A 288,358-nucleotide genomic window follows, 5' to 3' on the forward strand; every position below is an offset into this window, starting at 1 on the left:
CGTCCTGTCCCCTTAGGAGAAAAAACGCCCCAAAGCATGGAGTTTCAACCCCCATGCTTCACAGTAGGTGTGGTGTTCTTGGGATGCAACTCAATATTCTTCTTCTTCTAAACACGACGAGTTGAGTTTATACCAAAATGGATACATGGATCATACAGCAGAGGATTGGGAGAATGTAATGTGGTCAGATGAAACCAAAATAGAACTTTTTGGTATAAACTCAACTCGTGGTGTTTGAAGGAAGAAGAATCCTGAGTTGCATCCCAAGAACACCATACCTACTGTGAAGCATGGGGGTGGAAACATCATGCTTTGGGGCTTATTTTTCTGCTAAGGGGACAGGACGATTGATCCATGTTAAGGAAAGAATGAATGGGGCCATGTATCGTGAGATTTTGAGCCAAAACAACCTTCCATCAATGAGAGCTTTCAATGGTTGACCAAATATTTATTTTCCACCATAATTTACAAATAAATTCTTTAAAATTCCTACAATGTGAATTCCTGTTTTTTTTCTTCACATTCTGTCTCTCACAGTGTACCTATGATGAAAATTACAGACCTCTGTCATCATTTTAAGTGGGAGAACTTGCACAATCGGTGGCTGACTAAATACTTTTTGCCCCACTATATATATATTGTCGTTTAAGAAAACAGTTTTGTATTAAGGGCAAATGGATGATGGTGAGCAATTAGACTCTGTATGGTGATGAATAGGGCCGGATGAGTTTGTTTTATTTTTAGTTCAGTCTTTGTGTGGGAAGATGTCTTGTTTTCAAATAAATACAATTGTTAACCATTTAAAATAAAAAAAGTCATTAAAATTGAGTAATCAAAGTATGCTCTCTTTTCACTCAGAAAAAATGCAGTTTAGTGATTCATTCATGCTTTTTTCAGAGGATTCAACATGAAATGATTAGACAGCCTTCTGAAAAGGTTAGACTGCTGTTATTAGACATTACTGGTGGATGTCAGAATTAATACTTATATCCCTGCCTAATTTTAACCTTTTCTATTTGCAGTGTAGCTAAGCAACCTGACTCTGACCTTCAAGTGAACCATGATGTTGCTAAAGTAATCTTGGAGCAGGCAGATGTGTGAGTGAGAGCAGTTAAGCATAAAATCTTATGTATATATTTTATTTCCCTCTTTCTTTATTGTGTCTGCTGGTTGACATAGCCTGTTTTGCTTTTGCGCAAGAACTGGACGATTATACGACTGTGATCCATGATCGGGATTTTATTTCAAACTTGGAACTAAACACGCAAAATGAGGGCTGCAAAATAAATGTCGACCGGGACTGGGCTTGCCCTTTGATTTCCACGAAATGACAAAACTGTGAAAACGTGAAATCTACGATTAAAAGTTGAAAGCCACAAAAATTGGCGTAATGTGACTGAAATGCTGTCATCATGGGGAGAAGGAAAATTTGTCTGGGCATGTGGACCATGCACCCTCACAAACACCAACCTCCATGCAGCTGGGCCGAACCCTTCTTGAGCCAACTCTCGGCCAGCCGATACGACTTTATCACACAGACCTCAAAGCGTCCACCTCAGAGACACTTTTGGGGAAAAAAACTACGAAGCTAACCGCAAAATACAGAGCCCAAAGGCTCCCAAATAACTTCTGCATGTAGTGTTGTGGATTTTGTGTGAAAATCTTATGACTACTCCAAAAGCAGTGTGGAAAACCCTTTGCTATTACTGCAAATACCAACCAGTTTGCCATTGTGGACACACCCATCTTAAACATCTTTATTGGTAAGTTAATGACAACTTGACAGCCTCTGATACTATAGTTTGGCCACCAAATAAGAATTGATGCATCCTTGTGTGTGTCTTCTTTTTTTTGAAAACATAAAATCAAACTCTATGGCATATATTGAACATTGCTAGGTTACTGACCTTTTTTTTCTTTAATTTGATTTGTTATTTACTCAGTATGACAAAACAGAATCGAACTTGTCCCTACATTATTTAGTTTTTTATACAGCTGCTTCAAAACTGGCATCTTAAGAACAATATAAAAATTGTGACAATCGAAATTCCATAATATGAAAAAAATTAATGGGAATTATTTTGCCTGACCATATATCTCCTTGGCTGTGTTCACACTGTTGGGTAAGATGTCCAATTCAGATTTTTTTAAATTGAATTCCATATTTTTAGTGGCCGTTCACATTATGAAAAAAAATTGATTTCTAATGTGAATGCAATCTGACCCGCATGCGGACATGATGTCATGGTGTGGTATGCATAGTAGTGTTTACGCAAGTAAACTTGGCTTCCACTCCAGTCGGTCTCAGTACTGGCACATTTGTGGCAATTTCCCGGATTTTGTGCAATCAAAGTCAACATTTTCTGAACCGAATTATTCTGCGTAGAAGATTAAGAAGGAAGCGGACAAGTACTTTGGCTCTCGCAGTTTTACGGGATGGTTTGCTTTGACGCCTGCTTGAAGAGCGTGTCCGTGAACAAGCAGTCAGAGACAGGAGTGGTGGTGGAACTGTCACGTGAGTCCCCATAACATTATTTTCTCCTGTTTTCTGTTTCGTTTTCAATTATTCATTTTGTAACCGTCTATTTTGGTGAAGAAATATGATGCTAATCACTTTTTGACAACGTTCTGGTCGATGAAAGCGACTTGAGCGCAGTTGCGTTCACTTTGAGGGAGGAAAGCATATACAGCCGATTTATAACCACATAAAAATAAAAAATAAAACATAATTAGAAAATATTTTATTTGTTATGCACTTTTCATTTAAATACATTATAAAGTGTTACAGTACAAACCAATATTTATAATACAACAATAAAAGTTTAGTTATTGAAACCAATAAAACACTAAGACTAAAACACTCCAGTAAAGCCTAAGAAACACAGGGCATGCAACATAGTGGCTTTTCTAACAATGTCTCTTCTCATTTTAGTTATGTTTAAAAAAAACTTGTTGAGCACATTCCATAATACCGCGATAATAATTACAACCATGATAATTTTGGTCAAAATAACCATGATAGGATTGAGAGGGACAAACGGTAAAAATTGGATGGATGGACGAAAATCTCATATCCTTACATCTCTACTGTTTTTTTACACAAATCATTACAATATGTCTTCTACAGCTGGAATAAAAGAGAAGAGAAGACATATAGACACACTTCAAATTGCAGCGGTAGACAACAAGATGCATTGTAAACCCTGTGGCTCCATTATCTCAGGTAAAAATACAACCAACTTGAAGCGCCATCTGCAGGCTATACATCAGTACATCTATGCAACAGTAAGTATGCCAAAGCTAATACTTCCCAATGACTAATACTGTACTGAATTACTGTTAATATTAAGGGCAGTATAGCAGGAGCAAGACGGCTTACTCTACCGCCACTTTTGTTGTACGCCATAGGCGAGCTTCCCTGCCAATCTAATAAACAAGATAAGTGTACAGTGCACTTTAATCAATGTCCTCGGCACACTGTTCAGCTATTAATTGCACAACTTGACAACACACAAAGGAACACTGGTTGCTGTATTTAAATGGGACAGTGGCCAAGACGTTAATTGTGCACACTCAGTGTACTGTATTTTCCGGACCATAGCGCGCACCGGATTATAAGGCGCACTGTCGATGAGCGGGTCTAGTCAGATCCATTTTTATACAAAAGGCGGATAATAGGGTGCATTAAAGGGGTCATATTTTTTTATTTTTTTTATGTAAAACACTTCCTTGTGGTTTACACAACATGTAATGGTGGTCCTTTGGTCAAAATGCTTCATAGATTATGTTTTACAAATCATCTTCAAGTCGCTTTCTGACAGTCACTTCAGGATGCGTCGTTATGTGGGCTGTCTTATTTACATGGCCCACCTTTGGTAGCGTCTTTTCTCCGTCATCTTTGTTATAGCGGTGTAGCGTGCAAGGACGAGAGTCGAAGAAGTGTCAAAAGATGGAGCTAACTGTTTTAATGACAGTTGTTCTTTTAATGCTCAATGTTGTAATGACCTGTTAAAAAAAAATTATCCAGTCTTATTAATCTGTCATTTAATTCCCTTTTCCATAACATGGTCACTACTGCCTGGTTTCTCTTGTTGCATAATTATTTTACTGTTATATTTTTATTCTCATTGTTGCTTTTTATTTTTATTCTTATTGTATTTTTTTTCCTATTTTGTTTACATGTATACCCTCATTATTTACTTTTTACTTTTTAAATTTGATCTCAACTCTGTACACTGCTGCAGGAATTTTAATTGTCCTGAGGGAACTCTCCTGAAGGAATCAAAAAAATACTATCCATCCATCTATCTATCTATCTATCTATCTATCTATCTATCTATCCATCTATCTATCTATCCATCTATCTATCTATCTATCCATCTATCTATCTATCTATCTGCTAAATGTGTCCATAGTGATTTTTATTGCCGTCCTTGGTCGGCGACAGTGACATTTGATTGTCACCCTTCAAATCACAACTCTATAAAAATACAATTGAGTTAACTATATTAAATCATTGCAATGCAACAAATTTCACAATTGGAAGCTCCCATTGTACTTTCTGATGAAAACTGTGATCACTCAAACAAAAAATCATCATCACCTTACTAGATTCTGTCTCATATATTCCCTATATCATGTACTCGCATGTTAAACAATACTATCTGATCTGCTGCTTATCTTTCAACTCCTTCCCTTCCTCTGAAAATAAAAATGGCCAGCGGTCCTTTCCCAGAGCTGTCAATGCCCAGGCACTTTAAACAAGAATACGCCCAAATAACCACCCACCCTACACCTCCATTGACACACACATCTTTCTGCGCATGTTTCCTTCTCTCCTGCTTGGCTGTCAGGTGCACCCAGGATGATTAGACGTAAGCTGATAGATGGGAGAAGGGAAAAACAAAAAAGAATGCGGTAAGGAGGCGAAGATGATGGACAATGACAGCCAAGAAACAAATAAAAACATGTAATGTTAGACCGTGAAGAGCTGGAATACAAGTGGTACGCGGAGAGACAATGGGGAAAGAAATGAAAATGACATGGTTGTTTTTTGGTCTCGCTCCAAGTTTATTTCTGGCTGGCTTGTACAATGGTTCGGTGAGTCTCTCCATCTCTGCGGATTTAAGGGCAACACTTCCTGTCAAAGGGGATATGTCCTTTTCCAACCTGTCACCACAGCATACTACTGACTGGACCAAGGGGCCATGGTTGACAGGCTTCGAGACCAATCGTTTAGAACTACAAGCGAAGTGAAAAATGTTGAGGAGAGGAGAGTTACAGCAGGATATCCATGGATTAAGTCAACCTATGAGTCAGTGGGAAAACTCAAATGTGCTGCTTTGACTCCGTTACAAAAATAGTTTCTTCACCAAAATGCTGTCTGAAATACTTCCGTGATTGCAGCTTGCAGTAGGCAGCACACTGCAAAAAGTCAGTGTTCAAAAACAAGAAAAAAAAATAAAAAATCGGGGTATTTTAATTGAACTAAGCAAAATTATCTGCCAAATGAACAAGCAAATTCGGCTTGTCAAGACTTTCCAAAACAAGTAAAATTAGTTAACCTCAATGAACCCCAAAATACCTTAAATTAAGTACAAACCCCGTTTCCATATGACTTGGGAAATTGTGTTAGGTGTCAATATTAATGGAATACAATGATGTGCAAATCATTTTCAACCCATATTCAGTTGAGTATGCTACAAAGACAACATATTTGATGTTCAAACTGATAAAAATTTTTTTTTTTTTTTGCAAATAATCATTAACTTTAGAATTTGATGCCAGCAACACATGACAAAGAACTTGGGAAAGGTGGCAATAAATACAAATAAAGTTGAGGAATGCTCATCAAACACTTATTTGGAACATCCCACAGGTGTGCGGGCTAATTGGGAACAGGTGCTCAGTCTTTCACAAACAAGGATTGGGTGAGGGTCACCACTTGGTAAGCAAATTGTTGAACAGTTTTAGAACAACATTTCTCAATGAGCTGTTGCAAGGAATTTAGGGATTTTACCATCTATGATCCGCAAAATCATCAAACGGTTCAGAGTATCTGGGGAAATCACTGCACGTAAGCGACGATATTACAGACCTTTGATCCCTCAGGCGGTACTGCATCAAAAACCGACATCAATGTGTAAAGGATATCCCCACATGGGCTCAGGAACACTTCATAAAACCACTGTCAGTAACTAGAGTTGGTCGCTATATCTGTAAGTGCAAGTTAAAACTCTACTATGCGAAGCAAAACCCATTTATCAACAACACCCAGAAACGCCGCCGGCTTGGCTGGGCCCGAGCTCATCTAAGATGGACTGATGCAAAGTGGAAAAGTGTTCTGTGCTCTGATGAGTCCACATTTCAAATTATATTTGGAAACTGTGGACATGGTGTCCTCTGGAACAAAGAGGAAAATAACCATCCAGTGTGTTGCAGGCGCTAAGTTCAAAAGCCAGCATCTGTGATGGTATGAGGGTGCATTGGTGCCCAAGGCATGGGTAACTTACACATCTGTGAAGGCACCATTAATGCTGAATGGTCCATACAGGTTATGGAGCAACATATGTTGTCATCCAAGCAACATTATCATGGACGCCCCCGCTTATTTCAGCAAGACAATGCCAAGCCACGTGTTACAACAGCGTTGCTTCGTGGTAAAAGAGTGCTGGTACTTTCTTACAGTTCAGACCTATCTCCCATCGAAAATGTGTGGTGCATTATGAAGCGTAAAATACGACAGCGGAGACTCCGGACTATTGAACGAATGAAGCTCTACATAAAACCAGAATGGGCAAGAATTCAACTTTCAAAGCTTCAACAATTAGTTTCCTCAGTTCCCAAATGTTTATTGAGTGTTGTTAAAAGAAAAGGTGATGTAACACAGTGGTGAACATGCCCTTTCCCAACTACTTTGGCATGTGTTGCAGCCATGAAATTCTAAGTTAATTATTATTTGCCCAAAAAATTTAGTTTATGAGTTTGAACACAAATATCTTGTCTTTGTAGTGCATTCAATTGAATATGGGTTGAAAAGGATTTGAAAATCATTGTATTCCGTTTATATTTACATCTAACACAATTTCCCAACTCATATGGAAACAGGGTCTGTATATTCTCACTAATAACAAGTGCACTTTTCTTGGTAGAAAAAAAAACAAGACCTCTTTGCTCAAAATGTTGAAAAATGATCTGATCTGATCTGAATCACAATTGATCCACAGCAACTTTCCGAAGCATCAAACTGGTGTATATGTGGTTATAGCAGAGGTCGGGAACCTTTTTGGCTGAGAGAGCCAAGAAGCCAAATATTTTAAAATGTATTTACGTAAGAGCCATATAATATATTTTTAACACTGAACACAACTAAAAGTGTAAATGTTTAAGTAAGACCAACATTTCTAGAGTATAATAGGTCTCTTATTCTTTTTAATAACATTGTTATTCTGAAGCTAACTTACGAGGGGGCGTGGCCTGCGGGTCTGCAGCAAAGCGGGGTGTTGCCAGGACCGGCCTCGAAATCAGCGACAGGTGTGTAAAAGGCCCACCTGGGCCTTGTTAAATAACCCCCAAGAGGGCTAGCCCTACACTAACCAATAATAAATAAATTATTTCTTACCCTTAAGGCAACTTCTTGAACAGGTGCGGTAGAAAAAGGATGGATGGATTCAAATGCATGAGCATTTTTATATTTTTTATGTTATTTTTAACACTGTGATTACAAGTGGAATTACTCATTACTTATTGTGTTAAGTAGTGTCAGCTCAGATTTATCCGAGAGCCAGATGCAGTCATCAAAAGAGCCACATCTGGCTCGCGAGCCATAGGTTCCCTTCCCCTGGGTTATAGTGTATATATATATATATATTCATTCTGCTTTGCACACTCTTGGAGTCAACATGTGCATAGTCATGTACATAGTGTCATGTACATAGTGTATATACTCCCCCCCCACCATTTTTTGTATATATTCTTTTTCAAATCACCTGACATGTATACCGTGTATATGTACATAAGTTATCAATTTTTTCAACATATTTTTTTATATACATGTTACAGGTTACCGTATTTTTTGGAGTATAAGTAGCTCCTGAGTATAAGTCGCACCCCTGGCCAAACTATTAAAAAAACTGCGACTTATAGTTCGAAAAATACGGTGTATATATTTTATTATTGAATGTATCAAATGTGATGGATATTTAATAGACCACAATGGAAACCAGCCGTTTGGCTTTTTGTGCCACCCATTTGCCTTTTCAAAGCATTACATGGATTCAATTATTTAAGATGTCAATAAACTTCTCAATCAATCAATGAATGACCTCCAAGTTTAGAGCCATTTATTCCTAAAGATACATTTGTGAAACATTGTTGGACTTAAGACTGTCGATTGATAAGAATTACAACGAATGTCAAACTACAGCTGTCTTCAAAACTTCTAATTATTTCAGACAACATTCAATTTGGCTTATCCATCTCATGATTCTTCAAAGAGTGATTAACCCTTCCAACCATTCACTTTCATTCTCGCCTTACCTGCCCTAGCCCCTTTTCACCCGATCCCCGCCACCCCCTCATCTCATGACGAGTGCCAACCTAATACCTCTTCACCCTTTTTTTTTTTTTTTTTTTTTTTCCATCCCTGTCCTCCCACCCCCCGGGACTTGCATTCAATTGTGCTATCTTCCTGCAGCAGGCCTGTCAAATGCCCCGTCATCTAGCGAGGCAAATCGGCCTGGGAATGGTGGGGTGGTTTCAGGGTTGCGAGACACACTGAGAAAGAGACAGCAATGCATTGAAATAGGAGGAAAGGAAGCAATACGATGGCATGAGTGGACACAAAAGGTAAGTTATGCAAAAAAAAAAAAGTAAGCGAAGGAGCACGACAACAGTGATTATTCAAATCAAAAAATTCTGATTGAGGACAGAACTAAAACAAATAGACGTATAAATGTTACACAAATAGAAATTCATGACTCCCCTTGATTGACAACACTAAATTGGCCCAAGTGTGTGAATATGAGTGTGAATGTTGTCTGTCTATCGATGAGGTGGCGTCTTGTCCAGGGTGTACACTGCCTTCCGCCTGATTGAAGCTGAGATAGGCACCAGCGCCCCCCGCGACCCCAAAGGGAATGAGCGGTAGAAAATGGATGGACTCCTCCAAGAAGGTAAATTCTTGTCACCTTATGCAAACCTGCCAATTAAATTAGTTACAAGTTCACTAGAATTAAATCTGCTTTTTCCAAAATAGTCCCCAACACGTCCCTTTGTAAATATATTGTGGATCCTTCTGATACAATTAAAACCACTTTTGGGATTTGTTGTTGTTTTTTAATCTGTTTGTTAATAATTACATTGTTCCCAGAATGCTGGGCAGTGTCAGCTCCTCCAGTCTTCTTTGTTCTGCTTTAATTAAAACAATGCAAACAATACTGTCATGAGCTCTCATGATTATTCTTTTTTTTCTTGATTTTTTTACCTTGTCCAGTGCTCCATTTGTCACCACTCCTCCCTCACCTGTCCCTGGTTGCCAATCAAGACACACCTGTCCCTGGTTGCCAATCAGAATGCTTCTTGTTACAGCCCTGTCATTTGTGCCTAAACATGCTTCCACTTGCCTGATTTATTTTTATTTGTCATTAAATTAATTTGTTTTACCTGCGCTTCGCCTGCCTGCCGTCTCTGCATCCTGGGTTTCCAGACCAACAAGACAATCGTAATTGACAGCGTGAATGCACGTTATCGTATTTGGCTTGAATGGCTACTTTTATTTGGAATTTGATTTCTAAATCTAATCCATATTTGTTCAATCCGTTCTTTTAAACCACTGTTGATAATTAATGTGAGATGTTGTTAGTGAATCCATTCATTCATCCATCCATCCATCCATCCATTTTCTCTCACTGGTCCAAATTGTATTCTAACATATCATTTTTAATATGTTGAGCAACATTTAAAAAGGGGAACTGCACGTTTTGGAGAATTTTGCCCATCGTTCACAATCATTGTGGAAGACAAGACAATGGATGTATTTTTTTTAATTTTCATTCTAAATAGTAAATAAATGCGATGAAAAGATGGAGCCCATAGGAGTCACTATGTTCTGCCTAGAAAAGCCCTTAAGATATCCAAACACCTCAATTAAGGTTGTATATACATGATGTAAGTATATATGTAATGTGGAAAAAGGCACCTCTTACACTAACGTTTAATCTTAAATGTTTTGATCATTTCAAGAATATGCGGTGCATTTATCTATAAAAAGGCATCAGAATGTATGCTTTTTTTTTCATGACTGATTATTACTTTTTGAGAGCCAACAAAAATAATAAAAAATAATTTACTATACAATGTCTGCTGTCATTAGGATGCCGACTAATGGATGTTCATATATTCCCATTTAGGTAAACAATGTCTCATAATTCCCGCAAAAAAAAGTGGATGGAACCAAGCGTCTTTTTGTGTTTTTCTCGCAATTTCCAGGTCTAAATTGGCTGTCAAAGTGTACCAATGTGTCAGAATACGTACTCGGCAGTCTAATATCCAGGTGAGATGCATGATTTATGATCTACAATAAAGTTTGTTGAGCAAGAAGCAGCTGATCAGTCGATCATGTCAATTGGCACACAGCTTGTCATCACGGCGCTACTATAAATAGTTTGTCTGCGTTAGCGCTTATAATAACATTGTCACTAATACTTGGTTAACTTTCAAGTCCCGAGAGGTAACTGGAGTATAGTTGCCGCTTTTTGAATGTTTTTATTGGGTTTTACGGGCGAAAAAGAGAACCTCCCATTGGACTTTTCTTTACGAGTTAGAACGCATTAAAAAATATACATCTGTTGTCATGTCTTTCATAATGATTGTGAACCATAAATCAAATCAAATCAACTTTATTCATAAAGCACATTTAAAATTTACAACAGGGATAGCCAAAGTGCTGTACAGTATAGGCAAAATTACAATTACAGTTCCCCTTTGAGGGGGCATTTTTAAGTCATATGAAGAACACAGTATAGTAGACTCGGACTTGAGTTGGTTCACTAAAAAGGGTACATTTAAATACATACATAAATGTCAACTTTCCCATTTTTCCTGGGAAATCTTGTTTTTTTTTGCGCTTGTTTTTCCAGCGTTATACCAGTCTCAATTTATTTCCCATTTTTATTTTTTTAAATCTATTTTATACGTATAAATTGTGTAAATATTCTGACAAAATCAGTAGGAATGAGTATTGTGTACATTTTTACAGATATAAGTAACAAAATGATACAGTAGGAAAGGGATTCATATGGCACACCCACCAACCTTGAGACCTCCGAATTTGAGTGATTGGGGGTGGGGGGCTGTTTTTTTTTTTTTTTTTTTTTTTTGGGGGGGGGGGGGGGGGGGGTTGAGGTGGGCGGAGCGGAGTATATTTATAGTTAGAATTCACTGGAATTCAAATATTTCTTTTATATATATTTATAAAAGAAATACTTGAATTTCAGTGTTCATTTATTTACACATATACACACACAACACTCCTCTCTACTCATTGACTCATTGTTGGATTTGAAAGTGCAATGCTTTGCAGCCAGTAGCACAGCCTTTGAAGGACAATAGGTATGGGCAGCATCTGTGAAATTTAATTTGCAGGAAAGGAGTGAGTTTAGGGTTGAATTGTCCATCCTCGTTCTATTCTCTGTCACTGTCTTTTTTTGGACATTACTACTTTCCGTAGTTTTGAAGCAATGCATGATGGGAATCCGGATGTTGTGTGTCAGTGTATTAACGTGCCGGCTGGAATAAATACACGCTGAGAAAAAGCTCTGTGACTGTCTATTTTATGGGTTATAGATCAACCTTTGGATAACGGAGACATACATAATAGTCTCCTTGTCGTTGTGTGTGCAGTTGTGCACTGAGCTCCAAAAGCTGTGGATGTTATAACGTGACTAGGCCGGCATGCTGTTTAAATGGAGGAAAAGCGGGCGTGATGACAGGCTGTCCTCACTCAGGTCCGGCTGGAAATCGGGAGAAATTCGGGAAAATGGTTGTCCTGGGAGATTTTCGGGGGAGGCACTGAAATTCCGGAGTCTCCCGGAAAATTCGGGAGGGTTGGCAATTATGTCGTGACAATTTACCTGACATGTGAAATGTGACGAATTGGGCGGGGGTTGCACTACGCACTTTAGTCGCCAGACAGCAGTAGAGTGTTGAATATCTTAAAATATGTTTTGTGATAACTCCAACTTTGACCACAGCATCAGTTGCTGTGCTTTCCATCATTTTCAGCATTACTGCGTTGTAAAACGATTAACCCCCCACCCATTCCTCTTACGCGAGATGAAGCCGTATAAATCTTTTACTTGCTGTCTTGAATGGTGCATTAACGGTGTCATGTCATAATTATCACAACAAAACCCAAATAATTACAGAACACAGCGAATGTGCAAATAAACAAGCCTGTGTAAGCTATGTTCCTGAGACCCTTATTTTGTCAGGCAGCATTTGGCATACAGCGCTTTTTATTTTGAAGGTCGGAAGTGTGCTGTTTTTCTTCTGGGCTTTTGATGGCTGTTGTGTTTTGATGAGAAAAGAGGCTGTGTTCAGATAAATAAAAATAAAAAAAGTACACCTGTCAAGTTCCTGCCTGCCGTCCTCTCCACATCAAGCCTACACAACATCAGCGATCACCTGACATGGCCCACAGTCACACTTGTGTTGTATCGTGGACGTTCAGAACTTCGAAGTTTGTGAACGCAACTTGCTGGCCTGAGCCGTGTTGGTGCATCATGAGAAATTGGGATTGTGTTGGTTTGAAGAGTGCAGTGCTCAGAGCGCTGCAGCGTAAAATGTGTGTGTTTGTGTGCATGGGTGTGTGTGTGTGTTTCAGACTGTGTGTGTGTCTGCATCGCTGCACTTCTGTGTCAATGCATTCTTCTAGCACTGAAAAGCGGCACCAATAGCCAGAGGTGGGACCAAGTCATTGTTTTGCAAGTCACAAGTAAGTCTCAAGTCTTTGCCATCAAGTCCGAGTAAAGTCTCGAGTCAAGACAGGCAAGTCTCGAGTCGAGTCCAAGTCAAAACTGAAAAGTCTCAAGTCAAGTCCCAAGTCCTGCCTTTTGAGTTTCGAGTCATTTCAAGTCCTTTTAACCACAGACTAATATATTTACACAGATTGTGTATGCTTTTAAAACGCTGTATGTATTTATTATAAAAGAAAATAGTGCTGACATTGCACTTCATAATAGCACTATTAACCAGTTATTTTAAACATGTAACTCATTCCTTTACAGAATAAACACATTTGAAAAAACAAGTGCAACTGTAATTATTTGCACAAATGTGTTATCATTGTATTTCCATAGAATATTGCATTGTAACTAGTTCCACAGCAGTTTCCATCCTGTTTTTACCTTATCTCATTGATCTCATCTCAAACTGTATGTGTTTTAAAGTGTGCGTACACATGAAAACCGTAAATACATGAACATAACAATGAACAGAGTTGTAATTTTTAGATGTCAGGGCCCTATGGAATTTGTACACATATTCTTAATATAGTATACATTTTAACTGACCTTTATTTGACTATGTTTGTCTTTTTGTAGGTGGCTTAAATACGCGGTGCTCCTGACCGCCGTCTAACGTTACGTTACTGTTTGTGATACATTCACTAAAGTAACATTATGTGTAGGTACCTCATGCAGCTCTGCTTAAAAAAAATCACTTGACAAAAAGTATGAATAAGGTGGCGAACTGCAGTGGCCGCAACAGATTGTAGTGTTTGCAATGACGTTATAACCATAGACATCTTATACTGTAAGTAAATCCAGCATTGGCTGCTGTGACGCGAGCAATTTGGCCACCATCTTGAAGTGGTAATGAGGAGCTGGAGAGCAGCCTAAACTGACAGTTGAGAGGTAGAAAACAAAGATGCCGGGCTGGTGTTCAGCGTTTTCCTGCTTAAATGAGTGGACTGTTGAAAATAGGAACCGGGGGATTACTTTTCACAAGTAAGATTTAACATTAACATACTATTGGTAGTATTTTGTCAAAAGAATATTATCACAGAGCTGCGAAGGAGCAAAGATCTTCAATATTTGTATATGAAAATCACAAATAAATCTTTTGGAGGAGGATGACCCCCCTATTGGTATTTGGTTTAGAAACTTTCAGCCCCACCTAAAACAAAATTCACCAGCCACCACTGATTATGATGCATTCATCCTTTTAGGCAAAACCCAAGACAATACTCTCTTAATAGTATAATTGTAACCAGGGATAAGTCCTCAAGTAACAATATTCAAATACTAACTTTGTTGGGTAAGACAGAATTTGTTTTTTTTCTGAATTCGGGGAAACAGATTGGTGGCTTTAGCTGATATAAAGACTTTCAAGTGTTTATACTGTATATGTTTAAGTATTTGGCAGACACTTTTATCCAAAGCAACATACATGAAAAATACATATAAAACAATCACTGTAATCATGATCGTTTACGGGAATAATGTAATAGAAAATGTCAATAGAAAGTGTCAAGACAAAAAAAAACTCTCTGCTGTTGCAGCAACAGAGATAAATTATATTGGTCCGTAACATATATAGATATCTACTATATTCATACATTGTTAATGTAGGATATACACATGTATATATAACCTAATCATATTGTTTCTTCAATTTAAAAATAGCTGACCGTTTTTTCCCCTTCTCTGGGACAGTTTTGATCTTGGACGTCTGGTCACTTATAGCATCCATCCATCCATCCATCCATTTTCTACCGCTTATTCCCTTGTGGGGTCGCGGGGGGCGCTGGCGCCTATCTCAGCTACAATCAGGCGGAAGGCGTGGTACACCCTGGACAAGTCGCCACCTCTTCACAGGGCCAACACAGATAGACAGACAACATTCACACTCACATTCACACACTAGGGCCAATTTAGTGTTGCCAATCAACCTATCCCCAGGTGCATGTCTTTGGAAGTGGGAGGAAGCCGGAGTACCCGGAGGGAACCCACGCATTCACGGGGAGAACATGCAAACTCCACACAGAAAGATCCCGAGCCTGGATTTGAACCCAGGACTGCAGGAACTTCGTAGAATATTCTATTATTGTTAAGCAAACTATGAACACGCCAAAACATGTGTCCTTTATCGTAGTTACACGTATGACAAAAAAAGCGCGTGAAAATCAGTGGTATTCAGTGAGATAAAATGCGCTGACAGTTCATTGCTCCTGCCAAAAGAATTGCACTGAGTGGAGTGGATCACCACTCCAAGATGGCGGTCGCGCGTCTCGTCTCGTCAGCGCCAGTAGTGGTCGATGCTGCGTCTAGTTATAAGATGTCTATGGTTCTAACGTTAGCAGTGAGTTTACAGTCTCACTGATTTAACTACACAGCAAATAAAAGTTACGTTTCTCAGCCAATAAACGTTAGCTTAAATTAAAAAATTACCCGTCTTTGTGCATTTTCAAATGTCGAACGAAGTTGGAAGTTGTTGCGTCTCCGTCTGTAATCTTCCAACCGCATGTTTGCATACGCTAATTCGTTATTTGTTGACCAAGTCGTTGTTTTAATACCCGAACAAAACTATTTTTGGCATAACTTTTCCTCACTGGCGCTTTGTTTAAGAGCTCTTCTGTGTTGGTTTTCCTGCAATTTGATTGGATGAATACTGTGTGACGAAAATAACGTGGATGTAATTTGATTGGCTGTTGTACTGACAGGTAGCGCACAGGCTGTCATCGCACTCATGTTGACAGACACGCGTACACAATGGAAGATACGGAGCGCTCCTGAATAACTTTTTAATTGTTGGGTTTTGGGGAAAGTAGCAAGTCATGTCAAGTCAAAAGGCTCAAGTCCAAGTCAAGTCACAAGTCATTGATGTTAAAGTCTAAGTCGAGTTGCAAGTCTTTTTACATTTTGTCAAGTCAAGTTTAAAGTCATCAAATTCATGACTCGAGTCTGACTCGAGTCCAAGTCATGTGACTCGAGTCCACACCTCTGCCAATAGCTACTTCTATTACTACTACTGTTTACGTTGACACCGGTGCAAAAAAGGCACTGAGTTTCGATACATATTCCCAAGTTTTTGGAGCAGGCAGGTACACCCTAGCATTCTTTTTGTAAGACACTTACGTGATCCTTGAAGGAGACCAGAATTCTGCTTTTGTTTGCATTTACACAGCATTAAAAGTGGCTTCCTAAACATTGTTTATCTGATCAATACAGTGGTGACCTGATCTGAAATTTTCCAGGACCTGGCTTCAAACCCCGGTCATGCCAAGACACATTTAATGGAAGTGTTCCTGTGATAAAGAGACCACTAAAGTTTTGCTGTGCAGCTTGATTTAATACTTCAGTCGATTTTCACGAAGCATATCCCTTAAGGACATTGCACAGATTTATTAAAGAGTATATGTTTGCTTTACACTGGTGCAAGTCTCTATAAAGTTTTACAAGAATGGTACTTTGAAAATAAACTACGAAAAGGTTTTGTCTATTTTGTTTTGGAGATATTCCGTCTGTTCATCAGGATTTTGTTCATATAAGCTCTAAATGGGCATGTAAGCTACAATGCTGCCAGTCTATAGTCGTGGTCAAAAGTTTACATACACTTGTAAAGAACAATATATCATCGCTTTCTTGAGTTTCTAATAATTTCTACAATGGGACGGCGTGGCGCAGTGGGAAAGTGGCTGTGCGCAACCCGAGCGTCCCTGGTTCAATTCCCACCTAGTACCAACCTTGTCACGTCCGTTGTGTCCTGAGCAAGACACTTCACCCTTGCTCCTGATGGGTGCTGGTTGGTGCCTTGCATGGCAGCTCCCTTCATCAGTGTGTGAATGTGTGTGTGAATGGGTAAATGTGGAAGTAGTGTCAAAGTGCTTTGAGTACCTTGAAGGTAGAAAATCGCTTTACAAGTACAACCCATTTATTTAACTCTTATTTTTTTGTGACAGAGTGATTGGAGTACATACTTGTTGGTCGCAAAAAAAAATTCATGAAGTTTGGTTCTTTTATGAATTTATTATGGGTCTACTGAAATGTGACCAAATCTGCTGGGTCTAAAGTATACATACAGTAATGTTAACATTTGATTACATGTCCCTTAGCAAATTTCACTGCAATAAGGCGCTTTTGGTAGCCATCCACAAGCTTCTGGCAAGCTTCTAGTGGAATTTTTGACCACTCTTCTTGACAAAATTGGTGCAGTTCAGCTAAATTTGTTGGTTTTCTGACATGGACTTGTTTCTTCAGCATTGTCCATATGTTTAAGTCAGGACTTTGGGAAGGCCATTCTAAAACCTTAATTTTAGCCTGATTTAGCCATTCCTTTACCACTTTTGACGTGTGTCTGGGGTCATTGTCCTGTTGGAACACCCAACTGCGCCCAAGACCCAACCTCCATATTATTTTCGGGTCTCCCCATGTTTAGCATTAAAAGATTACAGTTGGCACAAAATGCGGTTGCTAGACTTTTGACAAGAGCAAGAAAGTTTGATCACATTACGCCTATACTGGCTCACCTGCACTGGCTTCCTGTGCACTTAAGATGTGACTTTAAGGTTTTAGTACTTACGTATAAAATACTACACGGTCTAGCTCCATCCTATCTTGCTGATTGTATTGTACCATATGTCCCGGCAAGAAATCTGCCTTCAAAGAACTCCGGCTTATGAGTGATTCCCAGAGCCCGAAAAAAAAGTCTGCGGGCTATAGAGCGTTTTCTATTCGGACTCCAGTACTCTGGAATGCCCTCCCGGTAACAGTTAGAAATGCTACTTCAGTAGAAGCATTTAAGTTCCATCTTAAAACTCAATTGTACACATTATTATGTTAGATCCACTATGGACTGGACTTTCACAATATTATGCAAGATCCACTGGACGTCCATTTCACTGGTCGCCCGGGGGGTCACATCTGTGGTCCCCTCCAAGGTTTCTCATTGTCATTCCATTGGGTTGAGTTTTTCCTTACCCTGATTTGGGATCTGAGACGAGGATGTCATTGTAGCTTGTGCAGCCCTTTGAGATATTTATGATTAAGAACTATATAAGTAAACTTTGATTAATTGATTGATTGATGATTTTAGGTTGTCCTGAAGAATTTGGAGGTAAACCTCCTTTTTCATTGTCCCATTCAAAGCACCAGTTCCATTTGCAGCAAAACAGGCCCAGAGCATAATACTACCACCACCACGCTTGGCGGTAGAAATGGTGTTCCTGGGATTAAAGGCCTCACCTTTTCTCCTCCAAACATATTGCTGGGTATTGTGGCCAAACAGCCAATTTTTTATTGATATAGATAATGTGTCTATCTCAATGTATACTGATATTGGTTTATCGTCCAGCCCTAGTTACAACAATACACTACTACACGCTACAGTGCGTGTGCAAGCCAGTCTGTCATACAAGAGGATAGAGAAAACTAAGGAACTTATTGACAACAACTGAATAAAAATGGTTGGCTCGCACAAAGCTCTTCCGTTGAACCTCTACCATTTATGGAGATATCCACCTAAGGCAAAAGTTTAAAATTTCAAACAGCTTGTTTAAAGCAAGTTTGGAAGAAAACAAGTTGGTTCTATAATGTATCCGTGGTTTGATTTCAACAAAAAAACTGATTTTGATAAGAAACAAAAGTGGGTTTTGGGCAATAGGGCCCCGAAAAAGTACCCTTTTTAAATAAACCTGTCATGCTTTGCGTTGACATTTGTGTTGTCTACCATAAGTCACACCCACTAAATTTTAGAAGAAAAAAATATGTTTCCATTTTTAGCCGCACCTCATACCACATAAGCTGCAGATAAATATGTTGTGAAATTAGTTATTGACACAAAAATGTTCTGTAAATGTTTATTTACATACCTTAATTGTTTCCAAACGGTGTCTGTAACACGGCAAAAAAAAGTTTGATCAAACAAAACCGACGTCATCCTCATGAACCCACTAGCTGCGGAAGCTAGTTCCCCAATCAGCTAAACAGACTCAATAACCCCACGGTGACTTTTTGGTGAATTTACGAGGCTGAAACTTTACAAAAAGAATGTTAATAATTAGGGGTGGGCAAATTAGTGCGTTAATTATGAGTTAACTCATCAATCTATTAACGCCGACAATTATTTTATCGCACATTTGCGTATGTTGTTTACATGCTTTTATTTTGTTAACGCCTTTTCTTAACAAGATGGCGTCGCCCGGCGTCGAGGGGCTCTTGGTAAAGATGGAACATTTGGCAAAAATACGGGACAATTCTGCAAATTTCATGGTTGGCTTACTCCGGGATCACTTTCGACCGCCAGACAATTCTGAATGTAGATAGATCGGGCCGTTTTGGACTGAATGACGCGTGCTTGCTAGACCGGCTAGCTAGCATGGGAATACTTTGCCGGCTACATCCAGCGGCTTGTGAAGCAGCGGAGTATTTGTGTTGTCTGTCTATTTATCAATAATGCAGACGAGGCGTATTGGCTCAGTTCTTAACGTTTACTTTCAGAGCGTGCATATCACAACATACAAGATGCCGTCATGGCGACACAACCTATACCGGGCTACCGCGCATGCGCGTCACTCCTGTTGCATGCTGGGTAGGGTAGTACTTTTATTCCCTGGCTCATAACGTCACAATATAGTACCATGTATATGATGCGTCCAGTTTATCAAAGCACCAAGCAAACAATCGGAAAATTCCCATCATATCAATTCCTAGATATGGTCATAATTATTTTAAGTGCACTACGCAGAATAAACACAACATTATTAATATTGCTACTACGGATAATTTGATAAAAAATTCCCTAAAACAGCCCACTACCTATAATATAGGTTTTTTAAACATAAGATCCCTGATAAAAAAAAATGTTTCTGCTGTTACCTCAGAAATTGCCTGTTCAGATGTTATGATTGTGGCTCAGAGATTTGTATGTAGATTATATTTATTTTCCATAACAAACAGAATAACTTAAATATCCTGGCAGTGGTAGTAATAAGCTTAAATGTTTGTATTTACATTTTTTGAGTTGATTTTCATACAATATGCTATTTAACTGCTACTGTTTAACAAGGACTGATTTAAATTGTGTTTGCACAACAAATATTTTGGCGCTTTTGTTCATGTGGGGGAATATTCCAATAAAGGTGCACTACACACTACTTTTGAATTCATTATTGGGCTTTGCGTATACAATGCAGTTAATCGCGATTAATCAGAGAAATAGTGCGATTAACTTCGATTAAATTTTTTAATCGTTGCCCAGCCCTATTAATAATACATACAAAGACACCCGTAGAAGTGTCTGAATATTAGCCAATGCTAACGACGCTAGCTTCATTAGAATACGATAGCACGTACAAGTAAGCAAGAAATCACTCCTTCAGACAATAGACATGGGATGTTTTTTTTAAATATCTATTTTTTTGTTATTTTGTAAAACCTACTAACATTGCTTGGAGTGATTAGTGAATGATTTCTATTTCCTTTATAAGTTACACTTTTTTGAAGAAAATAGCACTGTTATTCAAAAAACAGGTCTTTAGGAGGTTAAAATGTCAACGCAAAAGTCTTTAAACGTGTTTACACTTGACCAAGTTCCTCTATACAACAGGACCAGGAATCTGTGTAGAAAATGTTACATCCCCAAGATTTGAACAGAACTTGGGGGCCGGTATGGTGTCAATCCTGGGCCAAATTTGGTCTCCAGGCTGTCAGTTGAAGAGCTTTTATTTGTATATAGTTTGTTATTTCCATCAAAAAATTGGTCTCAGAAAAATGAGTTAATCTCTTTGAGGGAAGGCATCAACCCTATTACTTAGTGAGACAGAAATGTGGTGCAACCAAAACTACGTAATTGAGGTTGGGGACGGTAATTATTTACAATACGTACAATTCATTGCCCTGGGGAAAACAACAAAAAAAAGGAAGCTTTGTCCTTATATTGAGATTGACATAATACAGTCCAATATTGTTAACGGGACTGAGAAAGAACACATGCTCAAGTTGCCCGTCTAGTACTAAGTTCAACAGGTCCAAAGAAGTACGTATAAGACAAGGTAATACGTTTTATGTCTTAGATCAGGGGTAGGGAACCTATGGCTCTAGAGCCAGATGTGGCTCTTTTGATGACTGCATCTGGCTCTCAGATAAATCTTAGCTGACATTGCTTAACACGATAATTATGAATAATTCCGCTGGAATTCACAGCGCTAAAAATAACGTTCAAAATATAAAACATTCTCATGCATTTAAATCCATTCATCCGTTTCCTACTGCAACTGTTCAAGAAGTCGCATTAATGGTAAGAAGTATTTTATGTCACAATGGGGGGTCGCAGCTTGCTGCGGGGTGTTCTCCCAGGAAGGCAGACAGACTACTCGGGATATGGCATTTAGGTAAAAACATGACTTAATTTAAACTAAAAAAAGATACAAACAAAAATCGCTCACAGCGGAGGCACAACTTGGGCTAAGAAAGAAAGCTAACGCATAAACAGACTATGAACATAAATCAGACAAAACTTACTTGGCATGGCTTGAAGCACGAAACTATGGCAAGGCATGTAACAAGTCAGCACAGAGCAAGAAAAGATCACATTGACGCCAGGGCGACTGACTGGCAACGACAAGCTTAAATACTGCCTCTGATTAGTGCTCGGGAAGCAGGTGAGCGGGCATTTTGTCCACCAGAGACAGGTGGACAAAATGAGTAACCAAGGAAACCAGACAAGGGAGTGGAAAAAAACAGGAACCTAAAGAGTCCAAAAGACAAACACCACATGGCCAAACAAAAACATGATCAACAGACATGACATTTTATTTATTATTGGTTAGCTTCAGAATAACAATGTTATGAAAAAGAATAAGAAACTTTTTATACTCTAAAAATGTTGGTCTTACTTAAAAATGCACGCATTTAGTTGTATTGAGTGTTAAAAAATATGATATGGCTCTCACGGAAATACATTTTGAAATATTTGGCTTTCATGGCTCTCTCAGCCAAAAAGGTTCCCGACCCCTGTCTTACATTATTTAGTGATATATATTTATATGTGAAACAATGCACATTATTGAACATACGCCATGTAAATGTACCAGATTGTAGCCAAAGGCTAATTTAAAACTATCGTCCTTAGCAGGTTAACGGTATGTATATACACAAGGTCCATAAAAAACATGTTCAATAGTACAATGCAATACACAGACTCAGATAAGTGAGAGTGCGTGTGAAGTCCAGCTACTCAGCTTCCTAATGTACAACAGCAATATCAGTTTCTTCTAGACAGGATTGTCTGGGAGTCCACTGAGCACAGGTGCTCCAAAAAACAATTGCAAGTCTAAATTGCGATGGAAGCCTCTGCAGCATCTCTCCTTAGTCTCTTCACATGCACCAACTGCCTGCTCTATTTAAGTCCCACGATCATTGGGATCACGCAAAGTCTAAATCTCTCAATAACAGCAATAAGGGGGAATACATTGGAGTTTGTGGCTGGGTTAAAACAAGCCTTACGATTTATGGACAGACCTTCTGTCACTCCCCCCCCTTTCCACCTTGGTTACTAAAAGGATTGATTGATAAATTGAAACTTTTATTAGTAGATTGCACAGTACAGTACATATTCCGTACAATTGACCACTAAATGGTAACACCCGAATATTGATTGATTGATTGAAACTTTTATTAGTAGATTGCACAGTTGAGTACATATTCCGTACAATTGACCTCTAAATGGTAACACCCGAATAAGTTTTTCAACTCGTTTAACCAATTCATGGTAAAGGGCAGTCATACATTGGTGGTTTAAACGGCAGTTCGCCGTGCTCCGCCAAAGACAATGCTAGCACTGTACAAAAAACCTGGTCATCCGTCACTAATCCGGCACAAACTCTGAGAATTGCGGGAACTCAACAAAAAAAAAAATACACACATTTGTGGCGGTATTGGCAGATTGAATGGAGCGTGGTCAGAACGCCTTACTCTAATCACCAAAAATGATTCCCGGGCGCAGCCACCGCTGCTGCCCACTGCTGCCCACTGCTCCCCTCACCTCCCAGGGGGTGATCAAGGGTGATGGGTCAAATGCAGAGAATAATTTCGCCACACCAAGTGTGTGTGACAATCATTGGTACTTTAACTTTAACTTGAACTGTGGAAAGAACATCAGACTCTGAATTTGCAAGACAAGATCAGTGATAATACAATGTCAATGCCGCCATAATCCATCTGCCAGTCGCATTTTCTTCCCGGAGCTTCACGACGTAAACAAGGTAATTATTGGGAGGTGGTGGAGTTGAACACGGAGGCTCATCAAGGAGCTACACGGAGGCAGTTGAGTAGAGAGTGGTACTACCGCGCCAATCCTCATTGGCGGTGTGTTGAAAAAACGTAATAAAAAAGGCCAGGCCCCTATTGTTGGGACACCAATCACCCAAACCTGCAATGTGTGAACGCCCCTAAAGACGTGTGTTACATTCTGACGGCTCCTTCTTTTCCTGATTGCTCACACATGTTAGCCTCGCCGTATTACACTTTGTGCTGCATATCGTAAAGATGCAAAGTACTGTATAATAAAGCTTCATTTGTTTTCTTTTTCCGTTGTACTTTTTGCCCGAGGTCCTGTTTTATTCCTAATTTAAAAAATAGCTCTGCATGTATCCCTTCACCTCTTATCTGCATCCCTTGGTCCAACTACTACAGAGCGTTACAAAACCAAAGCGACATCATAATGCTTTTTAGAACAAAGCTTTTTAGAACAAAGCTTTGCAGCCTACATTAGTTCTGTTACGTTATAGCATCCCCAAAAACCAAAACATTTAAAAGCAATACTGAAGTTTATGCATCTTTTAAATAAAAGTAACTAACATATTTTTAACACCTTTCAGAATTGAATTTAAGACCTTTTATGAGATTGTAGGATACTTTTTAGACATTTTTAGGCCTAATATGTAGTATTTATTACTACTTTTTGTTTTTTCATTACACATTACTTCTGTTACTGTATGTAAAAACCTGCACAGCAACAATGTGGGATAATTAAAAGTCTATCCTATCCTATCCTATGTCCATTTAAATATATTGACTAGAAATTAGAAATACATACTATATATAGAAGACCAGTGTGTATATATATATATATATATATATATATATATATATATCTTGATTGGATTATCCAGAGAATAGTGCTTGATACCGTGGTAGAGCGCAATATGATTGAGGGAACCCCTCATGAAACAGTTCTGTAGAGATGAAGTAGTCTTGTGATTTTTCACACACACACACACACATATATATATATATATATATATATATATATATATATATATATATATATATATATGTAGGTGTGGGAAAAAAATCACAAGACTACTTCATCTCTACAGAACTGTTTCATGAGGGGTTCCCTCAATCATCAGGAGATTTTAATGGAAGCATTCACATACAATGGTTTATATAGAGCACAGAGTGGGTGGGTACAAGCAGGCGTAGGGTGTGGTGATTGGCTCATGTGTTACCTAGGAGGTGTTTCCGTTTGTGGCGGCATGTTGAAATGATTTCACTGCGCTTGTTGAGGGATGATAAATCTGGATGATATATAATAAACAGTTTCTCTTTTAAGCATAGGTTGCATCTTTTATTACCACTGTTGTAAGGTGAGCTGGATGCAAGAATTTGCCATTTTATTGAATATTCAACATTATTGTCTTTGAGGTTCCAAATGTGTTTGCTGAGTTCTGTAGAATTCTGCAAAATCTGGTTTCTAAAGGAGGCGTTGTGATTATTCCATCTTGTTTTGAACGCTCCTTCGGTTAATCCTACGTACGTGTCGGATGTGTTAATGTCCTTGCGTATTACCTTTGCTTGGTAAACGACTGATGTCTGTAAGCACCTTCCGTTGAGAGGGCAATCAGGTTTCTTGCGACAGTTACATTCATTATTGGTTTCAGAGTCGTTTAGTCTGGGGGTAGGCAGTCCTTTTGCAATTGCTTTGTTGTGGTTTGAAATGATTTGTTGCATGTGATTCATACCGCTGTAGCTCAGTTTAATGTTGTTCTTGTTGAATATTTTTCTTAGGGTGTTGCCTTTGGGGAAGTGTTTGTCGATCAGAGTGAGGAACTTGCGGCCGATGTTGGTTGAGACGTCTTTGCTGAATGGCGGATTGTACCAGATGATGTTGTTTCGTTTTCTGCTCTTTTTTGGTTGGTTTCCTGGAGTGGGTTCATAGGTGAGGGTGAAGTTGTATCCGCTTTCATCAAGTGCTTTCTGGTATGGGGGGGTTGCTTGGTCGAATTCAGCTTTGCTGGATGACAGCATCGATAGCCTTTTATTAATTCCGGTAGGTATTCTTTTCGTGGTGGTGGGTGGGTGGTTGCTGTCATGGTGCACGTATTGGAGTGTTGTGTTGGGTTTCGTGAATGGTTGGTAGCTGTTAATTCTCAGGTTGAAAGTGACGTCGAGGAAGTTGACGGTTTGCTTGTTGGCTTCGATCGTGATCCGTAGGCCGTTTTCTTTGAAGATTTGGCATATGCGCTTCTTGGTGTTCTCGCTGCTCCTTGGCGAGGCGCGGCACACTGCCAGTCCGTCATCACGGTAAATACCAAGGTTCAGGTTGAGGCTAGCAAGCTGGGAGAGGAGGAAACTCCCAACGAGTTCGCACGTTTCTGCTCCGTCAAAACTCCCCATAGTAACGTCAAACGTTGAATTGTTCTTTTTTTGCCATGGTGTACTGTTGTGGATGAGTATGGAGTTCTTTGCGTGGATGATGATGTTTCTTTCGTTGCCTGTGATTGAGTCGTAGTCCGAGGCGAAGTTTAGTGCTTGGGTCAGTAGGTCTTGCGTGATGGAAGGGTAAAATTCTTCGATGTCGAAGGAGATAAAGTTGTGTTGTTGTTTGTCTTGGATGTTGTTAAACCATTTGATTACTGCTGCCGTATTTCTCCATTGGTTGAGTGGTGTTTTGTCCTTGATTTTTGCGTTGATTCTGTCCAGGATTATTTTGCTGATTTTTCCTATTTCGGATTTAGTTGGGTTTATTAGTCGGCATGTTGGGTTATTTGCGAAGTTGGGTTTGTGGTCCTTCAATGTGATGAAGGCTTCTTTGTTGGCTGTGGCGTCCACCCTGTCCTCAATATTCAGTTCGGTTGCGATCCGCTTGTTTTCCAAGTGGATGTTCTGTAAAGTGTTGGGTTGCGCTTTTTTGTATGATTTGGTGATGCTTTTGTCCAGTAAAGAGTTATGTTCTGGTATGTCCATTCTGTAGAAGTTTGTGGTTTTATCGGCGGCTATGATGAGGTTGCTTACTTTCTTGATGCGCTCCGTGTCATTTTTCAGCTTGGTGAGGAATGGGTTGCGGGCTGGCTTAAATTTGACCGATTGTATCATTTTGAGCATGTCGTTCTCAAACTCCTTTAATTCCTTGACTGTGGGTGGGTTCTTGGTAGATTTGAATCCGTAAGTTTCCTTTTGCGTTCCTTTTGTTTCAGGGTGGAGGAAAAAGTGTGCTTTCCACCGCATCCTTCTTAGGAAGTGTTCCGTCTTTTCTATGAGTCTTTGCTTGTAGTCCTTCTGCGCGGGTATGGGAATGTTCTTCGTGGAGTAGTCGATGCTGAACTTTTCCATTTCGGATCGTCGTACAGTGCTCAACAAACGTGCGAACTCGTTGGGAGTTTCCTCCTCTCCCAGCTTGTTAGCCTCAACCTGAACCTTGGTATTTACCGTGATGACGGACTGGCAGCGTGCCGCGCCTCGCCAAGGAGCAGCGAGAACACCAAGAAGCGCATATGCCAAATCTTCAAAGAAAACGGCCTACGGATCACGATCGAAGCCAACAAGCAAACCGTCAACTTCCTCGACGTCACTTTCAACCTGAGAAATAACAGCTACCAACCATTCACGAAACCCAACACAACACTCCAATACGTGCACCATGACAGCAACCACCCACCCACCACCACGAAAAGAATACCTACCGGAATTAATAAAAGGCTATCGATGCTGTCATCCAGCAAAGCTGAATTCGACCAAGCAACCCCCCCATACCAGAAAGCACTTGATGAAAGCGGATACAACTTCACCCTCACCTATGAACCCACTCCAGGAAACCAACCAAAAAAGAGCAGAAAACGAAACAACATCATCTGGTACAATCCGCCATTCAGCAAAGACGTCTCAACCAACATCGGCCGCAGGTTCCTCACTCTGATCGACAAACACTTCCCCAAAGGCAACACCCTAAGAAAAATATTCAACAAGAACAACATTAAACTGAGCTACAGCTGTATGAATAACATGCAACAAATCATTTCAAACCACAACAAAGCAATTGCAAAAGGACTGCCTACCCCCAGACTAAACGACTCTGAAACCAATAATGAATGTAACTGTCGCAAGAAACCTGATCGCCCTCTCAACGGAAGGTGCTTACAGACATCAGTCGTTTACCAAGCAAAGGTAATACGCAAGGACATTAACACATCCGACACATACGTAGGATTAACCGAAGGAGCGTTCAAAACAAGATGGAATAATCACAACGCCTCCTTTAGAAACCAGACTTTGCAGAATTCTACAGAACTCAGCAAACACATTTGGAACCTCAAAGACAATAATGTTGAATATTCAATAACATGGCAAATTCTTGCATCCAGCTCACCTTACAACAGTGGTAATAAAAGATGCAACCTATGCTTAAAAGAGAAACTGTTTATTATATATCATCCAGATTTATCATCCCTCAACAAGCGCAGTGAAATCATTTCAACATGCCGCCACAAACGGAAACACCTCCTAGGTAACACATGAGCCAATCACCACACCCTACGCCTGCTTGTACCCACCCACTCTGTGCTCTATATAAACCATTGTATGTGAATGCTTCCATTAAAATCTCCTGATGATTGAGGGAACCCCTCATGAAACAGTTCTGTAGAGATGAAGTAGTCTTGTGATTTTTTTCCCACACCTACATATTGCGCTCTACCACGGTATCGAGCACTATTCTCTGGATAATCCAATCAAGACATATATATATATATATGTGAGTGTGTGTGTGTGTTAGGTTTTTTTTCCAGAACATTGGTACACTAAAACAATGAGGAAGCAACATGTGTTATTTTTTGTTTTAATTACACTTTTAGTTACACTTGAGACAATGTTGCACCTTTCGGACACAATGCCAAAAGTCTTCTTGCTTGTCAAAGTTGTTCTATCAGCTGGATGTCTGACAGCAATCATATCCAAATTAGCTGACTGCCATTTGCCCTGGCTGGAGTGTTGCAAAGCTTGTTTTGATGCTTCTTTTGTTATCAATGTTGAGAGAAAATAAAACCATGTTTACATTCAAACATACAGTAAGTCCTCTTAAAATGTGTTTCAAAAGCCATCAAGGCAGTGTTGTCGAGCTTTGGAAATGACAGCGCACAACCGTGACGTCATCCGAGGAGTACAAGTCTCTGTTTGTGCCGTGTACACGCATACGCTAAGCGGAGAGTTTTGGAACTCTTCACCTTGGCCAGCATTTGCAAAAGTCTGCGCTTTTAAAGACAAAAGTATGTGTTTGCATGTCAACAAGAGGACTAAAAACAGAGATAGGTATGCGTTTACTCTGTGTCCGTGTGCATGTGGATAAGGCCTTACTTACTGACCTTATTTTAACCAGAAAGTCGACGCATTGACATACAATTAATGTTGCAAATCATATTAACCATTCGTAATCCTCATCAGCATTCTGACATGAGCATTTAGTACTCAAATAATCCTTAATTTTAGTTTTAAACTGCCTCGTATTTACCGTAATTTCCGGACTATAAGCCGCTACTTTTTCCCCTCGTTCTGGTCCCTGCGGCTTATACAACGGTGCGGCTTACGGTAACCAGGGGCGCGCACTACTGAGGATGGGCGAGACCGAGGCAGAAATCTGGCGCCAGGTAACGAGAGCAAAACAAACAGTAGGAGAGCGGGACTGTTGCATCGTGATGATGAAGAGCACGGCGTAAAGGCTGACGAAGCCGGAGCCGTTGATTCCACTGACGAAGAGGAAGGTTTTGAGAGCGAGAACAAAGGAGAGAGAGTGGCTGACTACGCCATTTTGGACCTGTTCTTCTCCGACACCGACGAAGAGGATTTTGGTGGTTTTAATACGCAAGAGGAAGACGATGACACAATGATTAAAGACTGACTTTTCATATACCGGTAGTAGGCTGGTTGTTTTGATAACGTAAACGGCCGCTGGACTGCACTTTTACTGCCGTGTTACAGGCGAGCACTTTGTATTACTTTGCACCGTTGTATTATTTGTACTCTGCACGAATGCTGTTCGCCATGTCAAAGATGTGAAAGTGTGACTGAATGTTTGAAAGATTTATTGTTAATAAATGGGACGCTTTGCGTTCCCAAACAGTCATCTCTGTCCCGATAATCCCCTCCGTGGTAGCAGGAACCCCTATATACTACGGTAATTCCACATCAAAACGCCTGCGGCTTATAGTCAGGTGCGGTTTATATACGGAGCAATCTGTATTTTCCCCTTAATTTAGCTGGTGCGGCTTATAGTCGGGTGCGCCTTATAGTCCGGAAATCATGGTAGTTCAAGGTGACACTGCGGTTTACACCACGCTGAGGCTGTGGGTTCATCCCAAATGAGTCCAAGTTAGTCATGTAATTAGTTTGCCAAAAGTTCAGGACAGAGTAAAACGTGTATTTTCACAACTCTCAAGCACCCAGCATGCGAGTCAACCACTTGTGAGACACACTGGTCTTCCCGCAAAAATAAAATAAAAAAGGTAAGCGTTTTACGACCTGTGTCTCCAGGAAACGCTGCTGCCACCGTGCTCAAGCGTCATCCACAACATCCGTATTAGAGGAAATCTTAATAAATACCCTGCGCCCGAAGCTGTGCCACCAGAATAAGACTGTGAATCACCACGGAACCAACACCCTTCACAGATATGCACCTAAATAATAATTTACTTTTATGTATGCAAATGTCCTGTAAGTGTTGTGTCCATGTGTCTATTATTGGCCCTCTATGTAATATCTTAAACTCATCTACACGTACCGTATTTTTCGGGTTATAAGTCGCAGTTTTTTTTCATAGTTTGGCCGGGTGTGCGACTTATACTCAGGAGCGACTTAAGTGTGAAATTATTAACACATTACCGTAAAATATCAAATAATATTATTTAGCTCATTCACGTAAGAGACTAGACGTATAAGATTTAATCGGATTTAGTGATTAGGAGTGACAGATTGTCTGGTAAACGTATATCCATCCATTTTCTGCCTCCTGGTTTTGGAGTATAAATATGTGGGGTTTTGGCCCCAACCGCTAGAATAGATCTGACCAATCTAGGTCTATGAGCACGAAACTGATGAAGCCTAATTGGATGAGCAGCGAAACGTCTTTTAAAACAAACCAAACAGTCCAGTTGCAATCGATTGAATGTCCTGAGATGATAATGACCTGGATGAATGAGAACATCCATATTTTAGGATGTCATAGACATACAAGGATTTCTTAAAACAATAAATCTATACAACCTTTATTCAAGCTCTAAAGAGAAGGAGCAGGAATAGTTATCGTTTTGTAGGCCGAAATGTTAGGGCACGTACACGGTCTGCTGCTCTTTTATCAACACACACCGCTGGACACGCCCATACACGCTTTGCTTCTGCTGCCATGCGCCGACACAGCTGTGCGCAATCATCCGTCAACACACCTGCTGTTGATGACACCACTCCCCATAAAAACCAGCGTGCCCAGAGAACCAACGCTGTAACGTAATCTCTGCTTGCAGTAAGCTTTCGTCTCTGGCTCCTCACCTTTGTTTGTTCGCTCCTAGTGACCTTCAACCCTTGTGCTCATTTGTTCCTGTTGCTTCTCTTTTTTTCCCCAGAATTCCCTCCGTCGCCTTAGAAGTGAGCTGTGCGCCTCACTTCTCTGGACCCCTCTGGATCCTGACTGCCTCCCTTGATCCTCGACCCCCCCACCTTGGACTCGGACCTCTTGACGCCCCTCTCAGCCCCACGGACCCCCGCCTGTACCACGGATTCTCCCACCTGCCTCGCCCAACTGGACTGGTCGCCTTCCCACTCAACACTCACAACAACCACTTGTAAATATTCAATGTAACACTAAGTGATGGGTCTGGCAACACCGATGCATCGGCGCATGCGTCGAGGTCATAGAGCGAAACCACATGACCGATCATGAGCTGTTTTGGTCACGTGACCGATTCGCGAACTGTGTTGCACTGACACCAGCGCGCCAACATGTTTATAAGGAAGCGCATCTGTCAACGAGATGCTGCTGCCAACAGAGTCGCCGCACTTCTGTCGTTGGTCATTTGTCATTTATCGTCGTTGAAATAATTTCCACCGTGTGGGAATATTTTGATCATATATCAGAAAAAAAGTTATTTGTGTTCATTTCCTTGTCGTTTCATTCTGTTCTCTCAAAGTTTCTAGAATCGTCCCACCCACACAAACAACCTATTTGTTACATTAAAAAGCAGCAATAATCCAATCTCTTCGATAGCTCAGTTGGTAGAGTGGAGGCCTGTAGTTGTTTATGCTGAGTTCCTTAGGGAACTTGTTCAAATCCTGCTCGAACCCATTACCTTTTTACCATGAATTGATTAACGTGGACCCCGATTTAAACACGTTGAAAAACTTATTCGGGTGTTACCATTTATTGGTCAATTGTACGGAACATGTACTGTACTGTGCAATCTACTAATAAAAGTTTCAATCAATAGTGCGTATTCAGAGCGCATTAAAAATAAAAATTAACAAAAATTCCCAGTCCACTAGTATCCTCATTCACAACACATTCTCTTGGATTTCCATGTTATGACACATGTGCATACATTTAGTGGTCAATTGTACGGAATATGTACTGAACTGTGCAATCTACTAATAAAAGTTTCAATCAATCACTTTCACATTATTTATCGACTGTATCTAAAAAAGATAAAAATATATTTTTATTTAAATGAAGATATGAAATACAATGACTTGGTTTATAATATTGTATATACTAGGTCATAACATCAGTGTCAGTTGAGTCGGTCCATAGGTTGCCTGTACGGATGTTTAATGTCCAGCAGATGTCAGTATTTAGTGACACAGTATTGACACAGTGTCAATACAGTTTTGCAATGTGTCGAAACGATACATGACGCCTCATCAACACCCATCACTAGTAACACTTCACATAGTCTTGCAAACATACACAGTAGCATACACACTCCACCACATCATCAAGCTCAAAATAAACCGAGCTTTTCTCCTGTTGCTGTGTTGTCTCCTTACCCACCATCCATAACACAAGGACCCCTAACTGGTGAATAGATGGACCCCTTACTTATACATCGTGCATAAAACAAAAATAAAAAGAGGGCCCTCGGTTACACATACTTTTTTCCCTGTGGTTTTCTTGCGGGTGTTTCTACCTTCTTAAAATATTGTCCCAGGTTAGTCAGAAAAGATAACCTCCTCTTCAGCTCTCATATCTTCTTACGGCACAGAATCAATGCGCCATTTCCCACTGCAGGAACTTTTACAGCAACTTTCCCATTTCTCCGGTAAATGAAATACCCTCCTGTGTTTCCACCAAAAACCACCCGGGTAAAATAAAGTTCCAACTGGAAGTAATTTAGTCCCTGTTCGCTAAAAAGGACTTTGGAAATTTCCTGCAGGAACTTTTTTATGGGTGGACTATGCTGTCGGACGCTGATTGGTTGAACACAGTTGGGGTGTTTCTAAAACTGTATTTAGCCGCCATTACCGTATTTCTTGTGTATTACATGACAAAGGAGAGGGGGGGAAAATGAAAGGAACTTTTGAGTTGCACAATTTTTTTATGGGGCATCTGTGCTGAAGAAGGCTGATTAGTGGAACTGTCTTGCATGGTTTTAGCCATACTGTTCAAAGTAGTTTGCAGTTTCAAGCTGTTTGTTATTTTTTAGAATAGAATAGAAAGTACTTCATTAAACCCTGGGGATTATAAGCTTCAATTCTATACGCAAAGCTACGAGAAGTGAACACTCTTTTAAACATATTTACAGAGGAATATTGAGTGTTTAGCTGGACTTTGGAACGGCGACTGAAGCTGCTCACTTAGACTCTGCAACCTGTTTTTTGAGGATGAATGTGAAATAATAGCAAAATTAAACAAGTGGAATAAAGGTAAATCACATAAAATATTCACTATTTACTTTTTTACATGCTGTAAAAGTAGTGACATGCCATTTGTGTTGATAGTCCTAACCAGAGTTAACCAAACGCTAAAGCTAACAGGTTAACACTAAATCTGGTATGTTCATATTTACCCTGACACTGACTTTTATTTTTTATGTTATTTACAGCTGAAATGCACTGTAGCGAATCAGCTGACCCTCATTCATTTTTCATTTACTGATGGGTCAATGTTCTGTTTTGGACACTGTGGACAAAAGCCTTACTTTTTACGTAAGAATCAGGACACTTTGTTTTTTTAAATTATACAAACTTTCAACACTAAATTGGCCCTAGTGTGTGAATGTAAGTGTAAATGTTGTCTGTCTATCTGTGTTGGCCCTGCGATTAGGTGGCGACTTGTCCAGGGTGTACAGCGCCTTCCACCCGAATGCAGCTGAGATAGGCTGCAGCACTCCTCGAGGACCCAAAAGGGACAAGCGGTAGAAAATGGATGGATGGATGGATGGATGTATCTTAATGCTTTGTGTTTTATTTACTTACATTTTACATGTAGAAATTTACTGCATCACTCATATGTCATTGGCCTGATTTGTATGACCTACCCTGAACTTTGAAATGTGGTGTAAACACACAGGAACTTAAAGGTTCCAGGAACTTAAAAGTTCCTGAATTTTTGATGGAAAAGACTAAAACTTGTTCGCAATTAGAGACGGAATTTATAACTTTTTGTAGGGAGTCGCGTCTTTAGCAGCTGTTTATTTCAAAGAGTAGTTCAAATGATTGTCTTTATTTATTTATTTAAGTGGTTTTCATCAAGGAAATGATCACTTGTGGCAGTAAAAAAATAAGAGTTTGGTCAAAACATATAAATGTCTACATGACGCCAATTTAGACACTAATGGTGAGAATTATTTTTGAAATATTGATAATGTCATTTGGTTTTGTTTTCATAAACATTCTACAAGATGGTGTCATTTCCCCTTTCTTTGACAGTGACGTGACTATGTCCACTTTACATTGCTACATTCATCACCCCCGCTGAAGTGCATCCATATGCTACATTTCCTTTGACTTTTGTTCATTTTGTTTTCTTTTGCAGTTGCTAATACCTATTTTTAATTCAAAATACAGTGGGTAAAAGGCTCCAGTAGATTCAGGTGCTTAATAAAACTCTACGTTCACTATCTGTGCATTTCACATGAATAAGAGCCTTCTCTGGACGACTCTAAATCGGTGATGTCATTACTCCTTCAATAAATAAAGCCAATAAAGCTGATTCTCATTCTGGGAGGTCAATTTGCATAAAGAGCGGCTCTCAAATGAACAAATTACAACTGCAAATTGGTTCTCATCGTTCACTTGAAAGAGTCGTTCAAAAGACTCCACTTTTTCGCGAATGTCACGTCTGTTATCGCAATAATCAAACAATTTTTAACAAAGGTTTGTCACACCGCGGTGAGAGAAGTCTTGTCTTGTTTGCTTTTTGTCTTGTGTGTTGCATATTTTTATTTTGAAAAACAACCCCTCTTGTTCCAGATCACGGGTCCTTCTTTTTGTGTCACCAGTCTGACGTCATCCCTGACCCTTGATTGTTTCCACCTGTTTCCCATCACCATCATGTCCTACTTAAGCTCATGCCTCCTCTTGTCCTGTGTCAGATCGTTTCGTGCTTACGTGTCTTTTTAGCGTCCATGCCCATGTTCATGTCGACATACTTGTCTTCCTTTTTTCCTAGTTTTTCTTCTTTGGATCGAGAAATCATTTGCTGTAATTTTGAGTTTACTTTTTCCTCCTTCGAGCGCCCTTTGTCATCATAGCCTTCGTCCAACCTAATTGAGTGTTTGTGTTTTTCTAAATTCCTTTTATTCCTCATTGATTGAGTGATTTTTTGTTTATCCGTATTTATATATAGATAGCCTTTTTGTTTTTTTCTCCTGTTGGAGCGCTTTATATTATTATATTAGATACGTTATTGTAGTTCGTTCTTTTGTTAGTTACTTCCTCCTATTTTTTGGAGTGATTCTTGGTCTGCCTTTTTCCGGAATTATTTCCGCGGAATTTTTGTTAATTATTTAATGCGAAATACTTTTTGCTCTGGAGGTTAAAAGTCATTTCAAAATAAAAGCTTTTTTTTGGAACTTCCTCTCTGCATCTGGGTCCACTCCTTATTCCAAGTTGTGACAAGGCTCAGCTAATATTTGAGGCCATCTATTCTCACTGAGCATTTGTTGTAACCCAACATCTAACCTGCTTAGTGGCCTTGTGGTTAGAGTGTCCGCCCTGAGATTGGAAGGTCGTGAGTTCAAACCCGAGTCATACCATAGACTAAAAAAATGGGACCCATTGCCTCCCTGTTTGGCACTCAGCATCAAGGGTTGGAATTGGGGGTTAAGTCACCAAATGATACCCGAGCACGGTCACCGCTGCTGCTCACTGCTCCCCTCACTTCCCAGGGGGTGAACATAGGGATGGGTCAAATGCAGATGATCATTTCATCACACCTAGTGTGTGTGTGACTATCATTGGGACTTTACCTTTATGATGTTCATCTTCACAAAAAATATAGACATGACAACAGTACACAAATACAAATAACCGTGAAAAGTTAAAGAAATGGTATCACTTCAAGACCGTTAAAAACCAAGAGTTCAAGACAGCTATGAACAAATGACAAATTAGTTGAGAAAAACTAAAAAGAAAACTACATACAATTTCATATTGACAGAACGGCTCAAGTCAACAATTGATACCACGCGATTTGTTTCCGCACTTCTGTTTTGTGTCTAAAAAGTACAGTAGGTAGGAAAGTTCATCAGAAAACAGCTTCATCAATCATGAGTGATCATGAAGAAGTATGGACAACAGTAGAATACTTACGATGGTCAGGAGTGTTGATTTTTCTCTGCTTACTCAGTCCTGCCTCTCACGAGAAGACTCTCCTTATCTTAGGCTCTCTTTCTAGCAGATGATGTGTCCCTTTCTGTGATTTTACATTAAATCGTTGCTGTGGGCGCGTGCCATGGCAAGTGCACACTTGCGCTCTGTGCAATATTTTGCCGCGCTGCCGAACAACAGCTCTGAGCAAGACTGAGATGGAGAGAGAGGGTGAAAGAGGAGGAGAGAGAGGGAGGGATATCAGAGGAGAAGGATGCCGAGCAATGTGCGGAGGCATGAGTGCGAGGGGTTGCATTCAGTGTGGGCAGAGCGAGGAGAAGCTCCTATTCACTGCGTGAGGAGTGAGGGCTTACCTTATACAGTTTACTGAAAATAGGCAACAATACATACATTACTGGGTCTAAAAGTACACCATCGAGTTTAATTAATGCACCGAATTGGGATAAAAGGACTAAACATTTTAAAGCTTTGGTCTATGTTTGTGGCCAAAAACTTACATGGCACAGAATGGCCTTCTCAATCAACTGTTTCCCTTTTTACCGAGCAGGCGTCATCAGTTCTTGTTCATAGCCTAGATAGGACAACTCTTGTCTGAGTGGATGATGCAGGATACAAATTGTTTATCCCTTCAGGTGCCCCAAGACAGGGGTGTCCAGATTTTTTACTCAGAGCCACACACTGAAAATTCAAATGATACGTGGGCCATTTTTGATATTTTTCATTTGCATAAGCAATACGATCGATTTGTTTTTAAAGGTGAAAAACGCATACCATGTGTGTTATAGGACTCAGACGACATTTTAAATTTTTCCGTTAAATTCCACCTGTATACTCTTTTATTCTACTATGTGTTATGACACGTCATGACAGGTCACACTTTGTATATTGTTCTTCCCGTGTTTAGTCTCTGATAAGTGATCAGTAGACTCACCTGCCTTTGATCTCTAATCAGAAGGTTTATATGCCATGCAGCTTCGCTTGCCAGACGAGGCTGAATCATTTTCGTTGTTTTGTTTGCTGATTCTTGCGCACGTCTCGGTTGCACTATTTTGACCCAAATACATTTTTACCTGCACGCTGTCTCCTGTCCCCACACCCACTGTATGGATGTGTAAATGGAACTCTGTGTGTGTCAATTTTCTTGTGTTTTTAGTATATGCCACGGGCCGTAAAAAAAATGTTTTGCCGTGGGCCGCAAATATAAGAGGAATGTTTTTTTTCCTTATGTGGTGCAAAACCAAAGTTGTTGAAATAGAATTATGTAAGGCATCTGCCAGCCAACAACAGTCGTTTGAATTTTTAATGTTAATATTACCTTCAGTTGAACCAATAGTCAAGAGTGCACCTGAAACCAAACGTGGCTTTGTTGTTATTTTTATCAAAACTCAAATCACGATTACGATTAACGATTATTCATGATGTGAGGTATAACAGAGAGTTTTCCCCAGGTCGGCAATCTGTGAATATACCATGACATCATCTTATAATTTGTAATTAAATAGTATAATAAAAAGGCTTGATTAACATTATCCATATATTTAAAGACAATTATTCGCATGTTTGTTCATGATTAGTATTAACATGTCAGGTTTTGTTATTAGATGGTGCCTTCAGTTCCAGGGCGCCGTGGCCTTGTTGGTTGGCCGCCATGCCAGCAACTTGAGGGTTCCTGATTCGATCCCAGCTTCATCATTCCTAGTTGCTACCGCTGTATCTTTGGGCATTACACTTCACCCACCTTCTTCCCATTGCCACCCACACTATTCTCGATGTAAAGCGCTTTTAGAACTCTCAAAAGAAAAAGTACTATATAAATATACTTCACTTCATTTATTTACCAATTTTTTATGGGTTTAAAAAAAAAAAAACAGCCATGTTGTGGGGGTGGCCCGCTTGACCAACCTATACATTTATTTGTTTGTAGTGTGAAACATACCTTATTTTCCGGACTACAGAGAACACAACAAATCTTTTAAAGAAAAAAATATTTTTCCATATATTAGCCACACCGGACGACAAGCCGCAGACATATACATTGCAAGATGAGTTAAACAGTGCCTGTAACACGGTAGTAAAACAGTTGATCAAACAAAACAGAAGTCATCATCATTGATCCACTAGCTGCGGAAGCTAGCTCTACAATCAGCTAAACAGACTCAATACCTCCACAGTGATGTATTGGTGAGTATACTGAGGAATTTGTGAAACAGAAACGGTACAAAAAAAATGTCGATGTAAGTGAATTATATTTTTATAGCGTTTTTTCTCTAGTGACTCAAAGCGCTTTACATAGTGAAACTCAATATCTAAGTTACATCTAAACCAATATGGGTGGCACTGGGAGCAGGTGGGTAAAGTGTCTTGCCCAAGGACACAACGGCAGTGACTAGGATGGCGGAAGTGGGGATCGAACCTTCAACCCTCAAGTTGCTGGCACGGCCGCTCTACCAACTGAGCTATACCGCCCCATTGATGCAAAGACAGACATTCATAAATGTGTTAGCATGTTAGGTACAAATATGCATGAAAACTCTCCTACAGACTAGGTAAGTGTGTTCTCCGCTGGCTGGCTCTCCAAATGGTCACTCAGAGAATTTCACGCTTGAATGCACCGTTGTGAGTAGCGACTGTTTTCAGAGTTCAACTGCGTTTGCTTTGTTTTGTTTTTTTACCACTATAAACATGTACTCATGACGTACAACTTATATCGCACATTTAAATGTTTGTATTGGACAAGTACTCTTGCCTCAAAGCTCGTACTACATTTGGCACAATTTTACTCAACACAATACTTTTGCAAAAAATTTACAGTAAGTAAAACCTTCATTGAAATAAATTTCAAAGTGTAAATTGAAAATGTGTCTGGGAGTCTGCCAAATATTTTGGAAATTGATAAATTCACACAATGATTTTCTTCGACATGCCGACTTCCTCTTCCTGGTCGCTGTCATGTGACTCACATCGCAAGTCAAGTCGGACCAATCATGTTCATTTCGTTTTTCTGTCACTTCCTACAGTAATTTCATGAATTTCATACATTTTAAAAACACACCTTAACTGTGAAACCTATTTTTTGTTTATTTGTTTTACAAACCTTCCAACAATACCAACCTTTTTAAAATGGGGTAAATATTAGGAAAGTTATGACATTTAATAAAAGATAAAATCTTGAGCCCCTTTGACTTCGTATTGAAGAGGTTGACCATTAATTTGTGCATGATAACCGGATTTAAAAAAATCATAACTTTCTTTATATTTATCACAGGCAAATGTTAGCCCTGCGATGAGATGGCGACTTGTCCAGGGTTTTTTTCGCCTTCTGCCTGAATGCAGCTGCGATACAGCACCCCTGTGACCCCAAACAGGACAAGCGGTAGAAAATTGTTGGATGGATGGATAAATGAAATCGTCTTAACAAGTCATGTTTGATAATACCTATGCAGACGTCAAACATGCCAGAGACGGTTTAGTAAGTGTCAACAGGTTAAGTTATATCATACTTGCCAACCTTGAGACCTCCGATTTCGGGAAGTGGGGGGTGGGGGGGGGGGGGGGTCGGGGATGGGGCGGGGGCGTGGTTTGGAAGGCATGGTTGGGGCGGGGGCGTGGTTAAGAGGGCAGGGGTGTATATTTACAGCCAATTCACCAACTCAAGTATTTCATATTTATTTCATATATATATATATATATATATATATATATATATATATATATACATATATGGTTATATATGTATGAAATACTTAACTTTCAGTGAATTCTAGCTATATATATTTATTTCATTACATATATAAATAAAGAAATAGTTGAATTTCAGATGGTACCTATCAAATACACAGTAATAAAAACACATTTGTTCTACTGACTGTACTGTGCTTGCTGGTTACTAGAAAAAAAAACACTTACCTTTCACTATTTGAGTAACGTCACTTCTGAGTTTCCATAAGATGGCGCCAGTATGTGGTTTGCCCTGCCGTCTCTCGCTGTCAGCTCTGTTCGTTTTTGTGTTGTTTGTGTCTATTTTCGTTTCTGTCAGCTCACTGCCTGTGTATGACCGTCAAACACTGTTGGATCTTTGCCCCTCTCCCACTGATATGATCAACTTCGACGTTGGTTTTTCGACGTCCCAGTCAGCCTCCTCTCCCCCGCCACCTGCGGGGTGGGTTGTGTGTCGGGCCCCACCTGGATTAGCTGTGCCCTTGGACGTGCCGGCCTCCGCCAGGTTCGGTCTTGTGAACGCAAGATCTTTGACAAACAAAACGTTCATCCTGAAGGATTTCTTCACTTCCCGCGGACTTGACTTCCTCTGTGTGGCGGAAACATGGCTGACAGCCAGTGAGTCTGCCCCTCTTAATGAACTTCTGCCTCCGGAGTGTTCCTACTCTAATTCTCGTCGGTCGTCCGGCCCAAAAGGAAGATGATTAGCAGTCGTTTTTAAAAATGACTTTAAATGCCGTCAGATCCGCCTGCAATCCTCCTTTTCAAGCTTCGAACTGTGCATGTTTGAGATTTTCGGGAGAAAATTTCTTTTGGGAGGTTTTCGGGAGAGGCGCTGAATTCCGGGAGTCTCCTGGAAAATCCGGGAGGGTTGGCAAGTATGAGTTATATTGAAAAATTACAAATGTTGCTTGGAGTCAAGAATGAAGAGTTCATACTAATAGAAACACTATGGATGGCTGGAAAGCTGAACAGCACTCCGGTTGGAAACAAAACAAGCACGGATAAATGGAAGGATACTGCAGAACCTGCAGTGAGCTGATTCATTCAAAAGATGCCACCATAGCACAAACAATAAAACACCTAGTCAGTGTTTGCGCTTGTTTTTTGTTTTTTTCTATAAAATTAGTTTTATTACTGCCGTTAGTGAAGAATAATAATCCATAAACTATCTGCTCCATTTAATAAGCCGCAGGTTTCAACATGCAGGAAAAAGAAGCAGTTTCTAATCCGTAATTTACGGTATATCAAATGAGTAAATACATAAACTTAGCGTTATTTAGTGGAACGATTGAAATAATTCTTCATTGCAATTACATTTTCGCATTCCCTGGATTAATACACATGCGAAGATGCATTGGGTGCATAAATTCCAATGGGGAGCATGTATCGCCAAAACACCAGCAACAAATGGTTGCACTCGGTCTCCAAACTCTATTTAGCACGATGGCTAGCCGTTGTATTGGGACTCCGAGGAGACAAGCATGTTGAGCAGGCGTCCACACCGGCTGCTTTTTTTTTTCTTTTTTTTTTTTTTTGTCCTGTCCAGCTTCTCAGGCAAATCATATAGTTGATGTAGATGCCCATATCGGCTGTTCAGATTTACTTTACAAAAGAGAAGTCTAGGATACTTCTCTTGTTGTCTTATTTGAATGTGACTTTATTAAATGTATTTATATTATCATTTGGTGCAGCCGGGCCGGAGCAGGAGGGGATAGAAAGAGAAAAAAAGGAAGACAGAGGGGGAAATTGTGGGGATAAGAGGGGGATTAGACAGAGGGACAAAAACAACAACAGCAAACACAACAATTACAACAACAACAATAGAACAACACCAGCACATACATAATATGTACAAATATGATCGTAAAAGTGATAGCAGATAAACAGTTAGTGAAATAAATAATATAGTAATGACAATGAGCATTTTTACACTAAAACTGGAGCAATACAAATACCAATAGAAAAAGCGCTATTGATCATGAACAAAACCAATAGATTACCTCTATTATCAACAATAAAGTTGTTCAAATGCAACGATACGTATACATAATGATAGCTAGAAAGATAATTTTTTTAAAAATAAATAAATGGAAAAAAAAAAACTAAAAAAAAGGAAAGAAAAAAAAAAGAAGAAGAAGGAATACCGAAAGATGAAAGGGAAGAGAGAGAGGCAACCTATATTAATCTTGTAGATTGTTATAGTAACAATGATTTAAGCTCTGTCAATATGCCTTGTGTTGCCCAGTTTACTCTAGGGCAACAGCATTGATATATGTTTGATGAAACGTGATTATGTGCATGAGTGTATGTATGCATATGTACTTGTATATGAACAGAATGTGTATATGAATGTTTGTACAGTAAATGTATATGTACAGTATATGTATGTTGGTTTGTACAGTGAATGTATATGTACAGTATATGGATGTTTGTACAGTGAATGTATTTGTACAGTATATGTATGTTCGTACCGTGAATGTGCGCGTGGATGAACGGACTTGGAGTATGTAGATATGTAATGTATTTGTGTATGTATGTGGGAGCGTAGGTACCAATGTATGTACGTTTGTATGTATGAGTAACGGTGTGTGTTGTGTTAGTATATATGTGTTTGTATGTACAATATATTTGACCCCTAGTGTACGTGGGAGCCAGAGTGCGGACCCAGCCGCCCAGAGAGCCCAACCCAAACAGCAGGTGTGGCGCCCAGGGAACCAGGGACCACCCGCCCCACGCAGCCAGCCAGGCCGGCCGGCGGCGGGAACCCCAGAGCCCGGCCCACCGCGCCGCCCGGAAGAGCCGGCAGCAGGCCGCAGACAGACGCGCCCGGCATAGGACAGGGCACGAGAGAAGCAGCGGACGGCCAGACCCCAAGCCAGCGAGAGAGAACCCCCACACGGGCAGAAAGACGGGACGCCCCACCCGGGGGAACCCAGACACTCCACGCAGCCGGACGGGAAGACCGCCCCCGCCCCACCAGCACCTGGGGCCTCCCGACCCCGCCCCCACCCTCGGGGAACACGGCGCGGCCCACACCAGGCCACCCCACCCGAGCCGGCCGTCACAGGACCACCCAGCGCAGGGCCGCGGGGACCACCCACCCCACCCGCAGGGACCCCAACGATGGAGATGGAACAACCAGCAACCGCCCTGTCGAAGTCCCCCCCTGAGGGAGGGGAGAAAAGGAAAAAAAATTTAAATAAAACAAAACAAACAAAAAAAAATTTTTTTTAATTAAAAAAAAACTATTTAATAACAGCAGTGTGGTCTTCAGCACGCGCTGAGGAGATTCCAGGCGGAACTGAAATGAGGCGACCGGATGCAGCAGCCCAGGAAGGTCATCGAGCTCTCTGCACATACACCGTGGCTTCTGGCGTGGGCCGCTTCACGGAGCTTCGAGACGAGCCACTGTTGCTTAAATGCTGCCTGTGAAAGTGCTTTGATATGCAGCAAAGCCTGCTTTTTAAACGTTAATATCGCTGATAATAACCCTCATTTAGTCGTAGCGGCCAAAACCATGATCATGATAAAAACTTAATTAATTGTGCAGTCCTCATGTGGGAGATACAATACACCCCATTTTCTCAACCTTGACATAGACGGCCTTCCTCTCTCGCCTTTCAAACCATGCATTGTATGTACTGAATATGTAAGTTTTGTCCTCAAACAAGTGCTGTTTTTCTTTGAGGTGCAGGTAGACAACTGAGTCTTGACCTGAAGAGTTTACCCGTCAGTGCTTTGTCTGCTCACAGGGCATTTGTCACCAAATTTTATTCGTTCTTTTTTTTATGAAGTTTCTGGTTTTTGGGGTGCACCAGGCTATGTCTCAATATTCATCCATCCATCCATTCATCCATCTTCTTCCGCTTATCTGATGTGGGGTCACAGGGGCAGCAGCCTAAGCAGAGAAGCCCAGACTTCCCTCTCCCCAGCCACTTCGTCTAGCTCTTCCCGGGGGATCCCGAGGCGTTCCCAGGCCAGCCGGGAGACATAGTCTTCCCAACGTGTCCTGGGTCTTCCCCGTGGCCTCCTTCCGGTTGGACGTGCCCTAAACACCTCCCTAGGGAGGCGTTCGGGTGGTATCCTGACCAGATGCCCGAACCACCTCATCTGGCTCCTCCCGGATGGCAGAGCGTCTCACCCTATCTCTAAGGGAGAGCCCCGCCACCCGGCGGAGGAAACTCATTCCGGCCGCTTGTACCCGTGATCTTATCCTTTCGGTCTTGACCCAAAGCTCATGACCATCGGTGAGGATGGGAACGTAGATCGACCGGTAAATTGAGAGCTTTGCCGTCCGGCTCAGCTCCTTCTTCAACACAACGGATCGATACAACGTCCGCATTACTGAAGACGCCACACCGATCCGCCTGTCGATCTCACGATTCACTCTTCCCCCACTCGTGAACAAGACTCCTAAGTACTTGAACTCCTCCACTTGGGGCAGGCTCTCCTCCCCAACCCGGAGATGGCCCTCCACCTTTTTCCGGGGGAAAACCATGGACTCGGACTTGGAGGTGCTGATTCTCATTCCGGTCGCTTCACACTCGGCTGCAAACATATCCAGTGAGAGCTGAAGATCCCGGCCAGATGAAGCCATCAAGACCACATCATCTGCAAAAAGCAAAGACCTGTTTGTTTTGTAGTCAGTAGTCACAGTATTATCTTGGAAATTAACCATAAAACATGGTGTGTGTCTGCACGTGCCTGCTGCTGTGACGCAGAGGATAGAAAAGTTAGTCAAACCGACAGTGGAAGGAATACAAATAAATTAATATGTTTAAACTTCACTGCTGAAGCATTTGTCAGATATGGGAGCAATATGAGTGTAATCGATAGTGCTGATGTTTCAGCAAAATGTTACAGTTTGTTGTTGCAAGGTAGCCATGAAATAAATCACAGGATGTAATTGAACAGAATTATTATTGTGATACTAAAGAGCAGTGGCGTGTGATGCATTTCATACTTGGGCCTTCACTGCGGATTTAACCATCTTAACCCACCTCTTATTACTACTACTATCATGTTGCAATTACACTCATAGTTTGATATAGTGTGGTCTCATATAACATTTTACACATTTTATATAACACGGCCGCGCCATGGACTCCCACTGTTTGCCCGTTTTATTCCACAAGAGTAATATTTTATTTGTATTTATTTTTTTACCAAATGTGGCCTATGGGGGTAGATAATCTCTGAAGGCTTGAGGTCTTCAACAATGATTGCCTCCGCTGCATCCCATGGTGGCGACGCGTTGATCAAGTAACTACTGCCTATCTTTGTCGACGGCTGAATCTATGGCCTCTTCCTTCTCTGCTGTTGCAAAAAGGGTTAAAATGGCTGGGTCATGTGACGAGACGGCCGGAGGGTGAGCTGGTTCGCAATGTCCTCCGCCCACCTCCACTGGCATAAGCACGGTGGCCTGACGATCAAGGAAGTCTTCTTCGAACTCTTGGGTGTGCAGGTGGTCAGCCTGCGCTAGTGGGACCTAGAATTGGTTCGCCATCTCTTGTGACCTTGCACAGGACCGTAGTGCATGGGCCCCCATGGTTTGGAATGTTGTCAGGGCCACTTCCTAGTGGATAGTGCCCACCTCATTCGGTGTGGTGGAAGCACAATCCACTTGTCAGGTCCTACGGAGGCATTATCCACCAAGCAGGTTTAGTTCAGCCGAGCTACGCGTATTCATTTTTCGAAAAGAAAAAGGTAAAAAATAGGGATTTCTATATGATGCGATCTCAGGAATAAAGCGATCAGGGTTTTTCTGGACCCCAGCGACTACGTTATATCGAACTTTGAGTGCCTGAATAATATATAAAAATGCAAAATAACAAAGTGTGGTATTGAAGAGAGAGGAATGTCAATGTAAATTTAAGGTAAATGCACTTTAAATGTCCATGAATTCAATTCTATTAGCATCAAACCTAATGAATAATCAAGTTAATGTTTTTGATTGTATTGTAGGTAAGGGTACCCATAGGTTTGTTGAAGTTATACATTATTTTTCAAGCCAATTCAAAATTAAAGATTGAGCGTCAGTCAAAAATATGACCAAGAAACAATAAATGAGCAAAACAAAACTAAACAAAAAACTAAAATCTTTTGTGGATTTGGAAGAAAGCTGGCCACTAAAATAATATATTCGACATATGGTCATTTATAAATGTGAATGTACACTAGTCACGTGGACCATGTTCAATGCAGTGCTAAATCAGCAATCAGATGTATGGGATTTTTTAAATGCTGTCAAAGGACAACTTGACATCGCTGACTAGTTTTCACGGGCAATTGTATCCAGTTCAATTCAATTAATCAAAGCAGAAATAGAAATAAAGTTACAAATTTGTTGCATGGAGCGAATAGCAGAGTCTAATCTGCCGCTCCATGTTCAAACTGCTTCCACAGTGGAGTGTTTTAAGTCTCGTCTTAAGACCCACTTTTATTCTTTGGCTTGTAACACTACGTGAGTTGTGTGGTCCTCTGTTCTCTGTTGTCTTCTGTGTTTTTTATACACTTTGATTTCTATTTTACTGTTTTAATTGATTTTACCCTTTAAAATAGTTTTTAATCATATTTGTTTTTATATTGTTTTTATTGGTTTTATATTTATTTATTTTTTGTTTTTATTCAGTCATTGGTGGAGCATAATATATATATATATATATATATATATATATATATATATATATATATATATATATATATATATATATATATATATATATATATATATATATATACTTTTTATTTTATTTCATTTTATTTTTTTTATTTATTTTTTTACAATTGTTTTTAACATGGCTGTGCAGCACTTTGGAAACATTATTGTTGTTTAAATGTGCTATATAAATAAAGTGGATTGGATTGAAATGTAGGTCAGTCTTTGTTTTCAGTGTAGAGTGGTAGATGTTTATAGTACTGCTGGCCCAGCAAAATAAACCGTTTTTTAGTCTGCTATGGATTGACCTAAAGCACCTTTCAGAAGGCAGCAGGTCAAACAGGGTTTAAGGGGTCTCCTATAATAGCCCTGTTATTTTCTGAGGTAGCAGTTATCATGTGCTGAAGATCAGGGGTGTCAAACTCATGTGTGAAAGTGCCAGTCATAACAATAAGACAGTTTATGTGAAAAAATGTCATTTTTACAAATCAAATATGTCTCTGATCAGCGCTGATAGGCAACGAGCTATACCGGGCGGTATAGCTCGGTTGATAGAGCAGCCGTGCCAGCAACTTGAGGATTCCAGGTTCGATTCCCGCTTCCGCCATCCTAGTTACTGCCGTTGTGTCCTTGGGCAAGACACTATACCCACCTGCTTCCAGTGCCACCCACATTGGTTTAAATGTAACTTAGATATTGAGTTTCACTATGTAAAGCGCTTTGAGTCACTAGAGAAAAGCGCTATATAAACATAATTTACTACCACTACTACATGTCAACTACTTAATCAAAACTGACGACCAACAATATATCAACTCATAGCTCAGGCCCATCTACGTCCCAGTCCATAGCGCTAAGCCTTCTGGGTAATGTAGTATAATAATAGACATTTACAGAGATATATCTACATTTTTCATGTATCTTGTCTCTTGTTTTTTGGTTGCTATTTCCGCCAATAATATCCCGTTCTTGTTTCTTGTCCTCCGAGCTCATTGTTAACGCTGCATTGCTCACTTGTGAGTTCTTAGTGCCTAATTTGGAGTCTTTTTGACTTTTTGTCCTGTTTTTCCTCCTTTTCCTTTTTTTACAATGCCTTTTATTTTCCACAACCTGTTTTGCTAAGCAGCAATTTTTGAAGCCTATTTTTTCTTATCCAAGCAGTGTTGCCACAGTTACTTTCAGAAAATAATCTAGTTATTTTACTAGTTTTAGTCATAATCTTTATAAAAAAAAATCTTAACGGTTTAAAGGAGACCTAAATCGATGTTGGATACCCGTGGTAAACAATCCCAAAGTGTCAAATCATAAGGTTCACTTATTTTGGCGTGAGCCAGCACGCAGTTTTGGATTCCTCTGTTTTGCAGCCTGGCTACGTTGCCAAATCACAGGCAGACGGATGTACTTGTTGGAAACTTATGTCAAGCTCAAAGAGCTTGTTTCAAGCTATGAAGACAAACATAATGTTAGGATAAAGTATTATTTTCATTTAATCTCGGCATGGGCATAATAACCCTGACATGCAACATGCAGTGACAGTCTCATTTGTTACTGTTAGCGGTCTCATCCAGCTCCCACAGTAAGGGTCATGGGATTTTGTGGGTGGCATCTGTAAACATATCTTTCCTGGCATACAAAGTAGGTAGGCATACAAACACACACATACGTTAGGTCCTAACAGACACACACACACACACACACACACACACACACACACACACACGCACACACACACACAAGATATGTGTTTGTCCCAACACACAAAAACAAGTACACACTCTTATGACCTGACCCATACTAAAAGAAGACATATTGTGTGCAAGCAAAGCAAAAACAATACTTTAATTAAAACAAGGTAGACCCTAAAAAAAACATTTCTTAACACGGTTATTGTGACCAAAATGATCACGGTTATAATTATTAGTGCTGTATTTTTAAATGTGCGCAACATTTTCAAAAAGTACCTATACTGAAATCTTTTAACAAAGTTTTATTAAAAAAGAAACAACCCACTAACAACACATTGAAAATTAGAGATGTACGATAATATCGGACTGCCGATATCGGCCGATAAATGCTTTAAAATATGATATCAGAAATTATCGGTTTCAAAAAGTAAAATGTATGACTTATAAAACGCCGCTATACGGAGTAGTACACGGACGTAGAGAGAAGTACAGCACACCAAAAAACCTTAAAGGCACTGCCTTTGCGTGTTGGCCCAATCACATAATATCTATGGATTTTCACACACACAAGTGAATGCAAGCCATACTTGGTCAACAGCCGTACAGGTCACACTGAGGGTGCTCGTATAAACAACTTTAACACTGTTACAAATATGCGCCACACTGTGAACCCACACCAAACCAGAATGACAAACACATTTCGGGAGAACATCCGCACCGTAACACAACATAAACATAAAAGAAAAAAATACTCAGAACCCCATGCAGCACTAACTCTTCCGGCATGCTACAATATACACCCCCCCAGCTACCCCCTAACCCCCACCTCAACCTCTTCATGCTCTCTCAGGGGGAGCATGTCCTAAATTCTAAGCTGCTGTTTTGAGGCATGTTAAAAAAATAATGTGTGTGTGTGTGTGCGTGCGTGTGTGTGTGTGTGTGTGTGTGTGTGTGTGTGTGTGTGTGTGTGTGTGTGTGTGCGTGCGTGCGTGCGTGCGTGCGTGCGTGCGTGCGTGTGTGTGTGTGTGCGTGTGTGTGGGTGTGTGTGTGCGTGTGTATACACTGTTAACGCAGTTTTTGTGTCTTTTTACGCATTGAATTCAGAAAGGATGCACATTTACGGAAGTCCGCTCGTCCCCGGGTTGCGGAATTTTTTTATTTTTTTTTATTGAGCCTGCCTTCTCCGGATCAAAACTCCGGTTTACTTTTTTTTTTTTTATTGATTATCGCGTCCTGCCGGTGTTTTGTTTTGTTTATATTTGCCGAGTCAAATTTTCCGTCCCCGTTTTTTGCGTTTTTATTGGTCGACCTCAAAGTAATTAACTGTTCGGTACAATTTGATTGATTTTGATTCGCCAAAAGTTTTATCGATCTCAAATACTGCATTTTCGGCATTAGGACTCCCGTGTGTTATTTTTTTCAGCAGGACGAGCAATAAACCCAGGAAGCGAAGCTAAGTGGCTTCAGGAGCCACTTTTAAGCAAATGGCTCACCTATGGAGATGAGCCATTTGCTGGAGATAAAAAGAACACCTTTACGACCCGGTGCACTGATTTTCAAAGATCCAGCCTCACCAGGCAACAAGAAACATAATTTTACACCATTCCTGTTTGTCGGCTAACAGACCATGGTCGAGGAGCGGAGGGGAGATGTTCCCTCCAGGGCCGATGTATTGTTGGGGGTCCCAGTGGGTCCCTACACTTCCGCTCTTTGGTTGGAATGACGAGGCCGTCATTTTGTTACAACACCTTTATTCATGTTTTCAAGAAAACCAACTGGACATCCACTCTGCTATTAACAATCCTGAACATGCTAGTGCTACCTCTCCTAACTTGCCCACTCACCCCACATATTGTCATTCTTAGAACACACAGCTTAAGGCCATCACGAAGCCAGAGATGAAATGCTAGAGGCATAGAGTGCCATTGTATTAAATGACATTGAAACTAACATGCCAAATTCTAAGTTTGTTGGCATTATTTGCCATGAAAGTTTAGATGTGGTGTTTTTTTTAAACAATTGGTGATCTACATACAGGTGAGAATAATCAATTAAATTTGTCATATGAATGTATGCCCTGGCACACCATATCATAATTTCATGACCAAAGCAAAGAAACTTTTTACACTGTTGTACTGAAATAAATACACCCACAACTTAAAAATGTAGAAAAAAATACAGAAAGCAGTAAAGTTTAGATCCATGAAGGAAAGAAGAAAATGAAATAATTTTTATAAATGTGTTTTCTTTTGTATTATTTTTTTAAATGACTTAAGTAAAGTTTATGACAACCTTTATACAAAACACAATATAAAATGTGAGCTATAACAGGACAATGCATATGTATATCATTTGTTTTCAAAACGGTTACAAAAAAATGGGTCCCCAAAAATGTATTGTGGGACCCCATTTTTATGACTTTGACAATTCCTAGCGCAAATATATATATATATATATATATATATATATATATATATATATATATATATATATATATATATATATAGATAGATATATATATATATATATATATATATATGTATATATAGATAGATATATATATATATATATATATAGATAGATAGATAGATAGATAGATAGATAGATAGATAGATAGATAGATAGATAGATAGATAGATAGATAGATAGATAGATGGATATATATATATACATATATATATATATATATATATATATATATATATATAGATATATATATATATATATATATAGATAGATAGATAGATAGATAGATAGATAGATAGATAGATAGATAGATAGATAGATAGATAGATAGATAGATAGATAGATAGATAGATAGATGTATATATATACATATATATATATATATATATATATATATATGTATGTATGTATGTATGTATATATATACATATATGTATGTATACATATATATATATATATATACATATATACCATGGTAGAGCGAAATATACGTTAGGTCAGGAAAAAACACAGAGGCTATTTCATCCCTACAAGCCTTTCTCTGCTCTTCAGGGGATTGGTAGGGATCAAATAGCCTTTGTGTTTTTTCCTGGTCTAACATATATATATATATATATATATATATATATATATATATATATATATATATATATATATATATATATATATATACATTATATATCAGTTCGTTTTCTGCTACAGCTGCACAGCTGCTGCAAAAAGTCCATCGCCTTTGGAAGGTTAACATATTTCACTTGAAGTTTGCATGCAGTGTACACCGCGCATAATGAAATGATAAAAGATGACTTTGAGAAAGCTATCAAATACATACATAAAAAGCACACACTGTGTATTTTGTAATAAATAGTTGTATAGTTTAATGATGGCCTCACAATCCACTGCACTTGTATGTATTTAACGACTGTTTGCCCCAGGTTGTCCAAATGCATTTGATTCTGCTTGTCGCCTTACAATCAAGCCTTCCTTCTGTTTCACTCAAGTAGAAACAAAGCCAGATAAATGATGGACGATTTGGTTGTTAATTAACAGGTCCTTTTATCCTCATTTCTATAACTCATACTTGTCTCTGTAGATCGATTGATGTTTCCAGATGTCTCCAATTAAAGCGATCGATGAATGTGACAGCTTTCTTAAAGTCTTTATTAAGTTATATCATGTGTGGCAGACACTGTATCCAAACTTCTAATTTAATATAATCTTTCAACTTATTCTGGATTTATTGCAGCCTCAGAAGCGCGTACGGGCAAAAAAATCTATGGGAGACTATGCGCAATGTTCAAATTTGACAACGAACGCCAACATTTTAGGGTTTCTCCATCCAGAACGTGAATCTTGAATGAATGTGCATATGACAATACTTTTAATAGTGGTAACAATTTAAAGTCTGTAGGATGGTGTATGACATAAGTTATGATTTATAAAAAAATATATAAGGCACAACAAAGGGGTCATATTATGATTTTTTTTCTACATTTAAAAGACTTATTTGTGGTCTACATAAAATGTGATGCTGGTGCTTTGGTCAAAATGTTGCATTGATTATGTTTTAAAGACCATCTTTAGGCCGGTTTCTGACCGTCTCTTCAGACTGTGCCGTTTTGTGGGCGGTCCTATCTACGTGGCTCCACTTCGACGGCGCCTTTTCCCCGTCATATTTGTTGCAATGATAGTGTTTAACACTTCTATAGCAAGGCTACTGACAGATATAAGTCAGAACTGTACGCTACTCTGTATTAGAAATGGCACCAGTGGAGGATGAATGCCCCACAACAAGAGGATCGAGAGAAAAAAAAGAGCCTATTGACTATGGCGCGGACTACAATGCTGGACACAATCTGATTTTCGAGATGTACGTAGATTCCAAATACATATCGGCAGATACCAATAGGTAAGAAAAGTTGGTTGGTTAATATTGATTTATGTAAATCTAAGTTAATATTGCGAAACCAAATGCAGGATAATATGTCTACTTATAGGTGCCATTTTGGGGTCCTTATACACACCATTATAATAGTCATATGTTGAAGCACAGTACGTCTGACTACGGTAGTCGTAATGGTCCGATTTCCATCAAGCATCTTACCAAAGTTGTGCTAAAACATTTTGACCGCTTTTTGAGCGTCGTGTGTAATGTTCCATATTCTCAGTAGAACATCAAAGTTTTGGTTACGCTTGCTGACTTCAAACTGCAGTCCACATGTATCTCTTATGTGTGACTGCCATCTGCTGGTCACACTAATCATTTCACCGTGTACCGAAACGAAATTGCTTTTGAGGTCAGTAAGAAGAATCAATCCGTACATTAGACGCACCGGGTTATAAGGCGTACTGATTAGTTTTGAGAAAATTAAAAGGTTTTAAGCACGCCTTATTGTCTGAAAAATATGGTAATTTGATCTTTGATCATATTTACCTTGGCGGACTGCAGGGAGCTTAAGGTAAATCAAGACTTTTTCCATTTCTTAAAGACCTGTTAGATTGCTAATTTAAAAAAAACATTTAAAAAAAAAAAAACCCACAGAGAAATTCTATGGAGTCATATCCTCGCCTTCTGTGTCCATTTCTCCAAGGGATTAGCAGTGATTATAAACTCAGCGGTGCAAGGCGTTGCAGTAAAATGGCCAAAGGAAAGATCGATTTCTGTTCAAACCGACTTAATTTAACCCAGACTATTCACACTAGCAGGGCAGGGAGACATTTGATTGCATTAACAGGGTATGGATTTTAGTCTTGTGAGATGAGCAAGAACAAAATGGGGTGATGTTACGAGGCCTGACACCGTTTAGACTCTCTGCACACGTATGCACATAATCAGAAAGCATTATTTTCTATTGATCATTCCATATTTTCCCAGAAAATGTTTTCATCCCCACTAAAAGTCTTAACTGGTTATTGATACTCACAGAGGGGAATGATGATGACAGAAGAGCACGGTAAGAGCAATGTCACTTTTCCTAAAAATTTGTGTATACCCACTGCATGATTTCACAGAGCGCATAGCATTGATCGTTATTTCCATCAAAAACTCCCACCAATCATGACAGACTTACTGAGACCCAACAATAACTACTTTGGGACAAATGATGATCAGAATATGAATATACAAAACATAAGCAACACGTTTTAGAAGCTGGGTGTTAAGCAGATCCTGCTCTAGTGAAATACTAAGCATCATTTCAAAGTGCAAAACAAGAAATGCAAAGTACGAACATAACAAAACAGCCAATGTTTGCACTCATTCAGATGCTGACTAATGGGACGTTTATATCTTTCAGCACAAGACTCTGCTCCTTGTTTTATATGATTAGTTTAACATAATCCTCATGCCTCAGGTAAAAAAAAAAATGCTTGGCTTTTGTCACTGTCAGGTTCAAACACTGATGACATCTATTAAACAGACGAGAAACAAGGAATCATGCAGAGACAGAGTTAAATTTTGCTCAATTTTGGAGAGATATGTTTTGGGCTTTTTTTTTTTGATTGATTGATACTTTTATTAGTAGATTGCACAGTTCGGTACATATTCCCTACAATTGACCACTAAATGGTAACACCCAAATACGTTTTTCAACTTGTTTAAGTCGGGGTCCACGTTAATCAATTCATGGTACAAATATATACTATCAGCATGATACAGTCATCACACAAGTTAATCATCATAGTATATACATTGAATTATTTACATTATTTACAATCCAGGGGTGGGATGAGGAGCTTTGGTTGATATCAGTACTTCAGTCATCAACAATTGCATCCACAGAGAAATGGACATTGAAACAGTGTAGGTCTTACTTAGTAGGATATGTACAGCGAGCAGAGAACATAGTGATTTCAGAACAAGTAAATACATTAGAAGTACATTTGATTATTTACATTAGGTTATTTACAATCCGGGGAGATGGGATGTGAATGGAGGAGGGTATTAGTAAAGGGTTGAAGTTGCCTGGAGGTGTTGTTTTAGAGCGGTTTTGAAGGAGGATAGAGATGCACTTACTTGTACACCTGTTGGGAGTGTATTCCACATTGATGTGGCATAGAAAGAGAATGAGTTAAGACCTAGAACGAGTAAGGCTGTACTCTAGTGACAGATCCAAACTACTTTCTAAAAGTCCAGCCCACGTGCTTCCTCTATTTATTTGGGAGGTCCCTGGTTACATCACTGAAGTTGTCGCTGAGGGGGGGGTTATCTCAACAGTTCAAGTCAGACACAATATATGACTATTAACAAAATGCAAATGTGTTGACGCTGGGGACACCACCCCGTCTCTGCCTTGTATGCGTCCCGGTACTCGATGTTCGGCCTTGGCAGTCAGCAGGCCGTGTATGGACACAACACTGATACGAGACGACTTGCAATCTATTGGATTGCCAGCTTTGCACAAATAGAAAAATACAGCTTCAGCACAATTGATAATAACTATAGTAACGGCCCTTAAGCATAAAGTTGCGTGATAATATGTACATGATTATTCTAACAGTCGCATCTTCCGAGCGATGTCCATGGGTCTCGGTTGAATTTTAAAGTTAACCAAATCCTCAGCTTATGGCCACAACCTTGTACTACACAAACCTGAGACAAACCCAGTATTTAGCTATCTTTTCTGTGAACAAGGCACTGTGTTACTCAAAGAAGTTCTTCGGTGTTAGCTCTTACAATAATTATGACGCTATAGCTTGGTCAATATGCAGGTCACAACATGTAAATGAAGCGTCGTTGAAGGTTTTTGGATGTTTTTCAGAGAGCTTTATAGGTGGAGTAGGTGACTCCTCATTACCTGCATTGTTAGCTGCCTTTTACTAGCAGTTTTTCAACATTTGGGAAGTACATGAAAGATATGCCTCACATAAGAAATGTGAATCCATCCATTCATTCATCCATGCATCCATCCATTCATCCAATTTCTACTGCTTGCCCCTTTTGGGGTAGCGGGGGGTGCTGGAGCTTACCTCTGCTGCATTTGAGCGGAAGGCGGTGTACACCCAGGACAAGTCGCCACATCATCGCAGAGACGGTCAAAATTCCCCCCAAAAAGTGCAGTTCTCATTAAAAAATACACATCACATGGTTGAGTGCGCACATTTCAACAGGCCAGTTGGGCTTCTAACTTGTGTCACACTTTATTTTCTACAAACCCCGTTTCCATATGAGTTGGGAAATTGTGTTAGATGCAGAGGTGGGTAGAGTAGCCAGAAATTGTACTCAAGTAAGAGTACTGTTACTTTAGAGATGTATTACTCAAGTAAAAGTAAGGAGTAGTCACCCAAATATTTACTTGAGTAAAAGTAAAAAGTATGTTGTGAAAAAACTACTCAAGTACTGAGTAACTGATGAGTAACCTGATTACAGCAACAAATAATGCACAAAAACATAAAAATAGCAATGAGCAAATTCAGAGCCAGGAATATCTCTTAAGCAACTAAAACAATAATATATATTAAATGATAGTACATTCAAATTAAATTTAAAAAATGGCAAACTGAGCCACAATAACAGCACCATAGCCTCAGTAGGCATTCATTGATTTGATTGATTGATTGATTGATTGATTGATTGATTAAAACTTGTATTAGTAGATTGTACAGTACAGTACATATTCCGTACAATTGACCACTAAATGGTAACACCCCAATAAGTTTTTCAACGTTTATCAATTACTTAGTAAATGACCAAGTCGAGGTGATCTACCTCATATACACATATACATACACACACATATCATTTATACACACACATATCATACATACACACACAAATCATTTATACACACACATATCATACATACACACACAAATCATTTATACACACACATATCATATATATATATATATATATATATATATATATATATATATATATACATATACACATACATTTATTTGTATATACAGTATATAAATTATATTTATTTATTTTGCCGTTTTTGTTCACATGTTGAATGTGTTTTAATGAATATACATGCATGTTTAACGTATAGATTCCTATCTTTCATGAAGGCAAGAATATAAGTTGGTGTATTACCTGATTCTGATGACTTGCATTGATTGGAATCAGACGTCAACGTTTTCAAATGGAGGAGAAAAAAAGTTTCTCTTTTCTGTCTAATACCACATGAAAGTCGTTGGTTTTGGCATCTTATCTGTCCAGCTTCCATATTTGTTTTTATACACTTTACAAGAAATACATTGGCGGCAAACTCCGTAGCATGCTAGCTTGTTTGCGCTGGCTTTCGGAGACTCTTATTTTGTTAACGCAGGCGCGATGGAGCGGCGCTTTCATTGTGAAGACAGGAACTGTGCGATCAGTCTTTAGGTTTTTGACGGGAAGTAGGGTTGAAATAAAAAGTGTCTTTTTTCCTTTACACTTTTGATTGATTGATTGAAACTTTTATTATTATATTGCACAGTAAAGTACATATTCCGTACAATTGACCACTAAATGGTAACACCCGGATAAGTTTGTCAACATGTTTAAGACGTATCACGGTCATGTGACCGCCTGGCTCTGTTTGATTGGTCCAACGTCACGTCACCAGTGACTGCATGTGATTGGTGAAACGCAGGCATGCGTAGATTCTACTTTGAAGCTGTCATTAACCAAAACAAACATTAATAGATCGATAAAAAAAAAAGTAGCGAGTCGTGAGCTTAATGTAGATAAATGGAACGGACTAAAAGTAGCGTTTCTTCTCTATAAATATACTCAAGTAAAAGTAAAAGTATGTTGCATAAAAACTACTCGTAAAAGTACAATTTATCCCAAAAGTTACTCAAGTAAATGTAACGGAGTAAATGTAGCGCGTTACTACCCACCTCTGGTTAGATGTAACTATAAACGGAATACAATGATTTGCAAATCCTTTTCAACCCATATGCAGTTGAATATGCTACAAAGACAACATATTTGCTGTTAAAATTGATGAACATTTTTTTTTTTGCGAATAATCATAAACTTTAGAATTTGATGCCGGCAATATGTGACAACAAAGTTGGGAAAGGTGGCAATAAATACTGATAAAGTTGAGGAATGCTCAGGTGTGCAGGCTAATTGGGACAGGGTGGGTGCTGTCACGCCAAATTTCTTCCTCCCTACAAAAACCTTCCCCCTGGAAGACAATTGGCGTGACAGCCCTTCTAATGCCTGAAGGACCCCAATGAGGGCGTGATACCAAGTTATAAGAATCTTAAGGGTTACAACTGCAAAATTAGCAAAGCAAAAATAGCTTGACATGTTAGCATGCTGGAATGCTAATATTTTTTCCTCACCGTTATTTTTCACCAATGACAATCAGCCAATTATAATGCTTTTAAAACAGGCAGCTGTGTGGGCTGCTTTAAAGGTCCTTCCACCCTCATTGGGGTCCTTCAAGCATTAGAGGGGCTGTCACGCCAAATGTCTTCCGGGGGGAAGGTTGTTGTAGGGGAGAAGAAATTTGGCGTGTCAGTGCCATGATTGGGTATAAAAGCAGCTTCCATGAAATGCTAAGTAATTCACAAACAAGGATGGGGTGAGGCTCACCAATTTGTAAGTAAATTGTCAAACAGTTTTAGAACAACATTTCTCAACAAGCTATTGCAAGGAATTTAGGGATTCTACCATCTACGGTCCGTAAAATCATCAAAAAGTTCAGAGAATCTGGAGAAATCACTGCATGTAAGCGCTGATATTACGGACATTTGATCTCCCAGGCGGTACTACATCAAAAACCGACATGAGTGTGTAAAGGATATCACCACATGGGCTCAGGAACACTTCATAAAACCACTGTCAGTAACTACAGTTGGTCGCTACATCTGTAAGTGCAAGTAAAAACTCTACTATGCAAAGCGAAAGCCATTCATCAACAACACAAAGGAACGCCGCCGGCTTCGCTGGGCCCGAGCTCATCTAAGATGGACTGATGCAAAGTGGAAAAGTGTTTTGTGGTCTGGCGAGTCCACATTTCAAATAATATTTGGAAACTGTGGACGTGGTGTCTTCCGGAACAAAGAGGAAAATAACCATCCGGATTGTTATAGGCGCAAAGTTCAAAAGCCAGCATCTGTAAGTAAATTGTCAAACAGTTTTAGAACAACATTTCTCAACAAGTTATTGCAAGGAATTTAGGGATTTTACCATCTACGGTCCGTAAAATAATCAAAAAGTACAGAGAATCTGGAAAAAATCACTGCACGTAAGCGCTGATATTACGGACATTTGATCCCTCAGGCGGTACTGCATCAAAAACCGACATGAGTGTGTAAAGGATATCACCACATGGGCTCAGGAACACTTCATAAAACCACTGTCAGTAACGACAGTTGGTCGCTACATCTGTAAGTGCAAGTAAAAACTCTACTATGCAAAGCGAAAGCCATTCATCAACAACACAAAGGAACGCCGCCGGCTTCGCTGGGCCCGAGCTCATCTAAGATGGACTGATGCAAAGTGGAAAAGTGTTCTGTGGTCTGGCGAGTCCACATTTCAAATTTATTTGGAAACTGTGGACGTGGTGTCTTCCGGAACAAAGAAGAAAATAACCATCCGGATTGTTATAGGCGCAAAATTCAAAAGCCAGCATCTGTGATGGTATGGGGGCGTATTATTTCCCAAGGCATGGGTAACTTACACATTTGTGAAGTTACCATTAATGCTTAATGGTCCATACAGGTTTTGGAGCAACATATGTTGTCATCCAAGCAACGTTATCATGGACGCCCCTGCTTATTTCAGCAAAACAATGCCAAGCCACGTGTTACAACAGCGTGGCTTGGTAGTAAAAGAGTGCCTGTACTTTCCTGGCCCGCCTGCAGTCCAGACATGTCTCCCATCGAAATGTATGGCGCATCATGAAGCGTAAAATATGACAAGACCCCAAGCTGTTGAAGATTTTAAGCTGTATATCAAGCAAGAATGGCAAAGAATTCCACTTTCAAAGCTTCAACAAATAGTTTCCTCAGTTCCCAAACATTTATTGAGTGTTGTTAAACGAAAAGGTGATGTAACACAGTGGTGAACATGCCCTTTCCCAACTACTTTGGCACATGTTGCAGCCATAAAATTCTAAGTTAATTATTATCCAATATCTTGTCTGTGTAGCATATTCAACTGAATATGGGTTTAAAGGGATTTGCAAATCATTGTATTCCGTTTGTATTTACATCTAACACAATTTCCCAACTCATATGGAAACGGGCTTTGTAAATGACATTTTCCTCTCTTGGGTTCAATTTCCTCAAATCGATTAGCAACTTTTCCATTGAAAGTGAATATAAAAAATAACCTTTAAGCAACTATGCTTGGTTTATGCAGCAATGGCTTCTTACCAGCAGAGAGCAGCAGCCTACAAAGCCAGCATAGTCATTATTTCAACCTATACAAAGTGAACAAGCTTGTTTTTCCAGAATAAGAACAAATGATTAGTATCCACAACTCACTTTTTATAATACACAACAAAAAATGTTGTTCATCTGCATCTTGAATTTCAGTAGCCTATGCATATATTTCTAGTTTAGTTTTTTTAATCAAGCAAAACCCCCAATCTCCTGTCTGGGAATCTGACTTGATTCTTTTCCAAGATCACACCGATGAATCAGGGCAGTTGGGCTTCTGATTTGTGTCACTTTTTTTTTCTACTTAAATTAATTTGCATATTCTAATGTCAATTTTCAAATTGTTTGTAAACACAAGTTTACAAACGATATACCTTTTTCCTTACTTTCACAATTTCCTAAAATTATTTTAAAAAATTGTTTAACAACAGAATGGACTAATTTTGTGAAGACTCTTCTTCGGCATGGTAATGCCGGTGTAGTTTTCCCGTGGATACGTCGAAGCAGAACACAGCAAAGGTAAGATATAAGGTATTTATTTAATAACAAAAGGCTATGAACAAAAACACTGATGTAAAGAGAAAAGGTAAACAAAAGACGCTAGCGTGAAAGCTAGGGTAAAACACAAGGAAAACTAAAACTTGGTACGAGGACACAAAAGAGTAAACAAAAACATTCAGCATGAAAGCTGGAATATAAAGTGGCTTAGCGTGAGAGCTAGCGAGAAAATACATACGAAGGATGAGAGTCGTCACTGATGCGCGTGGGCAAATTAGGATCCGAGAATGAGTAAACAGAAAAGGTGAGCTTAAATAGGAGGGTGAAAATTAGTAGCAGGTGTGCGGGGCGAGACTAATAGGTGGACTGATGTGTAACCATAGTGACGGACAAAAACAGGAAATAAACGGGTCAGACTGAGAATGAAAAAACAAACACGTGAAGATCTGAGCAGCAGATCGCAACAAATTTGTAAACAAAAGTGGAACACTTGCGAACAACCAAAAAGGACACAGAAATAACATATCAACATTGATGGCATTAATTGATATAACGGAAGTGATTACGAATGCAGTAGATGGTAAACAGTGTGCAGTTGCAGTGAAATCGACACAAGTAATCATGATGTCTTAAATAATATCCTCAAACAGTATTGCGTCAGGGGGTCAGTCTTGAACTGGGTAAGAACCTACTTAACCAACAGAAAGCAATACATGAAGCTCGGCAAATACACGTCCACAGCGCAAAGTTTATCTTGGGGTGTACCCCAGGGATCAATACCAGGCGGGACCCATCCATCCATCCATTTCCTACCGCTTATTCCCTTTTGGAGTTGCGGGGGGCGCTGGCGCTTATCCCCGCATAATTGTTAAATCTCAGTAAAAACGACAATAGTAAAGTTACAAAAAACTTAAACTTAGAATTATTTGCAGACGACACGACTATGTTTTGTTCAGTAGAGAACACACAGAAGCTAATACGAATAACACAAAATAATTTTATTAAAAAGATGGTTTGACAAAAATACTTTTTTTGAATTTCAGTAAAAAATTTTAATTATATTCGGTAACGGCATGAGAGAAAATCAAACATATACAAATAGACAAAGTAGACATTAAAAAAGTAAAACAAAACACAGCTTGGGTGTAATGATAGATGATCAAATGAACTGGAAATCTCATAGACAAATACACACCGTAAAGCGAAAAGCAATACATGTTTGGAATAAACTAAGACCATAACCATGACACCATAACTTGTTAGGTATGTCAACCACTAGACCAGGAATGGTCAAACTACAGCCAGTTATTCATCATATGAAGCTTAGCTTCTCCATCCCTCACAACCACTCCCTCCATCCATCTATTTTCTACTGCTTGTCCCTTTCGGGGTCGCATTGGGTGCTGGAGCCTATCTCAGCTGCATTCGGGCGGAAGGTGGCGTACACCCTGGACAAATCGCCAACTTTTTAAGCTTTTATTATACTGTAGTTCTTTTGATAAATACCCTTTAACACCAATGCTAATACAACAACATGACTTGCAAAGCTAGTTTCAAACTCCCATATGTCTTGAACCATTAGGGCAGGACTATTCTACAACATCATGAAGAGGGCTTCAGTTTCAAGATCCCAGGGGCTCTGGGACCTGACATTGAAATGTGGAAGTTTCGTCAGAAAGTCCATCTGCAGGTTACATTTCTTTCAGACTGCTCTTACTTCATTGCAAAGTAAACACATCGGCTTTCACACTGCACTGTTAAGAAATTCATTATTCTGCCCTCGCTATTTGTTTCCAGCATGTGCAGCTAGTTAACAGCATCAGGAAAAAGAAGCTCCACTTTTTGTTGAGGACATATGTTTTCTTCTTTTGAATTATTTTCCGTCCTTACTTTTATTTCGTACACTTCTTCATTAATTTGGGTTTGTAAAACTGAAAATATAAACAAAAAATAAACATAAAAGTATAATGTCCATTGTGTATTTTACATAAACAAAATAGATTTGGTGTTGAATATTCACACAATAAACTACTAGTGTTTTCACATGTAGAAATTACACAACATTCACCCACTAATCCAGTGGTTCTTAACCTGGGTTCGATCGAACCCTAGGGGTTCAGTCAGTCGACCACAGGGGTTCGGCCGAGGTCAAAACACACCCGACTCTTCGTGTAAATACAAACTTCTCCCTGTTGGCATATTTCGGATACGGCAACAGCTGATTGATTTGCAGGTGTGTAATTTGTTGTGAGTTTACGTACTGTGTTGGTTTTGTTGTTTGAACAAGGTGAATTCATGCACGGTTCATTTTGTGCATCAGTAAAAAAGACATGGTAACACTTTAGTACAGGGAACATACTCACCATTAATTAGTTGCTTATTAACATGCAAATTAGTCACATATTGGCTCTTAACTAGTCATTAAGTTCTAATTAAAGCCTTATTCGGCATGGCCTTATATGTATAACCCTAACCCTCTAACCTTGACCCAAACCAAATAACTCTAAATTAAGTTATTATTACTTAGAATATGTTACTCTCATGTCCAAATAACTCTAAATTAAGTCTTTGTTACTTAAAATATGTTCCCCAACATACTAAAGTGTTACCATAAACATATAACTTTGTCTTGAATTTGAAAAAAAAAAAAAAAATTATTTTTCACTAAAGAAGGGTTCGGTGAATGCGCATATGAAACTGGTGGGGTTCAGTACCTCCAACAAGGTTAAGAACCACTGCACTAATCATTGTAGGTGACTTATCACTGTTAGCATTGTCGCCCTCTATTGGTTAAATTTAGCACTACATGTATCAAACAAGGTATGATCGTTACTCTCAGACAAAAATCAACACGACCACGAACACAAAATACAGCACAAAGTCAGCAATTTCAATACAAAACAAACTAAATATCTACATGCACAATATCTACTTACAAATGTATGACCATAGTTTGGTGAGGAAGTTTACAGGCTGGGATGTCTACCTTTGTTGCTGCTTGTAAGGATCAATGTGTCTGTCGCTTAAAGGCCTACTGAAATGAGATTTTCTTATTCAAACGGGGATAGCAGGTTTATTCTATGTGTCATACTTGATCATTTCGCGATATTGCCATATTTTTGCTGAAAAGATTTAGTAGAGAACATCCACGATAAAGTTTGCAACTTTCGGTGCTAAGAGAAAAGCCCTGCCTCTACCGGAAGTCGCAGATGATGATGTCACCCGTGTGATGGCTCCTCACATATTCACATTGTTTTTAATGGGAGCCTCCAACAAAAAGTGCTATTCAGACCGAGAAAACGACAATTTCCCCATTAATTTGAGCGAGGACGAAAGATTCGTGTTTGAGGATATTGATAGCAATGGACTAGAAAAAATAAATTAATTTAAAAAAAAGTTAAAAAAAAAAAAAAACTTTGCATTGGGACGGATTCCGATGTTTTTAAACACATTTATTAGGATAATTTTGGGAAATCCCTTGTATTTATATTGTGTTGCTAGTGTTTTAGTGAGTTAAATAGTACCTGATTGTAGGAAGGGTGTCTCCACGGGTGTCTTGACGCGCAGTGTCTCAGGGGAGTCGAGAGCAGCTATGGACGGCACAAGCTCAGCTTTTCTCAGGTAAGAACTGACTTTTTAACCACAATTTTCTCACCGAAACTTGATGGTTGACATGTGGTCGGGATCCATGTTCTCCATAGGAAAGTTTCACCTCCAGGAATTTTAAACAAGGAATCACCGTGTGTTTGTGTGGCTAAAGGCTAAAGCTTCCCAACTCCATCTTTCTACTGTGACTTCTCCAATATTAATTGAACAAATTGCAAAAGATTCAGCAACACAGATGTCCAAAACACTGTGTAATTATGCCGTTAAAGCAGACGACTTTTAGCTGTCTGTGTGCGCATCGCTCATACTTCCTAAAAACCTGTGACGTCTTGCGTACACGTCATCATTACACGACGTTTCGAAGACGAAACTCCCGGGAAATTTAAAATTGCAATTTAGTAAACTAAAAAGGCCGTATTGGCATGTGTTGCAATGTTAATATTTCATCTTTGATATATAAACTCTCAGACTGCGTGGTGGGTAGTAGTGGGTTTCAGTAGGCCTTCAAAAGGTCCGCCAGAAAACAATGACTTGAGCAATTGCCCGGGGTAGAACATTTATACTTTGTTGTCCAGTCGTTGTTAAAAGTCAGACTTTTGCAATTTATTTAGCTTTTTTTTCCAGGGTTGAATGAGTAGTCTTCTTCTACCAGAGGTGGGGTAAATAATTGATTTTTAGATGCATGTCATTTCGGAGGTGGACGATCATAAAATAAATGAGTAAATATCAATAATCGATTCATTTATTGTAAATAAAGTAATGCAGACAGTTCTAAAATTTGTCTGACGGCAGCGGGCCACCTCACTTAGAGATCCGACCGGCTCCTTTATTTTAGGGCACTTGGGTTCCATTTTCGCACATATTCTCATTAAGTTAATAAATCAGATGGGAATTAATTTTTGCGTTGAGGTGACGACTCGTCCAGGGTGTACTCCGCCTTCCACCCAAATGCAGCTGAGATAGGTTCCAGTGACCCCCCGCGACCCCTAATGGGACAAGCGCTAGAAAATGGATGGATGGATGGGAATTAATTTAACTGTCTGATGGATGGATGAATGTTTCCTATTAAAATTGCACTGTTTTAACAACTTTCAAGTGATAAACACTTATCTAGTGAAACGAAAAAAAAAATTGCATCAATATACATGAATTAAAGAAGTACCCATAATCGATGTTTTAATTGATACGTAGCTCCTGATACGTAATTGTAATCGACTCGTGAGGTGCCCAAAGATTCCCACTTCTATCTTCTACTCACCCATTGCTGCTTCGCTGTTGCCCCCTGTGGAGTGGTGGCAGTACTGCATACATACGCAACCCTAATTTTAATAGTTTCATCAAACCTTTTTGGGTGATGTTTGACAGGCTAAATGAAAAGCTTTGGCGGGCCGCCAGTTGAATAGACCTGCATTGGTGCAATCTAAATAATTCCACTGGTTGATGAACCTAGGGGTCGCACGCTTTTCGGTGATGTACATGTCATTACGATTATACATGTTAGCGCGTCACAGCAGCTCAGAGAAGACGATGCTTTGATATAAAGCAAAGTGGAAGTTTGTTTACAAAGGAGAGCAAGCCTGAGTGTGACAAAGAGGGTGAGAGAAGCTAATGTCACACTCTTGTGACTGTTTTGGACTTGTGCTGTGTGTGTTGGGTTCCTGTTTGGTGCTTTTATTTTGTATTGTCACTTCCTGTCTTGCCATCGAGCACTGGTTCCCACACCTGTCCCTGATTGATAACCGGGACACACCTGTTCTTGGTTTCCAATCAATATGCCTGGCCTGTCGTTGATCATTGCTCATTGTTCACGGTTCTTTTCTAAAGACTAATCTTTGTGGTCTTAGTGGTTCCCGCAAACTCTGCTCGTGTGCTTCAGCTCTCCTGGTTGCTTTTTGTTTGCGCTTCCTCGCAGTCCAAGTTTTTGTAATAAAATGTTCTTTTACTTACCTCCCAGCTCCTGTCTCTGCATCTTTGGAGCCACGCTCCAACCATCGCTTCACCAATCGTGACAGAAACCTTAATATGAAAAAGTTCTGCAAAAAAGTGATACATTATCGGACATTCGTTTGGTTCCCATTTGTGTTTCAGCGTATTGTTTGTGGTATTTTTGCCGTGTTCTGTTTGATTGAGAACATGTCGAAGAAATAGATGCACAGGTGATTCAAGGAGGGAGGAAATCATCTGAAACCCAATCAGTCGTAAAAACTACAATATATTTCGGATTATAAATCGCCCCGGAGTATACGTCGCACCGGCCGAAAATGCATAATAAAGAAGTAAAAAAACATATATAAATCGCACTGTAGTATAAGTCGCATTTTTGGGGGAAATTTATTTGATAAAGTCCAACACCAAGAATAGACATTTGAAAGGCAATTTAAGATAAATAAAGAATAGTGAACAACAGGCTGAATAAGTGTACGTTATATGACGCATAAATAACCAACGGAGAAGGTGGCTGGTATGTTAACGTAACATATTATGGTAAGAGTCATTCAAATAACTATAACATATAGAACATGCTATACGTTTACCAAACAATCTGTCACTCCTAATCGCTAAATCCCATGAAATCTTCTTCCTCGATCTCGCTTCTAAACAACTCTGCCAACTCCAAAGGTATGCGCCGCTTCCTCTTTTCGTTTTCTGCTGCATATTTCACTACGTCCAGCTTATAATCTGCAGTACATAAATTCCTTTTCGGTCCAATTTTTGTTCAGCCCTTCTGAGTTTTTATTAGTTACCGCCACCGATGAAATGATCCATTTTAATAGCTAAGGCAGTAGCATTTAGCATATAGCAGTTCGCATTTCATGACCCACAATGCACTTCTCCCATGACCCTCCCCCGCCGAATTCTTATTCGTTGACGTGTGTGACGATTGCAGACGTGTGTGTGACGATTGCTGATATTTTCTTGGTCTCTTCCACGAATGAGATAAATAATAATATTTGATATTTTCCAATAATGTGTTAATAATTTCACACATAAATCGCTCCGAAGTATATGTCGCACCCCCGGCCAAACTATGAAAAAAACTGCGACATATAATCTGAAAAATACGGTACTCCAAAAAACAAATAATTAGTCCAGATACTCTTTGATGTTCAATGTCCTTCAAAGTCTTTTATTTGTCTGCATTCTGTGGGCACTATTCTGTGAAAATTTCTAGAATTAAATGTCTTACATTTTTTACTTGGTCTGTTATTATTGCCAGGGAAAGCATGCAGTAATGAAAAACAACTACCACATTTTGAAATAACTTGTCCGGAACACAGGGACAAAATGCTTTTATTTTTCATATATGACTGTGTAATTGTTTGAAATGAAACTGTGGAACAGGGGTTAGTGCATGTGCCTCACAATACGAAGGTCTTGAGTAGTCCTGAGTTCAATCCCGGTTCGGGATTTTTCTGTGTGGAGTTTGCATGTTCTCCCCGTGACTGAGTGAGTTCCTTCCGGGTACTCCGGCTTCCTCCGACCGCCAAAAACATGCACCTGTGTTTCAGGTGCATAACTGGCAATATTAAATTGGCCCTAGTGTGTGAATGTGAGTGTGAATGTTGTCTATCTGTGTTGGCCCTGAGATTATGTGGCGACATACAGCTGAGATGAGCTCCAGCACCGTCCGCGACCCCAAAAGGGACGAGTGGTAGAAAATGGATGGATGGAAACGTTTATCATTCAAGTTAATGCTCAGTATGAGAAAGATGAAGAAACACTTTATTAGTGTGTTCCCTTCCAGCTGTTATATTACTGCATGAAACACATTCCAAGCGCTTTACCTAACTTTCATAAGTAAAAAATAAATTGGCCTCTCCAAAACGAATTGTCAAACCTGTTCATTTTAAATCAAGTATAATGAAACACTATTGAGTTATCCGTTCTAAAAGGTCAGATGAAAAGTTCCGATAAAAACTACCGTATTTCCTTGAATTGCCGCCGGGGCGTTAATTAATTTAAAACCTCTTCTCACTACTGCACTTACCAAAGGCATGCGGTAAAAGTAAGCCTGTGCTAATTATTTTAAAACCTCTTCTCACTCTGGCACTTACCAAAGGCATGCAGTAAAAATTTGAGTGTGATGTAAGGATACCATCATGTAAAGCACATTTAATTTAAAAAATATGTTATTATGGTCTTACCTTTACTTATAAATATAGTCCATGCCAGCTCCTTCTGATCAAAAGTATCGATAACTTGTTTATAAAAGTCTTCCTTATCTTTCTTCAGTTTTAAAAGTCTCTCTGTCTCGATGGAGATCTTCCTTTACTACCTCAAGCTTCGATTGAAATACCAGTTTAGAAAGCTGTTTTATTTTAATAAACACACGCTGCTCACTCTTGCTGGTCCAGTTCATGGTCGATCGGTGTGTAGCCATAGCGCGCTCTCGTTTGGGTTGCTCCCGATGTGCAGACCGCTGCTATCAGTTAGCTCGGCTCCTCACGGGCGACGACAGAATTATCCTCCGACAACTCCCCCTCTCGTTCTGCTCCGTGGGTAATCTCTTTATCCCACCGCTGCCACCAGGAAGTGTTATTGAATAAATAATACACTGGGTATTTAGGACTGGAACATGCTTTATTTCAGCCCGGTTGTTTACATAGCCAGCAAAGGAGTGCCATCCATCCATCCATTTTCTCCCGCTTATTCCCTTTTTGGGGTCACGGGGGGCGCTGGCGCCTATCTCAGCTACAATCGGGCGGAAGGCGGGGTACACCCTGGACAGGTCGCCACCTCATCGCAGGGCCAACCCAGACAGACAGACAACATTCACACTCACATTCACACACTAGGGAACATTTAGTGTTGCCAATCAACCTATCCCCAGGTGCATGTCTTTGGAGGTGGGAGGAAGCAGGAGTACCCGGAGGGAACCCACACATTCACAGGGAGAACATGCAAACTCCACACAGAAAGATTACATCCTAAAAGGTCCGTCATATCCGTCCCAGGACATATGACGTCACTCATTCTCACTTCCGCTGCAGCGGAGTAGTCGCAAGAAGGATCACTAGCGCCCTCTACCACCAGGAGGCGGGAGTCATTTAATGACTCATATTTAACACACGCAGCTATGGTATTGTGATGGTCTCAAGCCATCGTCTTGCGGGTTCCCAGGACCACCAAGAAAGGACATGGCTTGAGTAGTTTGACTTTGTTTATTTTTCCATAAAACCTCAGTTCAGGTCGCTCTTCCGCTTCTTTTCTCCGCTTGCTCGCCGTCTCCTCGCCGCCATCTTGGGCCGGGCTCCAGCGTGCCCTGCCTGTCTGTCAGACCATCTGCTCCCCCTCTCCACAGGTACCGGTATATTAATAAAACATAGCTGTTTACTTTTCATTTTAGCATACTGTTATTCAATAGCTTGGACCTTAAATCCTACTGAATAGCTCTCAATATTCTTCCCTTTATGCGATTTCCAAATTACCGGTATTGAAATCAGCCTCCTCCATTTTGAAAATTATGACAGGGCAAGTGTCACTCGTGACGTCACGAGTTTGACCCGGCGGTAATACTAAGCATGCCCTAATTATTTTGCGAAGCGAGTTTGACCCGGCAGTAATTCAAGGCAGGCGCATACTATATGCCCGGCGGCAATTCATGGAAATGTGGAGATATACCGTAACATAATAACACAAAACCCTTTTTATTGAGAATAAATGTTTGTATGCAGAAATGCGAAATTCATATAAATGTCAAAAGAAACGGATGAATGAACATATAACATCACTTTTATTTTTCTGAAGACTTTTCTTGGTAAAGAAGGCAATAAGCATGGAGATTAGAGGACAGCCATGCAGACATCACACATCTACGTTGCTACGAGTTGTTTTTTAAATCCAAAAGTTTTTCTTACTTCTTTAGGTACACCTATTGGATAATGAGTGAATAGACTTGTTCGTTACGGACAAAATATTCAGTAAGCTGAATATTATGAAAAGTAGATCCTATAAAAATAGAAGTCCTTGTATACAGTCAGATGTACATCACCCAGTCAAAATGTCAAGTGTCCTTCACACTGTAGTGTATCCTCATATTTTCTAGAGAACAGTAAAACAAACATTGACGATGTAGATTTTACAGTTGGCACTCCCAAGTGCCCTAAATCTATGGCTGCTTTCTCAATGCTCATGTTTTCTTGGCAATATCAGTGTTGTTCTTTTGTCAAATATCCGTTAAGTCCATTAAGTCTCTACCTCAGCAAAAACACTTTGTTTTGTTTTTGTTGGTGAACTTTTTGATGACAGACGTGTTGTTATTCCTGCTCGACATTGGAATGAATGGGTCAGTAGCCACGTGTGCATAGGCAAAAGGTATTTATTCTGATCATAACTCGGATTAGAATGTTACTGTGTACATGGGCCCTGAAAAAACTGTTTAGATTATTACGTGCGTTTTCATGCATCACACCTTATTTTGAAATACTTTGTTACATATGCAACACATACCGTAAACGGAAGTAGAAAAAGTAAACAAACAGGGCTCTGCACATTTCCGCTTGTCCGATGTTGACACGTTATTTAGCAATTTTTCCTTCTGTTCTCTACTTTTGTTTTAGTTCTCTTTTTGAAATCGAGCTGTTCTGTTCCCACCAGACCATACTGTAATGCCCGCGGTGGAGAAGGAGTCACGCAGACGAGGATGGGCCGTTCAATCGCTTTATTAACAAGCGGTAACTTCTAGTAGTACCAAAATAATGCACACACATACACGAGCTGCTGTTAGCCACAACTCATGCTCATACACACACTGACACTTCCCCGCCACTCACACGCGCATGCGCGTTCACCAAACTCTTAAAGACACAGTACACAAATACAAATATCACAGATATTACACTGCCTCCCCCTTTATGAAGCCCCTCCCCCGAGGGGTCAACCAGAAAATCCCTGAACCGGCGGTCTACGCCTATATCTCTGTGGCCGGCCCTGTTCTAACTCAGGTCCATCAACACGTGGCGCTAGCGGCTGAACAGGAACAACAATAGTGGAATATGGGGAACTTTGATCCACTAACTGTCCAGTGCCATCTGGTGAGGCAGGTGCCGCCTCAAACTGGGGAACTTCTCTACCCCTGTAGGGTGCAAAACGGTCTCTATGCAAAACAACCTTTCGGCCCTTAGGGGACACTGCAACTCTATATACTACTTCTCCCACCCTCTCTAGCACCCTACACGGACCGTCCCAATGACTGTCCAACTTGGGGCAACGTCCTTTTTTTCTTTTGGGCGTGTACACCCAGACCAGCTCGCCAGGCCGAAAGTTATGCTTGCTCTGCACGTCATGGTTCCTCTTTTGCCTTAAACCAGCCTTCTCCAACTGGTCTTGCGCAAAGGAATGTGCTGCTTCCATCCGATCTTGCAACTTCCGAGCGTATTCCAGTCCCGGTTGATCCTTGGAGCTGCCTGGTGGTCTCCCAAATGCCAACTCAGCAGGTGTGCGGATCTCCCGACCCAACATCAGCAGGGCAGGGGTGCAGCTTGTGGAACTTTGAACCGCGGAGCGGTATGCCATCAGCACTAGAGGAATATGACGGTCCCAGTCATGCTGATTGTTGGCGGTGAGGATGGCCAGCTGCTGCGGCATGGTGCGGTTAAACCGCTCCACTAGTCCATCACTTTGCGGATGCAAAGGAGTCGTGCGTGTCTTTTGCACGTCCAGTCTTTCACAAAGGGCAGCAAAAACTCTGGATTCAAAATTCCTGCCCTGGTCGCTGTGGAGGATATCTGCAGTTCCGAAGCGACTGAACATGCCCTCCAGTTTGGCATCAGCCACGGTCTCTGCTTCTTGGTCCGGCAGCGCGTACGCCTCCGGCCACTTGGTGAAGTAATCCATTGTGCAAAGCACATACTTGTTTCCTTTGTCTGTTACGGGAAAAGGGCCCATAATGTCCACAGCTACCCTCTCCATGGGTGCTCCAACCCCTTGCTGCTGAAGTGGTGCGCGTGACCGGTCCTGGGGTCCCTTGTAGGCTGCGCACTCATCACAGCGCCGACAGAAGTCCTCCACGTCCCGCCGGTGCTGACCCCAGTAGAACCCTTGGCGCAACCGGTGGAGCGTTTTTGAGCTGACAAAATGCCCTGAGCCCATGCCCCCATGACACGCCTTCAGCACTGCGTCCCTCAGAGTCTTCGGCACCACCACCTGCCATCTCTCCTCCCCGGTGGCCGGCTCCTTCCATGCACGCTGCAGTACACCGTCCCTGATGCGCAGCACAGCAAGTTTACTCCACAGGCCCTTGGTGCCGACTGACAGTCCCAACACGCCTTCCCAGGGTGGTCTCCTGCCACTCTGGACCCATTGCCGCACGGGTTTGAGATTGCTGTCCTCCGCCTGCCTGGCCACCCATTCTGCAGCGTCCACAGTCTCCAAAGTGCAGCATGAAGGCCCGTCAGCAGTCTCATCTCCGCACAGCTCTTTCTCTCTGGCGTCGCGCCCGTCACAGTAGCTACAGCCATCGATAGCACACGGACGCCGAGAGAGAGCGTCTGCATTGGCGTGCTGCGCCCCGGCCCGATGACACACACTAAAATGGAAAGACTGCAGCTCCTCCAGCCTCTGGTTCTCGAAATGACATTAGCCATTGTAGTGCTGCATGGACTGTTCTGATGGTGAAGGACACGCCACACGAGTAGTACTTGAAATGGCGTACAGCTAACACAACAGCTAACAGTTCACGTCTGGTCACACAGTACCACCGCTCACTCTTGTTGAAGGTGCGGCTGAAGTAAGCCACCACCCGCTCACCTTCTGGACCCACCTGCGACAGCACTGCGCCCATACCAACATTACTGGCGTCTATATCCAGCACAAACGGCATAGCTGGGTCTGGAGTGGTGAAGACAGGAGCATTCATGAGGGCCTTCTTGAGACTAGAAAATGCCTCCTGACAGTCTGGCGTCCACACGAACATCTGATTGTTCTGGAGAAGGTTAAACAACGGTGCGCCACTCCAAGAAAATCCCTTCACGAACCGCCGATAATATGAGGCAAGTCCCAAGAAGCTTTTTATTTGCTTCTGGTCCTTCGTAATTGGCCAGTCTCTTATAGCGCTGATCTTCTCCTCCAGTGTGCTGATGCCCCTTCCGTCCACCTTGTGGCCCAGAAACTCCACCTCACGCCGCATGAAATGGCACTTCTCTGGGTGTAGTTTTAGTCCAGCTGCCGCAATCCTTCCCAGCACCAGCCTCAAGGAATCAAGGGCTGACTGAAAGGACCGTCCATGGACGAGGACATCGTCCAAATTGACCGACCAAGCACTCTTGCCTGGGGATGGTAGCGAGCACTGTGTCAATCAGTCGCTCAAATGTCCCTGGTGCGTTGCAGAGTCCAAAGCTCATGACCTTGAATTGCCAGTGGCCCCTGGTGGTGCAGCACGCTGTCTTCTGTCGTGACTCAGGGGTGAGTGGGACCTGCCAGTACCCACTGCGTAGGTCGAGCGACGAGAGCCACGAGGACCCTGACACCAGGTCCAACGTCTCATCGACTCGCGGGAGTGGGTAACAATCTTTTTTTGTCACCTTATTCAGCGGCCTGTAGTCCACACAGAACCGTGGCCTTGTGCAGTTCTTCCTGGGAACCATGACCACGCCAGATGCCCACGGACTGTCAGAGGGTTCTATGATCCCCGCCTCTAGCATGGCGTGGACCTCCCTATCAGCTGCCTCCTGCCTGATCATGGGGAGGCGACGGGGGCGCACCTTGACTGGCCGCGCATCCCCAGTGTCGATGTGGTGTTCGACCAGATGGGTGAGACCCACCTCATTTTCATTGAGGGCAATAATGTCCTTAAAGTCCCACAGTACATGCCACAGTCGCTCGCGCTGCTCCCCTTCGAGGCCGACACAGTTCTTTTCCCAGATGGAGCGGACCGCTACCGTCCGGTCCTCCCCTTGCTGTTGTTGGTTACGCGCTGCTGTTGGGGGTGGCCCGGCTGACGCCACTTCCCGCTTTGGGCTTGATTATTCAGGGCGAGCGGACTCTGCCCCCATTACCGATGGCTGCTGCGTGGTGGATGATGTCCTCTTGGCTGCGAGCTCCCCTATTGCCTCCTCTCTCGCTATGGAGGGCCTGACAGCCTCTTCCCAGGTTGTCGGACTGGCGACTGCGGTGTTGACGGACACAGCCACAGTTCGTTCAGTAGGAGTGGTCAGCTTTACTCGCTGGCCACTTGGAAGAACGAGCACAGCAGACCCCATGTCTATAACACACCTCATGGCTTTTAAAAAAGTCTCGACCAAGTATACATGGTTCGCTCACATCCGCCACCCAGGCAGAAAATGTTGATGACAAGCCTCCGATTATGAACATAAAAGTTGCTTTGCCTTTCATCTGGGCCACTTCCCCAGTCACTGTCTTTAATCTGGTGAGACTTGGTTCTACAACGGTTCCAACTGGAACAACGTCCGGTCTCACAATTGTGGCTGAAGATCCAGTATCCACCAGGGCTGTGCAGGCTACATTCCCAATCTGCACGCACACATGACATGGGTCCCCCACTTCTGTCCAGCCCACAGTCACAACAGTCTCATCACTTGAGGGCTGGTGCTCCCGGTAATTGGCTAAAGGGGTCCGTGTCGTCCGGGCTACACGGACCCTCTCTCGTTTCTCTGTTGGCCCTTCCTGTTTGGACAGCGTCGCAGCAAGTGGCCAAATTGTCCACTTCCGCAGCAGACAGCGGTGCACGCTCGTCTGTCCTTCTTGTCCTCATACTGGGTTGAGCGGGTTTGTAGCGCACATACAAGTTCCTCCACCCACGCCGGTCTTTGCTCCGCACCCTGCGTAAATGATGCAGCCGAAACTGGGCGGGAAGATGTCTCAGGTGCCGCCCCGGTGGCGATCTCACTCTCCATGGCGAGTTCAAGTGCATCTGCCAGGGCAGTAGGGTGGGCGAGCTGGACGTGCAATCGCAATTCATCCAGTTTAAGAGCTTGGATAAATTGATCACATATCAGTTCATTTTGGATTGCGTCCGGCATTCCGATATACGCACGCCGACCCAGCCTCTCGATTTCATTAGCAAGGCACCGAAGCGACTCACCCGGTAGCCTGTCATGGTGCTTAAACTCACAGCGCAAAGAGTCTCTCAAGTCAAACTCTCCAAAACACCCTTGCAGCGCAGCAACCAGCGCACTGTGATCAAGTCTTTCTCTCGGGTTCAGCAGGAGCAAACAGGACGGAGCTTCTTCAGTCAGTGACAAAGCGAACTGTATTGCTCTCACCTCCTCAGTCCAGCCTGCTTTATTAGCCACAAACTCAAACTGGATTTTATAAGCCTCCCAGCTTCCTTTCCCTGAAAACTTCAGTGTTCTCAATGCTTCACACACAAGCTCATGGGCGCCACCATGTTTGTTTACATTCGGCGGCGGCGGCGGCGCATGCACTCCTGCGTCGTGACGCCACTCCGTCATGGAGATACTGTTGTCCATGTGGCGCGAAATGCCGGCTTCATGGCGTCCGTGCTCGACGCAGGCTGCGTCCGGCATGTCAATCGCACACTCTCCAGTTCCTTTCTCTACCTTCACTCGAGCGCTGAGGTCGGCGAACATCCTCTATCCACAGGCAGCAGGTTCAAACCGAAGCACTTCTGACACCAATGTAATGCCCGCGGTGGAGAAGGAGTCACGCAGACGAGGATGCGCCGTTCAATCGCGGTAACTTCTAGTAGTACCAAAATAATGCACACACATACACGAGCTGCTGTTAGCCACAACTCAAGCTCATACACACACTGACACTTCCCCGCCACTCATACGCGCATGCGCGTTCACCAAACTCTTAAAGACACAGTACACAAATACAAATATCACAGATATTACAATGCTTTTGTTTTTGCTTGTCTGTTTTAAAACAACAAACTCCACAGTATATAGCGCTACTTTTGTACATGTTGAATGGAGGGAGACAGCAGCAAGACAATCGCTTGATTCCCAGACTAGTGCTGTATTTTCCGGACTAAAGACCGCACTGGGATTTAAGCACCACAAATTTTAAAATAAAAAAGTATTTTACCAGGTATTTGCCGCACCACACTATAAACTGCAGATATATACATTGTGAAATTAAGTATTACTACAAAAACATGTTTATTTACATATCTTAAGTGTGTAAATGGCTAATCAACCACAATAGAAGTCATCGGACGCTAGCTCTCCAATCGATTAAACCGACTCAAAAAGTCCACGGTGACGTTTGTCGAAGTTTTTTGGGAATTTGTGGAAAAAAAAGAATGCCGTTCTAAGTTAATAATACTAACACAGACACTTGTAAACGTGTTAGCATATTAGCTAATGCTAATGAAGCTAGCTTCATTACATTAGAATAGCACATACAAAGGTGCACGGAAACACTCCTACAGACATCACACATGGTGCAGTTTAATAGGTAAAAATTGTTTTAGTTAAACTATGAAACTTACAAACATTGCTTGGAGTAATGACGGAAAAATCCTTGAGCAAAAACGCTGTGGACGCTTATTACAGAATGAAAACAGGAAGTACATTTTCAACCCGCGATACCTGCAGTGAGCAAACTCATCCAAAAGATGCCGCCATATCACCAACATAAAACACCATTTCTGTCCTCTGTCTTTAATGCAAACTATTGAACACATGACATTATAGTAGTTAGCGGCAACAAAATCCATTAATCAGCCGCTCTGTTTAATAAGCCACTCGATTCAAAATCTGGGAGAAAAGTAGCGGCTTATTGTGACGATCTGTCATTTCATGTCTGAATATGTTTCCTTAGTTTGTGTTTATTTCCTGTCAGCGCTCTTATTTTTGTCCCACTTCTTACATTACTCCCAGAGTGCTCCTTTCCTTCTCCTATCCCTGATTGGCAGCCTGGCACACCTAGTTGCAGTTGCCAATCAGGCTGCTATTTGATTGATTGATTTAAACTTTTATTAGTAGATTGCACAGTACAGTACATATTCAGTACAATTAACCTCTAAATGGTAACCCCCGAAAAAGTTTTTCAACTTGTTTAAGTCGGGGTCCACGTTAATCAATTCATAGTATTTTATTCCTGCCTCGCCTCTTAGTCAGGGCTCAAGGATTAATTATGTAAATTATGTTATGCCTAGGGCTTCACGGTGGTAGAGGGGTTAGTGCGTCTGCCTCACAATACGAAGTTCCTGCAGTCCTGGGTTCAAATCCAGGCTTGGGATCTTTCTGTGTGGAGTTTGCATGTTCTCCCCGTGAATGCGTGGGTTCCCTCCGGGTACTCCGGCTTCCTCCCACTTCCAAAAACATGCACCTGGGGATAGGTTGATTGGCAACGCTAAATTGGCCCTAGTGTGTGAATGTGAGTGGGAATGTTGTCTATCTGTGTTGGCCCTGCGATGAGGTGGCGACTTGTCCAGGGTGTACACCGCCTTCCGCCCGATTGTAGCTGAGATAGGCACCATCACCCCCCGCGACCCCAAAAGTGAATACGCGGTAGAAAATGGATGGATGGGATGGATGTTATGCCTATTTGATTGTAGACTTTTGCGGACACCTTGTGGCGATAGGAAATTACTACGCTTGATTTGTTTGCTACTTCCGGGTTGACGATTTTAGTGTAGCCGAGTGTCCTGGGTTCGCATAATTTGGGTACTGATAAAATAAAATAATAAAAGGGAGTAGTGAGAGCAGGTCCGGTCTCCACCACTTTATTGTTCCCTTCTTTACACCTATCTCCATATACCTACACCTTCTTCAACAACCCACCTTTATACAGACCTCTTACGTCACAGCCTTACGGCAACACTGGAGGGACACCCTGAACTGTTTGTTACATACGTCCCCCCCTCAAGTAAAAACGTCCACGTTTCATCACAAACAAAATAGGTAACAAACAAGGTGAAATAGAACAGAGAAAATGAAAAAAAAATCACCATATTAATGCACACAATAAATCAACAATATTTTTTTTTACTGATCCACACCGTTTTGCATAGGCTAACACACTGACCCCTCAAAACATGCAAAACGTCCAGATGCGAAGGAGGTCGTTCCACTCGCCGTTGTAAGATAGTTCAATTATGTGGAGGAGGTTGCCCCCAGCGAGATGGTCCGATGGTGCTCAGGAGGTTACCCCAGTCACCCCCTGCGAGATAGTCCAATTGTGCGCAGGAGGTCGCCCCAGTGACCCCCTGCAAGATAGTCCATTTGTGAGATAGTTCGTTTATGACGCTCCATCATGCCATCAGACTTGTGGTTATGGGCAGTGGTACGCGTTATTTATTTTTATTTTTTTTCAAGCAACATACAGAGTCTAATTGAAAAGGAAACACCCTGGAGCCCCCATGGGAACCTCCGGGCCACATCCAGAACGTCCATGACCACCCTCCGGGTGGGCCGACAAACCTGGGACCCGCCCACGGGGACGTTAAGGGCACCGACGGGTCCGACACGCTCTGTACTGTCGGCTGTCTCTCGGCGCAAAGGGCCAGCAGCAAGACCGCGGGAACGCCTCCGCAACCAGCCGGGCCACGCCCGCAGCAAACACCTCCACGCTCTCCCCCGGAGAGCGCACACTCGCCGACAGGTTGGCCCCGAAGCGGTCCATTAATTGTCTTTGTTTAAAAGCTGCTCCCAGTCTCCCACGGGACAAGACGGGAGGATCCGAAAATCCTCACCAGCTCCTGGTTGCAGTCGCGGTCGGCTCCCTCCGTCGGTGAAAGGAGCGGTTAAACAAAAAGTCCACTTTCGACATTCATGCCGTGTGAGTGTCCGTCAAACAGCGCCTCCGGGCTTAAAAAGAGTCGTGGTCACCACACCACGTGTCCGCAAAATGGCCGGGAAACTTAGCAGCTAACTCGAAACTCACATGTCCCGTGTTGTTATGTATTCAAATAACGAGGTAACACACACGTTTAGTAACTTTTATATATGACTTGGGAGTAGCAGTAGCATACACTCTAGAGAGGGATCATCAACACTCAATGTACAGCACTTGGTGAGCATGCTAAGTAGACACAACTCAACTACGGCAAGTCAGTCAGGACAAACAACGCTGAGTAAGCATGCACATTAATACACCACATCACCTCCCCCCATAAATCAAAGGCAATGCAAAATCAGTACACACTTTCAATACGGCAACATTCAATTCTTCAATGCTGTAATAAACAAACACAAAAATGTCACAGATGTTATACCAGATAGTGCATTCAAACTCAAATTCAACCCTCTTTAATAACAAATGAAAAACTCCCTTATGAAAAGAATCAGTCCCTGTAACGCTGAGGTCGCCTGATAGTACGCTCTGAGCGTCTCAAAGTCACTGTCTCTGGGTCAGGTGGCACTGGCGGTTCCAACTGAAAAGCTGGTGGTTCAGGTTCTGCGGAGTCCGTTCCACAGAGGTCACTCGCTTGCTCAGCTGACGCAGTTTCACCTCCAGGCTCTGAATCTGGAGTGTCAGGACGGTAGCGAGGTCTCAACTGATCTCCGTGACGCCGGTACACTTGGTCTGGTGTCTCGCCTTGCACTCGGTATGACACTGGACCAGTCTGTTGTGTCACTACCCCAGGAATCCATTTGGGTTTCTCTCCTGCAGTGTTGCGCAGATACACAGAGTCATTTACATCAAACTGTCTCTCGGCAGCCTGACTGTCATGTTTCTCCTTCTGCTGATACTGTCTCTTTCTGACTCGTTCGGTGATGCTTGGTTTCAGGAAGTCCAAACGTGTTCGTACATGTCTTTTCAGGAACAAGTCCGCTGGTGACTCTCCAGTTGTGCTGTGGGGAGTAGTGCGATAGCGCAGCAGGATGTGTGATATCTTGTCCTCAACACTCAGGTTCTGTCCAACAAGCTTTTTCATGCCTGCTTTAAAAATAGCAACATATTTTTCAGCCAGTCCATTTGTAGCTGGATGTCTTGGCGCACCGGTCGTGTGAAGGACTCCATTCCTCTTTATGAACTGCTGAAACTCATCCGATGTGAACGTTGTCGCATTGTCTGTGACAATTTGTTCTGGCACACCGAATGATGCAAACAGTCTCTTAAGTCGTGTAATAGTTGCAGTAGATGTGATTTGTGCCATTTTGTAAACCTCCAACCACTTAGAGTATGCATCAACCACAATCATGAACATATGACCTAAGAATGGGCCTGCAAAGTCAATGTGTAGTCTTTTCCAAACCTCTCCAGGAAATTCCCAGGGATGCAGCGGGACTTGGCGTGGCGCGCGCTGTTCCAGCTGGCAGGTCTCCACTGCTTGCAGACTTTCTCAGCATCCATATCTACATTTGGCCACCAGACATATTGTCGTGCAATTGTTTTCATCTTTACAATGCCAGGGTGTCCGTCGTGGATCTCTTTTAGCACTGCACCTCTCATTTTTGCAGGTACTATTACTTTTGTTCCCCATAGAACACACCTCTGTTCGACAGATAGCTCATCTCTTTTTCTGTAGTACACACTCAGTTCATCTGGTATTTCTTTTGGCCATCCTTCCATGATGTACCTGTGCAGTTTTGAGAGCTCTGTGTCCTTTCGTGTAGCCTTGGAAATTTGTTTTGCACTCAACGGTGCCTCCTCAAGGTGCTCATATAACAATGCATTTATGCAAGCTGTCATTGTCTCTGTACCTGTATCTGTGGTCTCAGGCAGCGGAACACGAGACAGCCCGTCCGCATTGCCGTGCTCCTCTGACCTGCGGTATGTCATGTGGTAATCATACGCAGACAGTATGATGGCCCATCTCTGTATGCGCGCTGCTGCCATTGTAGGAAGTCCCTTACGTTCTCCAAACAGCGCGAGCAGGGGCTTGTGGTCGGATATTAAGTCAAACTTGCGCCCCCACAGATATTGATGGAACTTCTTCACACCAAACACCAGGCTCAATGCCTCTTTTTCTATCTGTGAATAGTTTTTCTCTGCCGGAGAGAGCGTGCGGGAAGCATAGGCTATTGGATGTTCATGCCCGTCTGGTGTTGTATGCTGTATCACTGCTCCAATCCCATAAGCAGAAGCATCACATGCAAGCAAAAGCGGCAGACGTGGATCATAGTGAACCAGCACTTTGTCACTGGTCAAAAGCTCCTTGCATTTGCCAAAAGCACTCTGCTCTGTTTCGCACCATCTCCATTTAACTTTGTCTTTCAGTAGCCTGTAAAGTGGGGCCAAAATTGTGCTTTGCTGAGGCACAAAACGACCATAGTAGTTAACTAGGCCCAGGAAAGCTCTGAGCTCTTTGACATTTCTGGGTGCCGGAGCATCACGTATGGCTATGACCTTATTTTTGGATGGGTAGACGCCTTTCCCGTCCAGCACATGTCCCAGATATTCAATCTGTGTCTTGCCGAAGTCACACTTTGACTTTTTCACTCTCATGCCGTTCTCTTGCAGTCTCTATAAAACCTTGTCCAGGTTCACGAGATGCTGGGCTTCATCTCGGCCCATAATCAATAAATCATCGAGATGAATTACCACATCAAGATCTTTCAACAGGTTCTCCATAATGCGTTGAAAAATGCTAACAGCAGAAGTGACACCGAAACAAAGTCTATTGTACACAAACAGTCCTTTATGAGTATTCACTGTTGTATACTTTTTCGACTCTTCATCCAGGAGTACTTGTTGATAGGCTGCTGCTAGATCTATTTTAGAAAATATTTTTCCTCCACATAGTGCCGCTAACACCTCCTCAATTCTTGGTAGGGGGTACGTTTCAGCGTTTGTAGCCAAGTTAACAGTTACCTTGTAGTCGCCACACAAGCGAAGTCCTCCATCCCGCTTAAGCACTGGAACCACTGGAGCAGCCCAGTCACTGGACTGATGACACCCTCCTTTTCTAGGCGCTGCAGCTCCTTTTCAACTTTTTCTTTCATGGCAAATGGCAGGACGTGGGCTTTGTGGAACTTTGGAACTCCATCAGGCTTTACAGAAATTGTGGCTTTAATGTCCTTTAATGTTTGTTGAGACGCATTTTTAGTGCCGTCTCACCCGGGCCGGGAGCAGGAAAACAATTCGAGGAGGCAGGAGTTGAGTCAAGTAGAAGTATTTTATTTAACGCAGTCTGCAGAGAGCGGAGATCGTATAGTACACTTGAACAGTAGTACCAGGAAAACCCAAAGCGATCTGTCTGAGAGTTTGTTGTACAGCAGCTTATATACACTGTGCTAGTAGTTATCTGATTGGTCAGTCTACTGACTGACGTCAGTTGCTATGTATCTCGTGTCTAGGAAGTACTCTTGGTTTCCTGTTAAGTTGGTTGTTGCTCAAGCATCTGTTTCCTGTATGTGCAGTGTTTGCTTGGTTTCCTGTTATGTTCGTTATTGTTCAAACATCTGTTTCCTGTAGGTGCAGTGTTTGGCACACTGAGCCAAATTGAGGTCAGGACGTTTGCTTTGTACACTCATTATGTTCCTAGCTCATCCTTGAATACCTCATCATATTTAGCCAGGACTTCTTGAATCGATTTGGGCTTTTGTGCTGATGTTAAATTTTCAGCGACTGTGTTAATTGCAGCTGCTTTAATCATTTTCCAGTTTAGCCTGATCTCATCTAGCCATTCTCTCCCACACAGTGAAGGACCCTCAACTCCCCCAACTTTCAGTGGTAGGCTAGCAGTCTGATTTTCATAAGCCACTTTTGCAATAAACTGGCCTTTAACAGGAATTGGCTCCCCTGAGTAGCCCTTTAGCTTTACGCGGCTGCCCACTAGTGGCACATGTGAGAATGACTGCTCATAGACATCTTCTGAGATTATACTCATTCCTGATCCTGTGTCTATTTCCATCAGGACTTTCTTTCCATTTACATCAAAAATGGCCTTGTATGGCTGTCGGCCTGCACCATTTGTGCTGAAAACAGTCAAAATATCACCAACATCATCTTCATTTTTGTCAGTTTGCACATAGCCTGTCCTTCTCTCCTCTCTTCGCTCACTGCTTTTCTTCCCCTTTTTATCATATTTATTTTCACGTGCTGAGCCTCCAGATCTGCATGCTTTCTGTATGTGCCCTATTTTATCACATTTATGACACTTTGCATTCTTGTAGTAGCAGTCACTTGCATTATGATTCTTGCCTTTGCATCTGTAGCATGCCTGTTGTTTTGAAGGCGAGCGCCGTCTTTGCCTCTCCTTTACCTTGTGAACAGCTGAGGTGACGTCATCACCCTTTCTCAACAGCTGTGCGTCGCGGTGGGCCGTCTCCATGTTGACAGCCAGCTCCATAGCTCTTGCAAAAGTCAGTCTGTCCTCCGAGAGCAACTTGCGTTGACATGTCTCAGAACTGACCCCGCTGACGAAGCCATCACGCAGAGCCTCATCCAATCTGTCACCAAAATCACACTTTGTAGCTAGTTGACGCAGCTCAGCGGCATATTCCGTAACCGTCTGGTTGCTTTTCTGAACACACTTGCGGTACCTGAAGCGTTCGGCAATAACCAATGGCTTCGGCTCATAATAGTCTTTCAGAGTGTCCACTATCTGGTCAAATGTTTTGTTTTTGGGCAAATCAGGCTGAACCAAATTGCGAAGAAATCCATGTGTCACTGCTCCCACTGAACTCAACAACAATGGGACCCTCTTTTCATCATCGACATCATGGGCTTCAAACAGCAACTCCATGCGCTCAATGTAGGCTGACCATGATTCTATCTCAGGTTTAAACTCGTCCGGTCGCTGAGAAAAGTATGCCATCTTCACTTCCAAAAAAAAACAAAACCGCAAGGAACACTCATAAACCGATTAAACTCATCGCCAATATGTTATGTCTTCAAATAACGAGGTAGCACACACGTTTAGTAACTTTTATATATGACTTGGGAGTAGCAGTAGCATACACTCTAGAGAGGGATCATCAACACTAAATGTACAGCACTTGGTGAGCATGCTAAGTAGACACAACTCAACTACGGCAAGTCAGTCAGGACAAACAACGCTGAGTCAGCATGCACATTAATACACCACACGTGTAAAACTTTCTTCTTCTTTTTTTTCAACACAGCAGTTAAAATAATCCCACCACTGCCACCAATGTAGCCGAGTATCCTGGGTTCGCATAATTTGGGTACTGATAAAATAAAATAAGAAAAGGGAGTCATGAGAGCAGGTCCGGTCTCCACCACTTTATTGTTCCCTTCTTTACACCTATCTCCATATACCTACTCCTTCTTCAACAACCCACCTTTATACAGACCTCTTACGTCACAGCCTTACGGCAACACCGGAGGGACACCCTCAACTGTTTGTTACATTAGTTTATGAGACAAATGAGAAGCAGACAAGTTGTGTTAGCTCTTAAAAGACTTTGAAAATATAATTATGTAAGTAAACTGTTTAACTTGTTTATTTAACTCATTTTTAAGGTGGAAAGGGGTTCAATTTGATACCAAGATGTTTATGGAAAAACGATGTTTGGCTGCCAGTCATATATTTCCACCACCGAAATAGTTTCAACATTCAGAAGTATTTCTTTGATGAAAGTATTGTGTATTTGTGTAAAGCCAATATTGACATAGTGTGTACTACCTTACAGCAGTGATTCTCAAATGGGGGTACGCATAGCCCTGGGGGTACTTGAAGGTATTGCCAAGGGGTACTTGAGATTTTTTAAAAATTATCTAAAAATAGCAACAATTCAAAAATACTTTATAAATATATTTATTGAAAAATACTTCAACAAAATAAGAATGTAAGTTCATAAACTGTGAAAAGAAATGCAACAATGCAATATTCAGTGTTGACAGCTAGATATTTTGTGGACATGTTCCATAAATATTGATTGATTTCTATTTTTGTGAAGAAATGTTTAGAATTAAGTTGATGAATCCAGATGGATCTCTATTACAATCCCCAAAGAGGGCACTTTAAGTTGATGATTACGTCTATGTGTAGAAATCTTTATTTATAATTGAATCACTTGTTCGTTTTCAAAAAGTTTTAACTTATTTTTATATCTTTTTTTCCAAATAGTTCAAGAAAGACTACTACAAATGTGCAATATTTTGGACTGTTATACAATTTAATAAATTAGAAACTGATGACATAGTGCTGTATTTTACTTCTTTATCTCTCTTTTTTTTTTTCAACTAAAAATGCTTTGCTCTGATTAGGGGGTACTTGAATTAAAAAAATGTTCACAAGGGGTAGATCCCTGAAAAAAGGTTGAGAACCACTGCATTACAGTATGTTCTTTGAATCACATTGCTTATACATTTGTCATTGTGTGTATCATTTTCAGTTTTACAAGTAAAGTGCAAGACAAAAGTGAAAAGAAGTACAAAACTAAATAGGTGTGCAAGACAAAGCAAGATCAACAACAATAAGGAGCCTGAATGGATTCATCTGCTTTGGAACTTTATTGGAACGTTTTGGATTGTTAGCTGTCTGCCCGGCTGTATAACCTAACATATAGTGAGGGCAGAACAAAGAATCTTTTGCTGCATGCATGACTTTTCCTCCTATTTTGAGCACAATACAATACTTTTACCACTACGTCATCCTGCTGTTTCCTGCATCTTTGGATCACAACTATTGCAGACATGTAAGTTCCTTACACTTACAGTCCTGAATTAACAATAAATGTAGTCCTCCGTCCACCACAAAAACAAGGAGGCACTGGATAAAAGTGAGGAGTAAAGACTGGCGGGAAAGGATTGTTCTCTTATAGTTCAACACTTAAGAGTGTAAACAAAAGTTTTGCATAAAAACGACCATCATTCATGAAACGTTGCTTATTAATTAAAAGTCATATGGCCTCAGAACAAGTTACCGTGAGAGCTTCCGTTCCTCTCCTCAACAAGTTAGGTTATTTATTTGGTAAAAGAATGGTTGAAGGGCCAAGTAAACAACTAATGTGTGCACCAACTGACGAAGAGGCAGGAGCGATTGCCAGACGGTTTGATTTATCACGTCATATCCCACATGTTATGGGGCTCAAAGGTGAAACGCACTTTCCCGTCCTTCCTCCCTCAGATGGCTATCAGAATTTTGTGACTTGCAAAGGATGGCCGTTTTACACACTACAATTCTATTGACAAATGTTTAATCTAAAAATAGTAGACGTTTTTGGCCATTTTCACAATTAATCCCTCCCACCCACAGTGTTTGGAACATCAACTGAAAAATGCCAGGCAGAGCACACAATGCTGATGCCATACGCCAATCAGGCCTCTTCCAAAGGACTCATCTGTTGCCCAAAGTAAGATTTTTTTTTATGAGGAAATATCTTTAAAGTAATCACTCTGTGTACTATATTGCTCGCATTTAAAAACAAATGGATGTCAATGTGTTTGCAAGCTAAAAATGTAACCAAACACAGTATAATCTACTTTTCTTTTTCTGCAACAGAGCATGAAAGACCATTCAGGGAAAGACATCAAGCTCTTAAAGGTAAACTGAAATTGTTTTGGCATTTTGCCTATGATTCACAATCCTTATGTAGGACAAGAACATGTGATTTTATTTTTTCATACATTCTAAATACTAAATAAATGCGATCAAATGTCCGCTCATTCTGGAGCCTGAGGGAGTCATTATATTCTCCCAATAAAGTCCTTAAAAACATCCGAACACCTCCATTATCCATCCATCCATCCATCCATCCATCCATTCTCTACCGCTTGTCCCTTTTGGGTTTGCTGGGGGTACTGGAGCCTATCTCAGCTGCATTCGGGTGGGAGGCGTCGTACACCCTGGACAAGTCGCCACATGAAGTATGTATGTAGTAACATTTACAATAACATTTACTATTTACGTATTTTGATCATTTTAATCATACGCACCGCATTTATAAAAAAAAAAAAAAAAATATTATAACTTCACTTATTATTACTCACTGCAGTCTACGTGAGAGGCATAAAGAATACTCAAACATCACTTACTGTACAATATCTGCCGTCATTACAATGCCAACTGCTAGGATGTTCATATACTTCCGTTTAGATGAAGAATTACTCATAATCCTTTTGAAGAAAAGAGGTGTGGAGCCAAGCGTCTTTTCTGGCCATCTCGCCACTGCCAGGTCTAAATTGTCTGTCAAAGTGTACAAACTTGTCGGAATATGTCCTCATCCTTCCTACTATCAATTGAAAGGCACAATTTATAATCTAGAATAAACTTCCACATGCAAGGAAGCAGATTACTACTTGATGTCAAGATAGGCACACAATCTCGGGATCACGATGCCGCTATAAATCCATCCATTTCGTTTGTCCCTTTCAGGATCACGAAAGGTGCTGGAGCCCATCTCAGCTGCATTCGGGCGGTAGGCGAGGTACACCCTGGACAAGTCGCCACCTCATCGCAGGGCCAACACAGATAGACAGACAACATTCACACACTAGGGCCAATTTAGTGTTGCCAATCAACCTATACCCAGGTGCATGTCTTTAGTGGTGGGAGGAAGTGCCCGAAGGGAACCCACAAAGTCACGGGGAGAACATGCAAACTCCACACAGAAAGTTTGTCTGAATTAGCGCTTATAATAACAATATTACTAATACTTGAACATTCAAGTCACGAAATGTACATGGGGAATCGTTGTTGTTTATTGGGTTTTATGGGCCTAATTGGAATTTGCATTGGCTCCATTTTAAGCACACTTTTTTATTAGTTAGAATGCATGAAAAAAAAAATACATCTATCTTCATGTCTTTCATAATGATTGTGAACTATAGACAAAAAAAAGTGCAGTTCCCCTTTAATTGCTGGCGACCAAGACACTCCTTGACTGGCTGAGGGATACACAAACCACCTTGCCTGACTCCTGAAAAGGAGTCCTTTTTTCGAGGTGGTATTTGGTGGAAAAAAGTTGGAGAACCACTGGGTTAGACATTTGATGTTTGAGCGCAACTCTTGATGATCTTGATTTTGATCATTCTATTGATAACCCTTGGTGCACTGCCTCACTCCTCTGCCATATACTAAATGACTGGATCCTGTCAAAACACAGTTATATAGAAATAAATCCCTTTATGAGCTGATAAGATAAGATGGTACATCTTCTACGAGTGGAAGGGCAGATTAGATATGATGATAGTCTGCCTCTTCTTTTGTAATATCGGTTTGAGGTTGAATTTTGTGCAGTATAATCAGTCCTATAAACAGATATATAGCCCATTTCTACACTAAAAACAGTGATGGATCAGTGATAAGCCACTCTTAAGACTCAACCTGCACTCACATATTTAGTCAGAACAAAGTGTTGATTGAAATTTTCAGACATGCGTTTTCTCTGCTTATTTGTCTTTGGAGTGATAGCCAGTGCTCCTTGTGCAGCAGCCCCATCAGGAGATTATGTTTCTGGGCTGCATTCTGTTTTCCGTGGGTCTACCAGGAACAAGCTGCTACTCATCTCTTTCGATGGGTTCCGCTGGGATTATGACCAAGACGTGGACACCCCCAATCTGGATAAAATGGCCAAGGATGGAGTGAAAGCCAAGTATGTCACCCCGCCATTCCTCACTATCACCAGCCCAACGCACTTCACCCTGCTCACAGGTAATAAACAAGCATTATTAGATATAGTATATATTTTCCTTTAAATGCCATTTGTAACATTTTATCACATGCAATGACTCTTCTGTACAATTTGCCTAGAAGGTAAAAATAAGAAGCAAATAATATACAATAAATAGATATTTAATGAAATAAGAGAGTAAATACAGACAGAAAAATTGTTTAATGTAGAATGTAGATGATGTATCATAAATAAAATTTTAGAAAATGATAACAAAATAATTTCATGGGAAAAAAAGCTTTTAGATTATATTCTGTAGCTTCCATTAATCGTTTAGGTGTAACTAATAAAACTGGATCAAATCCAGATTGCATGGAGCGCCCGGAACTTTAAATACACAGACAATCGAGCGCACATGAGAGGGATGTTATGTGGGTGCCATGACCTGTGTGGCGGTGAACAGCAGATTTTTTTTTGTTTTAATGCACACATGTTAAAAGTGCAATGTAAATGTTGATGATGTGCATTCATTAGAAAAAAAGAATGAAAATCATGCCAAGTACAAAACAAATGTATTTCTACTATTTGCTCTAGAATACTCATTGAGCCTAAAAAGCTTGTCGTATCTGTTTACTTGATTAATGGAACAAAGTAACGATAGATTTCGAATACTAAAATTAATGATAGCTGCAGCCTTAATTACAATACAATTAATAATAATGCCTGAATGAATGCTACAATAAATACTGTAATAACAGACATTCTTTGAGTGCTGTACATAGTCCAAGCCATAGAATCAGACGACATGTTAATGTGCTGAAGGTTTTGTTGGATGTGGTCTTACAGGTGTCTAAAAAAAATTTTTTCCCCAAAAGTCCGTCTTCCTCCATCTCCATATTCAGTATTGTTGTGTGTGTATGTATTTGATTTAATTTCTAGGTCACTTTATTGTCTATTACGACACTTGTAAATTTAGTTTGCATACTTCTCGATGTTTTCTATCAATCAAGACTACTAATTTGTTGATTTACACTGTGATTGCTTTCATTGGCTCCTGCTTGTTCTCAATCTCCTCCTAAAGAAGTTCTTTTTTTCTTAGTTTGACTTTTAAAATGTGCCTTCAAACTAATTAGGTTGGTTATTAAGATTGGGAAGCACAATAGGGCCATAGCTTGAGTCCTTCATTAATTCCAATTTGAATATGACAATTATACCAGTAAAACTGAGTATTTTATAAAGGTTTTTCATAAGTTAAGATCAGGTATTCCGAATGTGTGATATTAGAAGACCCTTGTCACACTTGGTCAAAGTTTTAAAACAAAGACAGTATTGTTTATAAAATAAAGACAGAAAAAAATCAAAAAGGTACAACTTTGATGCTCGTTAACGCCTAGTCCGTGTTTTCTCTTGCAGGAATTACTTGTTTTCATGACAAAACCCCATCTATCAACCCACATTTCGACATTTTCATAATTGCATTGTCTACTCAATGCATCTTTAATTATTAAATACATCATGGATGTAGTAATTAGCTTGGGTTAAATTTTTTAGAAAAATGTCTGGTACAGTTTTGATTACAAACTTTGATTGGCTTTTGTTCAACAGAAGGAAATTGTTATTTTATTGGGAAATACCAACCGATGGTGCTCAAGCGTCTACATGACAACATGGCACATGTAGGCAGAGACAGATTTTATTGGCCCTACATGAAAAGAGATGTGGAACAATATCTGACCAAAAGATACAGCTGCTTAAAACAGAACACATTGGGCTCCCTGCAGTCCAACATGCCTTTAAAAATGGTGTGCATGGACCCTTCATCTAGGGAAAAGCAAAGGAGCGTTTTTCCTTATAGTGCTCAACCATTTCACATACACTATATTGCCAAAAGTATTTGGCCACCCATCCAAATTATCAGAATCAGGTGTCCTAATCACTTGACCCGGCCACAGGTGTATAAATTCAAGCACTTACGCATGGAGACTGTTTCTATTTGTGAAAGAATGGACCACTGTCATAGGATGCCACCTGTGCAACAAATCTAGTTGTGAAATGTCCTCGCTCCTAAATATTCCAAAGTCAACTTTCTGCTTTATTATAAGAAAATGGAAGAGTTTGGGAACTACAGCAACTCAGCCACCAAGTGGTAGGCCATACAAACTGACAGAGAAGGCTCAGTGGATGCTAAAGCACATTGTACAGAAAGTTGGCGACTTCTTTGCACTATCAGTTGCTACAGAGCTCCGAACTTCATGTGACCTTCCAAATAGCCCACCGTACAGTATGCAGAGAGCTTTTTTGAATGGGTTTCCATGGCCGAGCAGCTGCATCGAAGCCATACCTCACCAAGTCCAATGCAAGGCGTCGGATGCAGTGGTTTGCAGCACGTCGCTACTGGACTCTAGAGCAGTGGAGTCGCGTTCTCTGGAGTGATGAATCACGCTTTTCCAACTGGCAATCTGATGGACGAGTTTGGGTTGGGAGGTTCCCAGGAGATCAGTACATTTCGGACTGCAATGTGCTGAGTATGAAATTTGGTGGAGGAGGAATTATGGCGTGGGGTTGTTTTTCAGGAGTTGGGCTTGGCCCCTTATTTCCAGTGAAAGGAACTTTCAATGCTCCAGGATACCAAAACATTTTGGACAATTCCATGCTCCCAACTTTGTGGAAACAGTTTGGAGCGGGCCCCTTCTTCTTCCAACATGAATGTGCCATATCTCTGTTAGATTAACTGGACAAGGAGCTGAACAATTTCATCATGCGCTTCAGCAAGGTCCATAAAGACATGGATGACAGAGTCTGGTGTGGATTAACTTGACTGGCCTGCACAGAGTCTTGACCTGTACCCGATAGATCACCTTTGGGATGAATTAGAACAGAGACTGTGAGCCAGGCCTTCTCGACCAATATCATTGGGTGACCTCACCAATGCGCTTTTGGAAGAATGGTCGAAAATTCCTATAAACACGCTCCGCAACCTCGTGGACAGCCTTCCCAGAAGAGTTGAAGCTGTAATAGCTGCAAAAGGTGGACCGACATAATATTGAACCTTATGGGTTAGGAATGGGATGGCACTTCAAGTTCATATGTGAGTCAAGGCAGGTGGCCAAATACTTTTGGTAATATAGTGTATTTGCTAAGGCCTACCTTACAAAAAGCTAATCTGTACGAACTGCTGTAGAGAGGATTTATAGCGACTTTGTACTACAGTTTGGATTTTTAAGCAAGTTCCACCATGAACAAGGAAGAGCATTCGAGAATGAACTGTTTCGGACACTTGGACAGATGTCAGGAGTTGGGCATTTTAGACCGTAGTAACCTTATCATCCACAAATAAATCCAGCAGAATGATACAAAAGGACGTTACTGCCGATGCTGCACACTTTGACAAAGAGGAGTCGTGGAAAGAACATTTCCCTGAATCGGTACTTGCATACAATTGCATCTACCACGAATCAACTGGCTGTTTGCCCCACTACCATCTTTATAGTCAATATACCCACCTTCCTGTTGATCTTCTGTTTGGCTTAACACAGGAGACAGACACTGACACACAAAGGCAATGCAGAGAAGTGGCCAAAAAGAATAACACAGGCATATCGCATCGCTTACCATAACAGCCAGTCTTCAAGTAGTATTCAAAATTCTACTATGACCAGAAGACTAGAAGTTAGGACTTAAGGCTGGAGACAGAGTGTTGGTGAGAAAGCTGGGTGACCGTGGTGGGCCCAGTAGGCTATGTTCTCACAGGGAGAAGAGTATACAGTATACGTGGTGAAAAAATAAGTCTCAGACAACCCTGTGTATGTCATTCAACCTAAAAGTGATGAAAAAAGGAAAATAAGAAGGCTGCAAAGAAACCTGCTGTTATTGGTAAACAATTTACCAATAGATTTCCCACAGCTGGACACCAAGAAACAGTTAAAGCCGAAGAAGCGAGCAAACTCTCGTGAAAAGGATTGACGACAGACATCAAACCGTGAATGCTGAGACTTCTCATTCAGACGAGGAGTTGGAAGGAGGCGACTGGTTGAAGATACCAGTCGCTGATTTTGATCTTTTTGATACCTGAGGAGAGGATGGAGCAGTTCCAGCAACAATGTCTGCTTGCAACCCAAAAAGACCAGTCAGAAGTCAACCTGAACCAGATCAAAGAAAACATTTCCATGACAACAGTGAAAACTCACACAGATCAGCTGAAGGACACCGGTCCGTGACACATTTGCAATCAGGCCCCGCAGAAACATGAATTAATTTATAAACTTTTACATTTTCTCCGACTTAACTTCCGCCTGTCCCACTAAACACACTAATAAACGCGTTAATATCAATCAATCAATCAATCAATCAATGTTTATTTATATAGCCCCAAATCACAAATGTCTCAAAGGACTGCACAAATCATTACGACTACAACATCCTCGGAAGAACCCACAAAAGGGCAAGGAAAACTCACACCCAGTGGGCAGGGAGAATTCACATTCAGTGGGACGCCAGCGACAATGCTGACTATGAGAAACCTTGGAGAGGACCTCAGATGTGGGCAACCCCCCCCCTCTAGGGGACCGAAAGCAATGGATGTCGAGCGGGTCTAACATGATACTGTGAAAGTTCAATCCATAGTGGCTCCAAGACAGCAGTGAGAGTCCCGTCCACAGGAAACCATCTCAAGCGGATCAGCAGCGTAGAGATGTCCCCAACCGATACAGGCGAGCAGTCCATCCTGGGTCCCGACGAGCGGTCCATCCTGGGTCTCGACTCTGGACAGTCAGTACTTCATCCATGGTCATCGGACCGGACCCCCTCCACAAGGGAGGGGGGGACATAGGAGAAAGAAAAGAAGCGGCAGATCAACTGGTCTAAAAAGGAGGTCTATTTAAAGGCTAGAGTATACAGATGAGTTTTAAGATGAGACTTAAATGCTTCTACTGAGGTAGCATCTCGAACTGTTACCGGGAGGGCATTCCAGAGTACTGGAGCCCGAACGGAAAACGCTCTATAGCCCGCAGACTTTTTTTGAGCTCTAGGAATCACTAATAAGCCGGAGTCTTTTGAACGCAGATTTCTTGCCGGGACATACGGTACAATACAATCGGCAAGATAGGCTGGAGCTAGACCGTGTAGTATTTTATACGTAAGTAGTAAAACCTTAAAGTCACATCTTAAGTGCACAGGAAGCCAGTGCAGGTGAGCCAGTACAGGCGTAATATGATCAAACTTTCTTGTTCTTGTCAAAAGTCTAGCAGCCGCATTTTGTACCAACTGTAATCTTTTAATGCTAGACATTGGGAGACCCGAAAATAATACGTTACAGTAATCGAGACGAGACGTAACAAACGCATGGATAATGATCTCGGCGTCTTTAGTGGACAAAATGGAGCGAATTTTAGCGATATTACGGAGATGAAAGAAGGCCGTTTTAGTAACGCTTTTAATCTGTGACTCAAAGGAGAGAGTTGGGTCGAAGATAATACCCAGATTTTTTACAGAGTCACCTTGTTTTATTATTTGGTTGTCAAATGTTAAAGTTGTATTATTAAATAGAGGTCGGTGTCTAGCAGGACCGATAATCAGCATTTCCGTTTTTTTGGCATTAAGTTGCAAAAAGTTAGCGGACATCCATTGTTTAATTTCATTAAGACACGCTTCCAACTGACTACAGTCCGGCGTGTTGGTCAGCTTTAGGGGCATGTAAAGTTGGGTGTCATCAGCATAACAGTGAAAGCTAATACCGTATTTGCGTATGACGTCACCTAGCGGCAGTATGTAGATGCTGAAGAGTACAGGGCCAAGGACCGAACCCTGGGGAACTCCACACGTTACCTTAACATAGTCCGAGGTCACATTGTTATAGGAGACGCACTGCATCCTATCAGTAAGATAAGAGTTAAACCATGACAGGGCTGAGTCTGAAATACCAATTCGTATTTTGATACGCTCTAATAATATATATATTACAACTCCTTTGTTATAGTACATGGGACAATGCACAATAATGGACACATAAAATGTTGATGTGCCAGATTGTAGCCAAAGGCTAATTTCCATCTGTAGTGCCCTGCAGGGTCATTGCATATAGCAGGGTTTCTTAACCTTTGACTTTCCACGACACAGGAGCCTGGGGACCACTCCGATATTAACACTGAATTAGTAATCTTACTCTTGATTTTGATCATATTCAATAATTATATGTAACCTACTTACAGTTTACTAAGTTGTCAAATGATATAAAAGCATGTGGTAATCACAAAGATTATATTATTAATTAAACAAATAAACCTTAGGCTTAGGTCAGGCTGACTTGAAAAAGAAGTACTAACCAAAAACAATACACTTACATACAGTATGTATTGTGTTGTGCTAAAATAAATACACTGAATCAATTATGAATATGTTTCTTAACTAAACTATCAACAAAATAAAGTGCAAATGAAAATACAGCTTCACCACTTTAGTCATAATTTTTGCGCTTAAGCTGTTTTTTTTATCTTGTTATTACTGCCACAAGTGTGTGAATGTGTATGTGTGAATGTGGAAATAGTGTCAAAGCGCTTTGAGTTCCTTAAAAAACAGGTAGAAAAGCGTTATACAAGTACAACCCATTTATCATTTAGCATTTATAAGTAGTGGAAAAGTGTATTACAACTGAGTACGACTGCTGCCTTTAAGGACCACAGCTGGAAAAGACATATATTAAATTATAGGGCTCTAAGGTTAAGAAACACTTGTATACAGTATATGTCATTAACGTGCTGGGCCCCATCTCTTCGCAAAGAAACACGCCTAGGGCTCCCACTACTTCAGTGTTAAAGGGAGTTGATTGTTCATGCTAATTTTTTGCAGTTTTTATCTGCTGTTGAATATCCCTGTCTTTGTTAATTTCTTTATTTAAACATGTATGTCTGACCCTCAGAAAAGACAATTCCTAGCATTTGTTTTGTAAAGAGAGCCTGAATCCCCATATTTTTCTCATGCTGCATCATTCCTATCAGGGCGTTATGTGGAGAATCATGGAGTGATTCACAACATGTGGTTCAACACGTCCACCCAGGAGAAGAAGCAGTACTACATGACCCAGTTTGTTGACTCCTACTGGGACAACGGCAGCTTGCCCATCTGGATAACAGCACAGAGACAGGTGCGCATGGCAATATACCTTGTGTTGGAATCTAGTCTTCCACAATTACATGTTATTCGATATAAATTGGCATTGTTAATGCCTCGTAAAGAACAACAGAAAAAAAATAACAAATTTAGCACAAAATTATGATGATGCTCGCTAGAATGCAGTGCCAGGCTGTGAGCTCATTAGCTTATAAGGAGCGGGACAGGGCAAATGAATGCAGGGTAAAATGATCAATCAATCAATCAATGTTTATTTAAACCTTGGAGAGGACCTGCGCTACTGATCCGTCTCCGCCTGGGACGGTTTCCTGCTGGCTCCACTTTGGATGGGACTCCCGCTACTATATTGGATCCACTTTGGACTTGATTCTCACGGTTACATTAGATGCACAATGAATTGGACTTTTACAATATCATGTTAGATCTGCTCGACATCCATTGCTTTCGGTCCCCAGGGGGGGAGGTTGCCCACATATGTGATGTCCCAGCCGATACACAAGCGAGCGGTCCATCTTGGGTCCCGACTCTGGACGAGCGGTCCATCCTGGGTCCCGATTTTGGACAGCCATACTTCATCCATGGCCACCAGACCGGACCCCCTCCACAAGGGAGGGGGGGACATAGGAGAAAAATAAAAGAAACGGCAGATCAACTGGTCTAAAAAGGGAGTCTATTTAAAGGCTAGAGTATACAAATGAGTTTTAAGGTGAGACTTAAATGCTTCTACTGAGGTAGCATCTCGAACTGTTACCGGGAGGGCATTCCAGAGTACTGGAGCCCGAACGGAAAACACTCTATAGCCCGCAGCCTATAAACCCAAAGTGAAAAATCTACTTGTTAAGATAAGAATGGGACATATACACTAGTTTTTTTTCCCTTCAACTGTATAGTAATGTAGTTTATACTTAAACTATACCTAAATCAACAAATACATGTGAGTCACTCACACTGTCCACCAGGGGTCTCAAACTCGTGGCCCCACAGGCTGCAGATGATATTTTGTGGCCCCGAACCGAAGTTTAATGTAAGTACTTTACAGTGTTGTGTGCGGAGCTGAACGAACCCCACCAATCACGGTGGGGTATATGGCTCTTAGGGGCATGACATCGACTGAGCTTGATGCAAGCAAAGAATCATTTCTTGATGAGTGAAAGTTACAGCAGTATTGCCGTGGAGTTTTCTTCTGTGCCTGGCGGACTGTCTTGTTTCCACTGGGCATACGCAGACATTCGTCCCAGCATGCTGCGTTCGCAAAAATAAAAAAATAAACTTGTTTAAGTTGTTACCCAGCGGTACATTATACGTACTCTCCATTGTAGCTTGAAGTAGTCTGTAGGTACATAGCGACACCTCTCCGTCGGCAATCACAGTCCCTGATAACATGCACAATTATTTCCATCCATCCATCCATTTTCTACCACGTATTCCCTTTTGGAGTCGCGGGGAGCGCTGGCGCCTATCTCAGCTACAATCGGGCGGAAGGCAGGGTACACCCTGGACAAGTCGCCACCTCATCGCAGGGCCAACACAGATAGACAGACAACATTCACACTCACATTCACACACTAGGGACCATTTAGTGTTGCCAATCAACCTATCCCAAGGTGCATGTCTTTGGAAGTGGGAGGAAGCCGGAGTACCCAGAGGGAACCCACGCATTCACGGGGAGGACATGCAAACTCCACACAGAAAGATCCCGAGCCTGGGATTGAACCCAGGACTGCAGGACCGTCGTATTGTGAGGAAGACGCACTAACCCCTCTTCCACCGTGAAGCCCGCACGATTATTTGTGTGTAATAATTTTTTATTTACATCGCATTATTTGCATTGTATTTGCATTGCCTCACACGAAGAACACTACAGTACATATATTTATATAAGATGTAATTTGTTTTTTGTTTCTATGACTACATTTACAACAACAACAGCATGGCGGATAAATGGTAAATGGGTTATACTTGTATAGCGCTTTTCTACCTTCAAGGTACTCAAAGCGCTTTGACACTATTTTCCACATTCACCCATTCACACACACATTCACACACTGATGGCGGGAGCTACCATGCAAGGCCCTAACCACCACCCATCAGGAGCAAGGGTGAAGTGTCTTGCTCAAGGACACAACGGACGTGACTTGGTTGGTAAAAGGTGAAGATCGAACCAGGAACCCTCAAGTTGCTCGCACGGCCACTCTCCCAACCTCGCCACGCCGTCCCTATAACAAACACTCCTGGAGCAGGTGCCTTTTTGCGCTCGCCATCCCGGTACTTTCTACCATCTACAACTGCCATGGTGTTCATGTCATCATGAAGGACATTGTATTTTGAACGACTGCATAAAACGATTAGATAAAAAAAAAAATGTAAGTTGGACATCACTTCCTGCGGTGTGAACATAGCCAAACGTGGCTTAGCCAGGTACAAAAATTGCCTTTTTTCCTCAAGCCTTTGTGCATCCACCTTGGAATAATGCCATGATACGTTCAATAGCGTCTATTGTTATTGTTTTTTAACATGGCATGTTTTTTTGTGAATTAGCACTGTACCTTACTGGTATGCTGTGATATATGCTAAACCCTGCACCAAATAATTCAGTGTAGTCTGACTCCATGACGCTAGTGTTGTACAGTAATCCCTTGACCTTCCAGATTCTAATTCCAACCTCTGTACTTTGTCCGTTTATGTTCGTTCATTTGAGTTTTTGACCCTCTAATCCTCAGGCATATGAAATGTCCACAAAAACATGGAGTTCCGCGTTTTTAAACATTTGATTTTGTGTCAAAATATTACTTCTTCATTTTTTAATGAAATATCAAAAAACTAGGATGTAAACACAATTTGCTGAACGCTCGTCTCAGGTGCAGGTACTTTCTGTTCTTCTGGCATAAAAGTCACCCTGAATTGCAGGACACCATGAATTGATTAACGTGGACCCCGACTTAAACAAGTTGAAAAACTTATTCAGGTGCTACCATTTAGTGGTCAATTGTACGGAATATTTACTGAACTGTGCAATCTACTAATAAAAGTATCAATCAATCAATCAATAAGGGGATCATGGGTGCCGAAACAAGCTCGCTCGTTAGCATAGTTAGCGTCATTTAGCTAGCGTACTTGTTGTTGCCTGCGTTTGCGATGGCGATGGTTTTGTACTTTACTGCTAATCATATTTGGATGATTACAATCTGAACAATGTTAGTTCCGAACAAGTTGTAGTTCTAGAGTATTTATTAGTAGCCAGCGAGAAGTTAGATTTTTGATATGATGGATTGTAAACAAGAGGTCACAGCAACGGAAGTATGTTACCCGAGGGGGCGTGGCTACAGGTTAGAGTTGCCAAATGGGAAACGTTTTCTGAGTTCTTTGCATGCATGTTATAGAATTGTACATTATTTTCAATGATAATATTGTTAGTAAATGATTTACCAAAAAATATGGTACATGTAAGAGTCAAAGAGTCAGCCAATGAAGGTTGGTACGTGACAATAAATGTAAAAGGCAAAATATGTTGAAGAAATGCACCCAATTGCAGAAAATTTAGTCTTGGTTATCAACATTTTCTTTTGGGGCTTGTGTGGCAGCACTTCTTGCCCATAGAAATTGTCCCCTTTTTTTCTCGAAGGTTGCGTGAATCCTACATTTTGTTTTATCCTTTTTTAGGGTCTAAAAGCAGGCTCTCTACATTTTCCTGGCACGGCTGCTACCTACAAAGGAGAGATAGTGAAAGTGAGGAAAGTGGAACCTCGTTTCTATGACTATTCAAACGAGACAGAATGGAGGCGTAACATCGACAAGGTTATCGGAGAGTGGTTCCACCAACAGGACCTAGACTTTGTCTCCTTGTATTTTGGGGAGCCAGATAAGGTTGGCCACAAATATGGACCTGATTCCCCAGAACGTCGGGAGATGGTCCAGCAAGTGGATCGTACTGTGGGCTACATCCGAGATGAGATCTATTACCATGGTCTGGCTGACCGACTCAACATCATCATCACTGCTGACCACGGGATGACTAATGTCTTTCGGGGAGGACAAGTTCAGGAGATCATCTTGTCTCAGATCCCAGGTTTTAGCTTCAGGGATATCAAATTTCATCTTGTGGATTATGGCCCTGCTGGAATGCTGCTTCCAAAAGAAGGGATGTTGGAGAAAGTCTATCAAGCGCTGAAGGGAGGACACCCTCGCCTTCACGTGTACAAAAAGGAGGACATGCCAGAGAGACTACACTACGGTAATCACCCACGACTTCTTCCCATCATCCTCTTTGCTGATCCTGGATATGTCATCAATGGGGTGAGAAACTTTTATGTATTTTGAAAATAGTTTTATTCTTTTTTAAATCAAACTTGATTTCAATTTGATGCATGTTTTGTATAAAAAAAAAAAATCATGTTTTTCATCATTAAAATATATGCAAACCATCCTGACATAACTCCGACTGGGGATCAAACCCAGTAGGAATGCTTACAAGACCAGCACTAACACTGCTCGCCAGTGGGAAGATGATAACAGGAAAAAATTGCCATTACTGTATTTTATTATCCGTGATGGAGCAGAAACAGACTGGGAATATGTTAAAATTTCATATGAAGCACCTTATCGTGTATTAATTTACATTTTATACACACTTCACCACACTCCGTTGTGGTGAAGAAGAAACTGAGCCGGAAGGCAAAGCTCTCAATTTACTGGTCGATCTACGTTCCCACCTTCACCTATGGTCATGAGCTTTGGGTCATGACCGAAAGGATAAAATCACGAGTACAAGTGGCCGAAATGAGTTTCTTCCGCCGTGTGGCGGGGCTCTCCCTTAGAGATGGGGTGAGAAGCTCTGCCATCCAGGAGTAACTCAAAGTAAAGCCGCTGCTCCTCCACATCGAGAGGAGTCAGATGCGGTGGTTCGGGCATCTGGTCAGGATGCCACCCAAACGCCTCCCTAGGGAGGTGTTTAGGGCACGTCCAACCGGTAGGAGGCCACGGGGAAGACCCATGACACGTTGGGAAGACTATGTCTCCCGGCTGGCCTGGGAACGCCTCGGGATCCCCCGGGAAGAGCTAGACAAAGATGCTGGGGAGAGGGAAGTCTAGGCTTCCCTGCTTAGGCTGCTGCCCCCGCGACCCGACCTCGGATAAGCAGAAGAAGATGGATGGATTGATGGACACACAAAAAACAGGGCCACTCACATATTGCAGGGACCTACGCACAGTGCGTGATCTGCTCTGAATGAGAAAGTTGTTGGCTTAGTTAAAGGTAAAGTACCATTGAGTCTATATTTTTTGTGTGTTTCGGAAGTGAAAATGAGCATCATAAAGTTAAAGTCCCAACGATAGTCACACACACAGTATGTGTCGCAAAATTGCTCTCTGCATTTGACCCATCCCCTTATTCCACCCCCTGGGAGGTGAGGTGAGTAGTGAGCAGCAGCAGTGGCCGCGCTCGGGAATCATTTTGGTGATTTGAGCCCCAATTCCAACCCTTGATGCTAAGTGCCAAGCAGGGAGGTAAGGGGTCCCATTTTTATAGTCTTTGGTATGACTCAGCCGGTGTTTCAACTCACGACCTACCGATCTCAGAACGGACACTCTAACCATTAGTGATTCCTGTTCATAGTTTTGCACTTTTTCAACAATATGCCATAACATCATTGATTTATTGAAAAAGAAAGCCATGGACCCCTAAAAAGTTCTGGTATAATGAATATATAAATACAAAATATATTGTTGAATAATGAAGAATTATTCATACAGGTGTAAAAAATGCCACACATGAAAGTATAATGTGTAAATACATGCAGTCTTTATGATTAAATTGTCAGACATGAATGAATGAATTCAGGATAAATGATATCAGACACAATCTTCTCAGCAATCTTCTCTTAACGTGGACCCCGACTTAAACAAGTTGAAAAACGTATTCGGTTGTTACCATTTAGTGGACAATTGTACGGAATATGTCCTGTACTGTGCAATCTACTAATAAAAGTTTCAATCAATCAATCAAATCATCTGACCTGATTTACAATTTACAATATGTGACACAATCAATGAATAGTCCAGCTGCACTTTGTTGGTGATATACACAACATCTTAAAACTATTGGAATATTATTATTTATTTGGAATATTATTATTTATTTATATTATTATAATATAAGTATTTGCACTGGATTATGTTTCAAAATCTTCTTGGTGAGCATCGCCCTCTACTAACTATTGTTGTTTTCTCTTCTTTCTCCCCAAATCTAGTTGTTTCCTGTCCAGTTTCACAAAGGAGAGCACGGCTTTGACAATGAGGTGTTAGACATGAAGCCCTTCTTCAGGGCAGTAGGGCCTGACTTAAAAAAAAATGTAGTCGTTGAACCCTTTGAGACGGTCAATGTTTACACATTGATGTGCTATCTACTTGGCATAGAACCAGAGGTCAATGATGGGCACCTAGACAACACTAAACATCTGCTGATCCCAAAGAAAAACACAGGAGACAATGACGGTAATAAATTTGACATGGCAGAAGACATTAGGTCAGTTATACTGTAATGTTACTGTTATACTGTATAGTTGCATTAGGCAAGGCAAATGTATTCATATAGAGCACAATTTTTACACAAGGCAATGCAAAGTACTTTACAGAAAATTACAAGAAGGCAATATTTTGAAAAAAATCGCAAAAGTAATCATAATTCAAACTAAAAACATACAATAAAATCATCATTAAAAAACTTTTATAATTCAGATTGATATCAAAGAGTGTAGATCAAATATTTTCAGTTGTCATATGTATAATTAGATAACAGTGTTTTAGGCTGGTTTTGAAAGTTGCCAATTTTGAGGCCTGTCTTACATCTTCTGGAAGACTATTCCAGATTTTAGAGTCAGGACCATGTTTGGTTCTGACTCTGGGCACCAGCAGAGGTTCTCAGAGCTCAATATGGTTAATATGGTTCTAACATGTTTAGAAATGTACTTTGGCACAATACCATAAATATACTTGCACACAAGCAGAGCTGTTTTAAAGTCTATTCTCTGAGCAACTGGAAGCCAGTGCAGTGACCTAAGCACTGGATTAATATTGTCATATTTCCTGGTTCTAGTCAGGACTCGTGCAGCAGCATCTTGGATGTACTGCAGCTGCCTTACAGTTTTTTAGAGAGCGCATTAAAGTGGTCTAACCTACTGAAGATTAAGTCTGATTTAGACATTGAAATCCTGACTGTTGAGGATCTTGCCAAAGTACACTTTCACAAAGTTTTGGCACGTGATCTTGTTTATGTTGCCGTTTGTCCATCAAAGTACTGTAGGTTGCCATAACCAAAAGTTACCAAAAGGCCAGTTTTCTTTTTATAAATGTTTTTAAATGATAATACATAATTAGTGAATGGAAAAAGAGAGCGTCTGATGGTCTCAAAAGTGTGCTTGCTCTTTACGTTTGTTTCTTCAAAATATGACTGTTAAACATTTTAAAATTGCAAAACACAAGGCCAGCATTTGCCAATATTCTTGTCATGCATGATTAGCATTTAAAAAGCATATTTTCCCACTAACTGAAATAGATTGTCAAAAACTTCAGGGGCATACGACATTAGAGATTGGTCTGTAATAGCGCTGTATTAGCAAATAACGTGGCCTTAAAAAAGCTGCACATTTTGGATTAGATTTGAAGCTGCTGAAGTCAAGTAGATGCCAAACATATCTTGAAAAACAAAACCAAAAGTATGAGTCCTGTATTGTGCCGGGGAAAAAAACAGTTTGTGAAACGTCAATTACTTGTTTTCATGACAAAACCCGTTCCATCAAACAGCATTTTGACATTTTCATAATTGCATTGTCTACTCATTGCATCTTTCATTATTAAATACGTCATGGATGTAGTAATTGGCTTGGGTTACATTTTTTAGAAAAATGTCTGGTACAGTTCTGAGCACAAACGTTGATTGGCTTTTGTTCAACATAAGACGAGGAAAATTGTATTTTATTGGGACATACCAACCGATGGTGCTGAAGCGTCCACATGACAACATGACAGATGTAGGCAGAGACAGATTTTATTAGCCCTACATGAAAAGAGATGTGGAAGAATATCTGACAAAAAGATACAGCTCTGCATAAAACAGTACACCTTGGGCTCCCTGCAGTCCAACATGCCTTTTGAAATAGTTTGCATGGACTACCTTCATCTGGAGAAAAGCAAAGGCACCATTTCACATACACTATACTGCCAAAAGTATTCGGCCAACCATCCAAAAGATCAGATTCAGGTCTCTTAATCACTTGACTCGGCCACAGGTGTATAAAATCAAGCACTTAGGCAGGGAGACTGTTTCTACAAATATTTGTGAAACAATGGACCTCTCTCAGGAGCTCAGTGATTTCCAGCGTGGAACTGTCATAGGATGCCACCTGTGCAACAAATCTAGTCGTGACACCTTCTCACTCTCATGCCTCTGTCACTATTCAGAATAGAATGGCAAATTTCCCCAGACATGATCATTGTCCTCTGTGGTGTGCAATGTTAATGCTGGTCTTGTTAACAGTTGTACTGGGATTGAATCCTCAAAATAAGACTCTGCTCAGGGCTTTAGTTTAGCTGATGGAAATGCAATGGAATGAAACATTTTGAGGAAGAGGATAAGATTTTCATCACTTTCTAGGGTTTTTGTGTCAGACCGGGTAACTAGTTGTTAATATTCTTATTTTTCACAAAAAAATGTTTATTAATGAACCACAATGTTTCCATATATTCATATAACTCCAAAAAATGTGTCTAATTAAATTCAGGTTTGAGTCAAATAGTATGAACATTTTTTCCCACAAATTTGAAAAAAGTAGGGGTAAAGATAACGGGGTCAGCCCGCTCTGACGGGTGTCCCTTATTACTTTTTAGAGATTTGACAACTATAATGATGTGAACATACTTATTGGGCAAATCAACCTTTTTATTTAATTTCTGTGTGTCTGGCCAATTCACATCATTTATTGTCTCCTTGAATGTGTTTCTTCTGCCTTATTGCAGGTCAAAAACAGGATACAGTGTCACCGCTTGTGATTGGTTTATCAACAGTGACTGGGTTTCTGGCACTGGTGTTTGTAGCAGTGACTTCCCACACGTTCTGGAAAAGGAGGCCAGCAGAAGAGAGGTAAGAAGAGGGAAGCAAATTCAAAATGCATCTCTTATTAGTTGGATTTTATAGATTCATGTTCATAATTAAATTTGATTACAATACGTTTTTAATGCGTTCATTAGATGTATTAACTTGGCACCCAATAAATGCTAATATCGTAAATTCTGACTTGTTTTCTTTTATTTCAGTTTTGAACAGAAGTACAGTGCTGATGAGGAGACCACACACGACAAGCAAACCAGTTTCTGAGAGCTCACAAAAACATTATCCTTAATTGCAAATTAGCACTTTCCGTTCCTTTACATAGCACTATTATATGAAATACATGAGGTATTATTAATAATTCTTACCATAGAGTCATTGATTTGGTTGGTTTGTTCGTATAGGGAATGTTAAATTAAATGCCTCAATTTTTAAGTGTTATAACATTGTGGGGGGTTTAATCATTTCAAGACAATTGTGTTTAATGACCATGATCATATGCAACATATGATCAATACATCCTGCATTCTTCTGCTTTTGTGTACCTTCAACGCGTTCCTTTTATAACCACTTTGTAACGTCTTACCTAGATGAACCTTATCACGCTTGAAATAAATCCTTCATTTGAAACGCAAAGTCCAGTCTTTATTAAATTCATGTGAGAAAAGGTTGCTTTTTTTACTGGTCACAAGCTGTTTATGACAGCAAATTCAAAATATGCACTCACTGACATTTCTCTATTACCTGCACACTTGTAGAATAATTTCGCATGTGTGTGGAATGGATTTGTTAGTGACTAAGTCTGGAATTACACTGCAAGTCTGAGAGTCTAATTCCTGTACAGTATTCACCTACAGTATCAAAGGGGTGTCCAAAGTGGGTTCCTTTAAAAAAAAAAAAAAAGAGTACTAAATTAAAATAACTGCAATAGTGTAAAACAAAAAAAGAGCAATCAATTATATATAAATATATCTGTGTTGGCCCTGACGATGAGGTGGTGACTTGTCCGGGGTCTATCCCCCGTTCCGCCCAAGTGCAGCTGACATAGGCTCAAACAGCCCCCGCGACCCCCAAAGGGTCAAACAGTAGAAAATGGAAGGATGGATGGATGGATGGATGGATACCACTTTAAAGTAAGTACACACTGTTAATCAATAATAAAGCATCAGTAAATTCAGAATTTATCATTTAGAAAGCATATTTCTGACAAGAATACTAATTACAAAATGCTGTTTACAAACACAGTTATAGATATAACTGTGGCAGGGGGCGTGGTCCGCGCGTTCCCTGCGGGCGGGGTGTGTGCAGAAATTGGTCATGAAGCAGCTGACAGGTGAGTGGATAATCTCAGCTGGAACGAGTTATCTAATCACCTGTTCCTTTATTAGCAGCGCGGGAGACCGTGATGGGGAAGGACGGACAACACGGAGAGGAGCGTGCTGAAAAGTCAGATCCAAGAAGGACTCGAAAAGAGAATTGCAAATACGGGCTTCAAAGCCTAAATGATTATTCTGTGTAAAGATAAAAAATTGTAAAACCGCTGTGTGAAGTGTGCGGAAAAGTCACTGATCCAGAAGACGCAGGTACGAGACTTTCTACAATAACCATAAGAACAGGTCTACATACTGTATGTAGAATGTAAATGTATATATGTCTCGAGAGAGTTTTCAAGTTTATTGTTCTTCGGTCAATGGTCAACAAAGCAAAAAAAACAGTTGTACATTCATAGATTGAAAATAAAAAGTTGTACATTCATAGATTGAAAATAAAAAATTAAAAATGTTACAGACCGAAAGGGTTTAGGCTGAAGTTAAACACTTATTGCGCCTAAACCTATAAACAATTTCAAGTACAAAATAAACTTCCGAAAGTTATAAAAAGTCCTTTGCACAACTTATTATAAATACACATTATAAACAACATTATAAACAACATGAACGTAGTTCAATTTTATACACAGTACAGGCATGTGAAATATCCCTGTGTACATATAGACCTTTGCACTAATTATATATACAATATATACAAACAATTGTACTTCTATTATTATTTATATTTCATGTTTAATTTTTAATTAACATTAATCATAGTATTAACTACCATGTTAATTCAAGAGTGATATATTTTTTCAAGACATTGGTCTTAAAGTGTTTTTTAAATGTGTGAATGGAACTGGAACATTTTAAGGAATCATCCAAGCTGTTCCACAGTTGAACTCCTCTAACAGAAACACATCTACTTTTTAAGCTTGTTCTTATTTTTGCTTTCTGAAAGAAAGCTGAACCTCTGAGGTCATAGGGATTCTCTCTGGGTTTAAATCTCACTTGTAAACACCCAGGCAGCTTGTGGTTATGAGCTTTGAAAGCCACAATAGTAGTATTGAGGTCAACAAGATCGTGCAGTTTTAATGTTTTTAATTTAATGAATAGAGCATTGGTATGGTCATGATAATTCACATAAGTTACAATTCTAATCGCTTTCTTTTGAAGTAAAAATATAGAGTTGATGTTTGATTTGTAATTGTTTCCCCAGATTTCAACACAATAGTTAAGATATCTGTGTTGGCCCTGCGATGAGGTGGCGACTTGTCCAGGGTGTACCCCGCCTTCCGCCCGATTGTAGCTGAGATAGGCGCCAGCGCCCCCCGCGACCCCAAAAGGGAATAAGCGGTAGAAAATGGATGGATGGATGGATAGTTAAGATATGGGAGTATGAAATAATTATATAACATGATAAGAGCCTTTTGATTCACAGAGTTTTTAATTTTATTTAACATAGCAATATTTTTTGCCATCTTTGTCTTAAGTATATTTATGTACAGTTTCCAATTTAATTTATCATCTATATAGATTCCCCAAAATTTTATTGAATACACCCTTTCTATCTCCATATCATCAATTCTTATATGACGCTGTATGTTATTTTTCCTATTTCCAAAAATTATATATTTAGTTTTATTTAGGTTGATTGATAGTTTATTGGCATCAAACCATTGCTTTAGTATGTGGAGTTCGATCTCTACAGTCTCTAGGAGTTGGTCAAGGTCTTGCCCAGAACAGTACAGACTTGAATCATCAGCAAAAAGAATACAGTTGATTTTTTTAAGGATTTTGGAAATATCATTAATATACCGTAAAAACAATTTTGGTCCCAGTACAGAACCTTGGGGTACTCCATGTGTTATGATCTTTTTGTCTGAATCTACATTGTTCATATGCACATACTGCTCTCTGCCACCAAGATAACTGTTCAACCAATCATGAGCAAGACCTCTGACACCATACCTATGCATTTTGTTTAAAAGTAATGTGTGATCGATGGTGTCAAAGGCCTTGCTCAGGTCAATAAAAACACCAACAGCAAACTCCCTCTTATCAATTGCAGTGGTTACCTCCTCAACTAGTTCCATCACTGCCATGGAAGTGGACCTGTTGGATCGAAAACCGTATTGGTGTTCACTTAGCAAGTGATGCTTATCAATAAAACTGTCAAGTCTTGACACAAATAATTTTTCAAGGACTTTTGAAAATTGTGAGAGTAAAGAAATAGGCCTATAGTTTGTGAACTGATGCTTATCTCCACTTTTGAAGATGGGAATGACTTTTGCCGTTTTCATTTTCTTTGGGAAGACACCTTTTATAAAAGAAATATTGCAAATATAAGTGAAGGGAACAGCTATAAAATCAACAACTTCCTTGATCAGAAAAAAGTCCAAGTCACAGCAGTCTGTTGACTTCTTGTTTTCCTGAGAATTTACAATTGTTTTGATTTCACTTTCATTAACGGGGGAAATAAAAAATGATTCTAAATTGTTTTGAATGGTTTGTTCATTAAATTTTGCACTGTTTTCAGGTTGTACAATTTCATTTGCTAGATTAGGTCCAACATTTACAAAAAAATTGTTAAAAGCATCAGTTATCCCTTTAGGGTCATTTATAGTTAGATTATTTTCTATAAAATAGCTAGGATGTTCCTTATGTGTCATGTTTTTTTTTAATGACACCATTTAAAACTTTCCACATACCCTGGATGCTATTTTGATGTTGTTCTAATAGGTTACAGTAATATGTTCGCTTGCAGTGCTTTATTATTTGTGTTAACTTATTTTTGTAAGTTTTATATTTGTGTTCAGTTTCTTTGGTTCTGTACTTTAAATGTCTTCTGTAAAGATAATTTTTCTTTTTGCAAGACTTCAGTATTCCTCTTGTGATCCACGGTTTGTCTTTAACGGTGCTGTCTTTAATGACATGTTTTTTAATTGGACAGTGCTTATCGTTGTTTTAAATGCATAATGTCAGGACTGGTAGTCAAGGTCATGTCGTGTGTTGTTTTTATTGCTTTTCTTCTCAATGTTAGTGTTTTGTTCTTGTCTAGTGCTGCTGTTTTGGTTACCTCTTACTGTATGTGTCATCTTGCTGTGACGTGGCCACTTTTTGAGCGCTGTTCTTCACACCTGCCTTCGTTTATTGATGTGTGTCCCCACCTGCTGTCTACACTAATCATGCCCCCCTATGTACCCGGTCTTGCCATTCACTTGGTTGGAGTACATTGTTCGCCACTGTGATGTTTGTTTCACGCTATGCTAATATAACTTTTCCATGCGATCCATTTTCCACCTTCTTAGTTCCAGCTACTCATTTTGCTATTTTAAGATAGCGCTTGAAAGTTTGAAAGTAATAATAATAATGGATTGGATTTTATATTGCGGGTCTTGCTCGACTCTGAGTCGTTTATTTACATGGCTGAATGCAAGACTCTGCTTAAGTGTTGATCTTTCTTTAACAAGTTTTAAACGTGCAGCATCATTAATTGACACAATCGTGGTCTTAATTGTTTCAGGGGGAAAAAAGATTTTTGTGAGATTTTTCTCATTTCAAGCGTGAACGCAAAAATGAAGAAAGTCGGATTATGAAGTTTATAAGAGGCGGGGAATAGCCTGGATAGCAGCCGTGACACAATCAAACATGACTTTTAACGTCATCACCTGGTACATGTAGGTGTGTTCACGGCATTTTCAGACTGGTAGGTTTGAATCAAAGCATATTTTTTTCAGTTACACACGTAGCATTTAGTAATATATTTGCGAGCCAAGATAGCTGTGGGCGATAAACATTGTACAGTACTTTGAACAAAAAACATGTCTGTTTACTTGGGTAAGCACAAAAATAAATGAGTACTATTTACGGAGCAGTAGCAGAGTAATTAAAGTATTTAAAAGTAATAATGGGCTTGTTTATTCAAGGAAACCCTCACTCCATCGCAAACACATTAGAGATGAAAGCCGTAGATTACGCACAATTTGAATGGAGGCCTTAACAGATTTTACATTTTGAAATTCTTCACCGGAAAAAAAAAAACTGACTGCGTTGATGACGTATAGACAAGTTTGGCTCCAACAACGGTGGCATCTTACTCAAATCATTTGTGAATTGGACGTGCGCATTTGGATCAATTTAACCAACTTTGCTTTTTTTTAGAGGTAGTAAGCCTTAGGAGTAGGGAACAGTTTATCTCGGTGTGGTCTTTTGATTTTTTTTTTATGTTGTGCGATCCATTTTAATCCAATTTGTTGCTCTCTCCCACATTACTGCAAGTGCACTACAGCTGTGTCCAAAAAACCTAAGTCCTGTTGCGTGTGTACAGGGGAAGAAGACGGCACAGACGGCAGGGACGTTGTTTTAGCTCTATATCTATTTATATAAATATATACTGTATACAATAAAATGACTAATTCAGAATATGTGTGGTGTGCGACTATGTGTGGAAATTAACTGTAGTGTGTTACCAGTAGTGTTGAGCGAGAGGCGGAAGTCCAAGAGGGGCAAGGCTTGCTCCGAGGTCTGTGAACAGGCAGGAAGTTGGGGGCAATAGAGAGGCGTCAAAATCAGTGTCCAGGCGGGAGGTCGTGATACAAAAGGGGCAGCCAGAGAACCAGAGGGGAACACAGGGAGGCGAGACACACTGATCGTAACGCGGGAACGGAGGAATGCTGCTAGAAGGCGACGAGGGTCACACGAGACCAATCAACACGGAGGTGGAGAAACACAGAGAGAGAGTATGCATATAGCTTGGAGAATTTCGGCTTACTGTACAGGAACAGGTCGCTACATTCTGGCCCAGTATAGCAGGCTGCGCTGGCTTAAGAAGGCAGGAGAGCTCATCAGCAACAGGTGTTTAGATTGCTGATTGGTGATTGAATACAGCTGCTTGCTGCAGCCGGAGTGGCGCCGGCGTGCTCTTGGAGGTGCGCCCAGTGCAGTGCACAGTGGGTGAAGCACTTGTGTGTGCCCGGGCCGTGACAATTCCAGCAAAAACTGCTACCCGGCACCCACAATGCATTGCAAAAATCATCAATCAATCAATCAATCAATCAATGTTTATTTATATAGCCCCAAATCACAAATGTCTCAAAGGACTGCACAAATCATTACGACTACAACATCCTCGGAAGAACCCACAAAAGGGCAAGGAAAACTCACACCCAGTGGGCAGGAAGAATTCACATCCAGTGGGACGCCAGTGACAATGCTGACTATGAGAAACCTTGGAGAGGACCTCAGATGTGGGCAACCCCCCCCCTCTAGGGGACCGAAAGCAATGGATGTCGAGCGGGTCTAACATGATACTGTGAAAGTTCAATCCATAGTGGCTCCAACACAGCCGCGAGAGTTCAGTTCAAGCGGATCCAAGACAGCAGCGAGAGTCCCGTCCACAGGAAACCATCTCAAGCGGATCAGCAGCGTAGAGATGTCCCCAACCGATACAGGCGAGCGGTCCATCCTGGGTCCCGGGGGGTCAAAATCATGTGTCCTCTCAAGCGTTATGGCTTTAAGTTTCACGTGCACTTCTCTGCAACACGACCCTATTGTTGTATTTTGCCTTTCTTAAATGATTAAGTAATCTATTTTGGGCTCTGGGGATCACTTATAAGCCTGTGTTCATAGAATTCAGATTTCGGGACATATGGTACAATGCAATCAGCCAGATAAGATGGAACTAACCTTTTAGTATTTTATACTTAAGTGAAAAAAACCTCGAAGTGCACTTTAAGTGCACGGTAAGCCAGTGCAGGTGAGCCAGTATAGGCGTAATATGATCAAACTTTCTTGTCCTAGCAGCCGCATTTTTTCTTTTAATGCTAGACATAGGGAGACCCAAAAATAACATGTTACAGTAATTGAGAAAAGACGTAACAAAGTTACTGGAAGAATAAGTCCCTTGTTGGGTTAGCGATGGTACTGTATTAAATATTTAGGATCGTTATTTCAATTTTGCTGCCCTAGCTACTCATTACCTGCGTGTGCAGATAGTTAAAAGCATGAAGAAACAAAAGCTACAGAAGTTATGAGTATTGATGTTCCTTTTGAATTATTTTCCTTTTTCAGTTTTATTCCTTTACAATTATTTTTTCATTCATGTTTGCAAGCCTGAAAATAGAAGCATAAAATAAACATTATAATAGTATAATGTCCATAATGTATTTTACATAAATACAATAGAAGGTTTAGTGTTAAAGGCCTACTGAAACCCATTACTACCGACCACGCAGTCTGATAGTTTATATATCAATGATGAAATATTAACATTGCAACACATGCCAACAAGGCCGGTTTAGTTTACTAAATTACAATTTTTAATTTCCCGCGGAGTTTCTCGTTGAAAACGTCGGGGAATGATGACGCGTATGATGACGCGTGCGCGTGACGTCTCGGATTGGAGGGGACCTATTTGCCCAGCACCACACACGGCTAAAAGTAGTCTCTTTTCATCGCATAATTACACAGTAATTCAGACATCTGTGTTGCTGAATCTTTTGCAATTTTTTCAATTAATAATGGAGACTATAAAGAATAATGCTGTTGGTGGAAAGCGGTGGATTGCAGCTGCCTTTAGCACCGAAACACAGCCTGTGTTTCTTTGTTTGTTGTGAAGCTTTAAATCAGAGCGGTCAAGCGAACATGTTTCTCTATGTCAACCAGCAAGTTTTTGGATGGGACAATTGTGATATTAAGTCGGCTCTTACCGGAGACTTCAGTGGATTATGGGACTTCCTCCTGCAGCTCAAAAAGGCAGCTGTGATCTTGGCTCTTCAGCTTCTCTGAGAGACACTGGCGTTCACCACAGCCCTCCGACTTTCAGGTAAGACTTAACAATCTTACTGAAACACTATTAAAACAATAAGCAGATAAGGGATCTTCCAGAATGATCCTAGTACATGTGTCCAATTACATCTAAAACAGTCCCACTGCCGCCGCCTGGAGCTGTCGCTTTTTCTTTTTTTTTTTCTTTTTTTTTTTTTGTGCTTCACTCAGAATTTCCTAATCCACGAATCTTTTATCCTCGCTCAAATTAATGGGGAAATTGTCGCTTTCTCGGTCCGAATAGCTCTTGCTGCTGGAGGCTCACATTATAAACAATCTGAGGATGTGAGGAGCCCTCACACCTGTGACGTCACGCGCACATCGTCTGCTACTTCTGGTAAAGGCAAGGCTTTTTTATTAGCGACCAAAAGTTGCAAACTTTATCGTCGATGTTCTCTACTAAATCCTCTCAGCAAAAATATGGCAATATTGCGAAATGATCAAGTATGACACATAGAATGGACCTGCTATCCCCGTTTAAATAAGAAAATCTAATTTCAGTAGGCCTTTAATATAGTTACACAATAAACTACAAATGTTTATGCATATAGAAAATATTCAACATCCTCATCAAACATTGCACACAATGAATGTGACTCATCACAATTAAACTCAAGGTGTAGTGTAATCGCCCTCTACTGGTCAAATGTGGCATTACATGTATTAAACCAGGTTTGATCTGCAGAGTTACTCTCAGACAAATATCAACACGACCACGAATACAAAAGACACCACAAAGTCAGAAATTTCAATACAAAACAAACTAAATATCTTTATACACAATATCGCTTACAAATGTTTGACCAACTTTGGTGATGAAGTTTACACGCTGGGATTTATACCAGAGTTGCTGCTTGTCCGGCAGAAAAGAATGACTCGAGCACTTGCTCGGGACAGAACATTCACATTTTGTGTTCCAGTCCTTGTTAAAAGTCAGATTTTTCAAATTTATATAGATTTTTTTTCAGGGTTGAATGATTAGTCTTCTACTCATCCCACTGCTGCTTCATTGTGACACATACGCCTTGTTGTCGCCACCTGCAGGGCGGTGGGGGTACTGCATAGTTGATCAATCCTTGTTTTAATGGTTTCATCAATCCTTTTCGGGCAATGTTTGGCGGGCCAAATGAAAAGCTTTGGAGGGCCGGATGTGGCCTGAGGGCCGCCAGTTGAATAGAACTGGCTTAGAGGTTTCTGATGTTGCTTAATAATTTCTTTGCTTCATGTTAAATTCTGCGTGTTCGCTGTTTTCCACAAGCTAGTAAGTTTATGCCTTGCTTTGCATTTTCTTATTTGTGATTTTTCGGTTTCGTGGTGGATTTTTTTTCTCCCTGCTACGCACAACCACTTTCTGTTGTAGCTTATTCACAAGCTGAACGGGAATAACAGTGTTTACCTGCACACTTCCGTCTCTGCATCCTGGGGACACGCCACAAGCTAAATCATGTGCCCACCATGATTAACAAAAAGATAAGATGGAAAGCACACAATTTTCCAGGTAGACAGTGACACCATACGAAAACAAGGTAAAATAATAATAGAGAAGATTAAGAGCAGCTCTTATCACAAGTCAATGATCATACTGCATCTGTTTAGTACAGCCATTATTACTTGAATTCCAATAGGAGCTGTATCATTTTACAAGACATCTGAGATCAGCACAAAGGGATTGCTATACTCAGAACTGTTTGTATGTATTTCATTATCTCCCTATATCAGTGGTTTACATTGTAAAATCATAAAGTGTCTTTGCAGAGCGCTAACTGATATGCTAACCGACTGATTAGGTAAATGGTGCAGCAGGGGTGTGTCCATCACAAACCTAAAGGTGCTTACTCCTTAATCATTAAGAGAACACACATTAGGGATTTATACCAACCAGATACATGCGAAACGTATGCCTGGAGAGACTCTAAATGTATTTCAAACCAGCAAATTTTTAGTCTAAAAATGTCAAACGCCTTCCTTTGCCTTGTTATCACATGTCACATTATCTGCCCAGCCTGTATTGCTGCTCCAGCAGGGACTTTAAGTGGGTCTCCAAGGAACAAGTTGCTGCTCATCTCCTTTGATGGCTTCCGTTGGGATTATGACCGGGATCTTGAAACCCCCAACCTGGATAAGATGGCCATGGATGGAGTGAAAGCGATCTATGTTACACCACCCTTTCTCACCATTACTAGCCCTGCTCACTTCTCGCTGCTAACAGGTAAAATGCACTTTGTTAATACTATATATATATATATATATATATATATATATATATATATATATATATATATATATATATATATATATATATATATATGTCTTGATTGGATTATCCAGAGAATAGTGCTCGATACCGTGGTAGAGCGCAATATGTAGGTGTGGGAAGTAGATGAAGTAGTCTTTTGATTTTTCCCACACCTACATATATATATATATATATATATATATATATATATATATATATATATATATATATATATATATATATATATATATATATATATATACATACATATATATTTATATACATATATAGCTGTCAAGTTATTTTTTTTCCAGATTAATCACATTTTTGAATTGTGATTAATTTTTTGCTTGCATACATAAAATTTGCTTATGAAAATACCACTAAATATGGATACAAATGTAAACCTTTTTTTTAATGTCTTACTAAACTTCAAGTCATCGAATCACTCAAAACTTGGTGACAGTTAGTAAAGTAACATTTAAGTGCACATTTTGAAAGCTCGGTACAGATGTACAGTAAATTAAAGGGGAACTGCACTTTTTTGAAATTCACAATAGAAAAGGCACGATTTTTTTTTTTTTTGATGCATTCTAAATTGTAAATAAATGTAACTGATAGAATCTTGTTAAAGTCCTGTTTAGATGAAGAATGACTAATTATCCTCGTGAGGATATAAAGGGGGTGGTACCAAGCGTCTTTTCAGAATCAGAATCAGAAATACTTTATTAATCCTCGCGGAGAAATTAAAATTTTCAGAACAATCCCATTCAAGATCAGACAAACATTACAGGGAGACAGAACAGGATCGCTGACAGGTCTGCCGACTTCCGGCGCCTTTTAATGTCTTTCTCACTATACCCGGGTTTAAATTGCCTGTCAAAGTGTACCAACTGCTTGGATTACCTCCTCATCCTTCTACTATCAAGGTGAGAGGCATGTATCTGATCTAGAATAAACTTTCATCTGAATCGAGGCGAGGAAGCACCTCACCAGCCAGTATTCTAGCGAGTGATCACAGCGCTGCTATAAATCATTAGGTATTACTGTAAATGGTTAGTTTTAGAGGCACACACATCAAAGCCCTGACATGAGGGTGCAAGGTATTTGCGAGCGGCAATAATCATCAAGAAAAGCCTGCAGAGAAACAGTAACCATGGAAACCGGAGTCAGAGGAGACAGAGACAACTCAATCCCCTTTAGGAAAATAATTTATCAATCCTTGGGAGGAAAGAGAGGACAAACATTTTGCGACGAGCCAGAAGTGACAGGATGCCTCTCCCTACTCGTGGCCATGAGGGATTTGTATTTTTTTGCTTCAAACAATCACATTTTAAAATAAATCTAAGATGGTGAAGTGATATTGACAACGAATTGGTGAGCTTAATTACAGGTTTAACGAATACGCGTAGGGGAAAAACTTCTCCTTCCTTTACTGGCCATTTCGAAAAGGCATGGTTTAATTTGTCTGTGGTAAACGCAGATAAACTCAGCTAGAGAAGTTTGTTATGCTCTGATTGCTGTCCATGTAGCCTTCATGCTAGCAACACCATCATCATTTTTTGATCTTTGACGATCTGCCAAAGTGTAGGCCAGATACTGGCCAAAATTCCAGTCTTCTAAAATTATTCTTTGACTGCAAAAATAAGTGTATGTTTAATGTATCATAAGATTTTCTGTTACAAAAAAAGCCAAAAAGTTTTGGGGTCCCCTTCAAATAAATGTTGGTACCTGTGCGGGTACAACATTATTGACATCGAGACAACCCTAATACAAACATGTCCTGAATGGTCCTCTTTTGTGGCTTGTAAGGGTAAAAAATGGGCCAAACTGTCTCGGACTGGTTTTTGGCCACTATCTCCCCTGCAATTTCATGTATTATTACCAAAGTTACAGGGTGTTATCAGAACATGCGTCCTAACATACTGTAAAATTTGAGGATTTTTTTTTTAAACAAAGGGGAGGCTGTTAAAGTCTTTAAAAGGATGTCCCTAAAGGTCTCATGTCTTGCCTGAAAAGACCGGAACTGTTTTTGTTTTTTTTGACACAGCAATCCTTTTCTCTGAAATTATTTCTTTCTTTAGTTTTGGGGCTTTTTTTGTTATTTGGCTTTGCCACAAATGCTGACGCATGAAAGACAGGGTGCAGGACATCCGGGCTCGCTTGTCCACCTGGCTTCATCGGAAACAGAATAAAATACTTTAATCCAAGGAACACAAGAGACAGGTCAGAGATAAAATTGTGGAGAAGTTTAACCTAGACTTAAGCTCCAAAAATATTTCCCACGCTTTGCTTATCCTACTGAGCACTGTGCAAAGCATCATCCTGAAGTGGAAGAAGCATGGCACTGCTACAATCATACCAAGACAAGGACGTGCAAATCAACCTACAGCCCGAACAAGGCTGGCCCTGATCAGAGATGCAGCCACAAGGACCATGGTGCATACTTGCCAACCCTCCCGGATTTTCCGGAAGACTCCCGAAATTCAGCGCATCTGTCGAAAACCTACCGGGACAAATTTTCTCCCGAAAATCTCCCGAAATTCAGGCGGAGCTGGAGGCCACGCCCGCTCCAGCTCCATGCGGACCTGAGTGACGTGTCGACAGCCTGTTTTCACGTCCGCTTTCCCACAATATAAACAGCGAGCCTGCCCAATGATGTTATAACTGTAGAATGATCAAGGGCGAGTTCTTGGTTTCTTATGTGGGTTTGTTGTTAGGCAGTTTCATTAACGTCCTCCCAGTGCAGTAACAACACACAACAACAGCAGTAACGTTTTCGTATACCGTGAAGCAGTTTATCTGCCGTAAACAGCAATGTTGTGACACTCTTAAGCAGGGCAATACTGCCATCTACTGTACATGCATATGTAACATTAACATCTACAGCAGGGGTCACCAACCTTTTTGAGACCAAGAGCTACTTCTTGGGTACTGATTAATGTGAAGGGCTACCAGTTTGATATACACTTAAATAAATTGCCAGAAATAGCCAATTTTCTCAATTTACCTTTAACTCTATGTTATTATTAATAATTAATTATATTTATCTTTGTGGAAAAACTGATCATCTTAATGATTTCTCACAATAAATATATATTTTTGATGTCATGTTTTAAATAGGTTAAAATCCAATCTGCACTTTTCTAGCTGTAAAAATACTCCTCCCCTCGTAACCACGCCCCGCCACCAACCATGCCCCCTCCCGACCCCCGACCACGCCCCCACCCCCCACCTCCCGAAGTCGGAGGTCTCAAGGTTGGCAAGTATGCCATGGTCACTTTGGACAAACTGCAAAAATCATCAGCTCAGCTTGGGCAATCTGTCTACCTGATGACTATTAGTCGTGCACTGCACAAATGTAGTCTCTAGGGAAAAAAAGAAAACCATAACCAATCCCATTTGCAGTTTACCAGAAACTGTCAAATAAGGTGGTGGTAGCAGCATGCTCTGGGGCTGCTTTTGTGCAGCAGGGACAGGGAAGAGCGTACGGATTGATGGGAAGATGGATGGAGCAAAGTACAGGGCAATCCTGTCGAGAAACCTGCTGAAGTTTGCCCAAAACTTTAAAACTGGGATACACCTTTCAGCAGGATAACGACCCTAAACATAAAGCAAGGCTACACTTAAATGGTTAAAAAACAAACATCAACGTGTCCATCTAATCTGACTCAGCTTGAACTTTTTTGAATGATGAAACAAAGCTTGGGAAATTGTGATGTGGTCAGATACGACCAAAAATGAGCTCTTTGGCATCAACATTGACTCGATGTATTTGGAGGCAGAAAAATGTCACCCATGCAGGAAGATTTGTATTTGAGTACCTTTACTTGAGTAAATCCAGATGTGCATTGGTTGAATGATAGTAAATTGCTCTCTGATATTTGATGTAAAAGTAGTCCTAATTATAGATTTCAAAATACCAGTACTTCTTTTTAAAAAATCAGATTTGGATTAAACTTTCTTGGAGGTATCCTGGCATGATTTTGTAAATCCCAGAGGTGGAATAGCTGAATGATCAATGGTAAATTTTTGTTAATTGCTCTCTGATGGTAATGACATGAATGGTCTTATTGGTAGAGTTCAGGAGATTTGTTTTATTCTAAAATGCTACATAGAATATGGATTAAACTTCTTAGGTGAAGTCCTGAAACGGTCAATCGTACACATCAAATCTCAAAGGTGGAATGGCTGGAATTGGTATGATTTCATAACTTTATAAAGGTACCTGAGGGCCCTTTTTTAGTGACTGACATCAGTGACAGGCAATATTGAATGATGAAGAGATTATGATTATAGGCCCATCAAGTTGCTGGCAGGATGGCAGTGTCTTCAAGAATGGCCATTTCCATTCATCTGACATTTGTTCCCAAAATCCCAGCTGAATCTCCCTCCAGTCTTTGATATTTGTAAATCCAATGACAAACATGGATGCGTTCATCTCAGGGCATTCAATCGATCCCAAGTGGACTGTTTGGTTTGACTTAGAAGACGTTTTGCCGCCCAACCGAGTAGCCTTTAACAAATAGACTTATTTGTCAGATCTAGTCTTCTATGACAAAACAAATAGTCCAGTTCCAATCGATTGAATGCTCTGAGATGACAATGACCTGGATGAATGAGAATCTTTATAGACTTGGATGGATTCAATTATTATGGTCAAAGGAAAACCATGGATGTGACTTCTTCTTCCAATTAGGCATTTTCCTACACAGACTCTGTCTTGACTTTATATGAGTGGTCAAAGATTTTCAAACTTTAGGTAACAGTGGATCTACAAGTAAATTATTCCTTCAAACAAAACAAACTAAACTCAGAGTTTTGTCACGTACATGCCTACATGAGACTTGTAATTCTGGCTGGTGTTTATCAACTCCATTGTTGAAGCTGTGCCTACTCCGGAACAAAGAAAAGAGAATAAGAAAAATATTTCAAGCCATGTCTCTGGAAATGTTCTGTATTATATCAGCAGTGCTCCAATTTGACAATTGTTAGACAAGATATTTAATGTCTGGGAAAAGTGGGTGGCTGCCTCTCAGGTACAATCCTGAGTTGGGAATTGTTTGTCTCATGTAAAACAGGACACTGTGGAATTGTAAAAGATTTTCTCCAAAAACAACCTAAAAAGTACACTCTTTAAGGCACTAAATTGTGATGCTACACATTATGTTTAGACCTTGACCATATCTTGGCTTGAAGACTATTTTTAAATAATGACCCCTGCTTTCAATGCATATATCACAATGCCATTTCCGCATTTTGTTTGTTTACATTTCAGTTTACTACCGCCCATCATATTGCATTTTAAATGTACCAGGTTCAGACTGAAACACAGGATATCATTTGCGCAATACAGAGTGGTGCTGTGACTCATTCATACAGCTCACACAGTAATCAGACAAACATTAATGTTCGAATTCATGTTAATAGCAATCTGTTCACATTTCTTGAGTGTTTTTTTCCCTTTCTCAACCCAGGAAATTTCGTGGAGAATCACGGGGTGATCCACAATATTTGGTTCAACACAACCACTCAGGAGAAGAAGCAGTACCATGCAGCGCAGTTTGTCGATTCCTATTGGGACAATGGCAGTTTACCCATCTGGATTACGGCACAAAGACAGGTTCATCCAGATATGTTTATGTTTCTTTAATTTTTTTTCTGAGGAATTGCATTGGTTTTCTTCCGGAGACTCAATGAAAGTAGGTTTGTTCCATTGCTGGTTCGTCATATTTGTCTTGTGTCATCAAAAAAAAAAAAGTGAAGATTAGAGTTTACATTTGCAAGGTACTGCATGATGACAGTTATACCTCTGAGGCATTAAAATTGCAATATACTCCGGATATTCTAGTTTGTCTTAGAATACATTTCAGTTGTTTTCATCAGTTTATGCTCATAGATGTAGAATGGTGAGATCTAGTCTGAGATTTGATACTAGATCTGATCAGTCTAGGTCTATGAGCGAAACGTCTTCTAAGACCAACTGAACAGAGATCGATTGAATGCTCTGAGAATTAGGGATGGGAATCAAAAACGGTTGTTTCATAGAACTGGCTTCCAGGGTTTCAATTCTTGGGAATTGTTTGACAGTTTTGTTAAAGATTCCCTTGTCGATTTCTGTGGGCACGCATGACATTACCGTGCACAGTGCAAAAGTGGCACAAAGGTTGGAGTTATTTAACTTGACTTGTCTGTATTTGTCTTTATTTGACTTAGTCTTACTTTTGAGCACTCAGCTCATGTATTATTTAAACAAAATTATGTTACGTAATATTTAGTTTATTATTACAGTAGACAGTTAATTTTATTACTGTACTATAATAATTTTCATAAAGTTTTTTTCTGGGGAACCCCGGAGTCCTGACCATGGCACCCCATAGAGGTTGTCGATCACTTAAGACTTGTGCGTGTCCGTGACCTAAATTAGTCAGATTTCTCAAATAGTTGGACTCGAAATCAGCCTACTATAATCTATGGAAACACCTTAAATCGATGCTGTTCAATTTTTTAACAAGATTATGCGATCGGAAACCATATGTAAATAATTCAATGTACATACTCTGATGATTAACTTTTGTGATGACTGTATTATGCCGATAGTATATGTTTGTACCATGAATTGATTAGCGGGGATCCTGACTTAAACAAGTTGAAAAACGTATTCGGTTGTTACTATTTAGTGGTCAATTGTACGGAATATGTACTGAACTGCGCAATCTACTAATAAAAGCTTCAATCAATCAAACGTTTCAATCAAACCAGATCTCTCAGGGTGTATAAAGGGCATTGATGGTAGAAAAAAAGAAAAACATAGATTTTTTTTAAGAAGGTAGCTAAGAAAATGTCAAATGCCGGCTTAATTCGGACTCTAACGAGATACGAATGAGATGAAATAGAATGAAACAGGTGAATTATATGCGAATAAAAAGTGTACACAAACCTCTTAACACTGTATTCATGCAAGCCAACTGATCACTTTCAGTACAACTGGTAAGATAGCCAGAACAATAGCAACCTTCATCTGGATATCAGTCAGGGCAGAAACGCACTTTTCATTCGGATTTAAAACTCCTTCCATCACCCCCGATACATTATTGGTAGTGGCCTCATGCTCATTTCTTGATGCTGTCTGCTATTTAAATTACAGCGGACATCACTTAAAACAAGTTGTAAGGATCCGTAGATGGCTAGTGTGTCGCCATAGGTCAACAGGAAAAGGAATTCCCTTTATCTGCGCTACGGGAGGCACATGGCATATGACTAATAGTCATTAGAGAGTGTGCATGGACACTTAGACTTCATATGTAGATAACCGATAAAGACCGGAATCATTAAGCTGAATCAAAATTGGAATCGAAAGTGGAAAAATCTTATCAATTCCCATCCCTAATGAGAATGAAATGACCTGGATGAATGGAAACATCTGTAGACAAATTTCAAAACACTTTTGTCCTACAACAATAAGCCTATACAACAAGGAAGGTATATGTCCTGACACTGAACTTCCAATGTTTTAGTTTCAACTCTCTTCTTTCATTTTAGTTCATCCTATTTAACAACACTAAAATTACACATTTTGTATTGTTCGTTTTTTGGAGTATGGGAACATATGACGATGTTAAACACGGGAAGTTAACAGTAATAGTCATTGCTGAGACACGGCGCTTTAATATATTAATGTGATCTAACCTGTTAAGCATGTTGGAAACAAAACCATGGCTAAATACATTTCATGGGCAAATTCTAATTGATTCACCCTAAAAAGAGTGCCTGCTTCTGGTGCCCCAACAAAATTTAAGATGTGAACCACGTTGATAATAATTCTACCCTGAATAAAGAATGTTTCAAATAAATAAATAAAATCAATTATTGCCTGTGTCTGGACTAAAAGAAACTGTTCTGTGTGGTTCAGGCCAGAGGTGTGGACTCGAGTCACATGACTTGGACTCGAGTCAGACTGGAGTCATGAATTTGATGACTTTAGACTAGACTTGACAAAATGTAAAAAGACTTGCAACTCGATTTAGACTTTAACATCAATGACTTGTGACTTGACTCGAACTTGAGCCTTTTGACTTGACATGACTTGCTACTTTCCCCAAAACCCAACGATTAAAAAGTTATTCAGGAGCGCTCCGTATCTGTCCGTGTCTGTCAGCGTGTGCGATGACAGTGTGCGCGCTACCTGTCAGAACAACAGCCAATCAAATTAAATTCACGTTATTTTCGTCACACAGTATTCAGCCAATCAAATTGCATGAAAACCAACGAAGAAGAGCTCTCATACAACACGCCAATGAGGAAAAATTATGCCAAAAATTGTTTCGTTCGGGTATTAAAACTACGATTTGGTCAACAAAAAACAAATTCCAGTATGCAAAGCATGCGGTTCGTTCGAAGATTACAGACAGAGACGCAACAACTTCCAATTTCCTTCGACATTTGAAGATGTACAAAGAAGGGTAAGTTTTAAATGTAAGTTAACATTTATTGGCCGAGTAACGTAACTTTTATTTGCTGTTTAGTTGAATAAGTGAGGCTGTAAACTCACTGCTAACGTTACAACCATAAACATCTTATAAGTAGACGCAGCATCGAGCGCTACTGGCGCTGACGTGACGCGGGGCAGCCATCTTGGAGTGGTGATCCCCTCCACTCAGTGCAATTCATCTGGCAGGAGCAGTGAACTGTCAGCGCATTTAATTAATTTTACCTCACTGAATACCACTGATAGTCACGCGCTTTTTTTTTCATACGTGTAACTATGATAAAAGACACATTTCTGGCGTGTTCATTGTTTGCTTAACAGTGGTGGAATATTCTTATTTGCTATAAGTGAGCAGACGTCCAAGATCAAAACTGGGAATAATAATCCCAAAAAGGGGGAAAAAAACGGTCAGCTATTTTTAAGGTGAAGAAACAATATGATTAGGTTATATATACGTGCATATATCCTACATAAACAATGTATAATACATTAGATATCTATATATCTTATAGACTATATCTCTGTTGCTGCAACATCAGAGAGTTTATTCTGTCTTGACACTTTGTATTAATATTTTGTATTACATTCTTCCCTTAAATGATCATGTTTACAGTGATTGTTTTATATGTATTTTTCATTTATGTTGCTTCGGATAAAAGTGTCTGCCAAATACTTAAACATAAACATATATAAAGACCTGAAAGTCTTTATATCAGCTAAAACCACAAATCTGTTTCACTGGATTCAGAATAAAAGCAAATTATGTTTTACCCAACAATGTTAGTATTTGAATATTGTTACTTGAAGACTTAATCCTGGTTACAATTATACTGTTAAGAAAGTATTGTCTTACACTTTGCCTAAAATGAGAATGCATCATAATCAGTGGCGGCTGGTGAATTTTGTTTTAGGTGGGGCTGAAAGTTTGTAAACCAAATACCAGTAGGGGCGTCATCCTCCCCCAGAAGATTTCTTTGTGATTTTCACACACAAATTGAAGATCTTTGCTCCTTCTCAACTCTGTGGTAATAATCTTTTCACAAAATACAACCATGTTAATGTTCAATCTTACTTGTGAAAAGTAATCCCCCGATTCCTATTCTCAACAGTCCGCTCATTTGAGCAGGAAAACGCTGAACACCAGCCCAGCATCTTTGTTTGCTACCTGTCAACTGTCAGTTTAGGCTGCTTCATCACCACTTCAAGATGGCGGCCAAATTGCTCACGTCACAGCAGCCAATGCTGCGTCTACTTATAATATGTCTATGGTTATAACGTCATTGCAAACATGACAATCTGTTGCGTCCACTGCAGTTTGCTACCTTAGTCATACTTTTTGTCAAATGATTTTTTTTAAGCAGGTACCTACACATAATGTTACGTTAGTCAATGTATCACACACGGTAACGTAACAATATACGGTGGTCAGCAGCACCGCATATTTTAACCACCTACAAAAAGACAAACGTAGTCAAATAGAGGTCAGTTAAAATGTATACTATATTAAGAATATGTGTACATATTCCATAGGGCCGTGAAATCTAAAAAGTACAACTCTGTTCCTTGTTATTTTCATGTAGTTATGTTTTTCATGTGTACACACACATACAGAATGAGATGAGATTAGATAAGAAAGGGATAGAAACTGCTGTGGAACTAGTTACAATGCAATATGCCATGGAAATACAATGTTAACACCTTTGTGCAAATAAGTACAGTTGCACTTGTTTTTTTCAAATGTTTTCATTCTGTAAAGGAATGAGTTAAATGTTTAAAATAACTGGTTAATAGTGTTATTATGAAGTGCAATGTCAGCACTTTTTTTTAATGATAAATACATACAGCATTTTAAAAGCATACACAATCTGTGTAAATATATTAGTCTGTGGTTAAAAGGACTTGAAATGACTCGAAACTCAAAATTCAGGACTTGGGACTTGACTTGAGACTTTCCAGTCTTGACTTTGGACTTGACTCGGGACTTGCCTGTCTTGACTTGGGACTTGACTCGAGACTCGAGGACAAAGACTTGAGACTTACTTGTGACTTGCAAAACAATGACTTGGTCCCACCTCTGGTTCAGGCTCTTGGAACCAAACAAGAACTACAAGTTGAGCACTGTTGTTTGTGTTTGAACTTTTAGGGTTTAAGAACAGGGTCTCTGCATTTTCCTGGCACAGCTGCAACCTACAAAGGAGAAACAGTGAATGTGAAGCAGGTGGAACCTCCTATCTATAATCATGGAAACGAGACAGAATGGAGACTAAACATCGATAAGGTGATTGGAGACTGGTTCCACCAACAGGACCTGGACTTTGTATCCTTGTATTTCGGAGAACCAGATTTGGTTGGGCACAAATATGGACCTGATTCCCCAGAACGCCGGGAGATGGTCCAGCAAGTGGATCGTACTGTGGGCTACATCCGAGATGAGATCTATTACCATGGTCTGGCTGACCGACTCAACATCATCATTACTGCTGACCACGGGATGACTAAAATCCTACCTGAAGGACAAATTCAGAGGATCGTCTTGTCTAAGATTCCGGGATTCAGCTTCAAGGATATTCAGTTCCAACTTTTAGATTATGGACCTGTTGGAATGCTGCTTCCGAAAGAAGGGAAGCTGGAGAAAGTCTATCAAGCTCTGAAGGGAGGACACCCTCACCTCCATGTGTACAAAAAGCAGGACATGCCAGAACGACTACATTACAGTTCTCATCCACGACTTCTTCCTATCATCCTCTTGTCTGACCCTGGATACGTCATCAGTGGGGTGAGAGACTTTACAGTGTGCCTGTATTCAAATGTTTTAGATTTTGATGGTTAAGACCTTGAAGCATGTCAAAGGATTACAGTATATAAAAATATTAGACCGAATCAGATATTTGCCTAATTGTGGAGCGCTGTAATTTCTGTTCAATATGAGCAAACATTTCTGCAATCAGCAGCATGTGCTCTGACAATAATGAGTACCTATACATTAGGGCTATTCGTGGGCCAAATCCAGCTCGCAAATGACACCATATCGGCCCCAAAGTACAGTTTAAAACTTGGTTGATAAACATTTTCGTAGGACATTTCCTAAAAAATACTAGAGTTATCCTGTTGTATGGGGACCTTAGACCACTGTAAACACATTGGCTGATCCTTGCATTGACGTTTTTACATTTTTATTTGGGTTTAGTTTTTTAACATCCGAGCAGGTAAAAATAAGACTATCACTATCAAAAAACAAAGAAAAAGTTGATCAAGACGACAACACCAGTTAACGTGTAAAAATGTCGCAAAAATGTTGACAGACACAAAATCCAATCATATCTAATTTTGTCTTTTCCATGGGTGGGACATGTTTGGAATATAAACAATTAAAGCTCTCAAATTTAGAGGGGTTAGTTATGACGGACAGCTAATCAGACGCTTTTCATTGCGAGATTAGGAAGTTGTCGCTAAAACCAAAATTTGTGGATTTTAACATGTTCCACATCGAAATATTTGTACAACCGGGATAAAGTGAAGAGTACACATTTCCTTTTTACTGCTATGATGACATTAGCAGGCAAGTCATCTATTGTGAAATCGACACAACTGTAAATTAAATCTAGCATTTGATGCTTCTGTGTTTTGCCAAAAACTGATTCCCTGCCACAAATTGATTCCCACCACGTCAGTGTGCATCGCTTGATAAAACTGCACTGCTGGGGCTTGGTCTGTGCACGACTGATTACTACATTAAATCAAATCAAATCAACTTAATCTGTAAAGCACATTTAAAATTTACCACAGGGGTAGCCAAAGTGCTGTACAATGGGCAGGATAAAAGATAATACGAGAACCGAGCAAACAACACAACACAAACAGAACATGGTAAAAAATAAATAAATAATACATAAAAACAGGTTCACAGCAGGTGTATAATGGAGCGCCATTGCAGGATGGATATCATTCAGTGTTAAAAGCCAAGGAATAAAAGTTTGTTTTTAAGAGAGATTTAAAAACAGGAAGAGAGGAGGCTTGTTTCACAATCAGAGGGAGGTCGTTCCAGAGATTGGGAGCAGCAGCAGCGAAAGCTCTGTCACCTCTAAGCTAAGTTCGTCTTACATGTAAGACAAACACTTATATTTGTGGTTATTGTAAGGATACGTGTTTGAAATTATGTAAGCCTTTATCGTGTCTGATAAATGAAAGAGTTGGCCATTTTTATGATATTATTGCGATTGTAAAGGACTGTTATTGATCCAATGGTGATGTGTTAAAATCTCTTTCTTGTTAACAAGCTACATACAATAATAACTGTTATTTGTTTATGCACATAATAAATAATAATAAAGTGTTTGGATGTATTCATGCTTGCCAAAAATATATGCATTGTAATACTTTGACACATCTCATCCGATTGTAGCTGAGATAGGCACCAGCGCCCCCCGCAACCCCATAGGGAATAAGAGGTAGGAAATGGATGGATGGATGGATCTCATCTGTGCATACTTGATTAGTTTACCCGAAGACAGTTACATGCATGATAATAAAGAACGTAATGTACTAATTACGTGTTGAAGTACCCTTTAACGTTTGCCAAAGCGAATGAAAGTAAGATTTTGATATTGACACATCGAATCTGTAAAATCTTCTAAGGTTAGTCTAGTAATGTATGCACAGGTGAGATGTGTCAATATCAAAATATTACTTCGAATCCCTTTTTCCAGGCAAGTATACATTCATTTATTGAATGCATCCAAACACTTTATTAATATTGATTATGTAGTTGCACAAAAAACAGTTAATATTGTATTTAGCCTCTAAACAGGAAAGAGGTTTTAGCACATTATCATTGCATCAATAACAGTCCTTTACAATCTCATTAAATACCATAGAAATGGCCAATCTTTAATTTTTTGGACAGGATAAAGGCTTAAATAATTTCAAACACGTATCGTTACAATAACCGCAAATATAAGTGTTTGTCTTACATGTAGTAATCAGTTGTGGACAGATGAAGTCCCAGCAGTGCAGCCTTAACAAGCGTGCACGCTCACACTTAGGGAACACTTGAGTATTTTTCTGCAGCCAGGTCTGTATGTAAATAACTGTACTTACTGTAGTTTGTTTACTTCAGATGTGATCAGTAGTCATTTGTTCAACTCCTTTGGTTATACTCCTGACGTTTCTCAAGGTTGAATGATTGATTGATTTAAACTTTTATTAGTAGATTGCACAGTACAGTACATATTCCGTACAATTGACCACTAAATGGTAACACCCAAATACATGTTTCAACTTGTTTAATACGGAGTCCACGTTAATCAATTCATGGTTCCACTTAAGGTCCTCACTTTTTCATCGTTTGGGCTATTTAACTGGTGACCTAGGAGTACAATTTTAAAAGGTTGTGAGCGTCTCCCATTTTTGCAGAAGGTCCTGTCACGCTAACAAAATAAATACACCAAAATCTAATGTATACTGTAGCTGGTTCTCTGAAATTTACAAAATAAAAGTAATAGTGAAGGGAGATGTCTGGCCTTCCAATGCTTGGCTTTCTGGAAATGTGACCCTCAAAACAATTTGGTTGAATATTCCTGCTAAACGGCATTGAATTTGCTTTTATTGTGAAGACGCAATAAAAAATGCAAGTATGACCCCTTGGCATACTTCAGAGCAAACTGTCTGTTTGATAACTGCATTAGTAAAAAGTTTCATTAGTGTAATTTCAATGCATTATTGTTACACTATTTGTTGGACTGACATTGTGTTGAAATCAAAAAAGTGAATCTTATGTTTCTTGACCAGTCGATCCAAAACAGTAGTTGTTTCCTGCTTCTACGTCTTATCTACCCTTGGTTAGAGCAAGTAAAACTGCAATGTTTGTCATAACACTTCTCATTTTTGTTTCCATCCAGTTTGTACCATTGCAAATCAACAAAGGAGATCATGGCTTTGACAATGAAGTCATGGATATGAAAGCCTTCTTCAGGGCGGTGGGACCCAATTTTCAGAAAAACCTGATTGTCAATCCGTTTGACCTGGTTAACGTGTACCCACTTATGTGCCATCTCCTTGGGATACAACCGGAGCACAATGATGGACACTTGGACAATACCAAACACATGCTGACTCCTAAGAAAAACACGGGAAGCGACCATGATGGTAAGTTTATTAGGAAACACAAACCATTCACAGTGACCTTCATACCTACGAGCAAGTATGGCCTTCTTCACAGGGAAGCAAAATAGTTAAAATGTTGGATGTGTTTGAAGTGAACTCAAACTACAAAATGCGGCTGTCGATTATTTTAGTAATTGAGCAATCTATCCGTTAGTTTGTTCGATTAATGAAGTAATCTGATAAAACCCCTTTGGCCTCAATGTGTATTTTTGGGGAAATAGTTGAAATAAACAAAGATTTTTCTGCTTGCCAAAACCTTCATTCTTCTAATAAATGCACTTGAAATTGAAATTGCACTTTTAATATGTGTGCATGAAGAACAATTTTAAATAACAAACTGTCTGTTGTGTGCGTGGGGCCATTAGCGACATTATTCAGAATTACCTCTTGTACACACTACTGAGATGCTCTCACATAAACAACTGAAATGTTTTTCTCTCACACACTACTGAAACACTCTCACACTCACTACTGAAACACTCTCATACACATTACTGTAACACTCTTATACACACTACTGAAATGCTCTCACATAAACAACTGAGATCTTTTTTTCTCACACAACTGAAACACTCTCATACACAAAGAGTGTTTCAGTAGTGTGTATGAGAGGGTTTCAATAGTGTGCGTGAGAGAAAAACATTTCAGTTGTGTATGTGATACCATTTCAGTAGTGTGTATAAGAGGTCATTCTGAATAATGTCCATTATAATTGTGCGTTGCCAAACAGATCACGGCACACACTCACCACCGCTCTCATGTGCTCTGTATTGCTGCAGCAGTGCAGAAACTTTGTCCGTGTATTTAAAGTTCTCGGCAATCCATGCGGTCTGGATTTGATACATTTTTATTAGTTATTAAAGCAACAAGATATGAATCACAAGTTTTTTTCTCCTCAAATTAATCAATTAGTCTATGCAGCGCTAATTGTATTTTGTAATAAACAGAAGAAGTGAATGTTGCCGGTTGCTTAGTTTTGCAGAACACAGCTGCTGGATGATAATTAAGTTTCGAATAGAAATAGATTAGTTGTTTCTTGTTCAATGTGACACTTTTTTATTTGAAGGAGTGGACCATGAGTTTTGTAGAGAGTCATTTTCAATGTGCACCATGTGCGAAATTGATACACCTCTGTCCTGAACCAAGGATTTCTTAATCAGTCCAGTCCTTTTTGTCCAGTGCAGAGAAACTCACATAGACGTAAACAACCACGAGCAAAAACACTTACGGTTAACTTATAACAAGCCTGACATCACACAGCACTTTAATTTATATAGCAGCTGTAAATCCATATCTTATCGTCATGGTGAAAGATTGCAATCTGTGTGGTGTTTAGTCTATGAACCCATCAACACTTTTTTTTTTTTACTTACACTGTATTTTCTTGTCTGTCCTTCCAGGTGCAGAGGGCAACACTCAAACGGAGGTGCTGATAGGACTGATATCCGTGACAGGGTTTCTTGTCCTTGTGTTTATCGTCACCCTCTCCTACAACACGTACAAAAGGACAAAAGCATAAGGTGTTATGGAAGTCCGATATAAATCATATTTAGGCATAAACCTTATCTGGATGCCGCAGCACCCACACAAAAAATGCGCCTTTCCGGGAGTCAAAGAAAGGGTCTTTGCTGTTAATCCATCAAGTGTCTCTCTGCAGTGCCATTTTTCAGTCTTCCATAAAGTGAAGTCTATTCAAATTAATACGTGGGTATCCATACCGCATCTTCTCTCAGGTCTGGATCACGTATTGAAAATTTTGAAACATTTACAACAGCTACTATACATTTTAAATTCTATAAAATGACATGATTGTTATTATCATACAGGTAATATTGTGAATAAATGAACTGGTGCACCAAACAGTACATAGAGGTAAATGATACATGAACTGGGGTCAATTATTAATAACTCTTAGTCACTACTATACAGAGGAACCCGCGTAACTGCCGGCCTGAGTCGACTTAGGCCAGCACTTAGGATAGGTGTGATTCAGTGGCTTTTGTCAACATAAACATGGAGAACCAAATGAACAATTTTTATGAACATTGTGCTGTAGCACTGTAAATGTCCTCATGATCACTTTAGCCGCAACATATACTTTCTACTTACAAAGTGATAAAACATGAACACGATGACTAAGCCACCTAATTTACAAAAGCTTTGCACATGTATGAAGGTTTATTTTAGTCTAAAAAGTATCACTTGTTGATAATAAGATATGATGACTGCACTAATTAGCTTTGTTATTGGCATCTACAAAACATGCAAGCCATACTTATTGGGCTTAACTCCGATTTGCAGGCAAACACCACTGCCTCCTATAGCCCAACACCTGAATCACAGGTAACTACAATAATGAACTATTTGGAAAAAAAGATATAAAAATAACTGAAAACTTGTTGAAAAATAAACAAGTGATTCAATTATAAATAAAGATTTCTACACATAGAAGTAATCATCAACTTAAAGTGGCCTCTTTTGGAATTATAATAGAGATCCATCTGGATTCATGAACTTAATTCTAAACATTTCTTCACAAAAAGAGAAATCTTTAACATCAATATTTATGGAATATGTCCACAAAAAATCTAGCTGTCAACACCGAATATTGCATTGTTGCATTTTTTTTTCACAGCTTATGAACTTAAATTCATATTTTGTTGAAGTATTATTCAATAAATGTATGTATAAAGGATTTTTGAATTTTTGCTCTTTTTAGAATATTTAAAAAAAATATCTCACGTACCCCCTGGCATACCTTCAAGTACCCCTAGGGGTACGCATACCCCCATTTGAGAACCACTGGCGTAAGGTATAGAGCCCCTCTCGTGCGTCGGTATCCAATCCATTCCACTTGTTCACGTCACTTCCTCTTCGGAGTTTGAGCGTGCCTGACTGTCTAGTTTAACGATCACTTTGTGCAAAACCAGCACATCTTCTTTGCTTTTTTATACTTTTTTGTACTTTTTTTGGCTTTACTGTGTCACTGTGTCACCGCACTGTGTCACTGTGCAGTGACACAGTGCTGTCTGTGTCGATCGGTGCTGCAGGCTAGCACACCGAAGCCGGCTAGAATTAGCAGCCTGACATACAGGTGTGGATTCTTCTGTTGCTCGATGCTTCAGCATATAGACCATCAGAATGCCTCCACCAAGGAAAAAATTCAACAAACCTGGGTAACGATCTGTAATATCTTTGTCAAACTAAATGGGACGCCGGAGGAAGCAAAAGTCTTGGTGGTGAGAAAAATAGAAGATTTTGATAAGTATTGACATTGATGCATCCATCCATCCATTTTCTACCGCTTATTCCCTTGGGGTCGCGGGGTCGCTGGTGCCTATCTCAGCAGTACTTGGTATCAATGTAGCTTGGTGACTTTTACATCTTCTCAATGCTACCAACACCAAGAACACAGACCACACCAAGTATTGATATGGACATGTTACGGAAGATCCTACAACATCAACAAAAAGAACTGGAAATGTGTGAGTATCAAGAGCACGCCACAACAGAGACTGATATGGAGATTTTCTCTGCGATTGTAAAAAACTTTAATTATTTTACCTGTGAAAAATATGAAAACAGTGTAAAATAAGAAGATAGTCTGTCAATAATACATTTCAATGGTCCAAGCATGTACACTAACTTTGAGGCTATCAAGGATTACTTGAAATAATTTACTCATCCATTTACCATTAATGCAATGATTGAAACCTGGTTCAACAATGATAAAGGTATTGATTTTAGTCTGAATGACTATGAATTAAGATATATAAACAGAATAAATAAAATAGGAGGAGGGGTCGCATTGTACATTCTTAAATCTGTTACATTTAAAGTTTTAACAAACATGACCATAGCAGTCGAGGAATTATGGTTCAAGCATAGAAACTTTCAATGAATGGATGGGTAAACTATTTTCCTCTGTGAACCATAAAACCATATTTATCTGTGGTGATTTTAACATTGATTTGTTAAACTCAACCAAGCAAAAACATGTTGATGACTTCATTCAGTGGTCCCTAACCTTTTTGTAGCTTAATAATTTGTCCCACGGCCCGGCGAGACAAAATATTGGCCTCGGGATAACACTACTGTATACATACAAACCCTGTTTCCATATGAGTTGGGAAATTGTGTTAGATGTAAATATAAACGGAATACAATGATTTGCAAATCATTTTCAACCCATATTCAATTGAATGCACAAGATATTTGACGTTCAAACTTATAAACTTTATTTTTTTTTGCAAATAATAATTAACTTTGAATTTCATTGCTGCAACACGTGCCAAAGTAGTTGGGAAAGAGCATGTTCACCACTGTGTTACATCACTTTTTCTTTTAATAACACTCAATAAACGTTTGGGAACTGAGGAAACTAATTGTGGAAGCTTTGAAAGTGGAATTCTTTCCCATTCTTGTTTTAAGTAGAGCTTCAGGCGTTCAACTGTCCAGGGTCTCCACTGTCGTATTTTAAGCTTCATAATGCACCACACATTTTCCATGGTAGACAGGACTGGACTGCAGGCGGGCCAGGAAAGTACCCGCACTGTTTTTTTACGAAGCAACACTGTTGTAACACTTTTCTTGCTGATATAACAGGGGCGTCTATACTTGGATGACAACATATGTTGCTCCAAAACCTGTATGGACCTTTCAGCATTAATGGTGCCTTCACAGATGTGTAAGTTACCCATGCCTTGGGCACTAATACACCCCCATACCATCACACATGCTGGCTTTTCAACTTTGCGCCTATAACAATCAGAATGGTTATTTCCCTCTCTGTTCTGGAGGACACCACATCCTCTGTTTCCAAATATAATTTGAAATGTGGACTCGTCAGACCACAGAACACCTTTCCACTTTGCATCAGTCCATCTTAGATGAGCTTGGGCCCAGCCAAGCCGGCGGCGTTTCAGGATATAGTTGATGAATGGGTTTGGCTTTGCATAGTAGAGTTTTAACTTGGACTTACAGACGTAGCGACCAACTATAGTTACTGACAGTGGTTTTATGAAGTGTTCCTGAGCCCATGTGGTGATATCCTTTACACACTGATGTCGGTTTTTGATGCAGTACCGCCTGAGGCATCAAAAGTCCGTAATATCATCGCTTATGTGCAGTGATTTCTCCAGATTCTTTGAACTTTTTGATGATTTTACGGACCGTAGATGGTAAAATCCATAAATTCCCTGCAATAGTTCGTTGAGAAATGTTGTTCTAAAACTGTTCGGCAATTTGCTTACAAAGTGGTGACTTTCACCCCAACCTTGTTTGTGAATTACTTAGCATTTCATGGAAGCGACTTTTATACCCAATCATGGCACCCACCTGTTCCCAATTAGCCTGCACAACTGTGGGATGTTCCATATATATGTTTTTGATGAGCATTCCTCAACTTTAACAGTATTTATTGCCACCTTTCCCAACTTCTTTGTCATGTGTTGCTGGCATCAAATTCTAAAGTTAATGATTATTTGCACACAAAAAAAACGTTTATCAGTTTAAACATCAAATATGTTGTCTTTGTAGCATATTCAACTGAATATGGGTTAAAAATGATTTGCAAATAATTGTATTCCGTTTATATTTACATCTAACACAATTTCCCAACCCATATGGAAACGGGATTTGTATATAGAACGTCTGTGATTATGTTTTGGTTTAAGTCTTGTTCTGTTTTTACCTTTGGACTCTTTAAGTTCCTGTTTTTTTCACTCCCTTGTTTTTTTTCAATGGTTACCCTTTAGTTTTACCTGTTGCTCATTTGGACTCACGCACCTGTGTAATCATGTCACTGTTATTTAAGCCCGTCTTTTTCTGTTGGTCCGCCTGGCATCATTGTGATCTTTTCTAGCTCTGTGCTGACTTGTTTCATGCCTTGCCATAGTTTTGTGCTCCATGCCATGCCAAGTAAGTTTTGTTTGATTTTTGTTCATAGTCTGTTTATGCGTTAGTTTTGTTCCTTAGCCCAAGACTGGTGCCCAAACTGACGGGGCTGGGACTGTCTTCCTCCATCTGCCACTGGATCCTGGACTTCCTGACAAATCGCTCTCAGAGGGTGAGAGTAGGCTCCCACCTCTCAGCATCCATCAGCATCAGCACCGGCTCCCCCCCCAAGGCTGCGTGCTAAGCCCCCTACTCTACACCCTCTACACTCATGACTACACCCCTGCTCATGCCAGCAATACCACCATTAAATTTTCAGACGACACCACAGTAGTTGGACTCATTTCTGGGAGGGATAAGTCTGCCTACAGAAATGAAGTGGAGCGGCTGACTGGGTGGCGCAGGGAAAACAACTTGGTCCTTAACACCACCAAGACGAAGGAGCTGATCATAGATTGCCGGAAGAAAAAAACAATAAACATCCAACCACTGTACATCAATGGGCACTATGTGGAAAGGGTCTCTAACTTCAGGTTCCTGGGCATCCATATCGAGGAAGACCTGTCGTGGAGTATGACCACCTCAGTGACCATCAAAAAGGCACAGAAAAGACTTTACTTTCTGAGACTCCTCAAAAAGAACAACCTGTCTCAAAAACTGCTCGTGTCCTTCTGCCGCAGCTCAATAGAGAGTGTGCTGACATACTGCATGTGTGTATGATATGCCAGCTGCACGGTGGCAGAGAGAAATGCACTTCAGAGGGTCATAAATACTGCCATGAAGATCACTGGCTGCTCTCTCCCCTCCCTAGATGAACTGTACAGTGCCAGGTGCTTCAAAAAGGCCCAAAACTTCATAAAGGACCCATCTCACCCTGGACATAAACTTTTTGAACTGATGCCCTCAGGCAGGAGATACAGGACAATAAAATGCTGGACAAACCGATTTAAGAACACTTTTTACCTGAGAGCCATACTGTCACTGAACACAAGATGACAATAATGACTGTGCAAGTGAGCTGTATGCTTCATATTTTTATGTATTTTATGTTTTTTTATCTATTTATCTATGTTCTTATGTTTTTATGTGTTATGAATTTGCACTAAATTAGTTTTTGCATACAATTTTGTTGTACAATGTACAATGACAATAAATATATATTATATTCTATTCTAAGTTGTGCCTCCGCTGTGAGCGCTTTTTGTTTTTATCTTTTTTTAGTTAAAATTCAATTATGTTTTTACCTAAACGCCATGTCCCGAGTAGTCCGTCTGCCTTCCTGGGAGAACATCTTGATATATATATGTATATATATATATATATATATATATATATATATATATATATATATATATATATATATATATATATATATTAAAAACAATTATTAATTTCAATTAAAAACCATCAAATAGTGTGGACCAGTGGTTCTCGAACTTCTTTCACCATGTACCGCGTCAGAAAAAACTTGACTGCACATACTCCAAGTACTACCATGACGACCAATATTAAAACACAGTAGCATAATAAACCTAAGCATGTATTAAAAACAAGGAGGAGGAGAAACATGTTTAGTTTACCCTAAGATTTTTTGTTAAAATGAAGCCCCTTAATTTAGAAAAGTATCAAAAAATGTTTGGTACCGGTGCCAGTACCAAAATATGTGTATCGGGACAACAATACTGTATACATATATAGAATTTATATATATATATATATATATATATATATATATATATATATATATATATATATATATATATATATATATATATATATATATATATGTATATTTATATATATATTTATATATATATATATATAACATTTATATATATATATATAACATTTATATATATATACATACATACACATACATACATACATATATATATATACATACATACATACACACACACACATACATACATACATACATATATACATACATATATATATATATATATCTTAAAAACAATTATTAATATGATTTAAAAAACATCAAATAGTGTAGACCAGGGGTCCCCAAACTACTGCCCGTGGGAAGTACCAAGTTTAAAAAAATATAAACAATTATTTTTAATTTTTAAAATCTGTGCTTTCTAGTCCTATTTTCTACTGCTTGTTACTCTGTGTCTCCTAGCCGCTCAGGCAAATCATATTGTCTAAAAATGCATTTCTCTATCGATGGAGTGTGTACCTTATGTCATGTTTTCAGTCAATTAGTGCGTGAGGAATATATATGTATGTGTTTATGTATGTATGTATGTGTGTATATATATGTGTGTATGTGTATGTGTGTATATATATGTGTGTGTGTGTGTGTGTGTGTGTGTGTGTGTGTGTGTGTGTGTGTGTGTGTGTGTGTGTGCGTGTGTGTGTGTGTGTGTGTGTGTGTGTGTGTGTGTGTGTGTGTGTGTGTGTGTGTGTGTGTGTGTGTGTGTGTGTGTGTGTGTGTGTGTGTGTGTGTGTATACAAACCCCATTTCTATATGAGTTGGGAAATTGTGTTGGATGTAAATATAAACGGAATACAACGATTTGCAATTAATTTTCAACCCATATTTAGTTGAATATGCTACAAAAACAACATATTTGATGTTCAAACTGTTGAACATTTTTGTTGTTGCAAATAATCATTAACTTTAGAATTTGATGCCAGCAACACGTGACAAAGAAGTTGGAAAAGGGGGCAATAAATACTGATAAAGTTAAAGAATGCTCATCAAACACTTATTTGGAACATCCCACAGTTGTGCAGGCTAATTGGGAACAGGTGGGTGCCATGATTGGGTATAAAAACAGCTTCCTAAAAAATGCTTTGTCTTTCACAAGAAAGGATGAGGCTAGGTACACCCCTTTGTCCACACCTGAGTGAGCAAATAGTCAAACAGTTTAAGAACAATCAATCAATCAATGTTTATTTATATAGCCCCAAATCACAAATGTCTCAAAGGACTGCACAAATCATTACGACTACAACATCCTCGGAAGAACCCACAAACAATGTTTCTCAAAGTGCAATTGCAAGAAATTTAGGGATTTCAACATCTACGGTCCATAATATCATCAAAAGGTTCAGAGAATCTGGAGAAATCATTCCACGTAAGCGGCATGGTGGGAAACCAACATTGAATGACCATGACCTTTGATCCCTCAGGCGGCACTGTATCAAAAACCGACATCAATCTCTAAAGAATATCAACACATGGGCTCAGGAACACTTGAGAAAACCACTGTCACTAAATACAGTTTGTCGCTACATCTGTAAGTGCAAGGTAAAGCTCTACTATGCAAAGTGAAAGCCACTTATCAACAACATCCAGAGACACCGCCGTCTTCTCTGGGAATGAGATTATCTAAGAAGGACTGATGCGAAGTGGAAAAGTGTTCTGTGGTCTGACGAGTCCACATTTCAAATTGTTTTTGGAAATATTCGACATCGTGTCATCCGGACCAAAGGGGAAGCGAACCATCCAGACTGTAATCGACGCAAAGTTCAAAAGCCAGCATCTGTGATGGTATTGGGTTGCATTAGTGCCCAAAGAATGGTAACTTACACATCTGTGAAGGCACCATTAATGCTGACAGGTACATACAGGTTTTGGAAAAACACATGCTGCCATCTAAGTACCGTCTTTTTCATGGGCGCCCCTGCTTATTTCAGCAAGACAATGCCAAGTGTTACAACAGCGTTTTATTTAACAAGTATATTAAATATTTTTCACAGCTGTAAATTTACACACAGCTTGAACAGTAACACTGTTCGAATATAGGAAAATAAGACACTCTACTTGAATCAAGTGATTATTTGGCGTACCACTAGGTGGACCCTGCATACAATACTAGTGTTACACTTACCACAGTTTGAAAATCACTGGTGCAAAGAAAATTCATGCAGTTTTCATATGGACAAGTAAATAAGTGTTTTCTGCCTTAACATGAAGGAGTGATCAAAATGATTGATATAACTTTATTGTCAGTTTTACTACTAATCATGCAATTAGTAGAGTTGTCTTTTTAATTGATTGATTGATTGATACTTTTATTAGTAGATTGCACAGTTCAGAACATATTCCTTACAATTGACCACTAAATGGTAACACCCCAAATAAGTTTTTCAACTTGTTTAAGTCAGGGTCCACGTTAATCAATTCATGGCCTACTTATTCTGGGCTAAATACTGACAATAAATAAATATTAAATATATATTATATATCCATTCCATCCATTCCTACCGCATATTTCCCTTTGAGGTCGCGGGGGGCACTGGTGCCTATCTCAGCTACAATTGGGCGGAAGGCGGCGTACACCCTGGACAAGTCGCCACCTCATCGCAGGGCCAACACAGATAGACAGACAAAATTCACACTCACATTCACACACTAGGGACCATTTAGTGTTGCCAATTAACCTAATATATTATATATTACAATATATATTTCGGTAGTATCTCAATTGATGACATATAAGGGTTTGTGGATACCTAACCGCTTACTTGAAGTCAAAACTGGCAATAAAGGTGGAGCGTTTTATCTTGAAAAACACCGCCCTCTTGTGGCTGAACGCGTGTGCTGCATAAAAACAACAATGGAAGCTGAGCACGGAAGGAGGTCGTCTTGCTCAAGCGCGGGCTGTCGACTTGCCACAAATATTTACCTCTGCTGCAAGCAGAAGTGACTACTTCTGCGGAACCAAGAACCCGACAGGAAATACACGGTACAAGTAAACGCCGACCAAATATAATCAACATTTGCGCAGTTTAGGTGTAATGGAATATCCTGGACTCGGCAGTCTGCATCCTTTGTGGGTTAGTTGTCAAGTGAATACGATGCGTTCAACGTGTCTGCAGTAAACAAACCTAAGGTGTGCTAAAACCATGTTTTTATTGTTTTAAAGCTATATATTCAGCTCAGGAATATATTGTGGAACAGCAGAGAAGAAACAGGAGATTTTGGGTGGCATACGCAGACATGTTTGTAGCGAAAATAAACCACCGGATGTTTTACCTTTACTTTCAAAATAAAAGCATTGTTTTTGACTTCCAGTTCGAAAGAGTGCACGTTTTACGCGACTGAGATGTCCGCCGACGTCTTTGTAGGCCTTTAAAGGACCTGACTGCACTAAATTATGGACACGAAGGATGCAGAAAGTGTTCCCCGCCCGTCCGGCATCACCAGTGCGGCTTGTTTTAGTCTTCCCGCGAGCAGAGGACTTCCTGGCCTTGGTCCCGCAAGTGTCTCCTCCCCCACTACTGCCAGGAGACTGACGTCCCTCCGAACGCGGGACTTGACACTAGGGGGCGCCATAAAGAAAAAGAAGGTACTTTTCTTTTTTCCAGTCATCTATTTTCTACCGCTTGTCCCTCTTGGGGTTGTGGGGGATGCTGAAGCCTATCTCAGCTGCGCTCGAGCGGAAGGCGGGGTACAGCCTGGACAAGTCGGCACCTCATCACAGGGTTAGGGGATCACAGATAGACAACATTCACAAACTATGGACCATTTAGTGTTGCCGAGCAACCTATCCCAGCATCATGTTTATAAGTTCAATAATATGAATATTAATTTTTAAAAGTAGCAGCCATTCAGTATGTGATGGCTGCCTTGGGATGGGAGGCTGGTGCGGTGTCACAATTGCATAACAAATTGTTGTTGTTTTTTGTTTTTTTAAAGGCTAAAGACAGTTATACTTGTATTTAAAGTCAAATATGTGTATTTTTTTCTTGTTGTATTGTTTTGTTGCTTATTTTTATGAATACAATGTTACACCGGCTACACTGATATATTCACCCCTGGTTTGTTTACATATATTATCCTGCCCTCCATGAATGTCCAACTCGCTGCTGAAATTTCTACAGAGTGCATCATACATATCAAAAAAGCTGTACATTGTCATCATATAAATATTTGGGGACCTTTTTGACGACCAGCTCAAGTTTGATGTGAACGCAGATTTTATAGTGAAGCCAGCACTACAGAGAATTAATCTTCTTAGGAAATTAAATTATTTCTCTGTTGTTTTTATCAAACATTTATTGAGAGTCTGATGTGTTTTTATTTTATTTGTTGGTTTCACTATCTTTTAGTTGAAGACTGAAACAGCCTGACTAGTATTTTCAAGTCTTGCTCTTAGTTTACCGGAGTAAAACTAAAAGACTTAAACATCTTCTGCAAACAGCAAATCCCCCGAAAAGCAAAGAGCAATTTAGCCTCCACGAGCCGTGTCCTTGTGGGGGATTTCTCTCTGTTGCGTTCAGGGCGACGTTATGCCCTTCCATTGAGTAAAACAAATCGCTTTTCCAAATCATTCGTCCCCTCTGCACTTAGATTCTTAAACTCTTAAACTTCCATCCATCCATCCATTTTCTACCGCTTATTCCCTACTCTTAAACGTTTCCTTTTTTTTTAGATTGTTGTATTGTTTATGTATATATTGGCTTTTTATTTTATTGTGAGCCATGTAGGCTTTGTAAATCACAACAATCTGCTGCTCAAATTGAATGATGATTATTAATCCTTGAGGGATTAATAAAATTGTTTAAATTTGTACAATGAAGCACATTAATATACATATAGAGTACACATACATATACAGTGGGGCAAAAAAGTATTTAGTCAGCCACCGATTGTGCAAGTTCTCCCACTTAAAATGATGACAGGTCTGTAATTTTCATCATTGGTACACTTCAACTGTGAGAGACTGAATGTGAAAAAAAAATCCAGGAATTCACATTGAAGAAATTTTAAATAATTTATTTGTAAATGATGGTGGAAAATAAGTATTTGGTCAACCATTCAAAGCTCTCAGTGATGGAAGGAGGTTTTGGCTCAAAATCTCACAATACATGGCCCCATTCATTCTTTCCTTAACACGGTTTAATCATCCTGTCCCCTTAGCAGAAAAACAGCCCCAAAGCATGATGTTTTCACCCCCATGCTTCACAGTAGTTATGGTGTTCTTGGGATGCAACTCAGTATTCTTCTTCCTCCAAACACGACGAGTTGAGTTTATACCAAAAAGTTCTATTTTGGTTTCATCTGACCACATGACATTCTCCCAATCCTCTGCTGTATCATCCATGTATCCATTTTGGTATAAACTCAACTCGTCGTGTTTGGAGGAAGAAGAATACTGAGTTGCATCCCAAGAACACCACACCTACTGTGAAGCATGGGGGTGGAAACATCATGCTTTGGGACTGTTTTTCCCTAGAATGGGGGTCGGCAACACGCGGCTCTTTAGCGCCACCCTAGTGTTTCTCTGGAGCTTTTTCGAAAATTATATGAAAAATGGAAAAAGATGAGAAGAAAAAAACACATGTTTTGTTTTAATATGGTTTCTGTAGGAGGAGAAACATGACCCAAACCTCCCTAATTGTTATAAAGCACACTGTTTATATTAAACATGCTTCACTGATTTGAGTGTTTGGCGAGCGCCGTTTTGTCCTGCTAATTTTGGCGGTCCTTGAACTCACCGTAGTTTGTTTACATGTATAACTTTCTCCAACTTTCTAAGATGTGTTTTATGCCACTTCATTTTCTGTCTCATTTTGTCCACCAAACTTTTAACGTTGTGCATGAATGCACAAAGGTGAGTTTTGTTGATGTTATTAAGTTGTGTGGACTGCTAATCAGACATATTTGGTCAGTGCATGACTGCAAGCTAATCGATGCTAACATGCTATTTAGGCTAGCTGTATGTACAAACTACTTTGTCACGTGTTGTTGGCATCAAATTCTAAAGTTAATGATTATTTGCAAATAAAAAAAAATGTTTATCAGTTTGAACATCAAATATGTTGTCTCTGTAGCATATTCAACTGAATATGGGTTGAAAAGGATTTGCAAATCATTGTATTCCGTTTATATTTACATCCAACACAATTTCCCAACTCATATGGAAACGGGGTGTGTACATATTGCATCATTATGCCTCATTTGTAGGTATATTTGAGCTCATTTAGTTTCCTTTAAGTCCTCATAATTCAATTTATATCTCATGACACGCTATCTGTATGTAATATGGCTTTTATTTTTTTGCAGCTCCAGACGGATTTGTTTTTGTATTTTTGGTCCAATGTGGCTCTTTCAACATTTTGGGTTGCCGACCTCTGCCCGAAAATGTATAATGTGATATTATTATTATTCATTTAAAACTAATCATTTTTTTTAACAAATCTCTTTTTCTGTTTTCCATAGAAAACGTTTGAACCGAACATTCACGCTGTGAGGAAAAGCAAAGATGAGTAAGTGGTGATCATTATGATTAATACAGAACTGTGAACAGGTTGTATTGACATCAAACGTAACGGTTGATTCCAGATTAAAGGAAGAGGTCCGAGTTGCTCCAAAAAGAGGGAGTAGACAGAGGGACAGTAGAAGAAGAGAGAACAGAGGGAGGAGAAAAGCAAAGCCTGAGACCATCCAGTCTCACTCCATCTTTGAACAGGGTCCTGCTGACACGCTGCGAAAAACGGGTAGATGCCTATTGAAAATTTCACATTCATTCTTTTTTACTGGAACGTGTGAATGTAAATATTAGTCGGCTCTTACAGGCTGGATTGCTGCTTCAGACATGTGCGACTCCGACATCTCGCCTACCTGTAAACCTGTGAAACAAGAGAAGAAAGAATCTGACGAAGACGAGTTGCTCAGAAAACTAAAAAGAGACGACGTGAGTTAAAATCACTTCAAAATTAAAGATCCAGGCGCCTCGTTTAATAAAAGTTGTGGGTATTTCCTACTAAAAATAGACGTTTGTTCAAATCCAGAAAACTACGGATGCATGTAAGAATTCAAATGTATTAAAAAAAAGTGTGCGCATGCAAAAATCAGACCCCGCCCCTTGTAACTATGCAGATAATATTGAAAGTAGCCTCGTGCCTGAGTGTGGCACATGCTGCCCCATCAGGATTCAGTATGCGTCAGTGGGAGGTGCTTGTTTTTCATGATTTCAACGAATGGTCGTTGCTCGATGCTCTCCGAGAATTTAACACTGGCTGGAATAAAAAAAAGGAGTTGTCGGGTAAAAAAGGAAGAAAGTGAAAAAGATAGACAAGCGTGAAATAATATAGTGCTGCACCCCGTTTGAAGGAATTATTCGTTGCAATGATACTTAAGCACAAATGGGTGACTGTTTACTCCCTATTTAAATATAATTTGTGTACTTTATAACACAATGTGTTCATACTACTCACAGCCAGATTAGAGTGTCATGTGAAATGATGTAATATGGATAGACTCCAGAAGTTACCATGAGGCAGCGCACATTTCCACATCAACGTCAGTTTTGATACATCTCAACTTGGCTGTAAAAAGGAGCGTACGCCAGGTTTTTTTGCTTAATCTCATGGTTAAGAAGTGTAGGTTTGTCTGCTTGAATTGGGTTAATCTCCACATTTTTTAAATACACTTTTGCCAAAGCAAAAAGTGGCCTGAACTGATATTGACAAATAATGTCGTTTAGATATGAGCAGAAAAACAAATATCACGTGATACCAGTTTGCCTCTAAGATCTTGGATATAAGCGCTGATACAAGCAGTCGTGCAACGTGTTTATTTGTGCAAACATATAACATCTAAATGTCCTCCAGTAAGCACACAAGTTTGATCTTTTCTTGTTTTTACTGATGTCCCTTATAAAAGGTAAACATGCTACGTTATAGGCTACTGGGATCTAGCAGCTACACAAAAGCTAAGCACACGAGCTAGACATATTTAACCAATGTCCTTAGAGCATTGCTTCTCAATTATTTTCTGTTACCCCCCTCTTGTAAGAGAAAACATCACCTCCCACAACTATAAATTGTATGTGTCTATACAATTGTTAGAAGTACGCCTCTTCGAAACATTGTATCCTTATTAAAGTAAACAAAAACAAACTATTGGTTAACTTACAAAATAATAACTCTATTAACATTGTTTTTTTAGTCTGTAACAGAAAAGATTTAAAGTGCGTCAATTTTCTCGAAATTCAAAGTGAAGATGTAGCCTTATTTAAACTGTAAACATTTTCGACAGCATTTGATAATTAAAAACAAAATCAAAGAAACTCAATGAATAATAATACATCTAAATTGATCAGCAACATTAACTCAGGAGCAAAATACTATAAAACACTAACCTACGAAACAAAAATGAATAAAAAAAACTGTGTGCAAATTTTTGTCATTTAATAAAATGAGGAAGTCAACATTAAGGGTTTTTAAATACACCAATGGTGCAACTGGACACATCCTCAGTGATGTAACCTAGGATCACAGGGGGTTTCGGGTCTTTCAACAATCAGACCCCCTCCTCTAGGCGACCCAGCCAGGGTTGATCAGGCCCCAGCCTGTGTCCAGGTAGCGCTACTGCCCCACATGCCACGCCTCTCCCCTCCTGATCCACAGCCACCTTGATGCCACTTCTGCTGCATCTGTGACTAACTTCATGGCCCTTTGCTGGCTGGCCCCTGTGATGCCAAGCATTCTGTAGGCCCTGCAGAGAGATTTGCCCACAAACCCTCGACATCCCACTTCAACAGGCCGGCACATCGCTCGCCACCCATTGCTCCGACACTCCTCCACAAGCTGAGAGTACTTTGTGCTCGTCCTCTCATTGGCCTCCTCCATACGGTCCTCCCAAGGCACTGTGAGCTCCACAAGGATTACCTGCTTGGAGACCACTGAGGTGAGCACAATATCTGGCCTTAGTGTTTTTTTAGCAACCACGTCAGGGAACTTCAACTGCTTTCCCAGATCAACTGACACCTTCCAGTCGCGTGCTGTTGCCAACAGACCAGAAGAGGTGTTCCGGGCAGCCGGTGTTGACTTCTCCCCAGCTCTGATCAAAGCAGTACTCTTCACTGGGCGGAGGCTCTTGCTGTGACTGACTCCCCTGCAGATGGCATCAGCTATGGCCTTCAGGACCTGGTCATGTCGCCAGCGGTACCGCCCTTCACCCAGGGCTTTTGGACAACAGCTTAGGATGTGCTCCAAGGTTCCTCTCCTCTGGCAGAGGGGGCACCCGGGTTTCTCCACCTTTCCCCAGGTGAAGAGGTTGGATGGACTTGGCAGCACGTCGTAGACCGCCTGGATCAAGAACTTTATTCGATGGGGTTCGGCTTTCCAGAGCTCGGTCCATGTGACCTTACGTTAAAAGGAGTATGATTTGGAGTGCACAGCTTTTTGAAACAGGATTTGAAGCATGATACTGCGTGATACTGATAAAACGACGCGTGTCCCGCTCTCCCTCTGGCACTGCATCGGTATCAACCAATACTTAAGTCTCCAATATCGGTATCATATCGGAAATTAAAACGGTGTATCGGGACACTCCTACTAAATAACACATAATATTGTTTGCCATGCATTTCTAAATTTACTAGTATTATTTAATTGCTAATATAAAAAAATAGTTTTGAGGGCGGGTATTAAAAAGAAAATGACAATTTTTTTATGTTTTACCAAATACTTTTTAACATTTTTAGTTTGGAACAAGTTTTTGACAACTAAAATATTGGTTTATATTTTATGACAGGTGCTCTAATAACTGTGTTAAGCACTGTACAATGGATTGAGGTGTGTTTAATAAAAATAATTTTAAAAAAAGGTGTATTAAGCTGACTTTTAATGTAGCCCTTATGATATTAGTCGCACTTAAAGACAGATCATTTAAATTGCAACCAAATATTACTAAATAAACCGAACGATTTTTATGAAATGAAGATTGTACAAACCCCGTTTCCGTATGAGTTGGGAAATTGTGTTAGATGTAAATATAAACGGAATACAATGATTTGCATATCCTTTTCAACCCATATTCAAGTAAATGCACTACAAAGACAAGATATTTGATGTTCAAACTTATAAATTCTATTTTATTTTTTGCAAAAAATAATTAACTTAGAATTTCATGGCTGCAACACGTGCCAAAGTAGTTGGGAAAGGGCATGTTCACCACTGTGTTACATCACCTTTTCTTTTAACAACACTCAATAAACGTTTGGGAACTGAGGAAACTTATTGTTGAAGCTTTGAAAATGTAATTCTTTCCCATTCTTGTTTTATGTAGAGCTTCAGTCGTTCAACTGTCCAGGGTCTCCGCTGTCGTATTTTACGCTTCATAATGCGCCACACATTTTCGATGGGAGACAGGTCTGGACTGCAGGCCGGCCAGGAAGGTACCCGCACTCTTTTTTTACGAAGCCACGCTGTTGTAACATGTGCTGAATGTGGCTTGGCACTGTCTTGCTGAAATAAGCAGGGACGTCCATGAAAAAGACGGCGCTTAGATGGCAGCATATGTTGTTCCAAAACCTGTATGTACCTTTCGCATTAATGGTGCCTTCACAGATGTGTAAGTTACCCATGCCTTGGGCACTAATGCACCCCCATACCATCACAGATGCTGGCTTTTGAAATTTGCGTCGACAACAGTCCGGATGGTTCGCTTCCCCTTTGGTCTTGATGACACGATGTCAAATATTTCTAAAAACAATTTGAAATGTGGACTCATCAGACCACAGAATACTTTTCCACTTCGCATGAGTCCATCTTAGATGATCTCAGGTCCAGAGAAGCCGGCGGCGTTTCTGGATGTTGTTGATAAATGGCTTTGGCTTTGCATAGTAGAGCTTTAACTTGCAATTACAGATGTAGCGACAAACTGTATTTAGTGACAGTGGTTTTCTCAAGTGTTCCTTAGCCCATGTGGTGATATCCTTTAGAGATTGATGTCGGTTTTTGATACAGTGCCGTCTAAAGGAATCGAAGGTCACGGTCATTCATTGTTGGTTTCTGGCCATGCCGCTTACGTGTAGTGATATCTCCAGATTCTCTGAATCTTTTGATGATATTTTGGACCGTAGATGTTGAAATCCCTAAATTTCTTGCAATTGCACTTTGAGAAACTTTGTTCTTAAACTGTTTGACTATTTGCTCACACAGTTGTGGAAAAAGGGGTGTACCTCACCCCATCTTTTCTTATGAAAGACTGAGCATTTCTTTATACCCAATCATGGCACCCACCTGTTCCCAATTAGCCTGCATACCTGTTTGATGAGCATTCCTCAACTTTATCAGTATATTGCCACCTTTCCCAACTTCTTTGTCACATGTTGCTGGCATCAAATTCTAAAGTTAATGATTTGCAACAAAAAACAATGTTTATCAGTTTGAACATCAAATATGTTGTCTTTGTAGCATATTCAACTGAATATGGGTTGAAAATGATTTGCAAATCATTGTATTCCGTTTATATTTACATCTAACACAATTTCCCAACTCATATGGAAACGGGGTTTGTACTTTGGCTCACATCTTCTTCATTGAAATGGAAAAACTATTAAATTGTTCAATGTTTTTGCTTTTTGCTCACCCAGTTCATATGTGACCCAAGTTTGAGGAATGACGCCAAGCTGAAACCCATTCAGTTGCCTCTGTGTCAGAAAAGCCCAGAAGGTGAGAGAATGACTTTGCTATTTGCATGTGGAGTCACAAAGAGCTGCTAATATCATGCGGGCGAAAGTAAAACACCTTTTCTTCTGCTAGCAGGTCAAGAGAAGCCTCCTCTTCTCAGACCGCCATCCGGTGAACCTCAGGTTAATACAGGTTATAGCAACATCGGGCAGCCTTCTTTGGTGAAGAAATTGGAGGATCTGCGCCTGTCTGACAGGGAAGAGCTCTTCTTTATGCAGTTGCCAGACTGTATGCCTGCCAGAGCACAAAAAGCTGACAGCGCTCCTGAACCCAGGTTTGAGAAAGTCAGTAAAAAGGCTGAGGACAAGAAGCCCGTGCATGGAAAAGAACAAGTGAGTTTTAAGGGCAACACATATTTAGACTTCAAGGTATTTGTTTTACATTAGAGTATTGTGACAGACTCTCGCTGTCGTGCGGGTTCCATGGACCTCCAAATAGGGACATTCTCGAGCATGGTTGTGACATCGTTTAATTTTTCAAATAAAAACCTCAGTCCAGGTCGCTTTTCAGCTCCTCTTTTCCGCTCGCTCGTCGTCTGCGTCTGGCTTTCTTCCTCTTTCAATCCGTGTCAGCTTCCCTTTGGCTCGTTTGAGTCTTTCTGCCTCTCTCTCCGGCATTCACAGCTGTCGCCTTTTTAAACAGTGCGAGAGGCAGCGGCGGCGAAGACCAAGAAGAACGTGGAGTTGGAATATAAGTACAACACTTTATGTACATATTTATATAATATTTACATATTTATATAATATGTAACTACAAGCTCCATTCACAGACAGAGTCCCATTGCTTTTATGAGCGGTCGAGCGAGTCAAAAGCCGAAAAAAAATATACATATATATATTTTTTAAAATTTGTATTTGTGGCAGCCGTAATTCTTTCGTGGCGGGCCGCAACAAATAAATGAATGTGTGGGAAACCCTGGGTCTGACTGTGGTTAGTGTGATTCTGTGACATTTTACATTCAAAATAGATATGGTGATTTTTTTCAAGTCAGAATTTGACCCCTATTTGCATGTAGGAACTCCAAATTTAAACACCATCTAATGCAAATTTACTAATCTGACGTTGCGGATTTCCGGCTTCCAAATTTTCTGGAAAGCCGCGTTTAACCCTTACTAACATCACGCTCACTAAATTACTAACCTAATTTTCGTCTGTAAGCATGAGACAGGCTGGAGAAGTCGTTACAGCATGCCAACACACCTTGTGCTCAATATTGGCGGCAATTTTCTCAACCGCTCGTAACGTCTAACTGGACATCAGCAGTGTAGGTGATTAACAATCTCTCTGTTCTAAAAACAAAACAGGTTAATTTCAGCTGCATCCACGCCAAAACAACATCAGCAAACTCGTCTCTCCTCTGCACAAAATCACAAAACTTTTTGTAACGACACAAAACAATATTTAAAACAAAGCTTAATGTCAAAACAGCTCATGCCTTGTTTTGGTTTTGTGAACATTTTTCTGTTTAGTGTTATGGTTCCTGTCTATCGCACTTATTGTATAGTTTCTTCCTGTTTCTGTCTTAGCTGCATTTTTCATTTGTCTGCCAGCACACCTGTACTCAGTTTGCATTTTAGTCTATTATTTTGTAGTCTATTTTTATTGTTTTTTTAATGCTTTTGTAAGTTGTTTCTACAAACCCTGTTTCCATATGAGTTGGGAAATTGTGTTAGATGTAAATATAAACGGAATACAATGATTTGCAAATCCTTTTCAAAGCATATTCAGTTGAATGCACTACAAAGACAAGATATTTGATTTTCAAACTCATAAACTTAATTATTTTTTTTTGCAAATAATAATTAACTTATAATTTCATGGCTACAACACGTGCCAAAGTAGTTTGGAAAGGGCATGTTCACCACTGTGTTACATCACCTTTTCTTTTAACAACACTCAAACATTTGGGAACTGAGGAAACTCAGTTCTTTGAAGCTTTAAAAGTGGAATTCTTTCCCATTCTTGTTTTATGGAGAGCTTCAGTCCTTCAACAGTCCGGGGTTTCCGCTGCCGTTCGTATTTTACGCTTCATAATGCGCCACACATTTTCGATGGGAGACAGGTCTGGACTGCAGGCGGGCCAGGAAAGTACCCGTACTCTTTTTTTACGAAGCCACGCTGTTGTAACACATGCTGAATTTGGCTTGGCATTGTCTTGCTGAAATAAGCAGGGGCCTCCATGAAAAAGACGGCGCTTAGATGGCAGCATATGTTGTTCCAAAACCTGTATGTACCTTTCAGCATTAATGGTGCCTTCACAGCTGTGTAAGTTACCCATGCCTTGGGCACTAATGCATCCCCATACCATCACAGATGATGGCTTTTCAACTTTGCGTCGATAACAGTCCGGATAGTTCGCTCCCCCTTTGACACGATGTCAAATATTTCCAAAAACAATTTGACATGTGGACTCGTCAGACCACAGAACACTCTTCCACTATGCATCAGTCCATCTTAGATGATCTCGGGCCCAGAGAAGCCGGGGGCGTTTCTGGATGTTGTTGATAAATGGCTTTCATTTTGCGTAGTGGAGCTTTAACTTGCACTTACAGATGTAGCGACGAACTGTATTTAGTGACAGTGGTTTTCTGAAGTGTTCCTAAACTTATGTAGTGATCTCCTTTAGAGATTGATTTCGGTTTTTGATACAGTGCCGTCTGAGGGATCCAAGGTCACGGTCATTCAATGTTGGTTTCCGGCCATGCCGCTTACTTGGAGTGATTTCTCCAGATTCTCTGAACCTTTTGATATTATGGACCATAGATGTTGAAATCCCTAAATTTCTTGCAATTGCACTTTGAGAAACGTTGTTCTTAAACTGTTTGACTATTTGCTCACGCAGTTGTGGACAAAGGGGTGTGCCTCGCCCCATCCTTTCTTGTGAAAAACTGAGCATTTTTTGGGAAGCTGGCACCCACCTGTTCCCAATTAGCCTGCACACCTATTGGATGTTCCAAATAAGTGTTTGATGAGCATTCCTCAACTTTATCAGTATTTATTGCCACCTTTTCCAACTTCTTTGTCCAATTCTAAAGTTAATGATTATTTGCACAAAAAAAATGTTTATCAGTTTGAACATCAAATATGTTGTCTTTGTAGCATATTCAACTGAATATGGGTTAAAAATGATTTGCAAATTATTGTGTTCTGTTTATATCTACATCTAACACTATTTCCCAACTCATATGGAAACGGGGTTTGTATGTTAACTGTTGCTGACCTCTAGCAATCCGTGTAGTTTACTTTGTAGCCTTTTTAGTTTGGTTTTTGTATTACATATATTTCCCTCTTCTTCAGGTGCACTCAAAGCTGCACTAGTCTTTTATATTGTTCTCATTAACTACCTTTTACCTGCTTTAAGGTATGAGGACCTTTGTCCTAAACTTGCTCTAGATAAAAACTATGTTGCGCTAACCTTTGCTGACTCAACACTACATAAATACAACAGAATTATATATTTGTATAGAACAATATTTTGGCTAAGAGTACCAAACCTTGTGTACATGTTGACTGATACCAGTGATGAAATGATTGTTTGTCATGTTGTCTCCCCGGGAGTCTCGTTCGGTCAGGTGCTCTCCTGTGCTGTCGGAATTCCCTGAGGGATTTCTGGGTAAACTCCAAATACGAAAGTCAGGAAAGGTGGAGCTGAAGCTGGGCGATATTATCATTGACGTCACTGATGGAGCTGCATTCTCGTTCCTCCAGGTATGTGTATTGATTTGTCTTACAGATAAATGTTTGTGATATGAACCATTTTGCGGTACGGAGTAAAGAGAAGGTTAACATTTTCTCCATTTAGCCTTTAAACCATAACGTGACTCTCGCCAGACCCTTGTAGTTCGCTGATCTCCACACAAGGATCTGGACTCGAAGGCATTGCAAACCCCTTACAGATAGCAAAACATAATCAACCAATCAGGATCGCTGGGTGGGATTTCATAGATGTGACGTAGCGCTGAAGCGACTGTTTGATTCAAACAACAATGGCGGCACGCAGCCCTTGCTGCGTCGTGTGCTGACATTGATTCTGCTATTGCAGCTGTTTTGTCCAATCTATCAAATATTAATTCTTTAAAAGATGAACAGAGAACGGTTTTCAAAGCATTTATTGGTGGCAAGGATGTTTTGGCTCTTCTTCCGACCGCGTTGATTTCGATGTGAGTGCTTGCACGTCAATCAAGATAACGGACAAGTGGTTTATCCAATCACATAAAATGATTTTTTTTGTGTGTTTTTTTTACAAGGCCCCGCCTTCTGAAATACATCTATTGAGAACTCCCAGATCTTTGTGTAGAGCTCAGCGAACGACAAGGCTCTGGCAAGAGTCAGGTTATTTAAACCCTCAAGTTATTCAAAGTTATTTTAAAGTGTTGCATCTTGTAATAATACAGTGTAAAGATGAAAGAATTGAATTCTAGTGAAAACATTTGGGGGGGGGCATTGTTGACCACAGCTGTAAAAAATTATCGCATCTTTGACTGTACTGTAAATAGCTATATAGGTTACATACAATGGAACTTCATTGGTCGTTCAACATGGTTCACCAACCAAAAAATTAAAATAGTCAAGCAGAGTTCCCATAAGAATCAATGTAACATGAATAATTAGTTTCAGCCTTAACAAAAGTTCCTTCTTTAGTAAAAAATTAAAAAGGCACTCTTTGAAGACACTATAATATATATGTATATACTCTATATACCGTATTTTCCGGACGATAAGGTGCACTTACAATCCTTTCTTTTTCCTCAAAACTCGACAGGGTGCCTAATGGGAATAATTCTGGTTTTGCTTACTGACCTCGAAGTAATTTTATTTGATACATGATGTAATGATAAGTGTGACCAGTAGATGGCCGTCAAACATAATAGATAAGTGTAGACTTCACTACTATGGCAATATGACTAAAGTAAACAACACCAACATCTTATATGTTTCATAAAAATATACAACATTACACACTGCGCTCAAAAATCTATCAAAATGTTTTAGTACGACTTTGGTAAGCTATGAAGCCGCACCGCATGATGGATTGTCGGCTCATTAAACATACAAGTATTATTATGGTGTGTGTACAAGGTAAGACATCAGGCGTTTTGTTTCGCAATATTATGCAAAAGCAACTTTTCTTACCATCTTGTACCTGCTGATCTGTATTTGGGATCTGCATAAATCCTGAAAAATTTAACCCGTCCACCTTTGTCGTCCGTGCCTGACCCCCTAGTCGATAAGCTTCTTCTGTTTCTCTATCTTTTTGTTATAGGACATTCATCCTCCGCTGTTGTCATTTCTAATATAAAGTAGTGTAAAGTTCTGACTTATATCTGTCAGTAAACTTGCCAAGAAAGCGCTAAAACACACCGGTATTGTGAGTTTATATTATTCACCCAAGGAACTTTAGTTATTAGTGAGTTCCGGTCCGACAGTTTTTCACAGAGACATTTCCAGTGTGGTTGTTTCCGGGTGAGGAGATGCTGCTCCGTTATTGACTTAAGTAAAGTCTGAATGTCATTAAAACAGTTAGCTCCATTTTTTGACACTTCTGCACGCTACACCGCTACAACAAAGATGACAGGGAAACGACAAAGCCGAAAGTGAGCCACGTAAATAAGACTGTCCACAAAACGCCGCATCCGTAAGAGGCTGTCATAAAGCGATTTGAAGATGATCTGTAAAACTTAATCCATGCTACATTTTGACCAAAGACCTTGAAGACCACAAGAAAATGTTTTACTTTTTTTTTTTTAAATAATAATAATATGACTCCTTCAATGCGCCCTATATTCCGGTGTGCCTTATATGTGAAAAAGATCGAAAATAGACTAGTGCGCCTTATGATCTGGAAAATACGGTATATATAAAATATTTATACACATATATATAAAGACTGTGAGATTTTGGACACATTTAAAGTTTTTCTGATTAAACGAATTGATCGCTTAGACAGGCTCACACAGCTTTGACCGGCACGAGGTACGACAATTGTGGAAATAAACTCGTCAGAAGTGCTGCCTCAAAGCTCTTTGAAACTGCCACGCCAGTGTGTACAGGATGTAAACAGATTTGGCGCAGGGAGCCCCGCCTCTTCGAAGGACGGAAGGACTTTATTGTCTTTGCACAAGTACAACAAAATTGATTTCAAAATGGCACTGCCCGTGTTCACAGAAAGCAATGTCATCAAAATGGCATTCCCCATTGAGCTTCTAGCCTCCACAAAACGACTGAATAAATGCATGACGTGTTCATACTTTGAGACATGGTCCGCGCACAGAGGCATATTTGGCGCAATGTAAACATCGGAAAGGATGCAAATAGAGGCGTTCGTGAATCAAGGTTCCACTGTATATGTACATAATCTCTTATTTGTATTATATCTTATCTGCTTTTCTTGTGAGTCATAAAGACAAAGTATATGCAAACAAACTTCCCACACGTTACAATATATTACTGTCTGTGCAGGGTATTCTTGTTGGTATCATTTCAAAATAAAAGGGAACACAAAAAATGTCATAATTGCTTTACTTGCTTTACTTTATTCAAGTTTTTATTTAAGTTGGTGTTATAAATCTTATAACTCCAACTTGAATAAAGTAAAGCAATGGCATTAAACGTACTGGTCTCTCTTATTGCAGTACAAAAAATGAAATAAATGGCATTAAAAATAGTGGACAGCTTATCTTTTTCAGAGTAACTGTGCACTCCAAACACAACCTTGAAATTAAGTTTATTCACTTGAATTCCCACTTCCAAAGACATGCACCTGGGGATAGGTTGATTGGCAACACTAAATTGGCCCTAGTGTGTGAATGTGAGTGTGAATGTTGTCTGTGTTGGCCCTGCGATGAGGTGGCGACTTGTCCAGGGTGTACCCCGCCTTCCGCCCGATTGTAGCTGAGATAGGCGCCAGCGCCCCCCGCGACCCCGAAAGGGAATAAGCGGTAGAAAATGGATGGATGGCACTTGAATGAGACTGTTTTAACTCCGCTAATACGCTTGTCTTAGGCAATGGGCCAATGTATTTATGTCTGTGGACATGTCAGTCTTTAAATCATTGTGCAGTTCTGGATGCTTGTCTTTCAACTGATTACATATATTATCTGCACCGGACTATAAGACACAGATATATACTGTTACCAAAGATTTTGTAAACGTTTATTTCAGTAAAACGGCTGATCAAACAAAACAGAAGTCATTAGCACCAGTTGTGGAAGGTAGCTCTCCAATCAGCTAAACAGACTCAAAAACTCCACAGCGAAGTTTTGATGAATTTACCAAACTGAAACAATACAAAAAGAATGCTATTGTAAGTTAATACTAACACAGACATTTGTAGATGTGTTAGCATATTCGCTAACACTAACGACGCAAGCTTGATTACATTACGATAGCACGCTCAAATATTTTACTTTCGGGTTAAGGCATGAAACAAAGTACATATGAGTGTTATTTTGTTGACAAAAAATTAAAATAACTATAAAGGTTATCTCGCCGTCAGGCGCTGCATTGCGATTTTATGCAAACTGTTGCTGGGTGTGTGTATTCTAACGAGTAGTAGTAAGCAATGCAAAGTTCTAGTTTAAAAATCTGTTCCCGGGGAGTAAAAAACTTGAACTTTTTTCCAAAAGTCTACTCCTTCACCTGACAAGTGTTTCGTCTCGTTGTTTACAGCAACTGGTGTCTGTGAGTCTGAGCGACGGCAAGAACGGAGACATGATGGTGTTAGGAAACGTCCAACACAAACTGGTTTTATCGCCCAACTTCCAAACTCTGGTGGAACAGTCGACATCACAACAATCGTGATCGAGGCTCGTCTTCAGCAAACAAAGTGACGTGTTGGGAAGGAAGCACTCACTTCTGGCAGCTTAGTGCGCTTCTGGAAGTTACGCTCAACACACAGAACCAATGTCACAGAGCAATTGTACTTGTGGTCCTGAAGAAAGGATGAATTTAAAATGAATAGGTGAGTTTTCTAATGTGCCATTCATCTTAGTAAATGTTACAAATTAAAGCCTCTCAAGAGGATTGCAACGGATAATAGGTCACTATGGAGCGTCTACAAGATAGACCTTCCCGTTACTTAGCACTGAAAATAGGCGCGTCAAAATGAACATGTAAAGTAGTTCAAGTGTAAACACACAGTACAGTTTTGACATTCACATTTGTCCTGTTTTATTTGTACTTTTTGTATACATTTTATTCTTACAATTTTGTGTATTTTTTTTCTGTATTTTTAAAATGCTAATTTTTTTATAGACGACAAGATTCTAGTGATGTCACTGCCAAAGCATTGGGATATTGTACGCTTCATGGAATTTTTACAATAAAAAACAAAAACTATTTAATTATTGTGAATATTTCATAATTCCCACCAAAAGAGTAATATTGGTATAGATTTGAATGATTCTACATCCACTAACTGCTACCATCAATTGTTCCCTTAATAATTTTAAAAGGTTAAAATATACACAGTAGGAAGAAAATTCATGTGGCCCTATTCGTCGCAGTTTACCTGACACTTGAAATGTGACAAATTGAGGGAGCGCACTTTCCACTTCAGCCGCCAAATGGCAGTCATGTTGAAAATCCTTAAATGTGTTTTGTGGCAATTCCAACTTTGATTACTGTCAGTAGAGTGGCGCTTTCCATCGTTTCCAGCAGACAGCATTGCAAAATGATTAACGCCCCTCTTCCTCTCACACAAGATTCAACCAAGGAATGAGGCCATATGAATCCCTTCCGTAAATAACAGGCCAGTCTTTTGAACAGATGCTTGGAATATAAATAAATCCTATGTCTTCAAGATCACAGGACCTGTTAAAGGCGTACTGAAACCCACTACTACCCACCACGCAGTCTGATAGTTTATACATCAATGATGAAGTATTAACATTGCAACACATGCCAATACGGCCAGTTTAGTTTACTAAATTGCAATTTTAAATTTCCAGTGAGGTATCCTGTTGAAAACGTTGCGGAATGGTGACGCGTGCGCGTGACGTCTCGGGTTGTAGCGGACATTTTTTTTCAGCCCGATCCAGGCTATAAGTAGTCTGCTTTAATCGCATAATTACACAGTATTCTGGACATCTGTGTTGCTGAATCTTTTGCAATTTGTTCAATTAATAATGGAGAACTCAAAGTAGAAAGATGGAGGTGGGAAGCTTTTAGCCTTTAGCAACAGAAACACAGCCGGTGTTTCCTTGTTTAAAATTCCCGAAGGTGAAGCTTTACTATGGAACAGAGCAGTCCAGCAAACATGGATCACGACCACATGTCAACCGGCAGGTTTCGGTGAGAAAATTGTGGTAAAAGGTCGGCTCTTACCGGAGACATCAGCGGAGCTTGCGTCCTGCTGCAGCTGCTGAGGACTATTACCTCCTCCCACCGGAGACACTGGCGGTCAACACACCCATGGCCACACCCCTCCTTCAGGTACTATATAATCTTACTAAAACACCAGTAACACAATAGGCAGATAAGGGATTTTCCAGAATTCCATCCATCCATCCATTTTCTACCGCTTATTCCCTTTCGGGGTCGCGGGGGGCGCTGTCGCCTATCTCAGCTACAATCGGGCGGAAGGCAGGGTACACCTTGGACAAGTCGCCACCTCATCGCAGGGCCAACACAGATAGACAGACAACATTCACACTCACATTCACACACAATTATCCTAGTAAATGTGTCCTCGCCTTTTTTTTTTTCAAACTTTTTTTTAATCTAGTCCTTCACTCTCTTTATCCTCATCCACTAATCTTTCATCCTCGCGCAAATTAATGGGGAAATTGTCGCTTTCTTGGTCCGAATCGCTCTAGCTGCTGGTGGCTATGATTATAAACAATGTGAGGATATGAGGAGACCTACAACCCGTGATGTCACGCGCACATTGTCTGCTACTTCCGGTACAGGTAAGGCTTTTTTATTAGCGACCAAAAGTTGCGAACTTTATCGTCGATGTTCTCTACTAAATCCTTTCAGCAAAAATATGGCAATATCGCGAAATGATCAAGTATGACATATAGAATGGGCCTGCTATCCCCGTTTAAATAAAAAAAAAACATTTCAGTGGGCCTTTAAACCTCCATTATTGTCGACATGGAGCTTTCTTTCTTACTACTTTTCCTAAAACATCAGTTTTTCTAAGCTGTCTTTTCTAATCATATGCTCGAGGAATTTCAGCTGCCTATTTCCAATTGTTGCAATGGAAGATCTTCTTGTTTTTGCCCACGCCAATACCTCTCTGTTACTCTTATTTTCAGTCCATGATATGCAGAGTATTTTTCTGAAGAACCACGTCAGTTGCCTCCAAATTTCACAGTTGTTGGTTATTTAAAGTCCAGTATTCACAGTTGTAAAGTAGGACAGACCATACATAAGTTTTGAGGCCTCTGAGTTTGGTGTCAATTGAAATGTTTCTATTTCTAAATATAAGACTCATTTTGTTGACATGGCAATCTGTTTGTATATTGTTCACACATACTATCAGATGTTACTGTGTTTATTCCAACACACATTACAAAAGAAAAAGTCACCAAGGTAATGTACTACTGTCAACAGTGACTTGAAATCATACACAAAGACTAAAAACAACAAACAATAAGTTGAGACAGTAAAAGGGTTAGGTAACGACGTTGCTAGATGTGAAAAGTAATCTTCTTTTGGATCATTTGGATGGAAAGAGACCAGGGAAAGTAACGCGTGTAAAACTGGGGATTTGGGAACACTCGTGTTTCACTGACATCTTACAATGCGAGAAGACAAACTCCTACTGTGAAGTTGCAAACCAGCTGCAGACTAACAAGTCCTGTGAAGGGCCGAAAAAAATACAATGTGTTGGTAAATAACTTTGTCACTACTCACTAATTATTTCTTATTTCTCTTTTTAAATGTTATATACATTTTTATGACAATAGTGGGCTCTAAAAATATAATTTTCTGTCATTTATTTAAATGTCCTGTAAGGGTAAATGTCAAAGTCCAGCTCAAAATCACCATAAAAGTAATGCATTGTGATGAAAAAGAAAATATTTTATTGGATAACATAACACTGTGATGTGAGTAGTGTAGTCTTAGCCAATAAGATATTGTTTTTATTCTCATTGCAATGATTTTCACGGGAGACATTGGGATACACAAGCCTAATCTAATCAGATCCACTAATTGCAAACATCGTACCTCCGCAAAGACTGCAAACGCCTCAGCAACTACTGGGGTGAGGTAATTGTTATCTCCCCCAGGAGGTTATGTAATTTTCGCCGTTGGTTTGTTTGTCAGTCAGCAAAATAACTCAAAAAGTTATGGCGGGTTTTCATCTAATGTCCAAAATGAGATGAATAAGCTGTTACATTTTGGGGCTGATCCAGATCATCTCTGCTGCGTTAACCTAATGATTATGTTATGAGCTTGTGTGTGTGTATTCTAGCAGCCCGCCTCCATTCACACATACTAAAACAGTGGATGACTGACATGAGGCATTAATTTCGGGAAATGTCCAAAATGGGATAAGGAACTAGTGATTACATTCAGGGGGTAATCTGGATTGTTTGATTGTTTTATAGACCCTGGACAGTGACAATTTGGGTGCGTCTTGCTTTTAATTTCTATTGAAAACAATACAAAACAGGTGTTGAATTGGCTTTGTCTGACAACGCTGGTTACGTTAGAAGTCAGAGAATAAACAAAGACCATCAAGAGAAAATCTTTACCATCAGAACAATAGTAGTGTACAACACCTCCAACCACTGATAAACAAACCTCAAGTCTTTGATTTAGGTTTTGAAGCCTTGCTTTTTGCCTTCGTCTTCTTCGTGCTTCTCGTCGTCACCGCTCTGGCAGTGGGACTTTTTCCGGCCACATTTTTTACCGTCTTGGTCTGTGCCGTTTCCGAAGCTTTTCTTTTGGCCAACAAAGTCTTGTTTCTGATCAGGTCTTCTCGTCTGATTTCCAACATGTGATCCTCCCATGACGCCATCTCTTTGTTGTAACGGATTTTGTCGTCCATGGCCAACTCTACGAATATCTAAGATGTGGATCAAATAGATGAGATGTGTGGATTTTATTACGTACTTTGACACAGGTTTGCACAAAAAGACCAACCTTCCTTTATTTGACATCATACTTGTGCAAGTATATAAAGGTCAATATTTAATCACTGAAGCTTCAGCTGGGGCTGGGCATCGAGCATTGATGGGAACCAAGTCTTATATTCTGATTATCCCAGAATTGTTAACATTTTTAAACATTGATTCCTGTTTTCGATGCTTAGCCTTCCAACAAAGTATTACCTGCCACAAAATTGGCACACTAGGGCTGCGAATCTTTGGGTGTCCCACGATTCGATTCAATATCGATTTTTGGGGTCGCAATTCGATTATAAATCGATTTTTTTGATTCAACGCGATTCTTGATTCAGAAACAATATTTTTCCGATTCAAAACGATTCTGTATTCATTCAATACATAGGATTTCTGCGGGATCTACCCCAGTCTGCTCACATGCTAGCAGATTAGTAAATTTTTTTTAAAAGCTTTTAAAATTGTAAAGGACAATGTTTTATCAACTGATTGCAATAATGTAAATTTGTTTTAACTATTAAACAAACCAAAAATATGACTTATTTTAAATATTGGACACAGTGTGTTGTCAAGTTTATGAGATGCGATGAAAGTGTAAGACACTGTGACACTTGTTCTTTTTTTTTATTTTTATAAATGTCTAATAATAATGTCAATGAGGGATTTTTAATCACTGCTATGCTGAAATTATAACTAATATTGATACTGTTGTCGATAATATTAATTTTTTTTTCACTACTTTTGGTTTGTTTTGTGTCTCCTCAATTGCTCTGTTTATTGCAGTTCTGAGTGTTGCTGGGTCAGGTTTAGTTTTGGAATTGGATTGCACTGTTATGGTATTTAAGTCTCACCTTAAAACTCATCTGTATACTCTAGCCTTTAAATAGACCTCCTTTTTAGACCAGTTGATCTGCCGCTTCTTTTATTTTCTTTCTCCTATGTCCCCCCCTCCCTTGTGGAGGGGGTCCGGTCCGATGACCATGGATGAAGTACTGGCTGTCCAGAGTCGAGACCCAGGATGGACCGCTCGTCGGGACCCAGGATGGACCGCTCGGCTTTATCGGTTGGGGACATCTCTACGCTGCTGATCCGCTTGAGATGGTTTCCTGTGGACGGGACTCTCGCTGCTGTCTTGGATCCGCTTGAACTGAACTCTCGCGGCTGTGTTGGAGCCACTATGGATTGAACTTTCACAGTATCATGTTAGACCCGCTCGACATCCATTGCTTTCGGTCCCCTAGAGGGGGGGGGGTTGCCCACATCTGAGGTCCTCTCCAAGGTTTCTCATAGTCAGCATTGTCACTGGCATCCCACTGGATGTGAATTCTCCCTGCCCACTGGGTGTGAGTTTTCCTTGCCCTTTTGTGGGTTCTTCCGAGGATGTTGTAGTCGTAATGATTTGTGCAGTCCTTTGAGACATTTGTGATTTGGGGCTATATAAATAAACATTGATTGATTGATTGATATTGCTGTGTATTGTTTTGTTGGATTGATTAAAAAAATATATATATTGATTTTTTTTTTAAATGAGAATCGATTCTGAATCGCACAATGTGAGAATCGCGATTCAAATTCGAATCGATTTTTCCCCACACCCCTAATATATATATATATTTATATATATATATATATTCGTACACACATACTCCAGACACTTTTTTTTTTTCTTTTAACGTGGCCCCTGAGTCAAAATGATTGCCCATGTTTGAGCAAGAGCATTTATTGTTTTGGCTTCTTGACTAAATTTGATACTTAAAATTAAATTAATAACATTTAAAGTTGTTGACTCTTACCTGTTTCTGATTGTTAGAAAGATTCCTCCAGTCCTCCAACAGAGACTTCATCTTTGCCTGATATGAAATTAACATCCAACATAGGAGATGTTATGTAATGCATTAACATATGAAGTATAAAATAAATGCTGCAAATAAGAGTTGTTTTAGATGAATCATTGCAGTCATAACTATTGGATTTATTAAGACATCTTATGTAGTAACATGTACTGTAAGTCATTACAGGCATTACATGTTAATATGTTGACCCAGATTAATCAAATATCATCTTTTGTCAAACAAGAAACCGTTATATTTAAATGCTGCTGATTACTGACCTGTAAGGTGGTTCCTCTGGCTTCCTTATAATGTTCAGACATGAAGATGTTGAATTGTGAGCGGGGGCGTTTGGGCTTCCCCAGCCTGGTTAACATCTAGATCACAGAACATAATTGTTTATGCTTCACACATTCACACTGCAAAGCACCTTTCCTTGTCACTCGCCCCGCTGATTATCAATAATTAATCAGCCACGCAGGAGAAGCGATCAAGTTCATGAATTAACTTTTCTTTTGACTGACTGCTGTTATGTATATGAATGTACTGTGGAGTGACCAAGTGTGCCATGCTTTTGACTTGATGGATTCTTTTCAGTCTTTCCATTCAGTTCACTTAAAAGAAGTCCCCTGTCAACTGTCTTTCCAGAACCTCATATGAAAAATGGCAGAAAAACCATGGGAGGGTTCTTTTCAAACATAATACTGTTAATGATGATAATAATAGAAAAACAGGTGATTTCTTCACAACATAAGCACACAGCCCTGAACTGGTAACTTGTGTGTGCTTGTGTGTATGAAAAAAATCACTCCAAAGAATCATGATCTCAATTCTGATCCAGAAAATAGTGATTTATATTTTTTTGAATATTTTTGCAGCCCTAATTGAGACTTTTTCATGAGTTTGTATCTGAAAAGCGTAGAAATAGAGATACACTCTGAAGCGTGCAGGTCTCTTACCCGCTTCATGCGAATGGCCTTCCTCTTGGCAGTCCTCTGCCTCTTCTCATTGACTTCTTGTTCGATCTCTTCTGGGGATAACTGGGCCTTATAGTCCTTCAAATCAATATTGAATTGTTCCTTTTCACGCAGAAAGGCATCTTCAAATGGCTGTACAGAAGAGGCACAAAATAAGTGCTTTATCACTTTTATGTAAAATGTTTGTAAGAAATACAGTAGAACTTCTTAGGTTAAAAGTCCCTGACTTTGTACAAGTCGAAATTAGTTCATTCATTTTAAGGGATTGGGGGGTTAAATACACCTTTCTACACTACGGACAAGGGCTGGGAATCTAAGGTTGACCTCACAATACGATACAATATATGTATCGTATTGTAATATATGTATTGTATTGTAATATATGTGTCCCTAATGTGACACATGGCTCACAATTAAAATAATATCTCAATATGCCGATTAACCGAGAATATTTCAGTGTTTAGATGTGAAACAAAACAAACAAATGACATACTACAGTGCAAAGTCCTTATTCATACTATAAAAGCCAAAATCCACACATTTGATTGAACAACGCAGATGCAATTTAACTTCACAAATCAAGTCCGCCGTACTAACGCCTTTGTTTTTTTCTTTTGATTGATTGATTGATACTTTTATTAGTATTTTTGCACTGTTCAGTACATATTCCGTAAAATTGACCATTAAATGGTAACACCCGAATAAGTTTTTCAACTTGTTTAAGTCGGGGTCCACGTTAATCAATTCATGGTACAAATATATACTATCAACATAATACAGTCATCACACAAGTTATGACTTGTGACTGTCACTTAAGCCTAACTTTTAACCACACTAAGAACCGCCCCCTACACAAGTAAAACTGTGACTCAACTTACTAAAGAATAACGATGAAATAGTTTAAAGCGGCAAAAAACAGACCAAAGTATCAGAATCGTATCAGAAGCTTAAATATTGGCATAGTTCACAATATCAATATTTCATCAAACTCCTAGTAATCAGTATGACAGAGAGTAATCGCAATAACACTGAGTTTAACAGTCCTACTCCTTATTCATGCCTGAGATTTTGTCATTCTAACATGTCACATGACACCAGGGAGAGAAAATGGCTAATTGAGACCAATTTGGACATGTTCACTGAGGTTTGTACTCAATGTGTTGCCTATGGTTTAGACCAGACATGGGCAAAATACGGCCCGTGGGCAGTATACGGCCCGTTGAACGTTTCAACCCAGCCCGCGGAACCTGTCCCAAATTATTGAAAAAAATATATATATTTTTTTTTTTGCAAAAAACTCTATCAATGTTAATGTTTCTGCCTCTTGTATATGTTTTCAGCGCTTGACTATCATTAAGGAGGAGCCACCCATTAAATTATATTATCAAATTACATTTCATATTATTATCGTCGTTAAACCTCGTTCGTTTCACCATATCCCTGTAATACTGCGTTTCCCCACTACACGGAGCTCATTGACCTTTTTGGCCTGTGTGATAATACTCCCTTAATGGATTGATTGATTGAAACCTTTATCAGTAGATCGCACAGTTCAGTACATATTCCGTACAATTGACCACTAAATTGTAACATCCGAATAAGTTTTTCAACTTCTTTAAGTCGGTGTCCACGTTAATCAATTCTCTTTAGCTTTGTCCTGTGAGCATTGTTCCTTCTAATTTTTCATGTGTGTGAGCAAACGCACAAACTCCCTGAGCCTTCAGTGGAGCACATGTGAGCAACATCAGACGTGCACACTGTGGCCACACCAGCGTCACACCTGTCCCAAACCTGACATCATAACAATTTAAATGTTTTATTAAAATAATTTTCTGATATAAGTGATTTTGCCCTGTTACAATGACAATAACAAAAAAACATGTTTTTCATTAACTATGCGTTAGTATTGTATGTCTGGCTGCGGGTCCTCCCTTTAAAAGAAATGTTACCCTTTTCAGAGATTACATTTAGTTCCTGTAACTTTCTGTCTGTAAAATACATGTTTTAATTAGCATTTATGAAAACTAGTGACAATATTTCATGAATAATATCCTCAGATTAACATTCTTAATAAATGGCAGTAAAATAAGCATACATCTGATTGAGGAGTTAGAGAGTTACAACCTGGCATTTAAACATTGTGTGGCGTTGGGGTTGTCCGACTTTTTGTGTGGCCATAAACGCAACACTGGCTAAGTGCCATGAGTGTTTGTGTTGGTGCAGGTGAGAGAGCGAGTGGCTTCTGTTGAAACGACGGATGACATTAAGCCTGGTTTGTATGGCAGAAAATTACCAGTTTTTATTGATAAAAGTTTTTTTACGCATGTTTTTTGTGTGGTTACAAACAGTTTTGCTCAATAAAGTGATTGATGGAATCCCTGTCCGTGAAGTGTCTCGACAGACGATAATTGAACTGTGTTGATCAAGATTGTTCTATTCATCGGGGCCACTCTTGTTGTCACATGTCACTCATAGAGTTGCATTGCAAAATCATACAGAATAAATTGTAATGTGCTTATTTTGTTTAAAGTTCAGATGAGATTTTTGATTTTCTGCGCGGCATTAATTTGCTGTGTGCAGAGGACGCGTGAGCAGTTTGCAATTGTGCAGGCGCGCACCTTAGAGGGAACGTTGCCTGTGAGCCCCTCTGTAAAAATTAGCTTATCAAAGCAAAGAAAAGTGGACAGTGAGTGCCGAGTATTTAATGCAGAGTGAACACATTTTTTTTTTTACTGTAGTCCGATCAAAGGCTGTGTCTGATATGCCAAGAAGCTGTCACTGTTTACAAAAGAGTACAATATCAGCCGCCACTTTGCTACAGAAGATGCTAACTTTGTTTGGCTCGACCTACGTCTGTGAGTAGACATTTAGCGTCATGAACATCAACAAATCCCGTCACAGATCCAGGTTAACTGACCAGGATCTCGGAGCTATCCTGAGAATTGCCACAACCAAACTCACTCCAGACTTTGATGCATTGGCCAAAAAGGGAGATCAACAACACTCACAGTTTCAGTGGGAAACTGAGTTACTTGAAATGTAAATAATTCAAGTGAAACAACTGAATTTTGTTACAATTTCCTACAAGTTGTGTTTTATCTTTAACAATCTGTGTTTTACTTGCTACATTTCCTATCTGTGTACTTTGAGCTATTGTATTAATTTGAGAATTTACTATTGGTTTTATTTGTAATCATGAAACATTTAGATTAGATTAGATAGTACTTTATTTATTCCGTAAGGATAGTTCCTTCAGGAAAATTACAATTTTCAGCACAATCCCATTCAAGATCAGACAAACATTACAGGGAGACAGAACAGGATCGCTGACGGGTCTGCCGGCTTCCAGCGCCCCTTACAAAAAATACAGGTAAACGGGGGGGGGGGGGGGGGGGGTGGATGGGAGAAAAGAATAGAAGATTAAAATAAAATAAAATAAAAATCGGTCTTAGCCTGTGCCCTGGAGTGGGGGTGCAGACTGAGGCCAAGGGGGAGAAAAAAAAAAAAAAAAAAAAAAAAAAAAAAAACGACTCATAGCCATAGTACACATCCCTCTTACATGTGTGTAAGAGGGAAACATCAAACATCAAAGAACACAGAGGACATTAGAGACATTAAAGCAGCAGATACAACCAGACACTTCAGTTATGAATAAAAAGTAAAATAAACATATACACTGTGGTGGCCTCTGCGGTGTTCCACGCCATTGTCCGCTGGGGAGGAGGGAGCATGGCCAGAGACAGAAGCAGACCCAACAAAGCAACCAAGACAGCCGACTCCACTCTCGGCCAATGTCCAGTCCGCATGGATGAGCGAGGATACGTCCAAGGTGACTGAGGTGTCCGACACCTGCTCACCCAGTCGAGACACCGCGAAGCCTCTCCGTCCCAGCGCTCAGTGCTAGCTCCGCAGCCCTGTCCCCTCATCCGTATCTCCTCCAGTCCCTCCAAACAGACTCCGGTGTAGCAGAGACCCAGCAGCTGGTCTCCATGGCCAAAAGGCTCCCGGGAGGCAGATCCAAAAGTCCACAAAAAAAGCACCACAGAGGTCACGAAAGTGCCACCCCTTGTCACACAGTCCCAAAGGGTCCCGGACCAAAATGCAAAAAAATATAACACATGAAAACAAGAGGGAAACACAAAAGGATGACACAAGAGCACAGAGCTCCTGCTTACAGCAGCCACTACAGCAGCGCCATCTTGGAAAAAAAAAAAAAAAAATTTTAATTTAATTAACACTTCAAAAATAATATATATTCTATTTTAACCTAATCCTAGATTATGGCATACTACATGTAAGGCTGCAGCTAATGATTATTTTTCTATCGATTAATCTATAGATTATTGTTTTTGATTAATCTATAGATTATTATTCTGCAATAGTATAAGCATTTCAAAAGTAAAAGTATTGCTTATTTTGCTTTAAAATGTGCAAAAATAAAGATAAACATCCAATACAAAAAAGTGCAAAACGAAATATACTGTAACAGTGTAAACATTTCAACAAAAGTAAAAATATTGCTTATTTGCTAGAATAAAGATAAATATCCAATACAAAAAAATGCAAAACGAAATATCCTGTAACAACAGTGTAAACATTTCAACAAAAATAAAAGTATTGCTTATTTTGCTTTAAAATGTGCAAAAATAAAGATAGACATCCAGCACAAAATAGTGCCAATCTAAATATTCTGGAGCACTGTAAACATTAGTATTGCTTTTAAAATGTGCAAAAATAAACATCCAGTTCAACACAGTACACAATAACCAATTCTACTCATTCCAGTGAGTGACTAAGTTGTAATGAAGAAAGGTTAGCATGTCTACATGCTCTGCGGTGAGGCTGGTTCTTTTCTTGTTTACAATATTCTCAGCAGCTGAAAATAGGCGCTCAGAAGGGGTCGATGTGGCTGGAACTGAGAGGTAAGACCGAGGCAGCATTGCCAGATTTGGAAACCTTGTCTGCTGTTCTTTTCACCATTTTAATGGGTTTTCATCCTTGGAAATGGGGGAGTCTCCAAAATAAGACAATAACTCGTTTCTGACCATTTCAGCATCATTACTGTCATTGTTGTCTTCCTCATTGTTGCTGAGTTCATCCGAATCTGAGCCAAGAAGTGTGTATAGTAACTACACAAATTATCTTGTTAAATTGGTTTAATAACACAACAATGATAGTATGATTAAAGTGAAAGTTAATAGTTCATTTGTACATAGTATATGTAACTGTTAATGTTGTAAAAGGTATTTGCACAACTAATTAACGTTAGCGTAAAGAGGAGCGCGTCTTTGAAAACACTGAACAGGCACGCCAAACGGGCCTCTCAGAGCTAAATGGTGCTTTAGTTTGTGAATTTACATTGCAGATCCAAATGACATATTCATGTTTTTGTGTAATGATGACAACGTATACACATGCGGACGATTGACTAGTTGATGGCAAGAACGCTGTCGGGTGTTTTCTTTTCAAATTGTCGTTCATAGCCGTTGTGCTGCTATGATAGGCCATTTCCGCTCGACACAGTGTGCATAAAACAACATAGATAGGCCGTTTATTGAAATACTCCCACACTTTTGGCGTGCTTTTTTCCCCTCGCTCGCATCGTCAGCTTTGCGCTGCGCCATGACGGTAGTGTGACGTAAATATGCAACGCACAAAAACAGCGTCGACGAATTTATGTCATCGATGACGTCGACGCGTCGTTTCAGCCTTAACTACATGTAATGTATACAATTGTAAATGGTTATTTGAGTGCAACAAGAAAAGCCCAATGTATATAATGCCTTTGAATTTTTTTTTTAATCTTCTCAAATTTTTCTTTAAATGCAATAAGAACCATATGATTAATGTATTGTAAGATCTTTTGTAAATATGAAGCCAAAAATTTAATGTGGTCCCCTTTATTTTGAAAAGTATCGAAATACATTTTGTTACCGGTACCCAACCCTAATTTGAACAAGTTAATCAAATAGCATCCCAAAATTAATTGACAACTTTATAAATTCTATTGTACTAAGATGAAATACCTGTTTCTGTTCTTGGCTCATCGTTTTCCACTCCTGGGCAATCTTACTGATGATAGTTGTTGGTTTTAATTCTGAGGAAGACAAAATTAATTAATTGAATAGTTTGTTAACATTAAAAGGTATCAGTTTGATGCTTGCAATCTGAGCTTCTACACAATGCCCAGACAATTCCTAAATGGTTTTAGTATGTTTTTACACTACACTTTTCCTGCTTACATATTTCCAAATGTTGCTCTTACCTGGGTTTTGCATCATCATGCGTGGCTTCTGCTGCAAAGTATATCTCATGTATCCATTGAGAGGCCTCTTTGGAGGTCCATAGGCATGGGTACACAGACATTTTACTGGGTTGCTGTAAGCAGCCTGGACAACTCTGGCACAACAACAATTAAAAAAATATATGCAAAGATTAGTAAAAGAATAAATTATTGGTGTCTTTATTGATCAATAGGATTTCTCCAACTGGGTCGTAAGTGGTAGTTCATTTTTTACATTAGTAGTGCTATCCTTAGCTTTACTATTTGTTACACTGCAATTAATACTCAATGTAATACATTAGAACTGAACAAAATATTATTCTTCAAATATATATATATCTATTACAAAAAAAATATTGGTGTTTTCTGGTTGAGAAGTCACCTGTTTGCCCCAATCCAGCAACGCAGACAATTGCAGTTATGTGGGAAACATTGAAATTAGGACGATAGAAGGCAGCAAAAAATTTCACTTTGGCTGAGAAGCTGACGCTTAGAAATAACAAGGGACGACAAATTACGGAAGTGGTCGAGGTAATGAATACACATGACACAGACCAGCCGTAATAAATATTGAGTCAAATATTTGCTTTTTCACTTGGAATGGTGTATATATATTTGCCACATCATATTGAGAGTCGGGCCAATATTTTGATTGCCTCATATATCTACATTAGAGAGTCAACAACCACCCTAAATTCAGAGTTGTTGTGGATAAATATAATTAGATTATGCAAAAAGTCAATTTAGCCTACACATACATTAGTGTTTCCTTATGAATCATAGAAGTCAATAGCCACATACAAATCATGCAAAAAAAAAAAATTTGGATTAAGTATCATTAATACTGCATCTACTTTTTAACGGAAATTAACTATAAACAAATACTCTTTTGTTTCCAAACTTAACTGAACATATTTTTCATGACTTCAACTTAGTATTGCATCTTCATGCGTAACATACAATTGCCGACAGATGCAAATGTAGAGAAACGTCCACACCTTCCAAACACAGACATGATCCAAATCCATTAACACCATAACAAATAATTGTGCTATGTTCCAATTGTGCTTTGTTCACAAAACAGCTGTTGGTTTTAAGAGACTCTTCCCCCCCAAAAAATATTTATTTTCTTGCTTTAGATTTTCAAGAAAATGCACTGCGCAGCGGTTGCCCATTAACGCTGGAAACTAGACAACCTGCTATGACTGGATTTTCCAATTTTGTGACGTCAAAAATTCTAATCATCTCAGGGAAATCTCATACCAGATTGTTCAGGAGTGGCTTACAAATGAAACCAGGGACAACTTAAAAACAAACCTCCACAAGCGAACAACATTTTGTTTGCATAAATCTAAAAAAGTTGAAAATGTAGAACACAATGCCTTTAAAGACCAGGAGGAAGTTGGTGGATTGAAAAGGCAGATTTTTCATTATGTCGTCGTTACCACTTGTTCGTAAAAATTAGTTGCTCTATTATATTTTTAAAATGTTATGCCTGAATCTTTACAGACCAATAACCCTCAGGTCTGGCACTCTTGCGAGCCGTGTGTCCCGGAAAACTCTATCTAGTGGTATGTCAAAGAATGACTTAATTATGTTAAGTTTAAGTACCAATGATTGTCACACACACACACACACTAGGTTAGGTGAAATTTGTCCTATGCATTTGACCCATCCCCTTGTTGACCAGCGGTTCCGCGCCCGCGAATCATTTATGGTGATTTAACCCCCAATTCCAACCCTTGATGCTGAGTGCCAAGCAGGGAGGCAATGGGTCCCATTTTTTTATAGTCTTTGGTATGACTCGGCCGGGGTTTGAACTCACAACCTACCGATCTCAGGACGGACACACTATCCACTAGGCCACTAGTGTTTTATTTTTCCTATAATTCAAACAGTGTAACTGTTCAAACTGTCTAATGTTTCAGTGTCCGAAAATATTAAATATAAAACCTCTGCCTTGTTTTTACTGAACACTTGGGCCTATTACTGTATTTTAGTGTTGGTCATTATGGTGGTACTTGGAAAGCCAAGTGTTTTCTGAAGTGGTGCTTGTCAACACTGGTCTATATTGTATGGTGACAGAATGAATGTCAACAACAAGTATTTTGACAAGCTCATATATTAATAATAATAAAAACTACAAAGGCACTTGTTCGAGGACCTAATTCGGGCATTTAAAAAAAAATAATAATAATCTAAATCCGTCTATTACTTATGTTGCTAAACTATTGGACTATGCAACTGGTTGCATTTTTTATGACGCATCACATTTTTTCAGAATACTTGGCTAGCATCCATTTATTCATGGCTGGTTGTTTGTCCATGCCTGTGATTCTCAAAATGTGGGCTCTATCTAGTGGCATGCCAAAGAATCACTTAATTATCTGAAACTAATTGTATTTGATTCATTATTTAGGTAGTGTTTTATTTTTCCTATAAATCAAACAGTGTAACTGTTCAAACTGTGTAATGTTTCAGCGGCCGAAAATATTAAATATTACTGAACACTTGGGCCTATACGCTACTGTATTTTAAAGGCCTACTGAAACACACTACTACCGACCACGCAGTCTGATAGTTTATATATCAATGATGAAATATTAACCTTGCAACACATGCCAATACAGCCTTTTTAGTTTACTAAATTGCAATTTTAAATTTCCCGCGAGTTTCTTGTTGAAAACGTCGCGGAATGATGATGCGTACGCGTGACGTCACGGAATGTCAGGAAATATTAGCTCAGCATCAGTTACGGCTAAAAGTTGTCTGCTTTAATGGCATAATTACCCAGTATTTTGGACATCTGTGTTTCTGAATCTTTTGCAATTTGTTCATTTAATAATGGAGACTAGAAAGAACAATGCTGTTGGTGGAAAGCGGTGGATTGCAGCTGTCTTTAGCACTGAGACACACCCGGTGTTTCTTTGTTTGCTGGGAAGCTTTAACACAGAGCGGTCAAGCGAACATGTTTCTCTACGTCAACCAGCATGTTATTGGATGGGGAAATTGTGATATATATCTTACCGGAGAAATCATTGGATTATTTGTCGTCCTGGGTTACCCAGAACTTGAAATAGGCCACCCGGCCTGAATCCACACTTCGTAGTAGTTTAGTCAGTAATTTAGTCGTGGATGTACACTGTATAGTGATGAATCCAATAAACATTTGATTTGACATTAAATTTGCAAAATGCAGTTGCGCATTTTGTAAATTGCGCGCCATTGGCATCGTGCTAACAACACAGTCTTGCAGCAATTCTGCCATGCATGTTTTGGGTTTTTTTATGGGTTTTTTTTTTTTTTTTTGTATTAGCAGCATTTTACAATTGCATGTTTTGGTCCTGCAGCTTTTACGTGATTGCATTTTTTTTTTTTTAATTTGCAGCATTAACTGTAGCTCGTGTTTCGGTGTGTGTGTTTTGGTTTTGGGCCATGCGGCTATTGCAGTTCCACACATAGCATTCAGATAAATAACCTCACATTTTTTTAGTTACAAACACATTCTGCGGGGAAGTTTATTTGCGGCTACCTTCCACGCACCATAATAACTCGGTAGTAGCGGTATCGTAATTCTGCACAGCATGCAAAATATTTACAATAACGTTTTAGTTTTTTTACTTTTTTATCAAAAACCACCACATTACACATGAAGATGTGCGCCTAATGCTTGGGTTGTTTTGCTCTGTCGTCCCTCGTATTACTACAAGCAGATAAACTTAAGTAGAAGAAAATGTAGCTACCTTGCCAAAGAAGTGCTTGTGCAGGAGAAGACATTGAAGGACTTCGCCAACAGGCTAACACTCGCTGTCATGAAGCTAAATGGAGCCATCCCGGCGTTGCTTTGCCGTAAACTGAAGTGAGGAAGATCAAACAAAACAAATTTGGTCCACCAATATTACGGCGTGAGTGTTTTCATGGATGAGGAATCATTCAGTCTTGCCAGACACGCAGCCGCAGCTTTAGCAAAAGGCGCCCTCTACCTCCACCAGCGGTGGATTGTGGGTAATCACTCTTCTTCGTCTATCATTGACCATGAGCTAGCAACGATATGGTGCTTTATCGCCACCAACAGGAAGGAAGGAGTATTGTACTGGACAGTACAGTAACACATTGCACTATAACAGGGGTCACCAACGCGGTGCCCGCGGACACCAGGTAGCCCGTAAGGACCAGATGAGTAGCCCGCTGGTCTGTTCTAAAAAATAGCTCAAATAGCAGCACTTACCAGTGAGCTGCCTCTATTTTTTAAATTGTATTTATTTACTAGCAAGCTGGTCTCGCTTTGCTCGACATTTTTAATTCTAAGAGAGACCAAACTCAAATAGAATTTGAAAATCCAAGAAAATATTTTAAAGACTTGGTGTTCACTTGTTTGAATTAATTCGTTTATTTTTTTACTTTGCTTCTTATAACTTTCAGAAAGACAATTTTAGAGAAAAATACAACCTTAAAAATGATTTTAGGATTTTTAAACACATATACCTTTTTACCTTTTAAATTCCTTCCTCTTCTTTCCTGACAATTTAAATCAATGTTAAAGTTTTTTTTTTTTATTAGAAAGAACAATAAATACATTTTCATTTAATTCTTCATCTTAGCTTCTGTTTTTTCGACAGAGAATCTTTGTGAAATATTCCTTCAAATTTATGATTAAAATTAAAAAAAAAAAATCTGGCAAATCTAGAAAATCTGTAGAATCAAATTTAAATCTTATTTCAAAGTATTTTGAATTTATTTTTAAATTTTTGTTCTGGAAAATCTAGAAGAAATAATGATTTGTATTTCTTAGAAATATAGCTTGGTCCAATTTGTCATATATTATAACAAAGTGCAGATTGGATTTTAACCTATTTAAAACATGTCATCAAAATTCTAAAATTAATCCTAATCAGGAAAAATTACTAATGATGTTCCATAAATACTTTTTTTTTATTTTCTTCAAAAAGATTCAAATTAGCTAGTTTTTGTATTCATTTTTTTCGGTTGAATTTTGAATTTTAAAGAGTCGAAATTAAAGATAAACTATGTTTCAAAATTGTATTTTCAGTTTTTTCGTGTTTTCTCCTCTTTTAAACCGTTTAGTTAACTGTTTTTCTCATAATTTATTCTCAACAAAAAACCTTCCGTAAAAGGAAAAAAAATGTACGACGGAATGACAGACAGAAATACCCATTTTGTTATATACATATAGATGTATTTATTAAAGGTAAATTGAGCAAATAGGTTATTTCTGGCAATTTATTTAAGTGTGTATCAAACTGGTAGCCATTTGCATTAATCAGTACCCAAGAAGTAGCTCTTGGTTTCAAAAAGGTTGGTGACCCCTGTGCTATAACATATAGGGAACCTATGGCTCTAGAGCCAGGTGTAGCTCTTTTGATGGATGCATCTGGCTCTCAGATTAATCTTATCTGACATTGCTTAACGTGATAAGAAATGAATAATTCCACTGGTAATCAGAGTTAAAAACAACATTTAAAATATAAAACATTCTCCTGCATTATTAATCCAACCATCCGTTTTCTACCGCACCTTTTTCAAGAAGTCGCATTAATGGTAAGAACAATTTTATTTATTATTGGTTAGCTTTAGAATAACAATGTTATTAAAAAGAATACAAGACTTATTCTACTCAAAACATGTTGGTGTTACTCAAAAATGCACACATTTAGTTGTATTCAGTGTTAAAAAAATATTATATGGCTCTCCCAGAAATACATTTTAAAATATTTGGCTTTCATGGCTCTCTCAGCCTTAAAGGTTCCCGACCCCTGCGCTATAAGGTTGATAAAATATGATATATTTGCACGTTATATTGTATTTTATTATAATAAACATGTTGATAATATATGTTTTGCTTGTTTTTTTCAGACAAGTTTTAAGTATACTGTGTTGTATTGGTGTTTTAACTTGACATGTTCACTTGGTTTTTTGTTTCTTGTTTTATTTTTTTGTCCATGGTCTGTGCTTATTGTATGCATGTAATGTGTAATTTATTGTGATTTCTGTATTTTTTGTATCAAGATCTGTTGGATGTTTACTGTATTAGCCTCGTATTACTACTTTTAAGACTAGCAGGTAAACTTAAGTAGAAGAAAATGTAGCTACCTTGCCAAAGAAGTGCTTGTGCGGAAGAAGACATTGAAGGACTTCGCCAAAAGACTAACACTTGCTGTCATGAAGCTCTGCGCTGCTGACCAGTCTCCGCTCTGGATGGTCTCCTGCTGGCTCCATATATGGATTGGACTCTCACTATTATGTTGGATCCACTATGGACTGGACTATCACAATATCATGCCGTTTCCACTCGACGTACATTGCACCGTTCCCCTCCAAGGTTTCTCATTGTCCCATTGGGTTGAGTTTTTCCTTGCCCTGATGTGGGATCTGAGCCGAGGATGTCGTGGCTTGTGCAGCCCTTTGAGACACTCGTGTTTTAGGGCTATATTAGTAAACCTGGATTGTTTGATTGATAACCTGCCTTATCACAACAGTTGAAAATTAGCTATGTACATTGTAGCTGTATGTTCATTTACATACAGTGTCCTAATTCGAATAAATAAATAAATGTTTGAGATGGGTCACCTACAACCTTCCTCAGAAAGTTATACAGAGGTTAAGAAATGATAATATCATGCAAAATGCATTTGATTTCAGGAGTTTAACTAAGTCAAACTGACAATTTAAAGTCTTGGGCTGGAGTTTTTGCAGTTGTTTTTTTTTTTTAAATAGAGCATACCGGTAGTTTAGAAAAAAATATATAATTTTATTAGATATGAAAGTACCGCAACTTATTTGATTCTGTAAAGGACCTCCTGACTCTAACACTTGTATTTCAAATCAACGTCGCCCAATGAAATTAATTCAAATAAATTTAGTTGGTGTTGGCTCCCAAAAGACCACAATTATAACATGTAACATTCTTTTAAAAAAACTTTTAGATAAGAAATATTGTATGAAAACAATATGATACAGTACAAACAACTAGTTGTATGAAGTAAAGCACTAATAATATACAGTTTTTACCCTGGAGAGTGGAGAGTGTCAAACACGTCAGCAGCAGCTATTCAATATTTTTATGAATAAATGTCCACCGTTTATATAACATTTTACTGTCCTTGGCTGGCCTTAGACTCTTCCTGCTTCAGTATGGTGCAGACAAGCAGTGATTTGCTTGTACTGCTTTGCCAAATTGACTACACAATCCGTCATGTTTTTGACTATTTATTTCTTTAATTCATTGAAGATTATTTGCTTCTTCTCAGCAATGACCTTTGCACTTGCATTCTTCATTCCAAAGGTTGGAAAATAATAAAATATGGCAATCTTGAGCTAGCGAAGGTTTTGGGCAGACAGGGTTCACTTTGACATTTGTTAAACCAACTAATGACCGGAATGTTTGTAACTCAAATTTTTCTTGCAACTTAAGGTGTAACAAATATCCGAAACAGCTCTTATCTTAAACACTTTCAAGTTGGGCACTCTTAAGTGGAGGTACCACTATACAGCATTTGATTTATTTTTTTTAATTGCTGTACACTCTTAATGTATCAATATACAGTAATCATCAAAATATATTTCACTCTGTCCGTAGTGACTGCATAGAATATAAAAGATTTCCTTTTCGATTTACCCTCCAGAAATAACTCAGCTTTCAAAAATGTCAAATTTATCGAGATGCGCCGGTACAAATAAATAAACAGAAGGAGAGTTTCATGATGAAGACCTCCTATCTGCCATAATGAATAGATGTATTGCGATGTTGGGCAACACAGCTATTAACAGAGTTCCCCAATATGCACATACTGTCTTCAATCATTACATCTACAACATATTAGAAATAGATGCTCTCAAGAACTGTTATAGTCAACCGCAACAGCAGTGTTTCTTAACCATAGCGGCCATTGTTGGGTATTAAGCGTCCCCTGGAGGGCCACCAAAAATATATGTTTCTTAGCTATGGTTTGTATGGGCTGCAAAAAGCACAAAAAATATGAATAAAGCGGTGAAGCTCTATTTTTATTTGCACTAAAATTTAATTGAGATTTATTTTTAAGAAACATTCATTATTATTATTTAGTGTTAGTTTAATTAGATGTTTTTTATTTTAGCACTGTGTAATTGCATGTAAAATTAGGAAATATTATTTATTATTGTTACGACTTGGAAATGAGAGGACCCAGATGCAGAGAGGAAGTTTCCAAAATTAACAGCTTTTATTTTGAAATAACTTTTTAACCTGCGGTAAAAAAGTATTTCACAAAAATATATATAATGTACGGAAAATAAATCCGAGGATAAACACTTAACTCAAAAATCACTCCAAAAAATAAGGAGGAAAACTACTTTAAGAAAATAACCTAACAAAAATACAATATCAAGAAGAATTAACAAAAAGCGCTCCAACAGGAGGAAAAATAAACTCTTAATATTATATACAAATACAATATCTATGAATAAACAAAAAAAAAATCACTCAATGAGGAAACAAAATGAAATTTGGAATAACAAAAAACTCACCAATTAGGTCGACGAAGAAAAACTAAGGACGCTCGTAGGAGGAAAAAGTAAACTCAAAATTTCAGCAAAAAACCAACTGCTATGATCAAAAATTAAGGAGAACAAGAAAAAACAGGAGCAAGGCAAGGAGGGAATCATGGACATGGACATGGACATGGACATGGACATGGACATGGACATGGACATGGACATGGACATGGACATGGACATGGACATGGACATGGACATGGACATGGACATGGACATGGACATGGACATGGACGCTAGAAGGCACGATAGACGAGACGATCTGGCAAAGGACAAACGGAGAAGTGAGCTTAAATAGGACGTGGGAGTGATGGGGAACAGGTGGAAACAATCAGGAATCAAGGATGACGTCAGACTGGTGATACAATAGGAAGGACTCGTGATCTGAAACAAGAGGGTAGCTTTTCAAAATAAAACACATAAATCACAAGACAGAAAAACAAACAAGACCTTCCTCACCGCGGTTTGACAATTATAAGTATTCATCCATCTATTTTCTACCCATTGTCGCTTTCGGGGTCGCGGTGGATGCTGGGGCCTATCTCAGCTGCATTCGGGCGGAAGGCGGGGTAAACCCTGGACAAGCCGCCACCTCATCACAGGGCCAACACAGATAGACAGACAGCATTCACACTCACATTCACACACTAGGGTCAATTTAGTGTTGCCAATCAACCTATCCCCAGGTGCATGTCTTTGGAAGTGGGAGGAAGCCGGAGTACCCGGAGGGAACCCACACAGTCACGGGGAGATCATGCAAACTCCACACAAAGTTTTGTTGTACTTGTTGCAATGACAATAAAAACCAACCTACCTACAGAAAAGATCCCAAGCCCGGGATTGAACTCATGACCTTCGTATTGTGGGATACCCGTCACAAATAGTTACATAAAGGCTGCTCTTTTTTATCAAAGGTCTGTCAAAGTTTACTCGGTCTTCCTAATGTAAAAGTGCTTCAAAAATTCAATAACTGAAATTTATGAATAGATTGATAACTTGAACTGTTATTTATAAGTATGTCACTTTTAAAATGTTTACCGTGTCTGCTGTTCATATATTGTGGAATATTGGGATACATCATGTTTTTTTCGCAAAACGGGAAACCTCTAGAAATGTTTGAAAAAAATACTACCAATTGTTTTTGTTACTTCGGATTTTGCAAAGTTTAGTCACATATTGCAAAGCAGGGGTGTCCAAACTTTTTCCACTGAGGGCCGCAACACTGAAAAATCAAAGCTAGCGGGGGCCATTTTCATATTATTTATTTTAAAAACCAATACAATATATGTATAAAAAATATACGTTTAGGCCTCCACTCAGTTATGATCCCAAAGGATTTTGGTCAAAAAAAAAATATTTAAAATGTGTCATTATTCAGTATTATAATTTTCATTATTATTCAAGTTTTAAATCTCTAGATCAACACTAGGGGAAAACATTTGAAAAAACACAAAATATGCAATATTTTCACCCAATAAATTTTTAGGTGGAATATTTGAGACTATAAAATAATTGGAGCCTTAATTTGGGATTTTGATTCATTATTATTTTTTGAGCTATGACACTTAAAAACAAATCACACTAAAATAATTGGGGATCCAAAAGTGTCCTACTCATTAAAATGTTAAAAATAAATTATACATTTTTTTTACTCTTTACTTTTAGCACAATAATCTTGAGATCAACTTCAGATATAGCCGTCAATTTTATTGTTGTTTATGTTTTTTTTGTTTGTTTTAGGCCCTTCTTTAAAAAAAAAAATAGCTCAGTTTTTTATATGGCAAAACACAAAATATGCAACATTTTCCCCCAAAAATATTTCAAAGTGGAATATTTAATGGAGCCTTGAATAGGTCAATAATTCAAAATGACATTGATTTTGATTCATTATTATTTTTTAAAGAAAGAAACAGCCTGCATGGCAGCTTTGTGTTATAAGAGTAAGCATTGCAACAATTTATTGTTACATTTCACCTGTTTGCTCTTTTATACCGCTTTTTATGTCTTTTTTTTTTTCAATTGTATTCTTAAAATGTGCCGTGGGACCGTTAAAAAAGGCCTCACGGGTCGCAAATAGCCCCCAAGCCGCACTTTGGACACCCCTGTTATAAAGGGAGCAAAACAAACATGTTGATACACCCAGTTCACTGACCTATTTTTGAAAGCCAATGTGACATATTTCAATCATTCACCGATTTTAAAGTTTACACGTGCTTTTTACAATACAGTAGCCGTAACACAAATGACCTGAAAACAGGTCAGTCCAGTAAAACAGTGGTTCTCAACCTTTTTTCAGTGGTGTACCCCCTGTGAACATTTTTTTAATTGAAATATCCACTACTCAGAGCAAAGCATTTTTGGTGAAAAAAAAAGAGATAAAGAAGTAAAATACAGCACTATGTCTTCAGTTTCTGAATTAATAAATTGTGTAACAGTGCAAAATGTTGCTCATTTGTAGTGGTCTTTTTTGAACTATTTGGAAAAAAAGACGAGGTGGCGACTTGTCCAGGGTGTACCCCGCTTTCTGCCCGATTGTAGCTGAGATAGGCACCAGCGACCCCAAAGGGAATAAGCGGTAGAAAATGGATGGATGGATATAAAAATAACTAAAAACTTGTTGAAAAATAAAATATGGGGATTGTAATAGAGATCCATCTGGATTCATGAACTTAATTCTAAACATTTATTCACAAAAAAAGAAATCTTTAACATCAATATTTATGGAACATGTCTACAAAAAATCTAGCTGTCAACACTGAATATTGCATTGTTGTATTTTTTTCACATTTTATGAACGTACATTCATATTTTGTTGAAGTATTATTCAATAAATATATTTATAAGGGATTTTTGAAATGTTGCTATTTTTAGAATATTTAAAAAAAAATCTCATGTACCCCTTGGCATACCTTCAAGTACCCCCAGGGGTACGCGTACCCCCATTTGAGAACCACTGCTGTAAAATGCCTCCAATGACTGCATGGTTATAATCACATGACAAAGTTTCCTCGTTAAATTGGAAGAGCCTCTGTTGCTCATGCTGATTGGCTATTAGTTAGAAAAGAAAATAGAAGGCCTTTCCCGATTGGCTACCACTTCCTGGAGAACGTAACGCTTCCTGGTCAACTACAAATGGAACGATCGTGTTGATTTAAAACTGCGCTGCGGTGGGAAACCCGTCAAAGGGATTGAAATGTCGCACAGATGGGATTGTAGCCTCGCCGTAGTCGTCGTGCTTTGCCTGTGCGCGACCGCGACGTGTACGTTCTCCACTTTGGATCATCTCAAGCCGCAACGCGGCGACAAGACGCAGGGCAGAGCTGTGATCGAGCTGCTGAGACGCCTGCTGGGCAACAGATCCACGGAGTTCATCGTCGTAGTCAACAGGAACCTTTCCAACGATAGCCTGGACGTGTGCGAGCTCAGGTCCACCAAAAACAACAAGATAGTCGCCACAGGTAACACCGGAGTATCGGTGGCCTCAGGGATTTATAACTACTTGAAATATTTCTGTAACTGTCACGTTTCCTGGTCGGGTGACCAGCTGGAGCTACCTCGTCCTCTGCCCAAACTCTCCGGTGTCCTCCGCATCAACACCCAGCACAGGTCAGTCACCTGCGCCGTCTATTCTATTTTATAACACATAAGCAACTTTTTGGCTTTCGTGACCAATAACGTCGACGTCAGGCTTTTCAAGAGCAACTTTGAAAATGGCATGTTCCAAGTAGTAAATATCACAGCAGAGCCAGAGGAGCAACTTCCTATTAATAATTGGTATGCAAACATCTCACAGGCGCACCACCCGCCACACACTTTTTTTAAAATTTATAAACCTTTATTTATAATATGCAACATTTATATTCAATCAATAAATACAAGTAATAAAAACAAGTACAGAAACGGTACATTAACAGTACAAATCAGCGCCAGGGGGTTGCTAATTAATTTAAAACCTCTTCTCACTCCTGCGCTTACCAAAGGCATGCGGTAAAAGTAAGCTTGCGCTAATTATTTTAAAACCTCTTCTCACTCCGGCACTTACCAAAGGCATGCAGTAAAAATCTGAGTGTGATGTAAGCTTGGACCTTAAAGGCCTACTGAAACCCATTACTACCCACCACGCAGTCTGATAGTTTATATACCAATGGCGAAATATTAACATTGCAACACATGCCAATACGGCCTTTTTAGTTTACTAAATTGCAAATTTAAATTTCCCGGGAGTTTTTTCTGGAAAATGTCGCGTAATGATGACGTGTACGTGTGATGTCACAGGCTGTTAGGAAATATGAGCGCTGCGCACACACACAGCTAAAAGTCGTCTGCTTTAATGGCATAATTACACAGTATTTTGGAGATCTGTGTTGCTGAATCTTTTGCAATTTGTTCAATTAATATTGGAGAAGTCAAAGTAGAAAGATGGAGTTGGGAAGCTTTAGTCTTTAGCAACACAAACACACGGTGCTTCCTTGTTTAAAATTCCCGGAGCTGAAACTTTCCTATGGATCAGAGCACGGTCAAGCGAACATGGTTCCCCACCGAATGTCAACCAGCAGGTTTCGGTGAGAAAATTGTGGTAAAAAGTCGCTTCTTACCTGAGATCAGCTGAGCTTGCCCTGTCCATAAAGCTGCCGTCGACTTCGCTGAGACATTGGCATCAACACACCCGTGGACACACCTCCGACTACCAGGTACTATTAAGCTCACCAAAACACTAGCAACACAATAGAAAGATAAGGGATTTCCCAGAATTATCCTAATAAATGTGTCTAAAAACATCTGAATCCGTCCCAATGCAATCACGTTCTTTTTTTAAACTCGTTTTTTTTATTTTTTTTCTAGTCCGTCGCTATCAATATCCTCAAACACAAATCTTTCATCCTCGCTCAAAATAATGGGGAAATTGGCGTTTTCTTGGTCCGAATATCTGTTTTTGTTGGAGGCTCCCATTAAAAACAATGTGATTATGTGAGGAGCCATCAACATGTGACGTCATCGTCTGCGACTTCCGGTAAAGGCAGGGCATTTCTCTTAGCACCAAAAGTTGCAAACTTTATCGTGGACGTTCTCTACTAAATCCTTTCAGCAAAAATATGGCAATATCGCAAAATGATCAAGTATGACACATAGAATGGACCTGCTATACCCGTTTAAACAAGAAAATCTCATTTAAGTAGGCTTTTAAATCCTACTGACTAGCTGTTAATCTTCTTCCCTTTATGCGATTTCAAATTACCGGTATTGAAATCAGCCTCCTCCATTTTGAAAATGATGACAGGAGAAGTGTCACTCGTGACGTCACGAGTTTGACCAGGCGGTAATACTAATCATGCGCTAATTATTTCGTGAAGCGAGTTTGACTCGGCAGTAATTCAAGGCAGGCGCATACTATATGCCCTGCGGCAATTCAAGGAAATACGGTATATGTAACAGAATGTAAAGCCATAGGCTCACACAAGTTATGTAAATCATTTAAATTTGGAACACAGTATCATAGTTTTCACAGCTTTTTGGTTGTTGGAGAATCAGAAAAGTTTTTATTGACATTGTTTGAGAACGGGTTCACAAACTAGGAATTTTACCTGGCGCAATCGTGCAACATAAAAGACATATATATAACAGAATAGAATAACATGAGCTGTAACTGAGCTATCAGATCTGGTTATTGTTCGTGTGTCTGATGGCAGAGGGGAAAAAACTCTTCAGGTGGCGGAAGGTCTGGGTCTGGATGGACTGTAGTCTCCTGCCTGAGGGGTTAGGGGAGAATATTTTGTGTCCAGGGTGAGAAGAGTCAGCTGTGATCTGACCCACACGCCTCCTGGTCCTGGAGGAGAACAGATCCTGGAGGGGTGGACGTTTGCAGCCAATCGAGAGTGTTTTAAATACCTCTAGAGCAGGGGTCTCAAACTCAATTTACCTGGGGGCCACTGGATGCAGAGTCTGGGTGAGGCTGGGTCGCAGGAAAAGATTTCTTAAAAAATATATTTTAAATGTCTTTATTTATATTTTTTTAACACAAACTAAAATCAAAATATAAATCAACAAAATGAGAATTAAGTAAATAAATCAGTCAGAAGTAATAACAATAATCATTCGATTTCTCCAGTCAGCAACAATGTGTGAGGCAATGTAAATTAAACAATAAAAACAAAACAAAAAAAAACAGTTTGAATTGGGGGCTTCACGGTAGAAGAGAGGTTAGTGCGTCTGTGTCCGGCACGGCTGGCCTCACAATACGAAGGTCCTGAGTAGTCAGGGTTCAATCCCGGGCTCGAAATCTTTCTGTGTGGAGTTTGCATGTTCTCCCTGTGAATGCGTGGGTTCCCTCCGGGTATTCCGGCTTCCTCCCACTTCCAAAGACATGCACCTGGGGATAGGTTGATTGGCAACACTAAATTGACCCTGGAGTTTGAATGTGAGTGTGAATGTTGTCTGTCTATTTGCGTTGGCCCTGCGATGAGGGGGCGACTTGTCCAGGGTGTACGCCGCCTTCCGCCCGATTGTAGCTGAGATAGGCACCAGTGCCCCCCGCGACCCCAAAGGGAATAAGCGGTAGAAAATGGATGGATGGATGGATGGTATCAACACTACCGATGTATGGATTGATCCGTCTTCCCTTTCCGAGTCTGCAAGTGGCAGCTTAACACCAACAGAGCTGCCTAACAGTTGTTATATTATCCTTTCTAGACTCTTAACTTGTTAATTTCTTGTTAATAACTGCTTACTTTCTGCTGTAATGCTCTTCAATCCACACTTCCTAAACATTACTAAGCCCATATTTATTGTTGTTTCAAGCTAGTTTAGAGGCTATCTTAGTGAATCGGTTACCTGCTCCCGCTTGCTTTTACCCTGTCGGTAATACGTTTAGCATCGATTTGTAAGCCCATCCATCCTACTGCTTGATCGCCGGGGGTCCTGGAACCTATCCCAGCTGCACACACGCGGAAGGCGAGGTACATAAGTCACCACCTCATCGCAAGGCCAATTCTTCCAGTCAGCGGATTGAGCATCAAAAGTAGGAATCAATGTTTGAAGATTTGGACAGTTCTGGGAGAATCAGAATGTAAGACCCGGTTTCTCAACCTACTTATTGATACCTTATTGATCCCAAAAGTAAAAAAAGTAAAAGAAAACCCCCCAAAACCAGTAAGTAATAATTCTACACAGTTACAAGAACCAGCTAATACAGCAAGATAACGTTTGGAAAGTACAGTAATCATAAACTTTACACAACTTGTTCAGCATCACAGAGCCTGTCTCAGCAGACTTTGGGTACACATTCATGCACAACACCTGTGTGAAATGATTTAATGAACTTAGCATGCATGCTTTTAAATTGTGGAAGAAAACTGGAATACCAAGAATCATCGAGATGTAATTGTCATCATCGATTATCAATCACCAATCACAATAACAAAATAGTTATGATATGGTGTATTTTAGAGACAAACTATCATGGTCTCTGTCTCTTACATTTATTCAGCTAACAGTGCTGCCAAATGTCCAGAAAATACAGAAATACTAAATCTGCTTCACAGACCACAAGGACTGCAGCACTGATTTCTGACTCCGTTTCCATTCAGTAAATTAGTCTGATTCCTCGAATAGATTGGCTCTAAAGAAGCAACAGAAAAACCCATGGAAACGCCTTAATCCTAAGGTTGTACAATGTTTTATACTGTGTCACTGGACCAGTGTCTCCAGCGCCCACGAGTGGTAGTGACCACTGGTGTGTGCCAGAGACTGTGGTCTGTCCATCGACTACATTGTGTGCTGGAGTAATATTAGCGGAGAAAATTTAAAGCCTTCGCAGAGTCTGAGGCAAAATACAGCCATTTATTTAGTTTCAATGAAATCAATGTGTTTATCTGGTTGACTACTAACATTTGAGAAGTCTCAGCTCCATCTGATGTAACTCAGCACATTAAATCCGTGAGTGCACCACAAGAGGAGCATTGTAAGGCATTGTGTTTTTTTGTTTACTGGGGGCAGGATGAAAGACTTGCGGTGACTTGGTCCTTTTTAGTGGACCGTTTCTCTCAATTAACTGTTGAGAGTTAGACCCGCATCAGCTCACCCCAGTTATGTCATGTGCGCACTGCGCTGACTGAAAATGCCATGTGAAGCATGGCAAAGCGTGCCATGTTTTCCCTGTCATGATGATATCATAAAAGTCTAGGGGTTAATTATTAAATAATTATCTTCGATGCGCCATATCAGGACATTCGTTATTAATTACTTATTTGCATAACAACATGTTGCAACTGGACTGTTCAATTTGTCTTAAAAGACGTTTGCCTCTCATCCAAGCAGTCTTCGTCAGTTCATCAGTAGACTTAGATTGGTTAGATCTGCAGGTGCAAACATCCCAACAATTTATGCTCTATAATAAACGTTTGTGGAATAAAATGAAATGGAAAAAATTTAACTTTATTATCATTGCACTTAAAAAGTACAACAAAATAACATTTTCAGTTCAAACCTGTCCAAGAAAAGACCCAGAAAAAAGCTTGAGCAAAGCACACATATTTCCACAAACAAACAGATGACTTGCAACGAGAGGACAGTGGGCGGGCATCCGGTCCGAAGCTGCCACTACAAGGGGCACTGCATCGTTGTTCATCATACCCTTGGCCGAGATGTGGGGGGTACTTTCCATGCATGTATTTTGTGTGTGTGTGTGTGTGTGTGTGTGTGTAAACTAGGGCTGCAACAACTAATCGATTAATATCGATTATAAAAATAGTTGGCGATTAATTTAGTCATCGATTGGTTGGATGTATGCAATGCGCATGCCAGAGGCTCTTTTTTTATTTTTATTTAAAAAAAAAAAAAAAATTCCCCTAAACCTTTATTTATGAACTGCAACATTTACAAACAGCTGAGAAACAATCAAAATAAGTTCAAAAACAGTACAAATCAGCGCCAGGGTGGCGCTGAGGCTACGTCTCATGAGGTGGCAGTAAGCCAGCCAATGATGTCAATCAATGTTTATTTGATTGACATCATGTGTCATGTGCAGTTCACGTGACCACGTCGTATCCTTTGCTGGAAACATTCGAAAAATGGCGGAGGGAAACAGTACGGATAGTTCAGCGGAGAAACATATTGAGGTTAATGCTTCAATGGAGAAAATTGTAAGACCTAAGTCGTCCAAAGTGTCGGAACACTTTACTTTAAAGACTTCAAAGAAGACAGTTTTCTGCAAAATGTGCAGCATGGGCATCGCGTGGCACGGAAGGACAACATTGTTTCGGCAGCACCTGAAGAGGAGCCATGGATGACGGGAAGAACTCACGGTACGTAACTAAGTCCACAGTCCAGATAAATTGATCCGTTGTGTCCGAGATTTTTTTTTTTTTAAGGCAGCGCTGCAGCAACTGTTGAGTATTAACTTTCAGAGTGTTAAGAACGTGTTGGAGAGTCGACGACTTCATTTTCTGTGTTGTTATGAGTGGCAACAGGCATTTATGAGTTAAGCACGGAAGCTCTTTTTTTGTGAGTAACGTTAACGTTATCCCCTTTGTTGCAACGTGGGGCTGATCAGAATCAGACATACTTCATTAATCCCCGAGGGGAAATAAAAATTTTCAGCACAATCCCATTCAAGGTCAGACAAACATTACAGGGAGACAGAACAGGATAGCTGACGGGTCTGCCAACTTCCGGCGCCCCTTACAAAAAAGGTGAGATACAGGTAAACAAGTGGGGGGAAATGGGAGAAAAAGATTAAAATAGAATAAAATAAAAAAATCGGTCATAGCGTGGGCCCCTGGAGAGGGGGCCCAGACTGAGGCCAAAGGAAAAAATAATAATGTGTCTCCGGCACATTTGACTCCGTTTTGAGAGCGAAAACGCAAGGTTAACAATTTGGAAATAAACATAATGGACAGAAATATCTCAGGTTTGTTTCATAATGGATCGATGAAGCCGGGCCCCAAAAAGCCATATAAATCTATTTAGATTTGAGTGACGCTTTAGTATAACTAAACGTTATAAAGGTGCTGGAATATTTCATGCTATTATTCAGAGGTAGCCTAAAATGAATCCTTTATTATTCACAAAAGAAACGTGTACAATATCTGACCCAGTTCTGATCTGATGAGTTACATTTCTGTGTTGTTATTGGTGTATTCTGCAACTCCAAAGTCCATTTATTTAATTTAGCTGTTTTTTTTTAATGTGGTGGCGTATTTGCCTTTTACGTCAAAAATTATTAATTAAATCAACTGGGTGTGTATTGAGTTACATGTAAGTGATGCTACTATGTACGTTCATTATATGGTTTCTCTCATTTCAGAAAGAAACAAGGAAGCACTAGCGACTTGGTACAAAGGAAGGTCTGCACACCACAGCAAGCGGCTGCACTGACTGATTCTATCCTGAATATGTTGGTGACTGACATGAGGCCGATATCAACGATGCAGGGTGAAGGTTTTAGACAAATGATTCACGTCCTCAACCCTGGTTATACTCCCCTCGAGGACCCATTTTTCCAAACTGATGGAGAGGAAGTACGAGCGGACATTCCATGCAGTGTAGACTGACATAAAAGCCACCCAAAGCAAATTGCTCTCACTACTGATGTGTGGACAAGACAGTGTAGCCTACCTTGGCAATACATGCCACTACATTGGAGACAAATGGAACATGAAGTCAATCTGCCTAACGACCATGCCACTAGAGGAAAGACATTCAGCATCCAACATTGTAGAATGGGTGGAATAGGTAGTAGACAGGTTTGAAATTCCCCTAAGCAAAATTATTGCTATTGTGCATGACAATCAATGGTGCACTTTATAAAAAACAAACAAACAAAAAAACATTTTTGTTACACTTGCCTTGTTTTATTTGGCAAGTCGAAAGGACGTGGTGCCAGAACAATTTCCCTTGTGGAAAATTAAAGTTTGTCTAAGTCTAGGTATGCTGTTTTTTTAAAATAAAGTATTGGAAAAGGATAGAAATGTAGTTTGTCTCTTTTATCCAATTATTTATCGAAGTAATAATCGACAGATTAATCGATTATCAATCTAATCGTTAGTTGCAGCCCTAGTGTAAACCTCAATAGTAGCTTTGTTTCTCGACCTTGGTGCTTGCAGACTGTTATAGCAATAACAGCCAGTCGGTCTAACAAAAGTCAACTAACAACAGGTTAGGAAAACAGTGTCATGAAAGACAGGGGAAAAAATGTGGAGCTTCTGCGCTGCGCTTTCTTCCGGGGGAGTCTCATAGCAATGACCTTGCAAAGTCCCTCTAGCAGGGAAAAAAATCCAGATTAGAATGTTTGTTTCAGCGAGCGAAAACAAACTTAAGCGTTTCACTCAAACTGTCTATTTCTGGTCCTTACATTCATCAAACATCGCCCTGCAGAGCAGAAAACTTCTCCAAGATGTTATCTGGTTTATAATTAAGTCCAGAACCACAAAAGTCTGACCCCCCACAGTGCTGCCCATTCTTCAGTCATTTGTGGCAGCTTTAGGGGACCTTGAACGGCTGCCAATTTGTCGATACACCAGTACAATGCGTACTCCAATCAGCATGTGTACTGTTATCGTAGTTTTGAAAAGGTAGAACTTTTCAATGCCCTCGACCGATAGAATCAGCAGGCATGCAACTTTCCACTGCTCCCAAGAGTCCATCATGTGTCCAGCAACAAACGTTCTGTCAGGATAGCCAGACAGAATGGGCAATGCACGAGTATTACTGTTACCCTGAGCGTGTGCTTTTTTGCGAATGTTTGTGTCGATGTTTGTCAGACGCACCTACAGCGATGCAATGGTTAGGTTTTGACTCTCATGTACAGTCTTATTAATAATGGCTAATCATTTTTTCATCATTATTATGCATTGATTTATTTCACAACACAAAATGTTTAAAATCACATACTGTAGACATTCCTCTGAGACTTTTTTTTATTAATTACCATAGAAAATAACAACAATCAAATAGTAACTTTATCATGACAGTACAAAACAATAAATATAAACACAAATTATTTCTGAGGATAACATATAAATAATTATATTATTAATATAAGATTAAGATAACTTTATTGATCCCCCAATGGGAAAATGTTAGTCATGTGCATAAACTCAAGTGTAGCAGTCATCAACTGTCATCCATGCCTATTTATTCATTTTTAATCTTCTGTTTTATGCTGTGTTAATAATAACCGGTATGTACATCATAATTTTCCCATGGTATAGTGCTGCTATTCTACAAGCTCCTGATGTTATCTTAGTGTTTTACACATGCTATATTAACTTCAATGCCTATAGTTTACTCAACACGGACCGGAAGTAGCAATCTAACATTAAAATGGTCACTGAATGAAACTCTTGACAGGAGTACCTGTTGCTGTTTGTCTGCCCTGAACTGACTTAACTCTATGTTTCTGATTGCAACTGACACATTTATATTGAACTCTCTACCAAGTAATTTATTCATTAAGCAACTTGCCACTCACATAATTGAACTAGTTTAATATGTCTTACCTTTACTTTGGAGTGTAAAGCTTCACTATACTGGACATATTAGACCCTGCAGTCACAACTTTCTTCTGGCAGGTTTTGCAAATAGGTGAGCCATTGTCTTCTATGACTCCCTTGGTCTTGCCCCGAATGTTTCCACACTTTTTAGGGGGTGGGAAAAGTTTGCTGCTTAGTCTTACTGCCATATTTAAGCTAATGTAGCATATTAGTGTGTCCCTTGATAGGCGAATATATATGCCTGTGTAACTTTGTTTTTGTTCTGTGCAGGTTGCGCCGAAAACAACGTACCAACATATTATCAATTTATAGTGGGCAAGGAGGACTGAAAAACATAGTGTAGTGGAGACTTTGAGATTAAATTATTGTGATGTTTTAATCAGGTCTAATAATAAAACTGGTTAATTGTTGCATCCCTACGACCAACACACCCAAACACCAGTCTCCTGTGTCCTCACTTAACATGCATTCTGACTTATAATGTATCAGCTCACAATTGGTTTGTGTCCAGGTTCCGCTACTACCAGAATGTCTGCACTGTTAGCTATTCCTCTGTGTGGTGGGACTGGCCAAGGTGGGAAAGAGAGATTGACTGGATGGCACTTAATGGAATCAATCTACCACTGGCCTTCACTGGCCAAGAGGCCTTGTGGCAAGAGGTAGGAACAGAAACCTGATTAACCCTCACCATTTACCACCCTCTACAAAAATGTGCAAACAGACAAAAAATGATTTTTAATAATCGTACAAAAAAATAAAGATTCTGCTCACCCCTCCATAAATCACCTATTTTTCACAAAACGTTCAATAATTGTTGGAATTTTTGGTCTTTAAATGCCACTTTGATCACTTAAGAGCAGGGGTGCCATTTACGTAGATTGCAAGCTCCCGGTCGATCGCAGAGGGTGTGATAGTCGGCCGCCGGCCAGGCATTGAAAAGATAGACCTAAAAATGAGCAATTACAAATCTTCACTATGACATCTTTTGATTGACATTCAAGGCACCAGAGGATCTCGTGAAATGATGCTGGCTGCTGCGAGCTCAGTGTGAAGGAAAACGTTTTTATTTCAACCGTACCTCCCGTCAAAAGCCTAAAGACTGACTGCACAGTTCCTATCTTCACAATAAAAGTGCTGCTCCTTCCTACCTGCACTAACAAAATAAGAGACTCCGAAAGCTACCGCAAACAAGCTAGCAAGCCACAGAGTTTGCAGTCAACATTTTTTTTGTAAAGTGTATAAAAACAAGTATGGAAGCTAGACGAACAAGATAACAAAACCAAGCACAACAGAAAGGAGGACTTGTTTTCTCCTCCACAGTGTGAAATTGAAAATGTGGACGTTATCAGCACTACTGTGAATTTTGTCTGATTCCAATCGATGCAAGTCATCAGAATCAGGTAATACAACAACTTATATTCTTGTCTACATGAAAGAAAGGAATATTTATGTTAAACATGGATGTATTTTGTAGACCTTTTAACATGCTCACCTGCTGAAAAGATGTGGGTACCCCTGCTTAAGATTGTCTGTTAGAGCTGAGGTTCTTAACCTTTTGAACTTGAAGGCCCAACTTTTCCACTACAGGAGGGCCCAAGGTTTACTCTCATATTACGACTTAATTATTAATATTACACTTGATTGTAATTGTATTCAATAATTGTATCTAACTTACTTAGTTTACAACCTTGTCAAATGATATGAAAGCATGTGTTCATCACAAAGATTATCAAGGCTTAGGTCAGGCCAGTTATGAAATACATACTAATCAAATATACTGCAAAAGAAGGTACTCAATAAAACAAATGAAAATACATTTACAGGAAATTTAGACAGAAGTAAAAAAAATAAAAAAATAATAATGAATAAAAATAATCAAACTGTCAATACAATTAAAATGCAAACACAAATACAGCTTTAACACTTTAGTCATAAATTTTACTATTGAGAAAATTCTCTAAGATTTTAGATCTGGGTGTCTTATTTGTTTGATGTTGTCGTTACTGCCAAAAGTGGTGTACTGTTTTACAAATGGGACCGAAGCTGAAAAACAATTTTTGGTGGTGCTCCAGGTGGTTGATTAAGAAACACTTTGTTAGACTAAATCCACATTTGCGGCTCCACATTTTTTTCTCTCTGCTTTATTAAGAACAATTGTTCCTAGCTTGAAGGAGATAAATACTGTCCAGAAGGGTAAAATATTTTTTTCTTTTTTTTTTTCTTTTCATACAACTGGAAATATGTGATGCATTACATTGTATTGTATCCATGTTCAAAATAAACTGAAACTGAACTGAACAATAAACATATTGTACAATAGCAAATGTGATCTAATTGAACCTGTAATCTATATAAGCAGAAGTCCTGCAAACACCCACTATAACTGATTGACTAACATGTACCTAATGTATCTGTTTAAGGTTTATCGTGCCATCGGTTTAAACCAGTCAGAAATTGAAGAGTTCTTCTCTGGCCCAGCGTTTCTTGCATGGAACCGCATGGGTAACATGTTCAGGTTTGGCGGGCCTTTGCCACAGTCCTGGCATGTGAACCAGCTCTACCTCCAGGTACTGTCACTTATACACAATTATTCAATCATCATTGTAAACTACAAATATTTTCAAACTCAACACAATATTAGAAATTGTCCCAGTTGTTTTGAATTGGCCATGTACAGTATTTAATTTGTTTGTTTAAATAAAGTAGATAGAATTGACAATCGTGAATATATTATTTTAAGTTGTATTTCTTTGTAGAATATGACGAATGACAAATTGACCTCTTTCATAGGGCACTATTTTGAAATGAATAAACAAACCGCAATGTACAGTAAAATATGGCTTTTCAGATGAAATATTGTTCACATTCCTCGATTGAAACCTTTCCATAAAATGGTTTTAAAAAAACAGTTTGCCCAGTACATATAGCCAAAATGTCTATATTGGTGTGAGGCAAATTACTTACCGGTAAATAAAAAAATGCAACTGGTTACTTTCTCCAAAAAGTAATTAATTTCATAACAGAATTACTAATTTGTGTATGTAATTTTTCCATTTATTTGTTTTCTTTACTGAAAACATTCGGATTAAATTTCAAAAGATCCCCCTTAATTTGAAGTATTTACATATTGGAACCTGTGAAAGTCTTCTAGGGGGACTGCACTTTTTTGGGGAAATGTTGCCAATCGTTTACAATCATTGTGAGACAAGAACACACATCTCTTTTTTTTTTTTGGGGTGGGGGGGGGATTTTGAAGATTATAAAAAAATGCTTGAAAGATGCGGCTTATAGGAGTCAACATTGAAGCCTTCAAAGTCCTCTAAAACAACTTCAAAACCCTCCATCAATTTATATACACACTGCAAGTCTATATACTGTATAATGTAGTAACAGGCATGTTCATAACATATGTAATATGTGCACTGTTTGCCGTATTTTGGTCATTTTAATCATTGCCGGAACTAAATATTTGGCACATTTATTTTCGTTTCCATAGCAGCGCACGTCCGACAATGTGTGTTCTTTCTTCCGAACATAAACGCTTGTGTGTGTGGTCTAAGAGACAGAGACAACTCTTTTTGGACAATTTAAGATTTATAACCTTATCTTTTTGAGTCTGAATTTATGGAGAATAAACTACTGCTTCTAGAAGCGAGTACCAAGGAAGAGTGAGACGTTGAGCAGATGGAAGCCGACACGGTGAGGTGAAAGTGAATCGAAGTTGCATAATGGGGAACTTCAAAGCCAAGCTATTTTGACATTATTGGAGTGCTTACCCATAATTAAAATAAAGTAAGAATAGTTTTGTGCTCAGACTGCAGCAGTGCATTCATCAGCATGAAAATATAGCTTCAGAAACAAGACAGGATTTAACATATGAAATTGTTCTGAAATTTTAAAACGTCACAATAATTGAAATAAATGAAGAAAGAATAGGTAAGCAGCATTACAAAGTCCAAAGGAGTGCAGAAGTAATAAGAGGAGCTAATATAACTACAAAAGAGGAATATATCATTACAAGAATGAGGCTATAACATAAATATCTAAATAGGCAAAGCTCTCAATTTACCGGTCGATCTACGTTCCCATCCTCACCTATGGTCATGAGCTTTGGGTCATGACCGAAAGGATAAGATCACGGGTACAAGCGGCCGAAATGAGTTTCCTCCGCCGTGTGGCGGGGCTCTCCCTTAGAGATAGGGTGAGAAGCTCTGTCATCCGGGAGGAACTCAAAGTAAAGCCGCTGCTCCTCCACATCGAGAGGAGCCAGATGAGGTGGTTCGGGCATCTGGTCAGGATGCCACCCGAACGCCTCCCGAGGGAGGTGTTTAGGGCACGTCCAACCGGTAGGAGGCCACGGGGAAGACCCAGGACACGTTGGGAAGACTATGTCTCCCGGCTGGCCTGGGAACGCCTCGGGATCCCCCGGGAAGAGCTAGACGAAGTGGCTGGGGAGAGGGAAGTCTGGGCTTCCCTGCTTAGGCTGCTGCCCCCGCGACCCGACCTCGGATAAGCGGAAGAAGATGGATGGATAAATAGCTCATTGAAATTAATAGGGAAAGATAACACAGGGCTGTGTGATGCTTGTCATCAAATCGAAAATGTAAAGCATGTATTAATACTAGAAGTGGAAATCTTTGGGCACCTCAAGAATTGATTCCAATTATTAATCAGGAGCGTGCATTTCCCTCCCTCCCTTTAATCTTCCCTTTATCAGAGCATTAATTTTACCTGAGGTGTTCATGTAAAGTGCACAGGGTGGCAGAATTTTGTAATGTTTGCATTGGCATTGATAAATACATAAAAATGTAACATTGTAAAAAACATTGAAAACTTGTGGTTGCACATTGAGCCCACCAAATGGCGACAAAGACCAATGATGATGCCAAGTCACAATGTTAGACCTTTACGACATTTGAAGCGCCTTAAACATATCAATGCCCACCAATTGTCAAATACATAAATTATTTATTAACATTTTTGAATAGTCATATGAGTGTGGTTTGGGGCCCAGATGATTGCTCCTCGGATGGAGGACTACAATGTTAGACTTTGAAAAGCCTTGCTCTATAGGGTTCAAGTCCGGATATTGACCTGGTTGTACCTTCCACTTCTTGCCCATGTTGTTGTTTTGGATCAATATCTTGGTGCTCAACAAAAATATCTGGCCTCAGTTTGGTTGTTTTCAACATGGTAGTTTTATACGAAAGAGTATCTTCTAAATCGGGTATCTGATCATAATGTAACTACGTAGAAATAAAAGCTAGCTCTGGACTAATAGTCATCTTTATATGTCAAACCCAAATTGTTTTTATAGAGTTAATTAATTGGTCTCCGTGTTCTTATACTTTTTGGAGGAGGAATGTAATTATGCTACCATTCTGCAAGGCTCTTCCTGTTTATAATCCTGTAACTTTCTTTTTGCAGTTTAAAATTTTGGAACGAATGAGATCTTTTGGCATGATTCCAGTGCTGCCAGCCTTCTCCGGGAATATTCCGAGGGGAATCCTCAGGTAGACAAAATGGTTACTGCATGCAATTATCTTGTCACTAGTATTAATGCTGGCTGAGCATTATGATTATTATGATTGGTTATGTAGCTGCTGTGTTGTGCTGTATTCTTGTTAATACAGTAAATAACCAAGTTCCTAAAACAAAGAAGATTCCCGGGTGCGGCCACCGCTGCTGCCCACTGCTCCCCTCACCTCCCAGGGGGTGAACAACTGGATGGCTCAAATGCAGAGGACAAATTTCACCACATCTAGTGTGTGTGTATGTGTGACAATCATTGGTACTTTAACTTTAACTTAGGTTGATACCAATAATAAGTTTCAAAATGATAATCGAAGATAAGTTTTAAAGTTTTAAAAAACCCTCGCTCCAATTATTGCCTGCTTCAAATTAACACCCTGTCTTCTTTGCAGTATAGGTACATAAATACCCAGGCTTTAATTACAGCTATTCTGGTACTGTATGTTATGTTCTTTCCTGAAAAGGTTAATAGTTCAATGGAATGCATGGTAGTGATCAGTGCTGGGCGATACGGAACAAACCTGATATCCAGGTATTTTTGGCCGAATGGTGATGTACGGTATTTTAAACAAAACGTGCGAAGTGTTTACTTTAAACTGAACACCACATTACTGTAGCTAACTGTGTTCTGAAAATTACTTTTTTTTTTTTTAAAACAATTAATTATAGTTACTTGTAACTTAACCAAAACATATATTTAATTTAATGACTAAAGGAATTACTCTTCAAGTGTTTCAGTACTTTTTGCAGCATTTGTTGTTCTCGGACTAGGAGCTGAATGTCAAAATTCACAGCAGGTGTGCGATCCATGAATTGTTAGAGTGCATTTTAGATTAATCGTAAAATTTAACCTGGATGTCAAATAACCCTAACTTTTTGTGACAAGTGTGTTAAAGTCAGAGAAATCTGCAGTAATAGAGCAGACTAGAAGTGATTAGATGATCAAACGGGCTGAAGGATCTCCAGCCTGGTACGAATGACCTGCTGTGAGTCTGCTATAAGTAACCAAATGAGCACAATTTAAATACTTCATCCTCCTGGGTTGTATGGCTTTGTTTAGTAAGTGTTGTGTGTCAATGGTACCCTGCACTGAAAATATTTTCTTTTACAGGTTGTATCCAGAAGCGAATGTAACAAGACTGGGACCTTGGGCTCACTTCAACTGCAGTTTCTCCTGCTCTTATATCCTGGATCCCCAGGATCCACTTTTCCTCCAGATTGGTTCTCTCTATCTGTCCCAGGTAGTAAAACAATTTGGGACCGACCACATCTACAACACCGACACCTTCAATGAGATGACTCCACCTTCCTCAGACCCTGCCTACCTGTCGGCAGTCAGTCGGTCCGTCTTTGCCTCAATGACTGCAGGTGATCTTCTTTTACATTTTGTAATGAATGTGTATTTACTGGTGGTTGCATTACATGTCCCTACCCTTACATCTAAGTGTTAGCTGTGCTAACCTCACATATTTTAACAGAAAAGTCTCTCACATTTGGCACTAATGTTTTCCGATTTTCATCAATACAAATAAATACAGTGCTCCCAAAAGATTTCGTAGCATTTTAAATTTCAATATCTGAATGACATGTCCAAAACAAACTAAAATAAATAAAATAGGTTTCATGTTGAAAAACAAATGTTTTATAGGTATAGATTTTGTAACTAATTTCATAAAGCCTAAACATTTTTCAATACAGGCGGTCTGTGTACCAACGTTTCGTGGTTTCGTACTTACTCCAATGAAATTATTGATACTGTACAAAAAGAAATCGTAACAAGCGCATGATGGAAGGATATGTATTTACAAGTCGATACACTGAGGGGTGACGTCTTTATAAGTATTTTTCCCCCTTGCTTATGTTTCCCAATCAGGGGGCAGACGCTGCTAAAGGCAGTGTGGCAAAGAAATGGGAATTGAAAATAGACTTTGTAAAATGCTCAGAAAGTGAACAAACACTTATCAACATTGACTGTATGCCTGGTCCAAGCTGCTTAAAAGCCGCAACCATCATCAAGGATAAAGATCACACCCTTGAACATGTACATATATCTGCTCCTATGAAATGGACATTTAAACAGTGAAAGTACTGTTTGATTCCCAAGTAACAAGTAATCAAACTACTAGTGTTGGGAAAATTACCTAATGTGTTGTTAATACACTAAAAAGTAAACAAATTACCAACAGAATTAAATTGTAATGAATCACCAGGAAACATATTTATTGTTTTATGAATGAATGACTGAATGAATCATTTTTATTGTCATTGAACATGTGCAACACAATTGAAGTGCAAGACCCTATAGAGTAGTTGTGGAATACAAAATAACCAGTAGGTAATCCGGCCATCTTTATACACACGGCATGTTTGTAAACAAATTGCACAGGAAGTAAACATTTATGTAAACATATGACCAGTGAGCATCAAGGTACACATACATTGAATATTGCACTGCCCTCTGTTACTGCACAGTAGTTGTAGTAGGGGTTGTAGTAATTGATATTTATACCTTAGGATAATTCAGAGCACTTATGGCCCCAGGGTAAAAGATAAACTTCCGCCCGATTGTAGCTGAGATAGGCGCCAGCGCCCCCCGCGACCCCAAAAGGGAATAAGCGGTAGAAAATGGATGGATGGATGGAGTCTATTTGTCCGAATGAGCATGGCGCTGGAGCGCTTACTTAAAGGCCTACTGAAATGAGATTTTCTTATTCAAACGGGGATAGCAGGTCCATTCTATGTGTCATACTTGATCATTTCGCGATATTGCCATATTTTTGCTGAAAGGATTTAATAGAGAACATCCACGATAAAGTTCGCAACTTTCGGTGCTAAGAGAAGTCGCAGACGATGACGTCACAAGTGTGGGTGCTCCTCACATATTCACATTGATTTTAATGGGAGCCTCCAACAAAAAGTGCTATTCGGACTAAGAAAACGATAATTTCCCCATTATTTTGAGCGAGGATGAAAGATTCATGTTTGAGGATATTGATAGCGACGGACTAGAAAAAAAATAAATAAAACGAGTTTAGAAATAAAACGCGATTGCATTAAAACGGATTCTGTTTTTAAACACATTTACTAGGGTAATTCTAGGTAATCTCTTATCTTTCTATTGTGTTGCTAGTGTTTTAGTGAGTTTAATATTACCTGATTGTCGGAGGTGTGTGTCCACGAGTGTGTTGACGCGCAGTGTCTCAGGGGAGTCGACGGCAGCTATGGACGGCACAAGCTCAGCTTTTCTCCGGTAAGAAGCGACTTTTTAACCACAATATTCTCACCGAAACCTGCTGGTTGACATGTGGTCGGGATTCATGTTCGCTTGACCTCCGGGAATTTTAAACAAGGAATCACCGTGTGGCTGAAGGCTAAAGCTTCCCAACTCCATCTTTCTACTGTGACTTCTCCAATATTAATTTAACAAATTGCAAAAGATTCAGCAAAACAGATCTCCAAAATACTGTGTAATTATGCCGTTAAAGCAGACGACTTTTAGCTGTGTGTGTGCGTAGTGCTCATACTTCCTAAAAACCCGTGACGTCTTGCGTACACCTCATCATTACACGACATTTCCAAGACAAAACTCCCGAAAATTTAAAATTGTAATTTAGTCAACTAAAAAGGCCGTATTGGCATGTGTTGCAATGTTAATATTTCATCATTGATATATAAACTATCAGACTGCGTGGTGGGTAGTAATGGGTTTCAGTAGGCCTTTAAGCGCAGCCGTACAAAGTGTATGTTGCCAGGGTGATATTGGTCCTTGCGGAGGGGAGAGCACTCTCCTCTCTGCAGCTGCGCAGGTGAGGAACCACACGCAGTTCCAGTAGGTGAAGATATTTTCCACAAAGCAGCGGTAAAAGGACACAAGCAGATCCTGTCTTTGATGGTAGTTTCTGAGTATCCTTAGGAAGTAGTCTCTGTTGTCCTTTTCTGATGATCGCCGTGGAGTTAGTTCTCCAGGACATGTCAATCTGAAGACCGAAATTCCCTTCACGCAACCCTTTATCGATGTACGGTCTTCTTTTTTCTTAAGTCTACTACCATCCCTCTGAGTTTCCAACTTGTTCAGCTGCATGTTGTTGTCCTTGCACTGACCGCTGCTCCAGCTCATCGCAGTACGCGGTCTTGTCACCCCTGGAGATGCAGCTTTATGATTTGAACAGATTTGAACTTTATGATGGAGTTGCTGTGGTGGCCGGCGAAGAAGTGGTGTTGGGTGCAAAGGGAGTAAAGTAGAGGGCTCAGCACACAGCATTGAGGAGAACCGGTGCTGAAGTTTTTAAAAGTGGGGGGACCTATCCTCACCCTATGAGGGCGGTCGGACAGGAAGTCTTTGATCCAAAGGCAGGTGGGGTGAGGTAATCTCAGGTTTAGTCGTTTTGGGCACCAGTCAATCGGAGAGGATGGTTTTAAATGCCGAGATGAAGTCCACGTTGAGCAGCCGAGTGTAGCCTCCTTCTCCAGGTGAGATGGTGCAGAGTAGAAAGCTGTGGTGATACTATGACCTGTAAGCTTTATAGTGAACTGGTAGAGGTCCAGTCTGGGCGGGCGTAGTGAGATGAAGTGAGGCCTGACTACCTTTTAGAAGTCCTTCATTGAATGGGTAGTGAGTGTCACTGAACAATAGTCGATCAGGCAGCTGATATTTTTCTTTTTCTTAATCGGGATGATTGTGGAGTATTCCAGGCAGGCTGGTAGAGTGACCTGGGACAGGGACCGGGTTAAGATCTTGGTGAGAACCCCCGCCAGTTGATCAGTGCAGTCTCTCAGCAATCGACACATACGACTCGGCTGCTTTCTCGGGTTAAATTCCTTTAGTGTGCGTCCCATCTTGTGCTCCCTGAGGATGATGCTGCTGTGGGTCTGTGTGTGAGGTGTGGTCGTGGCTGCTTTTAATAGGGAAGCTGCTGTTGTTGCTGCCTCAAAGCATGTTTAGAATGAGTTCCGCTCTTCCACAAGCTTAGGTTCACCCAGGTCGGCTGAAAGGTAGCTGGGTTTATAGTTGGTCGTGCGCGATCCCCTGCCCCACTTGCTTGAAGTTGTTGATGTGGAAGCAGTCCTCAATCTTCTGCTTATAGCCTGCCTTAAACCTACTGATTCCATGCTTTAGGTTGGCTCTAGCGGCACTGTACAGATCCCCGTCTCTGGATCAGAAGACGCCAAACCTCTCCAATCATTCACGGCTTTGTGTAGGATAGACCCAGATGCGCTTCTCGACAGTGACGGAGTCTGTGCAGTGCTTGATATATCCCAGGACCGCTGAAGCATACTGATCCAGATCCTCCTGTTAGAAGACTTCCCAGGCCATGGTCTTGAAGCAGTCTTACAGCTGTGAAGTGGTGCCTTTAGGTCACATTTTTGAAAAACATCTTTAGATGTTTCCTGAGATTAGAGTGCATTATGAAATATCTGTGACTTTGAGTAAGTGCCTTTTAAAAGGCAGTGATGTGTTAATTTGTCTATAGTAGAGTCAGCTGTGTTAGCGCAGTTAGTGTTTTGTGTAGTGACTAGCATGGGTTGTGCCGACAGCAGCTTCTGTTTCACTGTGTATTGTTACTGCTAGTAAATAAAGTGAATGAATGTGCGTTAGTAACACCCCCTCATTGTTATACCTAACAATGCTAATAACTACAATTGTATTATTTATTTTTGCTACATTTCTTAAAGTGACTGTTTGCAACTTGCAACTAACTTAGTTGTACTAAAAAAATATAAGGAGAACTTCATCAGCTAGCTTATACATGTAATTACTATCTGTAACATATATGCAATTTTAAAGTGTCAACATTTTTCTAAATTACTAATTATTCGAATAAGAATTACTTGTCTGTCTAAAGAAATTATTTGGTGTTCAGACTCGTCACTCACCGCTGTCTTGTCCACACATGTACTTGCTGGAGTGCGTGCACACAAACGAAAGCAGTCCAGGATGAGCAACTAACAATTTGCAGTCTTGTTGTTGTTTTGATGGAGTAAACATTTAATAATAGCTAATGTTGCCTATTCAAATAGCTATCATGAGCTAACAACACATTAAGCCGATGTAGATGTGTGTTACGTCCAGGCATAGTTACGTCATTACGCGAGGGAAGCTGTGAGAGCGCCAAATCTACTGTCATTTCCTGGCTATAGAGTGCACCTAATGCGTGCCAATGTTTGGACACATTTTATTTTGTATATATATTGACTGCAAAAGCTGCAGGTGTACACATGGAAACAGGAAATAATTACACAGGTGCTTGTGTTTATTCCCAAATGTAACAAGAGACAGTACCTGTAACACATAGTAGGAAAGGTCATTGAGTGCGGTCTTCGCGGGCCTGTGCTCTGTAACGGCTAAAGTCATCTTCTTCGGTGAGGAGCAGTCGATCTTTATGTATTTCCAGTCTATGCGGCGGCTGTTTCCTTTTTTCGATTGCCTGGGTTGATCGACTTTGACTTTTGGGCTGTCTCGTGTATTCTTTTCCATGATGAAGGTGAGTCCATAACTTGCTAAATGGCTGACTGAATGATTGTGTAACAGTTTTTTTTGCGATATATCGAAATAATTGGATTTTTTTTTTTTCTTACCTCAGTAACATTTATTGCTTTACCATCTAACATGTACAATACTGTTCATACGGGCATTATTGGCCTACTAATTTACTAATGAATTTGGTTTTAGTCAACGGATCAAAGGGGTCATAATATATATATATATATATATATATATTTTTTTTTTTTCAAAATTGAAAACACTTCATTATGGTCTACATAACATGTAATTGTGGTGCTTTGGTCAAAATTTTGCATAGATTAAGTTTTCTCTTCAGAATGCTTCTTGTTTACGCACCAAAGGCCTCCTCCATCCTGTCAGTCATGTTATAGGTTTTAGTGCTTCCATATTCAGTCTACTGACAGATACTGAAAAGTGATTAAACTATTTATGAAGAGCACTGATGTATTTAAAATGCATTGATGTAAATTGTGTACAAATTGAGAACAGGAAGTAAACATATGTGTATGTCATTGTTATGAAGTGGAAAAGGGGTTGGATTAAATAAGCCTTGCTTCTTCCTACTCTTTTTTTGGACATGTTGCAAAGAAAAATGAAAATATGTAAAACATGTAATTTATCATATATAAATTGTATACATGTTTGAAATCTACTAGAACCAATTAACCAAAGATATAAATTAGAAATATACTCTACTTTTCATTAGAAACTGCAACAGCATATGATTTCAGCCAAGAAGATATAGAAAAATAAGGAATGTATTGATGAATACTTTGGACGACATCTGAATAGAAATGGCAGACTCGTGCAAAGCTCTTTGGGTAATCCGCTACCATATATGGCAATATCTGCTAACGGAACTAAGGCAAAATATGTCAGTAAGGTGTCAAATTCCAAACGGTTCGTTTTAAGCAAGTTTAGAAGAAGGCAGGATTTTTTTATAAATATCTCCACCGTGCCTCTATTGTTAGATTTCAGTACTTCAGGGTACTCCAAATAGGCAAAAACAGGTACGAAAATGTAAGAAAAGTTGGTTTCGCATAATAAGACCCCTTAGACTGCTCTTGTTCATGGTTAGTCATTAATTGGTCTTCTGCTGAGTGGTACAGTTTTGTATGGTATGCTAATTTTGAAGGGTCCCTTGTGCAATTTGTGACAAAAAATACCAAAAATAAGCGATCCATGACTAAATAAACAACAATGGGAATGGGAATAAGATCAAACGTACCTTACAACAACCAATGGCGAATAATGACACACCGAGAAGAACATGAAATGCTGAGTCCTCCATTGCTCTCCTTTGTATGTTGTGTCATGTTCCTCTTTTCTCCTTGAATTTATTAGAGGCAAAGGTTCAAAGGTTACCTGAACCTCACTACAACCGCTTGGTTCAGTCTTTATTTTTAGGCTCAATTATATCTGAACTGAAGTTAAACCCCACAGTTTGCAAGCTGGCAAATTATTCCATGTGTTGTTAATTTCAAGAGAAATAATTGCCCCAGTTTGGGGACCCACAAATGACCTATTGTGTTACAAAGCTTACCCATCACCAAGCTCCCTACTGAGTTAGATATTTGAGCCATGTTCTAGAACATTCCCTTTCTTGTCCCTCATACATCTTTTTTTTTTTTCTTTCCTCTAGTTGATCCTCAAGCAATTTGGCTGATGCAGGGATGGTTGTTCTTTAGTGATGCAGCTTTCTGGAAGCCTGCCCAGATTCAGGCCCTACTACACGGAGTGGCCCTTGGACGGATGATCGTGCTAGATTTGTTTGCAGAGACCGAGCCAATTTTCTCTTACACAGAGTCTTTTTACGGGCAGCCTTTCATCTGGTGCATGCTGCAAAACTTTGGGGGCAACAGCGGCTTTTTTGGCACGGTGGAGAGTATGAACTCGGGGCCTTTCAAAGCCTTGCATTTTCCCAACTCCACCATGGTGGGCATTGGTATGACGCCGGAGGGCATTGAGCAGAATCCCGTCATGTATGAGCTAATGAGCGAACTGGCGTGGCGCAAGGAGCCGGTCAACTTGGTCAAGTGGGCGTCTCTGTATGCTGTACGCCGTTACGGCACGACACAAGACGCCGTGATTGCCGCATGGAGACTCCTGTTTTTCAGTGTCTATAACTGCACGGTACCACATTATCGAAATCATAACCACAGCCCACTGGTGCACCGGCCTTCTTTTCACATGAATACAGAACTATGGTACGATCCAGCAGACTTATTCAAAGCCTGGAAACTAATTATGGAAGCTTCGCCTTCGCTCGTGTCCAAGGAAACCTTCAGGTATGATCTTGTGGATGTGACTCGGCAGGTCTTGCAAGAGTTAACTACATCCTATTACCTGGATATCACTGATGCCTTTCGTAAACAGAAGTTACCAGAACTGCTAATTGCAGGCGGTGTCCTCATCTACGACCTTTTCCCAGAGCTCAACCGTTTGCTTAGTAGCGATCGCAACTTCCTGTTGGGAACATGGCTGGAGCGTGCCAAGTCTCTAGCTATTAATGATGAGGAGGCCAAGGTCTACGACATGAACGCCAGGAACCAACTCACTCTGTGGGGACCTAGCGGCGAAATCCAGGACTATGCCAGCAAGGAGTGGGGCGGCCTCATGGAGGACTACTATGCCCAGCGATGGGGACTGTTTGTGCAAACTCTGGTGGAGTGTCTGGACAGTGGACAGCCATTTAGGCAGGACGCCTTCAACCAGGCTGTTTTCCAAGTAGAGAAGGGATTCATTTATAACGGCCGAAAGTACTCCACTAAGCCTCAGGGCGATACGTACGAGATCGCTCGCAGGATTTTCCTAAAGTATTACCCGCAGGCCTTGAAAACCTTGAAAAGACTATGATTAGTAGAGACTACATTTTAGAAGAAAGGTGTTAATGAGGAACTGCAAGAACAAAGTGAATCCTCAGAAAAAGCAAATCATGTTTTTGCTGATTCAGTCACTCTTTCTTGGAATGTTTTGAACGGTGTAAGAAAAAAATTATTCAAAGTGATGTGTACTAATCAAATGTCCAATGGAAGAGATGCAATGAAGACATTTTGGCTGCCTGTGAATATGCTGCCTCAAACTGTACGTGGGTATCTGCAGTATTCATTAGACATTTCAGAGAAAGATCACAATTTAGTCATTCAGCCCCAGTAGACTCTCCTTTTGACATTTGGATATCATCGAACATAAACACTATTTGGGGTGTGGGAAGAAATCAATTTGAATACGAATCGAATCGTTTATGTTGTGCGATTCAGAATCGATTCAAATGTTTAAAAAATATATATTTTTTTTATTTTTATTTTAAATTTTTTTAAATTTATTTTTTAATCAATCCAACAAACCACTACACAGCAATACCAATAACAATGCAATCCAATTCCAAAACAAAACCTGATCCAGCAACACTCAGAACTGCAATAAACAGAGCAATTGAAAGGAGACACAAACACGACACAGAACAAACCAAAAGTAGTGAAACAAAAATGAATATTATCAACAACAGTATCAATATTAGTTATAATTTCAACATAGTAGTGATTAAAAATCCCTCATTGACATTATCATTAGACATTTATAAAAATTCACAGTGGCTTACACTTGCATCGCATCTCATAAGCTTGACAACACACTGTGTCCGATGTTTTCACAAAGATAAAATAAGTCATATATTTGGTTCGTTTAATAGTTAAAACAAATTTACATTATTGCAATCAGTTGATAAAACATTGTCCTTTACAATTATAAAAGCTTTTTACAAAAATCTACTACTCTGCTTCCATGTCAGCAGACTGGGGTAGATCCTGCTGAAATCCTATGTATTGAATGAATACAGAATCCTTTTAAATCGGGAAAAAAAAAAAGTTTTTGAATCGAGAATCTAATCGAAAAAAATCGATATATTATCGGATCGTGACCCCAAGAATCGATATTGAATCAAATCGTGGGACACCCAAAGATTCACAGCCCTAAACATTATGGTCTGTTTGTAAAAACTAATGTCTGCTTTCTGGTGCTTTGATGATTGCTATGCCCTTTTTTCACTCCCAAGTCACCTATTCAGCCTGCTTTCCTAGAGACTTGCTGCCAGGTCATCAAGGCACTATTTGTAGTACCTGGTTAGCCGAGTTTCCAGTCATACCGAATAAAACTACTGGGATTCCGTGTTATTGAGAATCTCTAAAGGGGGACTGCACTTTTTTGTGCACAATCCTTAGAACGCAAGTTTCCGCTTTTCTTTGCGTCCCAAATAATGAAAAACTGCTTGCAAGAAGCGGCTAACAATGCAGGTAATTAGGATTAATTTATTCCGCCCATAAATCCCTCTAAAAAACATCCAAAAATCGCCATAAATGTTCCTTTTATATGCCGTGACCTGTATATTACTCAAGCTATGGCAACAATATTGTAAGAGCTAACGTGAGGAACTACTTTCAGTAACACAGTGCCTTGCTCACAGAGAGGTAAACTAGTGGCTCCTGCTGCTGAATCGCCTCTGAGTTAGTAAAAGTCCATGCTGGGTTATAAACCATGCCTTGCACCTGTATCGTAGAAGGTTGTGGTCATAAGCAGAGAAGCTGGCCAACTTATAAATTCTACTTAGACCCGAAGACATCGCTAAGGCAACCAAACGTTTTTTCCTGAAGAATGATGATTATGAAGAATTGATCATCCAAACGTGGAACACAAGTCTTGTGCTGAAAGATATAAACATTCCAATCAGACGGCACCCCAGTGAGAGCAGACATTGTAAGTAAGTGATCATTTTATTATGTTTGTATCCCCTATTTCTTGTTTAGCACTTAGCACTACCGTTACATGATGCTTGGTGTTTCACTAGAGCTGGATCTGCTTATCGCTCGGGCTGCAAAGATTAGTTGACAATGTGGACAATAAATTGTGTCGCCGAAAAATATGTATGACGATTCACGTCATCACTCGAATTTTTCCGGGCGGAAGTGGGTCACTCGCAAAAACATTTTCTGTGATATCAAGTAGAGTTTGAGGATATATCCTCTTATTCTTGTTAACATGAATACCTTCCTCATAATGGACCTTGTTTTCATGGCAGTACTTCTGTGATAGGCAAACCTCTAAAGCGGAGACATGATGTCGGACATTTGGAGGGAGGATGCGGACAAAACCTCGGTAAGAGTGTTAGCTAGCCAGCAAGGTAGAAGCTAACAAGAGCGAGACAAACTATTATTTTAGCCAAAGTCAGCAAGTTTAACTTTGTCTACATTAGTAAAAAGTACTTTTTAAAGCGGCGTCTGTCAGGTTCAAACACTGATGACATCTATTAAACAAGACACGAAACAAGGAATTAAACAGACAGAATTAAATTTGGCTCAATTGAGGAGAAACGTCTGGGTTGTACTGTTGTACAGTCTCCATCATGCTCTGACAAAATATTGTACGCCTCTTTTATTTGGACTTTCTCTGATTACATGGCAACAGCTGTTTCTTAAAGGATGGGGGTCGTAAACAGCCATCACCTTTGATTACAAAACAGTTCAAAGAAGAGCTCCCGGAAGGGATTCAGGTCCTGCTTCCTCTTCGATTTGTAGATCTCAAGTCAAGACAATATCTTTCTGTTGATTATAATACATGAACGAAACAGAACACCTTCATGTTGCTTCCCATCCTACACAATGGAGTTTTACAAGCCTTTTGCTTGGTCGGATCAATTACAGCTTTTGTCTGCTCGCCGGGAACTCATGGCAACACAAAGTTCTGTGATAACTTAGATACAATTATTCTGACAGCGTCAATTTGCAATTCCGTAACAAAGGCACTTTATCAAAGGCAAACGCACAAAGAGAGACACAGACAGGCACCAATGCGGAGGTATCATAACATTAAATATACAATTTATTAAATAGCCATCATTTTAAGAATTAATCAAAGATACAATTCTACACATTGTGTCTATTAGAGGGCTTAAACTGCCAAGAGTTAATCAATAGTCTATACCAACTTTTTAAATATCACAAAATTCTTTTCTTTTAAAGAAAGTTGGATTTTTGTGTTTTGTTTGTTTTCATTGCTGCTTTTTTAACTTTTTTTTTTTTTTTAAATACATAAACTAGGTTAATTGGGTTTTTTTTTTAGCGCTTTGCCTTTCATTTCTTTTAAATGGACAACATTTTAATAGTCATTTTATTTTGTGTAACAGCTGAATGAGCAACACAGTTAAAGTATAAATAAATATTTATGAATGAATTCATAAATCATCGTTGTTGTTAGTAAGCACATGGTTAAAATAACTTAAGCTGCATTTAAAAGTAGATGGAAAAATTACAGCCATTACATGTGTGTGTTTTACTATCCGATTAGTCGACTAATCGTTAAGATAAACGTTGACTTATCGACTATGAAAATATTTGTTTGTGGCGGCCCTACTTATTACTCAGCTTCTAAAACTTGGAGCTCATCTTCCGTACATTCAGGTTCAGAAACACAAAGGATTTGTATCATCTTTTGTCTCAAGTAGTCGTAGTTGGCTTTGTTGATTATTATTATTATTAGCAGTAGTAGTAGTAGTAGTAGTAGTAATAATCGTAGAACTATTAGTGGCAATCATTGCACCCAGGAAAAAAAATCAGTTAATGCTTAAAATGAGCAAAATTACATGACGCCCTGAATGTACCTGTTACTACATTACATATTTACTGACAGCACATTTAGAGATAGGCGCCAGCGCCCCCCGAGACACCGAAAAGGGAATAAGCGGTAGAAAATGGATGGATGGACATTTATAAAAATTTTAAGACAAAAGGCAAAATAGGTCGTATCCCCATTACTGGCATTGTTAACGCTTCTTGCAAGCATTTTTTGCAATATTTAGAATGCATAAAAATAGAAAATGTGATCTTGTCTCATAAAGATTGCGAATGGTAGGCAACAATCCAAAAAGTTCTGTTTTTAGGGATGCAAGGCCAGATATGACAAAAATAAATGCACATGCAAACAGTTTACCCTGTCGCCTTTTCTTAGCTCTGGATTCTGCACTTACATACACACACACACACACACACACACACACACACACACACACACACACACAGTTGTGGTCAAAAGTTATGTAAAGAGCATAATGTTATGGGTCTACTGAAAAGGTGACCAAATCTGCTGGGTCAAAAGTATACATACAGCAATGTTAATATTTGGTTACACGTCCCTTGGCAAGTTTCACTGCAATAAGCTTCTGGTGAAAATGTTGACCACTCCTCTTGACAAAATTGGTTCAGTTCAGCAAAATATGTTGGTTTTCTGACATGGACTTGTTTCTTTAGCATTGTCCAGATGTTTAAGTCTGGACTGGGGCGGCATTGCTCGGTTGGTAGAGTGGCCGTGCCAACAACTTGAGGGTTGCAGGTTCGATTCCTGCTTGTGCCATCCTAGTTACTGCCGTTGTGTCCTTGGGCAAGACACTTTACCCACCTGCTCCCAGTGCCACCCACACTGGTTTAAATGTAACTTAGATATTGGGTGTCACTATGTAAAGCGCTTTGAGTCACTTGAGAAAAGTGCTATATAAATATAATTCACACTTCACTTTGAGAAGGCCATTAAAAAAACTTAATTCTAGCCTGAATTATCCAGTCCTTTACCACTTTTGACGTGTGTTTGGGGTCATTGTCCTGTTGGAACACCCAACTGCCCCCAAGACTCAACCTCCGGGCTGATGATTTTAGGTTGTCCTGAAGAATTTGGAGGTAAACCTCCTTTTTCATTGTCTCATTTAAAGCACCAGTTCCATTGGCAACAAAACCGTCCCAGAGCATAATACTACCAACACCATGCTTGATGGTAGGCTTGGTGTTCCTGGGATTAAAGGCCTCACCTTTTCTCCTCCACACATATAGCACATATAGCACATATAGGGTATTGTGGCCAAACAGCAAAATTTCTGTTTCATCTGACCACAAAACTTTCCTTAAAAAGGTCATACCTTTATCCATGTGATGTCAGATGAAACAAAAATATAAATATTTTATTTGATTTTATTTCATTCACCTGTCATTAATTTTATGGTGTTGGACCTATACAAATAACTCCAACTGTGCCTTCGAGAGATAATACATATTTTTTTATATATAGATATGTAAAACGTGTACACTATTGGGAAGTAATCCTGGCTTTGTTTTTCAAGTGGGCAATAATTGTTAGGTATGGAGCTGACACATCCTTGTTTTATAATTGTAATATTTTGGATTCATTGTATTTGTTGAACTCAGGCATGTAATGAAAGTCTTAAAGCTATGTGACCACTGACTAATACAATCCTTTTATTGTCCGCCTGTGTGCTGTGTTTATTGTGTGCTCTTCACTTCCTTCGCCATCGCAGCACAGAACATTTGCAATGGGAAAGCTTTCCAACAAAAGGTGTGACATCATACTTGTAGGACAAGTGGAACAAATAAGCGAACAACTCAAACAATGGAGGACATGCAGCATTTTGTGACAAGTTGAATTGTAATCTATCACCCAACCTAAATGTTTTTTTTTTTTTTTAAACGGGTCCATGGTTGTAGACGTCACAGGTCCAATTTGTGTGCATTGTTTGACTTTTCATTGTGTTCTTAAAGTATGATCTTCTTCTGCATGGAATATTCAACACCTTGTTGATTTGGACATTTTCCCCTCCAATGACATCAGCAGTACATCATTTTTATGCTGGGTTTATTTGAACAGAGGCCTGGCCACTCTCTCCTGTCCTTCATTCCATTAAACAATTAGCAGAGAGCTGAAAAGTGTTTCTTCACCAAGTACTAATCCAAGGTCTGCTTGAGGGTCAAACACATCTTTCTCTCAATTAAACACAAACAATCCATCAATCGCTGGAACGTCTACTTCCCTTTTAGGGCCCTTTGACGTCTGCAAGAACTTAAAAACGCCAAAAGGCTTAACGATTTGGGATGGGTTTCATTTAGGAACAGATCATAGTACCCAATCAGTATTTGGAAAACTAGGCCGATGCTTAAATCAGGGGTGTCTAGCTGCAAAACCAAACATAAATGTCTAACTGCAACAATATATTAATACACAATTGCCCTTTTCATTTAATTATCATATTCTATGCCAATGTGAGTTGTTTTTTTCCGCGTGGCCTCAGTCTGGACCCCCTCTCCAGGGCCCAGGCATAGACCGATTTTTTTTATTTTAATTTTTTATTTTTTTTCTCCCATTCCCATCCTTGTTTACCTGTATCTCACCTTTTTTGTAAGAGGCGCTGGAAGCTGGCAGACCCGTCAGCAATCCTGTTCTGTCCCCCTGTAATGTTTGTCTGATCTTGAATGGGATTGTGCAGAAAATTGTAATTTTCCTGACGGAATAAATAAAGTACTATCTAATCTAATCTAACAATCTTTTGCAAACTTATGTCAAAATGTAAACATTTAGCAGAAATGCCTTATTTGATAAGAAGGGCCAAATGGATGAAATTAAATAAATTCATATTTTTGAAATGACTACTTAAATGTGTCAATTAATTTTAATGTAAATTAAACACAAATGTGTCATTAATTTCACGTAAAATTTCCAGTTTTTTCCTATATTTTTTAACAGTTCAATTATTGCTTTTATTAATTCAGAATTTCAATAATTAATAACAATTAATTATTCAAAACCATTTTTTCAATCAAAATGTTTTGTCCCATTTGGCTCTCCACGTATTGACACAACATTTCCAAGTTTTGCAAGCTACACAAAATGAGTTGACCTGGACTTTGGCACCTGAGGCCTAAATAGTTCCTGAACCAGTACTTGGAAAAATGGAAAACTTTTTTATTCTTGTGGACATTTGTGACATTGAACTAGAAACGACAACAGTAAGACATTAAACACTTGCATTATATACATAAAATAAGAAGTAATAATATCTATCTTAATTATTGCAGCTGTACAGAACATGGAGAATGTGCAAAAAGCGACTTTTGCAGGGTTATTTAGGGTGGGCATGATGTGAAAAAAAAATAATGGCAAGACGTTAAAATAAATATGAATATTTTTGCATTTAACAGTGTTGTAATAAATGCATGCTATATATTAAGTTAAAAAAGTTAAAGTACCCATGATAGTCACACACACACTAGGTGTGGCGAAATTGTTCTCTGCATTTGACCCATCACCCTTGCTCACCCCCTGGGAAGTGAGGGGAGCAGTGAGCAGCAGCGGTAGCCGTGCCCGGGAGCCATTTTTGGTGAATGTGAGCTTCACATGAATGTTGCTATTATGTTGTACCAGCGTTGATGTTTTAATGCTGTGCAGCATGAATGAAGGAATGAATAAATATTGTGAAACTAATATGTTGGAATATATATCCAAGATTGGCAGCACGGTGGAGGAGAGGTTAGTGTGTCTGCCTCCCAATACGAAGGTCCTAAGTAGTTCTGGGTTCAATCCCGGGCTCGGGAGCTTTCTGTGTGGAGTTTGCATGTTCTCCCTGTGACTGCGTGGGTTCCCTCCGGGTACTCCGGCTTCCTCCCACTTCCAAAGACATGCACCTGGGGATAGGTTGATTGGCAACACTAAATTGGCCCAAGTGTGTGAATGTGAGTGTGAATGGTGTCTGTCTATCTGTGTTGGCCCTGCGATGAGGTTGCGACTTGTCCAGGGTGTACCCCGCCTCCCGCCTGATTGTAGCTGAGATAGGCCCCCCCTCACCCGCCACCCCGAAAGGGATAACGGGTAGAAAATGGAAGGATGGATGGATATATCCAAGATATATTCACAAGAATGTAAATCTTGAAACAACACACAATTTGATTTGATTTGAGTCTGATTCTTGGGATGAAGGTTAATATAAGAATCGATTCTTGATTCAAACTGATTTTTACTATATGTTTTTGGTTATAAAAATGTGAATAAAACCTTTTTAAACAAATTACAAATTCTGCTCTTGGCTGCTGCAGTGAGTAAACTTGTCTCTTTAAAAAAATGTTTAATAGATTTTTTTGATCATTATGAATTAAACTAGGAATTAATTAGGAATTTTTCATAAATAATTCTGAAGTGGGTCTTTATTCCTGTGAATATATTGTAAAAAAACAAACCTCAAAAGGGCCTTTTTGATATTGTTGATTCTGAAAACTTTCAAACTGTCCAACAGAAATGCTGAGCTGATATGTTTTAATCTTTTTATTACTGACACCTTTGGTCTCAGCTCATGATGGGTCAAACAATACTGACTGTTCCTGTGTGTGTGTCACTTTAAGAGAAAATCACGTGATCGACACAAGTTGTTTGACTGTGAGGCACCAAACTGTTTGCCAGGAAGCGCTTCTTTCACTTTTTAAAAGTGGCTCTTTTTTTATTTTTTTTAAATCCTGCATTATTAAAATATATAATGAAACAGCAACTAAGTTTCAATGCAGCGTCAATACAGCCGGTGAGTGTGCCACACACTCACTGAGGTGTCATTGAACCCATCACTAGTAGCACCATTTATATTGTATTTTGGTAAACTTCTATTTTTGGCAACACTTTATCATATGTACATGAGTAAATACTGATTTCATCTTTTATAAAGCATATTTCCAACATAAATACTCATTAGTATATAATGTATAAACATTTATTTAAAAGTTTTACTCAATAGGCTTATCTATAAAATGCTAAATGTTTGCATTTTTATACTTAATAAAACAATTGAGTCAACATTTCTACCTGAAATATTGTAATTATATACACTTAAGGCCAAAAGTTTGAACATGCCTTCTCATTGTCAAGCTTGGGCTTGGATTGAGGTTGTTTCTGCGACGCAGAGGGAAGTTAGCACGAGCGAGACATGAATGTAAGTACATCTTTACATTTATTTATACACTATAATACAAAACAGGGAAAACAAGGAAGCGCTCAATGGCGGATAACGATCTAGGCTATGAAACACAAACGGGAAACAAAAACACTTGCTCGATGGCATGAATAATGGACATAAACAAAAGACTTAGCACAAAGGCAATTGACTATGTACTATAAACAAAAACTTACATGACAAGGATCTGTAGACGAGGGCATGAAGGTAGGAACAGCATGGGTAGGGTGTGTGAAGATGCCAGCCTGAACACTTGGCAACTACCGGTTTAAATAATACCAATGATAATTACTAGCAGGTGTGAAAACTGAGGACAGGGGCGTGACACACAGGTGAAAAACTAATGAGTTGTCATGGAGACGAAAACAAGTGCCAAGACAGAACTAAATGTCCAAAAAACTAAGCATAACCTGACCAAACATGGCAAAAACCAAAATATAATCTTATAGGCGTGACACTCATTCAATTTCCTATTTTATTTTCGTAACTCATTTATATTGTAGATTGTCACTGAGGGCATCAAAACTATGAATTAACACATGTGGAGTTACGTACTTAACACAAAAGGTGAAATAACTGATAACATGTTTTGTATTCAAGTTTCTTCAAAATAACCACCCTTTGCTGCGATTACTGCTTTGCACACCCTTTGCATTCTCTCGATGAGCTTCAAGCACACCTCTGGAGTAAAAAACATTTCAGGCGACTACCCCTTGAAGCTCATTGAGAGAATGCTAAGAGTGTTCAAAGCAGTAATCAGATTAAAGGGTGGCTATTTTGAAGAAACTAGAATACAAAACATGTTGTCAGTTATTTCACCTTTTTTTTTTTGGGCTAAATACATAACTCCACATGTGTTCATTCATAGTTTTGATGCCTTCAATGACAATCTAAAAGGTAAATAGCCATGAAAATAAAGACAACATATTGAATGAGAAGGCGTGTCCAAACTTTCGAAAGTGCAGCAAGTATATATATTATTTCAGTGGTTCTCATATGGGGGTATGCGTACCCCTGGGGGTACTTGAAGGTATGCCACGGAGTACGTGAGATTTTTCAAAAATATTCTGAAAATAGCAACAATTCAAAAATCCTTTATAAATATATTTATTGAATAATACTTCAACAAAATATGAATGTAAGTTCATAAACTGTGAAAAGAAATGCAACAATGCAATATTCAGTGTTGACAGCTAGATTTTTTGTGGACATGTTCCATAAATATTGATGTTAAAGATTTTTTTTTTTTGCGAAGAAATGTTTAGAATGAAGTTGATGAATCTAGATGGATCTCTATTACAATCCCCAAAGAGGGCACTTTAAGTTGATGATTACTTCTATGTGTAGAAATCTTTCTTTATAATTGAATCACTTGTTTATTTTTCAACAAGTTTTTAGTTATTTTTATATCTTTTTTTCCTAACAGTTCAAGAAAGACCACTACAAATGAGCAATATTTTGCACTGTTATACAATTTAATAAATCAGAAACTCATGACATAGTGCTGTATTTTACTTCTTTATCTCTTTTTTTCAACCAAAAATTCTTTGCTCTGATTAGGGGTACTTGCATTAAAATAAATGTTCACAGGGGTACATCACTGAAAAAAGGTTGAGAACCACTGTATTATTTCATATATACTTAATGTAGAAATGCTGGCTCAATAATTTATAAGGTATAACAATGCAACGCTTTAACATTTTCTAGATAATGAGTGAAACTGTTTATGAATTGTACACTAATGGGTGTTCAAACATGCTTTATAAATGATGAATTCAGTGTTTACCTACCCTTTACTAATGAGCTTTTTACCAAGTCGTAAAACATTTATAACTGTTTCTTTGGAAACCCCCGGTGTATACATAAGTACATGAAAATGAGGATGTGTTTACATAAAGTGACTCACACTTGGTCATCGTTAAGGATGAGAGAGTTTTATTGTTTTTACATTTGATTTCAAACAGCAGTCAACCCTTTTATTGTTGATCATAGTTTAAACAGCTTACTTCAATTGCCCCCCAAAAACTTGATATTGAATCAAATTAAACATTTCAATTTAGAGACTACACTGCTATGTGTTTGGGCTCAATAAAGTTTGTCAAACAAAACAAGACTAGAAGTAAGAACCTTATATTTCTTTGTGTTTTTTCATAATAAATTGTAATAACTTTAGTATAATGTACATGTCTCACCCCTGCTTTGTCGTTATAACTGATAAGGATCATTTAAAAAATAGTAGACTATTCCGCTGTAAAAGATTTGTACATCAAATTAGGCGTGTGAAAAAGTATGGTAGCATGGTTATGGCGTTACACAACAAACTTCCATCAGTGACAACAATTATTACAGGTAAATATGCAGGATATGGACTGATAAAGCTGCCAGACTGAAAGAAGAAAAATATCAAGAACACAAAGACAAAACCCAATCAAGTCTATGAAGGGGTTCCAGATACAGCTTTGCTAAATCATGTAAACGTTTAAAGACTCTTCAAATGTACTGAATGTTGATTGTAATTACCAGCCGTATCTTTTTGTCACATTAAAGTTGCAGTTGGGCTCTAATACAAAGGGGGTTATCATTTTCATTGTATACTGTATATATTTAAAGGCTACATATTGTGTGTTAAAGGCCTGCATGTGCACTTCAGTTCAAAGTAGGGCAGTAAACATCACACACACGTACACACACACACCTTGCAAAATGTTGGATTGAAACCAATGCCCAGCAGCAATGAAAGTAATATTTCATGTACTAGATAAATATATTAGTGTTGAGCGGACCAATAGGAGAATATTAGTTTTACTTTACCAGCAAAGTTCCGAACCTGAATTCTACTTAAGGTTCTGGTGTTTCATTTTCACATTATCCAAGTGGTTCCTGCATTTTTAGTCTCAGTTTCCTCTATCTAGCCATCTTTTCTGCAGCGTCAGCTTATATTAACAGCAAACTACAAACCTCTATAAATATACAGAATTATTACTAATCATGGATTGGAATCCATCTGGCAAATTTGAACACAATTGGGAAAAATAAAATAAAATGAGGCAAACAACTATACGTTTAGAACAGGGGTGTCCAACTCATTTGAGATGGGGGGCCACATGGAGAAAAATCTACTCCCAAGTGGGCCAGCCTGGTAAAATCACGGCATAATAACTTAAAAATAAACACAACTTCAGATTGTATTCTTTGTTTAAAAATAGAAAAGGCACATTCTGAAAATGTACAAATCATGTTTTTTGTTACACTTACATGTTGCATCTTGCGGTTAATAGTATTCTATCTCTATTTTTTCGTTATTTATACTTTCTGAATAAATGATGTGATCATGTTCATCGGTGAACTAATTGGTGTTAATTGTCAAACCACCAAGGTAAAAAAATATCAAAATCAAATTACAGGATGTTATTTATGAAGTTTGCTCATTTTCCTCGACTGGTGCATTAATGTTTTTTTTTTTTTACATATGTAGAATCATTTACAAAGATAAAAAGAATTGCTATTGCGACATGTAGTGCACACATTTAGATCAGCAGTTTCTTTCATTCAAACAATTTTGGCTTTTTTTATACTTAGCAAACTCATCCTGCAGGCCGGATAAAACCTGTTTGTGTCGTATGTTTGACACTCCTGGCTTAGAACTAAAGGATATGTTTTGTGTGTCTCCTTTTCACACATTTAACATGCTTTCTTGGGGTTTTAAAATACCTGTGACATGTTTGAGGCCTGTCTTATTTTCAAGTGAGGAGTTAGCCTTCAAGTGTTGAAACTCCCTGTTGGCTGGGATAAAGGAACACTTCTTCGCCATAATGAAAATTCTGAAAAGACATGTTTTATATTCAATGTCTGGATGCAAAGCAGCAGCAGGTGGTGCTGGAGCTTTTCATCGTGACATACACATACCAAAAAAAACTTGAATATGTTTCTCAGAGGTGGGCAAGTTACCAAACAGAGTTCTTATGCTAATTTAAAGACAATGATAATCAATGAAGCAAAAAAGTGTCAAGTTGCTTTAAGACATGGAAGTGTGATGCACATAGTTGTCACAATCTGGAACAAAAGGTTATTGTGCTTGACTTCCATGAGACTGACAGGAGGGTTTATGAATGAGTGAAAGTGTATTGGTGCCTCATGTCACCGTTAAGTGTTTCATTGCAATCTACCCGCTATTTCACCGCTACTGAAAACAGCATGGCATTTAACCATCTTTAATTCCTCTTACATGGCCATAAACAAGTCTTAAAAATAAGGGGTTGACTTATATTTGGAACAATACAGTATTCCACTGAGTTTTGACGTTACAAGTATTTTTTTCTATACCGGTGTGTCTTCTTTAAAATTATTTGACCCCCTTCCAAAAAACAAAACAAAAAAGGAAAAACAATAACATTCATTTGCTGTCTATCTCCACCCACACCCACCAAGCAGGACTCACTTTCATCATTACAGACTTAAAACTCGACTTTAGAAGTTGTGGTCTTATTAAATTGTATCCACCGGAACAGAATTGTTCCAACTGTTCAGTCATTCATTCTCCAATCCATGACAACAACTACAACAATGGCAAAAAGAGCACACCATTAATCATTTTTGTCATATCAATTGCAGCACAGCCTCTCAAATATTTGACCCTCTAATATAAAAAAATAAGGTCGCAAATATCAGAAACCAGAACCAAACGAAAGCACAAGTATTCAGGCAGGTCTATTATTTAAAAGCAAAGTAAAAAAACATACTCGCATATATATATATACATACACACATATACATCCATTTTTCTACTGCTTGTCTATCATGTACACACACGCAAACAAATACACACCGTATTTTTCCGACTATAACGTGCACTTATAATGCGGAATAATTCTGGTTCTGCTTACCGACCTCAAAGCTATTATATTTGGTACATGGTGTAATAAGTGTGACCAGTGGATAGCAGTCACACCTAAGAGATACGTGTGGACTGCAATATGACGGCATTTAGAATATAGAACATTACACAAGGCGCTCAATAAGTCTTGGTACGACTTTGGCAAGCTATGCAGCTGCGCCGCTTGGCTTGTCGGAGCATTAAGACTACCGTAGTCAGATGTGCTGTACTTCAACATATGGGTATTATTACTGTGTGTATAAGGACCACAAAATGCCACCTATTAGCCGACATATTATCTTACATTTTGTTTCGCAATATTATGCAAAACCAACTTTTCTTACCTTTTGGTACTTGCTGATCTGTACTTGGGATCTGTATAAGTCCTGAAAATTTGCAGGAATCCGCCATTGTAGTCCGTGCCGACAACGTAGTCAATAAGCTCCTTTTTCTCGACCTTCTTGTAATGGGACATTCGTCCTTCGCTGTTATCATTTCTAATACAAAGTAGAGTAAAGATTTGACTTAAATCTGACAGTAGACTCGCTATGGAAGTGCTAAAAACTACCAGTATAGTGGGTTTACTTAATTCATCCACGGAATTTAAGTTATTAGAGACTCCCGACTGGCCGGTTTTTCACGGGACACATTTCCGATGTTGTTTTTGCAATTGTTAGCTTCGGATGAGGAGATGCTGCTCCTTTATAGATTTAAGAAAGTGTGAATGTCATTAAAACAGTTAGTTCCATTTTTTGACACTTCTTCCACCCCCGTCCTTGCACGCTACACCACTACAACAAAGGTGACAGGGAGAAGACTCTGTCGAAGTGGAACCACGTAAATTAGACCGCCCACAAAACAGTGCATCCTAAAGCGACTTGAAGATGGTCTTTAAACAATCTTTTCAACATTTTATCCAAAGAACCACCATTACATGTTATGTAGACCATATTAAATTAAGAAAAAAATCATAAGACCCCTTAATGCGCCTTTTGTATGACTATAGACCTGACACCCTCATCGGTCGTATATTCCGGTGCGCCCTATGATACGGAAAAAGCTATATACAGATATCCACACACACATATGTATTACATATACACAAACGTATGTATATATACATACTGTGTGTGTGTATATATATATATATATATATGGCAAGCAGAAAAATGGATACATATACAAGTTCATACATGTATGTTTGTACGTATGTATACATACATACAAACAAACATTTGTATATACACAATCATGCATAGATATAAGTCCACATACATACATACTTGCATCCATATATAATGCCATTACAACCTCTAATATTAACAATGCATCCTGGAGTGATTTTTTTCATGAATTACCTGAGTCAAATCCCTGTTGACACTGGATTCTACAAAAACACAAAAGTGACAACACAAAGTAAAAGTGTACAGATAACCTGGCTGATATGGCAGTAAAGTAGGTCAGTTTAAGCTTTCGGAAACCATGCTTGAATTTGACATTGTTGATGAGCTTCAAATTCCAGTTGAAAATGCACTGTAAACCTAAATGAAGAAAATCCAGTTGCAATAGCGTAGTTGTAACTGTTTACAGATTGTACTATTGTTGCAATGACCAAACACAACGAACAACCGTTTTCTGGTGGCGATAGCATGATACAATTGAAAGCCCTGAACACATTAGTAAGACTTTGACCCGAGCTAATTATGCAGCATTTTAATGCTGCACAGAGCAAAATTTAATAAATTGCTCAAAGACTGAAATTGTATGTGAATGCTGAGAGACACTGTTACTAATACTGCATTCATGTTGAAAACAATACATCACAGGATACCAAAGCAGTCCCTAAATGTTAGGAAAATGTCTTCTATAGGCAGGGAGCTACAGGGGATATGACCACCAAAGCGACAGGACATTTGTGGTAGTGCCAGGTAGTATCATACCAAGAACGCTAGAGCAAGAGCTTTGATAAGTTGTATTATAATTGCTGTTGGTCAGATTGTTTGTATTTTTCTAAATTGTTTCCACAAATTAAAAATGTATCCACATAAACATACATTATGTAGTTTCCGTCTCTAAATAGTTGTGTTTACTTCTCTGATCTGCTCTCAGTATCGCGTGTGGCAAAGCAATTGCAAAGACACTAAGCTAAACAGGACAATTACGGTCAAAGTGTAAACATTTGTTGTGTAGGGTGGAGTTGCACAAACTGCTGTCTGCTGATTGGTTTACGAATAACGTGACAGAATGGAACAGTGGATGTCTTGTTGCATCGATGTCTGGTATCAACAACCTGTGCAAACACACAATCAGGTTTACCAATTCGAACGTAACGTGGAATATTTTAATAGATCACATGTCTGATTTTTTTTTTCTAAAATTGAGCTTTGGCCTATTTTCTATGGTTTCAAAAATAATACTAGAAAGTACACTTTTTTCATGCATAGAGCTAATGTCTCTCAGCATCCTTACAAAAACCACCTCCTAAAAATATTATCAAATAGTTGCAACAATATAAACATCTGTGGCTCACTTAAGATTTGAGATGTTCTGAGAAACAACATTTTTTGTGGCCATGATATAAAAATAGATTTGTCAAATCCAGTGTAATTTAAAAGGACTACAGGAAAGGTTAGGTCACATTTTGGAGTTGGTTCATCGTGAGCGTCATGAACGATACCTCGATCGGAATGGTTAGCATGTCGAGCTACTGTCAGCCTCTGACTTTCACAAACATGCACACACACGAGAGCTACCACAGGTGAGATGATGATGGCCGTTCCAATATTTGAGAATGGAAAGGTAGGAGGACAGTGGTTAATTTTCAGAAGGTAAATGAGGAGGAGCCTAAACATCATCGCACAGGATCTGCTCCAACACAGTCAGCAGACGCTTGAGGCCGTAAATGTAGCCATGATCGTGGCTCTCGCTGGGGAAAACGTGGGCAAAGTCAATCATCTTGACTTCCACGTCCGCATCCCTTCTGCTCAATGCTGCCGCGTCATCTCCTCCTTGTCCTCGCACTATGTCCTCCTCTTTCCTGCTGTTGTTCTCCCTCTCTTTGTCCTCTGCCTTCCCTTCCAGTTGGGATTTGTTTCCATTTCCGTTTGGTGGTTGTTGGGACAACCAGGTAGAGTTGTCTTGCTCACGGTCCTTTGGCAGTTTCTCTCCAGAAATGGGTTGGTGTGTTGTTGTCCCCAAAGTGCAAGCATCTCCACCTTTGCCATTAATTTTGCTCTTAGCACAAATATGGAGGCCACCTTTCCTATGATTGGTATAAACAGAGTCTAGGCTGCAATCACAGGGCACTGCAACCTGAAAGTTGTTGTTGTACTCTGTCATCTCTTCTTTCTTGCCTCCTATTTCCAGCATTCCTTCTTCCTCCCCATCCCAACTCCTGCTGCCCGCAATTGGGCTGATTGTGGGTGTGCTGAAAAAGGAGGAAAAGGCGCTTGAGGTGAAAGACGAGGGGAGACCCTCGTAGACGAAGAGAAGAGAGCTGGCGTAGAAGGCCAACTGACGCTGAGACTCAAACCAGCCGAGGATAGTTTTCACTCTGCGGATGCTGGCTGCCACGGCATCCTTCCTGACACAAACGCCGTTGTGGAAGAATTTAGCCAGGCCTGGACGAGAGAAAAACACAATTCCTTTTTCACACAGTAGCAAAATGCGAGTCTACATATCATGGGCCCCGTTTACATTGCAGACTAAATCTGATTTTTTTTGCCTTCAAGTGACACCTATCCAATCGGAATGCTCCAAAGTGCTTCAAATCTCTTTCGCATCAGATTATAGCCACATCTAGACGTAGTCCGAATCCGATTGGAGTCGAAACTTTTCAAATGTGACGTCAGTCGAAACCAGGAGTGTTTTGACTGACGTTAAACAGATTTAATTAAGCCCGCAAAATGAGTTTGCCAAGTATAAAAATTAGCTCCATTTTATTGAATGAAATGGAAAGACTTAAGTCAACATGACCATCATCTATGTAGAAGTTATTTTGGTTCAGCGTTCGCAATTGGTTGACAGCGTGATGTGCATCCTGAATTCCATTGTAAAATGTTTGTTTGTACATATGTTTGTTCTATTTTATTTTATACCTAAATCTACCATGATCCCATTGTTAAAGCGGAACTGCACTTTTAGGGGGAATTTTGCCTATCGTTCACAATCACTATGAGAGACATGATGATGGATGTTATTTTGTTTTTATGCATTCTAAATATTAAATATATTTGATCAAAAGTCTGCTTACAATGGAGCCTATGGAAGTTGCTCTATTCTGCCAATAAAGCTCTTCAAAAAAACATCCCAACAACTCCATTAAGGTTTTGTATACATGATGTAAGTAAATATGTAATGTAATAATGGCCGCATTTATAATAACATTTAATATTTCTGTATTTTGATCATTTTAAACACACGCAGCGCATTAATTTAAAAAATGCATCACTTTTTTTTTTTACTTCATCACTGTTTATTACTAACTGCAGACTTTGTGAGAGCCAACAAACATAATAAAACATCACTTACTGTGCAATGTCTGCTGTTAATGGGATGCCGACTGCTTGGATGTTCATAAATTCCCATTTTGATGAACAAGGTATCATAATCCTCGCAAAGAAACGGGGTCGGTGGGGATAAGCGCTTTTTGTGTTGTTCTCACCAGTTCCAGGTCCGACACGGCAGTCAAAGTGTCACAATTTGTCGGAATAAATTCTCAGCCACCTATTTTCCAGGTGAGGGGCATGATACATGATCTAGAATAAACTTACATGTACCAAAGAAGCAGCAGACCACTCGATAATTTAAACATAGGGACAAACGGAAGTGATTATGTCACCACTATAAATAGTTTGTCTACGTTACCGCTTATAATAACAATATCACTAATACTTGGTTAATATTCAAGTCACGAAATGTAAATTGAGCATTGTTAGCGCTTTTTGCATGTTTTTTATCAGATTTTATGGCCGGAATAGTGGGGCTACCATTGGCTCTGCTGTAAGCAGACTTTTATTTACGTTTATTCAATATTTAGAAGGAAAAAAAATCATCCATCCGTCGTCATGTCTTTCATATTGACTGTGAATGATAGGCAGAAATCCTAAAAAAGTGCAGTTCTCCCTTAGGTTTGTAGTTATGTTACCATGATTTCAGCTATGGTGTTATTTTGACAATTGATTTGTTTACATTATAATTGTAATATTTGTATTAAGATAAATTAATGTGGTGTGGCAGTTGCGGATTTCACCAAATTGGTGGTTTGAGGAAACACTATTGCTTTTCCAAATATTTTTTTATGGTGAACTGGCAACATTAGAATGCTAAACAGGAAGTGCTTAAAGTTTAATGGCTTTGTAAATACCATGAGACAAAGTTTAAGTCATTGTGTTCTTCATGGTGATTTTCAAACTGCACACAATTTTTCCACAGAATTTTCAACTTAAAGTATTTTGCCAAAATGATTATTCATCATGTGTACATCAACATTTTGAGAATGTGCTTGTTCTGTTTTTGGCCAAAGTAAAACAAGGAAAACAATCTGAAGTTGTTTTTATTTTTAAGTTTTAATGACATGATTTTAGCAGTCCGGCCTGTTTGGGAATAGATTTTGCTCCGTGGGGCCCCTGAACTAAAATGAGTTTGACACCCCTGGTCCAAACCGAAATGCTATCTATGTGCATGCAACCTGATTGCGACTTTACCTCATTTGTGTGCACTGGGAAAGACGCAGCCCGCCAACGGAAGAGGATATGTCATCGCAACATCCGGTTTCAGGTGTATTTTTTTGGCAGACAAATTTTCGGCACACTATTAGTTAACAGTGTGTAAATAATAGGCTATGGGTTATACTTGTAGAGTGCTTTTCTACCTTAAAAGTACTCAAAGACACTATTTCCACATTCACCCATTCACAAACACTTTCACACACTAATGGCGGGACCTGCCATACAAGCCCTAACCACGACCCATCAGGAGCAGGGATGAAGTGTCTTGCCCAAAGACTAGGGGTGTAACGGTACACAAAAATTTCGGTTCGGTACGTACCTCGGTTCAGAGGTTACGGTTCGGTTCATTTTCGGTACAGTAAGAAAACAACAAAATATAATTTTTTGGATTATTTATTTAACAAATTTGCTAAAATTTCCACCAAAAATATTTTTCTTAGTGGAATATTTGATGTAAAGTAATCAGAAACTTGGATAGGTCAATAATTCATAATAACATTGATTTTGATTCAATATTATGTTTTGAGCAATGACAGTTTGAAAGAAAAGAAAAACAGCTTTGTTTTATTAGTCAACGTTGCAACTTTTTCTAAATTACATTTAGCCTTTAAGATTTTTTATTTCACTTTTGTTTATGTTTTTGTTTATTTTAATAGTATTTTAGAATGTGCCTTGGGCCTTTAAAACATTAGCTGTGGGCCGCAAATGGACTCCGGGGCACACTTTTGACACCCCTGTTATAGATAATAAAAAATGTAATCTGATAAATCTATGGATAAAAAGCTGAGCCTGGCGACACATGCGCATTTATCATAACTCTCTCGCTCTCTCTGTCTCTGCGCCACCCTCACGAATGCTGCTGCGTGCAGCACTTTTTTAATTTTGTTTTTAACCCTTTCTTAACCCTGAACGTACATTGAAAATACACGCAACCCTAACTTAAAATGCCGGACATTCGAGGCATTTAAGAAACTCCACCTGGACAGCTCTGCAAAGAGGACATATCCCATGAAAAGAGGAGGTGTGGTCAGTCTATTATAGCCCAGTCGTTGCTAGCATGCCGTGTGTTGTTGTTTTTGATTGATTGAAACTTTTATTAGTAGATTGCAAAGTACAGTACATATTCCGTATTATTGACCACTAAATGGTAACACCCCAACAAGTTTTTCAACTTGTTTAAGTCGGGGTCCACGTAAATCAATTCATGATGCCTCGGTGTGCATCGTTTACACAACGTGCGCGGTGCGCTACTTATATGTCCGTGTCGTTCGGTACACCTCCGAACCAAAACCCCCGTACCGAACCGATTCAATACAAATACACGTACCGTTACACTCCTACCAAAGACAAAACGGATGGCGGAAGCCGGGGAAGGACACAACTACCAACCAAGCCTCACCATGCCATATGTAATATATAATATGTGTATTAATATCAGTGATCCCATTGAGAAAAAAAAAATAGAGGAATTGAAGAATATCAGCCATGGTTAAAGGTGTCTCTTTTGGGGTTGAAGAGATTTGACCATTTTTAATATGCTTCGGAAGGCATTCCTTACATAGATATTCTGTAAAAATGCGAAAAAACTTAATATTTTTATATATTGGATGATATGGACTGAAAACTGCACCTCTTTTCTCCATGAATGTACCACAGCATCAAAAGTTGATTGTTTTTGTTGAGAAAATATCTTCACCATATCAATACAAGCCATTCCAAAATGTAAAACATCCATAGTTTATTTAATTCGTTCAATATCTCATATCATGAGATATGATGGCTATATTTGATAACAAACATTGTAATTGTAAAAAGTATTATATTTTGTGGGACTACTGAATGACTTGGTAAAGTTATGGATGTAAGATTGCATTCATGATGTCTGCTACAAGTTTGTGTTTCTTCAGTTATAACATTAAGTTTATTACATGTAATCTTAAAAAATGCATTAATATACTGTAATGGCATAGGATGACTGTGCACAAGTCAGCCTTACATTTGTACAGTATTTACGAAACTAGCTAGCACTGTATATCTATCTGACAGGCACACTTCCTCATTATCTTTGCAGCCCGCCGCTGCCTTCTGCAGCCAACACTGGGCAATTACAGTTCACTACAAAATATTCTCATCACTGCAATACTTTTCCCCCAATCTACTGACTACTTTCCTCCTCTTTACCACCTCACTAGTTAAACTATACTATAACGTAGTACAAACAGGCCATTTTTTGAATCATTCAAAGCTTTGCTGGCTCTAAAAAAGTCACCCCTCCGACGCCGGCGTAAATGCGAGTATGGCTTCATGTAACAATTGTAACTTCTCTTAGAGAGGTTTTCCCTGCTTAGGGAATGTTTCCACTGTCCACGTGTTAGAACAGAATAATAAAAGACATTTAGACAGTGTGGACACGCAAGTTAACACAGGCTGCACTTGGCTGACTGCGTGGCCAAGCTCGCCGTAAACAAGTCAGTTAGGGTAGCCCACATTCGGCCTGCTAGCGTAGTTAGCGCTAAGCAGCCAGCTAACCACGGTGTGGCAGAAAGCGGCCAAGTTATTGGTTTTATAAGGAAATCTAAAAAAAAAATACCGCTTTTGCTAGAAAAATTCTTCTAAATAGTGGACATGTGGGATGCCTGATAGACTGTATATGTATACTGTGTTTTCGAAGAAAAAGTGATTGATGAAAAACTAGAAAAGGTGTGTACGTTGTGGCATATTTGCTTACATGTAATGTATATTGCCTAAGGTGTTACATAAATGAGTTGAAAAATAAAGCAAAAGTAGATTGACACTGATGTTTGTGTGTTCTCTACTTAGCAGCCATAAAAAGATTAGAAACTTCCCAAATATATCACACTATATACATTATATTACTGTAACGTATTTTCATGTAAGAAAAAAAAAAGTATTTTTTAGAGATATGGGTACTTTTAATTTAATTTTGTAGTAGTAGTAGAGACTTCCTTTTTCATTTACGGTATCCCGTCAACTTCCTTTTTTTTTTTTTTTTACTTTATTGAACTGCGCATGCAAGTGATGTCGAGGCCACCTGGTGCCTCTGCATGTTTCTACCGGAGGCTGTAATTGCTGCCAAAGGTGCATCAACAAAATATTTAACAAAAGCTGTGAATAAAAATAAAATAAACATTGTCATTATGGGGTGTTTTCTGTAGAATTTTGAGGACAAAACTGAATGTATTTTATTTTGGAATAAGGCTGTGACATCACAGAATTTAAAAAAGTGAATAGCTGTGAATACTTTCAGGGTGCTCTGTAAGTGTGTGACATCAATACCTGAATGTAAATTTGAGTACAAAGGAGTCCAAGCCTCACCAGCCCTTAACCTCACTTCACTTCATTGCATTTTAGCAGTAACTCTATATTGCTTAACAAAAACATACCGTCTTTAATGGTGTCCTTCAGAAGTCCCCTTCCATAATGTTGGTCGAACGTGTCAAACGTGTCATCGCAAAGCTTGTAAACCTGAGAGAAAATGAATTCCAGTTTAGGTTTTCGCGTATGGTAAAGAACAATACACAAAAACACTTTGATGAAGAAATGGAAAAGTAAAAAAATTAACAATGTTTAGTAATATTAATAGGTGATCGAAATGGAAGCATGTCAAGTCTTCACTTCTAATGAATGGAAAATAGAAACAAATTGCAGAACAAAACAGTAACGAACCCAATTAGAACTGTTATTTCATAACATGTTGCTGTTGTGAAAATGGCAGTAAAAATTATTCCAACAACTTTACAGGGCAATAATTGAAAGGATTTTAAATCCCCAGGTTTATTCTTATTTTCCCTTTAAAAAAATAGATGTTGGCGACTGTAATGTTGGGTGCCACCTAATGATGTAACACTAACTACTATGCACTGACCACAAACCACACAGGATACAGTACGAACCGGAACTCAACCAAACCATGTGTGAGTCATACAGTTGCATTCTTAGCCAATATCACCACACGGAACATCAGTGAGTCAAATAACTTTGGGTAGGTGTCTTGTTGCAACATTGAGCCCATTTATGTGTCTATACACATTAGCTAACTGGGTGTAATCAATTAATGATTGCACTTGACATGCACTTCACAAATGTAATACTGGAATTTATTTACATATTTAGTCCATTTTTTATTATTCGATGACTATCAACTTAAAGCTTTCTGTATGAATTTGCAATAATTGGTGCGATTGCAAAATACTGTGGAGACCGATCATCTTCAAGTTGCTTTTACATGCTGGAATACAAACATTTCTCATCAAGATTTAGTAAGCAAAGTGAATGGAATAAAATGATTTATAACCCTTTACCTTGTTCTTTTATTACACAATCCACATAGCTTTACAGTCTGTCTTTGTGTTATGACATTTTGTGTTTATGTATGCTCTCCCATAAATTAATAATACTGTACAAATTAGTCACATGTGCACGGTGAAAGACTGAGTAGGCAGAAGAATACACAGTCGCACGTCGCTACACTGAGGTAGGTTGTCACTTTTGTTCTTTTTTAATACCCCCCTTCATTACGTCTATCATGAGACTGACTCCACTGATGGCAGTGCACCAAAGAAAAGAAAATTTAAATTTACACCTTAAACAAGTCAAACACTGATAAAAAAATTACCGGTAACCCCAATTTCATAATTCTTTCTTACCATCTTTTCCCCTTACACCTTTTCCTAAATGTGAGCTTTGAGACAAACTTGTCTCAGCGGTTAACACTTTTTTTTTACTTTATGCTTTATGTAGTACATACATATACATACTGTGTCTTTCCAAATAACGTCCAATTAACTGAAATTACAGCTGTAACCACAGGTCTACTCCGATTAAGCTTTGGCCACATCTTAAAGATGATCAAGAAAAAAAGATACACCAATGGCAAAAGGTGTGAATCAAATCAAATCAACTTTATTTATACAGCACATTTAAAATTTACCACAGGGGTAGCCAAAGTGCTGTACAATGGGCAGGTTAAAAGATAACAAGAGAAACGAGCAAGCACAACACAACACAAACAGAGCACGATAAAAATAAATAAATAAAACATAACAGGTTCACAGCAGGTGCATTGTGGGACGCCATAGCAGTATGGAGATCACTCAGTGTTAAAAGCCATGGAATAAAAGTATGTTTTTAAGAGCGATTTAAAAACAGGAAGAGAGGAGGCCTGTCTAACACTCAAAGGTATGTATTTCCAGAGCTTGGGTGCCGAAGCGGCGAAAGCTCTGTCACCTCAAAGCTTCAGATTGTGTCAGGGACCGTCAATAGCAGCTGATCGGCTGATCTTAGGGATCGGGGAGGGGGTTAAGGCTGAAGGAGGTCGGAGAGATATGTTGGAGCGAGGTTGTTTAGACATTTAAAAACAAATAGTAGACGTTTTAAATGTATTCAGTAGCGCACAGGGAGCCAATGAAGGGACGCTAGTATAGGGATGACGTGCTCACGCCTGCGGGTCTGTGTCAGCAGACGAACAGCAGAGTTCTGCACGAGCTGCAGGTGGGCGAGGGAGGCCTGGCTAATGCCTACGTACAGGGCTTTGCAGTAGTTAAGACGAGTCAAGATAAAGGCGTGGATTAATTTCTCAACATCATGTCCTGACAGAAACGGTGAATACTTACATAGATGTTCTTAAGTTCTATATTTTTATTGTAACATTTCAAAAAAACTTTTTTCCGTTGTTGTCATTGTGGGATTTGTGTGTAGAATTTTGAGGAACAAAAATTGTGTTATTCCAAAGAAGCTGTAACATAAAACGGGGATAGTGAAGCACTGTGAATACTTTCCAGATGCACTGTATGATTTGACAGTATTTTTATGTGTAATGTTTAAGTAAACACTACATGACATAATTGTTGTTGTGCATTACCATAAAGCAGTAGCCTAACACTGAGCAGAAACACTTCCTGTTTCCAAAATAAAATAAAATAATCTCCTCCTATCAATATGGGATAGGATGCTGGAAATAACCATCTAAATATAATCTAAATGTAATATGAATGCGTATTAGAGGAATAAGTTTTTTTTTGGTGAGTTTTATGTTTATCACGGTAAAAATCCAGAACATGCAGACTAATGTGAAGTCTGTTCTCACTGTCACATTTACAACAAAAACACTTAAAAGTACCACACTATTTATACAATGGATGTAATTGCATCATGAGCTGGCTGTGGACCTTGAGTTTGTATATTATATCTTTGCAATACTCACCAATGCTGTTCAAACTAAAAATGTACCTTTGTACCACTCTGTGTTAATCATTGAATCAGGTGTAGTTAGGGTAATTTTCAGTAAATTCCCACTTTGTTCAGCCAAAAGGGCTCCAAAATATTTATATGGATACAAAAAAAAGTTGTAATTGTTAAAATGGTGAACTTTGCGAATTACCAGAAGATTGTATCATCATCATAAAATCATAAGTCTCTATCGGATAATTGTGTTTCGTGCCAAGAGATTTTATGTTTGTATACCTCGGGTAACTTAAAGTGAGCAGGAAATGATAATGCCAAAAAGATAAATGATGAATGTTCCACTATCTAACTTGCTTCCTTTCCAAAAGATAAGTAAACATTTACACTTCCCCCTCCTGTCTCGCCCATGTGGACCTAGTAAACAGTTTCCACTGAAAGTCTGTGTGTTCTTTGCCCGAGTTATCAGAGTTACATATATGCAGTGAATTTACCTGTGTTAGGGCGATTAACGGCAGACACGAAGGACCAAAATTAAGATATTGCTGTTCTAAGATGAATCAAGAATTAACACCAAAGGGTCTTTTATGGTCGCTGACCAATGAGTATACGAAGGAGAGTTTGTGTAAATGAATGTGTATGTACAGTTGTGATCAAAATTATTCAACCCCCACACAATATTGGTGTTTTAGCAAGTTGGACATTTATTCCGTATTTTGTTTATAGTCATATCAAATAAAGATGCATTAAATAGACAAATGCAACTTGAATTACAACACTATATTTTGTAACATACCAAACAGTGTCATTTCTCTTAATATCTCATTGACAAAATTATTCAACCCCTTGAAGATCAGAACTCTTAAGAACAGAATTTGAATAAGGTAGTTTCAATCAGGTGTTAAAAACACCTGTAGATGTGATTAGAACCATAACGAGCAACACTTAAACTGATTGAAAAAGACTGTGACGCTTAGCTTCTTGTAAATGGTCAATGGTGTATTTGCAACATGGTGAAGTCCAGGGAGTGGTCAAAGAAGTCAAGAGAGGAGGTAATTTCTCTTCATAAGAAAGGATATGGATATAAGAAAATAGCAAAGACATTACACATTCCAAGAGACACAGTTGGGAGCATAATTAGCAAGTTTAAAGCTAAAGGCAGAGTGGAAACACTACCTGGGCGTGGTAGAAAGAGGATGCTGTGTGCAACTGCTGTCCGGTATTTGAAGCGTACAGTGGTGTAAAACCCCCGGGTAACAGCTGAGGAACTACAACAGGACATTGCAGAGGGGGAAACGCAGGTTTTGTCCCAGACAATAAGGCGCACACTACAAGATGAAGCCCTCCATGCCAGAACTCCCAGGCGCACCCCACTTCTGACCACCAGGAACAAGAAAAATAGACTCCAGTATGCCAAAAATCATCTGGACAAACCCCAAAGGTTTTGGGAAACTGTTCTATGGAGTGATAAGACGAAAGTGGAACTCTTTGGGCGTATGAATCAACGTTATGTATGGAGGAGAAAAAAATGAAGCTTACAAAGAGAACACCTTTCCTACTGTTAAGCATGGTGGGAGGTCAATCATGCTCTGGGGCTGTTTCTCTGCCTCAGGTACCAGGAATCTCCAGCGCGTTCAAGGCATTATGAATTCTATTTCCTACCAGGATATATTAGCTGCAAATGTCATGAAGTCAGTGACGAAGCTGAGGCTTGGGAGATGTTGGACCTTCCAACAGGACAACGATCCCAAGCATACCTCCAAATCAACATCAGAGTGGTTGCAGAAGAAGGGCTGGAAGACTCTAGAGTGGCCTTCACAGTCGCCAGACCGAAATCCTATAGAAAACCTGTGGTGGGACTTGAAGAAGGCAGTTGCAGCATGCAAGCCCAAGAATATGAATGAACTGGAGGCAATTGCCCAAGAGGAATGGGCTAAAATACCTGTAGATTGTTACAAGAAGCTTGTGTCCGGTTATGTATCACGTTTGAAGGATGTAATTACTGCCAAAGGGTGTTCTACTAAGTAATAAAGTTGCATGTAACTAGGGGGTTGAATAATTTTGTCAATGAGATATTAAGAAAAATTTCCTTTTTTGGTATTTTGTAAAATACAGTGTTACAATTTAAGTTGCATTTGTCTATTTGACACATCTTTATTTGATATGACTATAAACAAAATACGGAATAAATGTCCAACTTGCTAAAACACCAAAATTGTGTGGGTGTTGAATAATTTTGATCACAACTGTATACTACATACATGTACATGACATTGTTTGCCACAAAGAAGACAACTTGTATTCTCTGTTGTCAGTAATCTAAAATAAATATGTCAAATAGAAGCAACTTTTAATGAGTTGTCATAAGTTTGGGACTGTTTCGCCAACCATTATATTAGGAAGGTGCCCGCCACCCCCAGAAAATCAAGTTAATTCTATTTACAGTACAGCACCAGATTGCTGAACAAAATATACAAAATACCAACATAATAAAACAACCGCTTACTGCAAAATGTATAGTGTGTAGATTAATAAATGATCATGATTCTCATTGATGTAGTAATTAAAAAAAAAAAAAAAATGTGGGTGGAAACAAGCAACTTTTCGTGTCTTTCTCAACATCTTTGGGTGTAAGTTGAATGTCAAAGTTGACCAACATCACTGTTTATGGCAAAAACTATCTACTATACAAGTGAGAGGCATTATTTATGATCTAGAGTTAACTTCCACCAACTCAAAGGCAGCAGCTCAAAGGCTCAGTATGTCAATAACTGAATAAGCTCGTTACCTCCCTGTGATCAGAGCGCCGCTAAAAGTTGTTCTTCAGCTTTTATAATAATGCTGGTTAATATTCAGGTCAGGACATGTGAATGAAAAATTGTTGGCAGTTTTTGGACGCTTTTTAGAGGGCCCTATTGGCGCAATAGATTGTGCTCATTAGCTGCAATGTTAGCCACCTTGTACTTGCATTAAAAACAAAAAAAAACATGTTCTTGTCTTATATAGGGATTGTAAATAATAGGCAAAACTTCATAAAATCGTGGTTCCCCTTTAAATATTGTTTTCTTTTATGTATACTGTCCACGTGTGTGTGTCACATAATTTTGTCAGTAATTGCAACCAGGCTCTAAATTGGTTGTCAAAATTGGTTATTAACTCATTTCTTATTATGTAATTGCTACAAGAGATTAAATATGAATAGATTGTGACTTGCTAATTGTTGCAAGATTTCGATTAACATTGACAAAGAGTTTCTATCATCATTATTAACTAATTAAAACACTTCAAATTTGTTTTTTTTTATACCATAAGTTTTTCTTTTGAAGAAAAAAATCGTCTTGTCTTACTTGTATTAAGGTGATTTTTTTTTTACACAAACGCTTTGTTTTCAAGTCTTCAAATGTTTATCATGCTTTTCTAAGGTTCATTACGAATTGTAGATCCATGACAAATCACTGTAACATTTACCTACGAGTTGAATGGTCATCTTTGTCCAGTAGAAGGCAGGTACATACACTTTATTTTACAAGGCTGTTTGGTTTACTGCCTCCCTACATTAATATTTTAATCAGACAGAGAACCTTTGACTCTTACTCCCGAGGATCAAACAATCAGCTGTCTTTCTCTGTGCCTTTCACCTGAACAGAGCTTTTTTTTCTTTTTGAATAACAAAACAAAATTTTTGTTAAATTTTTTTAAACAATTTACAGAAATACAATACATTACATCCATCTATCTATCCATTTTCTACCACTTATCCCTTTCTGGGTTTTTTTCCCCCCACACTTCCCAAAACATTTTTTTAAAGTCAACTGAGCTGTTTTTCTTTAGAAAAGGCTGTCAAAAGACTTGAAATTGATACTTGAAGGATTTTAAATGCAGACAGTGTTGGACAATTGTTTTAATTAATCTGTGCTTCCTTGTGTAACTGTATAGTTGTTTATTATACTTTTGAGTGAAACGTTGTTGCCTCTTGAAAGAGGTTTTCAATCTCAATGGAATTTTTCCTGGTACAATGAAATAAAATAAAAAATAACTAAGTTACCTATTATAAGGATATCCCTACTGTAAAGGCGCCAACACACAGTATAATTATGTTTACAAAAGTAGATAGCATATTAAGAAAATGTCATGTTATAATAAAACCTTAAAACTCATACTTACTCTCATGCCAAGGACAAGAAAGCCTATCTCCTCCATTAGTGGGTACTTCTTGATCTGTTGCTCCCTTTTCTCCTGTGAGGCGAAAGGATCGTAGCTTCGCTGGCCGAGCTTCACATCCATGATGCACGGCTTGACGAAGTGTCGAGTCACATCCTCTAGCTTCATGTATAGGTCTGAGGCAGTGACAGGCACACGCACATTTCCAATTATTAGTGGTAGCCAAGAGAAACAAAAGGTGCCTTTCGGGTACAAAATAATTAATACAAATTATGTGACGATGAGTAATTAAAATGTTTGTTATTATACAATAACTGGCTTGAATAAAATGTACATTTTATTCACACTGACGATCATGTCCACAATCTAAAATAGCCTTCACAATTTACCCAACAATCATTTGCAAAAATAAGACACCCCATGGAGTAACGTGTGACATGTACTATGGGTTGTGTCAAGTCAAATAAAATGTATCTATATACTGTAGTTTACAACTGAAGATATTTGTGGCATGTCTCGACCTCCACGGCTCATACATTAAAAGAAACCAACTGAACATCACACAAGAAAGCAATCGGTGACTGAAGCAAGCGAAAAAAACTCTCTTGACGGGATAAAACCTTGAACAAAATGGGATGTACAACTTTTTCAAACAGTTGCGTTGAGTTTAAGTCTATCCAACCATTTGAAGTAATTACATAATCCAAAAACTTGAATGAGGCTGAGATGAGAGGTAATTTTCAGGCATTGTTTGTTACTGTGTCAATCATCTGCCATATATTTAAAAGTTAAAATTTAAAAAGTTCTTTTTTTTTTTTTTTTTTTGGGTGGGGAGTTGCCTATCATTTCCAATCATTATAAGGGACAAGACGACAGAAGTATTTTTTTTTATGCATTCTAACTTGTAAATAAAACAGCGGAGCCAAAGGGAGATCCTCTATTCCGCCCATAGATCCCAATAAATAACCATCCAAAAACTATCAACAATACTCCATTTACATTTTGCGACTTGAATATTAAACAAGTATTAGGGATATTTTTATTACAAAAGCTAACGCAGACAATTTATTTAGAGCGGCGCCCTGACAACTGGTGAGCTGCTTTCTCACCGCAGAGATCCATCCATCCATCCATTTGCTTCAGCTTATCCGAGGTCGGGTCGCGGGGGCAACAGCCTAAGCAGAGAAGCCCAGACTTCCCTCTCCCCAGTCACTTCGTCCAGCTCCTCCCGAAGGATCCCGAGGCGTCCCCAGGCCAGCCGGGAGACATAGGCTTACCAATGTGTCTTGGGTCTTCCCCTTGGCCTCTTGTGGGTCGGACGTTCCCCAAACACCTCCCTAGGGAGGCGTTCGGGTTGCATCCTGAGCAGATGCCCAAAACACCTCATCTGGCTCCTCTCTAAGTGGAGGAGCAACGGCTTTACTCTGAGTTTCTCCCGGAAGACAGAGCTTCTCGCCCTATCTCTAAGGGAGAGACCCGTCACCCGGCGGAAGAAACTAATTTTGGCTGCTTGTACCCGTGATCTTGTCCTTTCGGTCATAACCCAGAGCTCATGACCATAGGTGAGGATGGGAATGTACATCGACCAGTAAATTGAGAGCTTTGCCTTCCGGCTCAGGTCCTTCTTCACCACAACGGATCGATACAGCATCCGCAATACTGAAGACGCCGCACCCATCTGCCTGTCAATCTCACAATCCACTCTTCCTGCATTTGTGAGCCAGACTCCTAGGTACTTGAACTCCTCCACTTGGGGCAACATCTCAACTTGGAGATGGCACTCCACCCTTTCCATGGACTCGGACTTGGAGGTGCTGATTCTCATCTCATTCGCTTCACACTTGGCTGCGAACCGATCCAGTGAGAGCTGAAGATCCTGGCCAGTTGAAGCCACCATGACCACATCATCTGCAAAAAGCAGAGACTTAATCCTGCAACCACCAAACTGGAGCCCCTGACTGTGCCTAAAAATTCTGTCCATAAAAGTTATGAACAGAATCGGTGACAAAGGGCAGCCTTGGCGGAGTCCAAACCTCACTGGAAACGGGTCCGACTTACTGCCGGCAATGCAGACCAAGCTCTGACATTGATCATACAGGGAGCAGACCACCACAATCAGACAGTCCGATACCCCATACTCTCAGAGCACTTCTCCAAGTCCACAAAGCACATGTAGACTAGTTGGGCAAACACCCATACACCCTCAAGGACCCCGCCGAGAGTATAAAGATAGTCTACCGTATGAAAACCACACTGTTCCTCGTGGATCCGAGGTTCGACTATCCGGCATAGCCTCCTCTCCAGTACACCTGAATAGACCGGGAAGGCTGAGGAGTGTGATCCCACAATAGTTGGAACACACCCGCTCGTTCCCCCATCTTAAAGAGAGGAACCACCACCCTGGTCTGCCAATCCAGAGGCACCGCCCCAAATTTCCACGCGATGTTGCAGAGTCTTGTCAACCAAGACAGCCCCACAGCATCCAGAGCCTTAAGGAACTCCGGGCGGATCTCATTCCCCCCCCAGGGACTTGCCACCGAGGAGCTTTTTAACTACCTTGGCAACCTCAGCCCCAGAAATAGGAGAGTCCACCACAGATTCCCCAGGCACTGCTTCCTCAGACGAAGATGTGTTGGTGGGTTTGACGAAGTATTCCCTCCATCGATCCACAACAGCCGCAGTAGAGGTCAGCAGCACACCATCCTCACCATACACCCTGTTGACAGTGCACTGCTTCCCCCCCACCCCAAGGCGGCGGATGGTGGACCAGAATTCCCCAAACTCCTCCCCTGTCCGAGTTTTTGCCTCCGCGACCGCTGAAGTTGCAATTCAATTGTCCTGTCTGTACCTCTCTGCTGCCTTTGGAGTACCGTGAGCCAAAAGAACCCGGTAGAACTCTTTCTTCAGCTTGACGACATCCCTCACTGCACCAACCACCTTGCGGCCAAAGCTCCAATCAGCCGCCTCGACAATAGAGGCACGGAAAATGTTCCAGTCCAACTCAATATCCAGTGCTTCCCTCGTGACATGTTCAAAGTTTTTCTGGAGGTGGGAATTGAAACTCTGTCTGACAGGAGACTCTGCTAGACGTTCCCAGAAGACCCTCACAATTCATTTGGGACTGCCAAGTCTGTCCGGCCTCCTCCCCCACCATCGGAGCCAGCTCACCACCGGGTGGTGATCGGTAGAAAGCTCTGCCCCTCTCTTCACCTCAGAGCTCGTTAAAGAGCGCTTTATAGCCAGACTCCCATAGGCAAGCAGACTTTTGATCCCATTTATTTGAAAGTTAGATTGCATTAAAAAAAGTATTAAACATATGTGAGCTTGTCTTAAATAAGCATTGTCAATGGTAGGCAAAATTCCCCCAAAAAGTGCAGTTCCCCTCTAAAAAAGGTCTCCTAAAAAAGAAAACAATAACGGTCAAAGCAATCATATTTTACCTTGATTTGTAGACTTGATAATGAATAATTACTAAAAGTACAAAAAAATAGTACAACACTTCAATCACCAATAGATATTACTATTATTATTATTATTATTATTATTATTAAGAGCACACATCTCACCATTAGGTGCATCAGGAGAGGACCAGGTGCCGTAATATTTTGGTAGATGGTTCTGGAGCTGCAGAAGAAATGGGTCACAGCAGTCCTCTGCATATACCTGGGGCATATAATATAAATCATCCCTCTTCAATAGGACATTATGGGCGTGTGTGTGGAGGGGTAATTTTTAATTAGGTAATAAAAATGCTAAAACTCATCCATAGTTAATTCTAATATATTTAGATAAAAAACTGACAGCATGTTAATAAGCATCAACATTCTATTTTATTTTCTCTTTACATTACTCCTCATTATTGTTATTTTTCTCCATTTCTAGCAGGCTAATAAAAAACAAGCTGCGGCCCACACAATGGACATCCCTGTAATAAGGGCAACACTAGGAAGACATTTCTCTGCTATCAGGTTATTTTTAACTTGCTGGATTCTATTCCATAAAATATAACGTAGCCCAATGACTGACCATACAATAACAGTTTTTTACTATATAATAGACACACAGAAATTAATGTTTAACAGGCTGAAGCAGCAAACTATTGGAAACAATCATAGTGATGTATAATACCATGCTGTAAAACTGCATCTCTCTTGGTCCTCTGGGTGGAGGCTGGAGTTGCTTCAAGACTGTTCCATCTGGATGCTGCAGAATTCCTGCAACAAACAAACCATACTGAATTTAAGGTTCTTTTGAGCAACATGTGATCTTTAAATGTATCTTCTCCCCAGAGTCCCCAGTCACCTCAAAGCGGGATAAATTTGCCAAAACACCCATTTTATAATAGTCTAAAATAATCAAACATACCTTGGAATACTACAGTTATCTAGCAGACCTAAGTTGATTAAAAGGTGGACGAACAAATTATTTTATGGTAAGAGGCAACATTCCCTCTAAGGCAGTGGTTCTCAAATGGGGGTACGTGTACCCCTGGGGGTACTTAAAGGTATGCCAAGGGGTACGTTAGATTTTTCAAAAATATTCGAAAAAAAAACAACAATTCAAAAATCATTTATAAATACTGTATATTTATTGAATAATACTTCAATATGAATGTAAGTTCATAAACTGTGAAAAGAAATGCGACAAGTTAATATTTAGAGTTGACAGCTAGATTTTTTGTGCACATGTTCCATAAATATTGATGTTAAAGATTTATTTTTTTGTGAAGAAATGTTTAGAATTAAGTTCATGAATCCAGATGGATCTTTATTACAATCCCCAAAGAGGGCACTTTAAGTTGATGAGTACTTCTATGTGTAGACATCTTTATTTATAATTGGAACACTTATTTATTTTTCAACAAGTTATTAGTTATTTTTACATCTTTTTTTCTGAATAGTTCAAGAAAGACCACTAAAAATGAGCAATATTTTGAACTGTTATAAAATTTAATCAATCATAAACTGATGACATAGTGCTGCTGTATTTTACTTTTTTATCCCTTTTTTTCAAAGAAAAATGCTTTGCTCTGATTAGGGGGTACTTGAATTAAAAAAATGTTCATGGGGGTACATCACTGAAAAAAGGTTGAGAACCACTGCTCTAAGGTACGCGCCTGTGCAATTGCACACTGCTCACGCGTCCTCTGCACACGGCAAATCTAGGCCGCACACAAAATCAAATAAAAAGATATGCGCATAACAGTGTGCACGTCTGCCATCGCTCACGTGTGCTACTGAATGCTCAAGGAGTTTTGTCGTTTGCTCATACATATGAAATATTGGAGGGAAAATTGGTAAGGGGGAATATAACTATTCATTAGATATGTTTAAAACCATATAAACACCAAAACAGGGGTTCTTAACACTTTTTGACCTCAGGACCCATGCTTTCGTCATTGTTTAGTTCAAGACGAGGCAATTGAGTGTTTCGAGATTAATAATCACTACTGGACACATTATTTTCCCAAACAAATGCTTCTTCTCATCACAATAACATTTCAGTCACATTTTTGTCATTTTCTGTGGTATTTACCATTGAACAGTGGATTCCGTTTTTTGGGCCAATTCAGTCATTCCGTCGGCATCAATACAAAAATGCCCTACTTTTTTTGTTGAGTGCAGCAATTATTGATTAGGTATACCAGCGCTGTGTCAAATAAAAAGTAGTAACCATGGTGACAATATAAAACTTCAAGTAAACATGGTCTTTTTTCCCACTCATAGGCTCACTCATCCGTTTCATGATTACAAGCTCAGGTTTTTTGCCTGCACTTTGCATAGCTCATTAATCATTCCTTTCAATTATATTTTTATGATCGTGAGAAGCCATAATCAAAATCCAAATTCGATCAATGTCCAGTCCTACGTCAAGCAATCATATTTTGAAAAGTGGAGCCTTACTTTTGAGCGCTATCGATTAGACATGTTTGCTTTGTTGGCACGGAGAAATGCAATATCACCTAATGGCAGTTGGCTATGGAATACGCCTGTTTGCCGGCAAAGCGCTTGAACTGGTGCTGAGTCTGCAACTGGACGTGATGTCCCGTGTAACAAAAGTATAAAAAACATTGCACCATTTGATTTTAAGTCAGTCAGTATCCTGTAGTAGGGCTGTAGGTTATACCACTACTAATAGCGTACTGCGGTACTAATAAAATAAAAAAGGTACTTTATTGCCCTTGAAAAATATCACTATGCGTCTGGTGGTGGGCCGTGGTGAAATAGCTGGTTATATGTGCTGAGGCGCATGTGAGTCAACAAACACAGTGCCCTTTAAAAGCGTAAACAGTGTTGAGACAAAAGAGGGAGAACGGACGTATTTTGGCTTTAAAAGGAACGATAAAGGTGCAATGCACTGCAAAGTCCTCACGAGCTAGCTGTTACCATCCCTTGACAGTGTTTTAGCTACTTCAAAATCACTAATCCTTGCCGCCATGGCGACAAAACACTACGTTAGGCCTGGGTCAATATTGAATAAGTCAATTAACGGAGTGATAAAAGAAGATGAAGTCGATACCTTTTTCAGCGTCGATAATCGCCATATCTATGCAGGCCTCAAATTTTAACTTTTTAAGGTCAAGGCAAGTGTTGTCTTAAAGGAGGGCTCATATTTTAGGGCACCAAGGCAGGTTAGAAGAGCACTAAGGCAAACATTATTTTCTTTCGTGGAAGGGGCTCCAAAGTCTAATAAACAAGCGTTGGTGTTCTCCTGTTTCAGTACAACAGTTTGGCCAACAAAAATAACGAGGAATGACACCTCTCACATCGATTACACAATCTTCACAGCCTTCGTTCAGTTTGTAGAGATGACAAAACATTTGAGCAAGTATTGACGTTATTTGAGCACTGATATCGTTTGCAGTTAAATGAGTGAACATCCCAGTCAACAAACTAAAGACTTTATAAACAAGTTGTAGCAACGTTTATGACACATCCACTGCTGCATTTACTCACATCATTAACTCTCAGTCACAGCAGTTCATGGACTGTATTGAGGATATTAAAGCAACATCAAATAGTTTTTCTCCTATGCCGTATAATTTTAGTGTGGGGACGAGTGCGTATGTCTCCAAAATTCTCTATACCTGTCTCCATCTAAACACAGCAGTGTGCTCTTAAACGCATGGCGGGAAACGAGGGAAAATGACGTCAAACCAAGCACTTGGCTCTGTTTACTCCGAGGGGTAATCACCGCAGCAAAGTCTGTGTAGCTTGTACGCTATGATTATCAAGCCAGACGACACTAGTGTGCATGCGCCTGACTTTGTGTTGCCTAAAATGCATTAATGAATGACGGGGTTTTGGTCATTAAAAATTAGACATATTACTAACCGTCTGGAATTTTATCGCGAATAATCTCTCTAACGTTTATTGTTACATTCCTCGTCCATTATCAAGGGCGGCCACGGCATGTTCTTGCCGCAGATGTTGGTCAATTTTTTAGGACATTACGGCAAATGACAGTGTATGTGTTTGGGTTACAGGAGCAGTCACTCTTGCATGTTTCAGAAGCAGCGGGCATATGCACTACATAGATATAAATGACAATAATGTTAACCGCTGTAAAACTCCCGACGGTTTGCATTACCAGAAAAAATTTAAATGACTGAAAACATTTTATCCACAACCACACATTGATAAACTTATGGAAGGACAAGCTTGCCTGCTTGCTTACATTCCAACATGACAACAAGAGACATTGATGTCTTTTCCCATTAAGAAACGTCATACTCCAATCTAAACTTGTATAAACACATTACTGTCTAAACACCTAAGACACAGTATTCACATTGAACATAAACGCTGTGCTGCCTTATATAAAGTGATCAATAAAAACTCGAGTGTCAAATTGAAACAGACAGACGTCCTTTAAACAGGAAGTGAACGCAGGTGATGTCACATAAAATGGAAGTGAAAATAACTGTTCAACCAATTTGATTCATTAAAAAAACATTTACAAATTGAAAAGGAAAAAGCTGAGCATATTTAAACCCATAGATAAAAATAATATGGCGCTTATGAATCCAGAACAATATTTAATGTTTCCTTTGCCAATAAAGTCTCTTGTGTGGCTATTCATTGTATTTTCTTTTCTTTATTTATGACCAATGTATGACCCTGTAACTACTTGGTATTGGATAATACCTAAATTTATATTACCACCCAAAAACTAAGTATCCAAACAACAAAAGAATAAGTGTTTTTCACATTTTAACAAATGTAATAAACCAGACAATAACATGCTAAAACAGAGAGTAACCATATATTAACAATAAATGAACAAGTAGATTAATACTTATTTCATTTTCTATCACTTGTCCCTCATAATTTTGACGAAATAATGCAAAGAGAAATTAGACAATATGTTACTGCTTATGTCAGCAGCCAAATTAGGACCCTTTGTAACCAATTCGCTTACTTACTACTAAAAATTAAGTTGTCCAGTACATTCATTGTTATTTTAATGTAATTGTGTTTAAATGTTTTAAAATTGTTCTTTAAGTGAAATAAGAATGTCAATAAGAACGTATGTTTAATGTATCAAAAGATTTTTTTGTTAAAATAAAATCAATGTTGACATTTTTTGTGGTCCTCTTGATTTTAGTACGGGTTTTTTTCGGTACCTATGAAAGTCCCAAATTCAGTTCACAACCTTGGTGAGATCTGGACTCCAGAATGAACTCAAATTTGAGGTAGCCCAGGATCATTGAATGCAGTGTGTTCAACTTCAGAGGGTTCACTCCATTACCAAGAGTATCTAGATATGCAATTGTAGAAGTCCAATTTTTCTCCTAAGCAGATATGTCCAAACTGTTGTGTTTTTTTACTGGCCCTCGACATGTTCTGAAAATTAAATACATAATAAATTAGGCATACTATATATAACACTAACAGCTATTTGTTTTGACACCTATAACACTAAATGCTAAGATAATGTTTTTCAGAATCAGTTTTATTGGCCAAGTATGTTTAACACAAAAAGAAACAAGTCGACTTGGGAGTGTGCTCTCTTTGCTCAATGCAAGTAACAAAGAAAAACGTACACGAGAGAGCACAGCACCGTGGTTTCAAATGATCAAACTGATAAATTGAATTTGTTTTATCATTATCAATGTACACATTTTATTAAAGTGGCCCCACACATTCTTTAATTTCCCAGTATGTGGTCATCATAAGTATTAGTAAAATGTATGAAATTCCTATTCAGCATAAAAACATAATTTCTGCAAAAGGGTCATCCATAGTCCAGTCTTTAGAACAGTTACTGAGCCCTCTCCAAAATAAAGAAGTACTTGTATCAGTCAAATCGGATGTGGCCTAAAAATAAAACCCAATGACGGAGAGTGGCTCATAGTCATCTGACGATGTGAAATACTCATCCTGACTGTACATATGGTGACGTGAAGTCTCCAGATCAATTAAAGGGTTTTGTGATTCTTACACATTTCTATTCAAATTGTATTGAACTTTTGTACAAAGTTGAATCCTTAAGGTCCAGTGTTACAAATAATACATATCCATACTATATTATAAGTTAGTTACATCTTTCGGTGCAGCCTGTAAAACAGATCACGGCGCATCATTCTATCTGTAAGGGGAACATGCATGAAAACGTTATTAAAAGTCCATTTTACACCAAAGATACCAGATTATTAATGAAATGAATTATGCAGTACACTAGGCATGGACCCTGGACAAAATTAGTGGGACAACTAATACAGATTTTCATTGTGACACTCTGCAATATAGGCAAAATTCATGAGGCAGTAATACCAATACCAAAGTCATTGTAAAGTGCGGTGCCAAGCAAACCGTTAGGACAACCAACCATCTCCAGATGTTTCAGTTGGGGGAAAAAAGTGCTAAGATTTCTCCTAATATTAGAGCTACATACAGTCACTCTGTAGGCTGTGTTGGAAGATGCAGGAAAGATATATTTGCATTCTAGGTATGTTGGAAATTGGGTTCAAATAGGCATTTTGAAAGTGCTAACGTTATGTCAGAATAAAAATAATAGGACTGAAGATGTCCAAGGAAAAGGCAAATGTGCTGCCACCTAAAAGACATTTTTAATATTGTTACGTCCTTGTCCGTGATCATTACACCATTCACAAAGTGCATAATATCAATATAAAAAAATAAAATATTTTATTTGTATCTTAAAGTGCCAAAGGTACCAGTTCACAAATCATTTCCAACCCATTGTCCAAATAATCAAAAACCCAACACAAAACTTATACTTGTGGTACAAAACATACAAAACCAGTGAAGTAGGCACGTTGTGTAAATCGGAAATAAAAACATAAAAACAATGATTTGCAAATCCTATTCAACCTATAATTAATTGAATACGCTGCAAATTAAATATACTTAACATTCGAAATGGTAAACTTTGTTATTTTTTGCAAATATTAGCTCATTTGGAAATGCCTGCAACATGTTTCAGAAAAGCTGGCACAAGTGGCAAAAAGACTAAGAAAGTTGAGGAATGCTTATCAAACACTTAATTTGAACATCCCACAGGTGAACAGGCTAATTGGGAACAGGTAAGTGCCTTGATTGGGTATAAAAACAGTTTCCATGAAATGCTCAGTCATTCACACGCAAGGTTCAAGGTTGAAAGTTTATTCGTCACATGCAGAGTACACCACAGTGAAATGCTTTTTTCAATGCTCTTCAGATATCCTTCAGACAAGGATGGGCGAGGGTCACCACTTTGTGGACAAATGCGTGAGCACATTGTCGAACAGCTTAAGAACATCATTTCTCAATGAGCTATTGCAAGGAATTTAGGAATTTTACCGTTCGTCGCTACATCGGTAAGTGCAAGTTGAAATTCTACTATGCAAAGCGAAAGCCATTTATCAACAACACCCAGAAACACGGCCGGCTCATTTAGGATGGACTGATGCAAAACGGAAAAGTGTTCTGTGGTCTGAGGAGTCCACATTTCAAATTGTTTTGGAAACTGCGGACGTCATGTCCTCCGGACCAAAGAGGAAATTAACCATCCCGACTGTTATAGGCTTAAAGTTCAAAAGCAAGCAAACTAAAGTGTTTCTGATCATTTCCTGATAATATTGTAAATCCTATTTTTTAAATTTTTGTACAAAATGGATGGACGATTGTTGTTACGTTACAATGTGTGTGGTGCTGTGTGGCGAAAAAATGGGTTCTGTGTGTATTTGTGTGCGTGTGTCAGAGTGAGTGTGTATTTTTGTGTGTCTCTCTGGGTGTTGGGCTCGCGCTGATTCACTGGACCGAGTATTACTTGTACTGTATTTTTACATGTTTGGCAAAGATCCCTCTTCAATGTGGTATTACATTTACATGCAGACTCAAATCACTGTGGTCGCCGTTCCCGTGTGAAAGCATCTGTTTATGATTACACGCATGTCCGTAACTACCATTGAGGACACCAAAGTCATGTCCTCTGTCTTTTTATAAGTGACAAAAAGAAGATGAAATGACTGACTGTAAATGTACTTTGTGTAGTGTGTTCTGTATAAAATCACACGGTAGCTTAACCTCTCTCAATATACAATCTTTGGTCACGTACACCCCAATACAACTCCAACGATGTATCCCAGCTGCTCTCGGGCATAAGGGATGCCTGCTGTCACCAATTCTGTTCATAACTTTTATGGACAGAATTTCTAAGCACAGTTAGGGAGTTAAGAGGATCTAGTTTGGTGGCTGTAGGATTAGGTATCTGCTTTTTGCAAAGGCCGTGGTTCTGATGGCTTCATCCGGCCAGGATCTTCATCTCTCACTGGATCGTTTCACAGTCGAGTGTGAAGCGACTGCGATGAGAATGAGCACCTCCAAGTCTGAGTCCATGGTTCTTACCCGGAAAAGGGAAGAGTGCCATCTCTCGGTTGGGTGGGAGATTTCTGCCCCAAGTAGAAGAGTTCAAGTACCTCGGAGTCTTGTTCACGAATGAGGGAAGAGTGGATTGTGAGATCGACAGGCAAATCGGTGCGGCATCTGCAGTGATGTGGACCTTGTATGGATCAGTTGTGGTGAAAAAGGAACTGAGCTGAAAGGAAAATATCTCAATTTACCGGTCGATCTACATTCCGATCCTCATCTATGGTCATGAGCTTTGGGCTATGACCAAAAAGACAAGATCACAGGTACAAGCAGCTGAAATGAGATTCGTCTGTCAGGTGGCGGGGCTCTCTCTCAGAGATAGGGTGAGAAGCTCCGTCATTCGAGAGGAGCTCAAAGTAAAGCCGCTGCTCCTCCATATAAGGAGGAGCCAGATGAGGTGGTTCGGGCATCTACTGAGGATGCCCTCCAGACGCCTCCCTGGGGAAGTGTTTATGGCACGTCCGACCAGTAGGAGGCCACGGGGAAGATCCAGGACACGTTGGGGAGACTAAGTCTCCCGGATGGCCAGGGAACACCTCGCGATCACCCTGGAGGAGCTGGATGAATTAGCTGGGTAGAGGGAAATCTGGGCTTCCCTGCTTAAACTGCTGCCCCAACGACCCGACCTCAGATAAGCGGAAGAAGATGGATTGATGGATGAAATATAATAACATAGCTCAGCTCTGACCTCTTTGTATTCCCCAAAGAGTGGGAACATATTTAATTTGTAATAGTTTGTCTTCTAATTTCCCAAAGATGCCTTTTTGGAATGCAGGGTGTACTCCGCCTTCCGCCAGAATGCAGCTGAGATAGGCTCCAGCACCCCCCGCGACCCAGAACGGGACAAGCGAAAATGGTTGGATGGATGATCAGTTTAAATCTTAGTGGTACCATGCTAATGACAACTTTAGTTGCTGTTTTAGTACATATTTTAGTATATATTTTCTATAGAGGTCAACTGGCATTGAGGCCTAGCAAACCTTGCAATGGGGAGGGGCAAGCATGACGCAATACAGGCTGAACAGGATTCCACTATTTGTTCAACAAAGTAAAGCCTCCATAACACAATAACACTCCAGAGTCTCGATATTGTGCAACTAACACAATGTACTGTATGTGACCAGAGTTAATGATTATTCGGGTCTAGGCGCAGGGAAAAAATAAGATAAGATTATACTGCCTTACTGTCGGTACAGTACTTTGTTAACAAAATTACTCTTTATTTTATCAGACAGAGAGACATCCATCAACAATCAGTATCACATAGACGTTTCATTTGACATTGACTTATTAATTGATCTGCTTTATGTTTCGTATGGCTATTAATTGCAACACAACTATAGTCATTAAATTTTTGTTTGTCAGTGAGTAAAACACCACCATAATACTATACAACTTGAACAATAACATTTTAGTTTGACAGTTAATAGATAATGTTACCATTTTCTTGACCTGAGTGCTTGCTGAACCAATTTAATAATTCTAAACAATTTTCACTGCTTCAATCAAATGTATTACATGCTGCCAGTTCTTAAACATTACACATGGACAACAATTCCTGCTTAAGGACTTTTTACAACCCCGACAGTGTTTCTTTTTAGGAATTTGCAAAGATGCAAACAAGTGCAACAGTGTGAATCATTGTTTATTTGTAGGTAATCTAGAGTGTAGCACTACAGCATTGACTTAGCATTAATTCTACCCAGTTGTATCACCATTCCCAATCTCTCATGAACAATGCTGACACACTGCTTTCGTCTTATTCACTTGTCTTTGTCCATTCATAAATTTCACACAAGATGAAGTGTTACCAAACAGAAGAGTTTAATGATTGAAGCAGCATTACTTTGGCACTATTACTAGTAGGGATGGGAATTTATAAGATTATTTCGGTTAACATTCCACTATCGATTCCGCTTAACGATTCGGTTCCTCAGCTACAATCGGGATAGGCGCCAGCGCCCCCCGTGACCCCGAAAGGGAATAAGCGGTAGAAAATGGATGGATGGATGGATTCGGTTCCTTAACAGTTCTCTTATCGATTCTCATTTGGAAAAACCGAGAAAAAAAGGCGATTATGAAAAGGTGGAAAATTGGAAGCCTACATTGAGGTCACATATGTAGCATAGAAAAATTATTTAATATACATATTCTTTTGTGGAATTTAAGAAAATATATCAGGTGGAAATTACACAAGAATATAACATTTAGAAACATGTGATATTAACATGTTACATGCCAAGTAAAATATATCAAGCCTTTATTTGTTATAATTTTCAAGATTATGGCTTAAAAGTTTATGAAACTTAAAATTGAAAATCTCAGAAGATTTCAGGTTTCAAAAAGTGTAAGACAAGACCGTTTCAAAAACGCAACATTCGATGCAATTGTTGCATGCTCTGTTCAAATGTTTCAGCATGTTGCTCACATCATCCACTTGATGAAATAGCCTTATAAATATGATAAGTAACGCAATAGTTTCTTGTACGTAATAATTTCTTGTAAAATGTTAGTGTTTGTTCTGCCTGAGCGCCGGCATTTTGTGATCCGACATCACTGCGCATACCCACCCGGAAGAACCTTTAAGAGAATCGCTTGACAAAATAGCAAGCGATTCCAAGGAAATAATGCACTGGGAACCGGTTCTGAACTAGAACCGGTTTTTGATCACATCCCTAAATCACGAGTTATGACTACTGCTAGCCAAAGGCTCCATTGTCGTCGAACTGGACCTTATTTAACACGCAGAACGCCTCGCCTTTTGTCCACTTTTAGACACACTCCCCGGGCGTGTGCATTGCATGGTGGCACCGATTTCAAACTTCCTGTCTGTTACTTTTAATGTGTGCCGTGTCATATATCGATACCACTCTGTAACGTACTGAAAAATCAGAAAATGTATAGATGTACAGTAACACTACAAAACATGTCCTGACAAGTTTCTGAAATATAGAAATCAGTTAAACAGTTATTTTGTTCGGTACTTTTAGACAAAGGCCACATAGCTCTATATTTCACTTTAATACACTTACTCTTAAGGAATAAAAAAATATAGATAATTATTTCCATGTTCAACTGTTGTTATCATGAAAAAAAAACTAATTGATTAGGCTAAGATTTTCTAAATGGGGTATGAGAAAAGATATAGAAAGATAGTGCAAATCAAAAGAAATAGTCCAGTGTAAAGTTATGCAAAAGAGATAATAGACAATGTAAATCTTATACATTTGGCTGACAGAGCTTTTATATAAAATAAATAAATAAATGGTATGTACTCAAAACGCTTTGACACTACTTCCACATTTACCCATTCACACACTGATGGAGGGAGCTGCCATGCAAGGCGCTAACCAGCACCCATCAGGAGCAAGGGTGAAGTGTCTTGCTCAGGACACAACGGACGTGACGAGGTTGGTACTGGGTGGGGATTGAACCAGGGAACCTCGGGTTGCGCACGGCCACTCTCCCACTGCGCCACGCTGTCCCAATATATCCTTGTCATATCGTGAAACGGTTTTGTAGATACCACGGTATTTTGGTTTCAAAGTCTTCACAATAATGCTGTGACGCGTGACCGTATGGTGTGGAGTTTTTTTTAAATGGCGCTTTAGCGTTGGCATGGTCTGAAAATAACACAGCCAGCCGGTCACGTTGCAGCATAAGGCTGGAAATCACCCCAAAAAATGTATATCAAAATTATGTCAAATACGAGTAAACTGAAAAACGTTTCGAAGAACCCTCATTACATTTATCCATTTTCCAGCGCTTGTCCCTCTTGATGTCGCAGGAGGGCTGGAGCCTATCCAGCTGCACTCGGGCTGACCGCGGCACCCTAGACAAATCACCACTTCCTAAACTCTCACCCAGAAAATATATTTGAGCCCAGCGAAACAACACATCCGTTTGTGAGGTATTTACATAATTAAAAGTTGAATTGTTATTAACTTTTGTTAAGAACAGCATTTTATAGACTGCTATTAATATGTCCACTTTGGAGGACACTGCTTGTCAGAAAGTAAATGTTGAAAGACACGAAAGTGAAAATTTTTTTTTACATTGTCACTTCGAAGACACTTAATTTATTTTTTTTAACATTTGCTTTAAACAGTGAATGTTACGGTTCAATTACAGTAAGCGAGTATATCCTTAACATTCCTGCCACTTCATTTTACACATTATGGCATTTTTAAGTCTTTTTTTAAACATATACCTTATTATCCTACCGTGGCTTTAAATATTGTGATGATATCATACCGTGAGATTTTGATATCGATACATCCCTAATGACAATAAATGTTGATCACGCATACTTGCAGTATCCCACAAATCTGACAGCAAAAAGCAACAAATCTGAATCCATCCATCCATTTTATACCGCTTATTCCCTTGGGGTAGCGGGGGGCGCTGGTGCCTCTCAGCTACAATCGGGCGGAAGGCGGCGTACACCCTGGACAAGTCGCCACCTCATCGCAGAGCCAACACAGATAGACAGACAACATTCACACTCACATTCACACACTAGGGCCAATTTAGTGTTGCCAATCAACCTATCCCCAGGTGCATGTCTTTGGAAGAGGGAGGAAGCCGGAGTACCCGGAGGGAACCCACGCATTCACAGAGATGACATGCAAACTCCACACAGAAATATCCCGAGCCCGGGACTGAAACCAGGACTACTCAGGACCTTTGTATTGTGAGGCAGACGCACTAACCCCTCTCCCACCGTGAAGCCCATGTCTGAATCCTCAAAATGCAATGTATCATCCTTGCTAGCGGCTAACTATAAATATCAACAGTAAAGAAACCAAGTACTGTATCAGTATATGGTCAACATTACAGTGATATTTGTTAATTATCAACAAATCTTCTTTTTTTTTTCATTTTTGTTATTGTTTATAGATTCCTGAAGTAGGTCCCTGGACACAGGAGGACTTCTAAATGCAAAAAAACGATATATTTAAATCAAAACCAATAGTTGTTTTTTTCTTATATTTACATATTTTGCACATTGATTTATTTTGCTCAACATTTTACATGCAAAAAAAAGAGAATAAGGGAATCATTTGATTTATTTTGCTCAACCTTTTACATGCAGTAAAAGAAAATAAGGGAATCATTTGAATATTGAATTTATTTTGCCATTTTATGTTGTCCGATTATTAATTGTAATCAAAGATGTAATCATTCATCCATCCATCCATCCATCTGTCCATCCATTTTCTAGCGCTTGTCCCATTCGGGGTCGCACGGGTTGCTGGGGCCTATCTCAGCCACATTCGGGCGGAAGGCAGTACACACCCTGGACAAGTCGCCACCTCATCGCAGGGCCAACCCAGATTGACAGACAACATTCACACTCACATTCACACACAAGGGCCAAATCAGTGTTGCCAATCAACTTATCCCCAGGTGCATGTCTTTGGAAGTGGGAGGAAGCCGGAGTACCCGGAGGAAACCCACGCAGTCATGGGGAGAACAAGCAAATTCCACACAGAAAGATCCTGCATTCAATGATCTTGAAATTTTTAATCATCAGTATTGCCCAAAAGTAATGTTTAGGATCCAAAAAACATAAATAAGTGGTTATTACGTTTTAACAGAAATGTGAATATAGAACCATGTTACAACGGAGGGTAACCAGCTATTAATAGTAATTTAGCAAGTCTATTAAAAATAGTTTTGAGAAAGTAATACAGTCGGAAATCAGGCAATATGATACCACATGCTAGTAGTAAGTGTTTTTATTACCTTTTTTTTTTTTTTTTAATTACTTTCAAGAAACTAGACCGAAGATTTCCACAAATCTCTATAAATTTGCTGAACATGAAAAGTGTGTATTAATGAAGATGGACCTATCCAAAATCTAAATTGTTTGTCTTTGGCAGAGATCTACACAGTAAATGCTAAATAGTATGGGTGTAACGACTGATCATAATATTGATAGATAAAATTATATTCCTAGATTTCAAGTTTATTGATCTGTGCTTGGCAGGTTTGCCTTTAGAAAGATAGGTATCGATCCAAGATTGTTTAAAAGAGAATTGATCAATAATTTAAAAAAAAAAAAAAAAAAGGAAAATGTTGGATTTAAGAATGGAGGACTTAATATGAAGTTTTGCACTTTCAATGAGGATGTTAAACGTGAAGTCTGTCCGCGGCCTGCGAAGTCATCAAAACAAAAACGGCGGATAGCTACAATGAATGCTCAACGCCACACAACAATATCATGAACTACAACAGAAAAACTTTCAGCTACATCATGATTGCAAAAGCCACAAGAAAGACAAATGACACAACACAATAACATAGAGCCGCAACACGACTTCAAGCCAAAAAAGACACGACAGACGCAACGGGAGTGACATGGTTGTGGCAACGCAAAGACTTCCGGAACACAACAACAAGTAGCCAAGGAAAAGTAATTAAATCAGAAAAAAATATATTACAAGCGATGGATCAAGGCGCCTATGTATATTAGGAAGCGTGAGGCCAACGCCATCAACAGGGATGAATCGGATATAGATGGGCCATATATGCTTCTGCACAACTGGGACGCTTTCCTTCATCGGCGTCGCCAGGGCGGAGAAGAGATACTGTATGGTCGGGTCAGGGAACTTTATTTAGTTCTACTCCTAAAACGTTAGTTACTGTAGCTGAATGTTACAATTGTAAGGAGAACATGTTTTCTCTTGTTAATTCAACCTTAAGTGTTGGTTGCGCTTAATTCAAATAAGATATGAATGCATTGGCCAATAATTGTTGTTTATTTGCTTGTTTGTATGCATTTTTTATGTATACCTAATTCCCTTACAAGAAGTAACAGGAATATAGGAAAATTTACCTTCCGTGTCCACTAGAGTATTTATTTCACAGTAACCAGATTTGTTATGCTAAAAAGTTACTCAATCGATTTCAACCGACTAAATGATTTCGGATTGTATTTTTCTACAAAAAAAAAAAAAAAAAATATCGTCCCCGAATCGTATCGGCAAGCGCTAATTGTAAATTGAATCGAATCATTGTTTGAACAAATAGTTACAAGGGGTGGCATGGCGCAGTGGGTAGAGCGACCGTGCCAGAAACCTGAGGGTTGCAGGTTCGCTCCCCGCCTCCCGTTGCCAGTGTCCTTCGGCAGGACACTTCCTCTTTGTCCCCCAGTGCCACTAACACTGGTGAATGAATTATGAATTGTAGATGGCGGTCGCAGGGGCCGTAGGCGCAAACTGGCAGCCACGCTTCCGTCAGTTTACCCCAGAGCAGCTGTGGATACGAAAGTAACTTACCACCACCAGGTGTAAATGAATTATGGGTTATCACTTCTCTGTGAAGTGCTTTGAGTGTCTCAAAAAGCGCTATATGAATCTAATCCGTTATTATCTAGTAATTTGTTATTTATTTTTTAATCAATCAAACAAAATAATACACAATATTGACAGCACGGTGGAAGAGGGGTTGGTGTGTCTGCCTCACAATACGAAGGTCCTGAGCAGTCCCGGGTTCAATCCCGGGCTCAGGATCTTTCTGTGTGGAGTTTGCATGTTCTCTCCATGACTGCGTGGGTTCCCTCCGGGTACTCCGCCTTCCTCCCACTTCCAAAGACATGCACCAGGTGATAGGTTGATTGGCAACACTAAATTCGCCCTAGTGTGTGAATGTTGTCTGTCTATCTGTGTTGGCCCGGCGATGAGATGGCGACTTGTCCAGGGTGTACACCGCCTTCCGCACGATTGTAGCTGAGAGAGGCACCAGCGACCCCCCCTGCGACCCCAAAGGGAATAAGCGGTAGGAAATGGATGGATGGATGGAATATTACATTAAATAATACAATTCCAAAACCAAACCCGGCCTAGCAACATTCAGAATATCAATCAACAGAGCAATTGAGAAGACACACGAACATAACACAATCCAAAAGTAGTCAAACAAAAATGAATAATATCAACAACAGTATCAATATTAATAACACACTCCTAGATAGCAGTGATCAGAAAATCCCTCATTGACATTATCATTACAACCATTTATAAAAATTAAAAAAAACATTTAAAAAAATTAACAATAGTGTCACAGTAGCTTACACTTGCATCACATCTCATAAGCTTGACACTGTTGTAAGCACAATACCAATGGTGCGCACAATCGCATATTGCAATTTTAATGTCAAATCAAATATTCATTGGATTCATCACTATACAGCAGGGATCGGGAACCTTTTTAGCTGAGAGAGCCATGAAAGCCAAATATTTCAAAATGTATTTCTGTGAGAGGCATATAATCTTTTTTTAACACTGAATACAACTACATGCGTGCATTTTTAAGACCAACACTTTTACAGTATAATAAGTCTCTTATTGTTTTTAAAATTGGTAAAAAAAAAAAAAAAAGGTAAATGGTTGTACTTGTATAGCGCTTTTCTACCCCGTTTTAGGGAGCCCAGCGCGCTTTGACAGTATTTCCACATTCACACACACATTCACACACTGATGGCGGGACCTGCCATGCAAGGCGCTAACCAGGACCCATCAGGAACAAGGGTGAAATGTCTTGCTCAAGGACACAACGGACGTGACGAAGATGGTAGAAGGTGGGGAATGAACCAGTAACCCTCAGATTGCTGGCACGGCCACAGTCCCAACTTCGCCACGCTGTCCCCAAGATAATAACATTGTTATTCTAAAGCTAACCAATAATAAATATGGTACTTCTTACAATTAAAGCGACTTCTTGAACAGGTGCGATAGAAAATGGATGGTTGGACAAAAATGCATGAGAATGTTTTATAATTTGAACGTTATTTTTAACACTGTGATTACCGGCGGAATTATTAATTACTTATCGTGTTAAGCAATGGCAGCTAAGATTTATCTGAGAACCAGACTCAGTCATCAAAAGATCCGCATCTGGCTCTAGAGCCATAGGTTCCCTACCCCTGCTATACAGTGTACATCCACGACTAAACTACTGACTAAACTACTACCAAGTGTGGATTCAGGTCTATTTCAAGTTCTAGGTAACCCTTCATTATTATATTTTATAAATAGTAAACCAAGTTGTGGTAGTAGTTTAGTCGTGGATGTACACTGTATACTGATGAATCCAATAAACATTTGATTTGAATTGATTTGACATTAAATTTGCAAATTGCGCGCCATTGGTATTGTGCTTACAACAACACATTGTGTCCAATAGTTTCCACAAAGATAAAATAAGTCATATTTTAGGTTCAGTAAATAATGTTATCCACCTGTTGTCTCTCTCTCCCCCCAAATAAAGTTGTGGTGCATTTACTCACCCACTTTATCGACTCCATACTTGTGACCCGCCACCTGATGAGACAGAGGCACGCATCCATCCAGGTGAGCCGGGCCTTGCGGTTCCTTTGGCCGCTGGCCGCTCTTCTCCTTGGCGGAGAGTCCGGGGGAGATGCACGGGCTGATGTTGACCCCGGCAGGGACTGTGCTGGAAGTCAGCTCCAGTCTGCCGAGCGCTAACGTGGATTTCATCATAATTCGGCGATGATGACTTGCTGACATTAGTAATAAACAACACAGCCCACTAATCCCGGTCCTTCATCAAGTAAAAAGACGTCACTGTATGGATTCACATACTTTTTACGTAAGAACCGCCTTGGGTATATGTGCGATACATTGTTTGGGCGTGCGGTGGTGAGACCTTTAGGAAAGTGGCCCAGTCCAGACGCAGACAGCCAAGCGGCTCTGTTTGCTGCCTTCGACCACCCACGGCAACTCGAGCGAGTCTCGGCAACACTGTCCTAATCCCCGCGGTCACCTGCGACGAAGCAGAGGTCCCGAAGCGCGCTGATTCAATGATTTTCATATCTCGAACAGCAGCACAAATACAATCTGGCCACATCCCACTTCCTGACAACGTCAATCATGAGAGAACCAGGCACGATTTCCGCTCGGGAATTTCAGAATAAAACACCGCGCAGATTTGTAAATTATCCTGCCAGTATTTTAAGAGGAAATAGATTGCAGCGTAACACAATAGATATGACACACGTCTTTATGAATCCATATAACATCCAAAATCCGGTAAAATAATCCGTGTCCGCGTTTAAGAAGGGCCAGTTGTTTAGGTTTGTCAAGGATGTAGCGACACATTAAGGTGTACTCAGTTCCCGTCATCAGAAACAAAAGCATTGGAAGAATTGAACTGAAAAACGTACTTGAACCTCAAAAGTAGGCTATGCAGTCCAAATTAGTCTGGAATCTACCAATGTGTATGCTGGCTATTCATAATTGCGTCAAAAATCGCAAAACATGCCTAACGACCAGCCTAAGAACACGGTCTTTTACCCGTTATTGAACAACAGTAAAGGTGAGTGGGGTAGAGCCAGCTAGGGGTTCGCTGCCAAATTCATTTCAATGACATCAACATTCGTTTCCATACCAAACTGTCGCAACACACATTTACTTCTTCACGGAAGCAGTATTTTTTTTTTCAACAAACTTTATTGTAACAACTTCCGCTTGCAGGATTACACTTGTAAACAAGAGATGCACACCTTTAGGGTCCGTGTATGTGTTGGTATTTCAATATTCTTTTCACAAAAGAGATGTTGAAAAACAAAACAAAACGACAGGTTTATTTGAATTTCGTTTAAAAATAAAACGAAAATTGAAAAACAAAATGTTTTTTTATTTTTGGTTTCGAAAAAAGCGCAGCACGGTGGAGAGGGGTTAGTGCGTCTGCCTCACAATACGAAGGTCCTGAGTAGTCCTGGTTTCAATCCCGGGCTCGGGATCTTTCTGTGTGGCGTTTGCATGTTCTCCCCGTGACTGCGTGGGTTCCCTCCGAGTCCTCCGGCTTCCTCCCACCTCCAAAGACATGCACCTGGGGATAAGTTAATTGGCAACACTAAATTGGCCCTAGTGTGTGAATGTGAGTGTGAATGTTATCTGTCTATCTGTGTTGGCCCTGCGATGAGTTGGCGACTTGTCAAGGGTGTACTCTGCCTTCCACCCGATTGTAGCTGAGATAGGCACCCGTGACCCCAAAGGGAATAAGCGGTAGAAAATGGATGAATGGATGGGTTTTGAAAAGAAAAATGAATATATCCCCAGTAAACAAAAAGGGATGGTTTTTCATTTTCAGGCACCGGAAGTTTTTAGTTTCTAAGTAAAAGTGGGGATACTACAGTATCGTGTGTCTGGCTAAAATGTATTTGGAACCCTAAACAGAAAATATTTTAGACATGGCACAACGAGGTCTGACATATACAAATATCTGTATGAACATGCAATACGAAAGTGGAGGCAAAAAGAGATTTTATCGCGCATCTTAGTACACATTTTCGGTCCTTTCTCTAAAATCACTACTTCCCGTTCAGTCACTCACAGACCAGCTGAAAAGAGACACTGCACATGTGCAATCTACGTGTATGTCCAAACCTTGAACAGGGAATAGAGAGTTTTCAACTTGTTTTCATTCCCATTTTAGATTTCTAAAAACATCAATCAAATGGAATAACACAAAATGATTTGTTTTTTTGTTGTTTTTCTTTTATCTTAAACCAATCAATGCAATACCTGCCAACTGGCTTTTGAAAAATGTCCATATGATTGTTGTGATGACAAATACACGGATACACCAGACATAATGCATACGGTCTTAATATTCTGGGGATTGAAAGTCCCCTTCAACTAATTGCCTATAAAAACATGTATTTTCGATCTATTAGTTGTATTTATCACCTAGGTTACAAGCATACAGTGTGTGTGTGTTGTGCTCGCAGGGTGTAGTGATGCGTTGACTGCAGCATGCGAGAGAGATGTTGCATGTAGAGACTTCCTGCCGTTGACCAACCCAGCCTGGGTAAAGGAATCGAGTGCTAAGCCTTCCGAGGTCAGCCTCTCCCTCACCAAGACTCCTATTGTGCCTCCTCGTGGCCACGCGGGGTAACTGGCATCTCGCAATGCCAGGCTAAACCAGTAGGGGATCTCAAAGCTGCTGTGGTCCCTAAAGGTGGAGTGTGCAGGCCCACACCCTGGCTCCCCACCAATCACTGCCCCACTGCCATGTGAGTAAACTTGGGGGGCTATGGGAGTGAACCCTGAACGAAAAATCTGTGTTTATTGGATTCACATTGGGCAGGATACTGACAGACTGGATCACTGGCAGTCCCCTGTAACTCCGATCAGCAGAAGGTTGTCGTGATTACTCATGCCACTGGAAGAAGCTGGTTGGAGCCAATACGGTGATAGTAAGAACTGCAATCCCCTACACTCACCCAAATCTACTTCCTGCGCAGGCCCATACCTAACAGAAGTTGGAGAAGGTTACACCTTTTTCTGGAAAGGGCTCCCCCCAGACTCTCGCTGCCTCCATGGGGTAGGCTTTGCTGTGAAGACCGGTCTGCTTAAAACGCTCCCAGAAACACCAACAGGCATCAGCGAAAGGCTGATGACCTGGCAGATTCCCCTCACAAATGGTCAACATGCAACAACCATCTGCACATACGCAACAACCTTAGATGTTAGTAAGGACATGAAGGACAGCTTTTACAGCACACTGGACTCCGTCATCCCCAACACACCACCTAGTGACAAACTTCTGCTAATGGGTGACTTCAATGCTTGTGTGGGATCTGACTACGGGCTCTGGGAAGGCGTACTTGGCAAACATGGCATCGGCAAGCTGAATGACAATGGTCTCAGACTACGAACACTCTGCCCAGAGCACCAACTTGTCGTTAGTAATACCATCTTTCAGTAAAAAAAAAAAAAAACTGAAGACGTCCTGGCAGTATCCAAGATCCAAACACTAGCATCTGATAAATTATACAATCACCAGACGAGCTGACCAGAGAGAGTTCCAGATCACCAGGGCTATGAGAGGCGCAGAATGCTGGATGGACCACAGCTTGAGTCCATCAAAAGTCAACCTAGAAATTAGTCCACAGCACCGCAAACAGGCTTCCAGCAAGAAGCTCAACTGCGGTACCCGTTAATCCCTCCCAGCCATTCACTTTCTTGGAAGCCCACTTGCAGCCGAACTGTACAGCATCCCAGAAAGCCCTGCCATCAAGGACACAAACTATACCTCGAACACACTGTGAAGTGAAGTGAATTATATTTATATAGCGCTTTTCTCTAGTGACTCAAAGCGCTTTACATTGTGAAACCCAATATCTAAGTTACATTTAAACCAGTGTGGGTGGCACTGGGAGCACGTGGGTAAAGTGTCTTGCCCAAGGACACAACGGCAGTGACTAGGATGGCGGAGGCGGGAATCGAACCTGCAACCCTCAAGTTGCTGGCACAGCCACTCTACCAACCGAGCTATACCGCCCCACACTGCGCTCGTCTTATCTACCGTGTCGCTGAAGAATCAATGGGATTCACCAAGAAACTTCACCAAGACTGGTTTGAAGAACATGCACCTGGCATTCACAACCTTTTAAAGGAAAAATGCAAGGCACACTCAGTTGCTCTAGCCAACCCTCAATCAGCAGATCTCAGGAAGAAATTGTCCACTATCAAAACAGAAGCTCAAAGAACTCTACGGCAGATTGGTAGGTCAATAAGAAATAAGGAGGAAAATTCAATCTCTTGCAGATGCTTACAACACACACGGCTTCTATGACAAAATCAAAAACATCTATGGGCCCCAGAGCAGAAACATCATACCAGTCATATCTGCAGATGGCACTACCCTCGTTAAAGAACGACAACACTGTGGCGGACTCTCGCCGTCGTGTGGGTTCCCAGGACCACCAAGGAAGAACATGACTTGAGCAGTTTGACTTTTTGTTTTATTCTTTCAATAAAACCGTTCAGCTTTAGTTTTTACCTTGCCGCGTCGTTGTCTGCATCTCGCTCTTTTCCTCTCGCTCGTATTCATGGAAAAACCTAACAATTATGATTCTGAAGCAGGAGTAACCAGTCAAAACTACACACAGATGTCCAAATAGAGCATCAAATCTTCCATTTCTAAATTCTATTAGACTATTTCAGACACCATCTTCATCTACTTTTCAGGTGTTACACTCAAGGCCCACAGGCCTATACTGGCCCGCCACATCGCTTTATGTGGCCCGCAAAAGCCTGGAAATAATAATATACATCAACTAGGGCTGGGCGATATACCGATATACTCTATATATCGCGGGTTTGTCTCTGTGCAATATAGACAGTGACTATATCGTAATAATCGAGTATACGTTCTTACGCAGTTGCTTTTAGCTGCTGGCATTACACTACAGGCTCTTCCCACTCCTTCTTGTCTCTCCTTCTCACAGACAGCAAGCGCACCTTCTTACATACGACATACTGAATACTATCATGTCACACGTCACATACGTACACACATGCGCGGAGCAGATAGCTAGCAGCATGGGTAACGTTAGCTGTGGTGCGAGTGGTAATACGAGAGAAAGAAGGTGCGAATCTGGTAACAAATGAAGGAAGAATTAATTCCCCAAAAACAGCAGGGGGTCCATCGTCTGGCGGTGGTTTGGCTTCAAGCGGGAATGTCGAACAGACAACCGTAATTTGTAAGTGTGGGGCAAAAGCGTTGCTACAAAAAGTAGTATTACTGCTAATATGTAGCATCATTTGAAAAGTCACCTGCTAGAGAATGAAGAGTGCTTACTCCGCATTTCAACATCTCCATTCGGTGCCACACGCCCACAACATCAAAATTCAGAGGCAAACATTTACAGATCAACACCATATGAAAAAAATAGTAAACACGTTTCAATCAATCAAAAAAAAAAAAATTAGATAAGTGCCCAGTAACCTACTACATAGCGAAGAGCGAACACTATTTAAGTTAAAGTTAAAAGTTAAAGTACCAATGGTTGTCACACACACACTAGGTGTGGTGAAATTTGTTCTCTGCATTTGACCCACCCCCTTGATCACCCCCGGGAATCAATTATGGTGATTTAACCCCCAATTCCAACCCTTGAGCTGATTGCCAAGCAGGGAGGCAATGGGTCCCATTTTTTTACAGTCTTTGGTATGACTCGGCTGGGGTTTGAACTCACAACCTACCGATCTCAGGGCGGACACTCTAACCACTACGCCACTATTTGATTTCCTATTATGCAGCTAATTTTTTATTTGACAGTTTTTGAAATATCTTGTGTGACATCATACACAAACATGCACTTTATTTGTTTTCAACTATTGTAGTGGCGTTCCGTACAAAAAGTGCACTTTAATTTAGTGTTGTTTTGATATGTCATCCTAGTGACATCATGCACAAAAGTGCACTAATAGCTTGTTTTAAAATGTGTCTGACAATCTTGCACTTTCTGTTTTGAAATGACATGAATGTCTATGCCACTGCTTGATAACTGTTTAATAAATACAGTTTTGGTCAATTGACTTAGTTGTGATTTCCCTCTCTGCATGAAAGTTCAAAAGGAGCATTTATTAATGCAGTATGAAGAAGAATGTTTTAATGTAGACACATAGAATCATCATATTGTTGTGATTATATGAATCAAGTGTTCATTCAAGGCTAAGGCAAAATATTGAGATATATATCGTGTATCGCAATATGGCCTAAAAAGTATCGAGATATTAAAAAAAAGGCCATATCGCCCAGCCCTAGCATCAACTAAGTCTTTGCTAAATGTATTCATTCTTTCCATATTGACAGAAAAAAAATACATGTACTTCATGCGATTGCATATCTTTTAAACGTTAGTATTATCCCAATAATGCAACAAATATCATACATTCCAAACATTTTTGAAATAAAACAACATATTCAAATATCTGCCTGACCTTTGATTTCAAAGAAAGTTATCCATCACATTGTACATGTAAAAACAACAATAGATTTTAACAGTATAAAATTGGCAGTTCAATTGCCAGAATTTTATTGTTAAAAACCTGCAGGAAAACACTATAAAAACTGTCAGCTCAGTCCCCTATTTTTTAATTCCTTATTTTTAAAACTCTTGTACAGTTTTTCCATTTGCAGTAATATGCAGAAGAAAAAAACCCACTAAATATTACAGTAACATTTTGCCGACTTAGCTAGCAGTTTGTACCCTAAAGTCTAAATATCTATTTTACAGTGCATGTACAGTGTATGTAAAAACAAAACAAAAATTGAATGCATATGAAATTATGGAATATCATGAGGGAAATGCATGGTAATGAATTTATATTCATATATATTCACTGTCATATATATTCACCTCTGAGGGCAGCCATAACTGAAATGTGCACACTGTAATCTACACAATAGCATCTCTAAAAACAATACAGTGATTGTAAAAACATTAGGACTATTAAGAGAAAATGAAAAAAAAGAACCATGGTGTCCGAAAAAGAGCAAAAAGAAACAAAGCTTATAATATCATACTCCATCACTCAGATGCAATAGTCTGATTCTTCAGCAATACAATACACAATCACCTGATAGATAACAATATTTATTATATTACTACAACATACAAACGTTTGTACATATACTGTAAATACACCCACAAAAATCCTATTCAGAAAATTAAACCTACTCTTCTTCTTCTTCTTACCTACTCATTTGATCAAATGTACTTTGTATTAATACTGTAAACACATTACAATTTTAAGATATTGTTTGTTTAATACTCCCTGTTTTTAAAAAAACATGTTTTAAGGTTTGTTTTTTAATTGTATGACGTCACTGTTATTGCTCAATCTTTTAGCTGCAGTGATGGGCAAGCTACTTGGAAAATTGTGTAGGCCAAGCTACTGTACAAGTTATTCTCCATGCAGAAAAAGCAGCTTGCTACATCAAAGCTATATAGACTTAGACATGTACCAAAATGGATACATGGATGATACAGCAGAGGATTGGAAGAATGTCATGTGGTCAGATGAAACCAAAATAGAACTTTTTGGTATAAACTCAACTCGTCGTGTTTGGAGGAAGAAGAAAACTGAGTTGCATCTAAAGAACACCATAACTACTGTGAAGCATGGGGGTGGAAACATCCTGCTTTGGGGCTGTTTTTCAACTAAGGGGACAGGACGATTGATCCGTGTTAAGGAAAGAATGAATGGGGCCATGTATTGTGAGATTTTGAGCCAAAACCTCCTTCCATCAGTGAGCGCTTTGAATGGTTGACCAAATACTTATTTTCCACCATAATTTACAAAAAAATTCTTTAAAATTCCTACAATGTGAATTCCTGGATTTTTTTCCCCACATTCTGTCTCTCACAGTTGAAGTGTACCTATGATGAAAATTACAGACATCTGTCATCATTTTTAGTGGGAGACCTTGCACAATCGGTGGATGACTAAATACTTTTTTGCACCACTGTATGTATGTATGTGTATATATATATATATATATATATATATATATATATATATATATATATATATATATATATATATATATATATATATATATATGCATGCATTAAGCTACAGACCCCTGGCATTTCTATCTATGGGCCCACATGTACAATATTAATGTTAACGTAACTGAGTGTACAAATGGACCCAAAAAGGGTCCTTTACAATTAACTAAATGTAATTTAGCTGGGGACACCCTACAACTACCTCTAGGGGTAGTTTATTTTAGATTGCCTTTTTTTTTGCCCCCCTTCATAAGGTTATTTTTTTTCTCTACCAGCAGTAACAAAAATAGCATATATCTATATATTGACAAAAAATGAATCAACTGTTTGGGAACAGCTGGTAATGGTTATGTGCAGCAAAACTTTTTATGAACTCAAATCCCCTCAATGTGTGTTCCTAAATTTGTGTTGGACATCTTAGATGAAGAGAACAGTTATGATTTTGGTTTACAGAGTAAACAAGTAAAACCTAAGGTTTTGCGCATTGTTTTCTCTAAACACATACATGTGTCTAAATATGGATAAGGACACGCATTATTATTATAATAGTTCCCTGCACGTCTTCATCACTAAAGCAATAGTTTTACCTGCGGGAAAGAATTCCTCTGCCATTTTCAAGTATGTTTCTTTTTTTTTTTCCAACCATCTTAAAATGTCTGATTGTCTCTGACTCCCTCGTCGTCATGTGACATGAGTCTGTCTGTTATGATTTTGGGAAATTATGTACTTTACTTGGTGGACTGATTGAATTTTTTTTAAATATGTGCCCTGAGAAAGTTTCTAGGTCATCTTATCCCATCTTTAATTCCCATAACTCCTTCAACTTCTACAGTTGTACTGACAATTACACTTATCTGTTGCTGTTTAACCGTAATTGGGACAGTTGCATAAACACAGGGAGTGGAATGAGTCAACAAATGACAACACTGTTTACTGTCAAAGTTTGTGTTTTCCTCCTAACTTGATGAGGTTTATGTATATGCATGCAGCATGAACACAGAATTCAGCTCTGAAAGTCAGTGAACCAAACTTTTTGTAAAAAAGTTCAATCCCAGTTTGCAACTCTTTTCCAATGTATACCAAACATACTATACATATTCAATGAATAATGATACATTTCAATTTAACTAATTGTAGTGGTGGAATGTTTAAATATGGCAAACCACACAGGGTTTGTATGTATATATATATATATACATACATACATATATACATATGTATATATATATATATACACATATACATATATATATATATATATATATATATACATATATATATATATATATATATATATATATATATATATATATATATATATATATATATATATATATATATATATATATATACATACAAACCCTGTTTCCATATGAGTCGGGAAATTGTGTTAAGATGTCAATATAAACGGAATACAATGATTTGCAAATCCTTTTCAACCCATATTCAGTTGAATGCACTACAAACATACAATATTTGGTGTTCAAACTCATGCTTTTTTTTTGTTTTTTTTTTTGCAAATAATAATTAACTTTGAATTTCGTGGCTGCAACACGTGCCAAAGTAGTTGGGAAAGGGCATGTTCACCACTGTGTTACATCACCTTTGCTTTTAACAACAGTCAATAAATGTTTGGGAACTGAGGAAACTAATTGTTGAAGCTTTGAAAGCGGAATTCTTTACCATTCTTGCTTGATGTACAGCTTAAGTTGTTCAACAGTCCGGAGTCTCCGCTGTCGTATTTTACGCTTCATAATGCGCCACACATTTTCGATGGGAGACATGTCTGGACTGCAGGCGGGCCAGGAAAGTACCCGCACTCTTTTATTACGAATCCACGCTGTTGTAACACGTGGCTTGGCATTGTTTTGCTGAAATAAGTAGGGGTGTCCATGATAACGTTGCTTGGATGACAACATATGTTGTATTCAGCATAAATGGTGCCTTCACAGATGTGTAAGTTACCCATGCCTTGGGCACTAATACACCCTAATACCATCACAGATGCTGGCTTTTGAACTTTGCGCCTATAACAACCCGGATGTGCATTTTCCTCTTTGTTCCAGAGGACACCACGTCCACAGTTTCCAAATATAATTTGAAATGTGGACTCTTCAGACCACAGAACACTTTTCCACTTTGCATCAGTCCATCTTAGATGAGCTCGGGCCCAGCGAAGCCAGCAGCGTTTCTGGATGTTGTTGATAAATGGCTTTCGCTTTGCATAGTAGAGTTTTAACTTGCACTTACAGATGTAGCGACCAACTGTAGTTACTGACAGTGGTTTTCTGAAGTGTTCCTGAGCCCATGTGGTGATATCCTTTACACACGGATGTCGGTTTTTGATGCAGTACCGCCTGAGGAATCAAAAGTCCGTAATATCATTGCTTACGTGCAGTGATTTCTCCAGATTCTCTAAACCTTTTGATGATTTTACGGACCGTAGATGGTAAAATCCCTAAATTCCTTGCAATATCTCGTTGAAAAATGTTGTTCTAAAACTGTTCGACAATTTGCTTACAAATAGGTGACCCTCACCCCATCCTTGTTTGTGAACTACTTAGGATTTCATGGAAGCTGCTTTTATACCCAATCATGGCACCCACCTGTTCCCAATTAGCCTGCACACCTGTGGGATGTTCCAAATAAGTGTTTGATGAGCATTCCTCACCCTTCCCAACTTCTTTGTCACGTGTTGCTGGCATCAAATTCTAAAGTTAATGATTTTTTTCAAAAGAAAAAAAAAATTATCAGTTTGAAAATTAAATATATTGTCTTTGTAGCATACTCAACTGAATATGGGTTGAAAATGATTTGCAAATCATTGTATTCCGTTGATATTTACATCTAACACAATTTCCCAAATCGTATGGAAACGGGGTTTGTATGTATAAATATATATATATAAATATATATATATATATATATACATACATACATACATATATATACACACACACACGTGTATTAGTGTATATATATAAATATATATAATATATATATATATTATATACATGTGTGTATGTATGTATATAATACATCTAAACACACAAAAATACTCACATTATATAATATATATACACATACATATATATATATATATATATATATATATATATATATATATATATATATATATATATATATATATATATACATATATATATACACACACAGGGTGTACCCCGCCTTCCGCCCGATTGTAGCTGAGATAGGCTCCAGCACCCCCCGCGAACCCAAAAGGGACAAGCGGTAGAAAATGGATGGAGATATATATATATATATATATATATATATATATATATATATATATATATATATATATATATATATATATGTAGCAAAATCATCTTCTAACACAAAACAATGTCCAAATAAATCCTAGTGGGGGACAAGAACCTTGCACTTTTTCAAAAGTCAGTGGTAATCTATTTACTTGCATTTTATATCGTCCAAAAACAGTGTTACGCTATATTAAATGGAAATAGGTTAAACAGTAGGACCTCCCTCAAGTTTATCAATTGCCACTACCGCTTGTTGCTCTAAGGCAGGACTATTCAAGTGGCGCCCAGAGCCAAATCTGGCCCAGGAATGACATCATACGGCATAAATGGGCAGATCCTTGCAACCTTGCTAGCAACCATTAACTACACTGAGGTCCAAACTTATGATCCATGTAAATATTTCAAGTCTTCCTCAAGGCACCTTTATGTCCTCTCCTTTTTAAAAAAAAAACTTTATCTATGTTGCTGTAGCTTGTTTATTACTTTAAAAGCTGTCAGTGGTCATTTAAAAGTTAAAGTACAACTGATAGTCACACACACACGAGGTGTGGTGAAATTACCCTCTGCACTTCACCCGTCCCCTTGTACACCCCCTGGGAGGTGAGAGGAGCAATGAGCAGCAACGGTGGCCACGCTCGGGAATCATTTCAGAGATTTAACCACCAATTCCAACCACTGATGCTGAGAGGGAGGTAGATAATGGGTCCCATTTTTATGGTCTTTGGTATGACTCAGCTGGGTTTCGAACTCACAACCTCCCGATCTCAGGGTGGACACTCTAACCACAAGATCACTGAGGAGGTTTTGTTAATTTTCTTTAGTTATACTAGTGGTGTGTTCCTCAAGGTTCCATTTTAGGTCTACTTTTTTTCATCGTTTGGGCTATTCAACTTGGAGTCTTAGAGTTCCGGTTGAAAAACTTGTGAGATTGTCATATTTTTGGAGCAGATTCTTAAAATACTTAAGTGCTGTCGTAGGGATGATCTTTGGCTGTTTGCAGAAGGTCCTTAAAACTGCGGAATAAATAGCCCAAAACCAAATGTCAACTGGGGAAGAAGCTGGTTCTCCGGAATAAAATAAGAATAATAGTGAAGGAGTCCAAGTCCATAGACTTAAAAAAGGTACTACACTGCTTTTGAAAAATACCAGTACTTTACTTTTTCTTTATAATGATATAAGCCGTCGTGACAATACTGGCAAACAAGTCGCAGCGTATGTTAGTCAAAACACAAACACAGCACTTGCAAGCAGAAACGGTGTAAAGACAGAAGATGGAGAATGGACATATTTTGGCTTTAAACCTTACGATAAAGCTGGAGGTATAAACACAGAAACGCCGCTCTATAAGTGGTGCTTTACAACATAGCGGCTAATGTTGCTCAGTAATGTTTTAGCTACGTCTAAATCCCTAATCCTCGCCTCCATGGTGACGAATAAAGTACATTTCTTACAAGTATCATCCCTGCAGGACTAGGAATAGCTAAACATGCCTCACTGCACATCGTAGGATACAATAGCTACCTGCTAAAAGCAAGCTAGCACTCCTGAATGTACAAACCCCGTTTCCATATTATTTGGGAAATTGTGTTAGATGTAAATATCAACGGAATACAATGATTTGCAAATCCTTTTCAACCCATATTCAGTTGAATTTGCTACAAACACAACATATTTGATGTTTTACTGATAAACATTTTTTTTTGCAAATAATCATTAACTTTAGAATTTGATGCCAGCAACAAGTGACAAAGAAGTTGGGAAAGGTGGCAATAAATACTGATAAAGTTGAGGAATGCTCATCACACACTTATTTGGAACATCCCGCAGGTGTGCAGGCTAATTGGGAACAGGTGGGTTCCATGATTGGGTATAAAAACACCTTCCCAAAAAATGCTCAGTCTTTCACAAGAAAGGATAGGGCGAGGTACACCCCTTTGTCCACAACTGCGTGAGCCAATAGTCAAACAGTTTAAGAACAACGTTTCTCAAAGTGCAATTGCAAGAAATTTAGGGATTTCAACATCTACGGTCCATAATATCATCAAAAGGTACAAAGATTCTGGAGAAATCACTCCACGTAAACGGCATGGGCGAAAACAAACATTGAATGACAGTGACCTTCGATCCCTCAGACGGCACTGCATCAAAAATTGACATCAATCTCTAAAGGATATCACCACATGGGCTCAGGAACACGTCAGAAAACCACTGTCACTAAATACAGTTTGTCGCTACATCTATAAGTGCAAGTTGAAGCTCTACTATGCAAAGCGAAAGCCATTTATCAACAACATCCAGAAACGCCACCGGCTTCTGTGGGCCCGAGATCACCTAAGATGGACTGATGCAAAGTGGAAAGGTGTTCTGTGGTCTGACGAGTCCACATTTCAAATTGTTTTTGGAAATATTCGACACCGTGTCATCCGGACCAAAGGGGAAGCGAACCATCCAGACTGTTATCGACGCAAAGTTCAAAAGCCAGCATTTGTGATGGTATGGGGGTTCATTAGGGCCCAAGGCATGGGTAACTTACACATCTGTGAAGGCACGCATTAATGCTGAAAGGTACGTACAGGTTTTGGAACAACATATGCTGCCATCTAAGCGCCATCTTTTTCATGGACGCCCCTGCTTATTTCAGCACGACAATGTCAATCCACATTCAGCACGTTACAACAGCGTGGCTTTGTAAAAAAAGTGCGCGCCCACCTGCAGTCCAGACCTGTCTCCCATCGAAAATGTGTGGCGCATTATGAAGCGTCAAATACGACAGCGGAGACCCCAGACTGTTGAACGACTGAAGCTCTACATAAAAGAAGAATGGGAAAGAATTCCACTTTCAAAGTTTCAACAATTAGTTTCCTCAGTTCCCAAATGTTTATTGAGTGTTAAGAAAAGGTGATGTAACACAGTGGTGAACATGACCTTTTCCAACTACTTTGGCACGTGTTGCAGTCATGAAATTCTAAGTTAATTATTATTTTCAAAAGAAAAATAAAGTTTATGAGTTTGAACATCAAATATCTTGTCTTTGTAGTACATTCAATTGAATATGGGTTGAAAAGGATTTGCAAATCATTGTATTCCGTTTATATTTACACCCAACACAATTTTTCAACTCATATGGAAACGGGGTTTGTAAACAAAAGGGTGGTTCTTCACAGATATCGATTGTAACGATATCAAGTACAAGAGCCTAATCTATTCGATACTACAACGATTACATCGATATTTTTCATCCAAACAAAATCTTTTTTCTTTATGTTTAGAAATTTAGCAAATGAACTTAAATGTGACCAATGTATGACCCTGTAACGACTTGGTATCGGTTCGATACCCATACTTGTATCACCCAAAACCTATGAAAAGTATCAAACAGAAGAATAAGTGATTATTACATTTTAACAGAAGTGTAGTTAAAACATGTTAGAAAAAGTATCAAACAGAAGAATAAGTGATTATTACATTTTAACAGAAGTGTAGTTAAAACATGTTAGAAAGTAAGCAGATAACTGTACATGAACAAGTAGATAAATAATCCATCATCATTTTGACATAATAACAGAATGAGAAATGACACAATAGGTCACTGCATACGTCAGCAGCCATATTCAGAGTCTTTGTTTGATGACTTATTGTCACGATCTGGTGAGCGTTGCTTGTAGCGGGACCCCAAGGATGCAGAGAATGTCAGGCGGAACGAAAGTAAGACCACTTTATTACTCACAATTGAGCAGAGAACGAACAAAAACATACTCAGGATCAGTCTCAAAAGTCCTTTGTGTTCTTTGATGTTTCCCTCTTACAAACATGTTTATATGTGCTATGGCTATGAGGTTTTTCTCCATTGGCCTCAGTCTGGACCCCTTCTCCAGAAACCCAGGCTTTGAAGTATTTATTCATATTTTTCTCACACCCAGCGTTTACCTGTTTCCCACCTTTTTTGCAAGGGGCACCGGAAGTTGGCAGACCCGTCAGTGATCCTGTTCTGTCTCCATGTAATGTTTGTCTGCCGGGATTGTGTTGAAAATCTTAATTCCCCCTCATGGATTATTAAATAATTTCCGATTGTTATTCTGATTCTGAAAGGAACAATGATCCAGCACTGAAGGAGAGACCCAGGTGGAACTAAATAGAACTAATTGAACTAGTAACAGGTGTGCTGACAGGACATGGAACAGAAAGTAAAGGTGCTTCAAAACACAGAGACAAAACAGGAAACACCGACAAAACAAGAGCACCAGGACAGGAAGTGATTCTGAACACAAACACACAGAAAATCCCAAACATAACCAAAGTGTCAGGAACAATTCTGACACATATTACTAAAAGTGAAGTTGTTTAGTATGTTCACTATCTTACTCAATGCCAAAAGTACTCTTTGATTTAAATAAAAAACATTTGTTTAATGAATCAAAACATTTCCTGTTAAAATAAAGCCAATAATGCCATTTTGTGAGATCCCCTTTATTGAGAAAAGTATCAAAATACATAGTTGTATCAGTACCAAACTGTTGCAATCAGGAAAAGCCCTATCTGGAAATGTCGAGGATCCTTGTTCTAAGGCACGGGTGTCAAATGTACGGCCCGCGGGCCTGAATAGTTTTTTTCCGGTTTGCAGGATGAATTAGCCAAGTATAAAAATGAGCCGAAATTTTTTGAATGAAAGAAACTGCTGATCTAAAAGTGTCCACTAGATGTCACAATAGCAATTATTTGTATATTTGTAGATTATACTACATATATATAAATGTGAGTGTGAATGTTGTATGTCTACCTGTGATGAGGTGGCGACTCGTCCAGGGTGTACACCGCCTTCCGCCCAGATGCAGCTGAGATAGGCTCCGGCCCAGAGCCTATCTCAGCCTCCTCTGGCGACCCCCCGCGACACCAAAAGGGACAAGCGGTAGTAAATGGATGGACGGATGGATGTATAAAAAAATAAATAAACCCTTGTTATGTTACAATACCAGTCGAGGAAAATGAGCCAACTACATAAATAATATCCTGTAATTTGATTTTTTTTTTTACCTTCATAGATTGAAAATTAACACCAATGAGTTGACTGATGGGCTTCACGGTGGAATAGGGGTTAGTGCGTCTGCCTCACAATACAAAGGTCCTGAGTAGTCTGGGGTTCAATCCCGGGCTCAGGATCTTTCTCTGTGGAGTTTGCATGTTCTCCCTGTGAAGGCGTGGGTTCCCTCCGGGTACTCCGGCTTCTTCCTACTTCCAAAGACATGCACCTGGGGATAGGTTGATTGGCAAAACTAAATTGGCCCTAGTGTGTGAATGTGAGTGTGAATGTTGTCCGTCTATCTGTGTTGGCCCTGCGATGAGGTGGCGACTTGTCCAGGGTGTACCCCGCCTTCCGCCCAATTGTAGCTGAGATAGGCACCAGCGCCCCCCCGCGATTCAAAGGGAGTAAACGGTAGAAAATGAATGGATGGATGGAGTTGACTGATGAGCATTATCACATAATTAATTCACAAAGTATAAATAACGACAAATAAAGATGGAATGCTATTAAACGCAACATGCAAGTGTAAAAAAACCCAACAACATTATGATTTGTAAATTTTCACAATGTGCCTGTTCTATTTTTAAACAAAGAAAACAATCTGAAGTTGTATTTATTTTTAAGTTATCGGGCTGTGATTTTACAAGTCTGGCCCAGTTGAGAGTAGATTTTTCTCCATGTGGCCCCCGATCTAAAATGAGCTTGACACCCCTATTCTAAGGTGTGATAATGAGTGATGTCACCCCATCGGGTTGTAAACAGTGCCTGGACATGCATGTTGGTTAGTAGTCGCCGTTCATGTGTAAGTTGTTTGTTCTGCCTAAGTCACATCAGCTCGATGGATTTTAATATCCGAGGTTTCATCCACATTAACATTTGAATGTGTGTTCAATCAAAATCACGTAAATAAAAAGTACTTGTCATCGGAATTTTCAATACAGAACCTTTAGCGCAAACAAGACTGGGAGTGTGCATCCCGTTGCGTAATCACTAGGTAAACCAAGACTGCTGCCCAGTCTTTGACCAGCGCAAGTTATGTCTAGCAGTGGTGCCAAGGAGAAGCCTGAGCTTGTCAAACCTCTTCCATCATTGAAGGTCTCTGTTTGATGAAATATTTTTCACTTTTTTTGATTGTGGGCTAAAAATGCAACGTACTTTCCTTCGGCAGCGCATTTTTGATGTAAATGTTTTAGTGACGGGCAGCACGGTGGCATAGGGGTTAGTGCATCTGCCTTACAATACGAAGGTCCTGAGCAGTCTTGGGTTCAATCCCAGGCTTGGGATCTTTCTGTGTGGAGTTTGCATGTTCTCCCTGTGAAGGCGTGGGTTCCCTCCTGGTACTCCGGCTTCCTCCCACTTCCAAAGACATGCACCTGGGGATAGGTTGATTGGCAACACTAAATTGACCCTAGTGTGTGAATTTGAGTGTGAATGTTGTCTATCTGTGTTGGCCCTGCAATGAGATGGCGACTTGTCCAGGGTGTACCCCGCCTTCTGCCTGAATGCAGCTGAGATAGGCTCCAGCGACCCCCCGCGACCCCAAAAAGGCACAAGCAGTAGAAAATGGATGGATTTTTTATGACAAAATACATTTAAATAGCAGAAGTCACAACTACAAAAGCTTCACTTCAGCCAATAAAAAGTTGTACTTTATTCAAAACAAAACATTTTCAGTATGTTCGTATTGTACAATGCACAGATAATTTCATATTTGTCTGCTTGACAATTGCTCCTTGTAGTTTTGTTTCATTATTCAAGCCCAACAAGTGGTGAGAATGATCATGTCGATTAAGAAACACCAACCAACTGACAAAAAATACTTTTAATTTCCCATATTCACAAAACTCAAACAAAAAAAATAAAGCATAATTTGTACAAGCAAGCTACAGACTGTACAAACGGCAGGAACTTGGGCAGCCCACGTAAGACATGTAGTTTTATATGTCGACACAAGCATTAACACAAATTGTTAATGTGAGCATGAGTGCTTCCTCACTGATAACCGCCCAATTACAGTAGGAAGGGGATTCATATGGCCTTATTGGTCACAGTTAACCTGACACATGAAACGTGACAAATTGGGGGATGGCAGGAGAATGTTGAATATCCTAAAATATGTTTTGTGGCAATTTCAACTTTGAGCACAGCATCAGTTGCTATGTAGAGTGGTGCTTTCCATCATTTTCAGCAGAATGCATTGCAACGATTAAGCCCCCCCCCCCCTTCCTCTTCACAAGATCCACCCAGGAAAGGGGTCATATGAATACCCTCCCTACTGTACAGTGTGAATCCACAGGACATTATGTACAGTTAATATAGTATACCATGTTAAAATAATTTGAGGCTAGTTTGGCTTTTTGTCACAGCATGTTTCCTTGAGGTTTCGGTGTATTTTTAATTCACATCCTTAAAACTAGGGGTATCCGAACTTTTTCGACCGAGGGCTGCATACAAAAAAAAAAAAAGAACTACCTTTGTCCTTCAAAGTTAGTAAAACCAATTCAATGAAGGTCAATATATGCTAAGCTATTTGAAAATAACTTACATTGAGCTACTGTGTTATAGCTGACAAAGCATTATTAGTATAACATCTCTCATCCCTTGACATATTGGGCAAATTCTACGTATTTGTCACAAAACTTTTACCTAATGATTTTCAAGCATAAAAATGGCTAAACGAACTAAAATTCTAAATATTACAGCCGTACTGGCCACGAGATATGACCAAATATATCAGAATGCTGTTCACCATCATGGCCACTGATTGACTCAGTCTCAGGACGTTTTACAATATTGGATATAACGAGTGTAAAAGTGACCATGTGGGCATTATTTTACATCTAGGTATTATGTCACGTTAATTGTATTTTGAAGGTAGTAAATATGTTATTTTATGCCGTAGCTATAAAAATATTACGTTTTTAATGAAAATTCCTTCCTTGCGGAAATAAATTTACCATGGTCAGGTCCAGAACCAATTGACCGCAATAAACAAGGCTTTACTGTATTCAATTTTTCGAATATACCAACGACCAAAATGGCCACAAATGGCACCTGAGCCTTACATACCTGGCATGTCTCTAAAAGTCCTATACTGTACTGAACAGTCTTGTCCCTTAGCAATCCCTAAAGCAGGGCCAGATCATAGTGAATACAACCCGGAAAATGTTTCCATTTCATTTCACAATCAAAAGATCAGCAATTGTTCACTTAAAACCATGCCATTATGAGGCATATGCATTTTCTCCATAAAGAACGATCTGTTTTAATTTTGACTATTTAGTATTCACTAAGCACGATTAGGGTCCACAATAAAAACAAAACAAAAAACTAAACCCCTTTATTCACATTCAGAGTGACCATAAATACTACATTCTTGCTTGACTCTCCTTACTTGACCTTAATCAAAATACCCGTCTTCTACCTTAATATTGCACTGCATTTAGGCAGCAACAAGAAAGGCATCTACTAGAATACCTTTAATTTTCTGTAAATTCCGGACCGTAAGCCGCTACTCTTTTCTTACACTTTGAACCCTGTAGCTCATAAGATGGTGCGGCTAATTTATGTATTTAAAAAAAATTGTTAAAAAAGCCCCCAAAAAACAAACAAATACACCTAGAAAATGTATTATTGTTTGTGCTACGGCGCCAGCTTATGATCAAGTTCGCTCACTGCAAGTGTCTTTCCATTTACGAGCAGTGCCTTTTTACATTTCAGCCGTCCTTAGCGTTTCTACTCGTAATGACTCTTCACTTATCACTGCAATTAATGTTTATAAGTTTTCCAATATACCTAAAACAATTCTTACTTACTAAGCCGTCCCAAGTGTGATATCTGTCAGTGTTTTCATGCATTTTTGTATGTGCTATCGTAATGTAATGACACTAGCGTAGTTAGCATAAGCTAATATGCTAACACGTTGAAAACTGTCAGTGTTAGTATTATTAACTTACAATAGCATTATTTTTGTATTGTTTCCTCAGTAACCTTGCCAAAAACGTCACAGTGTAGTTATTGAGTCTGTTTAGCTGATTGGGTCCATGGCGATTGCTTGTCTTTTGTGTGTTCATTTGTTTTACTGCTGTGTTACAGACACAAATTGTGAACAATTAAGGTATTAAGGTAAGTAAATAAACATTTACAGAATATGTCTGTGTATATAACTAATTCCACAACATATATATCTGCGGCTTATAGTCCGGTGGGGCTAATATATGGGGAAAAAAAGGTTCTTCTAAAATTTAGTAGGTGCGGCTGTCCTCCAGACCATACAGTAGGTTAAGAATGTTGTAGAGGTTTATTTAGCCTACTGACATGTATTTATAAAATGTTGATTTATATAGGCTACTTGTCAGGTACAAAACTTTACCTTACTAGCCTATATAAATCAACCATTTATAAATACGGTAGGTTAAGTAAGGACAGTCAAGACAGAGTGATGAAATCCAATGTAGAGCGGTCTGTAAGCACTGCAACTTGCTTTTGGGAGAAATGTTTTATACAATGGGGGAAATGAGTGATATTCTGTCTCTTTCTGTAAAAATACATCTTCTATTAAAATATCACATGGGAATCAAATACTTGTTCTCCCCAATGTATAGTCGTTAAAAATCTGGCAAAAAGCTCATGTTGACTCTATGATGAATATAGGAAAGGCAGCATGATAACAGGCATTGAATATTTTTCAGAAGGGTCATATAAACGAGGCAAGTAACCACATATGGAAACTCACTGTAAGGCAGCTGTATCCAGACTTTTTTTTTTTTTTTTTCAAATAAGCCCTATACAGAAAAATAAAGGATACGAGAGCTACACAACCATTGTATAGTGCTGGACAAATCTGTGTTTAAAAAAAAAACTAACAAAAAACATCTATTGAAAAAATATACTAAATATATGTTAAAAACTAAAAATGTTTAGGTTATTTATTTGTCAAGTAAACTAAAACAATTACATTTTTTAAAATAAACATTTCAAAATGTTTAATTTTAATAGTTTGAGATGCATATTCTGTTCATAAATTCAAATTAAATAAATACAATTGGTGGTCTGATACATTTGTTCCATATTGGAGTTCAACATTTGTCATGTTAACTATTCCTTGTGACTCTTTTCTTTTTCAGTGGGGTGCCAAACCTTGTTTGTAGTTTTCTAACGTGGGTTTAGGCTTCAAGGCAATAGAACTTTTCCATTTCTCACAGATGGCTGGTACATTACTGACATCATTACCATGAAATGTATTGATTTAAAAGTGAGTTAGTCTAGTAATGTTTTACTGTACAGTAATTTCTCTAGTTTCTTGTGCTTTGTCTCCCTCTAGTGAAGAGTAAGCCACTGTGGTTAAAGGCAAGGAAAAGGTCAGAACCTAAAGAATGCATGGATTAATACCAACATAACATTCCAAATATATATATTTGGATTATTTTAGTTACGTTCGTACAAGTACTGCAACTGTAAATGTTAATATTAGTGACGATGCTAGCTAGCCTCACAGAGCTGTATGATGCAACATATTCAAATTATATTAGATAGTACTTTATTTATTCCGTCAGGAGAGTTCCTTCAGAATAAATAAAGTACTATCTAATATAATTTGAATATGTTGCATCATACATATGTTTTCATAAATTTTATTACTTTTTGCTCTGAAGCACTAGTTGAGAACAGCCTTTCATTTTTTGTGTATATTTATACACTCTGATAATGACAAATAAGGAAAGGCCCCTTGGACCTTGAAATGCTACCAATAGGTTACTTATTAACTTGAGTGCGACAGAGTTGCTTGTGTTTAGGTACTGTTAGGTTAGTATTAGTCGGCAAAATGCCAGATTTTGACAGTCCAATGAAGCCGATGTCTGAAAATTTGCAGTGCAGGCCACATTGTCAGTGTAAATGTGAGAATTTCGTTGTTAATATTCGATCGCTATGATTGTATTACTTCACTCAACGTCTAAGTGTAACGAGTAAAAAAATACATTTATTGCACTTATTGTTCATTCATCCACGCTCATGTTGCATTTAAGGTCAGTAAAAATAGTTGGGAAAAGTTCATGCTTGTGGCAAACGATCAGGTCCCTTTGTGAAAAACAAGTTCACATACAAACTTTCCCACTATACTAAGTGGAGTCCCTTTTTTTATGCCAATATTTTGGTGTACACTGTTGCCAAATCATCAGTAAGGAAATTAGCTTTTGGCTAATCTTAAAGTTGCTAAAGTCTGTAAGGTTATCATCTAATTTGCCATTTCTTGTATGTTTACTGTTCAGAAGGTGTAAAGCCGTGCCTAAACACGATAAGTCCAGACGAGTTCCCTAAAAGTACTGACCACCAGAGAAGGCCATACATGGTTGCTTTGGCAATGACAGAGATGCTAGTCTCCTGACCATATGTCTATACGTATACTGTACACACCTCACTTTTCTGGAATACATTTAGGCAAACATAAAAAACAAAACAGTTCTATCAATGTAATAGCAGTTTAAAATGCAAAATGTTTGTTTTTGATATACTTTCTATATACATTGCATGCAGTTTACCCAATTGTCTGTACAATTGGACAGGTAAATGAGCATCCCTATAACACATTAAAACATTACCGGTACACAATTACTACATGAAGAAAAAGGTGGATGAGCTTATGTATTTTTTTTTTTACATTAATACTGAAGTTGATGTGGGTATCTATAATCCTGTTCTTTTGTATTAGTAAGATTTATATCTGACAAAAAACCCAGACATTTTTGGCCATCACCAAATAGTGCCAACAGGTTTCTGATTTTTTACTCCATACAAACATACTAAAACACACTAAGACCACGTTTACACTGCAGGCCAAAGTGGTCCAAATCTGATTTTTTCTAGCAGATTGTTTACACTGTAAGTAAAATGTGATCTTTACCGGACACCAGTATAAACGCACACAGGCCCCAATGTGGCCCCAACGTGACCTTGACGCAGTTTGCTGAAATGTAAACAAAGAAAGTTGACTGGATTCCGTGAACGAACAAGGAAGTCGCTAGAACTACTACAAAATAAAATAAAGTAAAAATGAGTGTTTTCATATGTGAAAATAAAAGTAACTAATGTAATGTGTGAATGAACATATATAGTGTAATATATTTTGGAGGGTTGTAATCCTTTTATGGTTGTTAAGTAGAGGCAACACAGACATTAGTGTGGATCTACTTTAGTTTTATTTTTCCACACATTTACGTAAACAATTAATGCAATGTACGGAACATGTAAGCAATTACGGTTACTTAAACAATTACGCCACAGTGTCAATTTTGTTTTGTTTTTTTTAATCGTTATTTCTCCGGAATCAAAATACATATCCATATATTACATTTAGCCTATTATTTTCACACTATTTACTAGTGATGCACCGAAAATTTGTCCGTCGAAAAAAGCTTTCTGTAACCGGATGTTGTGATGAAATATCCACTTCCGCTGGCAGTCTGTCTTTTCCTGCTCACACGAATGACATAGCTCACACAAAGCTGATGAAAAAGTCACATACGAATCATTGCGTTTAGACTGAAGTCATATTTAAAAACCTCAGATTCCAATCGGATTTGGACTACCTCCTGGTGCAAAAATATCAGATTTGAAGCACTTTGAAGTGTTTAAAAAATCAGATCTGTGTCACTTGCGGGCAAAAACCATCTGATTTGGTGTGCAGTGTAAACGGGGATAAACAAAAGGCAATTCAATACCTGACTGTTATCTTTACACAAAGTCCCGTCTATAAAGTCCCTTGGGGTGTCTCTGGTGACACGGTCACATGGGTGATGGCATTTGTCTCATTCAGGACTGCTGACTACTCCATTGGTTAGCAATGGGCCTACGGAGCAGCTCCTCCACATGTCGAGCCACATCCATGGTGTCATCCAGGTCAAAATCTGCCTCTGCATCCATCATGGTGTCTGCCCTGAGACAACACAATAATGTTGATATAATTAGACAAAAAACTATTGCTGTTGTAGAAGATAAATGCAACCCTTTTATTTTTCCCCCATTTTTTACGGTTTTAAAGACCGACATTTTTAACCAAAAATCTACACACATTTAGACTATTACTGTCAAATGTTATCGACAAATATGTCTAAATCTGCATAAGTTAGCATATCCATTTTGCTGAGATAATCTATCCAAATCAGTGATGTAGCAAATTAAGATGCTGATTACACATCAGGATTATTGCACAGGTGTGCTTAGTGCTGTTAGTAATCGAGTAATCTATTGATTAATCGGATAAATCCGACATTAATGCGTATTTAAATATTTAAAAGAATAAACTAAAAATGTGCACTTCTAACATTTGTGCCACACAGATCACTGTAAACACACACCACCGTTCTAAAAAAGGGCTCCATTGCAGCAGTTGTACAGGAACTATGTCCCTGTATTTTAAGTTCTGGGAACTCCATGTGTCCAGATTTTTATCAATTTCTATTAGTTACTTTAATTAAATGATTAATCAAAGCAACAGAATAGGAATCAAAGCTTTTCTCTAACCAAATTAATTGTATAATCATTGCAGCCCTAAGTGTGCCTTTGTCTGGCCAGTAGAAAAAGACACTTCGCAGCTCACATGGAAGTCGGGCAATATTGAAAGTGTGTACATTTTGAAAAGGAATAAAAGGTAAATGGGTTGTACTTGTATAGCGCTTGTCTACCCCTTTTTAAGGAGCCCAAAGCGCTTAGACAGTATTTCCACATTCGCCCATTCACACACACATTCACACACTGAAGGCGGGAGCTGCCATGCATGGCGCTCACCAGGACCCATTAGGAGCAAGAGTGAAGTGTCTTGCCCAAGGACACAACGGACGTGACTAGGATGAACCAGTAACCCTCAGACTGCTGGCACAGCCACTCTACCAACTTCGCCACGCCATCCCTTTTACAATAGGGGTTTGGATAATCTCAATCTTTATAAAACTGTCAAATTTTTTTAATTTTACAATTTTAATGGCAAAAGCAAAATGTGTATTCTTGTAGTTAAAAAAAAAAAAAGGGTACAGGCTTACATTGAGGGGAAGGCGGTAAAATTGTTGGGGTTGACAACAGGGGGAGAAGATGTCTGGTCCATGAAGATGGGAGTTGTTCCGCTCGGTTCAGGGTTTGGAGTGGTGAATCTAACACAGGGATGTGACACACTGTTTTATTACAACTCTACCACAATTATCATTATCTCATAATATCAACTTGATATTTTGAAGAAAACATTACATTTCTTAGGGACACCAAGTCTTAAAAATGTAACTCTGGCCTCAAAAGATTATGATACAAAAAATGTATGTAACAAATGGTATTCTAGCTTCTCACAGTCCAGAAACATGTTGCTTTTACTCCTACACGATACTGTTTTGGTCAAACCAATTGATGGGTTTGTTAACTTAAAATTGCATTAAAAAAACCAATACCCCTCGATTTAATAATTCACACAGTCATGTGAAAGGGAAAACTTTGTATACATCAAATATTAAACCTACATTGGAATGGTTTTAGCGTAGTGAAGAATATCAAGGTGTTTTTTTGTGAACAGCTGCGTCAATATCATGCCATTTAGAGTCTTACCAGATTCAGTGGTAATGGTAACATGCCAGACTTGGTTTAGAATGTAGTCTTGGACCAGTTTTGGTCTGCACACACATTCATCATTCAAACCAGACCAAACAAATAAACTGCACCGAGAGGGTAATCAAAGTGTTAAAAAGCAAAACCCACACAAAAAGCAGGAGCTGACCAAAAAACTGAAAGAACCCTTAGGCGAACAACTGCAATACATTCTTGGCTATGTATAGACCTGTCTACATTAGGTCACACATAACAGAGCACAAACCAAACAGCAAGAGCGCTGAGCCCAACAGCACGCATCTAGCACACAGATGAGTCCTCTCTTTCAACAAGAAGCCTGGTAACCAAACTATAGATAACACTTTTCCTGCAAGGTCGCACTGTTTGATGTTTGACTATGAACACTTGAAGGAATTAGACAAGGTTTAGGAGAACCTGACATGGTCAAACAAGACTATAGTTGAGCTCTTCAGCAAGAAGTTGCTTAGAATATTTAGAAGCACATCCATCAATCAATCAATGTTTACTTATATAGCAATAAATCACGAGTGTCTCAAAGGGTAGCACAAGCCACAATGACATCCTCGGCTCAAATCCCACATCACATACATGCTGAATATGAACACAGAAACACCATTCCTACTGTCAAACATTGAGTTGTATGGCTGTGTGTGTGTGTTAGTATAAAATGAGGACAGATTTAATTAGTATATTGCAGTATGTATTGAGTTTGTAGATCATGAAAAAACTCACTCAGGCACAACTTGTTTGATCTGTGGTTTTACGTAACCATCCACTGCTTTTGCTGCAAGACAGACATAAAATGGACTTTAGATTAGATAATTTCATGTAAAAATGTTGCTACATTTCTTAATAAAAATAAATATTCAAATGAAGTGAGAATTCATTGTTTTTGCATTAATATGTCCTGTATTAAAGGGACCGTATGTTCTGATCTTTGCTCAAAATGATACATAGCTAATGTTTTAAAGATCTCATTCAAACCGCTTTTCGACCATCTCTTCAGGATGTGCTGTTTGTGGGGTGGTCTTATTCTCGTGACTCCCCTTTGACTGCGTCTTCTCCCTGCTAGCCATGTTGTAGTTTTTAGCGCATCCATAAGGAATCTACTGACATATATTTTTTAGAACTATACACTTTTTTGTATTACAAATGGCAATAGCGGAGAATGCATGTTCATGTACGAGCCAGTCTGCCCCACAACAACAAAAAAGAACTTATTGACAACAACTTTGGAACTACAATAGCGGACTGGCGCAAAGCTCTTCGGGTGAATCTATACTATATATGAAGATATTAGCTGACATCACACTTGATAAAAAGTCACAAATTAGGCAAATTCCAAACGGCTGATTTGCAGGAAGTACAGTATGAAGAAAGGCGAAACATTTCTTTAAATATACCTGCCATGTCTCCATAGTTTGAGTTTGAGTTCGGGACTTATGCAGATCTCAAATATACAAAAATAGATACAAAAAGGTAAGAAAAGTTGGTTTTGCATAATAGGCGCTATTTAAGCCTCAGGCAGAGGAGTAAAGAGAATGATTGCAGGGTTTATTGCAGATACATACATAGTTGAGGCGTGTAGTACTTGGCAAAGACCTCATCTTTGAGCCGGTCAGGATAGAGAAACAGAAGATGATTCAGATCACTGATGCGGTCAGCTAAGGATCGAATGGAGAAGTCCTTAGTTGTATAAGGCAACAGATTCCATGCGTGCTTTTCACCTGGTCAAAGATAAGAACAGAATCACATTCACCACTTGTACTAATACTAACTTTGCAGTGTATACTATTTCCGAAGATTCCTCATGTATACAAACAGTATGATCATAAAAGATTAAAGCAATTATAGGTAACATTACTTATGAAAATGACAACAAATGGTTGTAACAAGGAATGTTATTTTTCTTCCACTTGATTTCAGAAGAATGGTCTAAACTAAAGAAACACATTTGTCAAATGTACTTATGTTGAAGCTTTCATTCAGCACTCAAATGAAAGACAGAAATGGTTCATCTGCCGCATTATTGCTGCATAAAGTTTCAAATTGAATATTACATTGACTTCAGTTGTTATTACATTCTTCTAATGACTTAAGTGTTACAGTAAGTGCAGAAACTCGGTACCTGGTTTGTTGGGGTTCTCACCCACCCAAGCAATGGTGATACCACCAATCTCAGAGTCGCTGAATCTTAGCAGGAATGTGCCGTTAAGTTTGGACATTAGCATGTCCTGTGCCTGTTGCTTGTTAACAAAACCCAGGATGGCCCTGCAATAATCCAGATTTATTAACAAATGTTTTGCTGTCTGTTAAATGTTATGTTTTTAATTATCTGCCCGAAATTCAGATATCCAATTAGGCATTATTTTCTACTACTACTGTAAGTGAGGCATTTAAGTTGTATAGTAATCTAAAAGTACAGTAAATGCTTAGTGAAAACCAGTGGTTTGTGTGCAAGGTGCACACAAACTATCAGAGTACAAAAGAGACTTAAATCTCCCTGCAAAAAGGAGATACGAGCAAAAAAAGTCCAACCATTCTATGGAATATCGCTATATGTTGTCAAAAAAAGATTTGTCGAGTGATATCAAGGATTGTATGTCGGTCGCATTCGTAGACATATCGAACTATTGTGCTTTAGACGCCATTCTATACGAAAAAACAGATGGAAAATTGGAACAACACGAGGTCTACGACTTCTTTGTGTGTGGTTGGGTCAAGCAAATTGGTCTCAAGCCTATCCCGGATAAATATGCATTGTTTTTGCTCAGGTAAAGTTGCGTTTCATGATTTCAATTTGTGTCTAAGATGCCATGTTTGTTGGTGTTTCACGCGCCGTTTTCGAGTAGTGTGTTTTCCCCTGCATTTATCAAAATAGAACTATACAGTGGGGCAAACAAGTATTTAGTCAGCCACCGATTGTGCAAGTTCTCCCACTTAAAATGATGACAGAGGTCTGTAATTTTCATCATAGGTACACTTCAACTGTGAGAGACAGAATGTGAAAAAAATCCAGGAATTCACATTGTAGGAATTTTAAATAATTTATTTGTAAATTATGGTGGAAATTAAGTATTTGGTCAACCATTCAAAGCTCTCATTGATGGAAGGAGGTTTTGGCTCAAAATCTCACGATACATGGCCCCATTCATTCTTTCCTTAACACGGATCAATTGCCATGTCCCCTTAGCAGAAAAACAGCCCTAAAGCATGATGTTTCCACCCCTATATTTCACAGTAGCTATGGTGTTCTTGGGATGCAACTCAGTATTCTTCTTCCTCCAAACACGACGAGTTGAGTTTATACCAAAAAGTTCTATTTTGGGTTCATCTGACCACATGACATTCTCCCAATCCTCTGCTGTATCATCCATGTATCCATTTTGGTATAAACTCAACTCGTCGTGTTTGGAGCAAGAATAATAATGAGTTGCATCCCAAGAACACCACACCTACTGTGAAGCATGGGGGTGGAAACATCATGCTTTGGGGCTGTTTTTCTGCTAAGGGGACAGAACGATTGATCCGTGTTAAGGAAAGAATGAATGGGGCCATGTATCGTGAGATTTTGAGCCAAAACCTCCTTCCATCAGTGAGAGCTTTGAATGGTTGACCAAATACTTATTTTCCACCATCATTTACAAATAAATTCTTTAAAACTCCTACAATGTGAATTCCTGGATTTTTTTTTTTCACATTCTGTCTCTCACAGTTGAAGTGTACCTGTGATGAAAGTTACAGACCTCTGTCATCATTTGAAGTGGGAGAACTTGCACAATCAGTGGCTGACTAGATACTTTTTTGCCCCACTGAAGATGTCAACATCGTGTATGTACTGAAAACGTTGTTTATGATTGTTGCTTTTGGTAAAAGCTTAACTCTTTTAGGTTTTGCTCACATTTGCTTTCTTTTATTTAGACTTGGCGAGATGATGCTTTTCAAAATACCCTTAGCAAAAATGTGCTTAAGAAATACGTATAGTATCAAGATAATAATTAAATGGTAAATAATAAAGGTTCAATGTATATCAAACAAACCTTTAACAAAGTGATCACTGCAAACTCTGCTCCCTTGGATTGGAGTTTGAGCCTCTTTTCTCGCCGTGGTTTCGTAACATCTTACACTCTTCTCACCTTTTTGATTACTTCTCGAGTGATTCTGAAGAAACTTTTATATTTTGCGGTTTGAACTTTTTTAACAGCCGAAAACAACACAAGCATTGGGAATTTTTTTCTTCGATAAAGGTTAAATGGGGCCAAGTACCCATTGAGAACAGAGCTAGCTTGACCACACAAAGGATATTTAATGGAGCGGACATGAGCCGGACACAACGTCAGTAAAATCCAAACAATAGTTAATCTTCTTTTAAAAAGCTTACTTTGAATATCTTTTTTTAAATAGCGGTATGTTATCGGTACTGAAAAACATTAATACTATTGTTATTCAATATGTTATTAATTATGATGATAATTTGATGGATAATTTCATGAAGTACTTTTACAGTTACCAGTTTGTCACAACAAAGAGGAAATATGTGGTTATTACCTATCATTCCAATGAGGCTTGAGATGTTTCTTCATGAGTTCCATAACACCATCAAACCACTGCCAGAAGGTGAAGTTACGTCCAGGTAAGCTTTCCTATAAATAGAATAGGTGAGAATTGCTGAGTAACAGGTAGGTACAAGAACTTAAGATGAGTACTGGTGGAAAGACAATAGCCTTACCCTGTTAAACTGGGCCCATGATATGGTCATGTTGCGGAATTCTTCTGCATTATTATTTGTACTTGTGAAAGCTTTCTGTGCCAAGAAGACCAGATTATCCTCTGACAGCCCATGTTCACTATGCATTTCTGCTTTGTACTTCATATCAAGTGCCTCACAAAGTTGGGTCCATAGAACTTTGTCTGGCACGACAAATGGAACCCTGCCCTGGCAATACAAGGGTAAGAATATGAGAGAAATCCTCCAAACTATTTTAAAGTTGCTGCCCAAGTGACAAATATTGTTTTTTACGACAGCTCATCTACAAAGTATAATTTTACAAAACACAGTTTAACAAAAAGCAGAGACGAGGGCAGTTCAATTCGGTTTGTTTTTACGGTATAAAAATAATACAAGATTAATATGACCTCTGACATAATTTGTTGTAATGTCA

General features: G+C 39.3%; 7 protein-coding genes, 1 long non-coding RNA gene and 1 pseudogene across 12 annotated transcripts in view; 5 read left to right on the forward strand and 4 right to left on the reverse strand.

The window, feature by feature from the left end:
* Positions 1-36,255, reverse strand: part of rbfox3a (RNA binding fox-1 homolog 3a) — a 1,176,173-nt gene extending 1,139,918 nt beyond the window's left edge. For all 5 annotated transcript variants that reach the window (XM_061908671.1, XM_061908673.1, XM_061908672.1 and 2 more), the window contains exon 1: positions 36,069-36,255. The gene's annotated coding sequence lies outside the window, so the exon portion shown is untranslated. The remainder of the gene's footprint in view (positions 1-36,068) is intronic.
* Positions 36,256-86,089: 49,834 nt separating this feature from the next.
* On the forward strand, positions 86,090-87,502 carry LOC133557060 (uncharacterized). Its single transcript, XR_009807671.1, has 3 exons — positions 86,090-86,191; positions 86,341-86,382; positions 87,214-87,502. It is a non-coding gene; the product is annotated as an uncharacterized LOC133557060 (long non-coding RNA).
* An 83-nt stretch (positions 87,503-87,585) lies between these two features.
* Positions 87,586-105,311, forward strand: LOC133557833 (ectonucleotide pyrophosphatase/phosphodiesterase family member 7-like). The gene is made up of 6 exons (XM_061908674.1): positions 87,586-88,491; positions 95,443-95,588; positions 99,236-99,868; positions 101,821-102,064; positions 104,585-104,708; positions 104,882-105,311. The coding sequence occupies exons 1-6, from the start codon at positions 88,215-88,217 to the stop codon at positions 104,940-104,942; spliced, it is 1,485 nt and encodes a 494-aa protein (XP_061764658.1). The 5' UTR covers positions 87,586-88,214; the 3' UTR covers positions 104,943-105,311.
* A 9,422-nt stretch (positions 105,312-114,733) lies between these two features.
* On the forward strand, positions 114,734-132,325 carry LOC133557061 (ectonucleotide pyrophosphatase/phosphodiesterase family member 7-like). Its single transcript, XM_061907328.1, has 5 exons — positions 114,734-115,025; positions 120,530-120,675; positions 125,684-126,316; positions 129,438-129,684; positions 131,103-132,325. The coding sequence occupies exons 1-5, from the start codon at positions 114,767-114,769 to the stop codon at positions 131,219-131,221; spliced, it is 1,404 nt and encodes a 467-aa protein (XP_061763312.1). The 5' UTR covers positions 114,734-114,766; the 3' UTR covers positions 131,222-132,325.
* A 7,833-nt stretch (positions 132,326-140,158) lies between these two features.
* Positions 140,159-157,397, forward strand: LOC133557834 (DNA-directed RNA polymerase III subunit RPC4-like; annotated as a pseudogene).
* A 2,140-nt stretch (positions 157,398-159,537) lies between these two features.
* Positions 159,538-174,231, reverse strand: tfam (transcription factor A, mitochondrial). The gene is made up of 7 exons (XM_061908676.1): positions 173,962-174,231; positions 170,201-170,334; positions 169,962-170,032; positions 163,918-164,067; positions 163,240-163,335; positions 162,923-162,979; positions 159,538-161,074 (listed from the first exon to the last, which is right to left on the reverse strand). The coding sequence occupies exons 1-7, from the start codon at positions 174,048-174,050 to the stop codon at positions 160,811-160,813; spliced, it is 861 nt and encodes a 286-aa protein (XP_061764660.1). The 5' UTR covers positions 174,051-174,231; the 3' UTR covers positions 159,538-160,810.
* A 7,604-nt stretch (positions 174,232-181,835) lies between these two features.
* naglu (N-acetylglucosaminidase, alpha) lies at positions 181,836-211,592 on the forward strand. Its single transcript, XM_061908677.1, has 6 exons — positions 181,836-182,374; positions 191,768-191,915; positions 193,677-193,823; positions 196,684-196,769; positions 197,900-198,156; positions 204,933-211,592. The coding sequence occupies exons 1-6, from the start codon at positions 181,962-181,964 to the stop codon at positions 206,144-206,146; spliced, it is 2,265 nt and encodes a 754-aa protein (XP_061764661.1). The 5' UTR covers positions 181,836-181,961; the 3' UTR covers positions 206,147-211,592.
* Positions 211,593-217,029: 5,437 nt separating this feature from the next.
* On the reverse strand, positions 217,030-257,851 carry ipmkb (inositol polyphosphate multikinase b). The gene is made up of 6 exons (XM_061908678.1): positions 257,244-257,851; positions 240,204-240,289; positions 239,642-239,738; positions 236,079-236,251; positions 229,118-229,199; positions 217,030-223,604 (listed from the first exon to the last, which is right to left on the reverse strand). The coding sequence occupies exons 1-6, from the start codon at positions 257,482-257,484 to the stop codon at positions 222,829-222,831; spliced, it is 1,455 nt and encodes a 484-aa protein (XP_061764662.1). The 5' UTR covers positions 257,485-257,851; the 3' UTR covers positions 217,030-222,828.
* A 17,361-nt stretch (positions 257,852-275,212) lies between these two features.
* The window catches only part of LOC133557838 (signal transducer and activator of transcription 5B-like), a 43,737-nt gene continuing 30,591 nt past the window's right edge, over positions 275,213-288,358 (reverse strand). Inside the window, exons 13-19 of the mRNA XM_061908679.1 lie at positions 287,926-288,132; positions 287,745-287,839; positions 285,325-285,467; positions 284,768-284,923; positions 283,929-283,980; positions 282,626-282,733; positions 275,213-281,523 (exon numbers count right to left, since the gene is read on the reverse strand). Of these exons, the coding sequence (XP_061764663.1) occupies positions 281,400-281,523; positions 282,626-282,733; positions 283,929-283,980; positions 284,768-284,923; positions 285,325-285,467; positions 287,745-287,839; positions 287,926-288,132 (885 nt within the window). The 3' untranslated portion in view covers positions 275,213-281,399. The remainder of the gene's footprint in view (positions 281,524-282,625; positions 282,734-283,928; positions 283,981-284,767; positions 284,924-285,324; positions 285,468-287,744; positions 287,840-287,925; positions 288,133-288,358) is intronic.

This window comes from Nerophis ophidion, linkage group LG08, assembly GCF_033978795.1.
Source record: "Nerophis ophidion isolate RoL-2023_Sa linkage group LG08, RoL_Noph_v1.0, whole genome shotgun sequence".
Taxonomy (NCBI): Eukaryota; Metazoa; Chordata; class Actinopteri; order Syngnathiformes; family Syngnathidae; genus Nerophis; species Nerophis ophidion.

Excerpts from the sequence above, each read along its gene's own strand:
- LOC133557833 (XM_061908674.1), top strand. The coding sequence starts at position 88,215 with ATGCGTTTTCTCTGCTTATTTGTCTTTGGAGTGATAGCCAGTGCTCCT. Across the intron at positions 99,869-101,820 it reads CTGGATATGTCATCAATGGG|TTGTTTCCTGTCCAGTTTCA; the intron begins GTGAGAAACTTT and ends CCCCAAATCTAG. Across the intron at positions 104,709-104,881 it reads AGGAGGCCAGCAGAAGAGAG|TTTTGAACAGAAGTACAGTG; the intron begins GTAAGAAGAGGG and ends CTTTTATTTCAG.
- LOC133557061 (XM_061907328.1), top strand. The coding sequence starts at position 114,767 with ATGTCAAACGCCTTCCTTTGCCTTGTTATCACATGTCACATTATCTGC. Across the intron at positions 120,676-125,683 it reads GGATTACGGCACAAAGACAG|GGTTTAAGAACAGGGTCTCT; the intron begins GTTCATCCAGAT and ends TTGAACTTTTAG. Across the intron at positions 129,685-131,102 it reads CACGGGAAGCGACCATGATG|GTGCAGAGGGCAACACTCAA; the intron begins GTAAGTTTATTA and ends CTGTCCTTCCAG.
- tfam (XM_061908676.1), bottom strand. The coding sequence starts at position 174,050 with ATGGCTCCATTTAGCTTCATGACAGCGAGTGTTAGCCTGTTGGCGAAG. Across the intron at positions 170,335-173,961 it reads ACAAGCACTTCTTTGGCAAG|AGTTGTCCAGGCTGCTTACA; the intron begins GTAGCTACATTT and ends TTGTTGTGCCAG. Across the intron at positions 164,068-169,961 it reads TGAGCCAAGAACAGAAACAG|CCATTTGAAGATGCCTTTCT; the intron begins GTATTTCATCTT and ends TCTTCTGTACAG.
- naglu (XM_061908677.1), top strand. The coding sequence starts at position 181,962 with ATGTCGCACAGATGGGATTGTAGCCTCGCCGTAGTCGTCGTGCTTTGC. Across the intron at positions 191,916-193,676 it reads AAGAGGCCTTGTGGCAAGAG|GTTTATCGTGCCATCGGTTT; the intron begins GTAGGAACAGAA and ends TATCTGTTTAAG. Across the intron at positions 193,824-196,683 it reads TGAACCAGCTCTACCTCCAG|TTTAAAATTTTGGAACGAAT; the intron begins GTACTGTCACTT and ends TTCTTTTTGCAG.
- ipmkb (XM_061908678.1), bottom strand. The coding sequence starts at position 257,484 with ATGTCAGCAAGTCATCATCGCCGAATTATGATGAAATCCACGTTAGCG. Across the intron at positions 229,200-236,078 it reads TTCTTGTCCTTGGCATGAGA|GTTTACAAGCTTTGCGATGA; the intron begins GTAAGTATGAGT and ends ATTTTCTCTCAG. Across the intron at positions 223,605-229,117 it reads GAAGGACACCATTAAAGACG|GCCTGGCTAAATTCTTCCAC; the intron begins GTATGTTTTTGT and ends TCTCTCGTCCAG.